Here is a 282,874-nt window from a genome sequence, read left to right on the forward strand (position 1 = left end):
TTTAGGCAAATAATATCCATAAAAAAAGCTAAGGAATCATATGACCCGGATTGTTAAAATAAACAAAATATATTTTCAGAGAAAACATTGATAAATTATGTCCCAGCCATATTTGTCACTTTACGGTTCCCTTAAATATTTCCGATGTGGTCTGTGTTTTTGCAGCACATTTCTTTATTTGTTTGTATTGTGAGTATTTGCAGCACGTGTTGTCAAACTGATTAAGATGTTTTCATAATTTGCAGGTATTTTTGTCATTTGCAGCACGTTTAGCTCTCTCGGCCACCGTAGCAGGTTCTGTTGGCGTATGGGTGTGTTTGTTTTGATGCTAAAGAATCAGTCAGGTCAGGGCAGACGCAGGCTGAAGCACAAAAATAATCTAACCATTTCTTTGTACCCATCTTCTCACTAGGCAAGGCAAGGCAAGTTTATTTATATAGCACATTTCATACACAATGGTAATTCAAATTGCTTTACATCAAAGAAAGTAAAATAATCATGAAAAATAAAAAAAAGCAATTTTAAAACTTTTAAAATGATTAAAACGTTTACTTAAAATCAATTTAAAAACATTTAGAAAATTATTTTATATAAAAAAAACTGTGAAAATATAGTGCAATCAGTTCGGACATAGCACAGTGCTCATTCAATAAATGCACAACTAAACAGATGGGTTTTGAGTCTAGATTTAAATGTGACTAGTGTTTTAGCACATCTGATCTCTTCTGGAAGCTGATTCCAACTGCGGGCAGCATAGTAACTAAAGGCGGACTCCCTTTGTTTTGTGTGAACCCTTGGTATTTCTAACTGATTCGATCCTAGTGATCTGAGTGCTCTGTTAGGTTTATGATCAGTGAACATATCTGCAATATATTTCGGTCCTATGTCATGTAGTGACTTATATACTGTGAAACATCACAGTCAGTCTGTGAGGAGCTCTGTGGGCAGGGCTCAGCAGGGATAGTGTCTATCAGCAGTGTTTGTTTTGGCTGCGTGGTGTTATCAGTGTCCTTGTGGGATATGTCAACCACATGATGACTCGGACCTGGTGTGTGTGTGCTGAATGGATTGACACACTCTGCTGAAGGATGACGGAGGGAGAAGTCGATATTGTCCTTAAGCACTCTGGCACCAAGTTTGTTTGGGTGGAGGCCATCCAGTTTAAACAGCTGTCTATGGCCCCAGAAAAGATTGAAGTTGTCGATGAAATTCACTCCTTTTATACTGCAAGATCTTTGTAGCCATGTGTTCAGCCCAAGCAACCGTGAAAACATATTTGTTCCCCTTGCTGGGAGTGGTCCACTGATGAACGACTTGAACTTTGAGTTTTTGAAGTGTTTCAGAGTTCAATGAAGTCCTTCTTAAGGAGTTCTGACTGCTCTTTCCGAATATCATTCTTCCCCACATGGATGATGATTTGATTTGCAGTCTTGTGCTTCATCAGAATGTTCTGAAGTTCCTTGTTCACATCAGACTGTTGCTTGAGGAAAGCAGCATGTTGTTGTAGTCCTGCTACGGATGTTTCTGATAACAGAGTCACGCACTATCAGAGTCCTGGGCTCGGCTGCGCTCTGAGCTGAAAGCCGCTGTCTGCTCGTCCTTGAGCGCCTGTTAGTAGCGGTGTTAGCTGCTGGCTGATCAGATCCTTGTTTAATCACATTTGTGGGTTCCTCACCCGCATTCATAAATGCTTGAAATCTGTTCTCAAGAAGTATAAGGGTTGGTAGAATACCAGTATTTACAAGCCTTGTCATAGTCGAATCTGGGGTAGAGGAAGCTATGGCAGAAATACGAGAAACTCGTGACAATCTGATATCTCGTGTTCCTTTGGGTCTCGCTCCCTGTTTGTGCCATCAATTTGTGTGGCGATCAGTTTTGGCTCGTTCCTCTGCACTTGGTATAAACTGTTGAGATTCAGAAGATTCATGGGACTCACCGGCTGTTTGCTGAGGGGGTCCATGACGACGGTCTGCTAAGTGTTCCGTCTGTTTTGGAAGTCCAGAAAGTAACTTTGTTTCAAGAACCACAATCCTTTGTAGAAGTTTGCAGCAGTTCATGCAACAAGTAGATCCAACAGGAGGCATTTTCTCTCTCTTCTATTTGAATGTAGGCAGTTGTTATCCCGTCACAGGAATGTAAGCTGTTAGCAGTGGGAGACAAAGTTTTCTTTTTGTAGTATTATTCCAGTCACAATGTTTTTAGTTTTAGCGTTTGTGCCAAAAATCTGTTGTTTGAGCACTGTGCTGATCTGTTGAAGTAAAAATCTTAGAAAAATTAGAGAAAAGTACAGAAATAAGAAGCAAAGCGCAGAGCAGTAAGCTAGAACGTCCGAACGGTAGCAAAGCCGGAAGCAGAACTACATGTTCTGTTGTCAAACACACGACGATGGTGCTGCCACTGACGTTTACATTCTCTGTGTCTGTATTGCTGACCCCAGGGTCCTACGAGGAGCTGGTAGCTGCCTCAGTTCTGCCTTTGGCGGTAACCATAGTGATCATATACAGGTGCATCTAAAAAAAATTGGAATGTCATGGAAAAGTTCTTTATTTTTTTTGTAATTTAATTAAAAAAAGCTAACTTTCTTATATTCTAGATTCATTGCACACAGACTGAAATATTTCAAGATTTTTTATATATATATATATATAATTCTGATGGTGACTTACAGCTTAGAAAAATTAAAAGTAGGAAACTTTTAAAGAAAAATCCAAAGTAGGTTTGACTATACACTCAATACTTGGTTGGGGCTTCAGTGTGGCGTGGCATGAAGGCGATCAGCCTGTGGCATTGCTGAGGCGTTATTGAAGCCCAGGTTGCTTTGATAGCTGCCTTCAGCTCCTCTGTACTGTTTGTCAGATGTTACTTATCTTCCTCTTCACTATGGCCCATAGATTCTCTGTGAGGTTCAGGTCAGGTGAGTTGGCTGGCCAATCAAGCACAGTAGTATCATGGTCATAAAAAACTTGGAAGTGGTTTTGGCACTGTGGGCAGGTGCTAACGTCCTGCTGGAAGAGGAAATCAGCATCTCCATAAAGCTTGTCAGCAGATGGAAGATATAAGTGCTCCCAAAAATCTCCTGGTAGATGGCTGCATTGGCTCTGGACTTGATAAAACACAATGGAGCAACACCAGCAGTCGTCACAGCACCCAAAACATCACTGACTTCAGAAACCTCACACTAGAGTTTGGATTCTGTGCCTCTCCAGTCTTCCTCCAGACTCCAAATTAATTTGATTTCCAAATTAAATGCTAAATTTACTTTCATCTGAAAAGAGGACTGTGGACCACTGAGCAACAGCCCAGTTATTTTTCTCCTTACCCCAGGTAAGATGCTTCATACGTTATTCTCTGGTTCAAGAGTGGCTTGGTTCTAGGAATGTGACGGCTGTAGCCTTTTTCCTGAAGATGTGTGAGTGTGGTGACTCTTGATGCGCTGACTCCAGCTTCAGTCCACTCCTTAAGAAGCTCTCCCAAGTTCTTGAATCGGCTTTTCCTGATAATCTTCCCGTGGCTGTGGTCATCCCTGTTGCTTGTGCACCTTTTCCTACCACACCTTTTACTTCCAGTCTGCATTCTATGAATATATTTTGATACAGCACTCTGTGAACAGCAGCCCTTTCAGCAATGACTTTCTGCAGCTGACTCTCCTTGTGGAGGGTGTTGATGATCAGTTTGTGTGCAATGAATTTAGAATATAAGAAAGTTTTATTTTTGGATTGTTACAAAAAAAAAAATAAAGACCTTTTCTATGATATAAAATTTTTTTGAGATGCAATTGTACTGTTGTCTATGACCGAGAATTTTCTGGACTGAAAAAATGTGACTGCTGGACAGCTTGGTCCCCCCCAGTTAAAAAATCACATCTGCACCCCTGCTTCTGACCCAGGCTTGAAGGACTTGGCTTAGTGTTGCAGTCACGCTATGGCCTTTAACAGGGAGCTCCATCTGGAGAATCATTTGAACCTTGTACTTCCAAAGTTTCTTTGTGACAGGCTAGTAACACAGGTTACACACTCAGGACGAAGCTCTGCATCCTTTTTAGGACTAATGAGGAAGTAGGGCCTCTTATCAAGTTTGTCTTGTGTGTAGAAGGAATGGAGGACCAAAAAAAGCTTCACTAAAAACGTTCTGCTTTTAGAATCAGAATGAGCTTTATTGCCAGGTATGTTAACACATACGAGGAATTTGTTTTCGTGACAGAAGCTCCGCAGTACAACAGAATGACAGAGACAGAACATAAAACACATAATAAAAGAATAAAAAATACAAATAAGTAGATAGTGAATGACAATATACAAATGACAACTGTAGGCAGGTATATTGCAAAATGCAGTTATCTATGTACATTTAAATGATGTGCAAAATTTAAGTGTATACTAAGTATGTGTGTTAGATAAATAAAGTGTATGTGTTTATAAATATAAAGTGTAGTGTGTTCGCCGTTATTATCAGCTGTTCATAAGATGGATTGCCTGAGGGAAGAAACTGGTCCTGTGTCTGGTTGTTCTAGTGCTCAGTGCTCTGTAGCGTCGACCAGATGGCAGCAGTTCAAAGAGGTAGTGTGCTGGATGTGAGGGGACCAAAGTGATTTTGACAGCCATTTTTCTCACTCTGGATAAGTAGAGTTCTTGAATAGAAGGGAGTGTTGTACCGATGATTCTCTCAGCAGTCCGGACCACCCTCTGTAGTCTTCTGAGGTCAGATTTAGAAGCTGAGCTGAACCAGACAGTTACTGAAGTGCAGAGGATGGATTCAATGATGGTGGAGTAGAACTGTTTCAGCAGCTCCTGTGGCAGGTTAAACTTCCTCAGCTGGCGAAGGAAGTACAACCTCTGCTGGGCCTTTTTTACGATGGAGTCAATGTGAATGTCCCACTTCAGGTCCTGAGAGATAGTGGTGACCAGGAACCTGAATGACTCCACTGCAGTCACAGGGCTGTTCATGATGGTGAGTGGGGGGAGTGCAGGGGGGTTTCTCCTGAAGTCCACGATCATCTGCACTGTTTTGAGCGTGTTAAGCTCCAGGTTGTTGAGAGTGCACCAGACAGCCAGCTCTTTTACCTCCTGTCTGTAAGCAGACTCGTCACCATCCTGGATGAGGCCGATGAGTGTGGTGTCGTCTGCAAACTTCAGGAGCTTGACAGAGGGGTCCTTAGATGTGCAATCATTAGTGTACAGGGGGAAGAGCAGTGGGGAGAGAACACAGCCCTGGAGAGCTCCGGTGCTGATTGTACGGGTGCTGGATGTGTATTTTCCCAACCTCACTAGCTGCTGCCTGTCTGTCAGGAAGCTGTTGATTCACTGGCAGATGGAGGTGGGCACAGAGAGCTGATTTAGTTTGGGCAGGAGGAGGTTTGGGATGATCGTGTTGAAGGCCGAGCTGAAGTCCACAAACAGGATCCTCACATAAGTCCTCGGTCTGTCTAGGTGTTGCAGAACATAATGCAGTCCAATGTTTACTGCATAGTCCACAGACCTGTTTGCTCTGTAGGCAAACTGAAGAGGATCCAGCAAGGGCCCAGTGATGTCCTTCAGGTGGGCCAGCACCAGTTTTTCAAATGACTTCATGACTACAGACGTTAGAGCCACAGGCCTGTAGTCATTTAGTCCTGTAATTTTGGTTTTCTTAGGGATGGGGATGATGGTGGAGCGTTTGAAGCATGAAGGGACTCCGCACAGCTCCAGCGATCTGTTGAAGATCTGTGTGAAGATAGGGGCCAGCTGGTCAGCACAGGATTTCAGACAGGCTGGTGTAACACAATCTGGGCCTGGTGCTTTTTTCCTTTTCTGCTTCCGGAAGACCTGGCACACCGCATCCTCGCTGATCTGAATTGCAGGTGTGGGGGAGAGGGGGGATGCAGGAGGTGTGAATGGTGAGAGTGCTTGATTGGAGAGGTGTTCAGGATGGGTTGCAGGAGCTGTTAATGGTGTGAACGGTTGTTTGGAGAGGCATTCAGGGCTGGTTGCAGTAGTTGTGAATGGTGTGAATGGTTTTGTGGGGAGGCATTCAGGGCAGGTGATGGGCGTTCTTTCAAACCTGCAGTAAAACTCGTTCAGATCGTCTGCCAGTTGTTGATTCTCTACAGTGCTGGGGGGTGGTGTCTTGTAATTGGTGATCTTCTTTAGACTTTTCCACACTGATGCGGAGTCGTTGGAAGTGAACTGAGTCCTTATTTTTTCAGAATAATTCCACTTTGCCACTTTGATCTCTTTTTCCAGTGTGTATTTAGCCTGTTTATACAAGACATTGTCCCCCATCACGTAAGCATCTTCTTTGGCCTGACGGAGCTGTCTGAGTTTTGCAGTGAACCACAAATTAGTTGAGTCTTTGTAGGAATACACATATCCTCACAGAAACTGATACATGATGTTACGGTCTCTGTGAGTTCATCCAGATCGGTGGCAGCAGCTTCAAAAACACTCCAATCAGTGAGGTCAAAACAAGATTGTAAATCCTGCTCTGCTTCATTAGTCCATCTTTTTACAGTCCTTGATACAGGTTTAGCTGATTTTAGTTTCTGCCTTTAGGACGGTATTAGATGAACCAGAAGGTGATCAGAACGTCCCAAAGCTGCTCGTGGAACAGAGTGAAATGCATCCTTTATTGTGGTGTAACAGTGATCCAATATATTACTGTCTCTTGTGGGACATGTGATGTGCTGTCTGTATTTTGGCAGTTCACGGGACAGATTGGCTTTATTAAAGTCCCCGAGAATGATTAAAACAGAGTTGTTGTTCTGTCTCTGTGATCTGATCAGCAAGTTTCTGTAAAGCTGAGCTCACATGCACTTGCGGAGGAATGTAAACACTGACCAGAATGAAGGAGTGAAACTCCCGCGGCGAATAGAACGGCTTGCAGTTAATGAAGAGTGTTTCGAGATTTGAGCAGCACGTCTTCTTTAACACAGATACATCTGTACACCACCACCGTTCATTGATGTAAAAGCATGTCCCGCCGCCACGCGTTTTCCCCGTTGATTCTGCGTCGCGAGCCGCTCTAAACAGCTGAAAGTCCGGCAGATGGAGCGCGCTGTCCGGTATGGTGTCATTCAGCCAGGACCTACCCAAGACTCTAATCTAGATAATAGTAAGGTGTAGTCTATGGTATCAAAAGCAGCCGATAAATCTAAAAGAATAAGAACCACAAAGTCCACATAATCAGTGGAGAGGTAAATATCATTTAACACCCTCAAAAGGGCATTCTCAGTGCTGTTACAGTCACTTCACATATCTCAAAACAATAAAGAAGAAACACTCAAATATAAAATGCATATAAATCACCTTTACATAACATAGAACATAGTAATATTGAGATGAATAAACAATCTAGCATCTAAATTATGTGCACATAAATTATGTGCACATAACAAATACACCCTGACTGAACGTAGCCCAAGGAACCAAGGTCTAATCATCTCAAGAAAGGGAATGAAGTGGAGCGCGTAACCCTTACCGTACAGGATTTCAGAAAGTCTTGCGTGCACATTTACCACTTAGTGCGCAAAGTGTTCACGTGCACACTGACCACCATGGGGTTATGAGAAAGTACACAAAGCTTAGCATGTGTACCTAAAGGTTCCTAAGCATCGCAGAGGTGCTGAATCACATGGGAGAGGCAAGCTCAAATTTACAAACCTCAGGTCTGAGGTAATCAGCAATCTGATTTTATTAGTAGACACATAACCAACAGCAATTTAATACACAAAAGTATATACAGAGAGGGTTACATACTCACCCACCCTCCTGCGCTGGAGCCCCGCTCAAGGGGGACCTCCTTTTAGTCCGGACCATCAGTAGGTTTGTTGCTATGAACCAGCCAAAAACATTATAGGTCCAGCATAGGAGACTGTAATGCAAGAGGTTTCCATCTAACCTCGATCAGGTGGAGAGCTGGTGTTTACAGGGGAAGTAGGAAGGGGAGGATAAAAGCAGAAGTAAAAATCGCTAAAGGGAACGGGTAGATACTGTGTTATCACTCTGATTCGCTTGAGAACGCTGCCTCGTCTGGATCACAACCCTAAGGTTCTGCTTACCTCCTCGTGACCCACGATTCTTCTTACCCTTGCCCGCAGGTGGGGGAGGAGCGCAAGTCTTGACACAAGCTTTCAATCCATAACCTCCAACAGTCCTACATACGCAGTGCAGGAGAATTGAGAAGGCTCAGCCTCAGCTTCTTCACCAGCCTTAAATATCTCCCACTTTTCCTGGGTAAAAACCCAGCAGAGCACTAACCTCAGTATCAGAAAGTGTTAAAGATATAGCATCATCCTCCAGAGGCTCTCTCTTGACCCTCTTTAAATCATTCAGACAGATCCACCTGTATTCTCAAGAGCTTATTCTCTTCCATGCCTCAGCAGCGGCATGTCCTGAACCACGGGAAGCAGATGGCTGCCTATTTTCCTTTTTTTTTTCGGAAGAGAACGATCGGGTCAGAGCTTTTTTCATTTAAATGTATGCTTCAGACACGGGTCACGGCGAGGTTTTTCCTATAGCGACCCCTAGAGGACGCAGTTCGAAGTTCCCTTGAAAGGGAGCACAATGAATACGCTTGCAATGGACACTGCAAAGTCAGGAAAGTGATTACTGCTCTCTCAATCAGAAAGAAACACACACCATCAGGACCATGCCATGTTTTTTCATTTACTAACATTAATTAATAAACATGTATATTGAAATAAAAGCTAACTTTAAAAAAAAGTAACTTTACGTAGCAGTTGCTAACTAAGTTGCAGTAAATCAAGTTATCTAGACTAATTTAATGACATAAACCCACTGAAACACATCCATTACAACACTTAAAATTAAGCTTTGGTAAATAGCTTAGCTTATTTAAAATGTTTCTGTAAATTCTTCCTTAAGATGGTCGCACACCGGACGAGAAGTTTGTGTACGGGGCTCAACACACTTGCCTCAGAAATTTTTGTAGGTTAATAATAATGCCATTACCAATAAAAATCTCCATGTATGCAGTAGCAGTGCTGGCAAATAGAAACAGTTCTGAGAGCTGTAACCTGTTTGCTCATTTTGTAAGTGTCTTAAAGTTTAGCGCCACATTAGTCAATCAGAGAACAAATTTTATTTTTGACCATGAAAATTTACCGAGGTCCGGACCTCGGTGACCTTATAGCTGGCTACAGCCATGAACCATGACTAAGGTCCTCTTGAGCAAGGCATCGAACCCCCATCTGAAAAAATGGCTGCTCACTGCTCCGTGTGTGTGTGTGTGTTCACTGCTCTGTGTGTGTACTTTGGATGGTATAAATGCAGAGCACTAATTCCAAGTATGGGTTACCATACTTGGCCACGTCACATAACTTTTTATCACTTTCCTAATAAAGTACCTATCCGAGTCATTAATGTTAACCAACAAAAGATGTTAAATAAATATGTAAAGTGAACCTACTGTATCTGAAAAATTTGTCTAATTTGTTTCTCTTTCATATTTCTCTTATTGTCTTTTTCCGCTTCTTTCAAAAATTGCAAAATATATGTATATATTATATGAACAACTATAATTTTTTACAAGTTGCTCCCTTTTTCACTACAGATAAAGGGATAGTTCACCCAAAAATGAAAATTGTCATAATTTATTAAAGTTTTTCCAAATTCAATCCTTGATTCAAATTTCTCATAAGCTTAATTGATTTGGTCTAAAGAGAGAATAATTAATTACTATTTTTGTTTAAAGACTACATATAAAATAGCTACCAAAATAAATGTTGGTAATTGTAGTTTGACTAAAAGTAATGACTAAAAGTAATGACTTTTAAGCATTTTCGTCTCAAGGTAAAGACTAAAGCTAAATCAAAAATGCCTGTCAAAATTAACACTGGAACAGACACAGTCTTTATTGATTGGACAGCACAAGTAAATCTATTTAAGAACAAAAGACATCATAGCAGTTATTTGAGAATTGGCTTACTAGTCATATTGAGCGAAGTGTTGTTGTCCAACAGGTGTTCTGCTCTGACTCTGCTTGGGTGCAAGCCATCAGTCTAAAAAAGTCTAGGTTGCTCCCAGAAAAGATTCCGATTATTAGTAAAAAGCAGTTTCTGTTCTTTACACCATGACAATAACCATTTGTTCAAAGCACAAAGTCTACCGAACATTTCGTGTCCTCATCTAAACATGGGAAGGTGTCCTGACACGATGATTGTCATGCAGGCGATATGCTGCACACCGTCTTGATCAGGCTCCTGAAGTCCCTCTTTAGTGTCTGCGTCTGCCGCAGTATGGTGTTGTTAAACCCGGTGTGAAGCACGACCGTTCGGATGCTCTCTTCACCCTTCAGGATCGCAGGTATCTGTGCAGAAATATCAAGAACATGAGCACCAGAGAACCAGTGAGTGTGCACTTTACCTTCAGCTACCATAGCATAACGTTCCGGACGATGGCGTCTCGGATGATCACAGCATCGTGTTCTGTCTCGCAAAGTGGAGCTCCTGCGGGTGGAGATCCTGAAGACCGGAGGCGTCAGAAGAAGAGAGGTCGCCACCCAGGGACTGGCTCATATCTTACACTGTGGACATCTGGGAAGATCGCGTCCTGGGTACACCAGGCCTGTGCAGAGAACCACACAGGGTGCACCGGGCCTGTGAAGAGAACCACACAGAGTAGAGGTGGTGGGAGAGTTAGCAGTGCGCTGTATACTTACCCCAGACTTGTGAGCTTCAACCCCTGAATGTTTCCAGCATGGCTCTCTGCTCTATCAGCTAAGCCTGATTCTCCACGAGGTCGCAGATCTGCTTCTCCACGATCTCCAGCTCCTTATTAGAAATAAACAAACAACAGAGTAGGGGAAATGCAAAAAAAAAAAAAAGAAAAAAAGAAAAAGGAAAATATACAAATAAATCTTAAGATACCAGAATTCACAGTTTTAGATTTTACTTTCTCGGATCACCTGTGTTTTCTATCTCTGTCTGCAGCTCCCATTAGAAACTTTCTTTAATAAAAGCTCAAATCTATTATGCTATAATTTTGTTTCTACATTAGCGTAATAATTGCTAGCAGACATTTCAGATAATTAAGGAAAGATGCCATAATCACAGAGGTAAAAATATTAAGTATTTAAAGTAGACCGTGGATAATATTAATATATGTTACTTAACCGATCTGTCGCAGTTGTTGTTGAACTTTTCTTTGGTATAACTGACGAGAAACAGAGAAAATGTCAGACGAGTCTCCTTTCCAGCTGATGTGTACGCGGTTGCCATGGTAACTCTCAACGGCTAGTAGACTCACCTCAGAAAAGCTTATTCCTTTCAGACACAGCTGAAGTGAAAAGTGCCTCAAACAAACGCGCTGTCCTCCTGATACTGTATGTGCGGCAGATGAGATGGTGTAGCCAGTCTGTGTCCTTATTTCACGTTCATAACTCCTTACAAAATAGAAAGTTTCACAACTCCGAAAAATGTATTTCCTTTCTTGTCAATACTGTGCGCGTGGTGCGTCAGTTGTGGAAGCGCTCGTGCTGTATGTCACGTCACTATATATTAAAAACGTCCATATTCTGACTTGGTGTAAAGAAACACATTTTATCTTTAAGGAACGTTTAATCTTGTGTCTTTAGTTTAATTACACTTTTTAAATAGCACTATACTCAGAGCATATAAAGAACATACAAGAATTTTGGTAATGAAATTATGTGCATACAACGTTGTAGTTACGTTGCCAAAAGTCATGAAGTTACCAAAATATTACGAATAGAGAACCTATCCGGGATGTTCTTGGTTATCTGGACACACTGGAAGGACGTACTGATGAGGTTGTGAGTTGGTAATGTGATGGTAATAAAATAAAGGGCATGCAACATCGTAGTTACGTTGTCAATTGGTAAGTCATGGAATTACCAAAAATTACCAATAAGTTACGTAACTGTTACATTGTGTGTTAGTAACGTCCTCTTTAGATGGTGGTGTTTCTTCATTGTGGGCTTTGGCGTGCACTGGTATTTATTTTAGTATTTGAGTGTTATGTAGATTAAGAGTCCTTTTTGGGAGAATCTTCCCTGTAATTAGGCCACAGCTCCATGACATTGTGAATGACAGATTGTAAGCTTTTTCTGAGTTGATGTTTCTATTGATTTTATGCTACTTTAATAAATGATTGGTGCTTGATGCCTGTGTCTCCACGTTTTGCTTGCCACTGGGCAGGGGACTGTGCAAAGTTTGAGCTTTTTTGGGTGAAAGTTCCAAGGTGACGTAGTTTTTTTAATTTATTTTTTTTATAACGCTTGGATTAAATTTACTAAAACCTAGTCCGGCAACACTAAGAAATTAAAAGTACGTTTTGTCAGCTGACTCATATTCTTCATATTTTGTGTGATTGTCAGTTCACAGTATTGTCAGAAATGAACGTTTCCATTTAGGGGTGAAATTAGCCTATCACACACCTATCATAAAGCAGTTCAGTCCTAATATGACAATGCTGTTTAGTCTCTGTGATGTTTGTTTGCTTCACAAATTATAACCACATGAATCCACAATGTAATTTATAAACTGTTCAAGGTTTTATTTTTTTTGTAAATAAAGAAACCGTGCATTTTAAAATATTCTTGAACTGATGCTTTCTTAAAAAATTGTTTCAGTGTCAAAGTAAAAACAATTGAATCATGATCTCTTACTGCAGTCAATCAGGTTTTACATGTCAATTATTAAGTATTTGTAATTTTTATTTATTTTTTATCCACAGCAAATTAATTTACATGTGATTATTTTTACACATCCTGTGGTTCTAACTGAAGTGTGTAAATGATGCAAACTAGTGTTCACATGGTGAGAACTGCTGGTTTTGGTGGCATTGATGGTTTGTGAACACTACAGAACAGGAACATGGTGTTAAATACTGAATATAGCTGTGAAACAAGAATAGTGTTATTAGTTCTGAGAAATATTTTAGGAAATGTTATGTTGGTGACATAATGAATTTTATTGTCTGAACAACTGAGAAAAAATTAAATAAGAATAGAGTGGTACAAAACTTCTCAAGTAATTAAAACTCGTATGTGTTTAGTTTTACTAACATTTCTCATTCTGTAAGAAGCACTAACATAACAAAACAAGATCTGAAAACCACTGATATGATCTTCTCTTCATACTGCATTTGCTTTATTTGGCATTACGGCACAATCAACTAGAAATTCTTAGTAATGCAAGCTGTTTATACTTTCTCCTGTACTTCCTCTTTCACCGCCTTCTCTCAGTTAAATATTGATGCATGCCTGATGTCGGCTATTTCTTTGTAATATATATATAAAAAAATCTAATAATGGTTGTTTCACTCAGTCAACAGTGTGAAACATAAACATACAGTGACAAATTAAGAAGGTGGATTCATTAAGATAAACTGGAATTATAATAATTTAATTTGTTTCAATTCACAGGTACAAATATATCAGTCAGACTCAGCACCAACAGTGTCAGAGGCCTGATAGATTAGAAATATATAGATGTGAGATCATAGTTGTGGTTTGGTTTGTTCTCTTTCGGCTCCAACACACGAACCATTGAGAGAGGAACAGCAGTTGTAGATTTTATTTTCATGTAAATAGATAATTGTAACTACTGCTAATGTCGTCATTACAATAAAGAGCCATCAAAATATTGCTTCATTTCTCTCATTTATTGAACACACCAAAATACAACTTTTCATAAAAGCAAATAAATCCTATTCAATTAAATACTGAATGGATCATGACAACATCTCTGTAGAAAACTTGCATGCTAGTCAGTGTGACATTTTCTGAAAACACGTTACAAGATCATTATCATTACATTATCAAACGATCTTCTGTTACACATGAGGAACATTAATCTCCTTTGAATTATAAAGTTCTATTTGCATTCTGAGTAGTTTTGAGATTTTGGGCTTCAAAGTTTTTGCATTCCATTCGACTGTATAGATACAACTTTGTTTATATTTAAATATAAAGTCCCAAAATGTACAGAACATAAAAAATGTATCATATAAATCAGTTGTTACAGAGTAAGAATATGTGAATAACTCAATTTTAACAAAAATGTCAGATAGAACCTTATAATTCCAAGGGGACGATTTGTATGTCTTTAATCTGTGGTGATGTTTCTAAAGATCTGAGCATAGGTTTCAGGAAGTCTTGAATCTTTAACACAGTCCTGTGTCTTGAACCATCTGGCATCATTTAGTCAGTATGGAGCTCTGTCAACTTCCTCTTGTGCTCTGTGAGTATTATTTCCTCTAAATGTATTTCAGTGGAATTGCTATTATATTATGTACTTTACATGATCAATGTCTTTTCTTTCTGCTCTCAGAGTTTCAGATCCAGCTCTAGTCCATGATATATCAGTGAAAAATGAGTTTGAGAGAGGAAATGTGTAGTTAGTGCTGTTTGTGAAAGAGAAATGCACTCTGTTGTGTTGTAGATCAGTGTTTGTTCACTCGTTCAGTTTTGTGATGTGTAATGCTGTTGAATCAGTTCTGTTGGTTTGTTTTGCAGTTATTGTCACTGTTGTTGTAATATTCACAAGTACACAGTTAGTAAGAGTTTGTCTTTATTCTTCTGCTCGTGATCAGACTGTTCTCTGCTGTGATCAAATCTATAAAATACCAGTCAGATGTTTTCATGTTTATCTAGACACATATACAGTCCCTACACAATATCTTAATATTTGTTCATCTTTATAATTATCAGCTGAATGTTCAGATTGTAATGAGTTTTTCTCTTTTTGTTTCAGTGTTGATTTCAAACATCTACTCTGGACAAACTGAAGGTGAGTCAATTTGTTCATATATTTTCATCATAAATTTTCATAGGAGTGATTGGTAACACTTTCTATGAAGCCTGTATTTATAATACAATTATAAGGTTATTCTTAAGGCATTATAATGAATGCATTATGCATTATAAAAAAACATATAATATGAAGAATCATAACATTTATAATACATCATAATACTTATGTATATGTGGTTATAAGTTTAAGAGTATGATTATTTCTGAACACCATATTAAATCTTCTTCATTTACAGTATAATGGACTGCGTCAGTATCTTACTATAGCTTGTGAGTGGTTAGATGTTGAGTGTTATTTGAGTGTTTCCTGTGGAGCTAATGTTAGCTAATTTATGTGAGCTTAATTCAGCTGAAAAAAAGCAATGTTTTATATGGTTACATTTTATTTTGATGGTCTCTTTAATCAGTCGACTTTAAGCAACTTTGCAACTACATACCAAGTAACTCTCATTAGTGTATTAATATTAGGGCTGTAGTACTCGAGTCCGGTCTTGGACTCGAGTCCGGACTCGAGACATTTTTCTGTCGTCTCGGACTTGTCTCGGACTCGTTGCATTTGCACTCGGACTTGTCTCGGACTTGGCCATTGGACTCGCCAAGTCTTCTAGTTGGTCTTGACCGAGTCCAGCAAAAAAATAAAATAAAAAAATTCTCCTTCAAAACAAAACCACATTTGCATGATGTCGCGACTGAAAACTTGTGGAAAACACTAGGCACTCCGCCCTCCTTATTTCCAAAGCACTCTGTAGCCTGCACTCTACGCTCCCGCTCCAGTGGCGTCTGCTGTTGCTGGGCAACCATGACCCGCTCTCCGTGAAGAAGCAGAAGTTTCAGCAAAGAATAAATGAATTTCCAGCACTAAACATCCCTTTCAGTAGCTCTGCTAATAGATTCATTTAAAAAATGGCTATCCTTGTACAGCTATGATCATCTGTTTCTCCATTTTCTTAGCTTTCAGTTTTGTTCCGCGAAAGGATGTGCATGACCAGCGGTGCACTGCAACCTGAAAAGTTTAGATGTTTCTAATTTAATTTTCTACCTGTTAGATTGTGTTTTATTTACGTCTACACCTTTACAATAATGAAATACAAATTATTGTTGTACAGTATAGGGGTTGCAAGAGATTTCTACTAGTCGATTTTTTTTATAAAAAATCTAATTTTTCGTAGTTATCACTGAACAATTAGGCTATGTGGTGTTAAACTAAAATAATTATTAAAAACTAAAATAATATTTATCATGCAAGCAGAGAGATGTCATGACAAACATTTAGTGATCATCTGAACACGACTCCATTCAATGCGCACATTATCATTATGCAGAACACTTTAAGCGAGTGAACTTCACTAAACAGATGTGTGTGTGCCGCGCAAACCAGCAAAAAATAAAGATGCAAACATGTAGGACAAGTAGACAATGTATCCGTATCGAAGCTGATTATTAGCCTATACTCTTGAGATAGAACTGGTTTGGTGTTTGAGAGACTGAGACGCGCAGCGCAGATGTTTGATTGGTGAGCGCGCTGTGCTTATTCCATTCATTCGTTTCACATCCTAGCCTAAGCTTTAAATCATTGACTTTTAAATATATATAAATACTATAACGTGAATGATGTATTATTATAGGTAAAATTACTTTTCGCAACGCTCTGATTTCTGAGAGATGCACAGAGAGGCGACAACAATGCGGTGTTTGATTTGCGCTCTTTTCACTCATAAAATTTACATTCATTCACTTCTGGCGCTGATCCCCTGGCTCAGCTGTTTTCTAGCAAACACCAGACTGTGTCAGCTTCAGCCGAGTATTCAGGCAGAATGTTTCCTTGTCCGTTATTCATTTTTTAAGCCATTATCCTTGCCATTCCGAATAAGGTGTTCGGCTTCAGGCACAACCCTAATTATTACATTACATATTTTATTTTTACAAGCAACATAGATGAGGTCATTTAGTAACAGCTCCACGCAATATTGTAATTCTAAAATTCACGTCGTACTTTCAAACACTATGGTTAATGTATGCTGGAGTAGTCGATTGTTTCCGACAGCGCTGAGTAGTCTATGCAAGCCCTGTACAGTATGACAAAAATTTCGCTGTATTTATGTGCGCATGCCCAGTAGAGCCAAACGTATCCCATAGCCTTGCTGCGCGCATTTGTCATATCCCGAGCTTTGCGTGTGTCTGGGCACTGTGCCAAGGCATCAGTCATATGCATTTATGACCACAGACATAATGTCAGCAAAAGCAGCGTTATTAAGTAAATAAAATGAAAAAAAAAGTACATAAAAATAATTTGACCTTGCAGCTCCAAACTCTGTTGTAGAGGGCCAGTGTCCTTTATAGTTTAGCTCCCAGGGTCGGACTGGGGGTAGAGAAGAGGAAGAGAGGGCCCTTGAAAAGTATGAATCTGAAATATATTTTATTTTACCTGGATACTTTCATGGGGGGGGGGGGGGGGCATGGGGGCCCATCAGGACTGCCTATGCATAGGGCCCTTGTGTAACGCCCCTGTTAGCTTTAACAAAATAATTATACACACTTGAACCAGCTAATTAAGCTCTTACTAGACACACTAATCTTCCAGGTGTGTTCCAGGCCAGTTGGAGCTAAACTTTTCAGGACATTGGCCATCCAAGATCTAGTTTGGAGACCCCTGTCCTATAGAGTTGTTACTTTGCACATGCTTTTTGATCATTACAAAAAATTATTTAAAATTATTTTCTTAGAATAGGAGATATGCTGTCACTCGCATCACAAACATTATCAGTAGTTAAGTATGTGGTCTTGAAGAGGACCCTTTTTTCTCTCATTTGGACTCGGTCTTGACTTGGACTCGAAACTTTTGGACTTGGACTTGACTTGGACTCGAACCTCTTTGGACTCGGTCTTGACTCGGTCTCGACTAGTCCTGGACTTGGACTTGACTTGGACTCGACAAAGCTGGACTTGACTACAGCTCTAATTAATATGCTTAAGAATGGTTAAATCTAGTCTGGTAGAATAAGTGGACGTACTTGCAAAGACACTTATAGTCAGTTTATCTATTTGTTGACCATCAAAATAAGTGTTAGCATACATTTACAGTAGCACACATAGTAATACTCATGGCTGTTTGAGAGATCATAGCTTTTAAGAGTATGATGATATATAACACATTGAACATGTTGCATCCACTTTTACAATGGATCATATTTCTCATAGTTATAATGTATTATAAGTCTCATATCTTGCCATTTTCCTGATGCTACTTTAATTAAAGCGGTCAAAGAACACTTATAAGTAGTAGTAGTAATAATAATAATAATAAAAATATATATCTCAAACGGCCATAAGATCAGATATCAGATTAGATGAATGTGTAATATGACACATTAACTTTGATTTTTTTTTATTGTAATACCAGTTTGATTATTTTGAAATAGGGGCCAGTCACAATACAATGACTCGGATCCACCCAATCATTTCTACGAAAAATTCCAGATGTAGTATACCCCATGAGTCTGCGAGAGCGGGGTGCAAGATGACTCACTGGCAGACCACATAGTAACAGACCTTGGAACGGAAACAACGACGATACAGATGATCAGCAAGACAGTTCACACAAACTACAAAGCTGTATCTGTGGCTGGAATAAGATCACATCGGAGAAGGGTCTCGAGATCCACCAGGGCAGGAAAATGTGCCTGAACGAGCTTATCAAGGGAACCCGCATTGACCACTACTTCCTTATGGTGCGTTCACACCTGAAGTGAATTGTGTGAATAAATCGCGCTATTCACGCGTAGTTGGATGCTTGAACATTTTGAGTTTAGATGCTTCATTGATATCGAATTTGCGTCCTGGGGGGACTTCTGCCAGTTGAGTTTACACAGCATTTTTAACGACCATTTTTATTCGGATAATTTTCAAAATATTACTGTTATCGTGTCAAGAAATGTAGTTTTAAAAGTATTTCAGGCGAGAATGTAGTTGTTTTAAACTCCAATATGTAATTTATTTATAAAGACAGCGTCTATTTAAAAATGTGTTTCGCCGATTTCGGATGCGAATTCGGATTCAGGAGCTCAGTGATCATGTATTGCTGAGAGCAGCCTCACCTCGGCTAGACCTTCTGACATGGGCCGCTGGCTCTGATGTCTCTTTAGTGGTTCAAGATAAAATATAATATGGGTAAATCTAATCTTTGGTCTTTATTCAGTTAATCTATTAATGTTATATATACAAGCAAGATCCTTATTATTCCTGTTTCTGTAAAAGTATGAAGAAGTATCATACAGCTCTGGGTATGCACATTAGAGGTAGGGCAAATCAGTCGGATGAAGCCCAGTGGCAGGATACTCGCCACAGGGTATCAGCACCCCAGACGAAGCTCTGTCAGGCACAGCTTCACCAACGAACATGTGCCCAGATCTCATCCAGTTACAGCCAGTGGTAGAGAGGAAAATGAGCGAAAGCCTCAAATTCGGTGGCCCAAATCCTGCCAGAAAATGGAGAGAGGAACCATTGACACAGACCTCGTCCATCTTCTAGAAGGTCTGAAAAGGGGGTGTTGAAAGAAAATTGGAGAACATAGGAGGAATCATCTACAACTACGGCACAGAGAGATGTGGAGTGTAAAGCAAGGACCACAGTACTCAAAAGCAACCTTCAGTCCACCTTAAGTCAAGAAGACAGCAAGAGATTGAGCAACTTGTGAAAGAGAAAAGATGCCTCAAAAGACAGTGGAAGAAGGCCACAGATGCGGAAAGGGAAGGAATTGAGGCGTTACAAGGTGACAGGTAGCAGTGCCTTGCAACACTGCGAAGAGCAGAATACTTTAGAAAACAGTGTAAGATGAAAGACCGACTGCCTTCTATTGAGATGCCTACAAGTTTGCCAAAGACCGCTTTGCCAAAGAGAAAACTGGGACTCTCAAAGTGCCTGTAAGAGAACTGTAGGAGCACCTGAGAAAGACTTACTCCAACGATCAGAGGTAGGTGCCATCCACAACCCCCCGTGACATGCCACCAATCTAACCACCTAAGCACCAGTTGGACACAAGACCCCCAACATGGAGGGAAGTTGAGCACACAGTAAAGTGGGCAAGATCAGCATCAGCCCCTGGGCCCAACAGTGTTCCATACAGGCTCTATAAGAACACACCAGGTGTCTTGAAGGTACTCTGGAAGCTAATGAAGGTGACATGGGAAAGAGCCATCATACCTAAAGCACGGCGAAGGCAGAAAGGATCCTGATTCCCAAAGATAAGAACTCCTCAACCATCCACCAATTCCACCAAATAAGCTTACTGAATGTGTAAGGAAAACATTATTCGGTGTTTTGGCCAAAGCCCCTCAGCATTCCTGAAAAAAACACAGCAGTTGCACTGTTGACACCGCAGTGCAGAAGGCAGGGATAAGTGGTTTCTCAGGATGCTTGGAACACGCAAATGTCATCTGGCACCGGGTACAAACAGACAAGAAGGAAAAGAAAGACTTGCATGTGGTCTTCTTGGACCTTGCTAGTCCATTTGGGTCAGTGCCTCATTAGGGGCTCTGGACAGCTTTCAACTTCTTCCAAGTCCCAGAGACCATCACAAGACTAGTCAAAGCTTATTTCCAGAACCTCCAGTTCTGTGTTACAACTCAGGCTAGTACCTCTGCCTGGCAGCACTTAGAAATAGGCTTAGGGTGGGCTGCACAATCTCCCCACTGGCCTGTATCCTTTTGTTAATTATTAAGTTGCGCTTGTAGGCTTTGAACCCTTTTAATTAAGATGATGAGATTCTTTGATGGTTCTTAACAGGTTGTGATTTGGTTTATGAGTAAATACTGACATGTCTCGACACTGTCTTCCAAGTGAGCACTTTCTCTCTCTCTCTCGCTCTCTCTCTGCAGTGTGTTCGTTCTCTCTCTCCCTCACCCTCTCTCTCTCACTCTATCCCTCTATCCATGCCTTCCTTGCATTGGCATATGTTAAATGTGTGTATGTTTGTGTTAAGTTAGATGTTTCATGTTCCCCTGTAGTGTAGGATTACCCTTGAACAGTACCTTTCATTAAAAGAACCCAACACCACATTCCACAGTTCAGAATGATTCCCCATCGAACCATTAGTGTATTATAAAACACAATCTTGGTGCCAAGATGGCTAAAGGAGATGTCACCCCCCCTTTCCCTTTTTGTGCCGGTCTAATCTCAAAGACCAAATGGCCAAGAAACCCTGTGATGACCCCAATCCATAAATCCCCAGCCTTATCAGGAAAGGATGCTAAGGCATTCCTTTGGCCCAGGATCACCAAAAACCTTAAACCAGGGAACACCTCCTTTCTGCAGCTGTAAATTCCAGAGACTTTAGCCCTATTCGGACGGGACTAGTTTTCTAAACTACGTTTGAGTTTCGATTCTTACCACCTGACCGACTGTCATGTACCAATTCGGATGGGACTAACATCTCCGTGTTTATAACAGAGGTGGGAGGGTCTGATTTGTGCATCTGGGGGTCACAGAGATCACACGCTCTGTATGCGTGCATTGCATTCATTCAGCATGATTGCCATTAGTATTATTACACAAAAAACACTAAATGGCTAGTATAGCAAAACCATGTTAATGTGTGTTTCATTTAGTTTAACTTGTTTTCCTTTTGTGTGTGTGTGTAGTAGGCTAGACCTACCGTATGTTTAATTTTCATAAAGGTACATGTAATTAAAACATTATGTAGCTGAGTGCATAAATAAATGTGAGTACTCTTACCTGATGCTGGTAGCCGGTGTTAACAGTTTATGTGATCTTGCTCTTGATTTTATTATTTTTATTAGTTTTTTAGTATTATTTCTTTGCCGGTAAGCAAATATATAAAACATGCGCGCGGTAAGAGCATCTACAGTAATTCACGTTGGCCAAAACATACGAGGAAACGCATTGTGAAATAAAATATCACCGGCATTCGCAGACATTCGCATTCGGACGGGATTAGTTTTGTCAGAGGATCACTGAGTTTGCTGAAAAACAGTAGGTAATTTGCTCTGGAATTATCACAGAGGTTGTGTGAGAAAAACACAGACGTGGCAGATTCGGACGGGATTAAAATCACCAAGTACGTCTGTGAAACACAGATTTCTCTGACAACCTCCTGTAAAACTAGTCCCGTCCAAATAGGGCTTAAGTTTTCAAAACCAACAGACTGAAATTTAACTCACTTGTGGTTTAATACAAACAACAGTCTCAAAATGGCTTCCAATAAGCTGAATTGATTACCAGTATTTACCTCACATATAATTCAAGTATCATGTATGTTTTATATAACCTGTGGAATTATTTATTTTTTATTATTATTTTTGTTTAACTTCCATTACAGCCTATTTGTAGGGTTTTCCACCTCAGTTATAGGAACTAATCACCAGAAGTTGCCTCATACAGTACATGTGTATTCTCTGTATAATGCATGCTTTATATTACTCAAGTTAATTTTGTGTGTTAAACACTTATCACGGCTAAACCCTTATTTACTTCCACCTCAACTATGGGAAGTATATATATTTTGGTACCTACTTGATGGGTAAATGATTTCTAGAATTTTGATATAAAGTAGATGTGTGTAGGATGCACAATATTTAAACTATTAAGTTGGCTTATTAAAGCATTTAAACTAAACTCTCAGGAGTTTGGACACATGTGATCACGTGGACATTACTCTAATTACATGCAAGGACCAGAGAATGGGGCGTAGGTCCCACCCAAATCAATATCTGATTGGCTGTCGCACTAAGAAGGACTGGTTAGATGGACATGCTTATAACCCAATGACAAGCAGCTATGCTTTGCTTTTTGCTTTGCTTTTTGCCCTGCTTTTGCAGTGTCTTTGCTCTTGCTTATGTTTTGTGCTGACCTTTCCATCGTCCAGCGTGTACTCTTCAAACCACCAAGAGCTCACTCAAAACTCATCAACTCTTCCGTAAGGTCCTTCGCTGAACTTTGTCAAAAAAAAGAGTCACTCCAGACTTAGAGGAAACTCTGTTGCATAGCAACCCGCAATCCAGGAAGTCTCGCGAACAAAGCACCACCCGGCAAAGCCAACCAACCACTCTCCATCGATTGCTGTCCCTCAGAACGCATCATCGACTGACTGCCAGCCAATCAGTGCCAGAGAATCCCTCTCCAGCAACTTCGTTACAGAAGGGAATGCATCCAAAGCCACAAGGAGCATCCAAATACAAGTACACAATATCTCCTAATTCTGGCTGAAACTGGTGCAAATCTTCTTAAGAAAACGAACTAAGATAAAAGTAATATTAGACTGATTCTCTTAGGTTGGGACTCCATTCACACTCCGTTAATAACATCACTTTTCTCCGTCACTGTTTGAATAATTTTTTTGTGTGTTTTCGTTAGTTTAGTTTGTGTGTATTAGAGTAGTTCAATAAAGCCTTGTTTGATTTTACATACCAGTGTCTTGTGATGTTTAACGTGCTGTGAAAGTTAAACAATAATAAAATGGGGCTGTCGGCGATGTTTGCAAGTACAGTAAAGTTTGCAAAATTTTATTTGATGGTCAACAAGAATAAACTGACTATAAGTGCCTTTGCACATACTTCAGCTTATTCTACCAGACTAGATTCAACCATTCTTAAGCATATTATTACTCTTATGAGAGTTAGTTGGCATGTAGGTGCAAAGTTACTTATACACTCACCTAAAGGATTATTAGGAAAACCATACTAATACTGTGTTTGACCCATTTTCGTCTTCAGAACTGCCTTAATTCTACATGGCATTCATTCAACAAGGTGCTGAAAGCATTCTTTAGAAATGTTGGCCCATATTGATAGGACAGCATCTTGCAGTTGATGGAGATTTGTGGGAAACACATCCAGGGCACGAAGCTCCCGTTCCACCACATTCCAAAGATGCTCTATTGGGTTGAGAACTGGTGACTGTGGGGTCCATTTTAGTACATTGAACTCATTGTCATGTTCAAGAAACCAATTTGAAATGATTCAAGCTTTGTGACATGGTGCATTATCCTGCTGGAAGTAGCCATCAGAGGATGGGTACATGGTGGTCATAAAGGGATGGACATGGTCAGAAACAATGCTCAGGTAGGCTGTGGCATTTAAATGATGCCCAATTGGCACTAAGGAGACTAAAGTGTGCCAAGAAAACATCCCCCACACCATTACACCACCACCAGCCTGCACATTGGTAACAAGGCATGATGGATCCATGTTATCATTCTGTTTACGCCAAATTCTGACTCTACCATCTGAATGTCTCAACAGGAATCGAAACTCATCAGATCAGGCAACATTTTTCCAGTCTTCAACTGTCTAATTTTAGTGAGCTCATGCAAATTGTAGCATTTTTTTCCTATTTGTAGTGGAGAAGAGTGGTACCCGGTGGGGTCTTCTGCTGTTGTAGCCCATCCGCCTCAAGGTTGTGCATGTTGTGGCTTCACAAATGCTTTGCTGCATACCTCGGTTGCAATGAGTGGTTATTTCAGTCAAAGTTGCACTTCTATCAGATTGAATTAGTCTGTCCATTCTCCTCTGACCTCTAGCATCAACATGACTGTCGTATACTGGATGTTTTTCCCTTTTCACACCATTCTTTGTAAATCATAGAAATGGTTGTGCGTGAAAATCCCAGAAACTGAGCAGATTGTGAAATACTCAGATCGGCCCGTCTGGCACCAACAACCATGCTACGCTCAAAATTGCTTAAATCACATTTCTTTCCCATTATGACATTCAGTTTGGAGTTCAGGAGATTGTCTTGACCAGGACCACATCCATAAATGCATTGAAGCAACTGCCATGTGATTGGTTGATTAGATGATTGTATTTTAATGAGAAATTGAACAGGTGTTCCTAATAATCCTTTAGGTGAGTGTAGTCGACTGATTAAGGGGACAATCAAAATAAAAAGTAAACCATAAAAAACATTGCATTTTTTAAGTTGGGGTATTAAGCTCACATTAATTAATTAACACTAGCTCTACAGAAACACTCAAATAACACTCAACATCTAACCACTCACAAGCTGTAGCAAGATACCGTGCAGATCTTAAATAATGTCAAGATATGATACAGTCCATTATACTTTAAATGAAGTAGATTTAATTGTGTCTCATTGTGTGTTTTAAATAACCATACTCTTTAACTTATAACCACAAATACATAAGTATTATTATATATTATAATTGTTGTTATGTGTGATGCCACGCCAGCACAGGGAGCCCTCACCAAAGTATTAACTGTTCACCACTCCCTCTGCTTCTACAGTCATTTCCTGTTTGGGACTATTTAACATGTGCTAGCATGTCACTTCACTGTGAAGTATTGCCAGTTAACCTGCCTTACCAAGCGTTTTCCTTGTGAGTATTTTGACTGCCTGTTTGATCACGATTCTGCCTGTTATCTCGTTCATGTCTCTTGGATTGCCCCTTTGGATTTATTGTTGATTGGACTGATGTTTGTGTTTGACCTGTTCGCCTGCCTACTCGTCTCTGCCTACTGGATAACCCCTGTGTATGTTGCAAGATCGGACTGCCCTTACCGTATTGACACATTGCCTGGTAACACGACTCTGATTGTACGATCTTCCTTTAATCACTCCTGCAAATGGATTCACATTCTGCCTCAGCCTCTTCGTTACTGAATACTTCACCTCAACTGAATCCAGCAGAAGTTTCTAACATGCAAGCGGCGTTCGCTTATTTAAAGTGAAGTCTTAAAGGGGTACCAAGATCAGTTGAGTAAACTTCAAGCAGTCAACGAGCACTTGACGAGCTACATCCAGTCACTTCCATCAACCACGCCTAGAGCAGTGAGTTTTGCACTACCTGATAAATTTGATGGTTCAGCTGATAGATGTCTGGGCTTTGTTCGTCACGTGAAGATTTATTTTGACAATCAGGAAGACAAGTTTAACTCTGATGAAAAGAAATGCGGCGTCAGGATGTCTTTATTGTCTGGGAAGGCGATCGACTGGGCAGTAGCTGTTTGGGATACTGACATGAGATTCAGATGATCCTTTGCCAATTTCCTGCAACAACTTCGAGAAGTGTTTGAATATCCCGCACGGGGCAAGGATATATCAACTCAACTTCTGCAACTGTCACAAGGAAATAGAACAGCTGCAGAGTACGGCATCTTGTTTCGCACCCTCGCTGCTCAGAGTAGGTGGAATGATGTTTCGGCAAAAGCCGTATTCCAGAAAAGCCTCAACATGGATCTCCAGGCAGAGCTCGTATGTAAAGGAGAAAATTCATCGTTTACTGACTTAGTCACGCTTGCAATCAGGATGGATAATTTGATGAGACAGACTCCGCGAGAAAGGTATGTGATGGAAATATCGCCTGTTATCCTGACTGTAATTAAAATGCCCGCAGAACCCATGCAAGTCAACGTTACCAAACTTTCAGAAAGTGAATGAGCACGGCGATGCCATCTCCATCTCTGTTTCTACTGCGGTGAACCAGGCTATCGTTGCCAGAAGTGTCCACACAAGGCCCAGCAGCCCATTTTGTTAAATATGGAACACTTGTCGATACCAAATAATCAGTCCTTCAAACTTCCCCTTACCTTAAAAACTGAAGAACTGTCCATCTCATTGACAGCAATGATCAACTCCGGAGCAGCATTAAATCTCATTCATGAAGATATCGTCAAGAAGTATGACTTACCCGTCCAACCATGTAACCCACCCATTAAGATCAAGGCCATCAACGACACAGCAATCGGAACTGGCATAATTCAACAAACCAAGACACTTACATTACAAGTGGGGTTATTTCACCAGGAGTCCATATCCCATAGTCATGTTGTTAACTCTCCTAAGCATGAAGTCATCCTCGGATTCCCATGGCTGTCCATTCACGACCCTGTCCTGTCCTGGCATCAGGGTGAGTTGACCAAGTGGTCAGCCTTCTGTGAAAGTAACTGTTTCTCGTCAGTCCCCCAGCCCTGCTGTATCACTAGTGTTGAAAGTCCATCAAGTACAAAGACTGTCATTATTCCCCCCTGTTACGATGACCTAGCAGAGGTATTTAGCAAAACTAAGGCAACACAACTACCACCTCATCGTCCATGGGACTGTAATATTGATTTACTCCCCAATGCCATGCCTCCCAAGAGTCGTGTGTATCCCTTGTCTCATACAGAATCTCAAGCCATGGAGGATTATATTGAGGAGGCCCTGAGTTCCGGATTCATCTGACCTTCCACTTCTCCAGCTGCAGCGGGGTTCTTCTTTGTGGAGAAAAAGGACGGAGGACTGTATTGATTATCGGGGATTAAACAATGTCAGGATAAAATTCCACTACCCTTTGCCATTGGTCACTTCAGCTCTGGAACACCTCCGCGAAGCAAGGATTTACACCAAATAAGACTTACGAAGTGCATACAACCTCATTCGCATCAAGGAGGGCGACGAGTGGAAGACTGCCTTCCTCGCCACTAGAGGGCACTATGAGTATCAGGTCATGGCGTATGGACTTGCCAACGCACCCGCTGTATTCCAATCCTATATAAATGAAATCTTCCGTGACTTGCTGAACCAGTATGTAATTGCCTACATTGATGACATTCTCATCTTCTCCAAGTCTGAAGCAGAACACGTTGACCATGTCAAGACCGTCCTCACTCGGTTCCTGAAGAATCACCTGTACGTCAAAGCAGATAAATGTAAGTTTCACGTCAAGCAGACATCATTCCTGGGTTATCACATTAGTCATCAGGGTTTTAAGATGGACGAAGCCAAGGTCAAGGCAGTAACGAAATGGCCCCAACCTTCCTCTATCAAGGAACTTCAGAGATTCCTGGGATTTAGTAACTCTATTTCAAATCTGAATAAAATATCATGAAAAATGAGACAAATATTTTTATGAGACTATGTCTACACCCCCGCCGAACAAATATAAGAAAATATATTTCCCAATAGTATTGAAGGCTTCTACAAACTGTTTAGTCAGTAAACATACCACTGCATAGTTTTTTTCAATTATAAAACACTAGACAGAAACTTAGACATCAAGTGATTTATTTGAGCACTAGAAAAATAAAATAAAAATAATTTGAGTAAGCGATGTTCGAAACACGAGAGCCGAATTCCTTAGGAAGTCATAAATCAGTTCTAGTGCCACAAGAACAAAGCAAGATGAGCAACCAACTTGTTCACACAACAGCTTTCAACAAGAACACCACTAGAGCAATTATTTACAATTTCAATTCGAAGAAGAGATTGTCAAATTTGTTGTTCGTAATTGAAATGCAACGCTGGACATCACATGAAAACCCATGAGAGTACTGCACAAGTCCCATTGACCCCCCCCCCCCCACCTAGCAGAACCAGACTGAAATTTGAAAAAAAAAATATGGCATAGCTTAACGATTTATAATTGTGTTTGGTATGTGTGTGATCGAATCTTCTTGCTTGAATTAGCCCTGACAATAATTTATTTGTCCCATGTATCGTATTCGTGTTATAGGAATCATGTCCAAAATTAGACCATGCGAGGCAGGAAATTCGGACCACAAGCTTGCTAAGATAAACAAATGATTTATGATACCCCCCGAGCCAAGACAATATCTGATTGGTCAAGACAACATTTGAGGTGTGGCCAACAGGCCAGTTTAAATACCTAGGACATCGTAAAATCTCTGCTTTTAGTCCCTAGCTGCTGCTATTAGCCATGTCGGCTTTTAGTTCTAGTCTTGCTTGTGCTATCAGTCATGCGGGCTTTCAGTCTGCTTTTAGTCTGTTTTTAGTCTCCAGCTATGCTGCTGCTATTAGCCATGTCTGTTTCTAGTCTCTAGCTATGCTTCTGCTAGCTTGTAGCTCCTAGCCATATGCTGTGTAGTCATCACTGTTCTTTGAGCGCGGTTCCAGCGTGCCTACCTGCTGCTACTATGCCACGATGAGAAGGAACACAACCTAGTCTCGTCAAACTTTATTTCTTTTCTTTTCCGTTTGAGAGTTTCGTGTTCTGAGTTAAGTTTTGTAACGTCGAGTCTCCGACGCCTGACCTCGGGTGCCCGTTCAACTTCGACCAGCGCACACGACTCTGCACTTTCAGCCAACGCCCAACAACCACGGGCTTCCCAAGACGTCACTTCACTACTGAACTTCCAGCCAATCAGCGACACCGGGATACCCCTTTCAACGGGAGTCCCTTTCACAGGAAACGAAGGCAACGTATCCCCAGATATTTGTTGTGCTGGTGTATCTATTATAATTTTAGTCACATTGAGGAACTCAATGCGAGGGCTAATTACGTGATTGATGGTTGTTCATGTCTATGCAATTTAACGTATTGCTGTAAACTTGGGATTCCATATTTCCATTCTCTTAAACTCATCTTTCCCTAACTTTCGATCTTCCTGCAACTTGTGTGAATGTGTGAGTGCTTGCGTTTATGTGTTAGATTAGTTTATATGTCTTAGATTTATCTAATAAAGCCTTATTCATATTGAAAAGAGAAATATCTTGTGTTATGTGCTTACAAGTTAATGTCTTAAACTGCCGATCTTGTTACTGTGCTAATTGATAGTGTTTTCACTATAGTTTGGATATTAGTATCCAGCGCAGATTTGATGTTAAACGGCTCGTTCAGTGAATCGCAGTGATCAGCCGTGAAACAGTGATTCTGTTCAAATTCCCTTTAAAATCTTAAATGATTCCCTTTGAGCTAAATTGACCTGTTTCCCTTACATTATTATGGTGGAGGAAATGCGGGCAGTTTAATCTAAATTGTGAGCATAAACCAAGTTATTTAATCTTTGATTTTGCTAAAGGACTGAAAGATGAGAAGCTTGCGAGACGCGAGTATGTGTGTGTGTTTGTGTGCCACGTGACGTAAGCAGCGCGCGCCCCCCTCAAATGAATGAAAGCAGCTAGAACTCAAGTCCGTATCTTCATTGTTAACAGCAGTAAGTGAACTTAAAAGTAAACATCTGAGATCGTACAATAAGGTAGAAATTGAGCGTGTTCCTCATTTGTGTTGTTTTATAGCTGATTTGATTTCACTGCGTGTTCCAGTACCTTTCAAACGCTATCTCAGTCACTGTTTGCTGAACGGAGCTAAACTGTTAGTGTTTCCAAAATAAAGAATAGTTTTGAGTGTGTTCCTCAATCTATTTATCAAAGCCCCCATATTCATATTTCATATAGTCTTATTGCCAGTGCGTGTTCCACTGCCGAATCAAATTTGATATTTGACTCCCCTAAGTCAAACATTAGAAAATAATGTTTGCCTGTCTGTGTCCGTTCACAAAGTGAATGCAATCTCGCGTAACACTGCATGTGTGCGAGAGTAATTTGAATGGGAGTGTTTTAAAAGCTTGATCAAGTAAATTTTAACTGTGTACCAACAGCGAAGGAAAACTTTTGTGTTTATGTCCAGTGAAACTGGCACCGAGATTCAGAAGGTCGATATCGCTGTGTCCCCCTAACTACAGCAAAAGCTGCTATATCTGAAATAAGATAAATTTAACTCTATACGAACTGAGAGTTTAAGTGCCACATCGCAAAACCAACTGAAAGGCGGTGTTGTTATTTTTACAGTGTTGAAATGAGCCGACATTTCATGTAACATGCTTAACTGTATTTGCAACAATGCAACGATTCATGTGCTAACGTTAATCCTCTAGAGTGTGTTTTGGTTGCCATAGTGACGACCGTGACCCGGAAGCCTTAACTTACTTCCAGAGCAACTCTGAACTGTGCACGCGCAGCGCACTAGTGTAAACAAACTCCACGCTGTTGCTAAGCTAACGAAACCATTGCATTTACATTGAAGTCTATGCTAAAGCCACTAGCCTCAAAGGTTAGCCATTAGCATTACCATCCAGTGGTAGAATAATGTGTGTTTGGGCGACGCTGACGTGATTTAACCATTTTAAACATCTTAACTAACACTTGTTAGTCTCTTTCTTTTTATCGCTCTCTTTTCTCACTATACCACTTATTTTCATTTTACTAGAAAGGGAAATACTGACTCACAATTATTAATTGTCAAATTGAAATTTAATTGAAACATTAAATTTATTTTGAAGCATTTAAAATTTCCCTCTCAGATCATTTCACATGATCTTTTATTTCTAGTATTCTCTTTTGGGCCTAATTATTTTAGGAAGACTTAAGCCTTGAACTTTGGAAGTTTAAGTAAACTTATTCTTCCTAATTTATTTATTACCCATCTGAATATATGCTATTCAGACCTTAACTTATTTGAATGCGTTTTACCCCTCTTCCTGTTTTGGTTATACACTTAACCACTATTGTTTTACGTATTGATTTCCTCTTTTTAATTTCATTTTTGCATATTTTGCCCATTTATTAATTTTTTTTTTTTTTTTTTTACCATTTCTTTACACCTGAGCCCTAAAAGGAGATATGGTTACCCTCACTACGAGTTCAAATAAATTAGAAAGACAACTCTCTTTCACTTAAAGTTTATTTTGTTTGATTAGTTGGGCAGCAACTAACACAACGCTCTCCTTGTAGTTGAGATAACCGCTACTGAGACTTACCATCTCCGTCCTCTTTCTCCTTTACTTTCCTTTTCTCTTTTTACATTTGTAGGACATGTAAGAACCATCAATCAATTCTAAGTGAATTAAATACACAATCGTGCCAAAGACGACGAATCATCCTTATGAATTTTGATTGTAATCAAACCTCTCCCTTGTTCTTCCTAACCTCCCTACATTTGAAAACGCAATCCAAGTTTTAGCATCTCATCCAACGTTGAGATCAATTTAATAGAGATACGTGTTGAACAACTGTCGCCTTCGCAGCCTCCCTGGTGAGCGGTCCAACTGAAAGGTGTACGGTGTCAATCCTGTCAGACTAAGAAAAGAGATATCAGAATTATTATTGTATTCTTTTGTCCAAAGCAAGAAATATAATAATATTGTTTATATTTTTGATAACATTTAATTGGGAAAAAATAATTTTCCTCATTTGAAAAACAGAAATTATTGCTTGTCGTTTGAATTTGTTTTTCACCGCTGTCTCTCTTTTCCTCTTCCTCATTAGAGTGACAAAGTCTTCGCATCTCTAGTCTACTTAGACACCCTGAGACCAACACAGTCATCACCACATTTCACTAGTGGTTCACAATCACTGATACAACACTTAGTTGTCCCACCACACATAGGCTTTTACTCCACACAGATCTGTGTCAGTCTCTCTTCTCCCCAGCGTGCCAACATGCCGCAGACTGCAGACCCCATTGCCCATGGGGAAGATGTGAACATTTGGCTGAGAGGCATGACAGACAGCCTCACTCCAAAGACATTTGAACTGTTATTATTTTTAATAATAATCCTAATCCTGAGAAGATTCCTGACACAAGATTCAAGCCAGAACAACAACCACGAGGAGCTAGTCAAGATCACGAGCTCACTAAGCTATGCCTTCACAACCCAGCTGAAACTGAGCGACAAGCACATCACCCACCTTCAAGAGGAGCTGACACGTGCTCAACGTCGCATAGACAAGCTGGAAGTGAAAGTTCAAAATCAACTCAAAGCACCCAGCGAGAGGGAGCAGGAAACAACGGAACAAGTTATGAAGCTCCAAGCAGCCCTGGCAGCAGCTCAGCTCGACCAGCAACATGCAACGGCTGCTCAGAAAGACCTGGTAAACAGACTCCAGTATGCCGAACAGCTACTAGAGAAAGCCAAGCTAGACATCAGAAACAAGAACTCTGAAATCAGTGCTTTGAAAGACCACCTTGAAAGGTACAGAACTGAAATGGACACTCTGACCCAACAAATAGACGATACCAACGATGAGCTCTACATGGTCAGAAAAGAACTCCAAAATGCTTACAAGCACAAACAAGAGCCAAGGAAAGAGAAACCTCTCTTAGCCTCATCACTGCTGAGCAGAGCAGAGTCCCACGTCCAAGAACTGGCATATGACGAAAGGAGCTAAGGGCCACAAGCCAAAACCTCACCTGCCTTCGCCACACAACCCTTTCCTGCCAACGAAAGAAAACCTCCCGTCCAAGGCCTTGAAGCTGCACACGGGATGACAATCAAAGACCTCAACAAGCTGTCTGAAAACATCAGCAGGTTCAACCCGGACACCACAGAGAGCCCCGACATCCAAGCTTACCTGCGAGATATTGAATTTCACCTGGAAGTGAGACCTCATGTGACTGACAGAGACTGGTTATACCTCCTTAGAGCCACGTCCAGTCCTGCTGACAGGTGTGTCAGAGCGCGTCACAAGGAAGCGCCAAATTCAAATATACTATCTTCCGCCTATTTTTCATTCATTTTATTTCCGGTGAATCGCCTCATTCTGTTTGTGACACTGTACGCTGCAAAACCATGCCGTGTTTTTACTACCAAGACGCAGTTTCCGACCGTGAGTTATTCCATAACTGACGCAAACAGTTCTGTTGCTGAAGAAATGAAACGTAAAAAAAGGAATTATGATCCATATTACAACCTTATTGCTTCGTTGGACTAAACGTGCTTCATGAGATGTCATTCAGTGACCCTTACCTTCCTAACTAAACCGGGATTTACAGCTGTGGATGTGTTTATCACACGTTATTACGACAGATCTGGTATGGACAGCGTTTCTAATGTTCATGTTTGTATGTGTACTGCTTACACAAATGTAGCAAATACAGTCTTTATAAGCTTTGCATTGAAAAACAGCGATCTGTCATCAATGCTTGAGGCTTAGATCTTTATAATGATACATAGATTGTCAAGATTAAATTTGTCCCGTTTCATTTAATATATTAACATAAACACTGACACGTGCGAGTTGAGTGGCTTTGAGGATGAGGGCGTCGGGTTGCAGGCTAAGAGGTTAAGAGATAAATTCACCACGGCTCCTATCCTCAAGCACCCTGACCCCAACTTACTCTTCATCTTGGAAGTAGATGCTTCGGACTCAGGCATTGGAGCCATACTCTTCCAGCGCCATGGACAACCGGGTAAACTGTACCCTTGTGCATTCTTTTCCAGAAAGTTAACGGCAGCTGAACGATACTATAATGTGGGGAATAAGGAACTCCTGTCTATGAAAGCAGCAATAGAGCAATGGAGGAACTAGCTCGAGGGAGCAGTCCACCCCTTCCAGGTGATTACAGATCATAAAAACCTAGAGTACATTTAAAGTGCAAAACGACTCAACCCTCGCCAAGCTCGATGGTCCCTCTTCTTCACACGCTTCCAATTCTCATTAACTTATCGTCCAGGAATCAAAAACAGTAAGGCAGATGCAGTATGATCTCCTCATGGACAACAAAACCCCCGAATACATTCTTCCTCCATCAGTAATCATTGCCCCAATTACTTGGGATATCATGGAGGAGATTCAACGGTAACAGATCCAAGATCGAGCTCCTACCAATTGCCCTCCTAACCTCCATTACGTTCCACAAAGTCTGCGCCCAAGAATCATTCAGTGGGTCCACTCCTCAGTCAGCTCTGGCCACCCAAGTATCTCTCGCACTCTACACCTGGTACGTAACTCATTATGGTGGCCTTCAATGTCCAAGGACATCACTAATCATGTCAAAACTTCCCAGGTTTGTGCTCAATCTAAGACCCCCAAGGAATTACCCTTTAGACTCCTGCAACCTCTGCACATTCCACAACATCCCTGGTCTCCTCTCTTAATTTACTTTGTTACTGACTTACCGCTGTCCCATGGTTTCACGGCAATCCTTGTTACTATTGACAGATTCTCCAAGTCCTGCCGTTTAGTCGCCTTGAAAGGACTCCCCACCGCCATGGAGACGTCACATGCTATATTCCACCACATGTTCAGGAACTATGGAATCACAGATGTTATAGTCAATGACAGAGGTACCCAGTTTACATCCCAAGTATGGAGAGCATTCTGCAAACACATGGATATCAATGTCAGTCTCACTTCTGGTTATCATCCCCAAGCCAATGGTCAGGTGGAACGCTTGAATCAGGAACTAGGCAGATACCTACGGTCCTATTGCAGCAGAGAACAGCATCAATGGTCAGAATTCCTCCCATGGGCAGAGTATGCACAGAACTCACTGACTCATTCATCAACAGGCCTAACTCCTTTCCAGTGTGTCCTCGGATACCAACCCCATATGTTCCCATGGTCTGGCGAACCATCATCAGTCCCCGCTGTGGATGACTGGATTCATCGGAGCGAGAGGGTGTGGGACAGTGCTCACGTCCGCCTACAATGAGCTGTCAGAGTATAGGAACTCCAGGCTAACAAGCGACTTCGCCCACATCCAGTCTACCAACCAGGACAAAGGGTCTGGCTCTCAGCACGGGATCTCAAGTTGCGGCTACCAAGCAGGAAGCTCAGCCCAAGGTACGTTGGCCCTTTCAAAATTCTATGAAGAATCAATGAAGTCACATACCAATTAGAGCTTCCCGCTAACTACCATATCTCTCCCTCCTTCCATGTCTCACTGCTGAAACCGGTCCACATGGATGCTGACCCCAATCATGAGGCTAAAGAGCCACCACCGCCACTGGACATTGATGGAGCACCGGCCTACATGGTCAAGGAATTACTGGACTCAAGAAGGAAAGGGGGTCAGCTCCAATATTTTGTGGACTGGGAGGGCTATGGACCTGAGGAGAGGTCATGGGTAGCCGCCAGCGACATTCTGGATCCATCTCTCATGGAGGACTTCCATCGAGCCAGACCTGATTGACCAGCGCTACGACCACGTGGATTTCCGCACCGAGTGCCAGGAGGCACTCCTGGGGAGGGGGATTCTGTTACGCCACACTAGCAGAGGGAGCCCTCACCGGAGTATTGACTGTTCACCACTCCCTCTGCTTAGTATTGCCAGCATGGGCGTAGGTTTGGTCTCAGCTTTGGTGGGGACACCCCTATCACCCCCCGGAATTATGTTGTTGTAAGATACCAGTGATTTAATGGTGATTTAGTATAAGTGTATAATCTCAAAAATGCACTCTCAAAAAATAAAAATCTGAGACTGTGTAATGCTTAACAACCAAATGTTTTATTAAGATAATTTATTATGTACATTAGTATTTACACTAACAAAAAATACTCTGCCACAAGGAAAAAAATCTAAATAAATAAATATAATAACCTTTTTCTATTATAAACACTATTTACTCTCCAGTACACTCACGTTTATGTTGACTGCATGATTCTAAGTTAAGGTACAGGCTAATTGACATTCAGTTACTTGCGTGTAGCCAGTCAGATACCCCGCCGCCAATCAAATTACTGCGTTTCTTGTACTGTCGTCGTCCTGGACGTTAGAATCGATCCAAATAGCAGTGCAAAGATCCAAATAGCAGTTCAAAGGAGCTTGCTAAATATTGGTGGGGACAAATTTGTCATCTCAAAATATTGATAGGGACTAGTACCTAGCGTCCCCCCCTAAAACTACGCCCATGATTGCCAGTTAACCTGCCTTAACGAGCGTTTGTGTTTGACCTGTTCGCCTGCCTACTCGTCTCTCCCTACTGGAAAACCCCTGTGTATGTTGAAAGATCGGACTGCCCTTACGGTATTGACACATTGCCTGGTAACACGACTCTGATTGTACAATCTTCCTTTAATACACTCCTGCAAATGGATTCACATTCTGCCTCAGCCTCTTCATTACATTATGATTATTCATGAATCAATAAAACATTATAATGTTTCTTATAATGAATTATGCATTCATTATAATGCCTTAATAATGTATAATAAATACAGGCTTCATGGAAAGTGTTACCAGAAACATCAGTTTATCAAAAAAAGCATATATATTTTTTCATCCTCTGTGAAATCAAAATCAATACAGTGAAATACGAGATTTTCTGTTGGAAAATTATCACATCTCATTTTCCAAATTCTGAAAGATTGTTTACTGACAGATCTCTTATAAATGACTATAACAGCTATAGAGAGCAACACTTCAGTCTCATCTGATTTAACGTGTGTTTTACAGTCAAGTAACTGTGTTCATACAGTAAAAACAGCACAATATTTGTTTTGTCAACTGTTATCATACAGAAGCACCAAAAGCCACAGTGACCATCAAACCTGCTCAACATGTGTTCAGAGGAGAGAGAGTCACTCTGAGATGTAACATAAATGCTGAAGGAGTCACTAGCTGGCAGTACGGCTGGTATAAAGACAGTTCAGACAATGCTTTCAGTGAACTACAGGAACACACATTCAGTCCTGTTACTGAGCTTGAAGCAGGTAAATACTCCTGTAAAGGATCAGAGAGAGGAGGATCACGGACATCACACCGCAGTGAAGAAGTTACACTGACAGTGTCAGGTGAGTTTGATAATCTCTTCACACACACACAAGTTTAACATGTTATTAATGAGAGGTTTCTCTATTTCAGATGAAGCCCAGGCAGTTTTAAGTGTTTCTCCACAGACATGGTTGACTAAAGGAGATCCAGTGACTCTGATCTGTGAGGTTAAAGGCTCATCTACAGGCTGGACATTCAGCTGGTTCACTTTCTCATCAGGTAAGATATAATGTGCTTCATATAGCAACATCTGAATAAACAGGTTTCATAAAAAAATAAAATAGATTAAAAATATTTAATCAATCTGAATACTCTGATTATATTAACAAAGGTAATTTATAAGACTTGTGTAAAAATGTCTGCTCATTTCTTGAGGTAACTGCAGTTTTTCACTTTATACAGTCTACAGCAATGGTTATCATCTGCTCTCAGATAGCAGAAGAGGAGCTGGAGGAAACTACACTGTCAGTTCTGCTGCTCTAAAACACACAGGATTTTATGTGTGCACAGCAGAGAGAGGAAAACCAGCCTATTCCACACAGTACAGCAACACACAGTTAATATGGGTCACTGGTGAGTTCAAACTGAACCACAGAATGAGTGACACTCTGGTAATTTGATATTGATCTTTTTGTGTGTCTTGAAATGTTATCCTGCCATGGTGTAAATGGAGAAAGATGCTTCTTCTCTCAGGTGTAGTTACTGCATCTACTAGCAGGGTCTAAATAAACCAAACTAAACAAAAAAAAAGCAGCTTTAGCAGCACACATGTAAAACGTTTAATTCTGATGGTGGAAAACTGTCATGAAAAACTAAAATATAACTACTTTGGCTCAAAAGTGTTACTTACATAAATTTACTTAATGGAAAATAATCAAATAGGTGTAATAAAAAATATATATAATCTGACCTATTTATTAAATAGTGCTTTATGAAATTATTTTCATGAAATTAATTTTTAATATTTGTATGATTGACCACACATTGATTCTAGGAGGCACTTTACCAACAACACAGGACTCTCGATGTGCATATCAACACATTTTACAGAATGAACCATATAAACTCTTTATCAATAACTGTACAGTTTGATTAATTTCTCTCTTCTTATTATATTTTAGCAAATTAATATACAGCAAACTCTGTTAACTATAAACACTACTAGGTTCACACTGTACAGACAAATAAGAACTGATCCTTGAGTTGGGTCTAGTTTATTTCAGGGTTTTTTCTCCAATATTAACATCTTATGGAGGTTTTTTTTTTGGTTTGCTGCTGATGGCATAATGACAAATATATTAAGGTGTAATTTTGTTAATGAAGTTTTAAATATAAATTTTCTGATACTATGACTTGATACTATATTTTCTAAACAGCTGCTTTGAAACAATTAAAGTTGTTTAAAGTTTTTTTATCAATAAACTGTCTTGCCTTGATTTCTGAATTGTATCTGTGATTGTCTTCTCAGGTGTTTCTCCTCCAGTCTCTCTGATGGTCAGTCCCAGCAGAACTCAACACTTCACATCTGTCTCTCTCTCTCTGAGCTGTGAGGACAAGAGTAACTCTACTGGATGGGCAGTGAGAAGATACACAGACAGTTGGTGGCTGAAATATTGTTCATCATTACACAGAGGATCACAAACAGGATCTACTTGTACAATCAGAGACACCTTCACAGAGGACACTGGAGTGTACTGGTGTGAGTCTGAATCTGGAGAGAAAAGTCATCCTGTTAATATCACTGTACACTGTGAGTATGTGTTTCTGTATTTATTTATTTCACAAAGCCCTCATGTTTTGGATTTAAATACTGTAGCTGGATGGTGATCTTAATTCAATCATCCACAAAAACGTATTCCTAAATGACAATTGTTTGTATTGCTGTCCTGTATTTTATGATTATAATATATTTGTAAGGTGTTCCTGAGTGTTCTGAAAGGCACCTTTAAATAAAATACATTATTATTATTTTTATTATTATTGTTGTTGTTGATTTTCACGGATTTGCCAGGTCCTCCTGCACTCACAACCAAATATCCCATATCACAATCACATGACTTCTTATTTGCAGCACTTGTCACTCGTCATCACGCACTCACTATAAAAGACAGCCACAAACACAAAGACACTGTCCGATCTCGTCTATGTTACCTTGAGGACATGTGTGGACTAAACCTGACTCTCTCTTGCCTCTTGGAGGATTCTCTCGTCGTCATCAAGTGGATACATTGGAAAACCAACTCCCTTTCTACATCTGCTGGCTCTGGAGTTGTCTGTGTGCCTGAGGCTTTTCCCTGGACTGCCATTCATCTCTCATTTGCCAGATATTCCCATACTTTCAATAAACTGTCCTAGTTTCGAATTAACATCTGTCTCCATTGTCTTCTGTGTGTGACAGAAGACCGGACCAAAAACTATGTCTCAACCGGATTTGGACCAATTCCAGAACCTGGTAGACATGCTACGCCAAGAGCTAATACAGACACAACATGCCACCATCACTGCTACAAGTTGGGTTACCGTAACCACAGTCCCTATGGCCAACCCAACTCCGTTTTCTGGTGAAGCAGCTGAGTGTAAGGGTTTCCTACTTCAGTGTGAATTGAATTTTGAAATGCATCTAATTATCCCACAAAACGAAGGAAAATTGTCCTTTTTAATTTCATTACTTACTGGGAAGGCGCTCCACTGGGCCGTTTCCATTTGGCATCAGAATGGTCCTTATTTTCACTCATATCGAGGGTACCCCTGCTGCTTCTCCATTCTTCTTTGTGGCAAAAAAGGATGGAGGACTTTGACTCTGCATTGACTACAGAGGGTTAAACACCATCACCAAAAAGTTTCGCTATCCTCTTCCCCTCATCCCAGCAGCACTAGAACAGCTCCATGGAGCTAACATATTTCAAAGTTAGATTTACGCAGTGCCTATAATCTAATCAGAATACGTGATTGTGACGAGTGTAAGATGGCTTTGGTGAACCCTACTGGCCACTGGGAATATTTAGTGATTCCATATGGCCTTGTCAATGCACAGTCAATGTTCCAAGACCATACCATATTTCGTGACCTGTTAAAACGCTTTGTAATTATCTACATTGATGACATTCTTATTTATTCCTGTTGCTCATACCCAGCATGTGAAGGAAGTATTGGAACAGCTACGTCAACACACCCTCTTTATCACAGCTGAGAAATGTGAGTTCCATAAATCCATGATTAAATTCCTTGGCTATGATGTGTCCAATTGCGGAGTGAGTATGGATGAGGGGAAGGTCGACAGCATTAAGAACTGGCCGAAACCAACTACAGTGAAAGATCTTTAAAAATTGCTAGGGTTTGCCAACTTTTACCGCAGATTCATCAAGAACTTCAATGTTATTGTCACCCCACTGATGTCTGCATTAAAGGGTAAGCCCAAACATTTGAACTGGAGTGACGAAGCGGATACGGCATTTAATATGCTGAAGATAGCTTTCTGCAAGGCACCTGTTCTAACTCATCCTGATCCTAACAAGTCTTTCATTGTCAAAGTCGATGCCTCCTCTACAGGTGTCGGAGCTGTCCTTTCCCAGCAGCACGGGAACCCGTCCCATCTTCTTCCTTGTGCTTACTACTCCTACAAGTTCAACCCGGCAGAGAAGAATTACGATATCGGAAATCGTGAGCTGTTAGCAATCAAACTGGCTCTCTTGCTTGAGGGTGTACGTTATCCATTTGCGGTACTGACCAATCATAAGAACCTGCAGTATCTACACAAGGCAAAGAGGCTAAACCCCCGACAAGCCAGGTGGGCCCTCTTATTCACCCATTTTAATTTTACCATATTGTATTGCCTGGGTTTTAAGATCTGTAAGGCAGATGCCCTGTATAGACTGTTTTCCTCCAAGGATGACAACTCACCTCCCAAAGCCATCCTGTCCAAAAAGGTGTTCGTCTGTCCCATAGAGTGTGGTGATGAGACATCCTCCCTGACACGCCGAATGCTCTGCCGGGTTGTACAGATGGTCTCAAGTATGTGTCACGATCGCGATCCAGAAAACACAGGGAGAAACAGATCCAAGTGCAAGTCTTTATTGGGGTAATCCAAATCGTAATCCAGTCCAGGCAGGGGTCAAAACCAAAGTAGCAATACAAACATAAACAGACACAAAACAATCGGGCATTAAAGCTAGAATTCTATTTTTTTTAAGCATAAGTGACCTTTAATTTGGAGCAAGATAAACTGGAGTGACTTTGTGTCAGACATGTGTCAATAATCTCACATCTGATTGGTTCACCTTCAGTCTGAGATCTTGAATCCAGAACATAGCCCCCCCCCGGAGCAGGTTGGCCGTGCAGCGTAAGATACCATGGCAACGAACACCGATTAAAGCTGAGCTACTTTCATAGTACCTAAAACCCAGGGTTGGCGGAAACTAAGCTGAAACATAGCTGGCTAGCCACTTAATCCAGCTTCATGGTACAGGCCCCAGGGGCCCGTTCTTCATACATCTCTTATTACATCCGAGATCAAATGACACATCCAAGAAGATGATATAATCGTGCTAATCATGATCCGGCTAATTGGGTTCTTCGCACACACATGTTGTGTAAGATTAATATTGCTGAATTGACTTATCTGAGATAATTGTGCGTTCATGTGTTGGCTTAAAAGGGCATATGTATCGATACTCAAAACCATGATCAGCAGTGCAGTGATTGGCTGGTCATATAATTTAAAATGACACCCGACAAAAAACTTGACAAATTTCTGGACTTTTATAAGGAAACAGCCAAGCAAACAAAACTACATAAATGTTATAATAGATATATGAAACAGATAATATATATGTTAGTGTGTATATATGATAGTATATATGTTTTTATTTTATAAGAATTTTTTTCATGATTCCCAATTATTTAGATTCACAATTTATAATAGTTGTGCAGTCTTTACATATTTATTTCAATGTAGAAATTATCTATTCATTTCATTTTATATTTGGATAGATTTGTTACGTGTCAGCATTAATGAAAGTTTCTTAGGGTCAATCCAATGTTATCTGAATCTCCTGCACTCCATCAAGCCACTCTTATAATAGCAGTCATCACTCAAAATAATGCACGACTCTATTATCTGTATAGCATGTGTGTAAGACTCTAATACAATTATGAAGTAATAATTTTATGACAAATAAATATTTCAGTGAGTAAAACTGGCTGTGTCTATAGTAGGCTGTTATGGACTACACAGCATTTTTATATAATTTGTAAATACTTTTTTTAATGATTATTATTTTAAATTATTGTTCCTGGATCAGAGCGATACTCTTGTAATAAAGTAGCGGTGGTAGCAAACATATTTTGAGTATCAGTTCTGGTTGAAAAGAAGTGATCTAATCCTGTTTACATGAAATAAGCCTGCTCCCCAAAGTTGCGCATAGGCGAGGAGAGACTCTAGTAGTTCAGCAGAGATGTGGAGAGGTTCTGGTAGTTCAGCAGAGATGTGGGGAGGCTCTGGTAATCCCATGGTGTATAGACTGGATTCCAGAAGATCAATGTTGACTTGACCCTGCTCATGAAGATCATTGGTGACTTGCATTTGTTCATGAAGATCAATGGTAACTTGCCTTTGTCCATGAAGATAGTCGGTGACTTGACCTTGCCCATGAAGAACACTGGTGCCTTTGTCCATGAATTCTGGAAGGTCATCGGTGACAAGCCCTGACTCTGGAAGGTCAACGGTGACTAGCCCTGACTCTGGAAGGTCAGCGGTGACTAACCCTGACTCTGGAGGGTCCACGAGCACCTGGCTTGACTCTGGAGAGTCAACGGGAACCTGACTCGACTCTGGAGGGTCAACGGGAACCTGACTCAACTCTGGAGGGTCAACGGGAACCTGACTCGACTCTGGAGGGTCCACTGGAACCTGACTCGACTCTGGAGGGTCAATGGGAACCTGACTCGACTCTGGAGGGTCCACGGGAACCTGACTCGACTCCAGAACGTCAACAAGGACCTGACTCGATTCCGGAAAGTCAACGGGGACCTGACTTGACTCTGGAAAGCCCACTGTAGCTGCCATCCTCTGCAGTGGCTCTGGGCTGGCGGCCACCTTGTGCAGTTGCACTGGGTTGGTGGCCATCTTCTACTGTGGCGCTGGCTCAGCAGACGTGACGTGAACAGTCTCTGGATCAGCAGACGTGACGTGAACAGTCTCCGGATCAGCAGACGTGACGTGAACACTCCTGGGAATATCTAGGATTTTGGACAGCATAGAGAAATAATCCAAAAATGTTTCAGCGGCCATCTTGGGCAATGGCGCTGGTCTGGCGGCCATCTTGCATCGTAGTGCTGGGCTGGTGACCACTTTGTGCTGTGGCGCTGTGCTGGCATCCATCTTGCCTGGTGGCCATCCTGGGCAGTGGTGCTGGGCCGGCGGCCATTCGCCGCAGTGGCTCTGGGCTGACGGCCATCTTGTGCTGTGGCGCTGGGCTGGCGGCAATCATGGGCAGTGGTGCTGACTCGGCAGACGTGCGCTTCCTCTCCCTTCTTCGTCCGCATGACGTCCGGTGAGATGTTGGCTCCGATCTGTCCCACACGAGCCCCGGGTCGAAAGGGGGCCATGGTGGAGAGCGATGCTGAACCTCCTCTCGACCACTCACTCCTCTGCGACCTCCCCTGGTCTGACGAAACACGACCAGGCGGGTTCCCTCAAACTGACTCTTTCTCTTCCGCTCGGTGGCTGGGGAAGAAACATCAAAAGACATACTGCTGAATCTGTGTGTGACAGAGTCCTTCTGTCACAATCGCGATCCAGAAAACACAGGGAGAGAGAGATCCAAGTGCAAGTAAGTCTTTATTGAGGTAATCCAAATCGTAATCCAGTCCAGGCAGGGGTCAAAACCAAAGTAGCAATACAAACATAAACAGACACAAAACAATTGGGCAAGAACAGGGCTAGAAGTGGCGTGATAATTTACAAGGACTCCGTGACACATACTAAAACAGACGGTATAAATACACAGGGAAATGACAATGCTAATGGGGAATTGGCTGAGTGCAATGATTAATGACCAGTGACAGCTGAGTGCAATGATTAGACAGAGATCGTGGGGAAAGAGGACATCTAGTGGTTACCCAGGGAACACAAACCAGACACTGTGACAGTATGTACCCTTGCAACATCGGACACCGCTAATAACCAAAGCTCATGTCTCTCCAGGTACCGGTCATCCCGGCATCCATCAAACCCTCTCACTGCTAAAACATCACTTCTGGTGCCCCAACATGGCAGAGGACATCAGAAGGTTCGTGGGGGTTGGGGGGGGGGGTGTAAGTACTGTGCGGTGGTGAAAACTTCTAAACATCTGGAAAACTTTGTCCTCTTCCTAACCCCCATCGTACTTGGTCACATCTCGGAGTGGACTTCGCCATGGACTCGATATGACACATCGTGGTGGTGGACCGATTTTCGAAGATGCTGAGACTGAGACCCGTTAAGGGGTCGCCAACTGCCATGGAAAGTGCTGAACTTTTTTATTCCAAAATGTTTTCAGATATTTCGGCATCCCTGAGGACATTGTATCAGATAGAGGCCCACAGTTCATCTGTTGAGTGTGGAAATCATTCTTTAAACTTCTTGATGTGACCATAATTCTCTCCTCAGGCTATCACCCCCAGACCAATGGCCAGACAGAGAGTGAGATCCAGGAAGTGGGTCGCTTCCTCCGAACCTTCTGCCAAAGCCACCAGGACTCTTGGAGCCAGTTCCTGCCATGGGCTGAGTAAGCACAGAACCACCAGCCTCACCCCCCTTTCATTACATCCGTTCAGCACTGGTTCTGAGAGAGCGAGAGGGTCTGAGACTAAACACACCATCATCTCCAGCAGCTGTTTGTCACCATGAGCGGCAGGTGGGCGCCAGACGTGCACTGACACCTAACTTCAAAGTTGGGGACAAGGTCTGGCTATTGACACAGAACATCCGTCTTCGCCTGCCCTGCCGGAAGCTGAGTTCCAAGTTCATTGGACCGTTTGTCATCGCCAAGGATGTCAATCCGGTAGCCTTTAAGCTCCATCTTCCTCCACACTACCGGATTCACCCTGCATTTCATGTTTCACAACTCAAGCCATATCACTCACCTGTCACTTCAGTTTCTCCCACAGGACCTGGTAAAGAAGCCCCTCTCTCGACGAGGAAGCCACCATCTACACCGTCCGGCAGCTCCTGGACTCAAGGCATCAGTTTGGACGGTTGGAGTACCTGGTAGACTGGGAGGATTTCGGTGACATCCTCGATCCAGAGCTCCTGCGGAACTTTTATCTTGCCCACCCTGGTAAACCCAAACCCAGACCCAGATTCTGTCCTCCTCGATGTCAGAGATCTCAGCGGTTCTCAGTAGTGGACCCTCGGGGGTAGTGGTACTGTCACAGATGTACCAGGTCTTCCTGCAGTCACAACCAATTATCCCAGATCACAAACACCTGACTTCTAATTTGTCCGGTCTCGTCTATGTTACCTTGAGTACATGTGCTGACTAAACCTGATTCTCTGTTGCCTCTCTTGGAAGATTCTCTCGTCATCGTCAAGTGGGTACTTTGGAAAACCAACTCCCTTTCTACATCTGGTGGCTATGGAGTGTGTCTGTGTGTCTGTGGCTTTTCCCTGGACTGCCATTCATCTCTCATTTGCCAGATATTCCCATACTTTCAAAAACTGTCCTAGTTTCGAACTAACATCTGTCTCCGTTGTCTTCTGTGTGTGACATTGATATAGTCTGACTATAATCTTACTATTCATCAGTTGATGTTTGCTCTGTTTCTGTAGCTGGTGTGATTCTGGAGAGTCCTGTTCATCCTGTGACTGAAGGAGAAACTCTGACTCTACGCTGTTTAGATCAAAATACAACCTCACCAAACCTCAGAGCTGAATTCTATAAAGATGGGTCACTCATCCAGAGTCAAACTACAGATATGATCATCTCTACTGTCTCAAGGTCACACCAAGGTTTCTACTCCTGCAAACTCCCAGAGAAAGGAGAGTCACCCAAGAGCTGGATCTCAATCACAGGTGAGAGTCAATCAAACTGTGAGTTCATTTATTTCTTCGTTCAGATATGGTGCCTGATAAATTGCTTGTGTGTCTCTTCTTCAGTGTCTCATTCAGGATCTCAGATCTCTGTCCTCCACACACTCACTTCTGTACTGGCAGTTTGTCCATATCTGCTTGTGACAGTCGTGCTGATTTTCAAACGCTGCAGGATGAGAGGTTAATATCTGTCTGATTTATTACATTATAATCATTATATCCAGTTAAGCACTAAATTGGTCATTAGAAAGCCAACCTGCTGATATACTATTTAAGCTTATATCTATCTATCTTTACAAATATTATACAAAAAACTATTATAAAATAGTTGTACTATAAGTTAATAGTTTTTTACAAATTATTCTGGCTTGACGGTAAATAAACCACAACATTAACAATGATATTATAACATTTATCAAAAACATTTGTGTGAAAGAATGTTAGCATGTGTATGAATGACACAGTGTAAACAGAACAACCACTTAACTTTTAGTTTTTACAGATTATACACTTTGTTTCATAGTCCATGATTACAAATCAGAATCTCTGCCAATTTTTATGATCTCTTTAAGATTACTGATGTAGTTATGAAGAAGCCCCATCACCACAGCATGTGATATCTTCTACATCATCCAGGGCAGTGTCCTCCTTTAAAACCACTGTTGCATCAGTTTAGGGGAATGGACATTCTCCTCTTTGACCAGCATTCATAGAAAAAAAAAGAGAAAAACGTAAATTCAAATCTATCCATTTTCAGGTAGAGGTGTATTCACAACGTAATGAGAGGTAAATAGTTTGTTTTATAATTTCAACACTTTGTGTGGTTGTTTAATGTCTCTGTCACAACACTCTAGAATGCTATCATGGCAGCACTAGTGTGAGGGCATGGAATATTGTTTAAATAAATATATTGCTTTCAGAAAGCTGCTTCTTTATTGAAACATTAAAACAACATGACATTCACATACCTCACAAATTTTCATGTGCGTGGAGGGCTGGTCTTTAAAGTGTTAGTTCACAAAACTAAAGAAAATGGTCATAATTTATTCTCTCCCATGTTGTTCCAAACCCATACAAACTCTAATTTGCTCATTTTTGAAACACAAATAAATATATATTATATATATTATTATTATTGTGATTCTCTTCTGAGCAGACATGTTCACTTTGATTTAAGATTTATTTATATATAAATATGGGCATGGATTACTTCTACAATTCTACAATCTGCTGCATGTCGGGTGGTTCTTCGCCTCCACATCATGCATTCAAATCATTTGATGCACAGCTAGCCATTGATTATCCCTTACTTATGTTTATTTGTATATATTTTTTTCTTATATTTAAGTGTATAAATTACACTTTATTTACTCCGTTTTATTCTGTGAAACCTTACCTTATGGAATAACCTGCATAAAAGCAATAAACCCCATGACGCCATGGTTTACAGTGAATTTATAACAGCTAATGTGTGTTTTTAGGCACGGTGCGAAGCGGAGCTTGGGGCTTATTGCTTTAATCTGGTTATCATTAATACTGTGCAGCTTGTCATGCTTTGGGTTTGTAAGGTGCTCACTAAAGTTGCTTTGAAACAGCATCAATTGTGAAAATTGCTGTAATACAAATCAGTTAAACTGAATCTGTCTTACTTCTACGGTTTATCTTTTACTCTACAATAAATTTATTTCGTCACTGACAAAAGACATGATTTGTTTGGTCTTTTCTAGTCAAATTTGTTTAAACATAGTTAAAGGATGATGGTAGGTAGTTCATAAAACCAATAAACATATAGAGAGAAAAAACATACATAGCTGTTCAATTAAATGCTTGATTGTTTTGTTTTGTTTATTTAACAGTTGGATCTGTTGGAGAACAAGAAACTGCAATCTGATCTTAATCTGTCATGATGGTGAGAAAACTCCAGCTTCATCCTGGAATCTTTCAGTATCTCAGTTCAGAATATTCAATATTCAATGAGAAAATGTGTATCAAAAAATATTTTTCAAAGCTTGATTTTCAGGAATTAATTGGAATGAAAAAATAAAAAGCCACCAGCCTTTTAGGCTTATATATGTTACTTTATTTATTTACTTTGGAATAGCTAAGAAATTAAATAAGGTACATTTTGATATTGACTTTAAAAATAGACATGGATGTAAATATGTATAAAGCGTCATTTGATCTGGTTGGGATGATTATTGATGATTTTAGCTGGATGGTGAAGTTGTGCTGTACAGACCCCTTAAAAGTTTGTAAACATTGCAACGTCTCCAGGTGGGCGGGGCTTAGCTGGCGGCAAAACGCAGACGCAATGTTGACAAGCGTAAGCTAGCAGGTTTTAGGAGGGATTTATTAAACATGGATGCAGAAGAAGGTTAGAACTGTCCGAATATGTACAGTCCCTGACTCCGCGGGACCGGGACAGCTTTTTTTTTTTTAATTAACTCTCGCAGATGGAAGAAGGCTACCTGACACGTATGCCATACATCCATATGAATTATTTTGGGTGGTTTGGGGAATTTTGTCAAGGATTATTTTCAAATTAACCTATTGCTGGGCTAACTATGATTAGCAATGTGTATTATTTTAAGAGACCATTCAAAGGATGGCACACACATCTATAGCTGTATGTTAGTTTAAACTAGCTAGTGCGCTGAAGGTTGGCGACTTTTCACCTTTCACAAACAGACTTTTCACTTTTCACAAACAGAAACTTGCTGATTTACTAGATAAAACCAACACACCAGTTCATATGCATAGATTATTTTACCTGATATGAAGTGTGCACTGCAAACACAAGCATTATTTATGATAATCTCTGTCCAGTCTGTACGTCGTATTGCATTCAACCACAATTGTCTTCTTGATTTCTGCGAAGGAATGTCTGCCGGGATCCGGTAAAACTTTAGTTTTGAAACAAAAGTGCTGTTCCTTCTATTCTAGCAGCCAAAAAACAACAAGAAGACATTTTAAAGTCAAAACATCAAACTTTTAGCGCACCTGCTATGAGTTCTGCCTTATGTTTTGCCTCCAGCTAGAGCGGTGACGTCACAGTGACATAGGCGATTAAGGGGTCTATTGTTGGAGAGACAGGAGAGACGAGAAGCTCTGTCTTCACTATTGAATTGTAGATGATGGGTTGTCATGCTGAAATGTCCATCAGGCAGTCAGATATTTGTGTTGATACTGTGGCATTAGCTGCTTGATGTTAAAAGTAGAGCTGTGTATCATTAGCATAACAACACACAGCCTATCACACACCGCTATCATAAAGCAGTTCTGTCCTAATGTAAGTCTCAGTATAGCAATGCTATTTAGCCTCTGTGATGTTTGTGTGCTTCACAAATTATAAGCACAATTTATAAACATATATATTCTTAATTTCTTAATAGAAGTCTTCTGACTTGTATCACTGCTTTGTAGCAGATGCTTTGTATGTATTTCTAATTTTGAACTGTTCATGTTTTCTTTAAATAAAATAAAATAAAATAAAATAAAGAAACAGTGACTTTTAAAAATTCTGGAGCTTTTTTCTCAAACATTCTTTCAGTGTCACAGTAAAAACAAATGTACCATGATCTCTTACTGCAGTCAATCAGGTTTTACTGTATTCAATTATTAAATATTTTGCACTTTGGAAATAAATGCTAATCTACAAAAAATATTAAAGTTAGTATGTAACTTTATTTATTTTATTGAATTATTTTTGTATCCACCGCCAATGAATTATTATTATTATTTTTTTTTTTTTTTTAACACATCCAGTGATTCTGACTGTGAAAATGCTGCATACTAGTGAACGGAACTGCGATTTATTTATTCTTTTCTTCAGGGCCGTGCACAGTGGCGGCCATGTTGATGGCCTCGCAAATGTAAACATACAGCAAGTCAATCGAGAAGAAGCAGAGTTGGGAGAAAGAAAAAAGATGTTAAAACCGCAAAAAGGTTTTTACAGGGATACACTAAATAGGGATGCCGGCATTATTAACGGTTTGGATCCATATGAAATTCCCAACAAAGAGTGGAGCAACGATTTGCTGCCGCTCTTTTGTATTACAGATATATTTGGCTACCTCGTTTGTTGATGTAGAACAGTTCTGAAGCTACAAGTCATTGGAGTCTCATGTGCAGTTCACAAATGTATGGGTTCAGGAGCTCCAGATCATAAAGCTGGCAAACAGTATACAGTAATCCGAATAAAGGTAAGCTGTGCTCCACCTAGCTGCTGGTTTAGTAACCGTTAGTGCTAACAAAATGTTGAAATTTTCCCGTATTTTGGATGAGTAACCTGGGGAATTTCTGGGAAAGCTATATAAATTAATATTCACATGTTATGGTCTCCGTACATTTGTACACCAGCGTTCATTGATGTAAAAGCATGTCCAGCCGACTCCCGATTTTCCTGTTGATTCTGTGTCACAATCCGCTCTAAACAGCTCAAAGCCCGGCAGATGGAGCGCGCTGTCCGGTATGGCATCATTCAGCCAGGTTTCCGTGAAACACAGAGCAGCAGAGTGTGAGAAATCCTTATTTGTCTGAGAGAGCAGGAGTTCGTCCGTTTTGTTGGGTAGAGAGCGGAGATTTGCCAGACGGATGCTAGGCAATGGCGTTCGAAATCCACGCTTCCTGAGTCTGATAAACGCTCCCTCACACTTTCCCCGTTTGCGCATCCTGAAATGTTTGATCAACACCGCTGCACCTCCGATAACAACGTTCAGTAAAACATCGGAATAATTTAAATCCGGTAAGAGATTTTGTGGCGTGTTCTGCAGAATGTTCAGCAGTTCATCCCTGGTGAAACTGATTGCAGGAATATAACTAAAGGACCAACAGGACAAACTAACAAAAACACAAAAAACCACTGCAGAGCATGTCACGGAGGCAGCCATCCTGTATCGGCGCCAGCAATGATCATAATTGAGTATATTTCACATTATAAACACTGGTCTTGATAATATATAACACATTGTACTTTATTAAAACCATATTATTAGTAGGCCTATCTATGGTTTTAACATAATATAAATGTTCTGAGTTGTTTATTAGTATATAATATAGATTAATGTGGTAAAATATTAAATGAAATGTCTAATTCTAATAGGGGAGAGTGGGGCAAGATTAACCTTTTTTTTTACTTATGTGGTTCTCAAAATAAAGGAAACTGATACAGAAACACAACGAAAGTATCTATCCAATCCAAATGAAAGTTTCCCTATGATGTTAAATGATCAGAATGTATGACAAATGGTTCTAAAAATATGGTTTCTTATATAAAAAAAAAGTGTTTCCAAAAGTGTTTTGGCTCAGTTTGCCCCAGGTTAGGTGTAAGGTGACCCGATTCGAGTCATTGGGTAAGATGCGCCATCTGTATGGTGGAATGAGTCATGCCTTATATATAAAAAAGCCAATTGTCAAAGGCATAGCATTGTGTTTTTTCCCCCACCTTATTTTAAATTACTGACTCACACTCTTGAAGCAAGTTGAAAATTACAAAACAACAGACGCACAGCACACTGACTGACTCTGATAACGGCCAGGTGTTCTCCGAGTCCGATCGACTCGGGTATTACACACAATGTTAAACAGACCCGGGACCCAAAGTAATAGATTGGGACCCAATCCGGACCCGGCTGACCATTTAAAATATAGCCCTGAAACCGTAAAGATCCTGGGTCGGGTCTCGGGTCCTCTGTGAAGACCTCTACTTGGGATTCATTAAAAAAATTATTTGTTTCAATGAATCAGAGTCAACTCTTTTTTTTTTAGAGACAATAACTTTATACAGGATATAACCGAGGTTTGCAGCAAAGCATTTATGAAGCCACAACACGCACAACCTTGAGGCGGATGGGCTACAACAGCAGAAGACCCCACCGGGTACCACTCATCTCCAATACAAATAGGAAAAAGAGGCTACAATTTTCACAAGCTCACCAAAATTGGACAGTTGAAGACTGGAAAAATGTTGCCTGGTCTGATGAGTCTCTGATGATTTCTGTTGAGACATTCAGATTGTAGAGTCAGAATTTGGTGTAAACAGAATGAGAACATGGATCCATCATGCCTTGTTACCACTGTGCCGGCTGGTGGTGGTGGTGTAATGGTGTGGGGGATGTTTTCTTGGCACACTTTAGGCCCCTTAGTGCCAATTAGGCATTGTTTACATGCCACGGCCTACCTGAGCATTGTTTCTGACCATGTCCGTCCCTTTATGACCACCATGTACCCATCCTCTGATGGCTACTTCCAGTAGGATAATTCACCATGTCACAAAGCTCGAATCATTTCAAATTGGTTTCTTGAACATGACAATGAGTTCTCTGTACTAAAATGGCCAGTTTGCCATTTTACAGCTCAAGTAATTTGTGAATTAATGCTTATTGGAGACACGAACCATTTCAAACGATTCAGTTCAATCTGGTGAACTGGTTCAAGAAAAACAGGTTAAATCGAATGATTCATTTGCGAACCGGACATCACTTTACTGCAGTGTTGTGAACGCACTCACAACAGACACGGAAGAGAAGACAATGCTGAATAAAGCCATAGTTTTTGCTAGTTTTGGACCAAAATATATTTTGATGCTTCAACAAATTCGAACTGACCCTCTGATGTCACATGGACTACTTTAAACTCATCTCAACAAATTAGAATATGGTGACATGCCAATCAGCTAATCAACTCAAACACCTGCAAAGGTTTCCTGGGCCTTCAAAATGGTCTATCAGTTTGGTTCAGTAGGCTACACAATGATGGGGAAGAAACATAATTTTCATATTGTAGAAACATAATTTTCTGTAAAGTTGCTTTGTAACGATTTGTTTTGTAAAAAGCGCTATACAAATAACCTTGAATTGAATTGAATTGAAGACTGCTGATCTGACAGTTGTCCAGAAGACAATCATTGACACCCTTCACAAGGAGAATAAGCACAAACATTCATTGCCAAAGAAGCTGGCTGATCACAGAGTGCTGTATCCAAGCATGTTAACAGAAAGTTGAGTGGAAGAAAAAAAATTTGGAAGAAATAGTTGCACAAGCTAAATCGATTCAAGAATTTGAGTGAACTTCACAAGGAACGGACTGAGGGTGGGGTCAAGGCATCAAGAGCCACAACACACAGACCTTTCAAGGAATTTGGCTACAGTTGTATTCCTCTTGTTAAGTCACTCCTGAACCACAGACAACGTCAGAGGCGTCTTACCTGGGCTAAAGATAAGAAGAAACACTGGATTATTGCCCAGTGGTCCAAAGTCCCCTTTTCAGATGAGATCAAGTTTTGTATTTCATTTGGAAACCAAGGTCCTAGAGTCTGGAGGAAGGATGGAGAAGCTCATAGCCCAAGTTGCTTGAAGTCCAGTGTTAAGTTTCCACAGTCTGTGATGATTTGGGGTGCAATTTCATCTGCTGGTGTTGGTCCATTGTGTTTTTTAAAAACCAAAGTCACTGCACCCCATTTACCAAGAAATTTTGGAGCTTCCTTCTGCTTACCAGCTTTTTGAAGATACTGATTTCATTTTCCAGCAGGAAGTGGCACCTGCCCACACTGCCCAAAAAAAAAAAAAAAAAAAAAAAAAAAAAACCTACCACGTATTGAGTACATGTACAGTAAATTAACATACTTTCCAGAAGGACAACAAATCATTAAAAGTGTTTGTTTTTTATTGTTATTTATTTTATTGTTTATTATTTGTTTATTGTTATGAAGTATTCTAATTTGTTGAGATTGACTTGGTGGGTTTTGTTAAATGAAAGCCAAAATCATCACAATTAAAAGAACCAAAGACTTAAACTACTTTTTTCTGTGTGCATTGAATTTATTTACACAAGTTTCACAATTTGAGTTGAATTACTGAAATAAATGAACTTTTCCACAACATTCTAATTTATTGATTCTAATTAATTAATTTATACTTTTTTTTTTCAAGAAATTATATTAGCTAATTTTTATGGATGAACACAAACAGCTGAGCTATAAATGTACTATACTCACTTCAACATGAACTCTTAAAGGGAATGCATGTTTCTTTCTGTTTTTTTACTCTGCCAAACAATGTCAGAGTAACTAGAACAGTTTAGAAAAAGCTGAACAAACGGAAAGTTGAATAAATTAACAATATAAAGAATTTACTCACCAGAGATGATAACACTAAATTCGTTGTCAGTCAAATAGTTGAAGATCTGTAGATTATAAAGGCCAGCGCGGTCATTTCTGATGTTCATGATGGTGAGAGATCCAGTCTGTCACGTCACAGCAAAGAGCGCCGTGAAATAAACAGGGTCAGGGTCCAAATGCAGGGAAGCACTTTTAATAAACTGAAACAAAAAGTCCAACAAGGCAAAACAAAACAGGTTCAAACTCGGCGAAAGCTAATCTATAGTGGTGGGCAGATCAGGCTTCGTCAAGCAATGAAACAGTTGAAGCAAACGTGCCAGATTGTGTCGAAGCTTTGAATCAATCCTACACCTGTCTCAACGAAGATCTGAAACAACCTTGACAACGAGCCATTAAAAAATGTGTTGTTTTTAGTATTATTGTATTTTTCTAATATTTGAAGCTTGTCATCTGTTAGGCTTCTCACTGTCCATAGTGTTATTTTTGTCATGAAAAATTAGTATTAATAAATGAAATCAAGCCACAATATCTCAGTTTTTAAGAGATTTTTATTCAAAAATATTAATTTCTCTGCTGTGTAAGGACCTTTTTTTTTTTTTTTTTTACAGATAATTTCTCCAGCCTTTGAAAAAAATCCTCTCACAAGGGACACTTGTTGCTGGCATGCAAAGATATCTTTTTAGCAAGGACAAACAAATGAGGAAAGATTACTCCTCTCTCTTTCCAGTAAATTAAGGAATCATGATTTCATGAGTCCGGACCCGATGTTCCTCCTTCTTACCACCAGAGGGCGCCACGTCCTTTCTCCCGGACTCATTCAGCTTCACTCTGCACACCTGTTTAAACCTCATAAAAAGTAATTTCACCCCTGGCATCAGCTGTAGCATTGTGTATCATCTGGGTTTCATGAATATGATTATCAAAAAGTTCCCATGAACTGTCCTGTTTCTACTGGTGTTGATGTTGATGGTGATGATGATGATGATGAGGGGCCTGATGTTGACATTTGTGGCCATGAATAAAAATGAAAACAGCAATTAGTAACAAATCCTACACTGGTGGCATATACATATATGCCGTGATGTGCTTTTCAGCGTTCTGGGCTTTGGCAGGATTTCCAAATGCCACATTTTTTCACCTTGGGTCCAGCAGTGTAGCCAGTGCCAAGGCTCTAAAACTCTCATAACCTCCACATCTGGAGTGCAGACCTTCTTGCAGATGTGAGCCTATGAACCAAAACAGGAGAACATTATATTATTTATAATAATGACAATAGTATGACAGCTTTGGCCAATTACATGGGTAGTACGGTCATTGTGGCCTACCTAATTGTACAGTTGATTCCTGCATTGCATTTCCTTTTTTCTGTGCAAGTTTGTGCTGTAACATCCTGTACAGTGGTATAAACGTTGAAGCAGAAACTCTCTGTTCCTCTGACATCTCTGTTGTTGCTAGTTTGAACGGTTTCAGTAGTGACAATAATGTCATACTCAAGACTTGTCAGGGGAGCAGTATCATTGTTTAAATTGGAAAGCGCAGCAACAACTGGTTCAAGTTGGTCATACAAGCGTTTTAGGATGTCGAATATCCTGTTCCATCTCGTCTCAGCCTCCTGTATCAGGTCCAGAGTTGGTCTGCCCATCAAGTTTGTCCTCCACAAGCTTGTCCTTTGCTTTGCAGCTGGATCTGAACAACCCCACTATCTTTCTGGCCTTCTGGCGTATTTCATTGATGACTGGGCTTCTATCTAGGGCCTTTTTCACAATCATATTTAAATTATGAGCAAAACATGGGACATGGCAAAGGTGGAGTAGCTGGGCGCCTAGTATCATGTTGGATGCATTGTCAGTCACCATGCACTGAACTTTGGAGGTTATTCTCCACTCAGACATTAGCAAGGCTTTAGACTCCATTAGATGCTGGGCTGTGTGGGTTTGGTAAAACCTCCTTACACCCACTAAACAGTTGCCATTTTTGCCTCTGGTGTTATGTAAGTTACACCAAGATATCCATCCATATTAATGTAGGTCCTCCATTGTCTTCTCCTTGGTTTTGTTGTACCTTTCACTGACCATTGTTTTAAGCACCTTCCGGGATGGGAGGACATGTTCTCAAAGGCCCTGAAACCCTCATCCTCCACGATGGTGAAGAGCTGCAGATCCGTCACCACCATGTTTAGAAGATCCTCATCCAATTCCCTCTGTCTGCCTTTTAAAAGAGAAGATAAAACATACTTTCAGACAAATACATTGAACAAAAATAGTGCAGAGCTATTAAAAGTAGCCTACTGGTTCATTATTTGGAAACCTTCATAAACAAAGTTATGTTATGAACGTTTATGTTCAGTTTGCAGAGAAAAATCAAACTGAATGTAGAACTACAACAAAGTGAGGTCTTCCCTGGCTGTAGATTGGGTACTCGTATGTAGACCTATAAAATGTCTATTCACACAATAGTATATTATATTGACAACAAATTATATTATATTCACATTGAAGCTGTTTTTAACATGATTGGCAGTTGTGATCGGGACATTAGGTTGTAGGGCTTAGTTTAGCTATGGACTTTCTAAACAGTTTCCCAACAGTTTGTTATTATATTTCAAACAGTGCATACCTTGCTTAGATGGCCCAGCAGTGTCAGAAGCAGGCCTAGGTACAGGGGGAATGCTACCATCGTCTGCACCCTGCAAAAATGACAGGATGAGTGCTCCTCAAATGGCACATCATAGATGATGTATTGTTGCAGTAGGCTAGCTGCCGATCACAATACATACATCTCACTTTATTTGGGGTTTCCAAATGGAAATGCTCCGACACCACAGATGTACGGCATCTCTTCTGGGGAGCCTCCATTTTTACTGATCAATCTATATTAATCTATGCATCTATTTATATTAATCTATCTATGTATCTATTTATGTATCCATCTATTCATCTATATGTGTATCTATCTATTTATCTATTTGTCTATATATATATATATATATATATATATATATATATATATATATATATCTGTCGATGTATCTGGTAATGTGTCACTATATGTATACTTTGTCTGTCTGTAGCCTATCAGTCAATGTGTAAATTTAAATGTAAGCCTAAATATAACTAAACAAATCGCACTATAAATGTCACTATATCACTAAATATCTGCTATCTCTAAATCAAACTCCTCTCACAAAAACCCACGAGGTCAAGATGCGTTGACATCACTTTTATACAGATGTGCGATTGTGTGGTCTGTATCCCACCGTGTCAATCACTGATTCGGCAGATCCATGCTTCATGATTGTGTGCATCCTAATCTAGTTTTTGTTTTATTTATTTTTTTTATTTAGGTTTTCATTTACTCTGTTTTTATTTACTCCTTTTTGGATCATGGCCTTTTGTTTTTACGCTTTGATTATTTCTTTGGATAGCTTTGGTTATTTCATTTGCTTTGTTCACTTTTCTCCAATTGTTTGTGTTGTGTCATTTTGAGTCTCTTCTTTTCGTGTTTTGTCCTGTGTCCTAACCTGGATTCCCTAGCCGCTGACCTCCTCTTCCTGGAAGCAGTTCATTCTCTTACCTGGCAGCTAGACTGGTGCGTCATTTGAGTTTCACTTCAAGCTACGGGTTTTCTGTGGGCCTGCCTGGTCTTTCCTCTGGAGCTGTCTCTATGCTCGAGTCCTGTCTCAGTGGTCATCCCTCCTGCCCATATTGATAATTAACAGTAGTTCTTCAGGAGGTATGACAGAATATATTATTTATTGATTAGCTAACTGTTACTTAACACAGTCCTAAAATGATATTACATACTGATTAATTAACACATCTTCCTTAGTAGTTAACAGTTAAGTGTTAATGAATACCTGTTAGTTCTTCAATAATTCCTTATTAGTTATGCAGTAAGTAAGAAACAATATTCTAAAGTGTTACCAAATACCCTTGTATACTCATTTGAATTTGGGTCCCATTTCTTGCAGATCTCTGACATTCTCTTCAAAATGTGAGTTGAGTCACATTTATATCTGACAGTTTTCACAGTCCACCCTTTTTTTGTTCTTGTCATGGCTAGTATAGCTTTTGACAGGACATTGTGGGGCCATCTGATGAAACATGGAAAATGTGAAATTATTAAATAATAAAAAATAATAGATACATTTTTAGATTTTTGAAGTAAACACCAAGAAATATAATGGATGAACCTGCAACAACTTGCCATTATCTATTCCAGGAATAATCAACAAGGATCTTGTACTGTATTAAAACCAAGAGCATGTACATTACTGATGTCCAGCACATGAGGAGGAAGATTTATATATATATATATATATATATATATATATATATATATATATATATATATATGCTGGACATCAGTAATGTGCATGCTCTTGGTTTTAATGCAGTACAAGATCCTTGTTGATTATTCCTGGTACATTCTCAGTTATCCCTTAAGTGTTTGTAATAATTAAGCCCATGGCAGAATCCATGGCATGAGCCTACCTAGTAAAATTATGTATTTACCAATCATTTTTCATACCCAATATTCACCATATTCATTTTATTAAAGCATAGACTGTAAAGTTGATAAAGTAGCATCGAGACAAACAAGATTCAAGGAAAATAATAATGGATCATTAAAAATTCATGAACATCATAAATTAATCAGTTCACACAGATGCGTGATGAAATGTCCTTCAAAGTCACACAATCCCATCCAGTCAACTGTGATACAGATCATGTGATACATACAATGATGGAATTATCTTGTTCAGGTGTGCTTGATTAGGGTTAGCGCTAAACTCTGCAGGACAGCGGCACTGCAGGACCGATGTTGCCTACCCCTGTACTATAGTAAACGTGTAGTAAGAAGGACATTAGACATTATACTAAACTGCTGACTCGACAGTCAATGCTCCAACTCTCCTGATGAACTTCTTCTCTTTTCTCACACTTGTGAACGGTCTTGGGGTGTAATATTGTTATGTCTTTGTGCTTTAATTGTGATAGTTCACATATTAATGATGTTGTCAAACCAAAACGTAGGCTATTTTATACTTTTATATCCATTCTGTACTAGACACTACGGAAAATACGCTGATTTACAGGGACAATGACCGAAGAAAGATCTCACATGCAGCTTATTAATCTATGCAGGTGAAATATTCCATAGGCATATTTTTTTTTTTTTGTAAAAAAATATTTTATACGAAAATATTTTATAGGAAGTCTACATTACAAAAATGAATAATACAAATAATAATAATAAACTATTGCCAAAACTGTAACCACAGCACTTGCTACATGTTGCACAATACAGGAAACTGCAGTACAGGTCATGTACATGAAGACTTTAACTGCAATGGAAAGAGCCTCTTTGCTGTTAAAATTTAGATACTGAACCTAATCATAGGAGCTTTATTTAAAAAAAAAAATGCTCATAAAAAATGAATAAAACAAACTTAATCAGACAGACTTATAAGTTTTTGCATCTGAAATCTTCACATGCATTTTAGAGTATCACAGAACTGCAGTTGTATTGTATCTGTACTTCTTTATACTGCAAATCTACAGTTGGACTTCAGTGTACTGCAGTTATTTTTGGTAAGGGTTGTAACAGTGTATATGGAGGGAGGGGCTTAAAAAAGAAAGCAGGTCACAAGAGAAAGAAGATGATACTAGGGCATCAGAACAAAAGCGTGTGCGTCATAGTGATACTGAAGAAGAAGAAAACACTAGTGATGGGGAGCACGGATCATTTTACCGACTCGGACATTTGAGTCTCTTTCAGCAAAATGAACAAATCTTTTTTCGAGTCATTTGGTACATTTTGTTAATCTGATCAAATATAATTAAAATGTTATGTGTTACTTCCCTAACATCTATTAGTACTTACGCAAACGTGGATCACACTACAAACAATACAAACTATAATGCTATAATAAACAGAAAAAGATTACTTAATGTTTGATGACTTAACGTACTGCCTTAATGTTTGTATTGTTTATTAGTAATAATAAAAATAATAATAAGATTGTATAAAAGGCTTGAACCTATCGTTCATTCTTTATTTTGTCACGTGACATGACAGCATTGGATTCCTTACAAATGGGTTCACAGTTATTATTATTATTATTATTATTATTTACTCTTACAGACTGCATTCCTGGTCTCAAATTGTAGCTTTTTACTTCTTACAGTTTATAAACGTATGGATTTCTGTCATGATGGTTATTTTCTATACACTGAATGTTGTAACAAAGGTAATAAAGAGTTGGTTATTATTATTATTATTATTATTATTATTATTATTATTATATAGTCTCTTTCCGGCTCATACTGCATAGGTTAAAGTTTATGGGACAGATTTCAAACAACATCTGGAAATCAGTTTATAAAATCCTGTTTTAATTTGTTTGGAAAAACAAAATCCATTACAGTCTGTATTAATGAGCACATATGATTATGGTGCGTTTAATTGCCTTGAATTCTCTTTCACTTTCAAAATTAATTGGATTAGACAGTGTTTGTGTAATCCAAACTCAATCTGGAATTTTATCCCCAATTACTTTTCATTTGGAACAATCAAGACATTTTATATAAGAGAAAATCTTTGTTTTTTAATAACTGGTTTGAGAAAAAAAAACATTTTTATGGTTTCCCAGTTATTTTGAATTATCTCATGTTATCCATCGCAGTGTGCTCCAGGGATTCTCTCTGTACTGTTTGGCTTCTTTAATATTCAAAAAGACAAAATGTATTAATATTTTATTATCTATTATTATCTTGTAAAATGTCTTATTATTCATTTCACAGTAAATTCACTCATTAAAATCATTGATATATTGTATAAAAAAAAAAAAAAAAAAAAAAAAAAAAAAGAGGTTCAACAGTATATCCAAACTATTTCATCCCTCCAAAAATCTTAAGGCTGTTAAAACAGCTTTCGTTTAGTATTATTTATATTGATGTTTACATACGTGTGAAAAAAAAATCGAATCAATTCGCTTTCTTGGCTCAAGACTGCATTATATTAATTGTATACAAACAGATTATAATTAACGTTTATGGGTCTGTCTCGTGATAAAGTAACAACTCGGAAGATCCCGAATCATGAGATGAACTAATCAATTCTCTTTCTGGCTCAGACTGCATTGACTGAAACAGGTGAACTAGACTAATTCCAGTACAGTAATTTACCTATAGAATACTGCGCATGCGCAACTGAACGAATCACTACCTGAGACGACTCGCTCTTCCCGAGTCGCGCTAAATCGTTCAAGAATGGACACATCACTATAAAGAAAACGAGAACGGGGCGTCGGAACAAAACCGTGTTCGTCATCAATTTGGACTTCAAGCTTAGAAACAGCTGGACATTTATTCATCTTTGTGCTATCTGTCCTCAGTGGTTGGTCCGTTTGCTACGACGCGATCGGATATTTTGTCGCATATTGCAGAGAGAATCGTTTGTCCAGCTCAGGTGTAGAGAGTGACTCGTTTGGGATGTTCACCTGATTCAACACGGCCTGCAGAGGACTGGTTTCCTGGGCAAGTGCCCTCTTCAGGACCTTGGACCACTGTCAAGCTTTACACACGTACACACGGAAGATTTGTGAGTACCACCTGACTTAGGTCTGTTGATGCCCTGCCGGCATTTCAACATTTTGTAGACGTTGGATTAACTTTGAATTAGCTGTCGATTTTGCAAAGTGATTCAACGTTTCACCATCGTGCCTTTCATCATTGGTAAATATACAACTGTACGTTCAATTAGAGCCTACTTTGCATTTAGATCAACACTGTAAATTATAAAGTTTAAAAATCAAATGACTGGCAGCAATGGCTTAACAATCAACTTCAATAAACTACCACATGCTTAAATTGTAAAACAGCAGTTTTATTTTGGAAACATACTGTATAAAACAGATGAAAATGACCCCAAATTATGTTTTGCAGTGTTTATGCATGGATGTATAGTTAAAAACCTGTAGAGGAACAATCCAAAAACAATAATATTTAAATATTTTTTGTAAAATAGTTCCATATTTTGTGTTGCTCTTGCAAGAGAAACCCTTTTATGACTGAAACTTTTTTTTTTTTTTGTGGTTTCTGTAAAAACATGTTTTACTAATGTGTCTCATAACAAGAGATTTGGATTTCTTGTGATCCTTGAAAGAGTCCCAGCTCTAGGTCCTTTCTGACACCGCCCCCTCCACTCTCTCCCACTTGTGCACTTTCTGTACTGTCCTGTATACACAAACACAAAAACACCCAAATTAAATCCTCACATAATATCAACTTTGATATTCTGAAACATTTTTAACTGAAAATTGAATAAAAAAAAAAAAAAAAAAAAATCACATGATATTTTCACTTTACAGTTCAATAACAAAATGCACAACACTATTCATTAAACACTTAATAAATGTATTCAAATGAAAGTTTACAATATTAACAAATTATTCACAAGCAGTGTTTTCAGAGCCCCTAGTTACACTGAAATTAAGTACATTTTTATTAAACTACTGTATTTTCCGGACTATAAGTCGCACTTCTTTTCATATTTTGACTGGTCCTGCGACTTATAGTCAGGTGCCACTTATTTATCAAAATTAATTTGACAGGAACCAAGAGAAATTAACCAAGAGACTGTTATCAACTGTTAACTGAAATATTAACTTAAAGACAAAGACTGAATGCAAACAAAATGCCCCCCAAAAGAAAAACCTATTCTGCAGATTACAAACTGCAGGTAGTAAAATATGCAGCTGATCTGATAGGCTACAGGAGCACTGAGCAGCATAGAGCGCCCTCTCGCAGCTGTAGACTGAAATGTTTTTTCTTGGTTCTAAATAAATGCGACTTATATTGTGATTTATGTTTTTTTCCTCGTCATGATGTATTTTTGGACTGATGCAACTTATACTTAGGAGTGACTTACAGTCCGAAAAGTACGGTAAGTAAAATCACAACCTATCACAAAAGGTCAATGAATCTCTACCAGAAGTAACATTGGAATGTAGCAGGTGAACAATTTCTTAGCAATGTGCCAATAATAAGCTGGACCCTTGATGACTCTACAAAGGGGAAAAAATAAATGGTTTACTGAAAAGTTCTTAAAAAGGCAGGAATACATTTCATACCATTTCTTTATACCAATGAAAAATTTGCTCTCTAAGTACCAGCATAATGACCAACATTACATTTCAGCAGAATAGTAGCCCTAACTATTCAGCTACAGTTAAAAAATGAGGCAGTTTTATTCCTAATAAAAATATTTATTGTTGTCAGTTTGAACATTAACACTGCACTGTGCTTACATACAGGTACATGGGAAAAAATGAAACAAAAATTAAATAAAAATGTGTTGTAACAAAAGTAACATAACTTTACTGTTCTTAAATTAAAAATAATAATAATAATAATAATAATAATAATAATAATAAAAAACCTTACTCAAAGATCAAATTAAAATGTATTAAAGAGATAGTTCACCCAAACATGAAAATTATGTCATTAATGACTCACCCTCATCTAAGGGCTCGGCGATATGGAGCAAAAAATATATCTCTATATATTTTGCTGTATCTCGATAAAATATATATATCTCAATGTTTTTACCTTAAAAATAACCCCCCCAAAATTACTGCAAAAACAATTATGCCAAATATTACAAGTTTAGGGCCCTATGAAATGTTTTATTTTTACCTAATTCTGTGTTTTAGCATGTATAATTATTTAAATGCATAAAAACAACTTAATTAGTATTTAAAAAAAATCTTAAAATAGCCTTATGTGAAATGTTTTTTTCCCTTCAGAAATTCTGTGTATTTCAATTTTTCTAGTTGTCAAATGAAAACATTCATTTAATTTATCTTTTAATTGTTTAAATTAAGCAAACTTTATTTTTTGGTAAACAAAGGGGATTTACTATTAAAAATAAAACATGGAAGAAATGTTGTGTGTAGAAGTAGTAGGCTATGTACATTCTGCTGGACAATAGTAATAGATTTCTGGCAAATACTTTTATTTTGACAAGTTTACCGTTACAGTTCTGTGTATGTGATACTACAGTCTATGATGTGATATATGACGCTAGTTTTACTCAAATCAAACAGTCAAATGCTCATGAAGTGACTCTCAGAGCAGTTATGGAGATGTTGTTCATGTCTTTTTACGTCCTCATTTAGTGAGACGACAGACGCTGAAATCACCGCGAGCGTCACGCGCACTTCTGTGTGTGTATTAAACGAAGACGCGATTCTGCGCCTTTCATTAACACAGACACGCAGAACATGCAGGATTCATATTTAAATACACTTTTCCGGCTTAATATTTGCAGATATTAGTCCAAATCGCGATTTGATGCAAGTACAATGACCTACTTTTGATTAATTCATTCAAAATTTGACATTCCACATGGAATGACAAAATGACATTCCACGTTTAACTGTAAATTCAGTTTTTATGACTGGATTTCGAGATTCTTTCCATGTTTTCTGCATCGTGGAAATCATAGGGCCCTACAGTAGACATCTGCCTTAAAACCGAGGTATCTCCATATAATGGAGCCAGTTTTCCTTTTTTTTAGACTAGTTCTGTACATGCAAGGGGAAGGGGGGACAAAATCAAGGATATATAAACAATATATCAATATACGATATGTCAAAACCCATATCGTGTTTAAAAAATATCTTGATCTATTTTAGATATCGAGATATCGCCCACCTCTACCAATTTATAATAATCAGTGATTTCCATGCTGTTAAATAATATTTTGGTTGATCAGAAAGTGCAAATTGAATACAAAATATAAATTAAATATTACAATACATAAAAAAAAATGATAGTGACACTATGTAAATTTATTGTACTTTCGTGTTTGTAAAGCGCAATCCGAGTTAAACTTTCGGTCAAGTTCACATCTGCATCGGCGAATTTTTTTCAGATAAAAATTGCAAGAGCTAGTCTACGTCTGATTAATTAACATGAACAATTAGGCTGAAATCGCTGCATATCAGCGATTTGTTTCATGCTCATTTAAGCAATGCCCGATAATGATATTGCTCTTAAATGTTTTATTTTTCTATTATTATTGATATTATTTTATTAATGATGTTATAATAATGCAGCCGAGCTTTTTTTCCCGTCATATTTGTGAGCATAATTCAATAGGCTTCGAAAACGCGCAGGTTGTTTATGGAAAATAAAACTTAACTTAAAAATAAAACTTAATTACAACTATTACACTTAATAACGTAGATGAAAATATAGCACAAATCTGCCATACATTTATAATGAGAACTTTATAGGAATCTATATTAAAATCTATCCTTGACCATCTTTCAGCGCGCTGTCATGAAAATGCATCAGAGGGAGCTCGTGCGCGCGCTCTCTCTCTCTCTCTCTCGGTCTAACGCATAACTTAGCATCCTATTGTGCTGATACAAGTTGTAATGTTACGTCTGATATGTATCTGTTATCTGATTTATCATAGGATTTGTCATAGAATTAGCTTCCGTTTATTGGTATACTTTCACCTCAGATATTTCTTGCTCCTTTACATTGCTTCATCATAATCATCTAACCTGTCCTAATCATTTGTTCATGTTTTAATAGACAGATTATCATGTCAGATTTTTATTTTTTCATTTTCATAACAATCTTCAGATTTTTTTTTCCATTATATACATTATGCCCATGCCCCGCCCCCCCGCATAAGCCCCACCCCCGATTAATCGATTAATCATTTTTGAAACCTATCGATGATCGAAATGAGAAATTTCCCAAAATGCCCATCCCTAATATATATATATATATATATTGTGACGAGCACTCCCAGAGGAATCAGCGGAAAACACCTGCACGTCCTGGTCACCGGCTGATCGGTCACAGCTGCTCCCCATCAACCAGCACACTCTTAAGGAGCACATGCTGCACTCAAACAACGGTCTCGAACCGAATGCAATGCAATGCAATGCCATCCCCGCGATGGAGGACGTCTTACAACGCCTCGCTGAAGTAAGCATCTGGCCGCAGCCCAGTGCGTTCTGCTAACTGAGCCTCGGGTACAAGCCACCCACCTGTTACCCAAGATGACTGCCGATGACGATGTGGAAGCCTTCCTTCAGGTCTTCGAAAACACCGCCCACCGAGAGGGATGGCCCGAGGACGAGTGGGCATGTGCGCTGGCACCCCTCCTCACCGGTGAAGCACAGAGGGCTTACTTCTCGCTCCCCTTGATGAGTGCCAACAGTTATGCCGAAGTTAAGCGAGAGATCCTGGCGAGGCTGGGCCTCTCCCCTGTGTGCGCCGCCCAACAGTTCCACGAAGTGGGAATTAAAGCCCCGGGTGCCAGCCCGTGCCCAGGCGGCCGAACTCGGCCGCATCGCCCAGCACTGGCTGTTGGAAGGAGACCCCACCCCAACACAGGTAGCGGAATGAGTGGTGGTCGATCGCCTCCTGCGCGCACTACCTCGCGCCCACCGACAGGCCGTCGGCATGAGGAACCCACGTGATGTCCAGGAAATACTGGAGGCGATCGAGCTGGTGGATGCTGTCCATCACAGAGGGGCAGAGGACCGGCTGTCGCCATTCCCCCGGAGGGTGGTCCAGGAGCGACGCCCGCTCAAAGGCACCGCGCGACCAGTCAGCAGGCCGGCGGTTCCCCCACCGCGAGATGAGCCCATGACAAGTGCAGATCCACCATCGTCTCCGCGAGCCTGGCTGGCAGGCTGCATCCTTCACCAGCGAGTGCCGGCAGGAGCCCCCAAAGCAGAGGTTAAGGTGGATGGAAGTCGGTTCCGGGCCCTGTTGGACTCAGGCAGTGCGGTCACCCTCATCCAGTCACGGCTGTGCGCCCCTCGAAGCGGCCGGAGAAACTTCCTACCAATTACCTGTGTGCACGGAGACACTCGCCAAGTACTGGCCCGTGAGATGGTCATTTCATCCCTCCAGGGCACCTGGCTAGTGGAGGTAGGCCTGGTGAAGGACCTGCCGGTGGCTGTACTGCTTGGAAGGGATTGGCACGGCTTCGAGAAGCTGCTGTCCGCCTCTACTCAGCCTGCCAGCTCCAAGGGGAACCGTCGAAGACCGAGGCGGCCGCCTGGACCCCGCCGCCAACCGGCCCTGCTCGTCTCCGACAGTGGGAGAGAAGGTGAGGCCCCCTCCCAATCTACTAATCTGTTTTATGATGTGTACCAACAGGCCGCTGGAGGGGGCTCTTTCGCCAAGGAACAGCGGGAGGACGACCGACTCAAGCACTGTTGGAGCCAGGTTCAAGTCGTAAATGGAGAGGACGTCCTCCCCCGGCCCCAGCCTCTCCCACATTTTGTTGTAAAGAATGGCCTGCTGTATTGTGTCGCCCAGCGTAGGGGAGAAGAGAAAAAGTTACTAGTCGTGCCTCGAGCCAAGACCGAGACCATTCTAGAACTGGCCCATTCCCACCCCATGGCAGGACACCTCGCTGCAGCCAATACCGCTCAACGCATCCATGACCGCTTCCACTGGCTGGGCCTGGGCGCCGAAGTGAAGCGGTTCTGCCAAGCCTGCCCGACCTGTCAGGCCACGTCGCCCAGGACTCCTCCCCCCAGCCCGCTCATCACGCTGCCTATCATCGAGGTGCCCTTCGAGCGGATTGGAATGGACATAGTGGGGCCGTTGCCGAAGTCTGCCCGAGGGCATGAGTACATCCTGGTCATCGTCGACTATGCCACCCGGTACCCAGAAGCAGTCCCCCTGCGGGAGGCCACCGCGAAGTCCATCGCCCAGGAGCTGTTTCTGCTGGCCAGCCGAGTCGGGCTCCCCTCGGAGATCCTGACTGACCAGGGAACCCCCTTCATGTCCCGGCTAATGGTAGACCTCGCCGGCTGCTGCGGGTGAAGAAGTTGAGGACCACCGTCTATCACCCCCAAACCGATGGGCTCGTAGAGAGATTTAACCAGACCCTCAAGCAAATGCTCAGATGCGTGGCGGCGGAGGACAAGCGGGATTGGGACCTCATGATCCCCTACGTGCTCTTTGGGATCCGCAAAGTTCCCCCAGGCCTCAACTGGCTTCACCCCCTTCGAGCTCTTGTTTGGCCGTCAACCTCGGGGCCTCTTGGACGTGGCCCGGGAAGCGTGGGAGCAGCAGCCGGCCCCTTATCGTACCATCATTGAACACGTCTGGCAAATGAGGGAACGGATCGACCGAGTGATGCCGTTAGTAAGGGAACACCTCACCAGGGCCCAACAGGCGCAGCAACTTCATTACGACCAGGCAGCCCAACCACGGGAGCTCCAACCGGGAGACCGCGTCATGGTCCTGGTCCCCAGCTCCGCATGCAAATTTCTGGCCTCCTGGAAAGGACCCTACTCGGTGGTGGAGAGGATTGGGCCGGTCACATACCGCCTGAGACAGCCGGGACGACGGCAGGCGGAGCAACTCTACCACATCAACCTCCTGAAGAAATGGGTGGGGACCCGGGACCAAGTAGCTGCCCTAAGCCTCACCGAGCCTGTGGTTGTGGATGTCAACCCCCACCTTTCGGCTGCCCAGAAGACGGAGCTGTAGCACCTGGTCAGTCAGTTCCAGGATGTGTTCTCCTTTCAGCCCGGGCAGACCAACGTGCTTCAACACCACATCCGAACGCCCTCAGGAGTCGTCGTTAGGCAACGGCCCTACCGAGTCCCGGAGGCTCATCGGCAGGCTATTGAGGAAGTCCAACAAATGCTAAAGTTGGGGGTAATAGAACTATCCCGGAGTCCGTTGTCCAGCCCCATTGTGATGGTCCCAAAGCCTGATGGCACCCTCCGCTTTTGTAACGACTTCCGCCGCCTGAACGAAGTCTCCGAATTCGACGGGTACCCCATGCCTCGGGTTGACGAACTGCTGGACCGCCTAGGAAGGGCCCGGTACATCAGTATCCTGGACCTCACCAAGGGCTATTGGCAGGTACCGCTCTCCGAGGCCGCCAAGACGAAGACCGCCTTCTCCACCCCTTTGGCCTACACGGGGCCCCCGCGACGTTTCAGCGGATGATGGACATCCTCCTGCGGCCACCCCCAGGCCTACACGGCCGCCTACCTGGATGACGTCGTGGTCCACTCCGAGGCATGGGACGAACATCTGGATCATCTGCGGAGGGTGCTCTCGGAGCTCCGGCGGACTGGACTTACCGCCAACCCCCGAAAATGCCACCTAGCCCTCTCTGAGGCCAAGTAACTGGGCTACCAAGTTGGCCGAGGACTCATCCGGCCGCAAGACAAGAAAGTCGAATCCATCCACGCCGCCCCAAGACCCCAGAAAAAGACCCAGGTACGAGCCTTCTTGGGGTTGGCGGTATATTACCGTTCTTTTATCCCCAACTTCTCCTCTTTAGCCGCCCCCCTGACAGAACTGAACAGGAAGGGGCAGCCGGAGAAAGTATGATGGACCCCGTCGGCAGAGGAGGCCTTCTCCCAGGTTAAAGCAGCACTCACATCCTCGCCGGTACTCCGCGCCCCGGACTTTAGCTGCCCCTTCCTCCTGCAGACGGATGCCTCCGACACAGGACTAGGAGCGGTCCTCTCCCAAATTCAAGAAGGTGAGGAGCATCCGATCATTTACATCAGCAGGAAGCTGTCCCCAGCCGAGAGGAAGTATGCCGCTGTGGAGAAGGAAGCCCTGGCCATCAGGTGGGCAGTCCTGGAGCTCCGGTACTACCTCCTGGGCCGCAAGTTCACCCTGGTAACCGACCACGCGCCCCTACAGTGGATGGCCCGCGCCAAGGACACCAACGCCAGGGTGACTCGCTGGTTCCTAGCGCTCCAAATGCAATGCTGGTCTAATCCCTCTCTCATCTCTCTAAAGAAAGCAGCGAGTGACCGACAGCCCAGCCACTTTGGAGCACGTCTGGACACCCACTTTCATCTAAACTGGCACAGAAGAGCACGAAGAGCACACGGGAAGCACCGGCCACCAGAAAGCGGAGCAGCACATTACACCAGGCACCCCACAGTATTCAATAAATCCACTCTCCGGGGCTTTTGATTTCACGTACCCCTTGTCGAGTGATTCTTCAGACCGTGACATATATATATATATATATATATATATATATATATATATATATATATATATATATATTGATTAAAAAGTTTTTTTTTAACATCTGTGTAACAGAAATGAGTCGAACCAGACAAATTAAAGAGTCTATCAAAGCGATGTTCGAAACACGAGAGCCGAATTCCTCAGGAAGTCATAAATCAGTTCTAGTGCCACAAGAACCAAGCAAGATAACCAACCAACTTGTTCACACAACAGCTTTCAACATGAACACCACTAGAGCAATTATTTACAATTTCAATTCGAAGAAGAGATTGTCAAATTTGTTGTTCGTAATTGAAATGCAACGCTGGACATCACATGAAAACCCATGAGAGTACTGCACAAGTCCCATTGACCCCCCCCCCCCCCCCCACCTAGCAGAACCAGACTGAAATTCCTAAGGGGGGGAAGGGCTTTAAACCTCTGTCTTCACAGAAAAGTCCTTTGCCAGAGAATGGCAAAGAAACTTCTTTCGTACAGATATATGGACCAGAATGAACTCAAAAAGACTTATAAATGAATCATTCAATTGCTTAACTCCATATTCATTTATGTGTAACCCACACATTTGACTGTCATGTATAATCACTTATTGTGTATGTCTTTTGATAACTATAGGATACATAGTCATGTCTAGTATTAATATAATCGAATTTTCTTGCTTGATATTGTCCTGACAATCAGTTATTTGTAAAATATATCATAATCGTGTTATAGGAATCATGTCCAAAATTAGACCCTGCCAGAGCAGGAACATTCGGACCACATGCTTGGTAAGATAAACATATGACTTATGATACCCCCCGAGCCAAGACAATATCTGATTGGTCAAGACAACATTTGAGGTGTGGCCAACAGGGAAGTTTAAATACTTTGGACACCATGAAATTTTGCTTTTAGTGTGCTATCAGTCATGCAGGCTTTCAGTCTGCTTTTTAGTCTGTTTCTAGTCTCTAGCTATGCTTCTGCTAGCTTGTAGCTCCTAGCCATGCTGTGTAGTCATCACTGTTCTTTGAGCGCGGTTCCAGCGTGCCTGCCTGCTGCTACTATGCCACAATGAGAAGGAACACAACCTAGTCTCGTCAAACTTTATTTATTTTCTTTTCCGTTTGAGAGTTTTGTGTTCTGAGTTAAGTTTTGTAACGTCGAGTCTCCGACACCTGACCTCGGGTACCCGTTCAACTTCAACCAGCGCACACGACTCTGCACTTTCAGCCAACGCCCAACAACCACGGGCTTCCCAAGACGTCACTTCACTACTGAACTTCCAGCCAATCAGCGACACCTGGATACCCCTTTCAACGGGAGTCCCTTTCGCAGGAAACGAAGGCAACGTATCCCCAGATATTTGTTGTGCTGGTGTATCTAATATAATTTTAGTGACACTGAGGAACTCAATGCGAGGGCTAATTACGTGATTGATGGTTGTTCATGTCTATGCAATTTAACGTATTGCTGTAAACTTGGGATTCCATATTTCCATTCTCTTAAACTCATCTTTCCCTAACTTTCGATCTTCCTGCAACTTGTGTGAATGTGTGAGTGCTTGCGTTTATGTGTTAGATTAGTTTATATGTCTTAGATTTATCTAATAAAGCCTTATTCATATTGAAAAGAGAAGTATCTTGTGTTTTGTGCTTACAAGTTAATGTCTTAAACTGCCGATCTTGTTACTGTGCTAATTGATAGTGTTTCACTATAGTTTGGATATTAGTATCCAGCGCAGATTTGATGTTAAACGGCTCGTTCACTGAACCGCAGGGCGTCTCCGTGACCAGCCGTGAAACAGTGATTCTGTTCAAATTCCCTTTAAAATCTTAAATGATTCCCTTTGAGCTAAATTGACCTGTTTCCCTTACATCTGGATCTGCTTTTAGATGAAACCATGGCCTCCAGAATGAATCTCTCTGAAGAACATGACACACCGATACATACAGTCAAGAGGTGAGAAAATTTTATATGTTTAACATTTGTAATGTTTAGAAACAATAACAATAAATGCACACTACAATATCATTTTCATTTATAGTCTGATTCAGCGTTTTGAATCACATTTATCTGAACACATGGATGTGTCTGTGAGGAAAAACCCAGCGATGGATGTTTCAGATCTCTGCAGAGAGCTAGACTCTTCTGTTGAGTCCAGGTGAGATATTATGAGTGTCATATTTACTGTAGCTGTGGTGTGTTATGGATATTGTCACCAGCTGTCTCTGTTGCTGCTGGATGTTTCTTTGTCTTTATCTATATGTGTGTATTTTATTGTATAATATATGAATGAAAAGAGCACATGGGGCAGATTCCTTTTATTCATAGAAAAATAATTTTATCTTTTAACTCTCAAGTCACAACAGACTCCTCAAGTGAAAGATGAACATTAAATTATGTTTTATTAACAAGATTCGGGAGAAGCGCGTCAGATACTTAGCCTAATCAACACAGGTGGACCATAATCAAGTAATCAATCCCATAGTATAAATATCGCTGACTTACCTCTATCCATTGACGGTTTATCAGCATCCTTCCTCCACCCCATCTCCTCATTTTGAGTTCACTTTATAAATAGACGGGGAAGGGGGGGTACTCTAGGTTCGGGCCATTCCCAAGCTCTGAGCCTTTCCCTGGGCAGCACACCAAATAGGCATACCATACCTCAGCTAATTGTATGTAAGCGTGAACTCGTGAAAGAGAGGTTGAAACAGTGAATGTGTTTCTGTCAGAGCAGAGTGAGATTTTCAGAAACAGTTTGTATTTCTGTTATATTTCAGTCTGTGTCAGAATGAATCTCCTGAACCCAGCTATGTGTCCATCAAGAGTGATGCATCTATGGATTATCCACTTAAGTTCAGCTCGGGAGACACATCTGCTGATCTGAGGTGTTGTTTAGTTTACAGTATGATAAATATAAATGAAATTGAAAATATTCATTAATTTACCAATGTTTACAAAAATATTAAATATTTGTTTAACTACAGTCAAAAACATAAAGGACTGCAATCACATACAGCAAAGAAGAACATAGACTCCATCTTTAAGGTTGGTTTTATGTGTTTATGTGTGTGAGTGAGAGAGAGAGAGAGAGAGAGAGAGAGAGAGAGAGAGACTTTATTAATCCAGAAAGGGAAAGCACACCACACAGCTAACACACATAAATAAACAATTAAACATTTAAAAACTATGAAAACATGATTAAGAGACCAATGAGACATGATTATAACAAGATACAGTTCACAATTCAGAAATGCAAGGCAAAGAACAGACAGTTCAACAGTTTGACAGTCAACAGTGTTCATTAAAATATCTGACCACTGCAGGAACAAAAGTCCTTCTCAGTCGCTCACTGAAGCACCGAGGCATAATTGAAGGCCGTGTTGCAGGGTAAATTTTTTAACGAATTTGTGCAATTTGCTTGTTGGTAATAAACATAGCCATAGAAATAGATAAAAAAACATCTAAAAGCTTTGTACTAATGTTAAAAGATCTGAGTTTTCTAAAAAAGGAAAGTCTTGCCTGAGCCTTTTTTATTAAAAAATTAGTGTTCTCTTTCCAATTAAATTTTTCATCCAAATAGACACCTAAAAATGTATATGACAAATGTAATTTTGATCGGTTGGCCATTAATTGTGACTGAGAGGACCTTCTCCTTTTTCTTTCTAAAATCAATCACATGTTCTTTAGTCTTCCCTATATTTATTTTTAGAAAGTTTGACTCACACCAGCTAGAAAAAGACTGAACCTCCCTTCTATAAGCAAGGTCATCACCCTGATTACCTACTAAGGCAGTGTCCTCAGATAATTTTTGTACCATACAGGATGACTGACTATGCCTATAGTCCGCAGTGTAAAGTGTAAATAAAAAGTGCTCCAGTATTAGTTAAAATAATGTCAGACTGTTTGTTACCAAACCTAACAAACTGTGGTCGTAATAACAGGTCATCTAAAATCCAGGCAATAGTTGTATTATGCAATTTAAAATGAATAAATTTGTTAACTAAAATATGTGGCTGTACAGTATAAAAAAAAAAAAAAAACATGATTCTAACAGGAATAGCAGTAGATTCGAGATGACTATAAATATTATGTAGCATAAATAATTGTGCATCATCTACCCCCACATCCTTCCTACATGCAAAGGCAAGGCTGAGCAAGGGATCCTGAAAAACAGACACCTGCCTAGTCAGATGATCAAGTACAGCCCTCTCAAAACATTTAATAATGTGTGATGTCAGAGATATAGGCCTCAGATTAACAAGACTATTGGACACCTTGGCTTTCTAGGAATAGGAATAAGGCAAGATGTTTTCCACATAACCGGTATTTTAGCAGAGGACAGAGACAAAGAAAACTGAATGAAGGACAGAGCATAGCTGATCACCACACACTTTTAGGGTACGTGGATGTACACCATCGGGGCCTTCTGCCTTATTTTGGTTTAATACGCCTTAACTGCTGATGAACCTCTTCAGAACCTCTTCATGCGATCGAACTTCAAACAAGCTGTTAATTAATCCACCTTGTTGACGAGAGAGAGGACATTCCCCATAATAACGAAGGGTAAGACAGGTTTGTATCCCCGCTGGTGGTTTCTGACCCAGACACCTTCTCTGCTGTCTCTCTTCCTAACTTTTGCCCTGGGCTTGATTTCTGATTGATCGACATCAGGATCCAATAGACTTGATGCTGAAAACCGTAACTGAAGAAGACAGGCAATCACATGGAATGTTTGTGCGGCTTCCCAAACAGTCAATAGCCACAGAAGGCAAACAAGTGAAAGATTATTAAGTGCAACCATAATCATGTCGTCAGGGATTGATCACACTAATAATACAGAGTTAAGATACTTCCAAAAAAACTTAAAGGAGGGGTGAAATGCTATTTCATGCATACTGAGTTTTTTACACTATTAAAGAGTTGGATTCCCATGCTAAACATGGACAAAGTTTCAAAAATTAAGTTGTACGTTTGAAGGAGTATTTTTGTTCCAAAAAAACCTCTTCCGGTTTGTCACAAGTTTCGGAAAGTTTTTTTTGAGTATGGCTCTGTGTGACGTTAGATGGAGCGGAATTTCCTTATATGGGTCCTAAGGCACTTCTGCCGGAAGAGCGCGCGCTCCCGTATAGCAGAGCACTGAGAGGCTGAGCACAGCCTGATCAGAGCGAGAGCGTCGCGAAAAGTCACAAAAGAAGTGTGTTTTTGGTTGCCAGGGCAAGACAACACTGCACAGATTACCAAAAGAGAAACAGCATTAAGGGACCAGTGGATGGAGTTTATTTTTACAGAGCATCAACGGAGTTGTGCAAGCGTTTTTGTTTGTTCCCTGCATTTCGGATTGCACATCGTTTATTTCTTAAGGATAATGCAGTCCCAACGAAAAAGGGTTACGATCGTGTGTTGGAACCACATGCGGTGAGTAAAACTGCTTCAAATATCTCTGTGTTGTTAACTTAGCTATCAGTGCGTAAGCACATCAAGTAAACAACATGCGATGTTGTCATCAAACTGCACTTTCCACATGTACAGCTTAAAAAAAAAAAAAAAAAAAAAACACATATAGTGGAACTTAGTCATTTTCCAAAACGACTAAGCAAATATATACAGTTTCAGTACATACCACATAGAGACGCCTTTGCTGATGCTGCTCTTGTTAAATTTCAGCCTCTGGATCTGTGTCACAGCTTCCAAACGCTCTCAACGCAAAAGCCTACTGGCGCTCGTGATTCTTTAGCTCCGCCCACACGTCACGCCTCTAGGCGCTCGTGTTTTTCCGGGAAAAATCGGTACAGACTATCTTTCTCTTATAAATATAATAAAAATAAAGACTTTTTGGAGTAATGAAGGATGCAGTAATACTCTATAGGTACTCAAGATTAACAGGATATTGAGTGAAAACGAGCATTTCACCCCCCCTTTAAAACCACATAAAACACAGATGATCACATGCACAGTGGTAGAAGAGACACTAGCGAGGTGGGCGGCACCTCTGTGTGTGTGTGTGTTTGTAGATTCAACACGATAATAAGAGTATGAATAACTGATAAATATGTGAAATCCACTCTGTAATAGTCATAATTACTTTCCTACACACACGTAAGATAAGTTGTAGGCCACTATAAAGCAGATCAAAGTAGAGAAGATGAATCCATATGTAACCTGACTGCTGCACAAAGATGAACATCAATCTAACAAACAGCCAATCCAGTCAAACTCTCTCTTTTAACCTCAGTATCTGTAGATGCTGATGTTTGAGCATACAGTGAAGTTATTAGCAGGTCTGATATAATTCAGTGATGTTTATTAGTATTCATGCTTTAACTCTTGTGTATTGATCATTTGATTCACCTTCTCTATTACTGAATGCAGGTTTATTGTTTGAATATTTACTATGATTTCAGGAGATTGAGCACAAAATCATTTCAGAGTTAAAAAGCATTAAGAGACTATTGAGTCCAGATTACCCAGAATGCTCTGAAAGAGACTGTTATGATGATGAAGGTCATAGCAGAGTCAGAGAGGGGCTTCTGAAGATCACACTGCTCATCCTGAGGAAGATGAACCAGACAGACCTCGCTGACACACTACAGACCAGTAAGAGCTCTGGATCAGCAGATTATAGCCTGTGTTTTTATTATCAAATTTCTGTCTTCAGTCACTAATGTTCCTGAATGTCACGACTGACATCTGAGTTCGTACATGTGCACTAGACTTGTGCCGGTATTCGTTAATGTGATATATCACGGTAATGAATATTCACAATATTGTTATCGTGAGCACTTATAAAAAACGCAAATAATTATATATATTACAAATTATTAGAGTTGTTCCGATTCCGATACTAGTATCGGAAATATCTCCGATACCACAACAAATTCTGGCATCGGCGAATACATGAACCCATATACCGATCCGATACCATTTTCTTAAACAAGACCTAGTTATGACCGATAGCTTTGCCTAACCTCTGCACGGTTCTTCTTCGCTGCTCAGAATGCATTGCAAACATAGGAAGTTGTGATGTGTTGCCACAAGCAACCCGTTTAGAGCAGCGAAGAAGAAATGAAAACGCGTTAGCTGCACTGATCTATATATGACTGGATCGCTCATCGCGTTCTTAAACAGCCAACAGACTGTGAAGCTGCTTCTATGTTATAGATCAGTGGTTAGCAGTATGTCTCTGTAGGACCGGTAGTTACCGACTCCCAAGTATATTCAGTACCCGCAGCTGTGTTCAGTCGCTTCCCTGTTAGTCAAAGCGCAGGGCTCCAGACTGTAGCCGGATATATACTAGTGTCTGTGAATATTAAACTGCAAAATACTATTTAAATATTACTCCTGCAATTTCTACATCTCTGTGGGTGACGGGCGCAGATGCATGGGAGATCGCTGTTTTGTAGTCTCTGCCGTGTGTCACTATATTAGGACACAAACTCATAAACCGTCACTTCATGAGAATTTACCGTTTCATTTGAGAAAGCTGTCATATCATAAACGCAGACACTCAAAGATCTTCATGGCAGCCCATTAAAATAAATGTTTGGTTTAACATGAGTAAACTGACAATATATTAAGCTACTGTTGTAGCCTACAGTAGATTTAGCTATATCTCTATGTAGTAATAATAATACGTCTCTATTAATAATAATGATTATGCCTAGACGGTTGCTTGTTTTTTACTTGTTTCATTGTAAAGAGATTATCTGTTTAATATATCATTTTTTATATTCCTAGACTTATTTGTAGCAGTTTTTTATACAGTTATATTGTAAAACTAAAATACCTTTTTTAGTTTGCGGTGTTCAATTTTTGGCTGCATTTTAAGTTCTTTTAAGAAAATAAATAATACTGTCAAATTCATGTCAGATAATAAAAAAAATTTAATGAATAACAGTAGTTCACCATGTATTTGTTCATGTTTTATTAAGGGATCAGTCTGAAGCACACCATAAAATAATTCTAGCAATTTACACAGGGCTTGTAGTATATACAGCTGTATATACAGATACACACCCAGGTATCGGATCAGTACTCGGTATCGGCCGATACCCTGAGCCCAGGTATCGGATTCGGAATCTGGAAGAGAAAAAGGGTATCGGAACATCTCTAAAAATTATTCCGAATTTGGAATGCATTTTAAGAATACTATTCCCAAATTGCACAACACTGCTGTATGCTGCTTGAAAGATCTTGTGCGCTCTGATGTAAACAAGCATGCATGAGAAGCACATGGAGTGAGAGATGAGCTGAATGAAAGCACATTCACTCTCTGACAGCAGATGGCGTTAAACTGCAGGAAAAAAAGCAGCCTTTACTCTGAAAACCCCATAAATAAAGCAGCTGCACTACTTTCTAAAACATATTTAAATAATTTTAAATAGCGATTCAGATTTGTGTATTTGCTATGATGTTCATGACAGTGCCATTAAGTATTAAGACTTAAAAGGCTATTTTAATCTGGACTACAACATGCCATATATAGTTTGAAAGTGTTTAGTTTTTAATTAAGGGCTTCATTTTTAACATTAGTTAATTCATTAGTTAACAAACTGCCAATGAAAAATTAATCTGAACATTCATTAACCTTAGGTACTGTAATATTTAATAACACATTGTTAAAATGTGAAGTTGTAACTGTATTATTTATTGAGCTAACATGAACGAAGACTTTTTTTTAACAAAGATTATTAACTTCTGTAGCAAATGTAGCTATTGCTCAGTGTGAATGTTAATGGTTAACTAATGAGGTTTTATTGTAAAGTGATGCCTATTGGTCTTTAAAGTTCTTTTGCACTTTAATCTGTGCAAAACGTTTAACTTTATATATTTTTCTATGTTGCTTTATTTTATTTTATTTAAATGTTCAGTTACTAACACTAAATTGAACTAAATTTCAATACAGTGATAATACCATTTACTGTGATAAAAGCATGAGCAATTAATCACAGTAAAATTTGATACCGACATATCCCTAGCTGTGACACATTATAATATCTAACATATCAACCTAAAAATAAATTTCTAATATATTGCTCTGCCAATAACAACAATTATTTCCTTTGCTCAGAACTGATGCCTGTGGATCAACAACTCAAATCCAGACTACAGGATAAATATCAGAGACTCGGTGAAGGACTATCCAATCATGGAGAGTCAACACATCTGAATGACATCTACACAGAGCTCTACATCACAGAGGGAGGCAGTGGAGAGGTCAATAATGAACATGAGGTGAGACAGATTGAGACAGTGTCCAGGAGACCAGAGACACAGGAGACACCAATCAACTGCAACGACATATTTAAACCCTCTGAACAAGACAAACCCATCAGAACTGTGCTGACTAAAGGAGTCGCTGGAATTGGAAAAACAGTCTCTGTGCAGAAGTTCATTCTCGACTGGACTGAAGGAAAAGCCAATCAGGATGTTCATTTCATATTTCCACTTCCTTTCAGGGAGCTGAACTTGATACAGAAACATCTCAGTCTTGTAGGTCTTCTAAACCACCTTCACACAGAAACCAAAGAATTAAAGTCAGCAGATTATGAGGACTACAAAGTCATGTTCATATTTGATGGTCTGGATGAGTGTCGACTGCGTCTAGATTTCCAAAACAATCAGTGCTTGTCTGATGTGACAGAATCAGCTTCAGTGGATGTGCTGCTGACCAACCTCATCAAGGGGAACCTATTTCCTTCTGCTCTCCTCTGGATCACCTCTCGACCAGCAGCAGCCAATCAGATCCCTCCTGAGTGTGTCCACCAGCTCACAGAGGTACGAGGATTCAACGACCCTCAGAAGGAGGAATATTTCAGGAAGAGAATAAAAGATCAGAGTCTGGCTGATAGAATCATCACACACATCCGATCATCAAGAAGTCTGTTCATCATGTGTCACATCCCAGTCTTCTGCTGGATTTCAGCCACTGTTCTGGAGAGGATGATGGGTGAAGCAGAGAGTGCAGAAATCCCCAAGACTCTCACACAGATGTTCACACACTTCCTGATCTTTCAGACCAAACTGAAGACACAGAAATATGATGGGAAATATGAAATTGATCCTGATCAGGCTAAAAAGACTATTCTGTCTCTAGGAAAACTGGCTTTTGAACAGCTGGAAAAAGGAAACCTGATCTTCTATGAGAAGGACCTGAAAGAGAGCGGCATTGATGTCAGAGAAGGGTCCGTGTACTCAGGAGTTTGTACCCAGATCTTCAGAGAGGAGTTTGGACTGCAGCTGGGGAAGGTGTTCAGCTTTGTTCATCTCAGTATTCAGGAGTTTCTTGCTGCTTTATTCAAGCTGCTGTCCTTTTCTGAACAAAACACAGGACTGAGGAATGTGTTCAGGTCATCAATGATCAGTTTACTGAAGAGGGAAGTAGACAATGCCTTACAGAGTGAGAACGGACACTGGGATCTTTTCCTCCGGTTCCTTCTAGGTCTCTCTCTAGAATCTAATCAGACTCTCTTACAAGACCTACTGAGAAAGACAGTAAGCAGCTCTGATATCAATCAGGAAACAGCTGCATACATCAAACAGAAGATCAGGAAGAATCGCTCTCCAGAGAAATCCATCAATCTGTTCCACTGTCTGAATGAACTGAATGATCGTTCACTAGAGCAGGAAGTACAAACATACCTGAGCAGAACAGATGTCTCTCGTCTCTCTGGAGTCTCTCTGTCTTCTGCTCAATGGTCGGCTCTGGTGTTTGTGCTGTTGAACTCAGAAGAAGATCTGGATGAGTTTATACTGAGTAAATATGATCGATCAGAAGAATGTCTTCTGAGGCTGCTGCCAGTGATCAAAGCATCTAGAAAGATTGAGTGAGTATTTTAAAGTGTCTTTGTTTTATGGACTTGATTTTATACAGGAGGCCTGTGGTTCTTTACACTGTTTCTGTATATTTTGAGGTCTTTCTTATTTGACACACTCAGCTAACATCACAGATGGCTCTACTAATTATCTGATGAGTTGAATCAAGTGTGTTTGATAAGAGAGATTCATCCAAACTCTGTTGAGTTGAAGTGCCTTCAGGAACAGGGTTGTTACTCTGATTTTACAAACATGGGATTGGGATCATCATCAATCACTTAAAAGTTACATTCAGGTTTGTTGGAATAAATTAAAGTAATTCAATATCAACCTAATAATTCATAAGTATAATAATCAAATTAAATTAAATTATTAGACAAAATTATTCTTAGTAAAACTGACGAAAAAGTAAAAGATTTTTAGTCCAAGCCACTCGAGGAACAATAGATGCATGTAATCATGTGACAGTCATTTATGGTGCTGCCATTTTACTTTTCTTTTTTTACCTCCAGTGTCTCACGTTTTAGGTAAAAAAAAAAAACACATTAAAATAACACAAATTAAATAAATAACTCATGCACGTTCAAATTCTCTGCTGCTGTAAGGTCGACAGCTTTATTAAAATGCTACGCATTTAGCCCTATGTGATGTCTGTTTTTATATTGTTTATCAACAGTATACATTTTTATGTTGTTTGGATTAACTAGCCAAGTAGACAGATATGAATGTTTCTTCATAAACATACTGAAAATAAGTAAATATTGTTAGCTGATGCTAACTGTCTAGCTAACAAGCTTGCTGGTGCTAAGTTGAGGTCATTTTTAGATATAAAGTCCAAGGGCCCTATTTTAATGATCTAAACGCAAAATGTAAAGAGCACGGCGCAGGTGCACTAATGGCGTTTCCAAATCCACTTTTGCTATTTTAACGACGGAAAAATGGTCCATTCGCCAGGGCGCTTTTTTGGAATAGGTTGTCCCTATTCTCTTAATGAGTAATGGGCGTAAAGTTCAATAAACCAATCAGAGTGTCATCTCCAATTCCCTTTAAGAGTGAGATGCCCTCGCGCCATGGCGGATCGCTATTTACATGGCGGAATTTGTTAGCAGAAAAGCTGAACACTTCTCAAGTGAAGAAACTGATCTGCTAGTGCACAAAGTTAAAGCGCGCGAGCAGATCATCTACGGGACAAGCAGGTGTTTTGGTGTTACATTTGATGGCTACAGTCGGGGAAAATAAAAGAAAAACAATGTAGGCTAGTTAAAATATTTAATATTCACAGATGAAAGTTTAGTTCTTATGTAGTTATGTGCGTTCCTTAGAACAAATTCAAGCAGGGTAAATATCAAGCCTATGACCCTGTGCTTGTATTTCTCTACACCATATTTTAGATTTGACACATTTAATAGGTGTGCAGTATTATTTATATAATATGAATGATGTGTTATATTATTTAAAAGAAATTGTGGTTTAATTTGCATCGGAGCATTAAAAGTTGTAGCCTATTTTAGTAAGCTAGGCTCGCGTGTTTAAATATATATATTTTTTATTTTAGTAAAACGTGAGGCACTGTATAATTTCGCTTCCATTATTTAGGCCTAATTAGAAAAAGAAACAAATAAATTAAACCTGCACGATTTAGCTAAATCATTGAAACTGTAAAGAATTAACTGATTAATAAAACGTTCTCACGTTTAAACTCCAGTTAGCAGTTTGAAAAATAAAGAATAATAACAAAGTTAATAAGAATTATTTGTAAATGAGGGACCGTTCTCATTCTGCTCTGCATATGGAACCTGAAGATTTTTTTCTTTTTTTTTTTTGCCAAAAATGAACTGAAATGAAAAAAAAATTATATACATAATGGCTGTTTAATAACAATATTATGCATAAGGGCCTTTGTGTAAAGGTCTTTCTTTTAATTATTGATGCATAGACTGTAGCCTAAAACTATCCCATGTTTTGAAATTAACTAACTGTAAATTGTCTAATGGTTTTTAAGGATGTTACAATGTTATATTATAATGTTATTGTTGTTTCATGTCTTTTCATTTCCATTAACAAACCAACATTTTACAATTACATTCAGTTTGCAATCCATCCCTTTGCGCCACCTGGCGGTAGTTTCACGAATGAATTTAACACGTGACTGACTTGCAGACTTGCTGTACTTCATCTACCATTGTTCATGACACTTTCTTTGTGATCTTTGTGATCAGATATACATCAGTAATATTAACCATGTTTAATTTGACATCATTCAGTGCTTTTTTGAATCCGCAAACTATTGTCTGGTCAATAAGACAACAAATCATCTGATGAATGTTGCAAAAAAAAAAACTAAACTATACAACACTGAAAGTTTACACACATGAGTCAAGCTCTAATAACTAATTTTTAATTGTCTGTATATTCTCTGCAGTCTCTCCTACTGTCGTATTACACAGAAAGGCTGTGCTGCTCTGATTTCAGCTCTAAGATCAAACCCTTCACACCTGACAGAACTGAATCTGAGTGATAATACACCTGGAGACTCAGGAGTGAAGCTGCTCTCTGCTCTACTGGAGGATCCACACTGTAAACTGGAGAAACTACAGTGAGTCTCAACACATCGCAGTAACTATAATGTCTGGAGTAAAAAGTAAAAACTCAGATGTGTTTTCTGTAGAGTTTTTTTTCTTTGCTGCCCTCTCACCCTCAGTTCAGACCCTCTAAACTCTCAAGCATCCTTCTGGACCAAAATTTTTTTTTTTAATTTGTGATTTTATTTTTTTTTGCAGAATCTATTAGTTGAGATCATGAAGAAGCCACTCCGTATTTGAGATAGCAGTATTGGTATATTTAAAAGCATACAGTTTGAGGTTGAAATCGGCTTGTTTTTCAGAGATTCTAGCACGCAGTAGGGTTGTGTCATTTTCTGTATTTCCATACTCGATAAGCCAACTTTTTTATTATTATTATTGCCCCCACCCTCCAAGGGAAGCGTGGCTACTTATTATGCAGCACTCTGGCCAGCTCTAGCTGATATCAAAATTCAATGAAGATGGACGCCACAAAGATTATCGCAGACGAGCTGAACCGTGGCCGTTACACTGAAAATGTTTTGAAGTACTTCTCCGACAAGCCGGATACTTATGAACAAGATTTACTTTGAACTTGACTTTTATGTAGACAATTTCTTTGATTATGTTCTATACAATTGAAGCTTAATTAGCATACACGTGAAGTGACGTGACATTCAGCCAAGTATAGTGACCCATACTCAGAATTTGTGCTCTGCATTTAACCCATCCAAAACACAGAGCAGTGAACACACACTCTTTTTATAGCTGACGTCATATCATTAACATATAATAAAAAAAGAGAGGACCCAAAATACTCCCCTGGGGAACTCCTTAAGTTAATTTAAGTAGTGAGGACAAGGACATCTACCACCTGCTCTCTGCCCACCACGGATGACCTCACCCACTGAAGAGATGCAGGAGAGAATCCTAGGTTTTTTAGTTTGTTCAAAAGGACATCATACTGAACCGTATTAAAGGCCTTTTGAAGGTCTATTAATGCCATACCACAATAATTCCGCTTTTCTACCTCTTTCCTAATAAAGTCTTTAGGAAAGGAAGCAGGCAGGTATCAGTGGAATGGGCCTTTCTAAAACCTGATTGGAAGTAAACTAAAAGGTTATGTTCTGCTAAATAACTGTCTATTTGCTCATAAATGATCCTTTCCACAATTTTTGATATTGAACACATGATAGATACAAGGCGAAAATTTCCAGGATCAGATTTGGGCCCCTTTTTAAATAAAGGTATCACTCTTGCCACCTTAAAATTACTGGGGATTTTTTTTTATAGATAAATTAATTAAATTAAGACGGGAGTGATTATTTCAGCAGCATCCTTAAGGAATCTGGCAGGGGTGTTGTCAAACCCAGTAGCCTTGGAAAGATTTAGGCCTTTGAGTTTTTTTAGTACCAGCTCCTCTGTTACTTGTTTGAAATAAAAAGTGTTTGGCTGAACTCCCTTTTCTTCATAAAAGTTATGCACCCTCTGTTGGTCACTAAAAAAACCTGACGCAGATGGAAGCTTCTGCACCAGATTACTTGCAGTTTTTGTGAAGAAACCATTAAAAGTATCTGCCACCACTTTTTTATCATACAATATGGACTCATTAATATCTAGGTCTATTTTACCTTGTTTTTGCTTAGGGTTCTATTTTATCACCAAAGGCCTAAGAGTTGACCATAATTTCTTGGGATCCTTTTTATGCCCCTAAATCTTAGACAAAAAAATCATTTTTCGCCTCATCCACCATTTGCTGAACCTTATTTCTAAGAATTTCATATTCTTTAAGATTTTATCCCTCAAGTAAATGGTGTCCAAAATATCATTATTTATCCAAGGCTGTGATCTTTGTTTAATCCTTTATTTAATCCTTTTAATGGAGCTATCTTGTTAAGTATTTTCAAGAAAATAGATTGAAAAGAATGCCATGCTGTATCAACATCACATGTCAGTAATTTCCATCCAGTTGATATTATTAAGTATGTCCTGAAATTTATTAACATTATACCCTTTTAAACTTATGCTCTTCACAGATTTGTGACATTTTGAGCCCTCTTGATTTTCCTGGCACAATTGGTAAAAAAAATGGTCACTGTACATAATGACAACACTTTGTGTCAGATACAATGATGTGGTCAATAGCAGTTTGGCTATGCTCAATTATTCTGGTTGAAACACTAATTGAAAAAAAAGTAATAATAATAATTTTAAATAATTACAAAATTAAACATTTTTAATAACTAATTAGAAAATTTAACTTTAAAATTAAATGTTTCCTCTTGGTGGAATGACCTCCCCAACTCAATCCGAGCAGCCTTAGCCATCTTCAAGAATCGGCTTAAAACCCATCTATTCCATATTTATTTGACCCTCTAACTTCAACACTCACTATTCTAATTATTTTTTTTTTATCTAACTACCTTTCTAATCTTTTTTTATTCTATTTTCTTTTAATTTATTATGCAATTGTATGTGTGTGTAAAGACCTCGAACACTAGCTTGCTCTATTCTTTTTTATTCTATCTGTTTTCTTTTTATTTATTATATTATTTAAAATCTCATGCTACGTGTACTGTGTTAACCCAACTGAGACTTGTTATAGCACTTATATATCATTGCTCTTTTTGTTGTTGTTGATTGCTTCCACTGTCCTCATCTGTAAGTCGCTTTGGATAAAAGCATCTGCTAAATGAATAAATGTAAATGTAATGTAAATTAATTTGGTTGGACCATGCATTTTCAGAAAATCACAAAAGCCATTGTATAGTGGACCTTCTGTATTCAAAACATCAATATTATTATCTGCCATTAAAATGACTTCCTGGTTTAAAAAATCATGACAGCCTTCACTAACGCATTCCAATGTTTGGAGGAAGTAATTTTGATTTGGAGGTCTATAAACAACACCACTCAAAATAGGTTTGCTTTTTGGAAGCAAAATATCAATTCACACAGCTTCAAGGTTAACATTGACAAGGTCCTGTCTTATATTGAAATCAATATCAGACCTCACAAATATGCAAACCCCACCCCCTTGTCTGTTCCGGTCTTTGCGAACAATAACAAAGTTTTCAATTTCAATTTCGGAGTCATTAATATATGAATCTAACCATGTTTCTGAAAAACATAGTATACTTGCCTTGATTTTCCTGGCCAGCCCACGTACCTCCGTGATCTTTGGCAATAGGCTGCAAATGTTTAAATGAAAACAATGCAAACCATTCGATGCAAAAATTGATATTTGTTCCTCAGTGAAGACCAAGTTGTTACTTCTCACAGTAGTGGCCTTCGATGTCGATTTTGTAGCCGATACTATGATCTGTTCAACGATCTGCTTTGAAATGTTATCAACATCAAGATCCATAAGAGAATTTGCAATGAACACCACATATGGCTCAAGTTTTTCAAAATCACCAAACTTTTCCTCAAATTCCTGCCCAAGCCTGGTCAGAAGGTCACAGTAGTTGAGTACATCAGAAACATCAGTTGCACCTTTCTAACATCTTTAGCCCAGAAGGGAAGTGCTGCAATCTGTTCTTCTTCAGTTGATGAATCTAAAATAACAGTTTTGCTTTAACCTGTTAACCTGACCACCCATTATGGGACTCACAGCTGAAAGTGTTCTACCTAACTTCTAATTGTAACAGTTTCCTAATTCAGTGTGTTACAAACATAATTTTGTTGTCTTTGGAAAGAATACCCTTTGGGCTTTACTTTTTATCAACCAGATTTGATAATGCTCAAAAATATTAAAAGTTATAGACACTGAAGATTTTTTTATGAGACTATGTCTACAACCCCCAAATATATAAAATAAATGTACCAACTCTATTGAAGGCTTCTACAAACTATTTAGTCATTAAACATACCACTGCATAGTTTTTTTTTATTATAAAGCACTAGACAGAAACGTAGACATCATATAAGTGATTTATTTGAGCACTAGAAAAATAAAATAAGAATAATTTGAGTAAGAAAAATAATAAGAAGAAAAATGGAAAAAAGATTTAACTTTGTATGCCAATTATAGAAAATCCTGAGATTGCTGAGAATGCATCTCTTACAATGAATTACGATGTAAATAAATACTGATGTGCTGATGGCCACTTATACAGTTGATAATAACACAAATGTGCCATAGAGTAAATAATCCACTCTCTCTATAGCGAGCTGATTTGCACTCAAACAGATGGTAATCATGCAGATACATTCACATTCAACATAAAACACACTCTCACATATATAAAAACTGTTGAAAAATAAAACAAAGAAAAAGGCGATTGCTATAAGTTCCTCCTCCATCAGCTGACAGGTGCGTCAGAGCGCGTAACGAGAGAGCGCCAGAATTCAAATATACTACCTTTCATTCATTCTTTTTTCCGGTGGATTGCCTCATTCTGTTTGTGACACTGTACGCTGCAAAACCATTCCATTTTTTACTACCAAGACGCAGTTTCTGAGCTTGAGTAGCCGTGTTTCCACTATCGAGCTAGGACCGGGCTTGCTAGTGCGTGCCAGGGCCAGTCGCGTTTCCACTGTCACTTCCGGGGCTTGATCGTGCCTCGCTGGGGCTTCCTCGGGGCCAACGGCCAGGTTTTTTCGGCCCGACGAAATCCTTGGGCCAAAGCGGGCCAGCTGGGGCTAGAGGAGGGGTTATGAACAAAGGCGGAGTTTCTCAGCGTCTGGAGAGCGTCAGCGCGGATCATTTCAGAAAGATAACAGCTTTAACACCAGCATTAAAGACGTTTTAAAATAAGTTGAGCTCAAAACTCACTCTTAGTTAGCAGCAAGTGTTTGAAATAACTTGATCCGATGTGGATTATAATCACTAAACAAGGCAGAAATATTTATAAGCGACGTAAAAGACTATGCACGCTAAACATTAACGTTACACAGTAGGTAAACATGTTAAATATGACCGCTTGGATAAATCAGACGTCAGCTTCTTATTCTCTATCACAATTGTGTAATTATTAAGTAACATTTTATCTGTCGTCTCGTTTCAAGAGTTTAGCTCCACGTTGCATATCATCAAAATATAATAATGATTTTTGTTCGGAGCTTTTATAAAAATAGCGAGTCTGCACTGCAGATCATTTCAGAAAGATAACAGCTTTAACACCAGCATTAAACACTTTTTTAAATAAGTCGAGCTCAAAACTCTCTTTCAGTCAGCAGCGAGTTTTTGAAATAACTTGATCCAGATATGCACGCTAAACTTGTTACCATAGTAACCATGGTAAAATATGACCGCTTGAAGAAATCAGACGTCAGCTTCTTATTCTCTATCACAGTCGTGTATTTATTTAGTAACTTATATTATCTGTCACAAGCCTTGTCTCGAGAGTTTATCTCACGTTGCCTATCATAAAAGAATATAGCCTAATAATGTTTTTTGTTCGGGAGCTTTTATAAAAATAGAGATATTATCATTCATTCTAAATATGACGGCTACTGTGGCTAATAAACAGAAAAAGACTCGACTGAATGAGCAGGCTATTTTCATAAGCGTTAAAAATAAATGAATAAAATAGAAATAAGTGTATTTATGTGTGATTAATTTTGAGTCCTGATAAATTAAATCAATTCTATAGTTAAAACATCGATGCTTTTGAATTTGAATATATAACAAAGCATGCAAACAAACGGCCATTTTTATCATGTTTGTTTTGTGATCGCGCATGTTCCAGTGACTTATTTCTTCGTTTTCTGATAACTTCTCTTTGATGGTGAAATGATGGGGTTGCATGACGTTGGTCTGAGAGGCGTGTAAAGGGCGTGTTTTAGTGACGTGCAGCGGTGCTTCAAGCTCCACGGTGGAAACCCTTCGCTATTCTGGCCTCGTGCTACTGGCCCGGGGCTATGAGCCCCGCCCGGCCCGCTTTAAGCCCTGGCTCGCACTGGCCCGACAGTGGAAATGCGGCTAGTGATTCCACAATGGACAATAACAGTTCTGTCACTGAAGAACTGAAACGTAAACAAAGGAATTTTGATCCATTTTACAATGTTATTGCTTCGTTGGACTAAACGTGCTCGACGAGATGTCATTCAGTGGACCCTTACCTTTCTAACTAAACCAGGATTTACAGCTGTGGATGCGTTTAACTCATTATTACGCCGAATCTGGTATGTACTGCGTTTTTATTCTTCATGTTTTGATGTGTACTGCTTACACAAATCTAGCAAATACAGTCTTTATAAGCTTTCCATTGAAAAACAGCAATCTGTCATCGATGCTTGATCTTTATAATGATATATAGTTTGTCAAGATTAAATTTGATGTTAGATTGTACTTTTAATGTATTTATTACTGCATTTATGATGGTTTTATCTCTAACCTGAGCTGTGGGGGTTTCTATGGAGTTCCTTCCTGACCTGTTGCTCACACCTAAATACCCTACCTACATCCAGAAATCATGTTTTAAATAAGAATTAAAAAATAGTTTTTTAAACACAGAAGACATTCTGATCTCTCCTGTTACAACGGCTGCCGCTACTCCTAAAACTACTAGAAGAGTGATGTGTATTTCACTAACAAGAGGGCCTGTTGAAATGAGAAAGGAACTAGAGCTTAAGATCTTTGCCCATTCGGTCTTAATTTATATCATCTTACGCGGGCTCGGGTCGGGCACGGGCTTGCGCTCCGGTTTGCGAGGTAAACAAGTGGTCATGTGATGTGTTTCGATTAGCGCGAGGAAACACGCAAAAATAGATGCTGAGTAGGTGTAACGGAGGCTTGCCTCTGGCGATTACATTTTGGCTGCACCAGCAAATAAAGCAAAGTCTGAGGTGTGGAGACAGTTTTGACCGTGTTTATAATGAGAATAATGAGTGAATAATGGCGCATCATCAGTGAGCGCAGGAACATGCTGAAGCCATTTACAGTGGATTCAATCATTTTCCAAAAACATGTAGGCTAAGCCTAATCGCTTTGAGTAATAAAGTTTTTTTTAATGAAAACTAAATATTCAGTCTTAAATGCATAATGTGGACAGAGTATATATATACGCTAATGTTGTCATTATTCTTTTATTTAATGTCAGCTGCTAGTGGCGAAGCAAATCCGGAGCCTTTATCTTAATTTCGTTATTGCCAAATACCTATCTTAATTTAAAATTTATCTTAATTTAATTTGTTAAAAAAGACTCTTTTTTTATTGGTGCGTTGGTCTATTTATAGGCTAAATGAGCCTATGTCTATTTAGAGTGCTGAGATGTTAAAGGGATACTCCACCGTGTTTTCATATTAAACTATGTTTTTCCCTTAACTAAGACGAGTTGATACATACCTCTCTCGTCTCAGATGACACTTTGAAAGCACTTAGCTTAGCCCATTCATTCAAGTAATGTAAGCACTTCGTCTTGGCGCAGTAATATATTCACTAGAGGGAGCGGGGGCCGATGAGAGGATTTTTCACGAGTGAAGATATTACTGCGCCAAGACGAAGTGCTTACAAGCACTTGCCATGGTATTCTGCCACACAATATAGTTATCCATTTTACACGCTTAGAAAAGTGCAACGTTTTGTTTTGTGTTACCGTCCTAGGTCGAGTTACACTACGCGAGTAACTGTATTTAAATAGGGAAAACGTGGAGGTGTTTCGTAGCTTCTCTGCTTGGCCCATATTAAATGAATGGGCTAAGCTAAGTGCTTTCAAAGTGTCACCGCGCGCCAAAGCGATCGAGTGCACGCACTGAGACGAGAGAGGCATGTATCAACTCGTCTTAGGTAAGGGAAAAACATAGTTTAATATGAAAACACGGTGGAGTATCCCTTTAAGATGTCACAGAGGACTTATTTTATTTCTTTATTCTAACTTCCAAGTGGTGTAGTCTACGTTAGTTATTAATAGGGCTGTCACTTTTGTGAAAAAATCATTTTCGATTTTTAAGACATAAGTGTTCATTGAATTGATTGTAAAATCGATTTTCCATGTCTTAAAAAAAAAGACGTTTCCTTTTTCAACGTCAAATAACGGACGAACGTAAAGAGAGCGCTGGAAACGTACAAGTCAGCAATATTTCTTATTTATTGGCATGAAGTTTCGTGCAGAATAACAAACAGCAACATGAGTGCAACATTCTCGAAAAAATATATGTGCAGAGGGGACGGCTGCCATTACAAAAGAAAAACATCACTGCAAGCTTCAACCTGGCTGCATTTATGATTTAGGCAATTCAAAAATCTCCAAGATTATTTTAAATAATGATTCAATCCATTTCAAACAACTGTTCAAAAAAATTAAACTTTAAATGGACTTGAGAACAGGCCACGTGTGTTTTTTATTGAACGTAACTGACACTTAGGCTAGGCGGCACTAGGCAGGCATAATGAAATGCGCAAAAAAGGCTAGGACCATTACAAATTTATTGGACAGGAAAACAAGTCAATCAACATTTTCGGGGTCCAGAGCAGAGCGTTTTTTATTCACTGTATGTCCAGCTGTTGAGAAGACGTGCTCCGACCACACTGATGTCCCAGGGACACTCAGGTACAGCTGCGCAAGGTGGGGGTATTACTGCCAATTTTCCACCACAAAAGCCGGTCGCTTTCAGCTTGCAATGGTCCTTTTCATAACTCAGAATATGCGCGTATGAGGCGAATTCACGTCTACCGCACTGCGAGACCTCCAGACGCGTGTAAAGCGTCTTTACATTGACTTAACATTGAAATCACTTTCGACGTCACTGGGTCTTATAGGCGAGTAAAATTGCGGGTATTTTCTGTCTAGCTTTCGCAAGGCATACTGCACTTTCGTAATTCTTTATTTTCTTTTTCTGCTTGTTTGTGAGTGTTGTTACATCTATATTTTTTAAATGTTTAATTCTTTTAAAATTAATAGTGTACATATTTGGTTAAAATCGATTCCCTATTTTCATTTTCGAAATTTTTTTTGGTTGGTCCGATCGATTGTGCAATCGATTTTCAAACTAAAAGTGACAGCCCTAGTTATTAATAAATTATGTTAAAACATGTATAAATTACTCATTCTTTACAAAAGGCAAAAGAGCTGTGTGTGTGCGCACATTTGAATAATGTCAGGCTGTAAACGGCTTTGGGCTTTTAAAAATCGGTCAATCAAAATGTACTTGTTGGCCTCGGGTCCTGTCGGGCCTAACATTTAAGGCCCGATTACAGCTCTAATAGGAACTGACTTTTGCACTGAGGAAAAAACAAAGCGTTAGTTTGACAAAGTTTCTTCATGAAGAGGTCAATATGAAACCTTGATGATTTGAATATACCATATTCCGGATAATTAAACTTTTTTGAGGGGGTACTTTGGTCTGCCCCCTGATTTTTACTTTAAAAAAAAAAAAAATAGAAGATTTGGTTATTGGTGGTGATGATTTGGTTTTAAAACAGTTCATTGTATGTCTAACATAATGATTTGGTACCATTGAATATGGGATGTTTAAACTTGTAAACACCTCCAGAAACTCATTCCATCTAACAGGTCTCCATTCATCAAGAATCTTTTGTGGTGCCATGACACTTTTAACTAAATCCAGCATGTGTGCACCAGGGATGGTTCTACCTTTAAACACAAACTCGCCCGACTGTGTCCAAGAAGCAATGTCTTTGGTTTTAGACATTTTATCAGACATTTTTTGCAGCATTACATTTAAAAAAATGTATACATATTTACAAACAAATTACTGTATGAGCCTTCTAATGACCACAATATGTCATTTAACACAGACAGTGTAGTTCATGTAATGAGAAAAGCCATCACAGACCAATTTTGTGAAGGACAATAATAGACAGTTACGTAAACAATAATAATCACTTACCTAAAGGTCACAATAGGCCAAATTGTGCAAAGGGTGAGTAATGTGAAGCATCGATAGGCCATGTAAAGTGAAGGCCCGACAGGCTGCAATTACATTGATAGTACATTGTACATTTAATAATACATTGATGATTTCAATGAATTATGTGATGCGTAAGCCTTGTGTGTAGATGACCACAATAGGCTACTGTATGTGAAAAACCATGATTAACTGGACATAAGGACCAGAGCCGGATTAACGCAAAGGCAAACTAGGCACGTGCCTAGGGCCCGATTGGCGGGATGGGGCCCAGACAGAGGGACAAAAAAAATTAAAATAAAATGTACAAATGTCCTATCTACAATTTATATCAATATTTATTAATTAACTAAAAATAGTGACGATGTTTTATCTTAACCATAGACTGTTACATTACGTCACATTAACGCCAGCCCATGACTGTATTTATAAAGAGGCGCCAGCCAGTTAAGTCATGTATAAACATAAAAAGAAAAAAAATGAAGAGAAACAAAAGAAGAGACAGCGGGGGGCTTTACAGAAGTTTCTGTCGGGCAGCCGTCTGACAGGTGTGAACCTGCTCGAGTCAGCAGAGCCAGAGGCCGAGCCAGGCGCGGAGACACGGCCCGAAAATGCGGTGGAAGATGCAATGCAATGCATTGTTCATAGAGCTCATTAATTGTAGCGGTGCCGGTAACGCGAAAGCACATCAAAATAATGCACGAGCGCGAATCTCTCTGTTCGCACGCAGATTTCCTTTTTCTCTGTCACAAAACCAGACGTGCTTGCTCAGATACACTCTGCTATCGCCCGGAGAGAGTTTGCGCACTTAAAACATGTCTCCTGTCACTCAAACTGCGTCCTGTGCACTCACAACTCTATCTACGCTCATGTGCTAGATATTAATTATTTTCGCACGTTTTTATTTCTAGCCTTTTACCGCGTGCAGTGTGAACGCTCTGGCGCATCATAGACAATGTGAACCTGGAGTTAGGCATATGCCCAGTCTGTTCTGTTCTGTTTTGTTGCATTCTGATTGGTTCTGATTTCTATTTCTATTTCTGTTTCTATTAATCGCACAGCCCTAGAATGAACTGGCAACGAACAGAAAATAACTCTGGCTGCACCGCTCAGCAAAACGGGAAAACCAGATCCAGGCAGAGCTCGGCAGCGGTAGACAGTCAGCAGAGCAAGTGGTCAGGAGGAAACATGTTGACAGCTATTTATTCATGTTTGAATTAATTGTTCTGTAGCATATGCAGGAAAAATATAAATTAGTGGTTTATTCTTAAACCAATCAGCCAGCTCGAATAGTGGAAGCAAAGTTCAGATTCAGATTCAGATTCAGATTCAGATTCAACTTTATTGTCATTGCACATGTGGGCACAAGGCAATGAAATACAGTGGACAGGGGAAGAGATAACAGCAAAACATTAGGAAAGAGAGGAGAAAAAAACCAGCAGCCAGACTGTGCTCCTATGGGAGCACCGTTTGAGAACAGTAAAAACACCACAGCACAAATGCACATAATCAATACACCATAAACACACGACTAGCAACTGGGGATGGAAATTTGGGGGGTCGAGGTGATCCAGTCCAGGCAATCAGCATCCGGTCCAACAGCCATTATAGCGCTGGTCACAGGCCCGCTTGCCAGACTGGCGGAACAAAGCGGCGAAGGCGAGGGATGGGGGTGGGGGGTGAGTGCATATCTGTATATGTGTAAGAGTTTGTGTATTTGTAGGCCTGGAGAATTGCGATTCTCTCTAGATGCCTCAGTCCGCAGATTATACAGCGTCACAGCAAGTTGCCATGGAGACAGCCTTGGTCAGGTCCTAGACAGAGTCAACAATCAACAGGTGTGGGGGGAAACGGGTGAGGAACGCAGAGTCTCTCGCTGCCGTGCTTTCCAAGGAGAAATTTGGTTTCCAGCCAAGGCCAAGCTGGTAGTTGAGCCGAAAGAAGATAAGATACCACTTGTTTTGGTCTAGTAGCCGCATTCCAATTTAACGGTCACTATGATTGTCCCTTTTGGTCTCCAAATCCTCCAATTTCCCTTCCAAAGCCGTGAGCTTCTTCGTGATGTTATCCGTATTGCGGTTAATAGTCTCAGTCTCAATGCTGACCGCTCTGCCCACTGCTTCAATCATGACGGGCAGCCTTGTGAGGCTTTGAACAGCTGTTCCCGTCTTCTGAATTTTCCGATAACCCAGGGCAAAGCCTAATCCAATCAGCAGAAGACCTGTTATCATGGTTCCGAATAGGTAGATGTCTTCAATGTCCTCCAAAGAAAGAGCCGCCAGACACACGACCCGCCAATTCGCCCACGCGTCCATCATGTAGCCAGCTGCAAACGTTCCGGCAAGGCAGTCAGGTTCCCCCGAACCCAAGCTCCTCGTCGAGAAGATGGTGTCAATTGCGTTGAGAGACCAATTTATCAAATCCATGTTTCAGTTTAGGATAGTTTAGGATAGCAATGCAGAGAGAGTCTCTCAAAGTAGACGAGACAAGAGAAACAGGCGAAGCAGGGAAGACAGGGAGGAGAGGAAAGAAATGCGACCGCCTCCGTTGAGAGCTTATCTCTAAATTTATCTCTAAAGTTACAGTTTTATATTTATTTTTTGTTATTTAATTCTATATATGAAATGATGTTATTATGTTATGGCTTAGACATTTTTATATATGTTAACAATATTATAATTGGCGGCCCCCCCTGCAATACCACCGCGACCCACAGGTTAAAAACCACTGTTGTAAGCTATTTTGCAGAAAATCTTAATTGAATGTGTTGATTAAATGTAAACAGAGCAAATAAGATAATCTTTATCTATTAAGATAAAGTTTATCTTATTTGCTCTGTTTAAATAGTTTACTGACACCTATTGGTTATTTACTGGTACTACTGCCTTAACAATGACACTCCCAATGGATGAGTGAATGTGAAAGTGAAAGTGACATGACATTCAGCCATGTATGTTGACCCATACTCAGAATTTGTGCTCTGCATTTAACCCATCCGAAGTGCACGCACACAGAGCAATGAACACACACACACACACACCCGGAGCAGTGGGAAGCCATTTATGCTGCAGCGCCTATTAGGCCACGACTTCCCTATAATTTAATAGCATTTAATAGAGCCTTGTAATGGCGTATAAATAATGAATATCAAAAAATAGTCTGATAGACTGTTTAATATACAACACAACAAATTTGTAACCAAAGACTAGGCTATGTAAAATGTGAATTAACTTTTATTAGTAACTTTGGTAAGTTTCAGATTTCAATTCATAAATAACATCGATGGAGGGGGGCCCAAAAAAAATGCAGCCTGCCTAGTGTAGTCCATTTATTTAATCCGGCTCTGATAAGGACCATGTGAGTAGTAACCATCACCAGTATTTTGCTAACAGTATTATACTGTACCTTGAGTATTGTGTGAAAGGCCACGGGGCCCGAGCAAGGAGGGGGACCTGTGATTGGCTGTGGAGCAGATTGACTACTAGCCATCTGATTGCCAAAGCCTTACCATGGCCCCCACAAATTAGCCCTGTTATTTAGTGGCGCTTTGCCGTATATTCCATGCATTATCATGGAATCATTATCATTAATATTATAGTGACCGTTCGCAAAAACCCGACTTGTTTAGTTACTGTGTGACAAGCCAGGCAGCTTTTCATGTCACGCACATCATGTTCTCACGTTAGTTCACCCAAATAGCAAAATTGTATCATTAATAACTTATTTTTGGACCAAAATGTATTTTTGATGCTTCATCGAAGGGGGAGCGTCTGTCACAGTGTCTGGGTTGTATTCCCTGGGAATCCACTAGGTGTCCTCCTTCCCCACGGTGTCTGTCACTTTATGAATCATGTTCCTCACGTCCTCTGCTTAATTTGCACCCAGCTGTCACTAGTTACTAATCATACACTCTGTCCCAAATCCCCTTAGCGTTTGCCTCTCCTTGTGTATTTAACCCGGTCTGTTTTAGTATGTGTGACGGAGTCCTTGTTGAATGTTAATTCATGTCCGTCTTCTTGTCGTGCTCTTGCCCTGTGTCCTTGTTTGTTTATGTTTGGTTTGGTTTTGTCTGGTATCGACCCCTGCTTGGACTGTTTATTCTCTCTGGATTACCCCTTAAATAAAGACTTACCTGCAATTGGTTCTCTCTCCGTGGTTTCCTGTATCACTGATCGTGACATTATTTGTTTAACTTAAAGATTAAACCTGTTATAAACTAAACAAATTCATGGTTCATTGTAGTGATGGGAAGTTTGGATCATTTTACTAACTCAGACTTTTGAGTCTCGTTCAGCAAAATAAAACAAATCTTTTTTTCAAGTCATTTCGTTCTTTTTATTCATTTTAGCAAAATGTAATTAAAATGTTAAGTGTCACTTCCCCAACACATCTAGTACTTACGCAAATGTTGATCACACTACAAACAATACAAAACTAAACTGCTATAAGATACAGAAAAGATTAATTCATTTTTTACTTCAGTCTGTGATTAGCTCACCTCTTGATGGGACCTGTAAAAAATGAAGAAATAAATAAAGCACATATCTTGCCATTTCAAAACGAGCACAAGCAGCAGTTTTACAGCTACAGAACTGTACTGTCATTTTTAATTATTTGTTCAAAACTCAACATTTTACTTTCAACAGGGGGAAACCTAAACATACATATTTTTTTTTTTTACTGAAAAAGTTGCTTTTTTTTATAAATTCAATCAGAATAAATACATTTTCTTAGGAACATAAATCTGCCTCAGCTTATGTTTTTAAACTACTGAGAGCCCTTTTACACTTTACTAAAAGGTTACAATTAACAACAGAACTTTAATTGAATCACAGTTTCTTTTTAAATGTGATAATTAAGGCTGTATGATAAATTGCATGTGATTGTTATTTGCATCCCGTCAGTAAAGCAGGTTCTGTGATTAGTAGTGAATGTGCCTGTATCTGTATGATTACCATCTGTTTGAGCGCAAATCAGCTTGCTATTACTGTGTAATAATGGCTATCAATGTGAACGCAATCTATATGAATAGAGTGTGACTATCGACTTTATGGCACATTTAAATGATTTCCATCTCTATAACTGGCCATCAGCATGTGATAATTGACTATATGACCAGAATTAATTGTAAATGCTGCATTTTTAGCAATCTCAGGATGTTCTGGAATTGGCATACAAAGTTAAATCTTTTTTTATTTTACTTATTTTTCTTATTCAAATTATCCCTATTGTATTTTTCTAGTGCTCAAATAAATCACTTAGATGATGTCTAAGTTTCTTTCTATTGTTTTATAATTGAAAAACTAAGCAGTGGTATGTTTAAAATCTCTATAGCAGCAATCCTGGTGTATAGAAAAAGTAGTGCTCATAAAAACACAAACACAAACACTCTCACACTAAAACAGAAACTCAGTCTCAGAGATCATTCAATTTCTTCACTCTCTGCAGGCTGTGTTACTGCAGTTTTGGAGAGGAAGGCTGTGCTGCTCTGATTTCAGCTTTGAGATCAAACTCCTCACACCTGACAGAACTGGATCTGAGCTGTAATAAACCAGGAGACTCAGGGGTGAAGCTGCTCTCTGCTCTACTGGAGGATCCACACTGTAAACTGAAGAAACTAGAGTGAGTGCTATTATATTATTGAACACAACAAACAGTGTGACAATACTGCCAAACAAAAAAAAAATCATGTACAATGGAAAATTTTGTCATCACTTTACTTTTCTTCAAGGCATTTCAAAACAAAACAAAAAAATTGCTTGGAAAGCAATGTATGAAAAAAGCAACGTAAATGGTCAAATACAATGATTGTACTGAATGTGCCCAAAACAAATGTATGTGTCTATATACACTTATCGACCATTGAACAACAAGCTACATAAGTGTGAGCCAAAATAAAAAATAAGAGTAAAATACTGGCAGCACATTTGCCTGAAGTTTACTATAATTTTACAGTTCTTTAGCCACTTTACAGTGTTGCTGTAATACATGAAATTAAATATACAGAAAAATAATTACATAAATGACAGATTGACCATCTTTCTCCAGATTTACATGTACTCAATAACACCAAGTCTTGACCATTTTAATCTGTTCGAGGAGTATTTATATTAGAGGAACAACATTCATAAATGCTTTTTTTTCTGCTGTCAGGTGTGCACCTCCCTTAGATTCATCTTTGAGCAATTGTTGTTATGTATTTATTATATCTGAAATGGATTCTTATTGTCTAATTATGTAGTTAGCATGATACATTCTTACTTGACAAATAAAATATTATTTCTGATTTATTCTGATCTCTCCTGAACTCATCATGACTAGTAGATCATGTGGAGGCTGATATTTCCTCAAATATGTGTCCAGGACAGAACAGACTTAAGGCTTGTGGATGAATGGAGCAGCAGGAACATCACCAGAGACCTTTTGATTTCTGTCTAGTACTGATTTAGCAAGTTTTGCTGAAATGACTAACAAACTACACTTTTTATTCTGAGCAAGCAGTAGGCAAACAATTTAAAGATACAAGTTAACCTTGCTCCTCTGACTAAGTTCAGATTGGAGAGTTTATGACTGTGAGATCCACGACCTCCGGTCGGTGTGAGACTCAAATATGACAACGGGTCACTGATGAATGATTACTAATAAAAAACACATTCTAAATTTAATGATCACTTGAAAATTTGAGTCAAATTAAACAGAGCTACAATAATAATTAAACTCGATCCAAATTATGTGAACTTTAAGGTTTCACAAGTAAAATATATGTCATAGTTACACTATAATGTTACTCTTATTTTAAAAATGACCACATATATACTATTATAAACTAGTTCAGCGTCACAGTCACGAATCATGTGGGTAAAGTGCATTTAAAATAATGTTTTAGCTGCTGGCAAGTTAAAATCTCTATAGCACCTATCCTGGTGTGTAGAAAAAAATAGTGCTCATGCAAACACACACAAACACACTCTTACTCTAAATCTTAAATACATTCTCAGAGATCATTCATGTTCTTCACTCTCTGCAGGCTGAGGAGCTGCAGTATTGAGGAGGAAGGCTGTGCTGCTTTGATTTCAGCTCTGAGATCAAACTCCTCACACCTGACAGAACTGGATCTGAGAGGTAATAAACCAGGAGACTCAGGAGTGAAGCTGCTCTCTGCTCTACTGAAGGATCCACACTGTAAACTGAAGAAACTATAGTAAGTAATTCAGTCAATGCTTTCATATATTATCTTGTATTAAAGCCGATCTTAATGTATTTTATCTTTCTCTTTGTTGTACAGTATTTGACAGTGGAAACTCCACAAGCTACAAACAACTGAATCAAAACAACATGTCCTGAACAAGACTGTCATCTGGACAAATGCTAATATTGTAGTTACATTTCTTTCACTACCTTAGGGAGGTAAAATAGTGCAGTGATGGTTACATGTCACTATTGACGTTATAATTTTTGGATCACGTATCACTTAAGGTGTGGTTATGAGTACATTACATAAGAAAGATTGGTGGAAACCTATCTTGTAGAGCCTATTTCTGTATCATTTACACAAGGAAGACACACAAGTAATAACATTAGTTGTATAAAGAAAAGATATACAAGTGTAATCAACAATTACTAAATGAATACCATGAATGAAAAGTAATGAAGTGCATAAATTGCATAAAATGCAAGTCATAATGTTAGGTGTTGCTTTGTCAGAACTACATTATCTGGAAAAAAAATAAGGTGAAGGAACATATTATGTATCAAACAAATATTTGAATGGTTATTTGTTATCAACTGCAATCAGCTTTATCAGGGGTAACCAACCCTCCTCCTGGCGATCGACAGGCCTGCAAAGTTCAGCTCCAATCCTAATCAAACACACCTGTAGCAACTAATTAAGGTCTTCAGGATCACTTAAAAATTAAAGGGTTAGTTCACCCAGATAGCAAATTTATGTAATTAATAACTTACCCTCATGTTGTTTCAAACCCGTAAAACCTCTGTTTATCTTTGGAACACAGTTTAAGATATTTTAGATTTAGTCTGAGAGCTCTCAGTACCTCCATTGAAGCTGTGTGTACGGTATACTACCCATGTCCTGAAAGGTAAGAAAAACATCATCAAAGTAGTCCATGTGACATCAGAGGGTCAGTTAGAATTTTTTGAAGCATTGTAAATACATTTTGGTCCAAAAATAGCAAAAACGACGACTTTATTCAGCATTGTCTTCTCTTCCATGTCTGTTGTGAGAGAGAGTTCAAAACAAAGCATCTGGATATCCGGTTCACTAACGAATCATTCAGTTCACCAAATCGAATTGAATCGTTTTAAACGGTTTGCATCTCTAATACGCATTAATCCACAAATGACTTAAGCTTTTAACTTTCTTTAATGTGGCTGACACTCCCTCTGAGTTCAAACAAACCAATATCCTGGAGTAATGCATGCACTCAAACAGTACACTGACTGAACTGCTGTGAAGAGAGAACTGAAGATGAAGACTGAGCCGAGCCAGATATACAACAATAGACTGACTCGTTCACGAGAGAAGAACCGGTTGCATCGGTTTTCGGATCACCAGTAGTTCTTTCGGACAGTTCGATTCAATAAACCAGTTGAAGAAAACAGTTCACCGGTTCTTTTGCGCTCGACTTAAAGGCGTCATTTGCGATGATTGCCCTTGATTCAAACCTTCGGTTTATCCGCGCTCATAACACTAGCACAGAATCAGTTCAGAATCAATCACCAAAAGAATCAGTTCAGACGCCCTGTGTGTTGGTCTGCTTCACGCTGAATCACACATGCGCAGTATCATTAGCTCCTCGGTTCACGAATCGGACGCCTCTGACAGAAAAGGTTCTTGACTCGTGAATGAGTCAATGTTTTCATCTTCAGTTCTCTCTTCACAGCAGTTCAGTCAGTGAACTGTTTGAGTACATGAATTACTCCGGGATATTGGTTTGTTTGAACTCAGAGAGAGTGTCAGCCACATTAAAAAAGTTAACAGCTTAAGTCATTTGTGGATTAATGCGTATTAGAGATGGGAACCGTTTAAAACAATTCAGTTCGATTTGGTGAACTGAATGATTCGTTCGCGAACCGGACATCCAGACTGCTTTGATCTGAACTCTCTCTCACAACAGACACGGAAGAGAAGACAATGCTGAATAAAGCTGTCGTTGTTGCTATTTTTGGACCAAAATGTATTTTCGATGCTTCAAAAAATTCTAACTGACCCTCTGATGTCACATGGGCTACTTTGATGATGTTTTTCTTACCTTTCTGGACATGGACAGTATAGCGTAGACACAGCTTCAATGGAGGGACTGAGAGCTCTCAGACTAAATCTAAAATATCTTAAACTGTGTTCCAAAGATAAACGGAGGTCTTACGGGTTTGAAACAACATGGGGGTAAGTTATTAATTAGATAAATTTGCTAACTGGGTGAACTAACCCTTTAAAGGCAGGTGTGTTTGATTAGGCACAGTCAATCGCCAGGAGAAGGGTTGGTTACCCTGGAGCTGTGTAATATCTAATGTAAATTAGAAAAATCATATAGTGATAATATACAATAATGCCATGGGATATTTATATTCTCTGCGATCAAGTGAACAGTCCAGTGTCGGTGACTTCTTCCAAATACACATTTAGAATAACGTCACTTAAATTTTACCGGTGCATTTTCACTTTTCAAACCACAACTGGAATACTTTAGGCAATGTTATGAACACTTTAAGTCCAAACATGATTAAAATGGATGCAATGATACCATGTTTTCAGAACCGATCTGGTCCGATACCGAAAATTCTGAGTATCTGTTGATACCGATCCAATCCGATACCAGACATACTGACAGCTGTGAGCTGTGTAATCCAGCTGTCAGTTTTTTTCATCAATGTAGAATTTCTATACTTCTCTGTGTTGACCTGATCATCACTCTTTTGTGTTAAACACAATCTACTACGTATAAACAAGTTTATTTTAATGAAAAATATAAAATGAAAAAATTTATAATCATAATCTATGACAAAAATACTAATATAAACTAGGTTAGTAGATAAGCAACAAAAGATACTCTATATTGTAGAAAAATCACGAGTGCAAAATAATTTTATTTTAGACAGGACCACTTTGGCAAGTTACTTGAGTTTATTGAACACAATTTATATTTGGCAGTATGGTTCCTTATGGGGGCTCTTGCTCCCAAATTAACTGAACATACAAGAGCTTAAACATTAACCCCCCCAGAACCATTAGCTTGATAATACGTGACAATTAAGACTCTTAATAATGTCTTTAAAAACAAAAAGTGGTAATCGTGTAGATGTGGCAGTGGGATGTCTTTCCTGTAGATTGGTTATGAGTATGAAGGTGCATTGTAGTATGCTCATGCATATAATGGTGGAGGAAGGGAGGATTGCGAGCCATTTGAGCATTCTTACCGAGCATTAGTGTCACGTGTATATATATATATATATATCCCATGTCTAATTGGAGAATGCTAGTGATTGTAGCTATTTAATGGCTGACCGCATCAGCTGGTCACAGCCTATGCCTCCGTGGCCTAACTGAACTAAGGCTGTGCTCGATTTCAGACAGGACCACATTGGCAAGTTGATTTTATTGAACACAATTTATCTTTTGTGGTATGATTCCTTATGGGGGTTCTTGCTTTCAAATTAATTGAACATACAAGAGCTTAAACATTAACCCCCAAACATAATTAGAGGTATTATTGCCTGAAGGAGAACCCCCAAAACCATCCTTGTTCCATTTCTGCAAAAGAAAAAAGAATGTTATTGAGATATTCTTAATGCAGCCTATTGGCTAACAGAGGGGTATTCTCCCCTCAAAAGGAGGGATAGGACAGCAGACCCCTGTAGTCATAGCAGCAAGGGTGTTCTCTGCAGTGAGAAAAAAAAAAACAGCAGGCCCTTTTCTTTTTGCTCTGCACCAAATGAGCCCACAAATCCTTTGGCCAGTATAATTGTGCTAATACACTCAAATGCAACAAAGTACGCATCCACTTCACCTTCACGAAAGGGAGGGACCAATCTCACATACCTACTCATATCAAAATCTGTTTTGACCGATGCAGAAACACTGGATGAGGGAGGACGAGGCCTAGGCAATGGAACTGGCCAACTATGAAGAGTCTGAGCTTCAAGATCCAACTTTTGAAGCTTAATATCTCGATCTGCCTCAATTTCTGGAGCTATGAACAGAAATAGACTTTTCCGACACAGCTTCCCCACCCACATTAGAATCTACTGGCAAAATACTTGGACAAGCTTTCGGTACAACTCATTTTTGATGTATTGTTTCTTTGCCTACTTGGTGACAGGAATATTTAAAAACTCTGCAATCACAATTAGTTATTTTTTTTCTACACCTGTCAAACTCTTCCACTGTCGGAGACAAAGTAAACTTAACCAAATCAAATTCCATTATTCAAATTATAACGTTTACACTTCCTCACCCACACAAGTTCAAAGCTGCTGACAATTTATGACACCTAAATTTAATTTAAGAGAAATTGTTACGTCCCACGTAAGTCTAGGGGTAAATGTGGACATAAAATTAAAAATTTTAGAGCGTTAATATAAATCCTGCCACAGCACCACAAGCAACAAGTTGTCCATAAAAAGATTTTATTGTACAGCTTGTGGAACAATACCAAAACGCTTCAGTAGAGGATAAGGCCAAAATAATAAACAAACCAAAATCTAACGGGAGTGGTTTACCTCTAACTAGACTAACAAAGAAAAGAAAAACAGTTGCAACCTAACTCCCTTCCTGGCCCCAAAACAGGAGAAAACAGGGTTATACAAAAATGACACCCACCTCCCTACATCTTCCAAATAAAGCTAATGAGCTAAACACAAATATGCAAACATTAAAGTAGCTGCTAAGAGGGATGCTAATAGTAGCAGCTGTAAATCAAGCGACAAACTAAAAGGTGAAGAATAGTATAAATCTCTTTAACTAAAATGACAAAAGTTTTTGAGAATATCACAATGAACAAATAAACACAAATACTGCAATACCAATATAGAATACTAAGCAGCTCTACAACCACCAATTGTAACTGAAGCAACAGGCTGGGCAGGACAAAGCCAACACTCTGGAGAAAGGTCTCTCCCAGTCTGGTAGCTGGAGCTCTGCTTTTATGCTGGCTCACTCTTAATTGGTAAGCAGTTACAGCTGGGAGCAATCGACTACCTGCCAGGCAGATTGAGTAGGAGCCAAGGAAAGAAGAAAAAACACAACAATCATTAAATAAAATATAAATCAATAAAGACTTTGTCTCTGGACGTAACACTGAGGGATAGAACAGCAGGCCCATGTAGTTATAGCAGAAAGGGTGTTCTCTCCAGTGGGAAAAACAGTAGGCCCTTTTCTTTTGAGAGGTGTTCGTCCCTCGCTGAGTGATAGAACAGCAGGTCCCTAAAGTTTTGGATGCAGCCAATAACTTCTCATTAGTGATTCCCGATGGTTTTAGAGGATGATTACTCCTCGTCGCCCCCTGTTGTTCAGAGAATAGTACAACAGGGCTCTTACACCTTCCAAAGTAAAATTCAATCACTTTCACGCACTTCCAAGGACATTTCAATTTTCCAGCACTTTACAACTGTTGTAAATTACCTGTTTACGTACATACTCTTATCTTAGTTAAAGCACACACAAAGATATAACACAAAGATATAACACAGACGCACCTTACTTTGTAAATCGTTTGGATTTTTGAAGGCACATTAGCAATGTGAATTGTTACAATTTAGTCACAATGACGATTAATGAAGATTATATTTTTGGTGGGGGAATGACGTGTCATATTCATGCATCCTTCAATAGGTAATTTTAGTTGCATGAAACAAAATGGTTAATCCATTGAGGATTTAAAAATACAGAATTGAGCAACGAACATTCATGATTAATGCCTGATGATTCCACTGCATCTCGCGGACTACACCACAAATTAATTTCGTTAATAATCGTTTCCGCTGTTTATGATGACGATATTCGAGAGAGTCCAGTCCAGTGAGCATATGATCTGAACACAACTGTAGTGTTCAACGCCGTCATGGTAAACCAAATAAATATTACATGATAATGGTTAAATGATCTCTCTCTCTCTCTCTCTCTCTCTCTCTCTCTCTCCCTCTCTCTCTCTCTTTTCATGTAAGGATTCTAAGACTATTTGTAACGAGAATAATACAATAATAATATAATAATAGTATACAATTTAAAAAAATATATAATTAACTGCAGTGCAATGTAGTTGACTAATTTGCTTAATTTTGAAATGAAAATGTTTCATTCTGTTTTGACTTGACATGTCAAAGAATATTTTTAAACAATACTACACTTCATCAAAATGTATGTGATCATTTAAGCATTATCATGGAATATTGTATTTATCTTGTTTATCATGGGTCACATAATATGCTGCAAGATCTTAGCCTGATTTCAGCAGGGGTTCAGATAAAAGATCGGCAGCTGGCAGCAGGAAGCAAGTGTGTATGACTGCAGACCGGAGATCTCAAAATGGGGTGTGAACTCCAAAATTGGGCAGAACCTCCAAAATGGGACGGGGTCTCCTTTTGTAAAGACTATCACCATTGGCTGTAGCTTAAGCCAATTGTTACCAATTGTAAACTTTATAAATTAAACATTGTTTCTAGTTCACCTAAAATAAAACATGCTATATAAATAAATGTTCTCCATGAGAGCAGACCCCAAAGCTTGTGGCCAGTGGTGTTTGGACCCAAGTTTGAACCTCTGCTCTATGATGTAAACTGGAATCACTCAGGAGCCGTCCCAGCGGAGGGGAAATAATTTATTCTATGGTTTTATTCCAAGCAACGGAGCCGTCCCAGGGCATGAAATTCGCAGGGTAGGAGGGGGTAGTAATGCTGGGTAACTAAAAAGGTGCCATTGTCCGGTGAGTCTCATATCACATTTCTTTCCCACGCTATTCAGGGCCAATCCCACCATTCAGTCAATTTCACTGGTTAAGGTAAGATGTGGGGTAGGTTTAGGGGCTAGAATTTTTTGTTGCATAGTGTAGGAAACACTTTAACTGACACAACCAATAAAAACTGGAGCAGAATTTTCACTGAAGCGGATTGGGGGTGGGGGGTTGGAGAATTGTGCATGCGTGTCATGCGCCTGTCTCTCAAGGGGAGGGAGCCGATTGATCGAGTGGTAATTTCGGAAATCGGTGATCGGAGTAATGAATAATTTTTGCATTGTAAGTTTAATTTTAATTATCTTAGTGAATGACAGTGTAACCACTGTAGTGTTTGCCTACTTTAGTTGAATTGTTAAATGTAATCTAATTAGTGGTAGAAAGGTAGTTTGTGTACAATGTTACATCATGTATAATTGTTGCTGTTAGTATGTTGGGGGCTACCATTATTAACTTCAAATATTATGTTTAACGTACCATTAAATATTAATGTTTGTTACTGTAATTCGTAACGTCTTTCAGGAGATTTTCTGATATCCATTAACTTATTGATTCTTCTTTTAACCTGTTAACTGTCACTCACGTTTTTGAAGATAGACTTGAATGTGCATGATACAAACCTAAATTTTTATAATTCATGATTGAAAACATTTTGTAACATGATTTTGATGTACCATTTACATGGTAATGCAATGTCTGATTTTAAAATGGGTTTTAAAGGATGAATTTTGAGATTTTATGTTTTCAAGTGATATATAATTTCTGATGATTTCTAAAATGTGATAGAGAAAAAGGCAACGAGGAAGTCTTTTTTTTTAAACAAAGGTCAAAGCTCCTTTTGTAATGTAGATTTCTGAGGGTGCACTCTTGTCATAAATTAATCTATTACTTTTCCTACATAATTTTTAACAAACAATATTGGTATAATATATATTTGGGAGTCTTAGACCTTTCCAACGATATATAGTTTGTCAAGATTAGATTAGATTTGATTGTAATATAGTATAGTCAACGTGGCGTCCCGTGACATTTAACAGGTTAAGAACTTTTTGTTTTGCTATTTTGAGGTGTGTTTTCTCTAATACAATGGATGTACAGGTGTACCACTTGCTTTTGGAATAGATTAAATCTATTCTGGGATAGGCAGTTGTGCTACACTGAACAGCTGGGGTGATGTCAAATCCTGAACACTTTACATGTCAAGATTATCTCCCCTCATCATTTTGTATTTTTATTTTGTTTCTTGAAACACTACAAATTTAAATGTAAAATATGATTTTTTAAAAAGGTCACTGATGAGACCTCTCTCTTTTTGATCATTTCCGTGTATAGCCTATATAATAAATATACAACATATATCTAGTATGTGCCTCTCTCATAAATATATATGTGTGTGTGTGTGCATTACTTTCATTATTACACACAAACATTGATGTACACGCATGCATTCATAAACATTCAGCTGGAAATTAACGTTTAGCCAAATTATCTTTTTGCCTTTGTTTATATTTGATCAACATTTTCAATCAAATAATATACAATACTGACCTTTATAATTATTTAAATAAGTATTCAAAATAATTATACATTTATATAATGATTTATTTTTCTTGCTGCTGCTGGCAGTTTTCTCCAATTTCAGGTTTTTAGTGACAGCTGCCACACATGGCCCAGCTCTGGCTGAAAGGGTACATGCCATTGCCAACAGGATCCCAGCAGTGCCAGCTTGAGGCCACATTTGGGCCAAGTCCATTTGATCATATGACCCCATTAACACAAATAATCCATCAAAAATGAAAATAAAAAGAAAACTACTTCAGACCATCAGCATGAATGAAAGTGGGGAACGAGCTGGCGAATCATGCCACAAGCCGTTCATCAGTAAGTATCATCCACTCTAGCCAAACAATAAAGAGTTAAATAACAAACAAAGAAGTCGAGAAAGATCAAAGTCATCATTTAAATCCAAGGGAGACAGACCTTAGACGATACAACCAATAAGGTTCTCTTTGTAAACGTTTTTTTTTTCTTCTCTAGGTTACCAGCTCTTCTGGAGATACCTATACAACTTAAATCCTTAATGTTATGAATACAGTCATGAAAATGTCTTGCTATTGTTGAATTCTCATCACGTCTCCTAATTTATGTTCACAAAAAAAAAAAAAAAAAAAAAAAAAAAAGCTGGCAACTCGTTTTTCCAATGTATAAAAATGCATAGACATTTTAAAATAATTTACATGATGTAGTACACGTAATTAAAGATTTAATGAAAAAAATCACTAAATTGATTGGTTTTAATTATATATTCTATAGTCTTTGTTGTTATATATCAATTATACACAACAGTCCAATAAACAAGTATTTAACAAAAATACTTATGTTTCAAACAAATATATGTGTATGTTTCCCTTTGTGTCAATAAAATTTGTTTCAAAAATAAATAAATCAGACTAATACTTAATACAACAATTAAAAAAATTATAATATATAATAAAAATTATGGTTGATAAAAATCGTTTTGTCTGCTTTGCACCTTTACTTTCATTTTTCTGGTTTTACCGCGCTGAGACAGAGAGCATTTCCTTATCCTTTTTTTTCTAAAATAAAAGTCACAATGAGTGCTCTCTCTCATACAGTCTTTTGCCGCGGACTCTACAACCGGGACTCTTATTTTGAAATGTTGTTTTCACATGTCTCGCAGCTCAGAGAGGATCTTTGGACGCGCTGCTAAAGGCAAGTTGTTTATACTTCCTTTCATAAATATTTCGTTTTCTCGACAGATATGGACTTTTTACCAGTCCTTTGTAAGTACAGATGGTATTTGCCGCAAAGCGGATTAGCAGGGAAAGTCTGTGACACGCAATTTTTAAGAATAATTTTGAATTCATAGTTATTTAGTAGATTCGCGAGGGCAATCACTAAGTTATAGTCATATTTGTTACATTTTACTGTATTCAAAATCAATTTCTTTACCCACATGGAAAAAAAACAACTATAGCAATTTATAGTAAATACTGTAGTGTTTTTGAACCGTTTGTTGTGGTAATATAACAACTATAATAATATAAACAAATTACTTTACACAATACTGTAACGTTACCACGGTTTCTAAAACTATAGGGCATATTATACTACAATACATTACAGTTTACTGTAGTAAAAACTAAATTAAACTATTATGTATTATAGTTGATCAGTTCACTATAGTGAATACTAGAGCCCGACCGATATGGATTTTTGGGGGCCGATGCCGATATTAACTCGAAAAGAGCCGATTTATAAGCCGATATTTTGAAAATAAACTGGATATTACACCCATTTCCTATAAACTGCACTTACACAACATTCAATAGCAAAATATCTGCCTGTTCTATGTATGTGGGCTGTATAAACCATTTTCCAGAAGGGATTTATGTAAAAAAAAAAAAAAAAGCCTTAGATTACAATGACTAAACAATTGCACATCAAAAGTATATATTTTTTAATGATCAAAAAACAGTCTGATTTTAAACATTTAACACTTTTACTTTCTTCCAGTTGAAGCTGGTTTTAACAGTCTGTGTGTGTACTGTAAATAAATTATAATACTAAAGTTAAAGTATTTGCAGAAGTAGTCCCACACTTTGCTGCTACAGCATTCACCTTTTTCAGCCATCTGTAGGGCAGAAAGAGAGACAGAGAAAGAATAAGCATGTGTATTAATAATATCACCATGTATCATTACTCATGTCACCATTAGAATTATAATAATAATAAACAGGGATCTCCTACATAGGCAAAAATGAGAAAAAAATATATATATTTTTTTATTTGTCAAGCAATAGGTATTACCTACTTATATTTAACTATATTATTTCAACATTTCCCTGTTATGTCTGTAAAGCTGCTTTGAAACAATATGTAAAAAAAAAAAAAAAAAGAAAAAAGCGCGTGTTCAGCTCACATTTATTTACATGTCCCCTCTGGTTTAATCATTTCTGACGCACCTACTGTAGTTACTGTAACTACACTATATTTGCTCTCACAGACACATTCACAACGGACCCGTATATCTTCTCCTCTTCTCTTTGTGCAGTCTGAATCAAAACATCGTCATGCGCTGGCGAACGTAAAGTTAGCCTACTGTTACCGGAAGATTACGGAATCAATTCGAAGTTGAATGGTTAACGTTAGTGCCGTGAACACACCGCTGTCAATTTTGAGAAGAACCACCTTCAAACAAGTTAATAGCAAGCATTTAAGGGGCCTGCTAAAAAGGAAGCTATATTAGCGTTAGAGTAAAGTAACCAGCCTGAATTCACCAAATTGTGCTCTGGACCTGAGGGTAGCCTCTTCTTCCTTGCTTCTCTCTTAATTCTCATCAGCAGGACTAGCGCTATCGCTCGCTTCTTACAACGGGACAGATACATGTTTGCTGCTGACCGAATGGAGGAACAACAGACTATGAAAGAGCTCCCGCTAAAAGTTTTTAAAACTCCGCCAACGCCATAGCGCAGCGCAAATCGCGTTGTATCTGAAGGGCAACGCTAAACCCAGCGGGCAAGCGCCGTGCATACCGCGTCCTGTGTGAAAGGACCATTACGCGGTCATTATGTGGGAAACACACCGCAATAGAATAAGAATAAGTTAAATGCTAACGTTATAGTTTGACCTCTTATTAACGTTCGCGCTCTTCCACTGATAAACATGGTATTAGCTTTGTGGCTAATCTAATATAGCAATGCATTAGCGGCTGTAAGTGATGTTGCAGAATATTTAGAAGTGATAATGATAGGACCGTTAGCTAGAACTACCACACCGTTTTTATATACAGTGTATGAACTAAATCTACAATCATTTCACATGACGAACGACAGACTCACCTGGGTGGCTTGGCTGATCGCTTTCTTCTGTAGTGAATTTCTGGCGCTGTTGTCAACTCTGGAGTTATAGACCTCCCTCTGGTGGGCAAACTATGCAACACTCATAACATGAGTGAAGCATGAGACTCCGTTTCTCATGTTTCATCGGCCGTTATAAACGCCGATGCCGATTTAAATGCAATTAGCTCATATCGGCCGATATATCGGTCGGGCTCTAGTGAATACCACATTATGCTTTCATTAACAAAGAGTTGTTAATATATAACATATACATTATAATACACTTTACTATATTATGGTTCAAAACTGTAATATTTACTATAAAGTACTAGTATTATATTATATATTTTTAAATGAACGTAGAGACAATGAGTAAAATAATGAATTATGTAATGATTTAGTAGATTAAACAGCAAGTATATATCTATAAAAATGTGAAACCAAGCTGCATCTGCAAATAAATGCTAGAAGTAGTTTGACTTTTTTATAGTGTAGTTCATCAATTAACTATGAATGTGATCCACCAACATGTCAACCAGAAATCTTCACAATACCATTTAGTCCTAATTTTATGCTTTGCATCTATTGTTTTATCATTTCAAACCAAACTAAAGCTTTGATATGGAAACATCTTTCTCTTGTTCCTCCCAGATAACCTTCACCATGTCAAAGAAGGGAAAGGAGGAGGTCTCTGACATTTCTCCGGTCTTATTCCTGGACACAAGTGGACAATCAATGCGCTTCTATGTGAGACCCGGCCCAACTAAAACACAGCTTTACCCTCTGGTAACTAACGGAGGAGGCACTTTGTGTCGCAATCAAGAGCCCGGAGCCATTTTGCTGATCGATCCCGTTGATGCGACTACTGTGAAGGCGAACCCTGGACAAAAGTACATCTCTACGAAATACATCAGAGATTGTGTGGAGCAGAACCTGCAGCTGAATCTGGATGACTACGTGATTAGCGTGGGACCGTCTGTCCAGACGAGGATGGCGACCCGTCATCAGAGCAATGGGCGCTTGGGTTACTCGCCTGAAGACGACGCAGCCATCTTGAAGTTCATGGAAAAGCGGCAACATGAAGCCAAGGGCAACCGGGTTTGGAAAGAAATGGAGAAACGGCGCGTGACTGGGCACAGCTGGCAGTCCATGAGGGATCGGTTCCTAAAACACCTTCAGAACAGACTCATGAAGAAGAGTCCCACGAAAAGAAAACCGCTTTGTTTTACGCAAAGCCCCTTGCGTAAGAAGAAAGTCACAGAGAACTCAGACCCGGAGACTGATACCTTACAAAACTCTCCTCAGAAGTCTGTCGTTGGGTCGGATTCATCAGAAACCCAGATGGCCTCGGAGAACAGCGTGTGTCCAGCTGTGAGGACTGACCCTCAGTCTTCTCCAGAGAGGGCCAGTTCTCCTCCAGATGCGACGGATGCTCCAGGAGAGCCGCCGCAGGCCTCAAATCACGACAGTCAGGACGAGTCTCCTGTCCTGGTCCAAGAACAAGAAACACCAGAGCCTGAAATGTCTACAAGACTTGGATTAGATGAAGGTTGTGATGGACAAGAAGTTCCAGATGGTAATGCTATTCATGGTTTTATTTATTTACCAAGTTCTGCTTGTAAACCCTCTCCACTTTTTTTCAAATTCAGGATCAAAGGAACATTCATCTCCCAATACAACAAGACAAAGTGCCGGCAAAACTACCACGCCGGACTCTAGTAAACTTGGGATTCTTGCAAAAGCTGCAAGAGAATTTGAGGACTCAGATGTGGTAAGACTGAACAACGTCACCCCTGACTAGATATAAATGGACCTACTTGTTTTAAAGTTCAAATTAGGGATCCACAATAAATATTGGCACAGTATTGAATGCACATCTCATCAGTAAAGGCGGTGTGTAGAGATTTACCGCTGATTACAGAACCAGCTTTACTAATGTGATGCACATTAATGTTATGCCGATATTTATCGTGCGTCCCTAGTTCAAATGCATTTCATATTTAATATAACTCTGATGAAAGATTTTCCAGTAATCTAGGAGTTTAATTTAAGTGTGTTAATATGTATATATACTCTTTAAAATGCTATATATGTAACATTTGAATATTGTGGTTCATGAAAAAAGTTATATATTTTTTTAACAGCAATTATTAGGATGTGTATTTAGAAAAAGAAAATAGAAATATATATCTTTTTTTAGCCTGTAATTTGCTCCACATGACATCTTTAGAGTCTAGAAAACTAAAACATTTCTTTAAAATAAAATGCAGGTTTTTCAAAGTCATATGAAACCAACTTGGATATATTTCTAAAAGCTTTATGTGTTTTTTTCTAGCTAGATGTTAGTTTTCCACTTCATGCACTTTCTTAAATTTCATTGACCTATTTGTTTTCAACTTTACTCTCCATTCGTTTTATAACTTAATCCTCCAAAATACATTTGTAAATGGATAGTTGTCTGGCATTTTCAGAAACTTCTTAGACCGCTGGCTTTGTTAAAAAAAATCTCCAAAACGCACTTCACTGACTTGAATGTGTTTCCACAGATGGATGAAAGTGAAGAAGGCGAGGATCCATTTGAAGCACCAATCGCCAAGCCGTCAGATGCACAAGAGAGTTCAGCATCGTCTACAGCACTCAATAGAGAACCAGAAACTCAAGCTGAGCTTAACCAAAATGGCCTACAGGAAGCTGTTTGTCCCTCTCCATCGCCCGAGGAAGAGCGTCCTGGTCCTAGTTCCAGAGCCGTCCCTGTGTCTTCATCCCACGTCTTCATCCTTGACTCCGAGTCACAGGACAAACACGAGAGCCAAACGAGAGAACCTCCAGAGGGTGCTCCCTCCAAAGACTTGGTAGAACAAGTCGAGAACTTGATGACTAAGACCAAGAAAGATCTGGTCGAGGTGACCAAGGCACTGTGGAAAGCCAGTGGTGACTTGGCAAGAGCTCAGGTGTATCTGCAAGACGGCTATGACCAACAGGTTCACGGGCCTGTCTGGACACATCTGGACGATCAGATCCTCCTGGTGGCTGATCCGTATGAACTCGAGCAGCTTCAATCCAAATACGGAGCCGATGAAGTGACCAGGAGAAGAGATTTCCTCACGGCTGGCATTAACTGAGAGGATTTGTTTGGTTCAGTGGCTGTTTTCTGAAACCAGCAACTCGACTAGACACAACTAGTTCCTGTTTTCTTCCAATTTTGTATAGTTTGGTAAAATTGTGATTAATGTTGATACATTTCTAAATGAATTTTGATAATCATTACATTGATAAATGTATATTAAAGTATTTTTATTGTTTTAAACAATATTATTGAATGATTGTTGTCAGACATATTCACATTTACCACTACATATCTTTCAGTTAGATACATCAAATTAGAAATACTACAGGCTAAATACCTTAAATATAACTTACTGAATTTTTAGATGTGGAAAAATATACTTTCAAACCTAAGTTTTTTTGCCAAATAGTCATTTACTGTTATTCAGCGACATTTCGCGGGAAAAATCCAGTCAGGTTATTGGAATCCATCCACTGATTTTTCCTTAACCTATTTTGCAAGTTGCTTGGTTAAAACTGAATTTGATTTAAGGTATTTCATTCACAGCATAGCTTTGATACGGCCAAATGTCATAATTGTCTTTAACGCTTTACTGTGTATTTCAATTTTAACGGTTATTTAAGGACTGAGGCGTAAATTACCAATGTCCAGAATACTACTGAAGAGTCATGTGACAACTGTTACTTTTCTCAGCGCTGTTCACGGTGGACCAATCACTGCCGTTTGTGTTTACTGTGATGATTTCCTAATTTAATCAGATACAAATGTAATAGATAAATATAGATTTAACTCCATAAAGCCCTCCAACGTCCCCTATTGGAGTAAATTTTAGGAAACAGTTATCATTTGCCATCCAGTGGTCTTTTATGCATTTCATGGTTCGCATTCGTACATGTCTAAACCTATTTTGTCCCAAAACTCGTTCCATAGCCGTGAATCGTATGTGTTAAAAGAACTGGGCGGCACTTTTGCTTTCTTGCAACTGTTTCGTGCTAGTCACACAACTAAATTCCTGCAGAGGGCTCTTTGTGGCTCATAAAGCCGTTTGCCTCATTGATTCGTATTCAAATCTTTTTTTGTGTGTGTGTTAAAGGAGAATTCTGTATATTGGATTGGATTGTATAAACACCGTAATGGATCGATTCCAAATAGTGACAATCGACATAAAATTGATAAATTAAATGATGTTGTAAGTAAGACGTCTATGATTGGTCCAGCCCAAAAAGCGATTAGAAAAGTAACAAGAAACACGCCGTCACTAAAACATTTGAAACTGCCTCCCAGACACTTATTTACGCATGAATAACGACAATATAAATAACTCTGAAATAGAACAAAACATAGAACATATAACATTTATTTGATATAAATCCATCGTAACTGACTAATGAGAGACACTCTCCGGGCCACCAAGCCCCGCCCATTTAATCACTCGCGTTCATTCACGTCATCCTGCCTCTTGCTGTATTTCTACGCTTAAAGGCAGTGACTGTAGTCACATTTAAAGAGGAGAGCCTAACAACAAAATCTGCTGTTCACTAATAAACACAACCCACCAAATCAGTGAGTACCGCAGGAGAAACTAGCCAAACAACTAGCGTTAACGTCGCAGTATATGTGTATTTGTTTAATTTGTCATGTTATGATAGCAGCTCTGGCTGTCTTGTGTTCAACACGGAGGCTGAAACACACTAAATATTGTTTTTATTCCACATATACTGGTCATTTTATATCCCCGGAAGTCATTAAATGATGTTTTAATTGGTTATAAACACATAGTTTATGCTGTTCATGTCGTTAAGACGTTATATTAGCGGGTTATTGGCTAAAGAGAGAGTATGTTTATATATGTGTGTTTATGTTTGCTCACATAACAGCATGCAAACATTAAAACTACAAGTTATTTACAGGTTTCATTGTAGTTTGAGACTGTTGTCAAAAAAAAATTCTAGTCTACTAGTCAGCATTTTATTTATTTATCTGTATTCTTTACCCTATTGTTGTCAGACTATAGGATACTATATATAATGTAACACTATAAATGTGTACTATAGTTAATTATGATCTTATAATTGGTCTGTCCAGCAGCAGTATGAGCTCAAAGGGTGGCACTGCCCTGTCCCGACGCAGCTATCGCCTGGCATCCGACACAGACAAGCCCAGAGTCGCAGGTATGTCCTTATAAAGGCCATGTCAACCCACTGGAAGTGGATCCTCAATCTTCAAATGCACATGTCTTGATGTGTCTTGTTTAGGGATTGTCAATGAGAAGTTACTGAGCGACTATCTGCACCATGTGTTTCCTGCCTCCAGTAAGCCAGGACCGGCGTCAGCGGCGTACAGGTCAGTGGATCACACAGGATTCGGGTCCTCTGCTTTGATCTTTTGTTTGTAGAGTATTCCTCTCTGGGGGCTTTTGTCTTGTATGCACAAACAAACACATAAGCACATGCACACACTACTGGTCAAAAGTTTGAAATGATTAATATTTCTTAAAGTTTTCAAAAGAAGCCTCTTATGTTCAGCGTGGGTGCATTTATTTGATCAACGATGCAGGAAGCAAAAAAAAAAAAAATGACACTCTAAAATGTTACACTTTTAAATAAGTGTTTTCAATGTTAATATGTTGTAAAACGTAATTTATTCCTGTGATCAAAGCTGTATTTTCATCTTCATTACTCCAGTCTTCAGTGTCACATGATCCTTTAGAAATCATTGCAGTATGGTGGTTTGCTGCTCAGTTATTCTCAAATATTATTGATGCTCAGTTATTAGTAATGGCTCTTATTAATGTCAATTTTAAAATGATCACTATTTCCGTCAAACGTGATGATTTTTTTTTTCCCTCTCAGGATTATTAATGCATATAAAGTTCAAAAGAACAGCATTTATTTGAAACTAAAATCTTTTGTAACATTATAAATTTCTTTACTGTCACTTTTGAACAATTTAATACATCCTTGCTGAATTATTTGCATATTTTTTGGGGGGTATATTTATTTAAATCTTACTTGCTCCAAACATTTGAATGGTAGTGTATCACAGTTTCCATTAAAATGTGATCCTGGATCACAAAACCATTCATAAGGGTACATTTTTTAAAAGCATAGGACAATATTTGTTCTGAGCAAAATATAATGACAACTCATTCACTCACACACTATCATTATCATTTACTTAACATATAATGTGACAGAGCTTACAATGAAATTTGCAAGCAATATTTACAGAGGATTTGATGACTAATGATCTAAAATGTGATTACTTAAATTGTGAAAGTGAAAACAATATATATATATATATATATATATATATATATATATATATATATATATATATATATATATACACACACACACACACACAGTTACAACAGATTATCAGTTATATCATTTATAATCAAAGGCAATTTGCGGTGGAAAACAGATTTGTGAACTGAATATTTGTGACCCTGGAGCACAAAACCTTAAGTCTGAAGTCGCTGGGGTTTATTCTTAGCAATAGCCAACAATACTACATTATATGGGTCAGAATTATAGATTTTTCTCTTACGTCAAAAATCATTAGGATATTAAGTAAAGGTAATGTTTCATGAAGATATTTGGTAAATTTCCTATCATAAATGTATCAAAACGTAATTTTTGAGAACTTTATTTTGACAACTTTAAAGGCGATTCTCTCAATATTTAGAGGGTGTTTTTTTTTTTTTTTTTTTTTTTTGCAACCTCAGATTCCAGATCTTTAAATAGTTGTACCTCGACCAAATACAGTTAATCAGGACACATTCTGTACTAATATTGTTTTATTACTTGAAAACCATTTTATGTTTTCTAACCTTACATATTAGTTGCTCACATAATTAGTTTTGAATTGTGTATTATTGGCTTCATGTTAATCAAGTGCAGCTGTTTATAGGAGGAGGGTCTTCTTTTTCTAGAGTGCTTCTGATTGGACAGAAATCTGTGGAGGGCAGGATGAGTCATCAGTATTTTCACTCTGTTGAAGTATACCTTAATCGGCGGATCGTACCAAATCATGAAGAAATGGAGTTTTCTGCATTAGTTGTTTGGGTGGAGGTCGCTGGCCTCGTCCTGCGCTTGATCCCTGCCAGTGTCTGGTTACTGGAGCTGATCTATACATAGAGCATGATGGGACATGAGGGAAAGCTGACCCTCGCAGAGCAGTGAAGCGGCTCATGTGTTTACATATCATCCTCTCTAACGATGGGCAGCACTGTATATAACACAGCACTGATGCCATGTGACACTTAACATGATTTATTCACAGATATTTAGCTTAGAGCGTCATTTTAATTCTGATCTTTTCTTTAAATGCAAATCTAAAGTGAATGCTGAAGATTTCTGTTTATTTCCAGATTGTAGCTATATTCCGAATCCCATCTTTTCAATGTATTAATTAGGTTCTAAATAAAAAGCATAATTTTTTCTAGTTCGATCAGTCGGTGGTTGTCTAGTATATTCAGGGTGTGCATCTGTTATGATGTTGTGACACGTGAGCGGTCATGTTGAACCGGTGTCGTGTCTCGTCCCTGTAGGAAAACCCTGACGTTCCAGGATCTCGGAGCTCATCTGGAGAAGCTGCTGGCTGAAGATAACGTCACTGAGGACAGCAGGGGTCAGACAAACACTTACACTTACACTGCTGAGCCTCTCACAAGTTACTGAAAAAAAAAAAAACATTCATTTTATGCAAAATTTATTCATAATTCATTATTCTTTACTTCTACCCCCATATATGTTTATTTATTCGTTAATTTATGTGCTAATTTATGTTTATTTATTTACTGATTGATTATAGTGGTGTTTTCAGCCATGTTGTCATTAATTTATTTCACACATATTACTGTATATCCAATATATTCATTACTTTATATTGATTTAGCAATCTATTTGACCTTTTATTTCTTTTTCTGTGCAGATCAGATAGAAGGCTGTCTTGGACCTTCAGCTGTGGTCCTGGATCACAGCAGTGGGTTTGAAGGGCTGTTATTTGTTGACGATGACCTTTTGGGGGTGAGAAATTGACATTATATAAATGTATTTTATTTTATTTGACATTTTATTTTATTTTAGTTTAAGGAAAATAAAATAAATTAATAAATACATTTAATCAAATTTGGTATATATATATATATATATACATATATATATATATATTTTTTTTTATCAAATTTAAAATAAATTGTTTAAAATACAACAATTTAAAATAAAATAAAATAATTTTGTTTGATTTGTATTTTCAAATGTTTTATTTTAAGTGAAATAAAATGAATAAATACATTTAATAACATTTAGTGAATACAATTTAATTTGATCTTATATACAATTTTAAATTGTAAAAAAGCGAACCGCACCAAAAAAAGAATAAATAAATAAACATTGTATTTGGTCCAGACCAAAGCAAGAGAGCTAGCGCTCTTTCCTGGTGTGAATACACCCGAGGTCTGCTTTCAAATAATTCAAAATCAGGTCAGTTCACTATTAAATTGACTGGATGGTGAGAAGTCAATTTAGTCAATCTGCATGAGGAACCGTGCACAATAACACCAGGAAAGTGTGTTATGAATTATGTTGTTTAGTATTAAATATGTTCAGTTTTGTTCTTCCTCTCTCTTTGGATCGAAGGTCATCGGCCACAGTAACTTCAGCTCCATCAGAGCCACCACTTGTGTTTACAAAGGTAACGTTTCAATAACTAAACTCTACCATATAAAGAAATTCAAATTCTATTGTGCTCTTCGAAGTACTTTGAAGTAAACGTAACCTAAATTACTGTACCATCGTCCCACTGTAGTACTGTTTTTAATAGCTTTCGATTGGTTTTAGGGAAATGGGTCTATGAAGTTCTCATCTCATCTCAAGGCCTAATGCAAATCGGATGGTGCACACTGAACTGCAGATTCAACCAAGAGGTACAAGCCAGTAACTGCACCATTTAGAGGTCAAGTCTGGAGTGCAGAGCCGCACGAATTGAATATTCACTCTAAAAGTTAGCTAGCTCTCATGGGAAGCTTTCCAAGCCGCGTAGATTAATCTAGATTAGATGACGACTGTTCGCTCTGCTCTCGAAATCCTTTTTAAAGTCTTGGGTTTGGCTTAATCCATCTGTGAAATTGGTTTGTTCAAGTCGATTTACTGCCAGATACGATCCTCTGTGGATCTGTGTTTGTGTTCAGGAAGGGGTCGGGGACACGCCGGACTCGTACGCTTACGACGGAAACAGAGTCCGCAAGTGGAACGTGACGACCACCAACTACGGCAAGGTATAAAACACAGCGCTTCACACATTCAGTTCAGTGCTGCGTGTGGATTTTATCTGACATTGATAGTTTGGGCGTAGGTTGTTTGTTTAAAGACTTGCGTAACGTTCTTATAAAACACAATTCTGATTGGATGAGCCATTAAGCCACTCAAGGACATACACTGTATTACATTTTAACACGAAGCCACTCTTTATTGATTCTTTTAATTTCTTTTGCTTCAGTCCTGGGCTGCTGGTGATATCGTCAGCTGTTTGATCGATTTGGATGAGGGAACCATTACGTTTTGTCTGTAAGTGTGTATATACTGTTGTACTGTAGTTTGGTATGAAAGCATGAGAAACTGACATTCTAATTAGTAGACATTAACAGAAATGTCTGTGAATAGTTGTTAATAATATTTAATCTTTTTCTTTTTTAGTAATGGACAGTCTCTTGGTGTTGCGTTCAGCAATATTAAGACGGGGCCAGGCGTTGCGTATTTCCCTGCAATCAGCCTTTCCTTCAAAGAGTCTGTTGCCTTCAATTTCGGCAGCCGTCCTCTCAGATATCCTTCTCATTTTTACACATATAGATACAGATTGTATGCAATGTGTATGATATACATTTGAACATATTCATCGAATTAGGTAGCAATTAGAAGCTAATATGTGACCCTGAAGCACAAAACCAGTCATAAGGGTGAACTTTTTTTAAAGGAGATACAACTATTTAAAAAATCTGGAATCTGAGGGTGCAAAAAAACTCTAAATATTGAGAAAATCACCTTTAAAGTGGTCCAAATGAAGTTCTTAGCAATGCATATTACTAATCAGAATTAAAATTTGATATATTTATTAAAAGAAACTTACAAAATATCTTCATGGAACGTGATCTTTCCATAATATCCTAATGATTTTTGGCGTAAAAAGAAAAATACACACAATGTATTCAAATTTACCCCAAAGCGACTTAAGACTGGCTTTGTAGTCCAGGATCACGTATTATACATCAACAATTATATTATTTATTATTTACTTATGTATAATTATACATAAACACTTGCTTAATATTTAGGATTTTCGTGTACTTACATTTATTTGTATAATATTTATATATGTATTATGTAATATGTTATATCCTATATTATAATAGCTAATATATTGCAACATCGATTGATTCACAAGACGTCTAAATACAGGATAGAACTATATATATTTATAAGATTTATAATAAAATAATTTAATTACAGAATATTTCCAAATAAGGCTTGAAAAATGTATTGATATTTTTACGACTTCTTAATGAAAGTAAATGATGTATATATGTATATATTAAATTTTTAATATTTAATTGTTTTATTTATGAATAATATAATATATTTATTATAAATACATTATATAGATTTATATAATATTTGTATTGAATGATAATATATTTGTTTCAAGTCAAACTTGAAAATCATTTGTAAGACATATGTAAATTATGACATTTAAGTGATCTGTTTTAATAATATATTCAAAGTTTGAGGCAAAAGTCATAATTAATGGTTTGTTAATTGCGAAAATTGGATGAAGTGTGACTGAAATATGTATTAATTATATTATGTAATTATATAATGTTTTCAGGACTACCTTAAAAACCATAAAAACAAAACGTGTGAATCTGTAGACCAACCACAAATGCCTAAAACCCTTAACTCATCTGTTCCTCACGTACCCTGTGGAAGGCTACCTTCCTCTTCAAAGCCCACCAACCACTGACCTCACCAAAGCCAACAGGCTTCTGGGATACCTCAAGACAGTCCTGTCCACCTCCATCGACACACAGGTGCCTGCTGTAAGAATAATAGACAATGCAGTGCGATGTATCAATGTTTAAAACAGAACTGAATGAGATGTTTGATTTTGTTTTTGGTCAGGAGGAAAAGTTTGTGGTGAGAGACAGCGGAGCCTGGCAGATTCAAGGAGACCCCACCATCCTGGTCACCCTTGCACATATATTCAACCACTTCGCCCCTCTCATGGTAAATCACTCAGAGTTTCCTTAAACCACTGCTGTTGTTTCATAAGCCACTTTATTTATGGCTAATGTGTGTGTCTGCTAGTGTAAAGTGTATTTAGTGGAGGATGTGCTGATGAACTTCCTGTTGAGTATTTTGGAGGGTGGAGGATCTGTCGAAGAGCATCCTCTCATACATCAGCTGCTGGACCTTTTCTGGCTTCTCATGGAGGTACAGACTCAGAAAGTGAATTGAAGGGCATTATCTGGAATGAGATTGGATATAATGTGTTTCGTTCTTCTGAGACTGTAATTGTTGTTCTTCTCCTGAAGGAGCACGAGGTGAGCGAGTGTCTGAAACAGCTGATGATGTCTCTGCTGAGAGCATATCGTTTCTCTCCCATTATCCCTGATCTGGGCTTTCAGGTGAGAAACACAATGATTGCTCTCATGCAAATCCATTTTCCAAGCTGTTGTAATGTAATACTGGAGTTTATTGGTGCGGAAGGAAAGAAGGAACACATTCTTGCATGCTTGTAATGTGTTTGAGTTTGTTTGAGGTCCACGGTTGTGAGAGGGAACTAGCAACAAGTTGATCCAAATTAATACTGTGGCAGCCAGTGCTTAACTGAAACCTGTTTTCTGTCTCTGTCCTCCAGATTCATTACCTTCGTCTGACCACAGCTATTCTCCGGCATGAGAAGTCCAGGAAGTACCTGCTCAGCAACGTCCTATATCCTCTTAGTTACAACTTTCATAAGACACTTTCCTTTCGAAAATCACTCCTGAAAGGCACAAAATAAAAAAAGAAAGTAAATCTATTAATCTATTGATAGCATTCTTACATTTTTATGGCCATTGCCCACTGAACTTCACTGTAGATCACATAGATGAATAGATAGGTGAAATAAAATACGGTAGATGTTTCAGACACGTGAACTATGGCCTTGTTCCACCAAATTTGAGTACTTTCAAGTGCTTTATTATATACATTGTTATAAATCTTATGAAAATGTTGTAGGTAAGTAGATGGGTAGATATTTATGTAGATGGATGTTGATTCATAGGTAGGTAAATGCTTATGATATGCCAAAAGGTAGTCATTTTTAGTAGGTAGCTAGATTTCAGATAGATAAATAGATATCTATGTTGATAAATAGATGGCAATATATATTTTTAGCTAGGTAGATGGATGGATATGTTGAAAGGTCGGATGTTCGCTCAGTAGATGATGGTATATATTTAGATTAGGCTTGCACCGACACCACATTTCTAGTACTCGCCTGATACGATACTTTTATTTTTGGTACTTGCCGATACAGAGTACCGATACTGATATTTTTTTTATTGCATTTGTAAAAAAAATTAAATATTGAGTACAGAAACCAAAAGAGTATGTATAATGTTAGCTGGTTAACTTAATTTATTAAACCGATACAGCCAGTCCAAAATCTATTCAGTATCGGTATCGGAGCATCCCTAATTTAGATAAATGGACATATATGTTTGCAGGTAGATTGATAGGTCATTAAATTATGGTGTACAGATAGATAGATAGATAGATAGATAGATAGATAGATGGGCAGTATTTTATAGTATATATTTAGGTAGATGGGTAGATATGATGACAGGTTGGTAGGTCAATAGATTATGGGACTGTGTATATATTTAGTTAGATTAAAGATATGGTGATAGGTCGGTCAATGGATTATGGTATATATTTAGGATTGATGGATAGATGTTGATAGGTAGGTAGATGGGTCAATAGATTCTGATGTATATTTAAGTAATTGGATAGATATGTTGGTAAATAGATTATTTTTGTTGATAGATTGATGGATAGATATGTGATGTTGAGATTGAGGTGGTTGTGTCAGTATTTAGTTTGTTAGTTTTATGAAAAGATCGGTACATTGTATATGGGTATGTGGATATTTATATGGGTATGTGGATATTTATGTAAGTAGTTACAGTATGGGCATATAAGTAGTTGGATATGTTTATAGATTATTGCAAATAATATATATACAAGTAGCACAACAGATATAAAACAATTGTTTACTACTAGACCTAGAGGCCAAATTTTGGTCATAGTACAAGCAGTAGATTTATCTTTCCAGCAGTTTACTCTGGTTGTGAGGAAGAATTACCTAAACGGACATGTTTGAAGAATTTAGTTTGGGGATTTGTATGAGTTTTGTTACTTAACAGCCTCACGTTTGACGTGCTCCGGTCTGTGGTCTTCTTCTACATCAAGACCCCTCTGAGAGTGAAGGAGGCCGGGCTGGAGGAGCTCATCCCGACCACCTGGTGGCCCACACGCTTCGACAAAGAGGTCAGAAATATCCGGACACATGAGTATGAAAATGAATAGCATTAAATATACAGGCTTCACAGAGGCTGTAGCCTGAAATGATTTCGTCAAGTGAACACTAATCAGAACTGAGCCCTGGCTGAAGCAACAGATGAGTAATTCTCCACTGTCTCTCTTGACTTGTGTCCAGGGCAAAGATGAGAGGGACACACGCGAGGAGACGTCTGAAGAGAGGCTGAGACGGCGAGCGTACGAGCGCGGCTGTCACAGACTGAAAAAGAGGATTGAGGGTATGTCACACACACAACATCAGATCTGCAAGAATATCGGTCACTGTGACCCTCAGCTGAACCTGTGTGTGTGTGTGTGTGTGTGTGTGTGTGTGTGTAGTTGTGGAGGAGCTGCAGGTTCAGATCCTGAGGTTAATGCTGAACAACAAAGACAAGGGCACGGTATGTTGATACTTGTTTTGCACACGTCTGCACGCACAGGTATGTTGTGTTTTATTATATTTATAAAATCTATAAAATGGGAACATCAGAGAGTGGACCAATTAGACAGAAAGACCCAGTCTGACTTACATGAAAAGTGTTTTTTTTTTTTTTTTTTTTTTTTTTTTTTTTTTATGGGACAGTGTTCTTATTGTGAACAAAACTATTAAAAATATTTTTGAAAAGTTGAATTAAAGCTGAAAGAAAAAAAATAAATAAATAAATATTAGGGGAAAAAATACATTTAAAAACAAAAAAATGTGTGCAATTTGAAACTAACTTTAACTTGCATATAAGTTGACATGCTATTCAAGCCTATACAACTAGTGCTACAGTGTATGTCTTCAAAAGCCATACTGTAAAATGGTTTTGTGTGATTAACAGAATGTAATAAAATAACTGCACAAATGATTGCCATCTACAGAAAGATTAATATTCAACAACAAGTGAATGTTTCTGATTCAACCCGTGTGCCATAATTACCTGTTTCTCTTTTCACAGGGTGAAGCTTCTCGGTATATTTTCCTGAACAAATTCCGCAAGTTCCTTCAGGAGAACGCCAGCAACAGAGGGGTAGGGCACACAGGAAAGACAAAGACAGCTTTGGCCTCCTTCATACCTGAATATTGCTTTACATGTGATGAATAGATAATAAGATCGCAGTCTATTTCTGCAAAAGCAGACGTAAAAGCTACAAGCCCGCACGCAACACAGCATTTGGTAAGATTTAAAAAGACATAAGAAGCTGGAGGTTTTTACGGTTTTTGGCACTGAATTCGATTTTCCCGGTTTAAACTTCACAGAAGTAAATAAATATGGCCAATCTTATTGATAGGGTTGTTTCAGTTAATTTGCAGTGCTCAGGCTTTTATTGGAGGGTTTGATGTTTTTGTCTCACGCTTCATTCGCTGTGATTTTGTTTGTGTGATCAGAACCCCACAGTGTTGTGTCCTCCTGAATACATGGTGTGCTTCTTACACCGGCTCATCACGGCCATCAGGAGCTGCTGGGATGAAGGCAAGAGAAGAAGTCCAGGATCCGTCAGCAGTGAAGGTACACATTTATCATGAATATAAAGTCATATATACAACACTAGCTTTTATTTTTCTTCATTATGACATCAGAACAGTTGTCTCACCCTGACATGTTTGACTTTATACCCCCCAAATTTTCAAAACATTTTTTTATTCAGAAATTAAAAACACTAATTTCAGAATATTTGCTTTCACTTAACTGAATGTGTAAATTGCCGCCTTAATCTTTTTTAAAACAGGTTGTTAGCAAGGCAAGTATTGCTAAATAAAACTTGAACTATTAAAAATATTTTTGATGTTAAAATAAAGGTAAAGTTAAAGTTTAAATAAAGCTAATATATAAAACACAATTTTAAGGTGCAGCAACTAAAACTAAAAAATAAATGAAACCTACATGGTTAAATAATAATATTTTTTTTTTTTTAAAAACATAAAAATATGCAATTCAAAATGACTATAAAAATTTTGTATATTAAGAATATTTTGTGAAACTTTATCAGTTATAATTATTTTTATTAGCATGCATATTACTAGAATATTAGTCATTTATTAGTACTAATTAAGCACATATTAATGCCTTATTATACATCCCTAGTCCTACTCAATACATTAACTTAACAACTACCTTACTAACTATTGATAAGCAGCAAATTAGTAATTTATTGAGGGAAAAGTCACAGTTAAATGTGAACAAGTGTTCCCTATTCTAAAGTGTGTCTGAAAATTTTTGTCAATTAAATCTGAAATAAAATAAAATACAAATTGCAATAAAATACAAATAAATATACAAACAAAAAAACCTGAAGAAAATTAAAATTAGAAATGTTACATTGGTGGCTAACGTAAATATATGGCGCTGAAATTCTAGTTGAATGTCATGTCATTGAATCGTTTGTGTTCCCATCAGACGCGTACGTCCCCCCTCAGCTCTTCTACAACGGGAAGGTGGATTACTTTGACCTTCAGCGTTTAGGAGGACTTCTCTCGCATCTGAAGAAAACGCTCAAAGGTTGGTAAAAAAAAAAGAAAAAAACGTGTAAAGTTTGTTTCAGAGTTTGGTCCAATAATTACCCAGCATGCAGCAGCTCTAGACTCCACCAGAGGGAGCAGAAGGTCAATTTGTTTTGAGTGTTACTCATGCACTGACCGCAAATACAATCTAGTCGGTTAAAACCTCTGAAGACTAGAAGTTAAGCTTTTATGCATCAGGTGTGGCAACATCAAAAGTACTTTTGTTTTCCTTTTTCACTTAGTTTGTTTTCAGAAGCTCACTTTAATGCTCGCAGACGTAATGTTTGTTTTCTGCAGTTTTTTTAATCTTCCTAGACATAAACAGAGACGTGCGATCTCATATTGATGTGCCTCTTATGTTCGTTTTGTTTGGTAACTCTTGAAATTTCATTATTGATCTTCTCAAAGCTGCCAGACAAATGGTTTAGATCGATCAACCCTCCAAATTAGTTTTAAATTGAGACCGAATGCATTGTACACTTCCTGCAGGGTGTTTTCTTTTTCCTTTCTTTTTTTTTTCTTTTAGTTTCCGACTTCATTATTAACCTCAAAAACGTTGGTGGTCGTTACTTTGATTTCTTGCATCATTAAAATTTCTGAAGTGATGGGATGAGATGGAAGCTGGCGGCGTTTAGAAAGACCGGGATGCAGATGGATATTGATTTCCCTCAAGGCAGCAGTGCATGCCGCAAAAATATTGACGAACAGCAGGGAACACGCTAAGATCGAGTGAGAGAGAGGGAAGGAGGATGAAGGAAGTGGTTGAGAGTTGTGCCTTTGATGTAACAATATGTTCTTTTGTGCATGTGTTAGATGATTTTGTTTGTCAGGAGTTAGCCTGGATTGACTGCAATTTCTGTGGTCAAGTTCAGATTTGTATATTGCCCAAAAAACATGAGGATCTGAATTTAGCTGTCAGACATAATGATGCTTGAACAGAAAGATTTACATTAAATAAAACATAGAATTGGTTAATGAATAGCAACATTTACATTTTAACATGGATAAGCTTTAAATTAACATTATAAATAATAATGATAAAAAAAGTAAAAAAAGTAATTGGATATTTGAGATATAAGAGATCTTATGCTACATTTCTCCAGATCTGATGAAGAAATTCATCAATGTCTTGAATTACCTGAGGCTGAGTACATACAGTCGTGGCAAAAAATATTGGCACCCTTGGTAAATATGATCAAATGAGGCTGTGAAAATTCATCTGCATTGTTAATCCTTTTGGAACTTTTATTTAAAAAAAAAATCCAAAATCCTCCAATACACATTGGCCACAATTAATTTCACAATTTTATTCAATACTTTTTTAAACCTCCATTTGCCAGTTTAACAGCTCTAAATGTTCTCCTATAATGCCTGATGAGGTTAGAGAACAACTGACAAGAGATCAGAGACCATTCCTTCATCCAGAATCACTCCAGACCCTTCAGATTCCCAGCTTCTCCTCTTCAGTTCACTCCTCTCATTTTCTGTAGGGTTCAGGTCAGAGAACTGGAATGGCTATAGCAGAAGATTGGTTTTGTGCCCAGCGACCCGTTTTTGAGGTTTGGTATGGTTGAAAGATCCAAAGATGGCCATTATAAGATTTAACTAAGTTAGTAACTCTTAGTGATTTTTTTTTATTTTTTCATTTATTTATTTTTATTTTTTATCTGTTTGTATTTGATATAGACACACGTCCGCTTCCAGGCAGTTTTGTAACATTTTCTGTTGGTTGGAAATTCTTAATTATTGCCCTGATGTTGGAAATGGGAATTTTCACTTCTCTAGCCCTTTTCTTAAAGTCACTTCACTAATTTGTGAAGCTCAATTATCTTTTGCTGCACATCAGAAATATATTCTTTGGTTTTTCTGATTGTGATGGATGATTAAGGGCATTTGGGCTTTGTTTTCCCTCCTCTTTATATTTCTGTTAAACAGGTAGCCATGGCTGGATAATTTCATGTTTATAATCATGCTGGAGTGCTCAAAATTGTGAATATGAATGGGAATATACTTCAGAGATATTTTTCATAAAAATGTCTAGGGGTGCCAATAATTGTGTCCAACGTGTATTTGAGAAAACCCTTTATTTCATAATGGTACCTCCCCCACCATGTTTTAAATTCTTATTATCCAATGAAATAATTATTTACCAAGGGTGCCGCAATTTTTGGCCATGACTGTATGTGGTTCATGAAATAACTTTCCAATAACTTTTACTCCACTACTTTATTAAAGACAAAGTTTACTTTTTACTCCGATACATTTCCCCATGCCTGCTTCAAGTATTTATTACACTGATTTTACAAACCAATGAAAATTTGGTTTTCTTTTGAAAAAAAGAACGTGCGACTTCGCGAGTTCTTTGCCAACATACGCTCATGCAGCAGTTCGTTCAAGGTGGAAGATGAACGCTAAAACAGGTGATAGTGCAGCTCTTGATGCCCGCAATGATCCCGAGATTCCCGACAGGGATCACTCATGGCCATATCTCAAGGATATGTTTGAATTCACTGAGTCAAGGGAGATTCTTATTGGCTGAAATATCTTCTTTGCCTGCCACGGGTGAATGAAATTTCAGTAGGGCTGTGTCGAATGCGATTTTCATGCTCCTCTCATCAGTAACGCTCCTGTAATTAGTAGTATATATTTCCAGCACTTGCGTTCAGATCAGGGTTGCCAGGTTTTCACAACAAATCCTGACCAGTTGCTTCTCAAAACTAGTCCAAAACTAGCCAAAAATGCGTTTCCAGGAGGTTCCCCAATAAAAATTGCTTCCTGGGGTTAAAATATACGTTTATTGGGAGGGTTGCCTTGGTAAAAGTCACATTTTAGGCACTAAATATCAAGTTATTGCGATTGGGGTTTCTTCGACTGGCGCACATGAAAATCAACCACGGATGTGGCAACACTGGTTCAGGTGGAGCCGCAGTTACTACACAGAGCCGTAGTTCACCAACACAAATTCGCTTTCAAAATCGAGAAAAAAAAATCGATTTTGTGTAGATTGTCAGTGAATTACGGCTCTGTGTAGTATATGCCAACCAGTGTTGCCAAGTCTGTGGTTGTTTTTCATGTCCGCAGGATGAAGCGACAATACCAATAACGTGATATTTAGCCCCTAAAATGCGAATGACCAAATTTTCATTTTTGGGATAACTAACTCTTTAAAGAGGTGGTTCTTCCTCATTGATATTCTGAAACAATCTTACCTTGTATCTTGCACATCTTCTGTTTGATGCAGCTATGATGTTATGGAACATGTCTATTGAAAGTTCAGTCCCTATACTGCGATAAGGTTCTTCATGGTCTCTTTTGATTGTAAATATAACAAATTCTAAAGTATCTAATCTCATCATTTGTTCAATTAAAACACTGCATATCACTCCCAAAACAACTGATCTGCTTAATTATTGATATTTACAGTTAATTTGAATATTTACTTTTTACTTCCGGTACTTAAGTATGTTTTAAATCGGATACTTTTGTACTTTTACTCAAGTGATGTTTGAATGGAGGACTTTCTACTTTTACTGGAGTCATTTTTTATTTAGATACATCTACTTTTACTTGAGTATAGCTTTTGAGTACTTTTACCACCCCTGTCTCATAAATGCCTCTGGAAACTTGAGAAGTGGCCTCGCTGCTTGTACACAATGAAAACACAATATGAATCTGAGTCACATTTGCATAATTTCATAATCCCATTTCCCTGTACAATAGTTATCAATAAAAGTAGTCAAATAAATCTAACCTTTGACATACAATTTTGGATGTATTGTGATTTGAGGCTCAGATAATCTGGTGTATTATATTGAACAGATGGTGCGTAAATTATGAATCAGCCTGGTTCTATTCAGATTCACCCATTGTGAGTAAAATAAAAGGCATCTTCGACAATTGTGTTTGTATGCACTTGTTTCCATTAACTGGGAGAGGCGAGGCACGTCTTGTCATGTGTCACAACTCTGCTGTACCCAAGTTTTCATTTAATTTAATTTTCACTCTGTCTCCATTTTCTTTTGTCTCCTAAAACACCCATCTTCCACCGGCGTTCCCGTTCTTTGGCCTTGTTTGATTAAAAGCTGGTAATTACATTGTTCCTGTTCCTGCGTGGTCTCCCCGCTGATTCTGCAGGAACGTCGTCTTCTCCCTCTGGTGCCTGATTGAACTCTTTTGGGGCTTTGAGGAAACAATCAAAGCCATCCGAGAGTAAAACAAGATGAAAGGATGAGTAAAGAATGGGACACACTCATTCTATCCGTATTTGTAACTGTGAATGTTTTATTTATGTCTCATATAATCTACATTGGTATAAATTGGTTTCGAAACCCAGCCATAGTTTACGTAACAGTGATGTATTGAAAATGGAAGAGTTTATTCCTTTGTGTTTTCGGATAATTTCGCATCAAGACGAACGCTGTCACAACAATCCTCATTTAAACGGATCTGCAAAAAAAAGCTGACTGAATGTAATGCACATGCTCATGACGTCACCGTTTTCACCAATTTGCGATTATTGTAGTTTACACAGAGACGATAACTATATTGCTTTCAAATACTTGAACCCTGAAACATGATTTCAGAAGTTTGTGTTTTCAGGCTCTCAAAATGCAAAATGAATGGCCAAAATGTATAAAACATTTACAGTGTTTAGTTGAAATGGTGTCGTGTAAACACTCAAAAACCGTTTCTAGAGTCCAGACTGTTATAGTCACTTGTAAGTGGACAAAAAGTAGCAACGACCCAGAACACCTTTACTTTTACCATTGACATTTACTTTCATCAATATCATCATCTCTTGGCTGTATACTGATTGTGCTCTTTGATTGCGTAGTATTGATTTAGGTCAAGTTTAAAAATGATGGCCATAATAATAATAAAAAACCCCATTGGCCAGATTGACATTTCTCCAGATTTGTATTGTACTACACTAAAGCTCTTTCAACTTGTAACCCCAGCCTTCACAAACCAGCATCAATCTGAGGTAAAACTGTGGCGCTCTTCCTCTGAACTTTTCTCTGTAATGACTGCATCTAATGGCTGCATCAAGGACATTACATTGTAAATCCTGATATTGTTTCCCGTAGCATTCAAGTGGCAGCTGCACTCGGACCAGAGCCAGTTTATTTCCCTCTCCAGCTGATTTTGGCACACTTGCCGGGCTGCTTATGGAGAATCGTGACTAAGTGCTCAAGTGACTCTTATTAACGTCGTCTGTGACTGGCTGGTGTACTTTTGTGTTCCCAGTTTTGGCGGCGCAATATCTGTTCAATTTATAGACGTGACACTTTTGGTGTTTACGGATTCTGAGATGTATCAACGTCGATTGACAGACGACCAGAGGTCATTCCCACAGGTGTAATGAAGACGCTAAATCAGTCTGACACAGAATTAATGAAAAATCTCTCAGGTCATCCACTCTGTCAGACTTTATCTTCTGGTTGGTCTTAAATTATGATTCAGTTTGAGTCGTCGTGCGATAAATTATTGGATTTACTTATCAGATTGATTAGTGATCTCGATAATCTTATAATCTTGTTCGCTTTATTTGCTGTATCTCAGTCTACCCTAAGGAAACACAATTATACGAATAAAGATATAAAATTCAGTGAAATGTAGCTTCTCCATACTCAGTAGACTTAATAAAAAAACTGCAATAAGAGATACAATAATTTTTTTAAAGAAATTCTGAATTATTATTTTGAATGTAATTGTTGTATATATTACACAACATTTACTAAAATAACATTACTTTTAAAATAACATTTTATAATGTACATATATTATATATTTAATCAAAATGAATTATATAAAATACAAAATGAATATTATTTTTTAAATGATGAAATACTATAAAATACATTTTACAATTAGTTGAAATGCAATATTAAATGCATTTAAGTTCAATTAAATTTAGTTGATTCCATGTAAAATAAAATAAATTATTATCATTGTTATTAGTAAAATGTGCTCAAAGTGGTGAACATCCAATAAGTTAAAAATGGAAATAAATCAATAAATATTTTTAAATAGATAAATTATTCTAATTATATTACGTAATTGTTTATTATAGAAATTTAATAGTTAATTATAATTTTTTTTATATATAATATAAAATTCATTAAAATATAAAAGAACACACTTTTTTTTCCCCCATAAAATCTGCTCAAAATGGTAAACATTTAATAAATGATACATGGAAAAATAAATTATAAATGAATAAGTTTATATATGATTATTTATTTATTTTATTATATGATTATTTAAGTGGTGGACATTCAGTAAATTATAAATTACAAAAATAAATGATAAATGATAATTTATTAAAAAATTTATTATAAATATTTAATACAACTATATATTATACAGTATTTATAAAAACGTTATACATTTGTTTTCCTTTGTCTTTTTGTTTTTGTCATTGTAAAATGTGCTCAAAGTGGTTAACATTCACCGTTTACTTGGAAAGTAATAATTTAATTTATTTTAGAAAGAAAGAAAGAAAGAAAGAAAACAAAAAAGATAAAAACAGTGCCTATTTTCAGTCTTGGACAGATTTAGTTCAGGTTAACAAGTGACTTCTTTTGGTGCTGTTTTGGGTTATTTATTCCCCTAAAATTGTGTTTACAACTAGCCAAACACAGAGATCCTCTTTAGACTTACTATAAGCAAACAGGACAAAGGGTCACTTCAGCGCTTGACTTTCACCTTCCAATAACAATGGATCAATGTGCATTTACTATACATCACCTCACTATGGAGCCAAAAGAGTCTCAATAAAGATAAATGCACACACTACATTCACATATGCACACACAGGATTCATACATGCACACACATGATTCATAAATACACACACAGGATACACAAATGTGCACAAAATTTACAAATGCACACCCAAAATTTAAAAAGCACAGAAGATTCACAAATGCATACAAAATTCAGAAATGCACACAAAATTCAGAAATACACAATTCAGAAATGCAAACAACATTTACAAATGCACTCAAGATTCACAAATGCACAGAACAAGATTCAGAAATGTATTTCTGATGCACACACACATATATCTTGATTTACAAACTGCATGCGGTCTGTGAACTTCACTGCATCTGTGTGTGAATTTTGAGACTCCTCTGACTTGGCTCAACACACAAATGCATGGAATGATCAGCAAACAATCAGATGTCTCCCTTCTTTTAGCCAATCACAAGAACGCACTCCACGTGGTTGTTTACTTATAAGCCAATCACATGAACGCGTTCACACAGCCTATTTATGAAATTGTATGGAAATACAGATGTTTAGATTACAATTCAGGTTTATTTTTTATTATTTTTTACAAAATATACATTTAAAAATGTCTCAATACATATAGCCCTGACTGTGACTGCAGAAAAAAAGTTAACCATGGATTCATAAATTTGCAATAGGCAATTATTTCATTTTATTGAAATATTTTAATGAAAGTAAAAAAAAAAAAAAATTACACCTTTTTGAATATTTTAAGTATATCTAAATATTCTTTTGGATGCAATATAGAAGTCATTTTAATTATAATATTCGGTCCCTACATGAAGAGAGAGTCAGTGGTCCGCTGAGAGAGGAAAGTGACTCTCCGGCTGCGCAAAGTGAGTCGCCGCTGCGTGAGGAAAGGGAATCGTTCGCTCAACTTCGCTGGGTGAGGAAAGTGAATCGTTCCCTGAGGAAAGGGAGTCGTTCGCTGCGAGAGGAAAGTGAGTCTCCTGCTGCGCAAAGTGAGTCGCCGCTGCGTGAGGAAAGTGAGTCGTTCGCTGCGAGAAGAAAGTGACTCTCCGGCTGCAGAAAGTGAGTCTCCTGCTGCGCAAAGTGGGTGTCCGGCTGCGCAAAGTGAGCCGCCGGCTGCGTGAGGTAAGTGAGTCGTTAGCTGCGTGAGGAAATGAATCGTTCGCTGAGGAAAGTGAGTCGTTCGCTGATTGAGGAAAGTGAGTTGTTCGCTGAGGAAAGTGAGTCGTTCGCTGATTGGCTTATAAGTAAACAATCCCCCACGTGGGGTGCATTCTTGTGATTGGCTTAAACAAGGGAGATATCTGATTGGTTGAAGATCATTCCCTGTTTAAAAAAAGGCATTTGTGTGTCCAGCCAAGTCAGAGGAGTCTCAAAATTCACACACAAATGCAGTGAAGTTCACAGACCGCATGCAGTTTGTAAATCAAGATATATGTGTGTGTGCATCAGAAATACATTTCTGAATCTTGTCCTGTGCATTTGTGAATCTTGAGTGCATTTGTAAATGTTGTTTGCATTTCTGAATTGTGTGTGCATTTCTGAATTTTGTGTGCATTTCTGAATTTTGTAAGCATTTGTGAGTCTTCTGTGCTTTTTAAATTTTGTGTGTGCATTTGTGAATTTTGTGCACATATGTGTATCCTGTGTGTGTATTTATGAATTATGTGTGGGCATGTATGAATCCTATGTGTGCATATGTGAATGTAGTGTGTGCTTTTATCTTTATTGATACTCTTCTGGCTCCATACCTCACTGCTTCACTCACTGAACTCTCAAGGCTCTCTCCCTTTCTGTTTTCCCCTTGAATTACTCCCAAACTGCTTTTACCGCCCCATTTTTCTCACATTTACACCTCTATTGGACAGCCGGCCTTGGGTAGTCTTGAAAATGTAGACCTTTTGGAGTGAAGTGGAGCCCATATCTCTCCTAAAGCAGATGTTATAACCCCTGTGATGACTTGAAGCAAAGATTTTCTTTTCTTTTTTTATTGCTCTTCTGTCCTAGAAGAAGACAAATGTGCATTAATAAATAATAGACTGAAGTGTTCATAAAAACCTGTGCGCTTGTCGTCCTCTGATATGACTCATTGAGTATTGAAACCTAAGCCATGTTCACTCCCAAAAGTTTTTTTTTAGGTTTATTTTATAAAACAAATCCAAATTCTACTCATTCTACTGGCTAAATGAGTTGGTTTGAGGTTGTTTTGCATATTAAATGTGATAGTCTGACTGGTTTATTATATTTTAGATGACCTGGCTTCAAAAGCCAACATCATCATAGATCCTGCGGAGATCCAGGCCACGTCTATGGACGATTTGGATGAAGACGACGAAACCGGAGCTGCACAGGTACATCAGTGACCGCCAAGAATCATTTTCACAACATATTTGAACATCTAAACTAATTTTAGAATGAGATAAAAATAAAAATGTGTACATTTTAGTTTTACCAACATAATGCCTAAAACCCTGAAGTGACCTTTAAAAACTGACGAGAACAACTTTCTAGCTCAAACAAGACAAATTGTAACCGAAAAAAAAATATATTCTCAAGTGCTTTTGTAAAATTAAGAGCTTCCCAGTTTTCTTTTATTCTCCAAAAACTGTCCCCTTTTACTTGCATTATGTGGCCCCATTTAGTTCCATTAGAAGTGACCTTGAGTTTGGCTTTAGCTGAATCTCATTTGGGACGCTATGCTGAAGATGAATGCTGTTGTGTGTTTGGGACCGGCAGAGACCGTCTGGCGCTGTGGCCATGGGTGGGGCTCTGGCCCGTCCCAGCTGGTTGAGTTCCCCGACACTGGGCAGAGCCAACCGCTTCCTGAGCACCGCCGCCGTCAGCCTCATGACCCCTCGACGACCCCTCGCCCCGCCAGAGAAGGTCAAGATCCGGACCCTCGCCGTGGAGCAGAGAACAGAAGAAGACAGTGAGTCCAGCAGATCACTTAGTTTTGCTGATATTTTTTAATAATATTAATATTAATAGTAATACATGTTTTTTAATTTGTTTTTTTTTGTGCTTTAAGTGACATAAAAATGCTTATTATGTGACAAAAATAAATAACTTGAAGGTATGTTTTATGCAAACAATGGTTTTACTTCTCATGTAAATTTATTACAAAGAAAACAAAGTAATTCAAGGTATATTCTCCAGTAATATATACAGGTTTATTCAGAGAACATAAATGTTATATATCTTAATCAAATATAAGTTGTTAAGGAAGTTTTAATATATATTTTTTACAGGACAACATGACTTAAATACTGATTGAAAAAGCGTGTTTGCAGGACATGACAATCTCAATCCACAGCTTCTCAGGATATCAGATGCAAACCAATTAGCTTAGCAATGACCGTCTGAGAAAAGAAGCAGAAATGAATCTGTAACTGAGCTCAAGGGGAATATGATGCGGTGTTAACCTCTTTTCTTTCCCCCCTCTGCCGTCTCCAGTTGAGGGAAGCCATGGTAACGATGGGCTGTTGCTGGGGCGACCGTTCGAGGAGCCTGACCAGCCAATCACAGAGAAGTCTCTGCTGGAGATCCTGGACGGGGTTGTGATGATGTACAATCTGAGCGTTCATCAGCAGCTCGGCAAGGTACGGCTCCGAGAGACCTGCGGGACACGGGCATGGGGTCCGAGCTGTGACCGTGATCGTGACATCTGAAAGGGTTTGAGAGCGTCACGCATCTGAGTCTGAGGGCTGAGATATCACTTCATAATGCTGTACATCTGTCCTAATTGAGCAAAACATAAAAAAATAATATTAATCTAAATATGTTTAGTTTATGTTTCACCTCATAATTAAAATAAAATAATATTGATTAATGCAAAATATAAGATTATTACATTTATTTAAGATAAAAAAAAAAAATCTAACTCTGTCCTTAATACCACAAATAGACCAATTTAATTGAAATTAACTAAATGTATTATTGGAGCCGCAATATTATTATTATTATTATTATTATTATTATTATTATTATTATTATTAATCATTTAATAATTAATTTGTTAGTTTATTTACATAATGTATAGTACATTTTAACTGCTATTGTTTATTAATATTGTGTCAGGAAGCAGATATGAAAGTAAAAATAATCAGTGTATAGTAGTTATCGGACCAATGTTTGAAAATAACCTGTTGTTCAAAACAAATCTAATTTTGTAAAATTATTTATTTAAGTTATGAACTTTACACCTATAAATTGTGCCCCCCCCCCCAAAAAAAAGAGAAGAAAATAAATATGCATAATAAAATAAAAACATTTTTTTTTAATGATAACATTTCCACATTTGTACTTGTATACGTGTGTGTTTATTAGATTTTTTTCATTCCGTATATAAGATTATAAAATTTTCAAGCATTTTGAAGTGTTATTTTCTGGCAAAATTGATAGTAAAAAGTACTTATACAGTATTATCTTTATTTTATTTTATTATACAATGTTTTGTTGTATTTTGTTAGTTTTACCCGATTTAAAATATAAATTAAATTATTGCACATTTAAATAAACAATTTAATGTATATATCATGTATAATATATACGTCATGTCATATACACATATGTGTGTGTGTGTTTGTGTAAAATAAAGTACTTCTTTCCCTTTTGATTTGAAAGTTAAATCAATTGATATTTATTTGTAAGCGACAAAAAAAGTTCAGTCCAAATTCTTCATTTTGCTTTCGAGTTCCTTCAAGTTCACTTGCATGGATTTATCTAAAAAGCCAAGGGTTCGCTGATAAATGCTGTGTGTGGACGTGTGAGTCACTGCTGGGTAAAACAAGGACTCTGTCCTTCCAGCAGCCGTTTCAGCAGCGAGACGAAAGGAGTCGAACAGAAAAACTGCGCCACATTCAATGGTTGTGAAGTCTATATAATTCATGCTCTTTGTAAAGTGCTTCGCTCGGCAGAGCTCTGTAGCACATCAACCTTTGTCTCCCCGTGTGTGTCCTGACGCTTGAAGAAAAGGGATTTCAATCACGGAGAGTGATTGCTCTCTGTAGTAGAGAGTTTCTTGCTTTTGCTCTGCCTCTCATTGCTGAATTCCTGTGTGTATCTAGTCTTTTTCATGTTTGTTTGTTTGTTTGCTTTCTGATGGAGTTTAGTTGATCCAAAATTGAAAGTCCTTTCATCATCTCCTCTTGTTCTGATAAGTTTTGGCTGGTCCAGAAGAACATCTTTCTCCATTGACGGCCAATCAAAAGCAGCCATGTATTATACACAATGGGAAAGATTTCCTGTGAAAAATGACTAAAATATTGTGTTTTTTCACAAAAACCTGTAATATAGCTTCTGAAGACTTGAAAATATAGTGCATGAGTCATATGGCTGAATTTATGGTGCTTTTTAAATCATTTTTTCAGCTTGACATCTCCTTTTATTGTAGGTCTCAGTCTCTCCATTGAGAGTACTGTAAATCATGACACAAAAATAAAAAATCTACTAAAAATGAAAAGTTATTTTAAACATCGTCATCTGGAGCCCTTTGCTTTATTCATAAGGTTTTAATTAATCCTGCTGGCATTTTTGTTTTAGAAGATGATTGTGAAGAGCCAATCAGATGCATTATTGAAATGGCTGAGAACTGACTGTCAGATTGTGAGCTGTGAGTCATTTATCAAACAAGCTGTCATTCATCAAAAGAAAAGTGTGATGTAACTATGGAAACGGTGCGTCGTCTTGGCTCTGTATTAAATAAAACATCCAGCATGATGAAGATAATCTATTAGAGGAAACGATAACCGTGTCATTGAGAAAGGAAAACAGTGGTGTTTCCGCTCAGTGTAACTGTCTAAAACCTGAAGATGGTGGATTGATTACTGATCCTCATATTTCTGTTTCAGTGTCTTCATGCCAGAGTACAATAATAACCAATGATATATCTTCATACAAAGACTTATACAATTATAATTGTTTTAATTAGTATTTTAGTTATCAGACAATTAAATGTTCCAAAATGATCAGTCTTATGAAACAAAGTCCAAACATAAAACCAAAATAATAATAATAATTTAAGGACTTTTCAGTTTTCAGATACTTTTGATAACTAAATATGGAGATTTAAGAAAAAAAGCTAAACTAAACTAAATGGAACAGAGCAAATAAAATCAATGAAGCATAAAAACCAAACAAAAGAATAAAAAGCTAAATAAATAAATGTATAAATAAAATCAAAGCATAAAAAAGCAAAATAAAAAATAACATGCATAAAATGAGGAAAGTTAAATAAATAAATAAATAAAAACCAAATGGTATAAAGCATAAAAAACTGATTACAAAATTAAAAATAAAAAGACATACAACAGAACAAAGCTTAAAAAGCAAACCAAAAAGAACAATAAACAAATTATATTTTATAAACAAAACAAATAAACAAACCGAACAAAGTATAAAAAAACAAAACATAAAAAAGAGTAAATAAATAGACCAAGACATAAAAAGCATGAAAAATTAAATATAACAAAGCATAAAAACAAGACAAAGCTAAACATGAAAAAAAAAAAAATGACGACAACAACAACATAAAATTCTATTTAATGCATAGTACGGTATATTATACCTGCATATAGCCACATGCAGTTCTGGTTCCTGACTCCTATGAGTGAATTGCTACACATTGTTTTCTTTAGTAGATGGTTGCATTTTTAATATATGCTTTTATTCACACATACATAATTTTAATCTCACACACAACAGTAATGGTCTGACTATTATTTTTACGATTTAATAATGCATAATATTTCAGTTCCTAAAAATGCTACCAGTCAACTGGTAAGTAACAAACAATTTATTTCTTTGTCAAAGCCAAGATTTATTTTCATGTGGTCTTGACTCTGTTTATTAGTCATTTAGCGAATCTTTTTCATCCGAAGCGATTTTCATAGTTAGTGTCCCAGGAGTAACCTCAGGTTAAGTGTCGTTCCTTCGTGGGATTTGAACCTGCAGCCTGTTGGTCACCAGCCAAAATCTTTAACCGGTTTACTGCAGCAAGAAGAAAATTCTGCCTTGCTTTGCACTCCAGTTTTCAGAAGTAATTAATCCCAAGGTTTTTTCCTCCAGGGAGTTTTTTAGTGCCCCTGCTGATGCGACTCACTGCACCAGTGGGGTTTGTGAGACACTTTTCTTAGTTTCTCTTTTAAAACTATATCCATTTGTCAAAAGTGCTCTACAAGTCAAATTCAATTAACATTTAAATTGATGGCATGGTAAGAGGAAGCATTTGTTGTTATCGATGTGATCTTTCGATGACGTACCATGGCTTTGGAAGCGAATTGAAAGTGGCTCAGTTGACGCTGTGATTTGTCTCCAGGGCTTTTGGATCCTCATGGGATTTACGCTGTAGTCCGTCTAGCAAAACTGTCTGATTTGACTTAATTTGACTTCATAAAGGCTTTGTTAATTGGCTTGGCACAGTGGCGTCAGGAGACTTGTCTTTATTATTGATATGCAGAAGAATTCAGCCACGGTGTGAAGTGCACCACACCTCTACATTTCATCAAGCTGCTATCCATTTTATTTTTAAATTTCCTCTGTATTTGAAAAAAAAAAAAAAAAACCTCCATGACCATAGTATCAATATATAATCCAAGACTCGTATTTTGGGAACAACTTAAAACGGTGTTGGAAACTGCATACAGATTTTTTTTTCTTCATCTAAAGCGAGAAACATACTCTACTACTCTACTTAAAATTTTCAAGATCAATTTATAACAACACAAATGTGTTTTGCATTTTCAGGAATGCCACTAGGAGCGCTGATGTTTAGCGCAAACTAACTTACTAAAAACTAACTAAAATTGTAAATAATAAGTATCATTTTGGTATATACCAAAAGTATAATATAAATACTAAATGAAAAAAAAAAAGAGATAAACATTAAAAACTGGAAAGAAATGCCACCTAGACAATCAAATTAATGAAATCTGTACTTTTTCTATGGAAGCTAAATAGAAATATATATTTTACTAAAATGTTAGTAATATTACTAACATTAAAAAAACGTAAAATGTAAATGCAAATTCAATTGTATATGTTTATTTCAGTGCTATTTTAGAAATGCATATAAACACACATGATTTTAGCTAATAAGCTAAATTTCAGAAAAAAAATGCAGTTCATAATCCAATACAGCTATGTGCATTCTTGCGATTGCCACAAGGGGCGTTAATGAGTATTGACAGAAAACAACTATTGCTGCTGACAGTTTTCTGTTTTATGTAAACTGTTGTCAGCTACATAAGTAAAAAAAAAAAAAAAAAAAAAAACATTCAAAGAGGACATTTGTAGGGAGCTGGAGTATTGGGGATTAATTCAGCTACAGTAATGATTAAAACTGAAATGGGGCATAGCATTAACATATATGTTTGCATACACTTAAGTTTTATAACATGATTTTGTATGTTTCTGCTGGTAAGGCCACCAGTTTGACTGTATCAGGATGGCTTGTGCTTTCTTCAGAACTGAAACTGTGTCTCTGCTCAAAGGACAAAGTTACTGTGGTGATCATTTTCCCTTACTTCCAAAATTGGTGGCTATTTTGAACTCCAGCAGAATGGCTTACGATTATGCTGCTGCTCGGAAACAAGGGCAATTTTCTGTTCATGCTCACAGGGAAACACACAGAATCTGATGCTGTTTATGTATTTCTGTTTACATGTTTTCTGCAGATGGTGGTTGTATCAGATGATGTTCACGAGTACGCCATCGCCCTTAAAGACACGGACGAGAAGATCGCCCGATGCCCGAGCAGAGTAAGACCACCGTACTGAAGTGTTGTTACGTTTATATTTATAAAGTCTTCATTAAGAACACAATTTAGCTCTGCATTTAATCAGCATTCATATGATTTTTTTTTCGTCAGAGGCCGGATATTTTAGAAGAGTTGCAGAAGAGCCAAAAAGTGTTTGCTGAAAAGCTGAACCACCTGAGTCGTAGGTTGGCCTGGATCAATGCCACCATCTACTCCAAGGTACTGATGAAGGTGCTAGCCAAAAACATAGGGTGAACCAACTGTCTCATTAATTTAAAGCAGTGTATTTTTGTATGTGCAGCAAGGGATATAAATTTACCATGAAGAGCCCAGTGTGTGGTTTTCTGAAGACTTCATTTGCATTTACAATGTGCCCTATAAACGCCAGGCATTTAAATTCAGCCTTGAAATGGCTTTTCAAAAGGGCATTTAGGAACAGGAAGTAGTATGTAAACTGCAGTAAATGTCAATGCATTCATCACAGAACTGTCTGCAACTTTTAAAGGGGTTGTATGATAGACATTCGTTCATTCATTAAGCTGCAAAAAATGGCAGAAATATAAAATAATCAAATTAATTTGTTGTAAAAGTGTCATATGATATTTGTTTATTTTACTTGCTGAGCTGCAAAACTGTCTGATTTGACTTAAATGGTCTTCATAAAGGCTTTGTTAATTGGCCTGAATTCAGCCACAGCGTGAAATGTTAGCATTTTTTTATTTCCTCTGTATTTGAGAGATCTCCATGACCATAGTATCAATATATAATCCAAGACTCGCATTTTGGGAACAACCTAAAGCGGTTTTACAAATGGAAATGTTTTTTCCATCTAAAGCTAGAAACATACTCACACTATTTTGTGAACTTAAAATCGTCATCTCAATTTATAATAACACAAATGTGTTTTGCATTTTCAGGATTGCCACTAGGAGCGCTGTTGTTTAGCACAAAATAACTTCTGTTCGTTTTCTGAAAAAAAAAAAAAAAAAAAAAATATCAGGTTTACAAAAGATCTAGGTCCAAGATTTGCTAAAGTATTTAATTATTTATTATTTGTTTATGTATCTGCTAAGCTGCAAAAAATAAATAAATGAATAAATAAAATGCAGAAATGTGAAATAATAAAATTAATACATTTTATGTGTCTCACATTTATTATTTTAGCTTTAAAGGGGTCATTTATTTATTTATTTATCAGAATAAAAAAAATAAAATAATAATCTGTATATACAGAATGATAAAAACATTGTTTGAGATGTGAGAGATGTTATCCAGTCATAGCAGAGGTCATTTGTAAATAAAAGTTCCTAAATATATAGTCATATGATTCAGAGGGGTGGAATTTTAATATTATGCAACTAAAATGTGAAGTGAATTTCAAGGCGTTGCCTGAAATTTCTGGATTGTTAGCAAAAGTTGAGATGGAAGCATGTGTATGTCCTGCTTTATTGACCTGATATCTGTGAATGCAGGAGAAGATGCTGGATGTGTACTGGCTCCTGCAGGTGTGTATCCGCACCATCGAGCATGCGGACAGCACAGGCTCCCTGTTCGCATTCATGCCTGAATTCTACCTCAATGTGGTCATGAACAGCTACAGCGCGCTCAAGAACTACTTCAGCCCCTCCAACTGCATGGAGGAGCTTCCAGGTCTCTCAGTTAACACTGGTCACAAGAGCTGCTAGTGTGTGTGAACTTTGATCTTGAGCAGTTGTTTGTGTCACACTCATGCTGTCGTGTGATGTTTGTCTCTCAGGTTACGAGGACACACTCGCTCAGCTCGCAGCCATTCTCGCCAAACACTTCGCTGATCCGCGCATCGTTGGCACCGGTAAGAACAATATAGCCCTTCTTTTGCTTATACTAGTTCATAAACAGATAGATAGTTTTATGAATTTAGAGATTTCTGTCCATCCATCTGTCCCACAGACTATTTATTTTCTCCTTTATTTGTCAATCCATCCATCCGTTTTTCCAACTTTTTCAGGCCATCCATCCATCCTTCCTTCCTTTCTTTTCTTCCTTCATCCAAGTCTATTTTTCCATCCATCCATCCATCATCCACTCCACTACACCGACAGTCTATTTTTCCATCCATCCATTCATCCACTCTACTTCACCGACAGTCTATTTTTCCATCCATCCATTAATCCATCCATCCATCCATTCATCCACTCCACTCCACTGACAGTCTATTTTTCCATCCATCCATTAATCCATCCATCCATCCATTCATCCACTCCACTCCACTGACAGTCTATTTTTCCATCCATCCATTCATCCACTCTACTTCACCGACAGTCTATTCATCCATCCATCCATCAATCCATCCATCCATCCATCCATCCATTCATCCACTCCACTCCACTCCACCGACAGTCTATTTTTCCATCCATCCATTCATCCACTCCACTCCACCGACAGTCTATTTTTCCATCCATCCATTCATCCACTCCACTCCACCGACAGTCTATTTTTCCATCCATCCATTCATCCACTCCACTCCACCGACAGTCTATTTTTCCATCCATCCATTCATCCACTACACTCCAACGACAGTCTATTTTTCCATCCGTCCATCCATCAATCCATCCATCCATCCATTCATCCACTCCACTCCACTCCACCGACAGTCTATTTTTCCAACCATCTACTCCACCGACAGTCTATTTTTCCATCCATCCATCCATCCTTCCTTCCTTCCTTCATCTGACAGTCTTTTTTTCCATCCATCCATCCATTCATCCACTCCACTCCACAGACAGTCTATTTATCCATCCATCCGCTCCACTCCACTCCACCAACAGTCTTGTTTTCCATCCATCCATCCATCCATTCATCCACTCCGCTCCACTCCACCAACAGTCTTGTTTTCCATCCACCCATCCATCCATCCACTCCACTCCACCGACAGTCTATTTTTCCATCCATCCATCCATCCCACCGACAGTCCATCCATCCGTCCGTCCGTCCATCCGACAGTCTATTTTTCTCTCCGTCCGTCCCCTACTATTCATCCCCTGCAATCCATCTATTCTGCCTCTGTTAATATTCTGTTCCCATTAACTGCAAGAAAAGACTCAGAAAAAAGCAAGTGGCCCAAAAATATGCAGAATAATAAATTCGTTGGCTGTTTTAATGGGAATTCTTTAGCCTAATATAGCCGTTGGCTTGCACCGTTCATCACTTCGCTTCATTTCTCACGTAAAGGTATAATTAAAAGCTTCCTCTCTCAGCTCTCAGGCAACGTGAAGTCATTTGTGTGATGAGTTGAAGCCATAGTATTTTCTTAATCCTGTTTAAGGTTAGGGCTATAAAAAACACTCCACTCTTGAATCATGAGCGATGTGCTATGCAAATGAACAGATGTTATTAGACACGACCCATTTGTTTAAATTTCATCTCACAAGCAGGCTTTTCATTATGTTCGCACTCCGTTATGCTGATGTATTTAGATTTTCTTTTGCATATTTATCTTGTTTTCTGTGTTGTTTTTTTACTGAATACATAATTTTTAACAACAGTTGTTGCTTGGTCTGTTTTTAATATGGATTACTTTGTTTTGATCAATGACTTTTTTCTTAACAAAAGGAGGCTGAGGGGTTGGAAAATCATTGAAGCTTCTTGTTTCATAACGAATTGGAAGTCAACTCTAATAGATATAACATTTATACATGCAGATGCAAGAAAGAAGCCATTTTTAAAGATGATGTGAATGGCCGTTTGCAACCCACTTTATTTACGTAACATATTTCAGAGTAAACCAGGACTTGCAGAGTGGGGATTTCATTTATCAAGAATGAATTGAATCATAAAAGCATTGAATGATGTCTTCTTTCTGCTATATATTTATCCACAGATATCAAAGATTCACTGATGCAGGCTTTAGCCAGTTACGTGTGTTACCCACAATCCCTGCGTGCCGTCGAGAGGATCCCAGAAGAACAGTAAGTGCTTAAGCCTGCGTTTGCATCAAAATGCAGTGATTAATTGATGTTTTTTTTTTTTTACTTCTGCGTTACTTGTTTTCATCTCACCTTAAACCAGAACTTTATTCACGTTTGCAAATGCTGATGTGAATGCTTTGCTAATACACTCTGAGGGTACAGTTGATTTATTTTTTATGGGTTTGTTGTTGAGTTGTTGTTTTTTTGTCCTGCTGATTTAGTTTATTTATTTATTTTTTTGAAGACTTTTGCTTTTTCATGTTTTTGGTGGTTTAGTTTTTTTAGGGGTTTAGTTTTGCTGTTTAGTTTTGCTTTTCATGGTTTGTTTTGTATTTTACATTTTAAAGTTGTTTTGCTTTGTTGTTGATTTAGTTTTTAATGGTTTAGTTATGTTATGTTATTTATGTTTTTTTTGTTTTTTTTTGGGGTTTAGTTTTTTGTTTTTGTATTTGTCGGTTTAAATTGTTTTTTGTTTTGTTTTGGTTTAATTTAAATTTTTTAGTTTTATTTATGGTTTTGTTCAGTTTTAGGTTTTGTTTTGTTACTCATTGTAGCAATTTGGTAACTTAGAAATCATGCCCAATTATGTAAAGCCTGGTTCCTGAACATTTTATAAAACCAGCCAATTACAATGAATGTCATTTTTATAAATATTCTGCTGTTTTTGTCTGCAGAGGTTTATCAGATAACCTCATTTTCATGTGTAATATATCATGTAACATATAATCTTATTTATTTGGGTACAATATTTAATTTGTCTTAGTACATTATTACAGATTTTTCTTTTTCTTTATCTTTTGTGTGTGTAATTATTTATGATGTGATATCTTCCAGGCGGATGGCTATGATGAGAAACTTACTGGCTCCATATGAACAGAGACCTTGGGCTCAAACTAACTGGATCCTGGTTCGTCTTTGGAGGGTACGCTGCATTTATTTTACTGTCTTACACAATTCCCTCTCCACCCTTTCCACTGCTTTCTTTTCATCTTCTCCTTATTTCCTCTCCTCCTATTATGCCATTAGACTCCAGCTCAGAATAGGTGCATTATATCAGGGCCATTATGCAGCATATCTCCTCTGTTTCCATTTAACATTTATGAAATGGGCCTGACAAACCAGCTACTCCCATTTAGTTGTTTAACATTTATTCCCCTCTCAGTGCCAAAAATAGGGGTGACTTATTTTCTCTTAGATAAAACATTATTGGGTTTATTCATCCGTAATGGTATGATTACGTGTCTGTTCTTGATCATTTTGTTAGAGTTTCTTGGAGTTTTGTTGTTTTAAATTACGATAAAAAAATTACATTAAAAATCCAGTTTGTAAATTAAGTGTGTCCTCACACAGAGCTTAACAAACTTTAATATTTCACACATCATTGGTCACAAAAGAGTGATTCGTTTCCTTACTTCTTTTAGGCCTTACACACACACACAATATGCAGCTAAATATGTTCACTAATTTTCTGTTTTTTTTGTTTTGTTAACCCCTCATTTTTAATCTTGGGCAATGTGGTCTTGGGTTAGTGACAGTTGCCTTAAATTACATCTGATCAAACTGAATAACTAGTTCATTTTGTTGTGGTTAAAAATGCATACATTTGAATGTGCTTGTTACTCACACATCTTTGTAGTCTGAACATGGTTTTATATGTCATTCCTCCTCCACCAGGGTTGTGGCTTTGGCTACAGGTACACACGTCTTCCTCATCTGCTGAAGACCAAACCGGAGGACGCAAACCTGCCCAGTCTGCAAAGTGAGTGAATGTCCCGTCTTCCTCCATCTTTAAACTTTACAGTTGTAGTTTTTTTTCTGAAAGCTTTTTTCTTGACTTTTCTGTACTTTGTACTTTTGCGTTTTGAACTAATCGTGTGAATCAATGATTCAAAGAGCCATTTAATAAAATGTACATAATTCTTGAATGAATAAGCTGTTTGAAAGAATCAAATTAAGACATTAACTGCCACCTGCTGGCAGATTTAGTTTCTTTTTTTGAAGTGTCTTTTCTGAAAAAAAAAAAAATAATAATAATAAAAAGAGTAGTTCAACCCTTAAACAGGAAAAAATTATGAAATGTACTCACCCTTATCTAATTTCTAACCTTTCTTTTATGGAATACAAAATAAGTTCTTTTGAAGACTGTTGGTAACAAAGCTGTTTTGGTTACAAATGACTTTCATTGTATGAACAAAAATAGCGCAATATTTCTCAAATTATCTTCTTTTATGTTCCATATTTATGTTAGGCCGTTTTAGCATAAATGTTTGGGGCCAAATATCGGTCTGTAGTTATTGATACATTTATGTGTTTATATTTTCATAAATTATAAGCACATAATTACATAAATTAAAGAATCATAATATATATTTTCTCTCAATGTTGGTAGCAGGTTTGAAAGATTAAGCTTAATGAATAACTTCCACACTGTTGTAATATTGACATGACATAATTATGTAATGATATGGACATTTCTTTACTTCCTGTTGTGGTGTAAGGTTCCAAATGATGTCATCTCTATCTGGGTATCACTATTTTGGAATGTTCCATTTTTAACGGTGGGAAAATCATTCTGCAACAGAGTTGCTCTGAAATTCATTAAATAACATTTCAACAGATTATTTACCGAAACTGCATTTGAAACGGAGTGAACATCCGTTTGAAATCAAATCATGTTTGTTCTTTCTCCTGACCCTGTAGTCTGCATCCTCACTGACGTTATTAGGAAGTCATGATCAATAATGTAGAACAGCGAGTACAGATGCTGTTTTACTAGAGCGGGTTTGACATCGTGCCGCTCTTCTGTGCGACTGAAGAAAGTCTGTGCTTCTAACTCATTAAAGTCGATCTGGATACTTTGATGCACACACACAGTTTTGGTGAGGACATGACTATTCACTCGTCCGTTATTTCTTTCAGCAGCTTCAGATCAATACTTTTTAAGAGACCATCCATTAAGTCAAACCAGAGATGTTTCCCCCGATCAGTTCACTTTAAAGCAATACACTTTGAATTGAATCACTCACAGTTCACTGCCAGCTTTTTTGAATACAGTAAATACAAGGTCATCTCTGTGTATTGGGAACTTCCTCAGGGAAAACATGTGAACTGATATCTTGCAAGCTTAGGTTTCTTTTCATGGTCAATATGGACCATTCACAACTGATTTTACTTCTATAATGTGACATAATTTAGATGGAAAACAGGATGTTCAATAAGTAACAAACTTCAGGAGTCGATTTTATCAATCAGGAATTGATTGTCAATCTGCTTCCCAGAAGAAAGGCTTGTAGCGCTTAATCAGGAGGCCAATGCTTTTCTGGGAGGAATACATTGTAAAGTTGTCAGTTTGTGAAGGGACACTTGTCTTGACACTTCAGCTTGGCTTGTACGTGATGCATGATTTCCCTCCCTGGTTTGAGGAGTCTTGTCTCAATGCTAATTCCATCTCTTTTTTTCACTCTCATTTGCATGACGTCCAGGGGATTTGTCAGTTGCTAGTTTTCAAAGTAAGTTCCATTCCCATTTGGTAGGTTTCCCCTTCGGTTGACCCTTATTAAACACTTCCCTAGTTCCTGGTCTGCTCCGATTGAGACTGAATGACTGTAAACGTGACGGTAAATTGGGCTCATTTCAGACTGATTTGCCTTTAGGATTGTGTCCACATTACCATTCACCCACTTTTAAAATGAGTAATAGTGCTGTAGTGTACCATTCAGTTTTGCTCCTTTAGTTCCTCCAGCCATGTCTTGTCCTTGCCAGTAGTTTGTTGTTGTTTGTTCCCTTCAGTAATTGTGCCAATTACCATGTGATTAATGTGTCACCTCTGTGTCCTACTCTAGATTATTAGTTAATTATGCTTCTCAAATGTTGGCTGCAGTCCAAATTCAGATACTCATCAGGATCAACATTTTGTATAACCTGGAAATACTTAAGATGTCCTACTAATATCTATCATGGTACAGTTTCCACTGAAATAAAATGATTAACTAGTTGACTCAGAGATCCGGTTGAAGATTGCTGGTGAATAACAAACTAAACCAAAGGTTCTGCTTTCCTGACTCCAACGTTGATCAAACTAGTTCATGAGTGTTTGATTTAGGGTTGGAGTTCAACTTTCCAGGCCTTGAAGACCGTTGAGTTGAGAACCCCTGATCTTAAAGCTGCAGTAGGTAACTTTTGTAAAAATATATTTTTTACATATTATTAAACCTGTCATTATGTCCTGACAGTAGAATATGAGACAGATAATCTGTGAAAAAGTCAAGCTCCTCTGGCTCCTCCCAGTGGTCCTATTGCCATTTGCAGAAATACCATCGCTCCCGGTAAAAAACAACCAATCAGAGCTGCGGTCCGTAACTTTGTGTTCAAAATGTAGAAAAATGTATATAATAAGCAAGTACACCATGAATCCATTTTCCAAACCGTGTTTTTAGCTTGTCCTGAATCACTAGGGTGCACCTATAATAAGTGTTTATATTCTGACTATTTTAGATTGCTTCGGGGCAGAGTATGTGAGCGGAGTGGAGTGGCAACAATTTCCCCTCCGCGCTCAGAGCATTTAATAATCACTCCGCTCCGGGTTCACAATTTCCCGCTCCCACTCCACTCCGCGCTCAGTGATACCAGAAACACCGCTCCGCCTTCGCTCCGTGGCTAAAGTATTTCAGTATCTTTGAAATGTTATGTTCATAACGTAGCCTATATTAAAATAAAAAAAAATAAAATAACAGGAGAGTTTCAAAGTGGCTTAGGCTATTGTGTGCAAAGTTTTTTTTTCCTACCACATGCCAAACTAATAACATGGATGTCAGCATTAATATAATTACTGTATTCTGCAAATTTTGTTTGTGATTAAAATAACAGTACATTTTTATTTTATCTACAGATCAATGCATTTCTTACAGATTTCTGCTCATTCAAAATCAGATACAGATGAAGTAACACTGTAAGATTACATTTGTTTGAATGCATTATTAAGAAAGCGATTGCGTGTGAATGTGCTGTAACTGTTTAAATCATGCTTCGACCCGTAAATATTCAGTAAAAGGAACAGACAAACTCCTTGAGAACTAACCTATAACTTCCCGCTCGGCTATTGTCGTCATTGTAACCTTCTGATTTGAGAGATCCATCTGTATCAAGCTATAGTTAAATATGTTTAACGTGAATACTTGCTAAATATGCAGTTATATTACGGGCCGTTGGCATGAATTGTACTCGTGATTGAGCGGTGGTGGAGCGCTCTTGGTGGAGTGAAAACCACAACGCTCCGACTTTTAAAAAAATAAGCTCCTCGCTCCTGTCAAAATCACACCGCTCCACTCCACGCTCCGCTCCCACTCCGCTCCGCTCACATACTCTGCTTCGGGGGTACCGTGGCGGAGTAACCCAGTACCTTTGTGATTCTTCATAGACATAAACAGAGAGAAGTAGTTCCGGCTACGATGTTCTTCCGCAAGACGCAAGCAGTTCTGTTTATTAACCGCTAAAGCGGTTAAGAGCGTCAAAAGTTACCGACTGCAGCTTTAAATCAGTGTGTTCCTCAGCCAAAGCTATCATTTCAGAAGACTTGAAGCATTCAAGTCGACTACTTTTATGGTAGCTCTTGATCTTTTTTTAAGCCTGAAACTTCCAGTCCACAATTGTTATTGCATGGAAAAGAGCGACCATGATATCCTGCAAAATTGATCCTTATCGGTGTCTTGGAAGAAAAAAATCAATGCAGGTTTAGATTGATGTGCAGGTGAATGAATCTTCTAAAGGGGTGTTCCTATCCATTTTGTTTATCGGATCCTACCTTCAAGCAATTTAAAAGGGAATTGACTCTGCAGTAAGAGAGTGATTGCTTGCCTCTCAACGCCTGGACTTCTGAAATATAGTTGCCTGCTACTTGGTCTCTCTTATGGCTTTCCCTTCTATGTTTATTCCTCGCTTATTGCCACCAACCCTTATTTTCCAAGCTGCCACTCACACGGACTTCATCTAATTAAACATAAAGGGTTGCATCTCTATCAGAGACCTGCACCTCAGTGTCTAATGACTAGCTTTATTTAGAGCTTTATTGCCATGGCTTGCTCTTGCTTCTAACACTCCGAGGCTTTTAGCGTGTTTGCGATCTCTGTGCTTTTCCAGATAAGGTATTAAATTACCCAGCGTCCTCTTTGTGTGCATGTAATGAGAGAGAGTGCTCTTTCTGTGTTCTCCAGACCTGGTCAGATAACACTAATAGAACGGCTAGGGGACGGGGAGTTGGTTTCCCATCAGCCCTATGTTTTGTCGTTTCATTATTTTGTTATTTGACGTCGTCATTCTGTATCGCACGCAATGTTCAGATCTGATTGTTTTCCCTCTCATATGTCAATGAGTACATATATTTTCGTAGCTTCATAACATTGCGGTTGAACCACTGATGTCACATGGACTATTTTAACAATGTCCTTACTACCTTTCTGTGCTTTGAACGAGATTCTTTAAAATCTTCTTTCAGTTCAACCTCCTTCTCCTAGGGGCACTTGATTTCCCCCTTTTTTATATTTGCAAATCATTTTGAATGAACACCTCTGCTCAGCCTGCCACATAAGTGATGTCTGGTTTTATAACTTACCAAGAATCAGACTTTAAATCCTAAACTATAGGAAAGGTTGGTTTGAGCAGTGTGGGTAGATTGATCTTATTCCGAGACAGACAACTACCCATAGTTTGCTATTGAAAAAAGCTGACTTTGACTTTGACTTTGACTATTGTAATTTGTGTTATACTCATGATTTAAATCATAGACTTGCTGAATGAATGTGCTTTTCTCTACAGAGCCCTGTCCATCACTACTGCTGCAGAGACATATGGCTGAACTCCTTAGTCAAGACAAAGACATGGCTGCCAGTTTCCTCAACAGCGTCTTAAACCAGCTCAACTGGGCCTTCTCTGAATTCATCGGCATGATACAGGAGGTAAGAAGCTTATTCCTTCATGCCAGACAAACAGTAAGTCTCACCTCAAAATCAGCTTCAACACACTGAGGTAAACAGGTTTTCTTTTTGACCAAAACTTGAATCTCTGCTCCACTGATCAGCCCTGTAACACTGTAGGTTTCCTCTAACTCAATCAGAGCCTGAAAGTTATTCACCATGACTGTCTAATCACGACTGCCACTTCATATTTGAACTGAATTAACTGAAATCATCTTGCTTTTTCAGTGTAAAATGAATCTTTGCATAGTTCAAGTTACTTACTCTTTGAAATATTCATCATTAGCTGTGTTTGATAGTTTCGATAAGAAGTGCCTAATAACTAGACTTCTGCAGATTTTGAACAAATGGGAGTGGTGCTTGCCAATTCACTTTTTTTGGGTGTTCTGGATGGCTAGAAGTGTGGTTGTTAGAACTGTGGTTCTTGTGGTGTTCCAGGGTGATACTGGAGTGTTGCTAGGCAGTTATTTGAGTGTTCTAGGTGGTTGCTAAGGCATAGTTAAGGTGTTCTGACTGGTTGTTGGTGGGTTGAATGGCGGTGGAGATTTGTTAAAAAGATGTTAAGTGCCTGTTAGGTTGTTTTTGATTACTGGATGGTTTCTAGGGTGCTGTTAGGCAATTACTTTTAAGTAAGTAAACATTTGTACAATTAAAGTGATAGTATGCCTTTCATCAACAAAGCCGTCTTTTTCATGTTCGTAGTGAAAATACAGACACAGCTTGCTTTTGATTTATGTATAACGAAATCCTAAAACGTAACACGTCTTGAAACTAGTGCTGTTAAAATTAGCGCGTTAGCAAATGCAATTACAATTGCCATTCACTTTGATCGCATTTCAAATATTTTACGCAGTTAATACAGAGGCGGAGCTAGGGTTCACTCACTCGCAACTTCTGCTTCTGTCTCTCTTTTTTTTTTTTTTTGACGACAATTGTTTTTTGTTTTTTTTTAGATGCAGAACGTCTTTACAAGCACATCAAACGGGAGACTTTTCAGACGCGTACTTGACTTAATCTCAGCGCCAGTCGCTTTACAAATGAGCGCAGAAACAGTACATGTGACCAGGAGCTTCAGTAGTACAACATATGTCAGTCATTTATTATACCGCCATCGATTTAAATTGGGTTTATGTGAAGGGTTTTTTTAAGTTAAAGATTGATATTTTTTTGAAAGTCTAATACATGTTAAAATGTATATCTCTCATTTATAGACTTAATGTAATGTTGATGGCTATAATCAATGGTCAATTTCCTAGAGACATCAGTATTGGTATCAGTGATACTCACTAAACAAATATATATATATATATATATATATATATATATATATATATAATATATAAAATACACTGTCTTTGATGTCTGTTCGTTAATTTGGAGATTGCATGTGAAATTATTGCAATATTCAATTCAAATGTATTTGTATAACGTTTTTTATGATACAGATCATTGGAAAGTAACTTTAAATATATATAAAAAGTATATTGAAAAACTTTAATGTTAGGTGAGATTAATTTCAGCAAAAAACATGCAATTAATTAGTTAAAAAGTTTCAGTTGACAGCTCTACTTTCTTTTGCTGCCTTTCAAGCGCTGGCCTTTCCTTTAGTTTACTTTGTGCTCAGTTCACCCTGTTATCAACCTCATTCAGCCGCAGACTAATTTGATAATTTGGACACCATGGAAACAACCTTTTGGGAAGAGTAGCGCACCCGCCCCTCCCGTGGTAGGGTCATTACTAAACTCAGGCTTTGCAGTCTCAGGGGAAGATACAGAAGAAAGAAAAACCCGCCTGGTCTGTAATGGTGGAGAATTAAACCTCAGACGTAAAAGCACTTTCTCGCTAGGCTTTCTCCTCTACCTTTAAATCGATGTCTTTCAGGAGAGCCGAGGCGCTGAAATTCTGCTCATTGCAGAATGGACTTTGATTCATATGCTACTTTGCCTGGAGGTTTGGCTGGCTCTTAGGAGCGCCTTTCATCTGTGATGATCCAGGAATTAGGAGGGCACTGGTCTCCAGGGCAGTTTTTGATGTGTTTACGGCCTCAGTTTCAGTGAGCACTACATTTAAATGAAGTGTAGCTGTAGAAAAGACTTATGAGAATGTCTAAGCATCAAGACTCTTAATAAAAGTGCACTAAATACAAATGTTTTTTACCTAATGAACCGAATGATAAAATGTTTTTGCTATTAGGCTTGGTGATAAAGCGGTATCGGTATTTATCGTAACCTACATTGATTATGATAGAAAAAAATCCACAATATAGCGCACAATAATTCACCTAAAAACTTCATAAAAAAAAAAGAGCGTGCTATTAGTGACAATAAGAGAGCCTGGAAGTTGTGACATCAGAACGCAGGAAGGCTGAAATAAGTGCCTTGTCTGCTTGCGATGAGGAGATTGTGATTTAAAATGGAATTTATTCAAATGTAAAAAAAAAAAAAAATGCATTCAAATTGTCTGTGTTCTTATCAAAATGCTGTGATGATGATGGAAGTCTTTGTTGCGTTTTAATGTTTTTGTTTGTTTATCCAGTTGAAGCCACGAGATGCGCCACGAGATGCGCCACGAGATGCGCCACGAGATGCGCCACGAGATGCGCCACGAGATGCGCCACTGCTGCGCCACTGCTGCGCCACTGCTGCGTTTTATCATTTAAAGTATTAGAGGAACATAGAAGCTCAATGTGGAGATTATCTTTGATAGGTTAAAACCAAAAAGCATGTTCTGCAAATTTTCGAGACCGGCAAATTCGGCAAATTACTCGTATCGGTAAAAACATAACGACTTTATTCGACAATTCTCCTTGTCCCGTCACCGGAGAGTATCACGACTTCCGCTTCATGTTAACAATGCATGCACATGGCGCTGTTTTGTGTTTTTTTTATGTTAACACCCACATGCATAGAGTGCAGTGCGTACAGTGGTTAAAGTTAAACTTTTTTTATTGGTCTTTGTTTAAAGAGGTTATAAAAAAAGTCAGCAATTATTGATGACCTTAATACATATTATTTTTATTTTTATTTTTTTTTTGTTAGCTAGATTGCTCAACCCTACTTATGCGATTGCTGAGTCATTCTGAGTGGTTCTTGGCATGTTTCCATAGAGTTATTAGGGTCTTCTTGGGGGTTGCAGGTTGGTTGCTGGAGTATTCTGGGTCCTTTGTCTAATTCATAAAAGCCCATGAGTTTATATTTAACTTATTGCTGTTACTCTAATATGAATATATATAATTTGACTGTCATTGTCTTATTTTACCTCATTCCATGCAACAATGCATACATCCCTGTATCAGCAGTTGCATAATATATTTTTTGACTTCCCTGTGTCTCCAATATGATCTCTTCATGTCTTTCCCGTCAGATCCAGCAGGCAGCTGAACGTCCTGAGAGGAATTTCGTGGACACGCGGCAGTTAAAAGTGTGCGCGACCTGTTTTGACCTGTCTGTCAGTCTGTTACGGGTCCTGGAGATGACCATCACTCTAGTGCCAGAAATATTCCTGGACTGGACCCGCCCCTCCGCCGAGCTGCTGCTGCGCCGATTGGCTCAGGTGAGCGTGATTGACAGCTGGGATGTGTTCCGAAACTGTTGTTCTAAAACTTTAAAAACTTCCAAGTGCAAAGTGAATAAAATGAAATGTATGCTCACCATTAACACTTCACAAAAGCAGTTTAGAAGAGTTAATGATCCTGTTTGAAGCTATTTGCTATTAAACATTTCTGTTTATTTTCTCAGACTCTTGCAGTGCACGGCTCTCTCACTTTTTCAAAACCTAAATTATTAACAACACTGAGAAAATGGATGAACCTTCTTCAAAAAAGGGTCATAACATGCAAAAACTAATCTCATCTTTTGAAATAAGAGGACAGTGTAGTACGTAGACATCGAAATATATGTCAGGACCTTCCCGCACAGTCCTGCGTTATTTTATTACGTTCCATTGGTTTTATTACTGTTCGGATTTTTTTTTTGTCAATTTTTGCATTGTACATTTATCCTTTTAGTGAATTGGGGACTTTAGAAATAGACATTGTGTGGAAAACAAGACTATCAATGGGCACAATTCATTGTTTGTGAACCCCCCCCCCCAAAAAAAAAAATGTTATTAAATTGGAGAATATAGCGAGTTGATCACATCTTAGCAGCACAATAAATTTGTACTGGATGGAAGCTAATGGTTGGGGTTTATTGATCCATACATGAAGTCATTTTGTCCAACCATTATAGTTCTTACAAGGGTGATGTGGCCATTACTAGAAAAAAGGAAGAAAGCCATTTTATGTTTTGAAATTTTTTTTATTATTATTATTTGTGAGTTTTATTATTTCTTATTTTATGAGTGTTTGTTTATGGATGATGCATGTGGTGCTTTCCAAATCTCATATTTATATATGTATTCATTTTTTTTTTTTTACTGACTATATAACTTTATGAATAAATAAAAAGTAACGTTGGGTGCAAAATTAGCTAGATACTTTTGACTGACGGTTGTTTTTAAGGTTAAATCTGCAGTTTTTGCAACACTGTTAACTGTTCTGGGATATTTTTCCCCCTAAATATAATTTAATATTGTAATTTAATATCTAATAAAAAAAAAAGACAAGCGATGTAGGTAAAACAGATTTAATATTGTTTATTTTTATCTGATGTGTATGTAATGCTTATAGCTCAGAAATTATGAAATCACAAAAAAATCTGAATTAATCAGAATTTAGTAAAAAAAAAAAAGAAATATTATAATTGTACAAAGACAAATAATTATAGATTTATTTTGACCGTTCAGAATAGGCAAAATTTGCAGTTTAATCAACCCTGTTACCCATTTTTATGTAGCATTTGTTTTTTTTTATATTTGTTTTTATTTTGATTACATATTTCAATCTTACTGCAAAGAAATATGAAATTGTAAAAAAATAAGGGTTTTAAACTGTATTCATTATTTTGCACATTGGTAACAGGATTGAAAAGAAGCATACCATATAAAAATAATTCCTTTTATTAATTGTCCTTGAGTCCTGAAGTTATCATTTAACTTTTTGCTGTTTTCAAAAGGTTACGTAGCCCCATTTTTCATTTTCAGAAGCTATTTTGCACTCTCTATTCATGGAAAGTGCCATGCAAATGAGGAGCGGATGGGCTCCTGCATGTTTTCAAGGCCTCAGTTACGGAGGAAAAGGCTTTGAAAGTGTGTTTTGTGGTGGGTTTTTCTCGCAGTGTTTACGTGCGCTCTGTTCCCAGCAGAGCGTTCATTCACCTGCGGCTTGTAATCAGGCTTTAACTGAAACACACCTGTGAGCACAGCAGGACTCCTCACGTCCTCCTGGAGGAGCAGAACCTCCACCTCATGCATAATTACCCATTTACATTGAGTCCTGTCCCTGAAGGATTTATCCTATCTTTGAATACAATTACATGCGACTCAGTGTAGTAAACGGCTATAATTGACACCTGACAGCTTGGTACCTCTGCATTAAATTCCCGGGTGCATGATGCTGAGTCCAAGTGACATGATAAAGGAGCGATGGTAATAATTACTGCAGTATGGCCACTTTGATTTATGACCAGATGTGTTTGATTTGCTCATTGAAGCATTTTCAGACCGAAGCAGGTTACATCTGTTCATGTTAAACACCCCCCGCCCAAAACAAAAACTGATTTCAGTGATTTTTTTTTTTTTTTTCTCCATACAGTAAAAAGTCTAAAAAATTATCATTTATTATTATTATTATTATTATTATTATTATTATTATTATTATAATTATTATTTAAATAATGTTTTTATTTGTTTTGCTTGCATACCTTTTTTGTTTGTTTTTGTGTTTTTGTTTTGTTTTGGTTCGTTTGCAATATAATGTTATGTTTTTGTTTTGTGTCGTTGTTTCTGTCCTGTTTTGTGTTTTCCTTTGCTTTGTTTGTTTTCAGTGTTTTTTTTTTGTCTTTCCCCTTGTTTCTTTTAGTTAACATTTCCTTTGATTTTAATATCATTTTCATCTCTGGTTTGTTTTTTCTTATTTTTTATAGTAAGTTCAGGTTTGCCATTTGTATCTTATTGTCTTTGTGTAGCTCCTGAACCAGGTGTTAAATCGAGTCACGGCAGAACGAAACCTCTTCGACAGGGTGGTCAACTTGCGCCTCCCAGGTAATTCTCTTCAATTTCCTTCTTATGCAAAACTAATCTGAAATGAATGCAAATAGAAGCATTGAACATGAACCGCACGCTTTAGCACACACTTGAGGATGCACTTGAATGCAATTATATTTCTGAAGTGCTTGGTGTGCTGTGCTGAATTTAAACCTCTCAGGTATTTCGGGTTCGCCGTTGATCACGTCCCCCGTGAGCTGAAACATGGTTTGCTGTAACCTAACATTAGACTTTTCACATGTGTCTTTTATAGCACCTCGTTTGAAGTCCCAGAACAAATAAAAAGTAATTTGATATGAATTTTGTGACGTTCTTGACATCACCTCTGAAACTCTTTCCAAAATTTGGAAAGTCATGCTGTACACTCAGGGAACGATATGAGAAGAACAGGTCAAAAGATTACACGGCGAGTTAGTATGAAAGCGTAATCCAATTCAGAAGGATACTGAGACTGTCATCAGGACAATTTTTCAGCCTTGACATTGCAGAACGATGGATTTATTATGAATGAGGTTGGGTCATGTTGTTAGTCTGAACTTCACTCCTAGAAGGACACACAGAAAAGCCTGACCTCCAGTGCTTTTTAAAGTTGTTTATAGGTGACATGTAGTGACCCAGGTCTCTTTGGTCTCAGATTCTGTGACCTTCAGTTCCTCTCAAGTGGCTTCAGCAGATTTAGTTTATTCACCACTTGATGAGTTTATCAGACATATTCATTTTTTATTATTTTTGGGAGGTATTTGATGGTACATCAGTGGAATTCAGAGCAAATTTGTTATGAAAGTATTACGGTGTCCTTGGAAAAAAGTCAAGTGAAGCAGCGTTAGGCAAACTTTGTGTATTTCCAGCAAGAGTACTACTGCTTGAACTCCATTGACCTGTGCTTCAGAAAATGTCTTTGTAGAAAGAATATTATCCAAATCTGAAATCGGAAATCATTTTTTGGAGAGTCATTCTCTTCCTAACAAAATGACAAAATGAGGTCAGACCCTTATTTGACCAAAAAACATTGTGTATAAATTTGTCAGAAATATATAACATTGGAATACTATTTTTTTTTTTTTTATATATATAATTTTTCATGGTCAAAAATATTTAAAATAATTGTAAACTTGGCAAAATAAAAATGGAAAAATATTTTTGTGTTGTGTTGTTACATTATAAATGTAATTAAACATCTATTTTCATGAATGTTTCTTATTTAGACATTTATTATTATTATTATTATTAGTAATAAAAACAATAGTATTATTTATATACACACACATAAATACAGTTTATTTATATATCTATTTATTTATTTGACTTAGTCAAAGTAGCTGTATATCATGTATTTTAAACAACAACATAAAAAAAAACTAAAAAATATGTATTTTTGTTATAAAGTAAAAGCTGAAAGTCATAATCTGGCTGTGTTTTGTTTTGTTGGTAGGTCTAGAGAGTGTGGATCACTACCCCATCCTGGTGGCTGTTACAGGGATATTGGTGCGCATTCTGGTCGACTCTGATAAACAAGGGTGAGTTTACGGCTCTGGGTTTCATTATTCTCCTCTCTATATAATGGGATTTCCACATTTCTACATGTTGCCGGGCCGAATTACTGATGTAGACTGAGAAAATGTGCATTAAGTTAAATTACGATCACACGTCCCAGCTCTGCGTCGTAGTTTCACACAAACCAAGCTTCGGTTTTCCTTGATTCTGTCTGTCTGCGGTCAGCGGGACTCCTCGACTTCTGTTTCTGGTTCAAGAGGCATTTTCCTTTTCAAAGAGCACATTTGTTCTGAGGAAATGGGCACACGGCGAGTGCCGTGTGACTTTGGTCGGAGTTAATTGCATGCTCTGCTGCCCGAGGGGAGCCTGACAGCCGCTGCGTCCCTGTGGTGTGTCTGTGGGACGAGACGAGGGTCAGAGCAACGGGATCCAGAACAGAACCTGTCCTGTGGAGAGGGGAAATCTAATCACCAGCTCCTGATGAAAGAAATGAGACTTGTGAGAGAGCAAAGAAAGGACAAACAGGGTCTCCAGCTCTCACCAGTGTTTTATTTTCATTTATTTTTTATTTTGTTTCTACTATAACTGTAGCTTTGTGGCACTTTTGTTCTTACCATTGTATTAGCCATTTAGTGTATATAATTTTTTCAAGATATTTACAAACGAAAAGGACTCTTCCATGCAACATTACCACTTTTAATCAGCAAGGACACACATCAGAAGTGAACGAAAGCCAATATTAATGTTTCAACTCCAAATAAATGCAGCAAATGAAGAATAGGGAAAAAATGCATCTTGGTTTCCACACAAATATTAAGCTGCACAACCGTTTTCAACACTGATAATTATAATAAATATGTACTGAGCAGCAAATCAACATAATAGCATGATTGCCATCCCTCTTGTACTTTATCAAGCCTGTATCCAGTGATGATCACTGCTTTGAGACGCACCGATGAGTTCAGAAACGTGTCTCTGGAAGAATAATGCCTCATTCTGAGACCTGATTCCTGGATAACCCTGATAGATAGATGGCTCTCAATCGTCAAAGCCATGTGGATTAGTGTGAGCGCTGAGCAGATGTTGAACACTTCACAGGATTGAGGAGGAACATCTGTTTAATGTGTGTGATCCTGAATGAGTCAATGCTTTAGAAAAGTGTGGACAGATGAATCTCAGATACATCGCACAGAATTTAAATGGTTTCCGACAATAACGTCCAATAGCATCCAGTAGAAACCTGAGTGAGGGTTTACTGGTATATAATTGATTTCTTGATTTGATATGAACCTTAATTGTAAATGTTAGTGAATTATGTAATCTCAATCTTAACAGATATTCAGGCAGTTTTTCTGCTGTTGCCCACAGCAACTGCACCGATTACCCAGAATGCTGTGGTGCTCTTATCTTCTGGGGATGGCCTAGCTCCTCTCTCCATGTGCTGCCATAAGACCTGACCTTTCTCTTTGAATGTCACTGGGCTTCTTCTGCTTGTTTGATAAGGTCGCACTGAGCCTGTACACGCCCTGGACACAGACATGGAGTTTGTCAGGTCACTTCTGTTTACAGGTGAACACCAGAGATCGTGTCGTGAGAAGATGACCTTTACGCACTTGAATAACACCTCGGGTAAAAGCTAAGGTGAACAACATCTGTCCTCGTTGCTTTGCATGTCTGTAGGTTTTCATTTGACTCGTTCTTGACTCGCTAATGGTTTGTTCTGACTTGAAAGCCAGACAGTTCCTCGATAATCCAGTTTGTTGGGAGATATCATATGTTCAGATATATAGCATTACAATCGGGATAGTTTTAGGGCCTCTTAGATTGATTTAAGCAAGAAAACTTAGTTTTGGGAGCAGTTGTGATGAATGAGGAATAAAAAACCCCACTTTGAATCAGTTTAATGACTCACTTGTTTGGTTTTAATGCATTCACGCAACTCTTTAAAAAAGAATATTAACCAAAAATATTACTTTAGTTTGATGTATTTACAGTACGTCAAATATTGTTTCTTACCAGTTATTTATTTATTTTTATTTGGACCAAATATTGTAAAATTACTTGCCTTTCTCAAACATTGTTTTCTTGCTTTGTTTTTCATTCTGTTTTTTTTTTTTTCTATGTATAATTTTGTTGCTTCCTTTGTTTGTTTGTTGTTGTTTTAACTTTTTTTGTTGTATCGTTTTGTTTTTGTTGCATTGTTTGTTTTGTTGCTCTACTTTTTTTGTTTTGTTGCTTTTTGTTTTCAGTTGCATTGTTTTGTTGCTTAGTTGTGTTGTGTGTGTGTGTGTGTGTAGCTTTTTGTTGCTTTTTGTTTTGTTGCAATTAAGGACTGTTAAGAAATATATTCCTCATCTTTTCCATTTCTTGCTTTTTTCTTTTCTTTTTGCTTTTTATTTAGTTTAGTTTTGTTACTCATCACAGAAAATGTCACGAATTCTGCATGTATAATAGTTACTAAAGTATAAGATGTTATCTGTAATTATTGGATATTATTTTATTTATTTATTTATTTAACTAAACTAGGGTAGATAATTGCCTCTGTAACACCTCTGCTATCATCAGATGGTAAATGGGGAGCAAACTGAACCGCTGCTAAATTTGGCATATAATGTCAGGCCCAAATTCGCTAATGAGAAAATAATTGGTGTGACACCTGGCACCTTCCCTCTTCCTGCCTTCCTCCAGAAATCTGCTCTGGATCGGGGTGTGCGCTGTTGTCATGGTACTTCATTCTCTCTTATTGAAACATTCAACTTAAAAATGTGGACTGAGCCAATTTACTTCATTTGTATGCATGTCTTGCATGTTTTGATATGCAGGTGTGCAATTTAGATTTATTTATTTATTTATTCGGTCCACAAATTTGATTTCAAGCATAGAAAATCAAGCTTGAAATTAAAAGCAACCATCCGGAATGACTTAAGGTTACTTGTCCCTGAACATCTCGCCGTTTATTTAGTGTGGAGTTCTCTGCAGCTTGAGCTGCATTAGTATTTGCAGTGTTTGATTCATACATTAAAAGCTGGACTTTTATATGTTGTATTTCCTCATGGTCCCATCTCTGAAGAATGGATACTTTCAGAGGAAAACCTTTTTAATGGTTGTATCACTTTTCAGATGTTGACATAGTCCTCTTAAATGAAGCAATAAGCCACACAAGGCTGTGTATTATTAATGATTTTATTATTTATATGAGGTGTGTTTTAACTCTAAAAACATAGTAAAATTACCATGAGACACTTGATTTAAAAAATAAATAAAATCTAATAATAATCTGTATAAACGTTTACTAATATTCTGATTATAATCAAAATATGCATTTAAACATATGTAGAATTAAGTAAATATTACATATATAGTAGTCATAATAATAATTAAAATTATTCAAAGATACATTTTATAATTAAAATTACATAATCAGAATAAACATTTAGTAATAACTGGAATGCAAAAGCGATCATCAGAATATAATAATAACTAAAATAAAATGCAATAATTAGAGCAAACATTTCATAAGAAAAAAAAAAACATTTTATAATAATCGAATAGTAATAAGAATTAGAACCTAATAATCTCGATGTAATATCAGAAAAACTTTTTTCTATTAACTAATATAATTCATTAACTCTAGGTCGTTTATAGCTGGCTAGCAAATTGGGATGCTATTATACATTATATTGTATATGCTGTCAGACATGTATTTAATGCTGGAATGACATCAGATTGACAATTAACATTGGCCATCATTGTGATTGTGATTTGTCTGCTGGACACTTTCAATATAATATCAGTGTAATGAAGTGACCATTAATGCGTGACTGTAAGGGAGATAGGAAACACATGTTAGATCCTGTGTAAAACAGTGCCAGCTTTGGCAAAGTCCAGCCTTGATGCTCTCATTATGAGCCCTTACAGTGAGGTCAGTTCTCTTAGCAACTGGGATCCTTAATTCATGTCCAATTAGCTTTTCTCATATCCTGTCTACTCCTCCAGACTGTCTGCAATTCTCCACAGGAACCAAAGAGCATTGTGGGACCTCAGCCAAGTTGCTCGGGTGTGGTGGATATAGCGGTCCTATAGCTTTTAGTGTACAAACAACATTGAGCCTCACTAACAAACAATCCTATGTGACTTATACTGTAGGTGTATTGAAAAATTCCTTTTGTGCATACACTGAAAGTCAGTGGACTCCAACATTTGACCTCCTGAGGGGTTTGAGTTGTTCCCCAGTGCTGCTCATCATCTTGGAGTTAAAAAGCGATGATAAATTATGGTCGATGATGACACTTCCATCTCGTTCATCGAACATAATTGCACTTAATGAGCTCCTCATTGTATCCTGTCCTTTAGAGGTCACTTAAAACTGTTCTTTTGAGGTCATAAAACATCCCAGGGCACTTAACTAAAAGAGCAATGGTGGTTACCTTGGCTTTGACCTTGGTCTTTGGGATAAATGTCCCCCGAAGGTCCATTAAGACCTTTCTTAATAATCTCCCCAATGTGAATCACTTCTCTGAGATCATCTTCTGTCCACCCCCATAAGCATAATGTAGATGGACCGCTGCAGTATTGTTCAGAGGTGGAGGTCAGTCCAAGTTCTTCAACTAGGGCTAAACTGCTACCATTTTCTAAAAGTTTTTGGCTGTACTGCAGTAACGTTATAAGATGATAAAACCATGGTGAATATTGATGTTTTTCGTGTCACGTGTAGAACTGGAAATTAAATTTATTAAGAAAATGTGATGTAAGGGTAAGGTTGTTTTTGTTTTGCATTGAAAAACATGAGACACTATCCTTCACATTGAAAGAAACAAGTTCTCGTTAATTTTTTCAAATAGTGCTATGCCGATTAGGTTTCCGTATAGTGTCTATTTTGTGCGCATAATGTGGATAAGCTACAAGAAGTTAACATGACAGCTGTGTGCCACTTTATTATCACCAGAAATCATGCTAAAGTAGCAATACGTAAACATTTTTAGGCTAAAATTACGCAAGGCATCTCGTTACCAAATAATTTTAGCACCTGTGAACGCGACACCCTAAACAGTAGATGTAGTGAGTTCGTGTGGGCAAGGAAGAGGACAAGGGGTCGGCTGGACTGCTGACGTATCTTTATTTAATAACAAAACAACTCAAAAGTCTAGCACTAGACGGTGACTTTTATTCTGGCACGTTCACGCGCTATTTCCGTTTTCCTTTCCGGTTTCCGGTTTCGGTTCCCGTCAGCAGTCCGACTCTCTCTCACTTGCTTCCGTCTCTCCTGGCGTTTTATACCCTCTCCACGCCAATTACTAGAACAAGAAACAGGTGATAATAATTTCCGCCCAAACCACTCACTTACCGCTCGTCTCCCGATCCTCTCTCCCGCTGCAGACTTCGCTAAACCACGCCCCCCCTGCCACATACCCCCACCGCCCGACTCAGGCCGGGGAGCCGTCCGGCCTGCAGCCCCCCCCCCATTCCTGGAGAGGAAGTCGGCCACGGCCATCTGAACACCCGGCCTGTGGACCACCTTGAATTTAAAAGGCTGAAGAGCTAGATACCAACGAGTGATCCGCGCGTTGGTATCCTTCATGCGGTGGAGCCACTGCAGCGGAGCGTGGTCCGAACAGAGGGTGAACTCCCGTCCCAGGAGATAGTAGCGGAGGGTGAGGACGGCCCACCTGATGGCCAGGCATTCTTTCTCAATGGTGCTGTACCTAGCCTCTCTCTTTGAGAGCTTGCGGCTAATGTACAGCACCGGCCGTTCCTCCCCCTCTATGTCCTGGGACAGGACCGCCCCCAGCCCCCTGTCCGACGCGTCTGTCTGCAACAGAAAAGGGAGAGAAAAATCAGGAGAGTGTAATAACGGCCCGCCAGATAGAGCAGCCTTGACCTGGGTAAAAGCCTGCTGACACGGCTCCGTCCACTGGACCGTATCTGGCACCTCCTTTTTAGTAAGGTCAGTCAAGGGGCTGGTGAGGTCCGAATAATTAGGAATAAAACGCCTATAATATCCCGCCAGCCCCAAGAACTGCCTCACCTCCTTTTTGGTCTTGGGACGTGGGCAGGTCGCAATAGCGGCTGTCTTATCAATTTGGGGACGCACCTGTCCATGCCCCAAGTGGAAGCCCAGATACCTTACCTCCACACGCCCAATCGCACACTTCTTTGGGTTGGCCGTGAGCCCCGCTCCCCTCAGCGACCTCAGAACAGCCCTCAGATGCTGCATATGCCGCTGCCAATCATTACTGAATATAATGATATCATCCAGGTAGGCAGCCGCATATGCAGCATGGGGCCGCAGAATTCTATCCATGAGGCGCTGAAAGGTCGCAGGTGCCCCGAACAAGCCAAACGGAAGGGTAACAAATTGGTGTAAACCAAACGGCGTTGTGAAAGCTGTTTTTTCTCGGGATAATGGAGACAAGGGGATCTGCCAATAACCCTTCGTTAAGTCCAATGTCGAATAAAAGCGAGCCGTGCCTAACCGATCAAGCAACTCGTCAACCCGCGGCATTGGATACGCGTCGAATTTCGACACAGCATTCACCTTACGATAATCCACACAGAACCGGACTGAGCCATCCGTTTTCGGAACTAAAACTATCGGGCTCGCCCAGTTACTGTTGGATTCTTCTATTACCCCCATGTCAAGCATAGCGCCTAATTCAGCCTGAACTACTTTTTTCTTGTGCTCAGGTAAGCGGTACGGCCGGCTGCGAACTACCACGCCCGGCTCAGTCTCGATATGGTGCTGAATTAGGTTAGTACGGCCCGGTAGGGGTGAAAAGACGTCGGCGAACTCTGCCTGTAACTTCGTTAAATCAGTGAGTTGGCACGGCGAGAGGTGATCTCCACCTGGAGCCAGGGCGAGGGATTGTGGTTTGACGTTCGCCTCTGGACCGAGATCATCCTCCCCCCCAATCACCGTTGCCAACATCACTGATTCCGCCTCATTCCATTTTTTGAGGAGATTGAGGTGGTAAACCTGACGAGCCCCGTTCCTATCGGACCGTATTACCTCATAATCGAGATCCCCGACTTGGCGTGCGACCTCAAACGGCCCCTGCCACTTAGCCAATAATTTTGAGCTCGACGTTGGGAGTAATACAAGTACTTTCTCTCCCGGTGCAAATTTGCGTAACCTAGTTCCCCTGTCATACAGCCGGCTCTGGCGGTCCTGGGCTTGTAACAAATTCTCCATTGATAGCCGCCCCAATGTGTGGAGTTTTGTTCTCAAGTCCAGTACGTATTGAATTTCGTTTTTGCCCTGAGATGGTCCCTCCTCCCAAGTTTCTCTCAGAATGTCAAGCACCCCCCGGGGCTGGCGTCCATAGAGAAGCTCGAAGGGGGAAAACCCTGTGGAGGCTTGTGGGACCTCTCGCACGGCGAATAACAAGGGCTCTAGCCACCTATCCCAATTTTTGGCGTCTTCCTGAACGAACTTCCGGATCATGGATTTAAGAGTGCGATTAAATCGTTCGACCAGGCCGTCAGTTTGTGGGTGATAGACGCTAGTTCGAATCGATTTAATGCCCAACAATCCGTATAGTTCGCGTAACGTACGTGACATAAACGCCGTGCCCTGATCAGTAAGGATTTCTTTCGGAACCCCCACCCGGGAGATAAGACGAAACAGGGCATCCGCAACACTTTTGGCGGAAATGTTGCGGAGGGCCACTGCTTCAGGATATCGTGTTGCATAATCAACTATGACTAGTGCAAAGCGATGTCCTCGTGCCGATCGCTCTAATGGCCCGATGAGGTCCATACCAATTCTTTCGAAGGGGGCCTGCATTAATGGGAGAGGGCGCAAAGGCGCTTTTGGGGCGGCCGGTGGGTTCACCAACTGACATTCCGGACAAGACGCGCACCACCTGCGCACGTTGTCATGAATGCCCGGCCAGAAGAATCGGGTCATGAGGCGATTTAGTGTCGCTGCCTGTCCCAAATGGCCCGCCATAGGATTAGAATGAGCCGCATGGAAAAGCATTTCCCTGCGGCTCTTTGGAATTAACAACTGGGTTGTATTTACTTTTGTCTGAGCGTCTTGGGTCACTCGATACAACCGGTCTTTTAAAATGGCAAAATATGGATAGGAGAGCGGGAGGGCAGGCTGGAGAGACTGGCCATCGATGGTGCGGACCTGTTGGAACGCATGTTTTAGCGTCTCATCCTGAGACTGCTCCAGAGGAAAGTCATCGTGCTCCGAGAGAATTAGTCTCCCGATTCCACTCGGTTCCCCTGAGGCAGACCTCAGCGGTCCTGGCTCAGTTTCCCCCACTTGAACCCGCGCGGTCTCCTTCCGTGCCTTATTTCCCCAAGAGGCATCCGCACATAACGACCCCAATAAAACCGTAAACGCGGGCCAATTCGTCCCCAAAATTATTGGATGCCGGAGGCGGGGACTAACCGCCACCTCCACACTATGCTTTTGTCCCCGAAATTGAATCAAAATTGGGACGACCGGATATTCCACCACATCCCCGTGTACGCACCGCACCTTAACCACGCGGCTTGTATCCAGTGCCCCCGGTTGAACCAGGCTTTGATGGATTGAGGTCTGGTTGCATCCTGAATCCACCAAGGCCGGATATGTACCCCCCTTGATACTCACGGGAATTTGGTACTCGCCAGCCTGACCGGGGGTAGCCTGTGGGTCGTCCGGGACCCGGATCATCATCTCCACCTCCATCACTGGACACCTGTCCACAAAATGGTCCGGGTCCCCGCAACGCCAACAGGCCAGCCCAGACCTACCCGCCGCCCCAATGGCAGGGAGTGGAGAGGGGAATTGGCGTGGAGAGAGCGGAGAGACGGAAGCACTGTCCCCTCCGGCAGCCCCAAGCCCCGCCCCCCTGGGCGGGGCCCTTGAACTCGCGAAGCGGCCTTGGTCAGTCCCGCTCCGCCCCCGGGGCGGGACACGAGGAGGGCCAGGTGGACGGGTCCTAGGGAGAGGGACAGGGCGAGAGAGAGAAGGGGGAGAGAGAGAAGGGGAGAGAGAGTTAGTAGGCGGGGGTGTGCCGACCCCTGGGCACGCCACCATGTGGTCCTCCGCCAGGTGGATGGCCGAGTCCAGCGACGCGGGGCGGTGGCACTGGACCCACTCGGCCGTCTTCTTGGGGAGGCGAGTGATGAACTGCTCCAGCACCACCAGGTCGACGACATGCTCCACGTCGCTCCCCTCGGCCAGTAGCCACTTGCGGCAGGAGTCCCGGAGCTGTTGGGCCATCGCGAAGGGCCGGCCGGCCTCGCCCAAGTCCAGGGAGCGGAAGCGCTGGCGGTGTTGTTCTGGCGATCGGCCGACCCGCTGGATGATGGCCCTCTTCAGGTCGTTGAAGACCAGGAGATTCGCCACCGGAAGTTGTTGGGCGGCCACCTGGGCCTCGCCGGAGAGCAGTGGAATGAGGCGCACCGGCCACTGCTCGCGGGGCCACCCGCAGGCCTCAGCCGCCTTCTCGAAGAGCTCTAGGAAGGCCTCCGGATCATCCTGGGCCCCCATCTTGTGCAGTGGCAGGTGCACGGGGGCGGCGGGCGCCCCGGCGGCCTCGGCGCGAACCTCCCGATCAATCCAGCCCCGGAACCTCTCGCGGTCCTCCTGCTGGGCCTGGACGATGGCCTGGAACCGTCGCTCCTGATCGGTCCTCAGGTCCAGCAGCGCCTGGTGTTGCTCGCGGTGGAGGACCGCAAGGGAAGAAATGATGTCCGCAAGCGGCGTGGAGGACGGGCTTTGCATGGCGGCGGCGACGGTCCTTCTTCCTTCCCGGGTTTCGGCACCAGTGTAGTGAGTTCGTGTGGGCAAGGAAGAGGACAAGGGGTCGGCTGGACTGCTGACGTATCTTTATTTAATAACAAAACAACTCAAAAGTCTAGCACTAGACGGTGACTTTTATTCTGGCACGTTCACGCGCTATTTCCGTTTTCCTTTCCGGTTTCCGGTTTCGGTTCCCGTCAGCAGTCCGACTCTCTCTCACTTGCTTCCGTCTCTCCTGGCGTTTTATACCCTCTCCACGCCAATTACTAGAACAAGAAACAGGTGATAATAATTTCCGCCCAAACCACTCACTTACCGCTCGTCTCCCGATCCTCTCTCCCGCTGCAGACTTCGCTAAACCACGCCCCCCCTGCCACAGTAGACTTGTTGAATTACCAGTTACCAAAATTAAATTACCAAAACTTTATTTTAGTTTCTTTGTTTCATTAAAGAAAATAAAAATCTGTGCGTAATATCAGTTTAAATTGTGACTGATTATGTAAATGTTCATAGAAATATTGATCCGTTATTGCGAAGAAGAATTATGCAATATTGATATCTGGTCTTAACATACTTTGGCAAATGTTAGCCATCACTAAGTTAGCCTAAAATTTGTTTCTGTGTGTTATATTTTAAAGAGTTCACAGTTTGTATATATATATGATATCTAGTGTTATCATGGTTAACATTTAGCAATTTTTTATTTTTTTTGACTTTGCATTTAAGGATTGTGATATATAAATTCAGAATAACAAGAAACAAAGTCTGAATTGTGAGGTAAAAAGTCATAATTGCATACTTTTTATCCTGTAGCAGAAACAAGCTTCCATAATAATGTACGAGTAACAATGGTCAAATATTTGCGTCTAGCATATGTTCACATTTTGTGCAAATATAACTCATAAAAAGCTAAGTGATTGTTTATATACCATCGTACTTGCATATTAGCCCAAGTCCTACACCATTAATTGAGCTACTAATAAATTGAAATACCCATAATCTGAATCTAATATTAAGCCTGAATATAAAGCACATGACAGATAAAAAGGCATTAGCCTAATTAGCATCATTTCATATAGTATAGCCTTTGTGTGGCGCCTGTGTTTGTTTTGACAGTCTTGCATCGAGCACGCATTCGTTAGCAGCTCGTTCATATGCAGGGCTTTATGAAGCGGAGCCAAAACTGTGTCATTTTGCCACTTTTTAATTAGCCCATTTCTCCTTTAGCCCACTGACAAAAGCTAAGAGAGGACAAAGCAAAGCAGCAATAACACTGGCGTCACCCTCCATTAACCGAAGTGTCAGACATGTTCTTCTCTGCAGCTGGTGCAACAGAAGAAACAAAGCCAAAAAGGTTTTCCTTAGACAACACTTGTGCTTTAGTTAGTTACTTAGGGTATTTGTTATTTGAGAAGATAATGAACCAAATGGCTATATTGATTTTCTTTTAACAAAGTTTGATAGACCGTACAGAATGTGATGTTTATGTCAGAATTCATTATGTAACGCAGTTACGCAAAATGAAAAAATTGTCCCAAAAATATTGTAACAAATCGCTATATCTATGAAGTTTGATTCACTTTACAGAATGGATTAGCAATTGCAATGAAATTACGAAAAAAAAAAAGGTAATAAAAAAAATATATATATATACTTACAAGTGTGATAAAATCAGAACTAGAGATGCAATAAAATTGTATAGAATGAAAAAGAAAAAAATGGCCATATTAACCGTATTTCACCAATGTATGGTTCAATGTGCAGAATGCATTGAAATTACGACAGTTGGAAATTTGTTCAAAATAAAAAAAAAAAAAAAAACATTCGTTACAATATTGGTTACGACTGTTCATTGTCAAACATGTCAACAATGTGGACGTATTTCATCATGACCAAAAATTACGCTAGCGTGGCAAGACATAAAATATATTTTTGGTTTAAGTTTTTTACGGTTAAATGAATGTTTCAGTTATGTTAAAATTGAATAAATTGGGGGCGTCTAGTAAGTGTTCAGTCATTATAAATCACAATAACATTTTTGATTGTGATTTTTAAATGGTTAACATTTCTACCCAAGAAAAATCCTGTTATCTTGTAATTTACTTATGTATAATATATAAAATTCTTGGTAAAAGTAGCTGGAAACTTTTATTAGCCATTTTGCTTACATTTTGCTGACTTAAAAACAGCATGAAAATGGTGAATCACTATTATTTATAGGTGGACGTGTCCTCAAACTCAATTGTGAAGGCTCTCTTGGAGATCTGTGCAGTTTGACTGGCATAAAAACACCAGTGAGCTGCCGCGTCAGTGTGATGCATTCATTCTGATAACACATACAGTACATACGCCTCCCCAATCTCTCGTGGAAGAAAAAAATCAATTTAGATAATTTCCTTCCATTATTGTTGGCTTAAAGCCATCAGATACAGCTTGCAGTGCTGTACTAATTAGATTGTGACACAGTGTAATTGGCTTGAGCAGCTTTAGGGGAAGGAATGGACTGTGAGGAGGAGGGGAACATTTCACTCTCACTGTCTTTTCAACACCCGGAGCAGGACGTGCTGATAACCTCCTGACCACCAACTCAATCACTGCCCATTGTTCTCCCTGTCCAGTGATTCACACTAACAGATTTACCATGGTATTTCTTTTACTTAGTCTCAGAGTTTTTGTATGCTATGCTATCATGGTAATACCATCCGGTTTGGACTTGTACCATATTGTCTTTTGTTTCTGGATGTGCCATGTTTTTCTTTTCTTTTTTTTTTCAGATTTACCACGATAAAACAATATACTAAGGTAAAGCACAGTTTTTACCACAGTAAATCTATGCTTTTTAATTAATTTTTTATTGACAGTTATTAACCATGTTTTTTTTTTTTTTTTTTTTTTACCATGGTAAGTCCGTTTTATTAATGAATTATATTATGCCATTTTTTATTTAATTTACCATGATAATAAAATGTTTTTAGAAATTGTTCCATGGTAAATTCATGCTTTACGAACATATACAGTGATTATACCATGTTTATTTATTTATTTATTTTTTATTTACCATGATGATAAAGTGCTTTTATACATGGTACCATAGTAAATTTAAAGGGGGGGGGGGGGGTGTGAAATGCTCGTTTTCACTCAATATCCTGTTAATCTTGAGTACCTATAGAGTAGTACTGCATCCTTCATAACTCCAAAAAGTCTTTAGTTTTATTATAGTCATAAGAGAAAGATCGTCTGTACTGATTTTTCCCGGAAAAGCTGGAGGCGTGACGTGAGGGGACGCACTAACAAGGAGGCAGAGATATTTGAAGCAGTTTTACTCACCGCATGCGGTTCAAACACACGATCGTGACCCTTTTTCATTGGGACTGCATTATCCTTAAGAAATAAACGATACGCAAATCCGGCGTCAAACTGGACCTTATTTGTAAAACAAGCATCTTCGAAATGCAGGGAACAAACACAAACACTTGCACAACTCCGTTGATGCTCTGTAAAAATAAACTCCATCCACTGGTCCCTTAATGCTGTTTTTTTTTTTTTGGTAATCTGTGCAGGGTTGTCTTGCCCTGGCAACCAAAAACACACTTCTTTTGTAACATTTTGCGACGCTCTTGCTCTGAACACTGAATGCCTGTTGTGCTCTCAGTGCTCTGCTTTACGGGAGCGCGCACTCTTCCGGCAGAAGTGCCTTAGGACCCATATAAGGAAATTCCGCTCCATCTAACGTCACACAGATCCATACTCGAAAAAAACTTTCCGAAACTTGTGACAAACGTACAACTTAATTTTTGAAACTTTGTCCATGTTTAGCATGGGAATCCAACTCTATAACAGAGTAAAAAACTTAGTATGCATGAAATAGCATTTCACCCCCCCCCCCCCCCCCCCTTTAAGTTTTATGAACACATACAGTGATTAGAGCATGTTTTATTTTTTTGGGGCCATGTTAAAACAATGTCTATAGACCTTTAACTATGATAAAACCATGCTTTTTGTACATGTACAGTGATTATACAAGATTTATCTATTTTTTTACTATAATAATACAATGTTTTTAGATATGCTACAATGGCAAATCTGTTTTTTGAACATAAGCAGTGATTGCATGTTTTTATTTTTTTCATGTACTCTGATAATAGTTATATTATGTAAATGCTGTGTTTAGTATGCTAGTCATTCAGTACATTTGCATTCATTTGTGCTGCTTTCATATTGATTCATTTTTATATTCAGTACGGATCTTTTCGACTAAATGAATAATAGCTTAAATTGTTACTGATACACTGATTTAACACAGTTTTCAGGCAGATAATTGTAAATTAATTTGTTAACTACAAATACATTGTCACTATTTATAACCTAAAGTGTTATTAGACATGATGCCAACAGCCCGCTGAGCAGCTTCTGACTTCACTTTAGTTCAGAATATGAGTCACAACACAAAGTCGGTCCTAATATTCCTGCTTTCAGAAGATCATTTACATTAACTCTTCAGAAGCCAGCACATAATTCAAAGCAGCTTCAGATCTTAAAACAATCCCGTCGGTTTGACAGCGCAGAGCTCAGAAGTTATGCTGCGCTCGACTGATTCATCTTAAAAGCTTTTAATGTTGACAGATTCAGTCTAATCTTTCAGCACTGATTACATTTCAAATGGACTCGCATATCATGCTTAATTTCAGACAAGACATTGAAAACTCTGACATTGTTACGTTTTGCATTGCTAACAAGCCTGTCATCCATAAAGCCTTTTTTTTTTATATAAAATATGACTACAGATTAAAATAAATTGAGATTATTTACACTATTTAGTGACCGATCTAACTGAGGTGAGGAGTTTTAGCGTACTCTTCTGTGTTATTACATTCTGAAGCTGTGATGGTTTAGTTGGGGTTTGGCCTCGTCATGATTCTTGACTGCCGCAGTTTTTAAATCTTACCGTGTTTGACGCAGTTTTCAGGATTGATCTGTACTGTAGTGACAATTCATCAGCATTGATTCTCCCTGCTGTCCCAAACACTCTTCTTCAGTGCCACATCGAACCATTCTTTACACACCTTGCTTCACATTCAACCTCACGCTCACTTCTGTATTTCAACATCTTCATTCACTATTCAGACTTTTATTAGACTTATTATTAATTAATGCATTAAAATAACACACACTGTTGAATGTTTATTACAATTATTTATATATATATATATATATATATATATATATATAAAATGTTTGTCACATGATCCTTTAATAGTCATAATATGCCAATTATTGTTCAGTTACTAATAATGGTTCTTATTATTAATATTACACACATTTTAGGGCCCTTTGAGAAATAGAACATTCAAAAGAACATTCAATTTTTTTTTTTTTTTTTTTGCAAAAATCCTTTGCAACATTATAAATGTTTTCACTTTTTTATTAATGTAACATGTCATTGCTTACATACATTTTTTTTTTTGATTTTTTTTTTTTTTTGCTTTGCTTCTACTTTTTGTTTTCTTTTGTGTGTTTTGCTTTGATTTGTTTTCGTTTTGTTTTGTGTGCTTTGATTTGCTTTCGTTTTGTTGTGTGTTTTGCTTTGATTTGCTATCGTTTTGTGTGTTTTGCTTTGATTTGCTTTCGTTTTGTGTGTTTTGCTTTGATTTGCTATCGTTTTGTTTTGTGTTTTGCTTTGATTTGCTTTTGTTTTGTTTTGTGTGTTTTGCTTTGATTTGCTATCGTTTTGTTTTGTGTGTTTTGCTTTGATTTGCTTTCGTTTTGTTTTGTGTGTTTTGCTTTGATTTGCTTTTGTTTTGTTTTGTGTATTATAAATGTTTTTTGAGCATCAAATCAGTATATAAGAATGATTTCTGAAGGATCATGTGACACTGAAGACTGGAGTAATGTTGCTGAAAATACTTCTTTGTTCATTTTTTTTTTTTTTTTTTTTTTTTTTTTTTTACTTATAATATATTATAATATTTCACAATATTTCAAAAAAAAAAAAAAAAACTATTTCCATAAAGCTTTAGACTTTTATTATTATTTCAAATGTCTGACTGGTAGTATAAATCAGAAGAAAATAAATAAATAAATACAAATAGATTAAAAATATGAAAGAAAAAGACTTCTAAAATATACTATGAATAGAAGGGGGAAAAATGAGGTAGGCTATTGGGTGTTGAGCCTCTTACGGTCTCAAACTGACAAGTATTGAGTCAGACATCAAAGCTTTGACACGAGTCGTGCTGTAACTCAGCCGTTGTATTACGTGTGTGCACTGACTCACGTTCAGGATTCCTGCAGGATAGTTTCAGCACCTTCCACACTGTTTGTACAAATTCATGTAGAAGTGTGGCAGCGTGACCAAACTAGACCAGTGCTGTTTGAATCAGTGATGTTGTCTACACTACAAGTGTAGCAGTGTGGACAGCTTCATCGATTATGATGGGAGTGATGACCTAGTTTTGCCACTGGCTTGCAGTGTTTCTACCAGCCCAAAAAAAAAAAAAAAAAAAAAAAACGTGTAAAATGGATATTTAGAATTATTTTTATTTTTTTGTTTGTTTGTTTGTTTTTGTTTGTGCAGAGCATATTTTGTTACTGTAACTAGTTATCTATTTTGGCACCATAATGTTCTTTCATTAATTAATTAGTTAATTTTTGGTTCATCTATTCATTTAGCCATTAATATTGAAAGTTATGAAGATTTATTTCTTTTTTTTAACCAGCTTATTAGCTGCACTTTTTGTTTTTCTTTAATTTGTCTTCAGGTATTGGCTTTTCATATCAACGAAAACATCATTAATGACTTGTTTAAATTTAAATATTTAAAAAGACAAACTCACAAGGGGATTGATTTTCTTTATTGAAGACTTTTTATTTATTTATTTATTTATTTCTCCACCTCTCTTTATTTCAGTGCCATGCTGTCCTGTCATTCCCAAAATGCATCATTACAGATCACATTCACAGTCAGAATACCATTTTAACATTCCGAGCAAAGGGAGGGATTCATATTTAGTAAATTTGTCTACATTATTCTCATTCATTATTGCTTTACACAAGAAATAAGGAAAGATTGATGTGGCATTTACAAATGTGATTTTCCGACCAGAAGTTGTAAACATCATTGTCTTTCATTGAATTATCAGCATTGTTTTCGATCTCTCACTGATACACAGTGCGTGGGCAGTGTTTTCAGGAAAAGTCTGGTGAATTTCTGTTTTGTACAAAGAAATATTATTGTGAGACTGTGAAGTTGTATGGCTTCTTGCAGCGAAAGGAGGTCACGGCCCGAGGTGTGTTTGTCATCTTCGCCGCAGAGATTATTGTGGAAATGCACGAGTGGTCCATATTTCAGGAGCTTGCTGTGTCACCGCTGGTCTGGATTGACACATCTTAAGAGAAGAAAAGAAAGATGAGAGAATCAGAAGAGTGTAAAATGGGGACAAGCAATCTATTCAGGATTTTCTCAAATGTACTGTCTCTGACATTTGATGCGTCCTACAGAAAGCCTGAAGATGGGATTTTTCTTTATGAATTTGTGCGATTTTTATTAAAACAATAATTCACCTAAGAATGAAAACATCGTGGCAAGGAGAGGTCAACTCCATATCTGGCTTCCTTTGTTGAAGACAGATGAGAACCTCAGGAGAATTTCCATGTTATCCTCTTTTTAAATTAATAAAAGGATCATAATAATATAAGATGACATACTAGTACACGTCTGCGCTATATTCTGATTTTTCTGAAGCTGTACAATTACGTATTTTAATGTATTTTAATGTATATAATATACAATAAATTACCATATAATCTGATAATTAATATATATATATATATATATATATATATATATATATATATATATATATATATATATATATAACAGTATATTAAGTTTTTAAAGGGTTGACCCAAAAATGAAATGTCGTTCTAAACCCGTAAGACCTTCGTTCATCTTTCGAACACAAATTAAGATATTTTTGATGTATTTTGAGAACTCTCTGATCCTCCAAATGTAACAACAATGTAAGTAACACAATCAACGTCCAGAAACGTAGCAAGGAGATCGGTAAAATAATCCAATAAAGGTACTAGAATACTTTTCGCACACTTAGAAAACAGAAATAACGCCTTTATTGAAACAATTTGTCTCATCCGCGTCACTCTAGAGCCATTTTGGACATTTTTTTATGTTGTTTATGCTTTGATTCCAATGAAAACAATGTGTAAGCGTGATGCAGCTGACACGGAACAGCATACACTTTTTATGTTCAGTGGATACTCTCCAAAAGACAAATTGTTCAAAAAAGGCGTTATTTCTGTTTTCTTCAAAAAGTAATCTCATAGCTTCTTAAACTTATGGTTGTGGCGCTTATGTCACATGGACTATTTTACTGATCTCCTTGCTACGTTTCTGGATGTTGATCGTATGGAAAAGAGCAGCTCTTTATTCTTCTGTGTTCAACAGATGAAAGAAAATCATTTTTCGCACACTCCTTTTTAACTAAAGTTTGTCCTATGTCTTATTAATTACATTGGCATCTGTCTCACCAAGGACATTTCAACACAAAGCATCACATCCCTGTTGCTCCGTCATGCATTTGCATGTGTGTATTTTCGCCCATCTGACCGGCTCTGGCAGGAACGACTGAGTTTTTCTCACTCGTATGAAACTGTATCGAGATGACCATCCTTTGAGGTGTGATGGCCAGTGTCTGAGTTCTTGCGCTTTCAGTGTGTATCTAAACTCTTCCCAATAAAGTGTTTTTGCAGTGATGCCATAGAATGGCAAGTTTTGGTTCCTCAAAGAACCTTTCAGTAAACAGTTCTTAAAAGAACCATTTTCCATCATAAATAACATTTTGTTTAATGGAAAGGTTCCATAGATATTAAAGGTTCTTTATGGAGCCATCAATGCCAGGAAAGAACTGTATCCAGTTCCCCCTATGCAACATCAGAGAACAAGACGGAGCCAGTGGTACAATTTTGGACATTTATATCCATGGTAGACCAAATATGATAACAGCATCATGAACTAGAAGTGATTAATTGATTTGAAGCATTCGTTATAGATGTTTTATTGGAAAATATTGAGGAAGAACGGTAGGTTGGGCTTCTGCCAGAAAGAAAATGGGTGAATAAATCCCTCAGGAATCCAAACCCTTTATTTTGTTGTCATGACTATTTTCACTCACTGTTCAATTCTGAACCTTGAATCACTCAACTCGTGGTTTACGGGCCTGTCGAAACTGCAAGAACATGTGTCACCACCTCACAAGCTTTGTGGTGACTCATGGACACATGCAGTCGTGGAAGTACAGAATATTAGCTTTGCTTTTTCCCTGCAGTGCTTAAAAATAAGAAATCTGGACGCTGTGGGGTGTTATTAGATGGTTATGGTGATAATAAACTAGCGTTTTTGTAATAGGCTGAGATGGCAGTGTTCTGCAATGATTCCCTGCTCTGTGAGACTCCACACCACAGGTGGTCGACGTTCCCATCAGTAAATACTGGTTCAGTGCAGCCGTTATGAAAGCAGCCAAATGGAGCTCTCAATTTGCAGAATTGCTCCCTAGTTGAAGCGTTTGCAGAGTGAAAAAAGGTGTTTCAATCTAATTAAAGTTCTCACCAGACCATTTCATGTAGACTTTAGTTTTTAAAAGGGGGTATATCATAAAAATGAGAACAATTCTGATTTAGTTTTAGACCACACTGAAATTAGTATTTGGTTTAGGATTGGTTGTGCAATAAATTGGTTATCGATTTTAAAATGTAAACAGCCATCAACCAAAATTTGCATATTTACTTTTTTTCTCGCTCTCAGAATTGATATCAATTCTCAGTTGTGAGTTATAAAATCAGAATTACGAGATACAAACATGCAATTGCGAGTTCTAAAGTCAGAATTGCAAGTTATCTCACAATTCAGACTTTATTGCAATTGCGGGTTTGTATCACGCAATTTTTACTTTTTTCTCACAATTCGAACCATTTCCCTCAAAATTGTGAAAAATAAGCTTGCAATTGCGTCAGAATTGCACGATTTAAACTTGAAATTCGGAGGAATTCAGAATTCATTCTGAAAATTCTTTCTCCAGAATTGCGAGTTTAAATCTCAATATACGGTTTTATTTTTCAGTTGAGAGTTTATATCACGCAATACTGACTTTATAACTCAAGTTTATTTTGCACAATTCTGAGAAAAAGTCATAACTGCTAGAAGTAAATTTGAAATTGTGAGAAAATAAGTCAAAACTGTGAGATAAAAAGTTGCTATTACCATTTTTAATTTTTGTTTAATGGCGGGACCTGTCTTTTATAGTTTTCATAGTACTATGAACTCAAAAGTAGGGCTGGACGATTATGGCCTAAAATCAAAACCTCGATTAATTGAACATTTTACCTCGATTACAATTAATGAACGATTATTTTGTTTCTGTTTTGTTTTTTTGGCCTCATAGTTCACTGACCAGGTTTGTACTGTAAGTAGGGCCATAGCTGGAGTCAGCAGGGCCCCCATTCAGGTTGTACCAGTGGGCCCTGTTTGAAAGGGTTTAATTTGTTTGTATGTTTGTTCTGTTTATTTTATTGTGCTATTTACAAAGCATTTAAGTTTTTTCAAGTTTGTAAGTGTCCAGGTACAGAAAACGAATAATGTATTAATGTAAAATAGTACTGTAAGAATTAAACATACAGTCAAACCAACATTTATTTAGACACCTTCAACATTTCTCGCATTATCAGTTTATTTGCTATAGTTTAGAAAATGGTAATAAAATATGACAAGAACTCAAGAGTTAAACTGTCAGAACAAATTCATCTTGATAATATCAGATAACTTTGATAGAAAGAGATGTAATGGATTGCAATCAAACAAAACTTCAGACAACAGTCGATACTTTGTTGGCCAATTACCAAGCAATGATTAATTGTGTTCAGTCTGTGGTGTGAAAAGGTTGAATTAGCAATTCCGCAAAGGAGAGCCCAGTTCAGTGTTACCGTCTGTGAGACGCGGCTCTCTCTATGCGTGCGCACCGAACAAAGCGCGAGTAACCAGCTACTCAGTTCAGCTTTTCCGCCTCTTGTGTTTGAATGCTTTAAAGTCTTTTGAATGGTTACATTTGCAAGTGGCCAGGCTTAAGCTACTTTAGTAATTAATCACAGGACAGCGCTGACAACTAGTTTTTGCGTTCCTCTGTGCGCGAGCTTCATAGCTACTGTTTATATGAGTGTTCGTGTCACAATGCAGCTGCGCGAACATGGGATCTCTAAATAATAATACACATCCGACCGTCTAATCGCTTGAATACCCAAACCATAAAACAAGTACAACTGACAAAGTTTAGTGAAGACGCAAGAGTCATGTGGCTACATACGCGGTAGTATGCTTTTAAGGGGGAAGTGTTAACAGGATTAAAAAAACGAAATAACCGACATGGGAAAATTAAGTCGGTTAGAGGTTCTGAGTTTCGGTTTTGATTACTTTTCGATTAATCATCCAGCCCTACTCAAAAGCCTTACATTTTTATTGCATCTGTGTTTTTGTTGTTGTACAGTTCCTGATATTTCCACCCAGAATCCTGTGCATCTGTGCCTCCTCATATTCTGCAGACTTCCTTTCTCACCCTTTCCCTGTGAAACTGACGTGCACATCTTTCGGAGGTGTTTCTCTGTTTAAAACCCGGTGGCAGTGAGTTCTCCTGTTCTGAACGAAATCCCAGCCTGCTGTGCATCAGAAAGGTTTTTGTCAAATCTCTGTTGTGCTGTTTGGCTACAGCGCTGCACCATGAATCTTTGCTGCACCATTCATCAGATGTTTATAACATGTACTTTCCATTGTGATATCGCTACTAATATGGTGAAAGTCTTTGAACGTGATGTTTAATTGGTTGTCTGCTCTGTACAGTGCTAATAGCAGTAAGTCATCACAAGCCTGCTCTGGACTGCTTCATCAAATACCAGCGGAGCGGCTAACTGCCGGCTCAGAGCGCTCATTAACAATGCCTGCTAATTAACTTAAGCGGACTCCAGGCTCAGAGTTCATGTCTAAACATCCTGTTAGGTTTAGAGAGTGAAAAAGGATAGGCTTGCACACACATCTAACGGGGGAAGTCCTTAATGGTAGCGCTATCGATACCCAAAGCTAAACCAGTTTGAATGCTTAAGAAGAAAATAAATGAGAAAAAATACTTCAGGCACTGACCAGTCCCTGTTATGCTGTATTGCATTTTTTATTGTTTATTATTCTTCTACAGTTTTCTGTGAGAATCATTATGGTTCATTGCATTGTATGTGTGTGTTTCAATAGTAATGTGCATTTGAGAAGGCTGACCTGCAAGGGTTGCTGTTACTTTGATCTGGTTCCTGACGCCAAGTACTTTCCACCACTTTCTCCAGTGTGATTTGATTTCCACTTTAAAAGAATCTAGGCCAATGCTGTAATTCCATCCTATTGATATCTGACATTTTATATAAAATACATTTTCTGAGCTTTAGAAACTACCTGTATGATACCTCCAAGACTTCGTATTGCAATTTGCCATCTCTTGATTTTATTTCTAGCTTCATGATGAATAGGTTTCAGATTGTTGGTCTTTTTTTTATGTTGAAGTCAGAGAGACGTCATAAATTGTTAATGAAGGCTGCTGGACCTTTACCCTAAAGCCATATTTTAGTGATTCTGTCATCTTTGACTATGCTAGCTTTCCCCCTGTGATGAAAGTAATTAGGACAAATGTGGAAATGTGACTCCTGATTGTATTCGAAAGTCAATCTGTAACTATTCCATTAAGCTTTCTTTCTTTCTTTTGTGACAATGGGAGTCAAGCAAGATTTTCACTGAATGAGAGCTTAAATTCCTGCCTTTTATACAATTCCAGTCCTCGCGCCCCCCTGCTCTGCACATTTTTTTATATTTCTATTATTGCTTCTTTTTTTTTTAGAACAAACTAATGACGTTTGTTCTATTTGAAAGTGCCCTGTGAAGTGGACACCACAGGATATTCTGCCATGATTCCAGTTTGAAGGGAACATACAGTATATGTTCCATTAAAAATGGCATTGAAGTGTGAAGTAAACTTAACAGATTTCTCCTGCTCAGGGAGAAGGGAGCAATAAACATTGTGTAGGGACCATGTCAATGGGAACACAGTTCATGCACGGAGTTCACTTGTAATGAGCTGATCATCTGAATCAGGTTTGTTAACAGAGAGACATGCTAAATATGCAGAGCTGGGGGGCGCGAGGACTGGAATTGAGAAACGCTGGTATAGTACCAAGTTGGATGGACCAATTTTAAGATATTTATGGCATTTTTACTTCTTTTTTTTTTATTTATTTTTTTACTTTTGTCGTATGCCAAAGAGCAGGATAAACATTCTACTAAACATCTCATTTTGTGTTCCATAGAGTATTACTATTGTCTATACTGTATATAAATGTTACTTTAACTCATTTGAATGTGTGTTGTTCTTGTACAGTTACTTGTCAACACGCTGCAGCAAAACTTGTTTTCTGAAGGTAGAATTAATCACAGCTTTGCTTTCACCCTTGCAGTTCCCAGAATGAAAGAACAAGTGAAAAACCACCGCAGTGACAGATTAATCTCAGATGTAGATTACATCTAAATCTGTCCAGACAGTGTTTGTAGGAGGCCAATCTCTGCTCTTATTAGTCTGGCGTGCTTGCAAGGTTCATCAGAACTGTAAATATTCTTAATTGATGAGCGCACTCTTTTTTTATTTTTTATTTTTTTTACTGGTGATCGAAAGACTGTTGTCGAGCTGTGATGAAATACCCATGAAATGGATGGGCCAGAACAGCAGGAAATGAAAGATGTTGTAAAGGAGGGTGATTTCTCTGTCATTCTTCACAGGGATCTGCTTTTTAAACCTAACCCAAAGCAATCAATTTCTGAATTATTTTTTATTTTTTTGCCATTTGTCAAGATTGCTAAGGTTACACATCATTCACAGTAGTTAAATAAGTAATCTCATTCCCTCAAATAAATAGTTTTTAATAGTTTTCTGCTTAAAGCATTCTGGAATGGAGTTAAGCTAATCAATTACTTGTACCTCATTTACATGCTAACAGGCTGTTGGGCAAAACTGTTGGGTTTGTCCTGCTGAGCTTTAATGGTGGAAATCCTGCAGAAAAGCCAGGAAATGAAAGCCGAGCTGATGTGACTGCATTATGGGAGACTAAAGCAGCATGTTTATTTTCAATGTAGAGCTGACCAAGGCCTTTCTGTAATGAATGAAGTGAATTAAAAACATAATATCCATTTTCACATAATAACTAAGCTGTGATGGACTGTCTGCACCAAATTAAATGCGAGTAACAGAAATAAAATGATTATTTCCAAATGCACCAAAAATATAATATGCACTGTATGTAGACTTAAATTACCCCACCCTTGACGGACTTCCCTTCATTTTTTGTTCATTAAACATGTTTGCACCTTAACTAATTAATACAGTCAAACATCTTTGCTTTATCCGATGCATTTAATTTGTTTAACTTTTAAAAATTCTGTGTTCGTTCACTAAAAATAAATGTTTTATATATATTCTTACCAGATATAGGTCTAGTCTGTTTCCAACATGTCGCCAATTTTTACCAATAAGCTACATGTCATATAGCAGCAGTGGTAAAGACAAAATGTCTTGGAACCCTTTAATGCTCGATGCTCAAACAAAAGCCCATATTGGTTATCCCACACAGACATCTGAAGCTCAGTATGGTGCACGAGGAAGAATGTTTTTAGCCCAGCATTACAGCTCAGCAGATGTTATGACTATAGGATTTCCTTTTACACATTCAGCTGTAATATACAGTGATGTCCTGGCTTGTGGTTGATAAGTCCATACTGTGAATGTGTTTTAAACTTCCGTGATAGTGCTTTTTTACAGAGAGAATATTGCGTTTTAGTTTATATTGCATGCCTTTTTGTGCTACTTGACGTATCATCTTTACTTTTAACATAGATTCATCAAAAATGTAAGATTTTAGTCATACCTTAATGTTATTGGGGATCGTCTTGAAATCTTATTTCCCTAATGATGGACTATTTACAGTACACACACATTTAAAGTAAACTGGTATCGAAAAAGCACAGGTTTCTCCTGTTGTTGTTTTTGTTTGTTCATTTTTGTCAGAGTTTTGACATTGTTCTTTGACCGTATCGATCCTGTATGATAAATAAAACACTGAGGTGGACCACACACAGCTCAGAGGCAGCAACTGCACCCCGATGTATAATGTCCCTTAACAGGAGCTTTATACAGCTTGAAAAGACACGGACCCAGTAGAGCATACATTCAGAGTGGTGACGATTATGGAATTTGGTCTATTTGAGCATCTGGATGTTGTAAGACATTTTAAAAAACTGCTTTATGGAGGGTGGGGGTAAGATGTGCAAGTGTGGCAAATTATGTACAGGTTTGGTCATGTGAATATTCATTGAGAGATGTCAGATGACTGTCAGATGCAAGTAAAAAATGTAACAAATATAATTTATTAAAAATGGTTCATTATATTAAAATATTATGAATATGACACCTCTTGTTATAAAATGTTTTTTTTTTTTTTTTTTTTTTTTTTTTTTAGACTAAAATACTTAAGAATATGGGATTGTGGATCATTTTTCTGATTTACATACATTTATTTACTTATACACGATTTACTCAACCTCAGATTGTTCCAAACCTGTGGGACTTTCATACCATTTTAGAATGAAGTGAGGGTGAGTTAATGATGGCAGAAATGTCATTTTTAGGAGAACTATTGTTGTAAATAAGAAGTGGCACATCTAAACCCGCTCTTTTCTACTCCAGAGCCTAGGTGGAGACTATTCATGCCTTGGATGTCAAAATGTGTGTCCATGCAGATATGGTTAGAATTGTGGCACAAAACATTGAGGGGATGATGATGATGGTTATGATGATGGTTATGATGATGGTGGTTTTAGTGACAGTAAAACAGTTTTGGATGGAACACACTCATTATTATGCAGTTATTCTGGGGAAGATGGGCTTCGGCTCAAGGGTAATGCACTATTGTTAAATTCTCCATTTGCCCGTATGTTATAACTTGTGGGTCTCGGCATATCTCCAGAGAGAGCATTTGCGGTTTGCGCTGCAACGTCATCAGTCAACAAAACTTTTGCGTGCCATTGTCAACTAAATATAGACATTTGTGTATGCCACTGTCAAAAGCAGCTATGACATTCACAAACATTTAGGTTTGATCCCAGTTATTTCTCACAACTTCTGTCATGATGGAGTTGGCAGTAATTGGTGATGTTTTGTTTTTAATTGATGATGTTATGTTCTTATGAACATTTGCACACACATTTTAATTTGACTCTGGAATAGAAAAGCAGGAATGCTAGGACACGTTGTGTAGTTTGAATGTTCACCTTTGCCATAAAGACTTTAATTTAGAATAAGAAGGCAGACATTTCCCTCTCGGGTCGAAGCAAAAGGATTTATTAAGAAGCCAACAAAGTAGGGGTTTGTGGAAGGGGAGGGGTGGGTGGCAAGGGGAAACATGGAATGCTTAAGGAGAGGGGAATGTACTTTTTAACAGATTCCGTTTCATTAAAATTCATCCATTTCAATTTATAATCATACTAAGGATGAGATGTGACCTCTGTCTGATATCCACATCAATTTGGATAAGTTAGGAGCACCACTTTGCACAGCTGCAAGTCTTTTTTTACAACCATTTCCAATTTTATAGATGCATTTTCTCTTGCCCAAACCCTTACATTTGCAAAGTGGGCATGACCCCTTACAAAAATTGATTGCTGCTGCTAACTACTCACCAAATTGCCAGTCTGAAACACAGGGATACAAAGGACGTCTAAAAAAAACATTCTAGTTATATTCTAGTATATAAAAAAACTAGAAATCCAGTATGCACTTGTCATTCTCCTTCATGTCATTCATGCTATTTCTAGAGTAGAGTTGGGTTTATGCAGTATTCAGTGGGTTATAGGCTCTAGACAAAGCATTCATATGAATCTATCAAGGCTCAAGCAGTGGTAAAGGCAAAGCATTTTACCCTTCTCAGCTTTTGTACTTTCAAACCAATTCCTTCCTCTCGTACCGTCGTGACTCAGTCGTGGCTTAAAGCTGATTCTTGGGAGCGCTTTGCTCCATCTTTTTGCCTTTTTATATCTCTCTTTTCTATGATTGCATCTGCTCTGTCCTGCTCCCTGTTATGGGCTTGCAAAGCCAACTCCCTGATCTGTCCTGAGTAGCTGTGCAGTTGCAGACTGACATGTTGAAGGACCCAAGTGCTCGTTTGAGCTGGTCATTGGGATGACAGTAAGCAGCCGCTATGGCACTATAGTGGTATCTGAGAAGACGGAAGTGACCGAGTCAGCATCGCTCCGTGTTACGGCCAGCTTGGGATAATCAAGAGCCAGTGCTGCCTGCAGCCGCCCATTCTGTGCCTCCTTGATGGGTTCCAGAAAGACCACATGCTTGTTGTTACTGACCTTACGGCCTGGGCCCTCCGTGGCAGGTGGCGTGGGTGTCAGGATAGACGACTGGGCACTGCATTCGTTCGCAAGATTCGGTGTTGCTGGTATAGGCTGTTTGCGACACCAGCAGCGACAGGGTGTCAAGAAGAGGTACATAAGGACCAAAATCAAACTAACAACGCAGCCCAGAAGGGTCGTAAAGCCAGTGTTAAAGGGTTCGCTGTCTTGACGGCGGGTATGCACGGTTACATTAACTTCAAGAGAATCGTTGCTTGACTCCTGATGGTTTTGAACCATGCACAAGTACACCCCAGAGTCGTTTGTTTGTACTGCCAAGATTTCCAAAGAACCGTTCGGATGCATTTGCAGCATATTGTTACTAAAAGGAGGAGCGATGTATCCATAAGTTTTGGTTACCCATGAATAGTTGAGATGTTTTCCCTTTAATGATGTTATACAATCTAACATCACTGAGTCTCCAGCATATGCCTCCATGCTAATTTTCTTCACTGGAGGTTTTATTTTGCAATTCTCAAAGTATCGTACATGCTTGAGAAAACGCACCATGGCACGTTGCTCACCGTAAATCAAGCAAGTATGCTCCTCCCAAAAATCTGTCACTGAGGTAAAACCTCTGTACTCCCATTGTTTAAACAGGCCGTACATGGAGCACTCACAAATTAGGCTATTGTTGTGCAGGAACAACCCATTCTGTATCTTTTCCTTTAGAGCTTCGATGTCTTTGACGGGAAGGTTGGGCATACGGTTCGAACTTAGATCCAGAGTCGTGAGATTGGCGTGTTCTTGAATAGAAAAGAAGGGGAAATCTGTCAGTCTGTTATGGCTTAAGTAGGCTTTTTGTAGGTTGCTCAAACCACTCAGGGCTTTGCTTTCTACCCTCACTATTTGGTTGTTGTAAAGGAGTAACTCCTTTATTCCTACTAACTCTTGAAAGTAGTGCTCCTCTATAATGTTCAGTTGATTGGAGGAAAGGTCCAGATGGCGTATGTTGCTTGTATTCCGAAAGGTTCCAGGAGTGAGTCTGCTCAGCTGATTGTGGGCTAACCGTACGGTGTCAAGATTGGGCAGACCAGCGAAGCCACCCTCCTCAAGGCGTTCTAAGCGGTTGTGATTGAAGTCCAGTGTCGCGACCATTACAGGTAACTCTTCCGGGACTTGGTCGAGCCCAAGGTTGGTGCAGCTCAGGATATCAGATGCAATCAGGCAGCCGGAAGGTAGATTGGCTCTGACTAGCTGCAGCAGAAGAGAGCTCAGCATTAGGGGTGCGGCCACACCCTGAGCACACAGCATTGTGCCGTCAGGATGCTTTGCTTGGGAATCAGAGAAGCCAGAGTTTCACCAGGGTAGAGGTCCACTCTCTGTTTGAGTCAAAGCTGTTGTCTTGGCTAGGTGTTTCTATCCTTAAAAAAATTGGATTGCAAAACAAAAAGACAACAAGAAGACATACGTTATGTAATACAGTGGATGTCTTGCTCAATAAATCTTTGCCAACTTGGCATTGTTCTGTCAGCCCAAGGCATGAGAGTGCATCAATGCGAGGACTATTATTATTTAATCAACTTGCTCACATCTTACAAAAATCTAATCTTAGAAGTTGAAGACGATAAGATTATCTTTACCTTAAGGTTGCCAACAGTTATTCCAAACATCCCGCCTCATAACTCTTGTTTGAATTTCGAATGCTGCCCCAGATTTTTAGTCCTTTTAGTCTTTTAGAGAGAGTTGGTCATTCAAGTCATCAAAGGGAAAGCAATTGTTTTTGTCCTCGTCCTCAAGGCTGAGCCCAAGCTTCTGTGCACCATCCTTTTAACAGTTGGTGTTGTTTTGCAGTCCTGACATCTGAGATGGAACAGAAGAAGTCTTAAATCAAGAGCTTGCTTGCTGCCGCAGGCTGGAGGTTGTTTTTGAGAAAGTCAGCATCCTTGTCCAGTTCAGTTAGTATAATCTTGCCCTCAGTTGAACAGCAGGCTCACAACGTGTCACATAAGCCCTGGTCGGCAATAACAGTCCACCATAAAAAGAAAGATGTTTTTTTTAAAAAAAACAGATGATACAGACACGGCACAGTTGTTTGTCAGTCTTGCTCCAAAAACAGAAGAAAGTAGTCCTTCAATTTTAGACATACATTTTGTCTGCTCATTTTGTTCAAATGACAAAGGACATCTAGGGCTACTAACTCTGTGACTTTTAAGCTTCCAGTATCCACGTGGCATCTGGAGAAACTGGTGAAAAGATTAAAGCACAAAGAATCATCATAATATTTTTGGTTCCGCTTCCAGATCCTGAATTTTTTTCCTCCTCAGTCTCTATCCTTTTTTCAATTTCCTCCTAATTTTCTCAGAATTGTATGGGTCTTCCTCCTTTTCCTCTCTGTCGCACTTTTGCAGAGATTGACTGTGTACTACACTCCCTCTCCGTCTCTCTCTCATCTCTCTGCGCTCTATAAACAGACAGGCATGGAGTTTCGGAGGAGGGGCACTCTGGAGGGGGGTTCTTCTGAGTACTGATTGGTTCAATGCAAAGATTATGAAAGGGAAGTGTTTGCCAGAGCCTCCCCTGGTGGTTATGTTATGTTTACTCTCTAGCTTTAATATCTCATTGATTTGTGTTAATGGGGATCTGAATAAGCCTTAATTGCTTGGATTAAAATGTATTAATATGAATTGTGAAGTGATTTTATAGATGTCTTCTGCTTGGATTGTATAGATGACTTCTGCTTTGTGCATATGATGATATATATAATTTATTTCTTTTTGAAATCTAATTGTGATTAGCTATTCATTTAAAGGTAAGGTGTCTGATTTCTGGCACTTTCTTGTTGCTTTCCCATTGTCCTTTGAAGAAGGGCTGATTTGAACCTGCACAATTTCTAAATCACTTTATACCATTATTTTCTGTGACCCCGACCTTCCCCTGTATGCTATGTATGGAGCACAAGAACAGAGCAGACCGGGCATACATAATGCCAGGTTCACACACTGTCTGTGGTGCAATTTTTTTTTTTTTTTTTTTTTTTTTGCCATATGTCTAGACATTTTTTATCAGTGTTCTGAAGTCATGCATTTGGATATTTGAAAAAATAGTCATCATGTTGTGCCAGGTTTGATGTCAGTGACACCAAAAGAGGTTCTTGCAAGTCTCGTAACTGAGGGCAATTCACAAAGTTTGAAAATCCTGTTCATTGTGTATTCATTATGCTTGAGTGCACACTATAAACCTGACATTACTCATCCTCATGAATTAAAGATGTGGGAGTATCTGTGTCCTTGATTTTTTTTTTTTTTTTTCAGTGCCTGTAGAATCTTTATGTATGTATAAATGTCTTTGTCTTGCTTATAGCACACATTTTCCCTGTGTGTGTGTGTTATTGCCTGTGTAAGCTGTCTCTGTCCCTCAGTTATAGTTGCACAGGCTTTGACTACTGTCAGCCTGCATTATCCTCTGAAACCACTGCTGTGGGCCACTGCCAAAGGTCTAAAAGTAGTCATACACACACGCTCTCACAATCCTCTGGCTCCCTCTAATACACAACCCATTACTTCTCATCATCTTCGCCACTTTAATATCTATAACTGATGGTCGAGGCTTGTGTTTTCGACAGGTTTCTTGTCACTCTTCCTCAGGCAAAATTTTTCACGGAGCGTTTAGTGAAGACTGAGTCTAAGCTTCTCACTATCAAAAGTCCCCCAATATAACATTGTTCTGGAAAATTGGTTTCCTGGCTCAGAGCTTGCTCATTTTTCAAAAACAATGCTCTGCAAGCAAAGGAAACATGCAGGAAGACAGGAAGAGGAACCCTAAGGTTAATAGCGTAGTCTCTTCTGTATATGTTTCCAGACAACCATCAATTTGAGCCAGAAGTTGCTCTGTACCTTTTGATAACTTTGACCCAAGAACCAGTGAAGCGTCTAACTGCTTATTATGGCGTCCCTGCTGACGTTTTCACCACGCTCTCTTCATCATGACATATCCATCTGCTTCCAGAACCATCTTAGAAAGCTTTTTCTAACTGCTGCGAGCACCATAAAGTTTTCGACGACTCCAGATAAAGTGTTATTCTTCCCAAGAGTGTTCTGAAGATTGGCTTTGGTGATACCATTTATCACTCTTTGACACTTAGTTAATATTTTTTGAAGATAAGCGGTGATAAAATATGACTCATGGGAAATGGCATGGCTTCTGACTTGTTTGATGCTTCTGACTTGTGGCCCTCAGTGGTTGATAGATGTGATGGTAAAAGACCTCAGGGGTCTGGTGATGTATCCAAGACAAACATTTGGTTCTCAATACCTGGGTAGTCGATCGTTGAGGAAAAAAATACAAAGTAATGTGGCATGCAGTGTTGGGTGTAACGTGTTACTGTAATCAAATTACTTATCCACTGAAAAAGTTAAGTAAGGGATTACTGCTCATTTTTAGGGAATTTAATTACCATTACATATAAAGTACTTGCGTTACATACAGTAAATCATTTTAACATTTCTGAAATCAGTATTTGAAATCTAAATTCACCATATAAAGATAAAATTGAATGCAGCGTTTTTAACCCTTTGCATCAGCTCATTCACTTTCAGTTTTTCCTGATTCACAGAGAAACCTTAAATTCTCAGATACAGATAAGACTAAATTAAAACAAATCTAAAAAGAGTCTACTTTTATTTGTGTAAACTGAAAATAACAACAAAACATTGTGCTTTTGTAAAATAAACCAAACAAACAGGGTGAGGTTTCTGCCATCTAGCTCTCTGTGAGCAACTCTCTACACATTATTATGTAATCCATATTAAACTAAAGCTACGTACAGTCTATCCCGTATCTGAAAGCTTAAAGTGTCTACTTTTAAATGAATGGATTCAAATCAAAAACAAATATTCTCTGATCATGTCATTGGTATCAAACTAAAGTGAGGTACAGTCTTTCCCGTATCTGAGATCTTTACACCTGAGTGTAAACCCCCTCATCTAGATTAATAAAAAAATATATATATATATATATAATCAAGATATATAATCATTTTTGAAAGAAGTCCTGGTATGATGAATTTACCTCAGAAGAACTGCCCGATCTGAAATGGCTTTATTCAGCAGAGCAGATAATTTATGTAATTCATTTTTACCTACATTAATTAACATGTTATTTGTTTTTACATAAACCTGTACAGATTTTACGGGTTGGGCTTTTCCTGAACATCTTACCTAACTGAAATGAATTGTTTAACTTTTCTTAAGCGTTTTTGTTATTCAGATATGTTGTTATTCAGAGTTTTTTTTTTTTTTTTAACCAAGTTAAAAAAAATTATACAAATAATAATATAATAATAATTGCAGTTGTTTTAAAGCTAAAAGGCTAAACTATTCTATGTTTGACTCAAATTGAAAGAATAGTTACATTTAATATTAAGGTTTATAGGGATTTTTCAGTTACTTTTCAGACAGTGTAATAAGTAATTTAAATACAATATCGATTATGTAATTAGTAATTAATACATTTTTGAAAGTAACTTAGCCAACACTGGTAGCATGAATGTGCCCAAGAAAAGCTTTGTTTTGTAGGAAAAGACGGTTTTGTATTGTATGCGCTAAGAAGTCCCACTTACAAGTTTGCAAATCGCAATTACGACACTACTAAAGAATATTTTTCACACCATTGTATGTGTTCAAGTACCATGTACTTTATCATGTATTTTAAGTACCTAGCACAATAGCGATTATAGCATGCTATGGGATATCGATGGATTTGACCACCCTTCATTGTTTTTCACATAATTCTGTGGTAATTACTCACAAATGCGCTTGTTCTTAAACAAGAAGTCTTTTTTCCAACAGTCTAAAGAATTACAGAGTATAACGATTTTTATCTCAAGTCAACTTCGGACTTTGGAAATATCGCTTCATTTGCACGTCTCTTTTGATCACTGGCAATTAGATGGGATGTTGCCTTATTGTCGAGACACTGCTTGAATTGGGTTCGATTTGCTGTCTAAGATGTTTTTCAGTACGCGCAAAAAAACCTGCAGCCAGACAATTCATAAACACAAAAAGAAAATGAAGGCAGGCTGTTATCCCATACTCTACAAATGTTCAAATCAGACTTCACATAGAGGAACAAACAGAAAGAGAAAGATTTGAAATGTTGCCTCTAAATTGCCTCTTTTGTTGTCTACTCTCTCATTCCTGAGCGTAATAAAACATTGAGTTCATGCACCATTGTATAGTTCTATGGATCCCTGTTTTGTGCAGTGTCCTTTCTTTGTGTGGATGTATATAGCATCTCAAGAATCACAAGGTTCTTTAGAATGAATTTAGATAAGTGTCACAGTTCATCGGTTCTATACACTGAAAAGTGTATATTATTCATATACAGTGAAGATGAAACCCATGAATAAAGAATATGTGGGTCGGAGACGTGTCCTAGCGGGTAGTGCACATGTTTCATGGTAGTCTCAGCCTCAGACACCTACAGTCTGTTCACTGACCATCTCGAACATATTGCTCACAAGAATGCTATGGCTTCTAAAAAAAAATCAGTTTCAATCTGATTGGCTTGATTACACATCTTCTGGGTGTATCACTCTGCTTGGAAATAAAGCTGTTTACAAGAAAAACCATTGGTTTATCACTGTATAATGACAAATGCTTCAGCTTATGCAATATAGTGTTTAGTTTGTCCCATTTTTTCATCATTTATTGAAAAACACTACACTTTCCCTTTCATTTTCACCCTTTAGTCTGTATACAGCCATATGTACCCTTTCACCCAAGGGCCCCTTGTTAGCTCTGCAACCGGCTCTAATTATCTAACAGCATGCCAAGTGTAGTTTGAGTGGATGCGGGCAGTTTTTTGAAGGATGTGAGGGAATCGTGAGCCGTGTGTGTAGTGATGGTAGCTGTTCCAAAAGCCTCCCCCACGCTCATCTGTCAGCCCCGCTGTGCTCGGGAGAGGCAGGATTGAAGTAGAGTCTCAGAGAGAGGCCAGTGAGTCAGTGTCTGTCTGTTGGGGGCCACAGACACCACAAATAGCCTCTCCTGTTTACTGGCTTCTGCTCTCGGAGAGACACCTTCTGTAATACTGGGATGCTTTACAACCCAAAGTTATTTTTTAATGGGTTGATATATTTGTATATAGGAATTAAAACTGCCACCCAAATATATTTTTCGACTGTTTCTTTGTGACTGATATATATACTGTTAGTACGCTCATTTGTTTAAACAAGCTGTTTCTCTAAATTTCTGATATTTTGTACATCAGTACTGAATATTTTTACTGTTTGTATTACTCCTCAGCACATCTGTTTTTGCAAACATAGAAATCCAACAGCAGTTCAAAGCATTGAAACCAAGGTATTTTTGTTGGCAGGTATGATAGTAAACGAAAAAACTTGCAATGTTGTGTCTGAAAAGTCACTTAAGAGACGTAACGTCTTGTTTAGGGAACAGTTCTGGGGTCCCATTCATAAACGTTGCGTACGCCCAAAATGGGCATAGAAAATGCATAAGCAATTTTCCACGCACATATCAGGATTTATAAAAGATAAACTTTACGTAAATATGTACACAACATACGGACATTCTAGACCATGCGTACGCACTCTTTTTCCTTGAGTGAGAATAGTAATGAAGTAAACAACAATTGTAAAACCTGTTTTAATTTCGATATACACATTTGCATTAAATATTCCACTCTTATTAATAGAGATGATCACTGAAATTACATAATCATTTCGTAGAAGTTAAAAATTATACGAATTTAGGCATGTTTAGTGGATGCGCTTGATCACTTTCGCTCTGTCATGCTGTTTAATGAGAGTGAGGAGTGCTATAGGTGCACAATAATTCATTTTCAAATTAAACCGCAGATCTCATGATATGCAAAAACATTTTTGTGAGAACAATGATCAATGATGCGCACTTCAATACTGTGGCGGACACTGCTGGATTCGGTGGAAAGGTCTATATCGTCTGGTTTGAATGGGTCCAGTGATTAATATCTTACCGTACAACCACAGCTGCATAGAGGTGTTGGTGCTGTGTGAAGGCATCTCCACAACATTATGAAAAATACCACTGTATTTGGAAAATACAAATTGAAGAAAACGGCAATTTGTATGTAAAAAAAGAAAAAAAAAGAAAATAGGCTACTTTGACAGTGACGCGCTGTGTTGGGCAATATTTACACTGCAATAAATATAGACTAAAAGATGTTCACCTTATCAGCAAAACAGCATAAATTAAATTTTATTCTAATTGTTTAAAACAATTGAAATACTATTTGGCCAGTGGAAAAGAATGATACCAACAATTTTAAACAGTTTTGTTTTTATGGATTTTGATATATTTATGCTAAAACATAAGAATACTGGATGATTTTTACCAATAAAAATTGTGTATGGCACAAATGGCATTTATACTGCTTATCTTATATTTCCTTGATGCCTTGTACCATTTACGGTGTAAAATATGGTGTCACGTGGATGGTAATATGCAAGGAAAAGATATGCAGATGAGAGGTTACGCATAGTAAAACTAGGCGTTGTAAGCTTCATATATGGTTACTTCGGGGAGAGGATGAGGTGGAGATGCATGTACACACATCTTCCCCTGGCTGAGATATATAAAGTACACAAAGTGTGCGCATACATCTGAAAACTTTTGTGCATACACAAAATATAGTTTTTGTGCATACGTACACGTTTAGGATTAAATCTACAGAGAGTTTTATAAATGAGACCCCTGGGGTTTCAATCACAAGTATGTGTCTTTGATCTAGTGCTGTTATAAAGTGACACACAGTGAGCCCTTTACATTCAGTAAGGTAAACATTGACTCGCATTAAAAACATGAATTAGCAGCCGTGAAGTCCTACAGCTACCTAAAAGCATGTAAATAATGGCTTTAGGTCAGTTAAAACATTTAAATTACAGTTTTTATCATTCTGTTGTTGTGTGATCTGATAGTTTTATCAAAACTAACTGTGGTTGATGCAGCTTTAGCTGTAAGTTGGAAGTCAGAACCGCTCTAAATGCTCTCTTAACACTAAGATTAAAGCTGCAGTAGGTAACTTTTGATGCTCTAGCGGTTAATAAACAGAACTGCGTGTGTCTTGCGGAAGAACATCGTAGCCGGAACTACTTCTCTCTGTTTATGTCTATGAAGAATCACAAAGGTATTGGGTTACTCCGACGCGGTACCCACCGAAGCAATCTAAAATAGTCTGAATATAAACACTTATTATAGATGTACCCTAGTGATTCAGGACAGGCTAAAAACACGGTTCGGAAAAGGGATTCATGGTGTACTCGCTTATGTTCATTTTGTAAATTTTGAACACAAACAAAGTTACGGACCACAGCTCTGATTGGTTGTTTTTTACCGGGAGCGGCGAATTTCTGCAAATGGCAATAGGACCACTGGGAGGAGCCAGAGGAGCTTGATTTTTTTTCACAGATTATCTGTCTCATATTCTACTGTCAGGACATAATGACAGGTTTCACAAATATCTAAAAAAAAAAAAAAAAAAAAAAAATATATATATATATATATATATATATATATATATATATATATATATTTTTTTTTTTTTTACAAAAGTTACCTACTGCAGCTTTAACTAAATTTAGAGCTGCAACAAGTAGTTATTTTGATAATTGATTAATCTAATGATTATTAGAGTGATTATTTGACTAATCATCAGTTAATTCACCAAATTAATCATTAGGCTTTGATCACTTATTCAGCTTTGGCACTTCGTCAAAATATGGAGTTACCGTATACATATTCTATAGAGCTGCTTTACATGAGAGAATCAAGTTTTAATTCTAACTGAAAGCAACCCTTTCTAAAGAAGCTCCGCCTTCTGCTCTCAGCAGCATTGAGATGTTCACTAACAGTTAAGCGCTTCTTGCGTATATCAAACTTCTTTTTACATCTAACCAAGAAATAATAAATAAATAACTTTTCTAAGAGTTCATCAGGGCCTTTACACATGCCAACATTTTTTGTTTGTAGTTTTCTAAAGCTCTCCAACACTTCTCTTTTGGCTTCGTGAGGGCTGAATTGCGTTACAGTGCCACACTGGTCAAACCTTGCTATTGCAGGCCCTGACATTGGGTCATATGAGATCAAATGACTATTCAACAACAAAACATTTTTGTTGCCAATTGTTTTTGTCGGCTTTTCATTTCAGCCTTTATGCATAACTAAAGCTCTTGCATTTCTTGAAAGTTGTCTTTGTTTTATTGGACGGAATAAAATATTTGTGATGTGGAAAAAATAAAAACTGTGTGTTTGAAAGGCGGTGAGATTGAGACAGCCAGCACATTCGCTCTCAGAGCACAGCAGGAGGGTTGCCCGGTTGCCAGTGTCTGTGGGCACTGATCTTGTGTGTAATTTCATTTGTTTACTAGACCTCTGTTGTTTGAGCGTTGATCCCGGCCATGTCTTTCTGCATGTGCACTGTATTGTTAACTTAGCATGACAGCCAGCCGCGTCTTGTAAACACGGCAGCCAGCTGGGTGAGTTTGTATGCGGGAACAAACATATTTGCTCAAGTGTTTGTCTCCCACTACAGATGTCCTAAAGGTTTGCTCTTGTGTCTGTACATCTGCAGGATTTAGTTTCACCATTTCTGGAGCTCCATATCTACTGAAACAACCACAAATTCAGAGCATAGGGGATAGTGGGGTAAAGTGTGTCAATGAGTGTGCAAACATTAATATGTTAAAAAAAAAGTCCAGATTTTCCACTTAAAATAAATTTTCTCATTTTTATTTTGGTTATGTTTTTGTTTGGGTTTTGGTTTGTATTACGTTTGGATTTAAATTTTTTTTGGTCCTTTTTTGCTTGAGTTTTGGTTTGCTTGGCTTGGTTTTGTGTTTTGTTTTAGTTTAGTTTAGTTTTTGTTTGACTGTTTCATTTTGTTTTTGTCTGAACATGTTTTGATTTGTGTTATAGTTTGGGTTTGGTTAGAATTTTGTTTTAAATTTTGCTTTTTGTTTATATTTAGTTTGTGTGTGTTCTTTTGGTTTTGTACTGTTTTGTTTGGGGGGTTGTTTTGTTTTTTGCTTTTGAGTTTTTTTTGCTTTTGTGTTTGACTGATTTTTGTTTAGGCTTGAACTGGTTTTGATTTGCAGTTATTTTGTGACTCTCTGGGTTTGGTTAGCATTTTTTTGTTAGCAAGTTTGTTTGAACTTTTTTTTGTTGGTTGGTTGGTTTTGGTTTGATTTTGTGTTCTGTTTTGTTTTTTACTTTTATTTTTTTGTTTATTTATTCAATTTATTTAGTTTTGTTTGAGTTTTGTTTAAGTTATGCTTGGGTTTTAGTTTTGTCACATTTCTAATTTCTGAATCAGTTTTTGTCAATGTCAATAGGACAGGAATGTCTCTAGTTTCTAGTGATCTCTACAACCAAAGACTACAGTACCCAAGATGTGTCACTAGTATATTTTTGAATGGGGAAAATGCAACGCTCAATTTGGCAACCCTTTCGAAAGAAGCCCCGTCTTCTGAGTAAAAGAGTCAATCCCTTATTGGTAAAGTTAGCGGATCATTGCATCTTTTTATATATACTGCCGTTATCAATCCCTATAAAAACAGTAAGCTTTCTGAAACGCATGCGAACTGGCTGGTCTAGACTAAAAAAAATAAATTACTATTTGAGTAAAATAAACAACTTTTATGATAAAGTTGTTTTCAGATTTAATTGGGGATTTCACATATGAAATTTTATTGTAAGCTTGGAGACCAGTTTTGGAGAATTTGATGTTTCCCTGTTCAAAGAGATAGGAGCGGCACTTAAATGCCCGAAAGGCATTTCAAAGATGGCCGCTGAGTGACATGACTTGGCTTAAAGGGACTTTGCTACAATCCTCTACTGTCCTGCAGACTTCAGTTCCAACACTGCTCCACGTGACAACACCTGCCTGGAATTATCAAGTAACCCTGAACAACCTTGATTATCTGGTACAAGTGTGTTTATTTGGGGTTGGAGCTGAATGTCACAGGATGGCAGCAGCTCTCCAGCAGCAGACCTTTGTGCTATTATAATTTATCATTTAGATCTGACTCGGTGGCAAGCCTCTATTGCCTCGAAGAATGTCTATGTGGTAGTTAGCTAGACAGTATTACTCTCTGCTCTACTCTGTTGCATTTTCTGTCTCAAGTCTATTTCCCTGTATATTCTGCTTACTTTCAGACCAATCATTTCACCCACATAAGCAACAGTGGGAAAGAAACTCCATAGTGCATTATTAAAGAAAGTCATTTTTCCTCTGCTTGCATCATGAGGGATTGTATGAGAGTGGGTGTATGCGGTCGGAAAAACACACATGAAAGATTGATCAGGGAGGGTTAGATGTACAGAGCAGGTGTGCAGGTGTGCTGGGGTGGTGGGAAAGCTCTGCTTAAGTTTTAATGCACTGCCATTAGGGCTGAATCTCCATAAATCATCTGCCAGACATGCATGTTTCTTTTCTTTTCTGTGGGACATGGACAGTTGGACTGTTTGTGGGAGTCTGAGAAGTGTCATATAGATCAGCTCAATGTCTAGTCTCCATCTAATGTGTCCATATGTGCAAATAGGGTTTATTTTTTTCTGAAGAAGCAAGACATGTTTATTTGCTGTAAGTGTGTTGACCTTGTCACATGATGTTCTCTTACAACCTGACAGCTGTAAGCTCCAATGAGCAATGTGTGCAAGTCTGTCTCTCCCCCTGTCATTTTTAGTTGTGTTTGCCAAGTCAAGCTTCACTTTTGCTACAAAGGGTTTGATATTTATAAAAGAATGTCAGTTTGTCAGAGCTTTGAATTTGTGGGCAGCACTCTGGCATTTTGGTTAAAAGTGATTTGGGGATCCAGAGTCCTGTCTTTCCTAATCCTGATCTTATTACAATAAAGAAAGATTTAGCTTTGACTGACCCTTGATTTGCAGCAGGGATGCATGGAAGGAGGAATTGCAGGACTTTTCTCTCCTTCTTTTTTTCCCACAGTGTGTGTTATAACGAGTGCAGATGACAGTGCGTGCTGGATGTCAGGACGTTTTGCTGCATGTTCGCTGTGGTTGTCATGAGTGGCAGATTCTGCTATAGAGCGGACAGGTTCCTTCCTGGACAACTCTCATCAGTCTATCAAAAAATAATATGCCTACAAATGTAGCCCCACTAGTAGTTTTGTATTTTTTACAAAAGGAACTAGAGCGGGGTCAGTGAAGATTGTGAAAAATAATAATACATAATAATAATACATCTTTATTAGTAAACTTTTAACCCCAAGTTACTCCTAGAACACAAGTTATATATAAAGTGCTGTCAATCAATTAAATTAAATTTCTGAAATGAATCGCGATTAAACATGAATAATTCAACCTAACATTATAGTTTTTAAATATACTTTTATTTTGCTAATATTTTATATTCAATCTTTAAATTAATGTAAAAACCGCAAAGACAGTGTATTTTCTGACCCATTTCAGGTCTTTAAGTCTCTAGTTGTGAGATGACGAGTTGAATGATAAGTGAGACATTTCAGAGACATGTTCTTAATGTAACTCATATATAATTTATTACATGCAAGTACAGTTTTAAGACAGATTTAATCACCCTTTTGGTAACTTCATGACTTAACTGACCACAACATTGCATGCACATGGTTTCATTCACCCTTTTCGATATGAAATGATACAGGCTCCAGCACGCGCCGACGAAAAGACATTCTGCGACTGAAAAAAAGAAACAAAACGCCGCTATGTTGTATGCACTGTTGGGAAAGTTCACTTTCTACATGAACTAGTTCAAAGTTCAATTCACAAATTTTAAAATGAACTAGTTCAATTCATAGTTCAAACTACTCAATTTTGAACTAAAGTTCACACAGTTCCAAAAATGAACTAGTTCATAGTTCTTTTTTTTCCATGTTGCTGCGAGCTATTATTTTTCAAAATTATTGCAACAGCCCATATAGAATCACAGACAGCAATTATTTTATCAGTTTTAACAATGAAGCTATGCGTCGGATTTCATCTTCATATCCAATTTTGAATCCTTATCCAACCAGGGTTTACATTAGCATTGAGGGGACAGCACTTCCCCCTTGTTGCTTTAATGCTTTGTCTCCCATTCTCACCGACCTTGTCATAAACATCCAAAAAATCTTTTAAATGATCGTACGCCTTCTTGCTACATGCTGCTGTCGCCTCCGTGTTTTTTTTTTTTTTTTTTGATGACGCGTCACGCATGCGGCGGACGGTGGTGCGACACTGGTGGCTGGTGTTGCCAGATTGGGTGTTTTTCCGCTACATATTTAGACCCGTTTACGGTGTGTTTTAGCCGGGTTTTCGCCAGGAAGGCTCTATAGAAATCTGGCACCCTATTGAACCAAGTTAACCTGAGAGAGTGTGCCGTTCACAGACACCAGAATTAACGAGTTGACAGTAACGTTCATCAGGCAGTAATACAGCACGTTCAGTTCACGTTCGCCCAAAATATGAACGAGTTCATGAACTATCGTTCAATGAACGCGTTCAGGCACAACACTGGTTGTATGTGTATATAACACAAGATCAACTTCTTATTTACTGAACTGCTTACTGAAAATATTTTAATCCCTTTATTTTTTCATAACTAAGTTTACGCATATAACTGATAGCCATTCATTCATTCATTCATTCACTTATGACGTGCCATTCCAACCCAAAACTTTCTTACACATAAAACAAAATTCTTTCCATTAGGAAATACCAATGTTTCAAATAATCTGACACTCATCTGTTCAAGTTCACTATTTCACATTTTGTCTGTGGTGTTTTGGAAAAAAAATATTTTCAATTTATTAGGTCATAAATTGATGTCAGTTGCCCACATATCCAAACTGCCCATCCCAGGACAGCACCCTAATAGTGCCACTGCTTGAGATGTTTTTCTTTTTTTTTTCTTTTTTTTTTTTAAGTGTCAGTGCACATGCTACTTTAGCAGCTATATACAGTAGCAATGCCCTGCTAACACCCACAACAGCCTGAACCTCATTCTTCTGTCTTGCAGGATCTCTAGGGCTGCGTCTGTGCTGCTGTCGGATCCTTGCTTCCAGCTTCGCTCCATCCAGTACCTGCTTGGAGAAGGAGATGCCGGAGCTGCCAGTGCCGACAGCAAACACTTCTCTCTGCACACATGTAAGCCTGGACTAAACACGTGCCGCCTTACCCATCCTAATGCATAATCAGCAGGATGTTAAATTTAGTCAACATTTGTATTTGTCACATTCCATTCTTTGATACACAATGTTTTATGGTCTAAATATACTCCCTATTTCTTAGAATAGCCTTCCGTATCCAGTGACGTGTTTGTGTTCTTAAATTGTCTCCTGCTCCACCAGTTCACTCAGCTCTGATTTCGAAAACACTTATATCAAATCCATGCAGTGATTGAGATATATAATTATAATCTGCTATAACTGGCCTATATATATATATACTTTATTAGGTAAACCTTGCTAGTACCGGGTTGGGCCCATTGACATGATAGCATCACTCAGTTGCTGCACATCCATGATGCAAATCTCCCGTTCCCCCACATCCCAAAACTTCTCTGTTGGATTGAGGTCTGATAGAGATCCCAGTAGATCAGCAGTTTCTGAAATACTCAGACAAGCCTGTCTGGTACCAACAACATTTCCACGTTCAAAATCACTTAAATCCTCTTTCTTCCCCATTCTGAACTTCAGCAAGTCGTCTTCACCACATATTTTATTTTATTGTTAAGCGTTTTATTTATTTATTTTTTTAGTTTTTTAGAGCTCAAATTATAATTATGGCTTGCAGTCATTTGAGAATTAATAATGCTGTTAATCACATATCAGTGTTTGGTGAGAAAATCCTAAATGTCCTAAAAGAAGAAAATATCAGACTTTTTTTTTTTTTTTTTTTACTGGTCAGAGCGCTTGATCGTTTAATCAATCAAATAATGTATCCACTACATTAAAACTATGTATGTTATATATATATATATATATATATATATATATATATATATATATATATATATATATGTGTGTGTGTGTGTATATATATATATATATATATATATATATATATATATATATATATAATTGAATACAAACTACAGTATCTATAATGAAAAGTGTTAAAATATATTTTAAAAACGTTTTTCTTTTTTGTGTGCATATATTATGTTAATTTATCTTAGATCATATATATAATGTGCATTGCAGTATCCATGAAACTGACATCAGGAAATTCTCTCCCAACTGTACTGCAGTGCAAATCGATTCGTCCAGCACTGAAGCCCAGGTCTGCTCTAACTATACAGACCCTCCACTCCAATCCACAGCCAATGCTTTACTGTAAAAATCCTTGATTAATTATTTACACTAAGTGGATACATTTCCATCTCCAGTGTGCCCACACTTCTAAACGGCTCTGCTTGAGGAGAGAGTCGAGCATAACAACCAGCTCTTTAGGCGTTCCAGAACAACACTGAGTTTGTTTACAGCATTTGAAAGGAGAGCCTTTCTGATACTCCACAACACCTTTCAAAAACTTTACAAGAGTTTTTAGACTCTTAGTGTATCTTTGTGTACATCGATGTTTGGCTTTCTTTTGGCACTGGATATCAATTAGTAGTAGGAAACCGATTTATAGATGCATTGCGATATTTTTTCTCAAAGGATTCTGGAATTACTTTAAATTATTATAGTTTGATCATTTAAATAAATTATTAATAACTGGTTATTTAAATTAAAAACAGGTGTATTACATCACTGCTTTTTGGTAGCTAAAATTATGTATACAAAATATATATTGTCAAAATGGACACATGCATGTATTCAGTTGAACACGTAAAAAATATTTAAAGCAATTACATATACCTGAGGTCATCTCGGGTCTTTGTTAGTTCATGGACCTCAGGAACATAATAATATAACTAATTCATAGTATTTATTTGCAGTAATATAGTGATACAAAGTAATGCATTGCAATGTTTAACTTTTTGTTAACAAGAACATTAAGAATAATAATGAATTAAAAATGAAACATTTTTGAATGTTAGTGTACAGTAATAGAAATTTAACACTCAAGATTTTACACTCCTGAAGTTCAAATCAGAAACTATTAAATGATTCCTCTCTATCACAAAATTTGATTAGAAATTATCATCAAACTTAAAGGGGGGGTGAATTGCTATTTCATGCATACTGAGTTTTTTACACTGTTAAAGAGTTGGATTCCCATGCTAAACATGGTCAAAGTTTCAAAAATTAAGTTGTACGTTTGAAGGAGTATTTCTGTTCTAAAAATACTCCTTCTGGTTTGTCACAAGTTTCGGAAAGTTTTTTTAGAGTATGGCTCTGTGTGACGTTAGATGGAGTGGAATTTCCTTATATGGGTCCTGAGGACACTTCTGCCGGAAGAGTGCGCGCTCCCGTATAACAGAGCACTGAGAGCACAACAGACATTCACTGATCAGAGCGAGAGCGTCGCGAAATGTCACAAAAGGAGTGTGTTTTTGGTTGCCAGTGCAAGACAACCCTGCACGGATTACCAAAAGAGAAACAGCATTAAGGGACCAGTGTATGGAGTTTATTTTTACAAAGCATCAACGGAGTTGTGCAAGTGTTTTTGTTTGTTTCCTGCATTTCGAAGATGCTTGTTTTACAAACAAGGCCCAGTTTGACGCCGGATTTGCACATCGTTTATTTCTTAACAAAAAAGGGTCACGATCGAGTGTTGGAACCGCAGGCGGTGAGTAAAACTGCTTAAAATATCTCTGTGTTGTTAACTTAGCTATCGGCGCGTAAGCACATCAAGTAAACCTTGTACACCTTTAAAGAAAAGAAAAAAAAGACGATATAAAGTGGAACTTAGTCATTTTCCAAAACCGCTAAGTGTAACGGAGGCCAGCGAGTAGTGCTGTGGAGGTAAACCTCCCCGATCTCAAGAGACGCACTAGCAACAGACGCTAGTGGCTGTAGCCATTTAGTCTCCTTGTTAGAGGAGACCCGGGTTCGAGCCCCGCTCGGAGCGAGTGCGAGGAGCGTCAGAAAGGACCCGGGAGAGAGGGGTTACATAAGCAAATATATACAGTTTCAGTACATACCACATAGAGACGCTGTTGTAGTCATTGCTGCTGCTGCTCTCGTTCAGTTTCAGCCTCTGGATCTGATTCTGGATCATAAATAAACGTCTGAATCTGACTGTTAGCCATGGTTTGTTTTGGATGATGGTTTTTTTCTCCTCACGGTAATGTCACAACTTCCAAACGCTCTCAACGCAAAAGCTTACTCGCGCTCGTTATTCTTTAGCTCCGCCCACACGTCACGCCTCCAGGCGCTCGTGTTTTTCCGTAAAAAATCGGCTCAGACTATTTTTCTCTTATAAATATAATAAAACTAAAGGCTTTTTGGAGTTATGAAGGATGCAGTACTACTCTATAGGTACTCAAGATTAACAGGAGATTGAGTGAAAATGAGCATTTCACCCTCCCTTTAAACTAAAAACTTAACGGACAAAAAAAAAAAAAAAACTTTATCAGAATAATTATTATTTAATATTACAAACAAAATCATGAATTTAAGACAAATATTGTACTACAACAAACCACCTTAAATAACCAACGATTTGCATTGGCAACATTTTGCAAACAATTGTTAATAGTGTAGAGATGTAGCTTTCAAACCTAGAAGCTTTCTGTTACCCATGTTTGCTTTACCAACTTTATCCTGCTAAGAAATCTTTTACCCCCACACAACATTTCCAATCACATACATTTCTACTGAAATGACTGGATTTTGCTCACGAAAGTTTGCCAAGTAACAGGAAATCTGACCAAATCGGAGTTTGTCGAGCGATGAGAATCAATCTGGAATCGTATCGTAATTCTTTGAATCAAATAAATCATAAGTTGCCTACAGGTTACAGATTTCCAAGTTTCCACACTCAGGTTGATTTCGGTCTTGTTGTTTATCATCTAAACTCTTCATTCAGACTGGTTTTCCTCACACTGCCCATTCGGCTCAGCTCTTCTGGACAGCATGGTGTGAATCTCCAGGCTCGCGAGCAAGAATCTGGTCTATCTGGTAGTCATGGAGACAGAGGGTCGCCATGGACACCATGTCCGGCCTTAGTTCGTGTCTGTCCCTGCTTTCACAGACGCCCCGCTCCTCCCCACCTCCTCTGTTTCCACCACTAAATTGGGTCATTGTTATCAGACTCCATTCCTGAGATCAGATTGGTTTGGAATTGTCACTGGGCCTTTTTTCAGCCTGTTGCGTAAAGACTCAAGGGACGCATTACGGGCCCACCAACATCTGAACCCAGTTGAGCAGCATGACATGGTTTACTCAAGTGAACAGGGACACTCTGAGCCTCGGGACTTGTTTTTAGGAAACGTCATTAGATGTAACTGGGTTACACATTTGTGTCTTTGTCGAGGTTCCAGGCTAAAACGAGAATGACAGTGGTTAGAATAGCCACTACTATGATTCTTGTGCTATTTTAGAAGTATGGAGAATATATAAACTGGTGTTTTTATATCACAATGGTTGATAATATAATAGCAATCTTTGAAATTTAATTATAGGTTTTAAAGTCAGATAAGCATCAGAAGTTGCCCTTTAATAATAGTGACTGAGAGGAATGTTGATATTTGGAGTGACAGTGAATCAATTCCATTCATTGGGTTTTGATTTAATTTAGTCATTTTTAGGTCAATACCAAGCTGATTTCTTTTGGTAAACATGATTAACCTAAACCCGTTGCGTCATCTGCTTGGAGAAATATTTTCCATCAATTGATTCCAGATTGCATGGATTTGGGAAATTATTGGATTTCACCTGGGAAAGTTTGGGTGAAATCCAGTTGAGAATAAATCTGGAATCAGATTATTTGAATCACATGAATTATGTCATTACTCACCCTCAGGTCATCCGAATTGTAGATGAGTTTGATTCTTGATCATATTTGGAGAAATGTAGCATTACATCACTTGCTCATCAGTTGATCATCTGCAGTGAATGGGTGCCGTCAAAATGAGTCAAAACAGCTGATAAAAACATCACAATAATCCAAAACTAAAACACAAAACTCCAGTCAATGATTTGTTAAGAGAAAACTGAAATGAAGAAACACCTGGAATACATCTTAATAAACTGTCAGTTTGTCATGGCAAAAATCTGCTGATCCTAATGCTGTTTCCATCATGAAAAAATAGTAACCTTTATAATAATAGTATTTCATTCAATATGTTAATGCATTCAATATGTCAATACTTTTTGTATACATTAATTCCTTTGTTTAACCATTCTATCAGATTATTAGACAGACTACTATCCATATTAGATAGAAGTGTTACTCAAGCGCTGCCTTTCTCAGCACCATCAAAATAAAAGTCCCACCTCGAACACATCGGCCAAGCCAATATTTGAAAAAGGACAAATATTCGATCACTACTCAGAACATAAAGTATGCAGTAAGAAGTGCCCTAGTATTTCTTTCTAGAGTCAAAAAAGGGGAAAAAAAGTTACTTTGCCATGCTATTTCACTTCTCTTCTCCTTTCTTCATTTTTATGTATACTTTCTCCCTCAGCTCTTTAGAAAACTGCAAACGAAGGGCAGGTGCTGCCTGAGCAGCATTAATTAGTATGTGGAAATATGTCCACGCTTCATTATTTCTCGTCTCTGCCAATATCAGATGTTGTGTTATCAAATCAAAACTGCTATGCTCCCTCACGCTAGCAATGTCACATCTAAGTGCTACTGTCTTTATTTTATAGATAATTATTAATGTACTTGGACAAACTTTCTCTCAGTAGCATGTCCAAGTCTGCAGGGTGTTTTAAATGTGAAAAACACTGATAGCATATTATGTGAGAAGTTTAATGGAAAACTAAGTGAAGTAGAACTTGGCATCTTGATACTGGCATCATTCCCTGAGCCACTGCTGATATTGTTATTGTGCTGTTTATTCCCCTGGTCTTTAAAAGCAATTTTTAGATAGAAATCTATATCTTTTAGATATTTTTAGATATCAAATTAATACAGTTAAAACATGAAATATGAAATTAGAATATAAAGAAGTAAATCAGAATAAATAGTTATAAATCTGAATATATAAATGTAACCAGAATATATATAAAGAAGTGAATCAGAATATATAGTTATAAATCTGAATGTGTAAATCTAACCAGCATTAAAAGAAGTAAATAAGTAAATATAGTTAAATCTGAATATGTAAATGCAAATCAGAATATATATGTTGTAACAGTCCATTAAATATTGTAGCCGCAGTACACAGAAAAATCAAATGGAACATCTCTACGTTCTGTGTTTATGTTTCATTAGCCCAGCTAGCAACAATAACAAACATTCAGATGAAACATGAAATACAACAAGATTGGCGAGAATAGTCGTGTGTCTGTGTGCGTGTAAACAGTGAAGCACATTGAATGAATACAAGATCAGTCTCACCAGTATGCAATGAGAGATAGCAGAGTATTTTCTTTAAGTCTAACTGTTCAAAGTCCTCAAAGGTGAGTAATCCAACAAAAAAAAAAAATAGTAAAAAGAGAAATACTCCATAAAGAGACAACAGACTTAATGAGTTACATCACATTTTGCGATAACAAATTTAGAGCTCCAAACGCAGTAATGCATAAGGGAAAATAAAAGCATATAGGGATAATATAATAAAGCGTTCTTACTTTTATAGAACACCATTTTAAATATACAAACCCCAATATGTTGCCACACTACAAAATTATAGGTCTGAATTTATAAATTCTGATTTACAGTCATATATTCAGGATTTGTTTGTGTGTGTATATGTGTGTGTGTATATATATGTGTGTATATATATATATATATATATATATATATATATATATATATATGTGTGTGTGTGTATATATATATATATATATATATATATATATATATATATATATATATATATATATATATATTAGTACAAATCAGTAGTCGTGCAACTCCTAAAAAAAAAAATTATATATATAATTTTTTATTTATTTTTTCTGGTTTACTTCATTGCATATATTCATGATTTACATTCACACATATTCACTTTTGTGTCTATTCATCCAGGTAAAAAATTGTATATGTTATATTATATTATAAATTTAGAAATGTACATTTATTCTATACAAAATGTATATATTACATAATACTACTACTACTACTACTACTACTACTACTACTACTACTAATAATAATAATAATAATAATAATAATAATAATAATTATTATTATTATTATTATTATTATTATTATTATTATTATTATTACATAAATTCCTTTTGCAATAACATAATTAAATCTGGACGTCATGTTGAAAAGAAAGCTCAGTCCATGCTGTCATGCTCAGATTGCCAGAGGGCTGAAGGACTTGCATGTACACACAGCTACAGCAGCCATATATAATGAATGAGTGCTGGAGGCAGTGCAGATTTATTGTGCCGAACGACATTTATACCAAAGAAATCAGAGGAACAGATAAATTAATGAGGAAAGGTGGGCCGTAGGTGGTCCGCATTAGCACTTTAAAGGGTATGTCCATCGTCAAGTGCTCGAACCGACCTGTGCACAATCTAATGACAGGTCAAAATACCACAGCCTTCCTCAAACCAACGCAGCAGGACCGTCCTGCCTCATTATCCCAGTGCCTTTGACGGAGCTTCCACAGGGATGCTAATAGCCATAATGGCAATCAGCCGTGCTCCTATCACAAGGCCGTCTGGTTTGAATGGGATGCAGCATTGATCCAGCTGCACGGCTTTTGACATGGATCCTCCAGGGCGAGTCGAAGGACTAATTAAAAAGATTCCCGGTGCTCCTCTGAAGGACTGTGCTGTGTGTGGGAGGCTCGTGGAAAGTTACTTGTGTGGCCCATTCAAGAGTTGTTTTAGCCAAAATTCTGTCATTATTTACTCCCCTTCATTGCATCCCAGACCCATTGGCCTTATATCTTTTATGAGAGAAAAGAATATATATTGGAGAAGGTTGGCGCTTCTTTTTATAATGGGAACTTTTAAAGCACTAAAGTTATCCATTACACTTATGCACTATATTCCAAGTCTGCTGAAGCCTTACAGTAGAATAGCGTGAGAAAAATAATATTTGTTAGTATGTTTTGTTAGCTACAATACAATGTGGCATGACATTTAATTAAAATAAAGTGCATCAAAATGTGTCCAATATTTTAAAATTGTAAAATACTGTACTTTGCAGTGTGCCAAGTTAGTATGACTCCTTTATATTTTAAATAATGTATTATATTAAAATAATATATAAATATAATATAATATTCGTTAACGAAAAATGTTTATGTGACCAAGACGAGACGTTGACGAGCTAAAAATAGTATCTGATGACAAAATTATGATGAAATTTATGCCGCTTCTTCGTTAACTAGACGAGACTGGACTATAATGTTATTTGATGACTACCGGACATTCAACATGCATCCTATAGGCTGTTGTCCTTCAAAATGTGCTTCCCTGTCATTTGATTGCGATCGGATTGGGCCGTTTGCATATCTAGTCAGTATAGCAGCCGCGGTGGATGGATAGGCTAATAAAACGTGAACTAGTGATCTGAAACAATGGCCTCAGCACCTGAAGGAGTAGGGACAAGGTGACCAGATGTCCCGTTTTTCCCGGGAGTCACAATTCGTTGTCGATTAACATAAAGTTACTGAAGGTGGGATAGGCGAAATCACGCTGATAGAAGTGCCCACTCTCGCGCACGCTCCACTTCCTCAGTTCAAACATACAGCGCGCGATCAGTTCTCAGCGCTCAAACACACACACACAGCAGTCCAAATGTTTATAGTGTAGAGTATCTCACGTAAATACAGTCGGTTATGGATTAAGTGAATGTGAACAGGTGGGTGAAAACTGAACGTGTGTCAGTATTTCATGCATGCCTTCCATCTTAAAGGGACAGCATTCCAAATTAAATACCTATGTCTTTAATTTTAACCAACAAAAGATGTTAAATAAATGTATTCATGTTAAGTAAAACTACAGCATCTGAAAAATGAGTTTAATTTGTATCTCTATTGTGTTTGTCTTATTGTGCTTCTTTAAATATATATATATATATGAGTGGTGGGCCGTTATCGGCGTTAACGTGCTGCGTTAACGCGAGACTCTTATTGGGCGATAAAAAAAAAATATTGCCGTTAATCTATTCTCAAATTTGGGTTGGGAGCTGGGTCTATACTAAGCAAGCTATGATGACTTTCACCTTGATATTTTATATAACCAACTGGCTTAGGCTAGAGGTCTTCACAGTGTACCCGAGACCCGTCGACCCCGGACCCGACCCGGGACCTGTACGGGTTCAGGTCTATATTTTAAATCATCAGCCGGGTCCGGGTCGGGTCACGGTATTAATGCTTGCAGACTTGACACACTCATGTTTAATATATTTCAAATCAGCAACACAATCTGAGATGAACTGTCACATGAATGTTTTCTATTACGCTCAAATTGCGTTAAAGCATTTTAGGTTGATACAGCTAGCACGCATGTGCAGTCTCAAGCGCATTTCATGTTTCTATGGCAACCAGTGAGGGACACTTCGACTGCCAAACCACGTTTTACATTTTCTCCAATTTTTATAATATTATAAATGAACTGTTTAATCTTACAGTTTTAGTGGTTCAGATTCAGACTCTATGCAGAGCAGAGAGCACAGACAGAGATCAGATGATAGTAAATAAGTAACGTCAGCGGCCATGGCATTGCACGAGCGATCGTTATTATAATTCAAAAGGGCAAACAGTCTAAGTTATTATGCGAATTAACTCGAGTCAGAATGTACATGTGCACAGTAGCATTTGTCATCCGTCATCAAGTGGACTTCTGAAGCTGAAATAATGAGTGGATTCAGCTTGGACTTGGAATAACGAGAGGAATAACATGAATAACTTTCTTGTCGGAGGATTGTAATGCATCACAGGCAGTCAGGTACAAGGAAGAGAGACTACAGCTTCTTAAATTAGGTAAGACAAAAAGCTGTATTCTTCGCAACAGGTTTTATTGCAATTTAAGGTGGAATATGTGAACGTCGGGTCTGTGTCTTCCCGGCGGGTTCGGGTCCAGATTTCAAATAATATACGGGTCTGGGTCGGGTCCGGGTAGGCATTTCTCGGATCTACACGGGTCCGGGTCCAGCTTTTGAAATATTAGACGGGTCCGGGTCGGTTCGGTGTAGTACATTACGGGTCTCTGTCGGTTTCGGGCATGAATTTTTGGACCCATGAAGACCTCTAGCTTAGGCCAGCCTAAAAAGATGCTCAGGACAGTTGACGGGCCACTGCTGCGCATCGTCACGAAAGCTTATCTTTCTCACATGTTTTTACGCCTTACCGCTCATCGATTTAAACATTAAAGCATCCAAACACAAGACACGGAAAAGCTGAACAGAGTAGCTGGTTACTCGCACGCTGTGTTCGATGCGGAGAGAGAGAGAGAGCCGCGTATCACGGACAGCGACACTGAACCGAGCTCTCTTCTGCGAAGAGAAAGGCGTCTCAAAACACTTGAACATCGAATTTGCTTATTTTTGCTCTTGTGCCGACAAATACATACAAAATATGTCAAAATATCCACCTTGGAAATTATACTCGAAAAAACTCAGTTATTTCTTAAGTGAAAGTAAACAGTTGAGGAAAAAAATGGGATGTGTATTATATTGGATGCGTTCATCGTCTCTTAAAGTTACCGCGCCTAATTTTGCTACTTGCTGCTGTAATGTTAATCCAAGAAAATGAAAGAAAATCATTCACTGCTCTTTACTTTGTAGTTTTAACAGTCAAACCAAAAATTATTCAAACACCAGGTATAATTTTTGATATATATAGCAAAACTGTAATAATGTGAGAAATGTTGAAGGTGTCTGAATAAATGTAGGTTTGATTGCACCACCTAGCTTGATAAACCCCTTCTCAAAGACTTACTGTTTGTCAATTTTATTTGGGTAACACACATATTCTGAATTCCTTCGGCATAATTCGAATGAGCCACTTTAATCTAGATTAATCTAGATTAATTTCAAGATCACAGTGAGATTAATCTAGATTAAAAAAAATAATAATCTATGCCCACCACTAATATATATATATATATATATATATATATATATATATATATATATATATATATATATGTGTATATGTATATGTATATATATATATATATATATATATATATATATATATATATATATATATATATATGTATATGTATGTGTATATATATATATATATATATATATATATATATATATATATATATATATATATATATATGTATATATATATGTATATGTGTGTGTGTGTGTGTGTATAAATATAAAATAGCTACCATAATAAATTTTGGTAAGTACAGTTTGGCTAAAACTATTGACTAAAAGTAATGACTAAAAGTTGACAAAAATGCAATGACTTTTCGTCGACTAAAACTAGACTAAAACTATGAAAGACTCAAATGACTAAAAGGTGACTAACTGATATGTGATCAAACTGAATCAAATTAAACTTCAATACTCAACTTATTTGTATTTCTTAATTTTCTTCAGAATGTTTTTGTTTTATTTTAATTTAAAACATTTTAAAAAGAATCAAACTAAATCTAAAAAAATCTGTAGTAGTCTTTTTTTTTGATAGTCTCATTGTCAGGGTTCTTCCATGAAATCTTCAGGAGGCGTTCATAGATCTCCAAAATTACCTTTTTATTAACTGCCACACTTATATACAGTTCACAATAGTAGCCAGAAAATATAGAAAACAAAATAAAAGAAAGAAAAGAGAAAGAAAAAAAACTAACTGATAAATAAAATTAACATGCTACTGAGTTCTGGGCCTCAGATGTTACTCCAGGGATCCCTCACCAGAACTGACTCAGCCCTAGACAAAAATCACACCCTTTAACAAACCAGAGCAAACCATTGTATAATTACAGGGGGACTCAAGTCTGTACATCAAACCTAAATGAAAAAGAAAAGAATATACACACAAATAAACTCTATAAACATTAGATTCCATACCATAAAGCAATAATAAAATAAAATGGAAAGAATGCCCTTTATTATGACAATCTTACAATTAACCAACAATTAACAAACCCCTGTGGTACCCAAACTACATTTCCCATAATTCCTAAGACAGAATATAAAAGGAAATCAGGAAATGCAGCGCTCTTTTAATTACACCTTGGTTCCATGCTGCAGTCATGGATCCCGGCAGAACCACGGGTAAGACTCAAATCTTTAAACTAATTAAAGAAAATACCCCATATCTTGTGCAGTTGTGATTTTATTCGATTCCTAGCGTGCACTCTAGTAACGAATTATGTTGCTCTTTGATCTTAAATGAGACAACATGCACAACTAACACTAAATATTTGGGGTAAATCTTAGGGAGACAAAATAAATGCATTAAATTTATAAACAAACTATTAATCCCTTAAACAAATCAATTTCTCCTACAAAAGAAAGAAACTAGAAACCTACAACAAAATAAACTAGCCCGATTTATCCTGCAAGTGTGGCCTTAGCCATCACACTCATTGTCCATTTATTTTATTAATAAATATATATTTTTTTTATTTCTAAAGAGTAGGCTTGGGGCACTGTGTGGCCGAGCAAATAATGTCAGAATGTTCATATTTGGACAAGCAATTAATTTAAGTTTGTGTGAGATTCACCAGTTGATTGATGTGTTTTGATCTGTGTTAATGATGTGCTTTCAAACCTGAAAGGGTTTCCCCAGTGATAAAGGTCACAAGTTTTATTAACACAGCTCATAAATATTCCATGCAAATATCAGTGCAGCATTCATAATGTGCAGGTGTAACGTGTGCACTGCAGCAGATGCTGATCGCAAAGCTCTCCAGACAATCACTAACCCGAGGAAACGTGCTAGACATTCACGTACCGTGAATTATTGGCAAAGTGCATGCTTTAGAAGTCATCAAACACAGAGGACTCAAATCTTGCCAATTAAGAAAAATCAGACTCTCTTGTTCTGCTTGGGTGGCGTGAGCTGAAGCTGAACAGTAAATGAATGCCACTTAACTCAAGCGCTTTGCTAGCAGCCTGACAACTTGCAAGTTACATGCTAGTCATCATGTTACTGTTTACATTTACCTTTAATCATTTAGCAGATGCTTTTATCCAAAGCGACTTTCAAATGAGAACAATAGAAGCAGTCAGACCAACTAGAGAACAACAACAGTATACAAGTGCTATGAAAACTCTCAGTCTACACATAGCTGTTTTTTTAAAGAATAGAATAGAATAGGTAAGTGCTAATTTTAGTTGGTAAAGTGCTGGCTACCGTCGGATCATCTGGTTGGAATGAGAAGTAGAATTGAGTGACATGACCATAGCAGTGATAAGAAAAGCCATGCTTCTGAATGGCAGATCCTAATGACATTATGTACATGGAGAAGAGAAGTGGACCAAGCACTGAGCCTTGAGGAACCCCAGTAGCAAGAAGTTGTGGCTTAGGAACCTCGCCCCCTCCAAGACCTACCAGAGAGGTAGGACTTGAACCACAGGAGTGCAGATCCAAAGATGCCCATCTTTCTGAGTGTGACAAGGAGAATCTGGTGGTTAATTGTGTTAAAAGCAGCAGACAGATCCAGCAAGATGAGTACTGAGCATTTGGAAGTCTTGCCAGTCGCAGGGCAAGCCAGACTGGTTGCTGTCCAGGAGGTTGAACACAACTGGCTCAAGTGACTTTGCAGTGATTGGTAGAAGGGATACCGATCTGTAGTTTTTTAAAAGTGCTGGATTTAGAGAGGGTTTTTTAAGCAGTGGGCTTACCCAAACCTGCTTAATTGCTTTGAGAAATTTACCAGAGTGAAGAGTGGTGTTGATAATATGAGTAAGGGAAGGTATGACTGAAGAAGAAATGGCCTGAAGGAGGTGAGGGCCAAGTATCAAGTTGACAGGTAGTAGGATGATTGGAAAGTATAAGTTTGTAAACACCCATTTCCGAGAGTGGAAAGGAGAAGAGGGAATATGTATTAGTCGTTAAGAAGTTATTATCACTCTGCAGTGTGGAGAATTGGTCACTGATGGTTCTTGTCTTATTTGTGAAGAAAACTGCAAAGTCATCAGTTGTAAGAGTTAATTAAGAAGGAGGGGGAGGAGGACACAGAGAAAGTTTTGAAACGTGTGCAAGAGTCAGAACCGTTATTAATTTTGTTGTGGTATTATGTTGTTTTAGCACACAGTGACTGACACACTGAGGTCGGTAGAGTTTTTTGATTTGCGTCATTTCCTCTATGCAGCCCTGAGTTTAGAGCAGTGTTCATGGAGAACATCGGACAGTCAGGGGACATATGGAGTGGTGCGTGCTGGTCTAGATTACAGTGGGCAAACGTTGTCAAAGCAAGAGGTTAGAGTGGATCAAAGTTTGTGTCCAGTGCTGAAAACTGAGAGGGTGAAGGAAGTGAGGATGAAACCATAGAGAATAAGGCGAGAAGGAAAGAGTGAACATAATTTACGTCAAAACATGACCTTCGGAAGAGTGTGTGCTGTGTCAGGAGTGTGAGGTTAGAAGTGATGAGGAAGTGGTCTGAGGTTTTAAGTGGAGTAACTAAAGTGTTGTCAGTGGGGCAACAGTGTGTGTAGATGAAGTCCAGTTGGTTACCTGATTTGTGAGTAGCTGTAGTAGATGCTCGCTTGAGATGAAAATGACGCGAGCAGAGTGTTGAAGTCAGCAGCCTGGGGTTTTTCTAGGTGGATGTTGAAGTCACAGAGCAGTACCAGAGGAAAGTTTTATTCTCAGGGAAATCATCAGGAAAGTTTGATAGTAACGCATCAAACTCCTCCAAGAATTTTCCCAGTTGACCTCGGGATGATAAGCCTGTCTCTAACGTACAGTGCATGGTCTTCGAGTGTTAGTAGTAATAGTAGAGCTTTGAAAGCACATAGTGAGTACAGTTGTCCTAAATAAGTCCTTGAACACAAGCTGTACAAAAAGTAAAGTGTCTTGCTCGTTGGAGTCGCGCAGGCAGATTCGATGGTCTTTGCACTCATCAGTTTTCACACAAGGAGGCTTCACACAAGGGCTGCTGCAGTGAAGCTAACAATTTTCCTACTTGCCTGAGTACTTGTCATTGAAGTCAGCTGGCCACGTCTTACTATTAAGCAAACCAAAACTGGAAAGTCCCTTGATAGGCACGAGAACAAATGCACATATTTACCACAGTAGAACATAGTAAGTGAAACCAAGTTTCTTAGCAATGTCAACCATGCTGAAATCTAATGAGAAAAACAAGGCAAAACACTTACAAACTGTTGTCCTTTCCTGTTTCTCGATTGCTGCTTCTAACAAGGGCTTACGAACAGGTGAATAAGTACTTTAACTGGCTTTGGCCATTCCTTACTATTTAGCAAACAGAAACTGGAAAGTCCTGTGATAGGCACAAGAACAAACATGACTTGAACACATTTACCACGGTAAAACACAGTAAGTGAAACATGAATAATGAATAACTAAAGCATAATATTAATACTATATTTATTAAAATAGTGTTCTGTTTGTATTATTATTTTAGGTTTTCACAACAAGAACAAAAGCTTTTTAAAAGCTAATACCTTTTTTAATTAATGTGAAATGTATTTATACACACAACTGTTCCCTTTCAAGAGAACTTCGAAATTCGTAATGGCAGCGGACGAGAGAGAGCCTCGGGAGGATGATGTTATATTTTTAACACTTTCTGATACTGAGGTTAGTACTCTGCTGGGTTTTTACCCAGGGAAAGCAGGAGATATTTGAGTATGGTGAAGAATCTGAAGCTGAGCCTTCTCAATTCTCCTGCCCCGCATATGTAGAGCTGTTGGAGGTTATGGATTGTGCCACGGCAAAGTTGGACTTGCCATGAAAGTGCACTAACAAGGTGATGCTGTGAAGCCAAAAAAAAAAACCTTGATGAGCGTTATCTTTCTGACCATAGCCCTCCAGCTCAGGTGAGCCTTCCATTTCTGCATGATCTCCATACAGATATCAAAAAGAAATGAAAGAGGCCATTTTCTTCTCGCATCCATTGGTTTCGGAATAAGAGTAAATCTGCCGACATCGACCATCAGACTGATCTGTTAAGAGACCTGGATAGAGCCAAGGGCCTTTCTCTTGATCAGGTAACCGAGCTACGCTGCACCACAGATCTCTCTCCATGCTACCAAGCAGGCTGTCTCTGCCATGGGCAGGACTATGGTGGCAATGGTGGCGGCAGAGAGACATCTGTGGATGAACCTGGCAGACATTGGGAAGAAAGAAAAGGCTTTCTTCTTGATACTCAGGTTTCACCTTCTGAACTTTTTGGTATTTCCGTTGAGACAGTGATTGAGAAGTTCATAGAGATGATAGAGAAGTTCATAGCGCTCTGCTGCTTTTAGATCCTTCGTTCCACAAAGGTCCAGGTCTGAGCCAGAACAACATAGGGGTCCTGGCCTGTCTCGATCTGAGGATCATAGACGGGCACAGAAGACTAGTTTCGCGACTCGTGCTCCTCCCCCACCTGCGGGCAGGGGTAAGAGGAATCATGGTTCATGAACCTAAGGGATGTGATCCAGACGAGGCTGCGTTCTTGTCCTAATCAGACTGATACCGAGGTATCTACTCGTTCCCTTTAGGGATTTTTAACTGCTGCTTTTATCCTCCCCTTTCTAATTCCCCTGTAACCACCAGCTCTCCACCTGATCGAGATTAGGCGGAAACCTCCTATGCTGGACCTGGAATGTTTTTGGCTTGTTCTATGTTCATAGCAACCACCCTACTGATGGTCCGGACTAAAAGGAGGCGCCCCTTGAGCGGGGCTCCAGCACAGGTCTTCTTGTATTATGCTGCCTCAGGTGATGCTCCCCTCGCCCGAGATTTGTAAAATTTGAGCTTGCCTCACCCGTGCAGTTCAGCGCATCTGTGATGCTTAGAAACCTTTAGGTACACACGCTAAGCTTTATGTACTTTCTCAAAACCACATGGTGATCAGTGTGCACGTTAACACTTTGCGCACTTTCTAAATTCCACGTAAGTGGTAAGTGTGCACGCAAGACTCTGTGCACTTTCTGAAATCCTGTATGGTGAGGGTTATGCGCTCCGCTTCAGTCCCTTTATTGAGATGAAGAGTCGCCTATGAGAGCGCTAATCTCAGCTTGGAGTTCTCCTCTCATATGAGACTGAGTTCTCTGTTTTTTTTTTTTCCCAGAGTGCTCCAGTATTATTTCCATAGATTGAGTTGATGACTCTCAAACATACTGTTTTGAGATGCACCATTCCATCTATGAGCTGCTCTATCAGAGTGCCACGAATCCCCTCCTGTATTTGAAACAGTGTTTGAAAATCCATGCTATGGTAAGTGTGCACGTGAAGTCTTTGCACACTTTCTGAAATCCACACTGTGGTAAGTTTGCATGCTAGTATTCTGTGTTCTTTCTAAAATCCTATATGGTGAGGGCTTCGCCGCGGTTGCTTCGTGCCCTTTCTTGAGTTGGTAAAAGCCCCATTCTTCTTGGGCGCCAATCCACTTATATATCCTCGGATACCTATATAAACAAGGTGTTGCTACTAGAGAACTGTTGAGACAGCTCTTTCAGCAAGCTTTTGCGAAAGCTAGCGGTAGCCCCTGTGTGACAGGCAAGACTTGGTATAAAATACTAGGTTCTTAGCCGTATCCCTTTAAAGTAATCTTTCCTGATTCCAAGCCTTCAGCTCTACCCTGGGCAGAGGCCCTAACAATTAAGTTGGGTATGTAGCTTAGACCTTTGGCCGTAAGGGGTACTGTCACAGACAGCCGTCTAAATGTCCAAGGGGAAATCCCGTGGAAATGGTAGAGTTGGTACTTAGTGCTCGCCATAATTCTGGCCTGCACTCCCCTCAGCATAGTGGCGTGGGTATACTGTTCCCGATAGCGACCCCTAGAGGACACAGTTTGAAGTTCCCTTGAAAGGGAACATCTCAGGTTACGAATGTAACCATGGTTCCCTGAGTAGGGAACGGGACACTGTGTCCTCTAGCTCCCTGCCATGCTTCGGACACAAGCTTCAGACAAAGAAGTGAATGATGCATTCTCCTAGTGCCTGTTAATAGTTGCGCCGGTAGTAACGTCAAAGGCGGTAGCCGGCCAACAAGTTGGTGTATTTTAAATGTATGCTTCAGACACAGGTCACAACGAGGTGTTCCCCATAGCACCCCCTAGAGGACGCAGTGTCTCATTCCCTACTCAGGGAATCATAGTTAAATTCGTAATCTGAGACGTTCTTTCAGGTCCTTCATTTCTCACAGAGAGTGTTATGGCGGATGTCAAAATCCACTGAAATGTAAAAAATAATTCCCTTTTGTGTGTCATAATGTAGTTTTAGGAGCATTTTAGATGAGAATGTATTTGTTTGGAATATGCATTTTTTTTAATAAAGATAAATTATATTTGAAAATTGCTTTAATGTTTAAGGAGATGCAGGCTCCAGGACATCAGGGGTTGTTCAGTGCTCATGAACCCTGTGAGATCAGCCTCACCTCAGCCAGATCTTCTGGAATTTACAGCTGGCTCTGGCCTCTCTATAGTGGTTATACATGAGATATATTTTGTTTGGGGTAAATATATAATGGGCAGTCTTTGTCTCATTAGTCTTTTATTTGTTCCAGAGCAAATAGATTTTGCTGAGGGCACTGCCTTTGATCTTTTGACTGAATTTCCTAGCAATATGACATTGTATTATATATATATATATATATATATATATATATATATATATATATATATATATATATATATATATATATATATATATATATATATATATATATATAAATATTTTCGTTAAATTATAACGATAAAAAACTGTTAAACATAATATAATAAAATATTTAGAATATACAGGTACATTTGACTGGTATATATACAGGTACATTTGATAGACACTGTCAGTAGAGAGAGAACTAAAAGGCATGCAAGTGTGGCATCTGTCAGCAGTTGTAACTGAAGCACGCAAACCAGCCAAACCTTGCCACCTTGTTTCCACCTGCCGTGTGATTCTACCTACATTTTAACATCAGAACTGTGGCTTCAGATGCCGTAACGTAGTGTTTTTCCACTTCGTCAATCCACTCGCTATCAAGATGCCGGCTGTCTTTAATGTTCATCAGTCCAAAACATTGGACGGAGCAGTGATGATTGGCAATGTCAGGACCAATTTTGGCAGTTGCAGACTAGATAAGCATGAAATTGCTGTGGGCAAAGTAAAAGCTGAAGGAAAAACGAGACTTCCAGACCTTTGGCGCTTGCAACGTGAGTCTAAAATTATCAAGCTGATCCCAATGCATTCATGATGAGCCTGGCTAATGGATGGAGGGTGATGGGGAGGGTCTTTCACACCGTTTCCCTCCGGCAATTAAACCGAATGAGTGATGGATGGAAAAATGACGTAAATGCAATTAGAAAGTCTTTTCTTTGGCATATATCTTTTTTGATTGTGTCAGTCATATATGCATACATACATATGAGTGAAGTGCATAATTTCTGATCTTTTTTATTATAAAATAATTATTTTATTATACGAATGTGCATTGAAATTGCTTTAAGTGGGTTATCATTCTCTAATTATTTAGATGTATTCATTCGTATTGTTATGATTATGATTATTTATTTTTTATTGAGATTTAAACATCACCCAAAAGATTAATAAATTAACTTTCCATACATGTATGGTTGGTTAGAGTAGGGCAATATTTGGCAGAGGTACAGCTATTTGAAAATCTGGAATCTGAGGGTGCAAAAGAAAATTTCCTTTGAAGTTGTTCAAATTAAGTCCTTAGCAATGCATATTACTAATACAAAATTACGTTTTTATATATTTACAGTAAGAAGTTTACAAAATATCTTAATTGAACATGATCTGTGCTTAATCGATTAATTTGCTTAATAAAATTTGGCACAAAAGAAAAATCTGTAATTTTGACCCATACAATGTATTGTTAGATATTGCTACAAATACAACCCAGTGACTTAAGACTGCAGGGCCACATATGCACATGAAAAAATGCCACATTGCTTTGAAATTCTAATTTATATGTTGCACGCAAATATATAAATATATTTTATAGCATCAATGCTGGTTTCTGAGTATCCAGAGCATTTTAGTAAGAAACAAATTATCTACCAAATCAGATACAAGTAACAGTTTAGCGCATATTCTGTTTCATAGCAACCAAAGTGTCTCAACTGAATAAAACGCAGCCCACAAATAGCGCTCTCAAGTGCTCACAGGTGGACGTATTCAGCAGAGCGCCTGTGGTGGACACAGAGCCTAAATGTTCTTAATCTTTAAAAATATTTTGTACAAAAAAATCTCTACATTGGAAACATAGTTATTGAATTATTTTTCTAGATGCGCATTTAAAAAGTCACTGCTTTATGATTATGATTTCTATGTTGCTTGCAAATATAAAGTGAACTTTTCTCCTTGTTGTTTTTTTTTTTTTTTACATATGCGATAAAACACTGCTTTTATTTTTTATTTACTTTTTATATATATATATATATATATATATATATATATATACACAAATTTGTGTTCTGTTAAAACGTTATATGTTAATTTATATTTTCTATAAATGGATGGATCACAGGAAGGATGCATACGGATGACTTCTGCCAGCTAAGAATGGCGTTCCGCACTGATGCTGAATATCCGGTCCATGTCTAGTCATGCTATTTTCATCTGCATTGTGCAAAACTCACCAATGAGCAATTTCCTCAAATGTATCTTGTGTCAGTATGGTGTGTAAAGTCTGACATTTGTTGTATTTGTTTTGCCTAGATACGGACTACATCAGCACGGAGGAAGAGCAGAAAGTAGAACAGATGCTAACTTTCCTGACGGAGGAGTCCAAGCAGGCAGCTGCCAGCACTGCGGTGAGTACAGCTTCCCACACAGGTTTAGCAAACCAAAACCATCCTCTCCATCGTACCATGATGAGAGTCAAACTTTGACACCGATGGACAGCAATGCGGTGTCTGCTGCCTCATAAAAATTTTAATTATAATTATTTGGTCAACTTACAAAGTTAACATTTGATATTTAAAAATTTATATATTCCAGTATAATGTAAGCTCAGATTAATAAAAACATAAGGTATCGCCTTCTTCTTAAAGGGGTAGTTCACCCGAAAGTTTCTAAGGTGAATGCAATACTTCGGAAAGAAAACACAACATTTCTTGGGAGAACACTTTGTTTTTGGGAAAAGACAGAATGCAAATATTTTGAGAGAGTACAAAGTTTGTTGGCAGAACGTAATACGTTTGTAAGAGAATGCAATGTGTCAGAGAAAACGCCAATGTTTTGTTAGAGATGCAAAACTTTTGCTCGATAACTGTGAGTATCTTTTTCTTGACGAGTGATCTTTATCTATTTTCGTGAGAAAATGCAAAGTTACTTGGGGAAATGCAATACATTCTTGCAAGAACATGCCAAGTTTTTCAGGAGAACAATACTTTTGTGAGAGAACAATGCAGTACTTTTGGCACCAAATTTCTTTCAAAAACAGTATTATCATGCAAAAACACAAGATTACTCGGGAGAATGTAATACTTTTGGAAGAACACAATAGTGTTTTTTTTTTTTTTTTTGAGAAAATGCTAAGTTTCTCAGGAGAACGCAGTACTTGTACGAGAGAGTTCAACATTTCTTGTGAGAACGCAACTCTATTGCGAGAGAATGCAAATATTTTGCAAGAGAACAAAGTTTCTCAGGAGAACGCAATACTTTTGCAAGATATTGTAAGAGTTTTCTTTTAGGGCTCTGTAATTCATGCAACAAATTCAAAAACAATGCTTTTACTAGCAACCGCATACATTTAAAAAATATAAAAGCTTCATCAGCAAAGGAGACTACAACAAAAATCTACAACGCTTCAGTGTTCAGTATAACTTGGTTTTGAAAATTCAATACAGCCTAAGATCTTATAACATATTAAACCAAGGGACATTTGAAAGGCTTGTTTCATTCACAAAAAATGAAGTGATTCGTTCACCAATGGTATAATCTTTGAAGAACATTAATCTGTCCTTCTTCTCTGTCCTCCTCCATCTTGTACTCTTCTTTTAATTCGTGATGGATCTACCTGAACCAATGGAAGACAAGGACAGCATCAGTGTCACCATTTCATTGTACAGTAAACGACTACTTTATGGTCCTTCAGTGACCTCAAGCAATAAATCCTGCTATAGCTTTTAACAGCATGAGGGTGGGTGGCAATAAAAGCCTGTTCGTGATTGTCTGAAGTGGAATCACAAAGTTCTCTGAGGTTTCTGTGGCGTCACTTTAATGTAATGGCCAAGCCAATTCAGGATTTTCCACAGCCGCTACTCTGATCTAGCCCCATCCACCGCAGCATTAGACAGCAGAAAGTGAAGCCCTATATCCCCGAGAGCTTCCCCTCTGCAGAGAAATATGATCGCCCATTCCCATCTCCAACAAATACAGCAGCAGCATCAGCAGATCCACCTCAGCACAGAGCAGCCAATTCAATTTAAACAGATAATTCACCTCTGCGTTAAATTGAGTTGTGCAGTCTGCTGCATTGCAACAGCACAAGTAATAAGCATGTTTATTGTCTATAATAGCCATATAACATTTTGATAATCATGTTAAAATAGGATATATAAGTAAATATGGGCTGCTGGCATGACATATAATTATACCAAGGACATTTGTTTTCTAGTATAGTTGAATTTAGCCGGATTTTGTCACAAACATAACATTTATACACTTTCTTTATTTATTTTTTATGTTTTGTTTATGCAAAACAAAACAATCATCAACAACAAAACTCACTTAAACAAATTGCTTTTTGTTGTTTTGCATATTCTTTTGCTTTGTTTTATTTTATTTTTTTTGCTTGCTTGATTTTGTTTTTTTATTTGTTTCGTTTGTCACTTTTTATTTGTTTAATTGATTACGGTTTGCTTTTTAAGTTTTTTGTTGTTTTCTGTCAACATTTATTTCAGATTGTATTTTTGTTTGTGCGTTTCTTTTTTTGTACCTTTTTGTTGCATGCTTGTTTTTTGTTTGATTGTTTGTTTGTTTGTTGTGTGGTGAACAGTGATTATAATTATAGTATTAGGGCTGGTAAGCATTTTTTTAAAAAATCCAATTATTTACATGATGTGGAGATAAATTTATCGAATTAATCGCAAATTAATCACACATCAAATCTGGCTGAGAAATTACTACCAAAATATAATTTAAAGTCATTGTTGTGTAAAACATTAAGCTGGCATTACAAAAATGTAGCTTCAGCAAGAAAATATTTGATTCAAAAAAAAAAAAAAAAAAAAAAAAAAAAATATATATATATATATATATATATATTATATGATAGTTAATGATGAAAAAAAAAACATACCTTTAATAATTTTGCTATTATTATTACTGTGGAAATATGATTATTTTTTTTTTTTTTACATTTTAATTAAAGCTGCGGTAGGGAACTTTAATAATAAACGTTAATAAACAGAACTGCTTGCATCTTGCGGAAGAACATCGTAGCCGGAGCTACTTCTCTCTGTTTATGTCTATGAAGAATCACAAAGGTACTGGGTTACTCCGCCGCGGTACCCCCGAAGCAATCTAAAATAGTTAGTTATTTCCAATGTAGGCGCGTGGCATGCACGCTCATAATGGAAGCGACGTGGGTGCGACGTGCACGTGGTGCGACGCGCCCGTTTTTTTCAGGCGCGTCTGCACCGCATCGAGTTAAAAACATCTCAACTTTTCAGAGAGCCGCAAGCGCACCGCAGGTCATGTGACAAGAACTAACCAATCAGCTTCATCCTTTCCCGTAACAACGTTGAAAACTCAGCCAAGATGAAGGAACAGCTGTTCATAGCTGTATATGGATTGCCATTTTGAAATCCATTTAGTAGCAGAACTACTGCAAGCGATTTTTAGTGCTGCAAATCCATTTATCCTATGCTGAAATTTCCGCATCTTCATGGAGAGAGCAGGTAATGGTTGCTTAGCAAAGGCAGACGCCTCAGGAGCGCTTCTGTCCGAGTGCTTTGGAAAGAAGGAGAAAACGGCGCGCCTAGCGTTTTCCAAGCGTTTTTAGACACGATATGGGATCAGTACGTGGTGTTAAATGTCTTAATGATTACAGCGAGTCATTAATTTATTCATTCATTTGATTCATTCCAATGGCTGATTCATTCAAAGCCTAAATCTACATATAAAAATGAAAAATTGTCTTTGTCAGCTGCTACCCTACCTGTATAAAAAATTTTAAATTATGAAGAATACAGGAAATAACATGTTGGTATCGCAGCAGTCGCTTTTCATTTGCACCACAAGGTGTACAGTTTCACATTTTACCTCTGAGATTAACGTGTTGATTTCACGGTTTACTTCTAAAACTGTCTCTTGTCATTTATTTCTCATTTACTTTTATAGTCCTGGATCAGACTGCAGCGTTTCTGACTCTATATTTTCAGTCAGAGCTGCATCATGTGAATGATATCCCAAAACACATTTGCCCTTCAGAGAATCACTGCCATAATTATACTCAGTTTTCAGTCATTACACTACAGATGGAGAATTGTGCCAAATTACATATGAAATCAAGAGGCAGTGTGAGCCACAGGTAAACCAACAATTTATTTAAATTTGGTAAATCTTATAAGATATTCTTATAATTTTCTGCAAAGTATGTGTTCAGCTGCTTTTTATGCTTGATCTGCTAAAAAAAAAAATATTCTTTTTTTTACTTAAATAAATTAACAGTGTTAATTAATAGAGAGAAAATCAAACCAACCACATTTGTTTTAAGTTATTAAAGCAGAAATACATCATTTCAGCCTCTTATGTCTCTTTAGAGTTAAACTAAGGCTGACAACATGCAGTATTTTCCAATAAACGCAAATCATCTGGTGCAAACCCATTTATGAATGCAGATCACGGTGCTGTGTCTGGTTAACGCTGAGGGAACAAAACAGCGGGGTTTTACATATTTATCATCTGGCCACAATTTAAACAAAAAATACGATTTTCTTGTTGCGTTATGATATTCCTTGTGGCAAGATGATTTGTTTTCATGTCACAAACTTTAATAAACAGAAATATTATTGCTATTGTTCCCCTTGAGGTTTTGAGTGATGACCTGTAGCTAATGCAATATTGTCCATGTGTTTTGGCGGCATCTTTTATAAGCCATTACCATTTATTGCTATAATAATTCTACTTACTCATATTCAACCCTTCATTATAAGTTAATACATTACGTCTCTAAAGATCAAGCTTTCTTAATTGTGACTGTTGTTTCTGTGTAGATGTTCAGCTGGTCTGACCTTCAGTTATTTGATTTCAGTTATTTGATTTGTTGTGAGTGAGGAAACAAAGAATGACTTAATATGTTTATTATAATGGCAGAGAGCTTCTTATTTATCTAGACATTTGTATAAATGCACCTTTAAACATTGCAAGTTGAATAAACATTTGTTTTATGAACTAACAACTTGAATTAACAATTAACGGCGTATATGCGAATTAACATTAACCTACATTAATAAATGTACAACACTTTTCTTAACTGATATCTAATGCATGAACTTTTTCTGAGTGAAAGCTACTGTATTCAACAGGAAAAATATGTAGAGCAGGGTTTGATTTCAATGTAAATAGACAGGATTATGAAAAAGTTAGGGTGTTTCATAATAAAGGCTAGATGTTTATGGGCGGGGCTTAGAAATGAAAGGGCTTAGGGATGTCATATGAAAAGTAAAGTTGCTTTAGACAAAAAAACGAAATTGTTATTATGAACATGAAACTTTGCATAATGCATGTTTTGAGCCTTGCGCATCTTTGGCAGAACAGAATCTAGCTCATTGAGCGAGTGTGATCGTGCGGGTGTTTGTTTCCACACTCACTGACATTTGTTTACACTTCTCTGCCAAGTGCACCTTGCCTCTGACGTCCAGGGTAACAAAGCGTGCGGTCTGTCTTTTGTGCTGCAACAATCTGATCCATGTGTGTGTGTGTGTGTGTGTGTTGGGTCACTCGAGACATATTCTCTGTAAAGTGGTGTCTGATTACCAGTCATTTCTAGCCATGAGCTGCCCTTGCCTCCAATCTGCAGTCAGTGATGATCATTAACAGCCCCTCTGTACGTGTTCCCCTTTTCTCATTGCTAAACGATGCGAAACATCGAACATCTCCAAGACTTGGTTATGTGCTTGTGAGCTTGGTTGGTTGTAACATGTATTATTTCTATAATATTATAGTATTTATTAATATTTCATAATAGTTTGTTTGTTTCCACTGTTCAATTAAATTTTGAATTTTAGTTGAATTTTTAGAAAAAAACGTTATATTATTTAAAGTGATTTTTCATGTAATATTCACATTTATTATTAATTGTATTATGTACTTTTATGTCTTAGTTATCAATAACAACACTGCCCCCCAAACAGGCATTGGTTTAATTGATGACACACCAGCGTGAATTTATTAAGAATAATGTTGGAAGTGTAAAAAACAACAGATTCTGTTTGCTTTCTTCAGGTAAGAATGTTACAAGAAATAGCACTGACTATTATAAAATATTTTGAACCTAGATTAACTAAATTGTGGGTAACAAAGGAATTAAGTGTAAGAAAGAAAGAAAGTAGTTAAATTTTGCAACTAGTTAGCAAAAGTTTGTGAAACTTTTGCTAAAGAAAGAACTAATCACTGGAAGTCTTCATTATGCACTCAAATGTATGTTTTTGCACTAAGAAAGTTTTTTTTAAGTAGTTTTTTTTAAGTAATGTAAATAGTTACATTTTGCAACTAGTTAGAAATTGAAGAACTAATGTTTTTGCAAAAGTTTGCGAAACTCTTGCAAAGTCTTCATTAGACATTCAAATGTATGTTTCTGCAATAAGAAAGTTTTTTGCAACAAGTTCACCTGTGGACAAAATCTCGTCACAAATCTTATCTTTTGAGAGAGAACTAATCACTGGATTCGCAAACATTTGTGAAGCTCTTTAAACACTGTATACATTATTTTTAAAGGCAACTGTAGCAGTTTTGCATACGACATTTGCTCAAGCAGTTGTTTAAACAGGTTGTGTGCTCATTGCATGCTCAAATCAATCGTATCGATCTCTGAATCTCGATCTAGGAAGGAATGTTTCCCCACGGTTTACACTGGACAGTTAGGGATATACAGCAGTGGATTAAGAAAGCCTTTCAGTCATTTCCTGAATTTGAATTGTATTTAAGCTGAGGAAGCCAACAGGTTGCAAAATTGAAATTAAAATGAAAACACCTAAGGAAGCAAGTACATACAAAAAAAAAAAAAAAAAAAAAAATCAATTAAATATCCAATAAAGTTCAAAGTTTTTTATTATTATAATTCTTAATTGGTGCATTGTGAGATGTTTGCTACCTAGGGTTAATTACTATAATAGAGTAAAGTACAAATAGTGTGAAACATTCACATTTTGTAGAAATCTAGTTTAATTTCTTATTTTCTTGCTGCCAGCTGTTTGTATAATGACACTTTATGTGGTGCTAGTGGCAGGCCAGCATATTTATACTGTTTCAGGAAGGAAAACATGTCAGTATCTAGCCAAATTGTCATCAAAATACCAAGTTTGCTCTCTCTCTTCTCTGTAGTTACTGTGGTTGCCTGACCAGAGGTCACTTTTCCAAGATACTCGAAGTGCTTTGAAGTTCCCCGACTTATTTCCTCTCTGAGCCTTTTCCTAGATTTCAGCTCCAGTGAAGACACGAGCTTAGGAAATCTGTTTGCTCCTAAAGAAATAAATTAATTAAAAACAAACTAATGATGCAGAAGAGGAATATTACAGTTTTCTGAATCTGCTGGCTTTCGGTTGGGAAATCAACTCCTACACGTTTTTGACAAATCTCCATCGTTGCGTCTCGCTTCAGTGAAATCCGTTCCTGCATGGACGCCAGTATTCCTGCAAGAAACATAGTTATTTTCACTTCAGGACAAATGAACTTTGATTACTCCGGATGGAGTTGTGGCATTTTTGACAGCGCTTCACACTAATTCTCCTCAGGAAAGCTCGCTGCAATTACCTGCCGCTTTTTCTGGGCACTTTAGCTGTGAAGAGAGCTACAATTTTCACTCCCACAGCAAAAGTACGGCCTCCTCTTTCTGCGAGTCTCCAGCTGGCTTTAAAGTGAGCTGAGATTGACATTTCTTGGTGACCCGAAAGTCCAGAGAGGATTTATTTTATTATTATTTTATTTATATTCTAGAAACTGCCAGCCTGGCTGTTACATAAGATGTTGAATGAAAATGATGAGACTGGACAGCAGCAGGGTTAGTATTGTATATTAAAGATAAAACATAAGATGAAAACTATTGACACATTAGTTAAAAGAGAGATTTACATAAACCAATTAAATTAATAAACATGAACAGATCATGAACATTGATCTCCAGTAAACTTTGTAATGAAGCAGAATTAGTCAAGTAACATATATATATATATATATATATATATATATATATATATATATATATATATATATATATATATATATATATATATATATATATATATATATATATATAAAGCTGTAATATATATGAAAAACTTTGCCAATTAACTGAAATAATGAGTTTGAAGTAGTTAAATGGTTAAAACTAAAATTGAAATAAAAAGTATGTATTAAAGTTGAATAAAACTTTATTTAAGTGTATATTATAATTAATGCTTGTGAATCAAAATAAAAAAAAATGACAAAAACATAATAATAACATTGTTAAAAGTTACATTTCGAATTAAATACTTGTACTTAAGATAACACATTTCCCCCAAATAATATTTTATAATGGATATAATGAATCACATTTACTCAAGTAGTGTACCAATAAAATAAAGCTGAAAAAAACGAATTTTCATACATTTTAATAAAACCTTAAAGCTAAAATAAAAATAAATGAAATCTAAATTGAAATATAAATTCAAAATAAAAATGGCCACGGCATATAACAAAATTTAGACTGACAAATATGTATTTATATTGATTTGATTCACCATATCACAAGTGAGGAAATAAGTTTCTATATAAACCTTTCAAGTGTGCCACATTGTATAATTCAGCTGGATTTGTAAACGTATCTGTATGCTGCTTGTCTCTCCACACTTGACCCATTTTCAGGGCTTCTATCATTGATTCTGTGTGAGTATCTGTGTTGACACGACTGGCTGTTCAGCTATTTTTCAAGTTGACAGAAAAGCACAGACACATCTGGCCCAAAAAAAAGATTTTGTTGTTGCCTACGCAATAATTAGATCTCATCGGTATTGCAAAAAGGTAGAGACAAGACAACAATCTGCTTGGGCATGAATAATTCAGCATTTCTTGTCGGGGAACGTCTTTGTTTTACCAGTCATCTCATTTAGTACATCCCTAATCTTAAATGTGCATCTCTATGAAATATGATGTGATGTATTGTTGTGAAGCATCACCTATAAATTACTATAAATCACCACTATGTCTGCTCCAGAATTGTATATTGCATACATGCAAGTATACACATGTTCTTGCTTAGAAAAAAAAAAGAAAAAAAGCTCAACAGCACATGGTCAGGAAACATCAGCTTTCAGTTCTCTCTTAAATATCAGCCAGACACATGTCGATAGGGGCCCGTCAGAATCTGAAGGTTACATGTCAGCTGTCTCACTGCGGGACGCCCTGCAGTTACACACGTTACTAATGAAGCAGCTGAGATGGGAAATCTACATACTGATGATGCAACCCTCTTACATTGCAATGAAAGAGCATTGCAAATCTTCAATTGATTACAAATGGTACATTGGTTCCCTGGATTGATTTTACTGTGAATTGAGTTCAGTTTATTAATATCTTGACAATAGTGCCAATCATAAAGGGCATCCTGACTTTTGTGTGATTTATTTATTTATCTTTTTTTTTTTTATTATTAAATAACTTTTTCAACTTTCTAGGAAAACATGTGGAGGGCCCAATTACTCAAAGTAAAATGATTGGATATACATTTAAAAAGAAAAGAAAAGAAAAAAGTAAATGTGACATCCATGAAAGAAAGAAATTTGGCGAATGGATGTCATAGACTCGATGCTACTATAAATCACACACATAGTTTTCATATTGTAAGGAAGTTTTGAACATTTTAACTGTTTTCATAAGAAATAAACAACTGTTTCTAGACATTATTATTATCAGTTATTTGTATAGTGGAATCCAATCTTGTAACCTGTGTTTTCACTGAAAACATTTTTTATTGGATCTCTACATCAGATGATATTGGCTCATTTACCAGAACGGCAGTGGTGTCCCACATTGCGACCAGCAGGCGTTGCATCTCAGGTCTTAGGGTGACGCATCTAATCATACTGTATGTAGAGTGCAGCGTCTTGCCTCCTCAGCACTTTGGCTCTGACTGGAGAGGGATATATGACCCGAGGCAATGAAGGGATTGAACCATCAGCTCATGTTGATCTCTGCTGGTTATGATTCCAAAATCCATTTACTGTAGCTATACAGCTTTATAGACCGCATTCACAAAGATATGAAGCCTTTTTTACAGGACCATTCATTTTTAAAGGTGAAATGGATACACATGCACAGTAATTAGTGAATATTATTCGAAAATATGTGTATCTACTTTATAGAAAATATAATATATAAATACTGTATTTAGAAATCACCCTGGCCCTCAAGTGATACTAAAAGTCTGCGTTCCTCGTTCTGATTGGTGGATTTGACTTCAGGATTGTGGGTAGTGTGGTGCTAATGTACCTGAAATTCTGCTACTGGAAATTGAAGTCTCCTTGTTGTCAAATGTCACCAGGCCTTCTTTGTCACAGCTGAAATAATTCAATTTGATCAAATTCATTGGAAATCCTTCTGTGTTGTCGTTTTTGTTTAGTTTTTTTTTTTCTTTCACTGAATATCCATTTTTACTAATTACGTTGTGAATTCAGTTTCTTGCAGACTCCAGCCTCACAGAAATCACTCTAAAATCAAGCAGCTTTTCATTGGTCAACATTATTGAACATAAAACATTTTCAAAACCAACTTAAACATGAGATAAATCTGCATGAGGGAAATGTTTCACCCTCTATTGAAACTCTTGGATTAGTAATGAAAGCAACAGTAAATGTGAACGCGCCAGGACTTAAAGGACTAATTCACCACAAAAGTGTCATTTGCTGAATATTATATTGCTCATTAATGGATCCTCTGAAGTGAATGGGTGCCATCAGAATGAGAAATCATAACTTGTAATTTTAGCTAGTAGCCATAGTTTGAAGCAAAAAACGTCTTAACGATGGATTTGTTTCTGACAATCACATATATTCATATAACTTCACAATACATTGACTGATAGACTGGAGGGATGTGGATTACTGCTGGATTATTGTGATGTTTTTATCATCTGTTTGGACTCTCATTCTGACGGCACCCATTCACTGCAGAGGATCCATTGGTGAGCAAGTGATCCAATGCTACATTTCTCCAAATCTGATAAAGAAACAAACTCATCTACAACTTGGATGACTTGAGGGTGAGTAAACTGTCAGCTATTTTTCATTTATTTATTTATTTATTTATTGGACGGACTATTCCTTTAAGTCACACAGTCCCAATCTTGACATTGACTGATTTCTCTGTTAGTTTGCGCTCACTGAATAGAGCAACCATATGAATTCAGTTAAACACCCAGCGTTTTTATCAGGCCGCCATGAACCAGAGCGAACTGAGCCAGTCAAGGTCAATCTGTGCCCCTGCAAATTACCTTGGGATAGTGGATATCTTCCCCCATTACCCAGACACAAGATCTGAAGGTAATAGCTCAGAAGAGACGGATTTAGGAGCGAATAAATGAGATTTTAAGGGTCTTGTATTTCCTTCATCTCAGCTTAGAGACCAAACAGAAACCCAATCATTCCCCTTGGAACAAAGTTTGACTTTGAGAATGGAAGGACATTGGGGAAGACCCAACACAAAATCAAAAGACCGCATGAAAAACTGATGAAGAACTCAACAGCCTGGCTATCTGTGTAACTGAGGATAAATCTATGGTTTACTCTCCAAAATTGCTTTCATCGGTGCAATAGCCTTTAAAATTAAATGAGGGGCTGCTTTTTGCCTCACATTCAGTTTTTAATCAAAAGAGATGGAGCAGTTAAAGTATTCATATTAAAAAGATCTCAATAACTTTAGCTTGTCCTCTGCACCCTTGGCTTCATTACAAGGTCGGGCAAGTACTGTGCGTCTAACAACATGCAATCATTGTAGAGGCCTCATAGAGTTTTTAGAAGGAAGGTTTGAGTACTTGTGAAATTACTAAATAATCTAAATTATGCATTTGCTATACATGTTGCTTGACTGATTATTATTATTTAAAATGGTTAAATAATGGTTTAATAATAGCTTTAATAATTGATCTGGCCATTAAACTTTGGAAACTGTTTGGAAACTGGATTTGGGCGAATAAGAAAAATGCATTAGCATGAAATATAAGGTTGTCATATTCAGCGGTGCATAGAGCGAGGCCGGTTGACAGGGATGCTCTTCTGTCACTGCAGGCTTTCATCCACACTCCCCATGAAATCAGTACAAAGAACTCAATTAACACTCGCTGCCATGTTTCCCCACTTCCCAGCGAGGAGAGGAAAGCCTTCGGATGAAAGCGTGGAGATTATGGGAGTCTCGTGTGACTCAGACTTAAGGATGGAAGGAGAATATTCATCAGCGTTTTCTGTGGCTGCGCTAGGAATTTGTTCTCTTGGAAATCACAAGACCAACTGACAGAAGGAACTAAGATTGCATACAAATCGGTTTAATTGCTTGCTGAAAACCTAATGCCCTAGTATCCACATAACAAACAACAACCAGCCAGAACACCCTTAACAGGTTTTGCCCAGAAAACCACCATTTTACTATTTTTCAAAAAGTCTCAATTCATATAGTGCACCACTCAAACACAGTAACGTCCTATACTACTACTACTACTACTACTACTACTACTAATAATAATAATAATAATAATAAACAACGATTAAATGTTTAAGAAATATAATTTCTGTGATTTTTAGATTCCAGATTTAATTATCAATTTAATTTCCTATGTCTCAATGTTTTATATATATATATATATATATATATATATATATATATATATATATATATATATATATATATATATATATATATATATATATATATATATATATATATATATATATATATAAAAGTGAGTACGTTGAGATCACCAAAAGTGAAAATGCATCTTCTGAGGTCTTTGTACATTCAGTATGTGTTCTAGTTTGTTTGAATTTATCTTGTGTGTCGTCCCCTTGGGATGTGTGCTGAATGTTCTTTGCAGCTTTTTTTTTTTAATGTCATGTATGTTGAATATTTGACGGCTTTAATGTGCAGATGCGTGGGATCCTACATATGAATAAGTAAATAGAAAATTAATAGAGAATAAAAATAGAATATATTTGCCGACCTACCCTATATAACGTTATAGTATATCAGAGTTGTCAGTTTCACTTCATTCATTTTTTTTATATCTGTGAAGCTGGTTTTTGGTGATTTAATATGCATGTATACGCATTTAAAAAATATATTTTAGGAGACAATTTTGTTTAGCAAAATTTTCAAGCTACTCTATCCATACATTTAAAGTTTTTTTTAAAGTACAAATAAAAAGCTTGAGTCTTTGTGGCAAAAAAAATATATATAAATAAATAAAAAATCATGAGATGCTTGTATACTAATGAAGCTCCATCAGCTTGTTTCAAGGGGTCAGGGGTTAAGCTCTGTTCTCTTGCTGCTAATTAAAAAAAAGTACATGCTGTGCAGGTGAAAGCTGTTCCTATGAGTATATATTATAAACTAAATTGAGGTCTTCTGTAGCATACGTAATTCTCAATAAGCCCAGAGTGATCCATACTTCAAAAATACTGTAAATAGGTACTTTTTTGACATTAGGGGGACCAGACATCCCAATAGTTCACTTAAAAAGTGTTTGGCTGGTAGGCTCACTGATTTAAAATGAATTAGGATAAGAACAGTGTGAATATATAGTTGGTTTGCTGAATACGATGACATTGTTAAGAAGGAAAAAGAGTGTCTTTGACAACACTTTATTTTTGGGACATCTTTCAGGAAGTCAATACACAATATATCTGCTTCTTAAACGTGACCCTGGACCACAAAACCAGTCGCTGGGGTATATTTTTAGCAAAGATTTACACTTAAGACTGGTTTTCTTGTCCAGGTTCACAAATGATTACATCAGTCTTTTTCTTTTACAGCCAACCAGTGAGGATGATCTCTGCCCGATCTGCTATGCACACTCCATATCAGCCATCTTCAAGCCCTGCTCCCACAAATCCTGCAAGTGAGTTGCTGCCAACATCCTATCAACAGCTCCGTTCTTCCATTTAAGAGATTAACACCACGCCGTTAAAGGCTTCAATGACCATTACTTATATAGAGCATAAACACTGCCTGAAATACTAAGGACATGTTCCCTCTGTTGCGATACATTAATTCCACTGGCAGTGCTGGTAGATTACTTAAAAATTGCAGTCCTTTACTGATTGCAAATTACATGATGGAAATTTTAGTTTTTAATGTAAGCTGTTAGATAACAAACATTGAGTAATTAGTTCTGACTACTTTTGGACTACTTTTAGATTACATTTGCCATAACATGTAACATAACATTACGCCATGGTTTCACAAATTACTAATTTATAACACAAATTCACAAAAACTAATTAAATAAATAATAAGAATGTCAAACAAAATAAAACTAATCAACCTACTTTAAAATATAAACAATCAAAATAAACATGAGAACTGTACAAATATAAATATTTTAATATTTAACAGAGTTCTCGGTTGTTTGTTAACAATGTTAGTGTTGTTAAATTATTAAAATATTCCTTAAAATCTTAAAAAAGGTTGTGTGGCCGATCCATTTTCCGATTGGTATGTGCTCTTCCATAAACATGCAAGACTTTCCAACTGTAACCAGTAGTTTTATTAAAATAAAGTTGTATAATTTACTGGCACTGTGTGAATAATATGTAATCATGTAATTCTTAAAAAGTGTAATCTGAATATGAGCACTTAAAAAATGTAATGCAATCGAACTACAAGTGCTAAAGTCTAATTTAATTTAAGTGCTAATTAAGTGCTAATTTAATTTCATTTAATTTAAATTTAAAGTCGGCAGGCACAGGACGTCAATATATTAACATGTTGACATTGGACATGATGTCGGACAGACATTGCATTCTGGATGAGAATACAAATCAGGTTGACGTCAGTATTTGACGCCAATTTGACGTTAACATATCGTTGTGTGCGTAACATAACGTTTGGTTACACAGCCACCTGATGTCAGTATTGGACATCACATTAACATTGACATTAGATGTTGTATTGACACTGAAATTTTGGTCACCCGATGTCGCAACTGAAATTTAACCAAATATAAATGATTTTATGACGTTGTGTGGCTGCTGGGTAACTTTTGGAATCTTATTGCATAATCCAGATTACATGTAATCAGTTACTACCCAGTACTGTCCACTGGTAATGCTGTGGTCTCAGCACTTCATTGAAGTTGTCACAATACTATTTATATTACATCAAAACTATGCTCTTAATAGAATACATTTTCTTGGCGGTTTGTTTTTGAGTTGCTTGAAGTATATCGCAAAGCGCAGCACAGATAGCTCACGCTTTGACATGACTCGGCACTCTTTAAGTGATTAAATGTCACTGACGGACAGATCTCTCGCTCCCTCACTCACTTTGTCTTTTATTTCAGGGCCTGTATCAATCAGCACTTGATGAATAACAAGGACTGCTTCTTCTGCAAGGCCACTATCACTGGAGTGGATGATTACACCAAACCAGCCAGCTCTTAGTGCGCCCTTTACACACACATGCACACATTTGGTGTTCAAAAATCCACATTATGTACACTTTCCCCAAAGACTTCACTTCAGAAACACACATATTCAGGTTGGACTCTTTCTTTCCACTCAGTCCATGTATGGTCACCATCCCGTCACTGTTGGCTCTGCCAGCTTTGCCCATCTGTCCTGGCGTATCATAACATTTTGTCTTCTGACGAATGGAACAAGGCCTTGCAAGGCAATAGCTTTTCCCAGGTTTCTGTATGATGAATGGATGAGATCATGTTTAGAGCCACGTGCCCTTGGTGCTTCTGAAGGAGCAGCTGAAAAGCTGAATGTGGAAGATCTGCTGATAGAGATGGATAGTGTCTCGCCACTGTCTCAGTCGCATCTCATTTTGTCCTGGCTCTTTCATCTCCAATCTGCTCATTTCTATTCTATCATTTCATCTCATCTATTTTAGGCCTCTCTTTTCTCCTCTCCATTTTTCTCAAATTTTTCTTGTTTCACCTCGTATTGTCTAATTTTTTTTTCATCTGCATTTTTGTAATCACGTTTGCCTAATCTGTAATCTACTCTATTTTCCTGTTATCCTTTAGTCTCTGCCCATTTTCTCTTATTCTTCTGTCACATTCTAGTCTATCCTCATATTTTCTTTTCTCATTAACTCTTCTTGTCTCAATCTAGTCTCATTCTTGTCTCTTCTTTTCTTTCTCTTCTCATCTCACACTTCTCTCATTTTCTTTTCTTGTCTTATTCTTTTCTTTTTTTCTCGTCTCATTCGTGTCTCTTCTTTTCTTGTCTCATTCTTGTCTCTTCTTATCTCACACTTGTCTCTCCTTTTCTTGTCTTATTCTTTTCTTCTTTTTTTCTCGACTCATTCATGTCTCTTCTTTTCTTGTCTCGTTCTTGTCTTTTCTCTTCTCATTCTTGTCTCTTCTCATCTCACACTTGTCTCTCCTTTTCTTGTCTTATTCTTTTCTTCTTTTTTTCTCGTCTCATTCGTGTCTCTTCTTTTCTTGTCTCATTCTTGTCTCTTCTCTTCTCTTATACTTGTCTCTTCTATTATCTTCACACCTAATTCTTTATTCTACTCTATTCTTCTCGTTCCTGTCTTTTCTCTTTTTGTCTCATTCTCATCTCATTCTTGTCTCCTTGTCTTGTCTTCTCATCTCATTCTCGTCTCTTCTCATACTTGTCTTCTATTCTCTTCTCATAATTCTCACCTCATTCTAGTCTCTTCTATCCTCATTCGTCTCATCTCATCTCATTTTTGTCTGTGGTCTTTTTGTCTCATTCTTGTCTCATCTCATATTTTGTCTCTTCTCACGAACTCTGGTTATATTTATCATATCAGGAATCAGAGTTAAACTCAGTACTAGTGAACAGTTTTTCACATCACTCTCTGTATTTGCTAATGTTTTTATACTCCGTGATGACAGCCATATTTGACATAGATACGCACTTACCAGAATCTACAATCACTTTGGATTGTTGTACATCATTTTCTACATGAAACTAAGGAAAAAGAAAAACATCTACATTAAGCTGTTACATAATATGTAATAAATGTATTTTATTACGAATTTATAAAGCATCATACAAGATAAAAAAAGCAGGTTTTGGGAGAGAGATGTAAATGCAATGTGAGACAGTGATAACAGTTCCTGTTTGAGAGAAATCCTTTGATTTCCCACCAACACTTGTGTGTTCTGTTCTCTGCTACATTTCTCCATTCGGACGACTTGCACGTTTGATCTGTCATCATAATGGTGTGGGGTGTTCGTAAATGTTCTCTAAGAAGCCTCAGCTTTCTTCATACCCAGATCTTTCCTTCAGTCTGTTCCATTAGGAGTGCCTAGACTGCTGTTTTTGTTACAGAACACCAACAGACATCTAGATTTAAGTGCTTTGCTGTTGTGTGCATGGCGTTGTCTTTCCTAGATCTCTTTGCTAATGGATTATGTTACACTCGGGCTCTGCCTGCACTCAGAATCCATTGCCTTGCCACAGCTCCCTTAAAAGGATATCCAGCCATTCACAACTGCAGTTTTCTACACCAAATAAAAGTCTAGTGGTGCAGTTTTAAAACCCACAAAAAATTAGATGGAGTGAGCCAAGACTGGTGGTGGACCGCAGCTTTGACTGTCACAATACATTACGTAATTGTTAAAACAACTTGTACAGAATTCATCATACGCTTCTTACTAATTCACACAGACTGTTTATTTAACACGCAGACAATTTGCTACAGTATGAACGATAAACCACTAAACTTCCAAACACTGTATAAAACTGATAATAATTATGAATTATCAAAACCAAAAGATTATGTGGGTCACTACTTCTCTCATTTGGACTGTTAAAGCATTTCTCACAGTGTGGTGTAATGTTGTTTTTGATAAGGGGGTGCATGATATAAATGTAGGACCCCCCTCTATAGTTTACTTAAAGTGTGTGTGTGTGCGCGCATTTGCGGTGAGCGTGTGCAGACGACTTTAATTTAAGAGTTTCCACTCTCAGGCATCTGCTATTGTTGTCAAAGGGAATTGTAGATTAGTTAAGCAATATTTAAAGGACTGTTGATGGTTTCTTTTCTTTTTTTTTTCTTTTTTTGAAAGCGAGTACATGGCATTTTTTTGTTGTTGTTCTTTTCTTTTCTCACTTTTGTGTACATGTATTGCTGTATTATTAGCATTAAATTATTTATCCTAAATACTGTCTTGTGTACTAACTTTGTAAGTACTTTTCAATGTGTATATATTGGCTTACTAATGTATTTAATTAAGCATATATTTAAAATATATCCCACATTCATTCAACCCTGTTACTTACTGATGATTTCCTCTCTGTTTAAAGAAAATGGAATTTGGAGTATTTCCTCATTATGGTGAAAGGTAAGCATAGAGTAATTTTGTTTTCTCAATTTGTACGTGTTCTAGATACAACAGAAAAGTAAATAGGAGGGGGAAAACACTCATAAATTGCTAGTTAAGTTTTACAAATTATTACAAAGAAATTCTACATTATATTTAGCGTAAAATGTTGATGTAGAAAAACGGAAATAGTATTTTCTTTTAAAAGTGTACTCCAATTAATATTTGATGCAATATGTATTAAAGCAGTATTAAAACTAAACCAATCTTATCAATGTTTTATATTATTCCAGTATGTCCAAAATGTGGGTTGGACAACAGGGTTTAAAATACCCAAACTATTATAAAATCAGTTAGGGCTGGGTGATATATCTAACGATATGATCATGCGCATCTAATCAGTAAAGCTGCTTCCGTGATCACCACTAAAATCGGCATTACCTGCTTATAATTGGAGTGGCATTTAATAGACAGAGCCGTAGATCGCTGACAAGCTACGCCATATCGCGTTCATTATCAAAGGCGATTCATCTGTGATAATGAACGCGATATTGCGTAGCTTGAAAATCAGTGTTAGTTTACGAGTTTATAGAATGAAAAAAAAAAAAAACATCAATTTGGGTTTGTGTAATATTTTGTTTGACCTCTTGAGATTGACAAAAACATTTTGTTTATACATTTTTGATAAAATCAGAAATTTAACTTTTTAAAGAGTTTAAGGCATATTTTGTATTTAAATGTGCCATTTAACCCTTTAATCTGAATTTAATTCATATTTCATCCATTATTTCTATCAGTTAAAGTTGACTGCTAGACAATAAAACCAAGCCAAACAAGCTTTTAAACTATTTTATAAACATAACTGGGTAACAGGGGTGAAAAATTTTGCAAAGTCTTACAAAATCTATTTTATATTAAACATGTATAAATATAGAATGAAAATGAAAATCACTTTGCATTTATATATTAATGTAATATTTTGTTTGACTCTCTAAGATTATGTATACAATGTATAAATTAATTTTGTTTATAAACATTGTGACACATTTATAGTTGCAAGACATATTTGTATTTAAATTAACAATTTAACTTTCATTGAATTTCATTAGAATTGTATCCAATATTTGTTAATTGAAGTTGTTTGCTAGTAAATAAAACCAAGCCAATGAAGGTTTTATACTGATCAAATATGTACAAAACATAGGTAACAGGGTTGAAAAATTGACATATCTACTGTAAGTTACAAATCTATAATTATAGAAAGAAAATAACACTCAGTTTGGGTTAATAGGTGGATATAATATTTAGTTTGACCTCCTGAGATTAACAAACAGCATTGTTTCAGTTATACATTGTTGAAAATACGAACTTCAAAGAATTTCGAGCCCTATTTTGTACCCTATTTGCCTCTACAACATTTTTTCTGCAAATATCAGAGATGTTAACAGAATTTGGTGTGTGATTGTGTGGCGATTTATTTCTAATACTTTCTTCCATTAGCTTATGTTTGTCTCAAACGTTACAGAGATCTAGCATCTCTGTGTCAGACAGTACTACATTTAATTTTAATGACGGCAACCTTGGCAATGCACAGTAGCTGGTGGCCAAAACATTCCTGCTGTCTGTTCCAAAATGGGCTTTGCCAGTTCAAAGCTGTAAATAAGAGATGGTGTTTGTATCCCAAGGAGGACGCTGCGCTCTTTTGAACTAGTCTTTCTTCCTGACCCAGCTCCCAGCATCCTTCACTTCAATCCTCTCTCTCTAGCATAAAGTTGGTACAACATAGTATATTAAAAGAAATGTCAGCACCAGGCGGCTTTGAAATGATTGTCCTTCCTTGGACTCATTGAGCTGTGTTTGATAATGTTATTGCTTTGAAAGTGTTTGGTCATAGTGGGTGGACAGTAATGATGGGTTGGTTGTAAAAGCCTCCTGTGATGTTGGCTTCGCTGGGCCGTGTCGCCTTTGCCCCAGAGGTCTTGAATTTAAAAAACAGTGATTTAGAAGCTTACTTGCGTACACCTTGTAATAAGTTTTGTAAAATATAAGACCAAAAAGCCAAATTAAAGGTTGGTAAGAGTGTTTTCCTCATTTTAAAGTAAAAAAAAGGTTTCGTTTTTAGGTTGTTCTATGACATGTTCTATATTTAGATAGATGTGTGTTAGTTGTTGTAAATTGTCAATATTTTGTGTACTGGCAGCTTTATGGTCATACAATAACATAGGTTTTATGAATTTACATTGAAATGATGCCTAAGTATATCAAGTGTAAGCATTTTACTGTACATGCAATCAAAATTAAAGCAGTAAAATGTTCATATTGTATATTTTAGTGTTGCATCTAAAATCTTAACCTTCATTTAAATGCATGCAATACTGATTTTGTAAGTTTAGATTTCAGCATTTGTTACTTTTACAGTGTACAGTGCCACATATTAATAGTATTTTTTTAACTGTACAATTTGTGTTAACAAATAATGTTTCTATGTCAACACATTATGTTCAAAAAAACTCTTGAAATGTACAATATGTTGATAGTGTAAGCTTTCATGACAGCATATAAAACCTCAATGCTTAATGTATGAACAATTTTAGTGACTAAAATATTCATATTGATAGTGTCTACACATTAAACTTTTTTATATGAACAACTTTAGACACCGTATAATAGTGCATGTTAATATTAGTGCTGTCAAATGATTAATCGCATACAAAATAAAAAATTTGTTTACATAATATAAGTGTGCATTCTATGTATATTTATAAATATATATTTATAAATGTAAAATATAAATACAAATACATGCATGTATATATTAATAAAAAAAACTGTTTATATGTTAAATATATTTATATATAATATCAAATATAAGAATATAAATTTATACATGTAAATATTTTCAAAATATTTACTGTATGTTTGTGTATTTATTTATACATAATAAATATACCCGGCAGACATACGTATTATGTAAACAAAAACTTTTATTTTGGGTGCGATTAATAATTTGATGGCACTAGTTAATATTGTAGTTTTCATTGTCAGTACCTACTTCAGAAATTTACAATACGTTGATATTTTATGTTTTAGTTTCCATATTTAATAAACTTTTCAAAGAACAGCTTCAAAGACGTGCGTTATGTTGATATTTTATGTTTTAGTTTCAGTATTTAATAAACTTTTTAACGAACAGATTCAAAGACGTGTGTTATGTTGATATTTTGTTTTAGTTTCAGTACTTATTAAACCTTGTAAGTATAAACAGCTTAAAAGACATGCATTGTGTTGATACTTTACTTTTTAGTGTTTGCTTCTAGAACTTTTACATAAGAACAAAGTTAGAGACATACCATATGTTTATAATGTTTTAGGATTGGCAGTTGGAAAGAAGTAAAAAGCCTTAATGATGGATTTGTTTCTAGCAAACATGTAGCATTTGGCTTTACAATGTTAACTGATGGACTGGAGTGGTGTGGATTACTTGTGGATTAATGTAATCTTTTTATCAGATGTTTAGACTCTCATTCTGACGGCACTCATTTACTGCAGAGGATCCATTTGTGAGCAAGTGATGCTAAATATCTTCGGAAGAAGAAACAAACTCATCTAAGTCTTGGACTGCCTTAGGGTTCAACTCATTTTAATTTTTTACAACTTTTACTCAAATGAACCGATAACTTATGTTTCATTGTCAACATTTTATGTTTGAACCACTTAAAATTCAGTGTGATTTCAGTGTCTGAAATGTGTATGGTATCAAAACTGTCTCTTATAGTAGACTTTTTGGAAAGAAAAGAACAGGGTCTTGAATCCTCGGGTGGGATGATGTGGAGCATCTTCCCTCACCGCACACAGCTCTGCAGCTTTCCATTGATCTACTGGCTAGATCCTGAACCCCGGGCCGGCAGAGTGCCCAGGGACTTATAGATTGCCTTCAACAATAGCCTGTCCGGAGGGGAGGAGAACAGCATGAAGGGTGGAGAGAGAGTCTGGCAACCAGAAAATCCTCCCTCCCCAGGCAGGCCACCGATAGCACCTCAGGTGTATTTATAGATGAACGACAGCAAACCTGAACCTGGATCAATAGGCTCTGGGACGTGACACGATCTGACCGCTGCAGGGCCGGAAACCTGGCTGAGAGTACGGGCCCCTGGGACGCAGAACAGGGAAAAACCTCAGGGCCTGTTGGAGAGAAACAAATAATAATCAAGGTGAATGGCTGAGTGAAATAGTATGAGTATATATATATATATATATATATATATATATATATATATATATATATATATGATGGAAAAATAATATTACACAGTAATTACATTGCAACAAGGACACCTCAAAATAACTTAACCATATTTTGTAATTAAATAACTAGTGACTTCCCAACATTAGTCAGTTTAACCCTCTAATGGAATGGTTGGTACTTAAAGGGATAGTTCACCCAAAAGTGTATATCCTGTCATTGTTTACTCACCCTCATGTCTTTTGAAACCTCTTCAAAAACAGCATTTTGAATATATTTGCATTTTGTTTCGTTTCCTTAGCAGGTTTATCCAGATTTGTCCTCATTCGGTTCTTGTTTATATCATTTTTGCCAAATTTATCATATTTAATAGAGCGTTACTCATCTCTTGAGCAATATAAATCTGGGCCTAGTTTCAAACAGATCTTAGTCCTGAGGCTCCAGTCAATTTGAGGCATTCAGAAGCGGTTACAGCTGTAAAAAAGGAGGTGTTAAATTGGACAATGCTTCCCTCTAGAGGTACAGATAAGAGGTACATCCCTTTTCTCTATCATTATGGCCTTATGTAAGTGTACCAACATATGACAAAACAAATTAAGTGTCATTTTAAACATGTAAACAATTATGAGGATAGTCTAAAATGGTGAAGGCACCAAACAACTTCTGAGTCTTACATCGCGAGATTTACGATAGCAAAAGTTGCACTGATTAATGAGCACATTTGCAGATGTTAAAGCAACAACAGTTAAGAGCTAGTTCAGGGCTATTCAAAACTGCTGATATATTAACATTTTACATAGAAAATGACCAGATAACATCTAACTTGAGAAAGAAAGTTTAATTCTGCTTAGAAAACACATGTATGCACAAAATATCATAATTCAAGGGCATGGGTTTTCCAAACGTTCCTATTTTATGAACATCTGGCTCTTTCCTGCCCTCTGCTGTCAAACAAGGTGAATCTTTTAGAATAATTATGATCAGAATCAGACACGATCATGTGTATCATTTATCAATTAAAATCAGCATTTGTTTTTTTTTTTAAGTACCAAACCCATAAACATAAATATTTTTAATTTAAATATCATTGTCATGTATTTTATTTAGTTTCATATATGCATAACATGAATGGAAATCTGGGGCGAAGTCTGCTTAATTTGTCATGAAAATGAATCATTTAATTTATGCAAAATATAATTTCTTATGTTTAGTTTCATTCTGTGGTGAATTATAATCTTGGAAATTGCTATTCATGATTACACTCAAACAAGGTTAAAGTTGCTTGCTATAATGCACAACAAACTAAATCGGCTGTAATATGAATGAACCTGTTCTTACCCATTTTTATGAAGTCATATTTCTGGTTGTTTATTGCGTTCTGTAGACTGTGACTGCTGCATGTGGGATAATAAGTGAAAGTGCTCAGTGTGGAGTCTCCAGTAGATGAATAGTCAGCGCTGTCCGTGGTGCTGAAGAAACTCACATCATTAAATCATGCAGAGAGAGTTTTACACTGGTGTTTCTGTGCTGCCCTAAAATTCACCAGCATGCTTCAAAAGCTCTGTTAATCTCAGTTCATCACTAAAAGTCTTTCACCAGTAGATTGCATTATAAGCTTAATGAATGAATGAATAAACTAAAACATCAACATCATGACTTGGGTTCAAAGATTCATTGGTACATTTCAGACAGTTTTTCTTCTTCTTCATTTGCTCAAATGTAATGCCTCTTTCAACAGGAAATATAACAATGTTGAGTCATATTAGCGGTGATACGTGCTTAGTGAGAGTTTATGCACTGCATTTGATATTTCTATAGTTTAATGGACTGACAGAACTGATATTTATTTCTACATTTTTGTCATCTTTGCAAATATCATTTTTAAGAAGACGCCAGCCCAAGACTAATGAAGATGATACAATACTCAAGATCAAGACTGACTGCAAAGTAAATACATAAACAGAGCATATATTATAAAATTACAGGATTTTTTTCTTGCATTTTGGCATTATTATTTCTTTTTTAAGTCAAAAGTTTTAGTTCTAAGGAGAAGTTACCTTAATATCAGTTGATTTATGTTGTAACAAATATAAATGTCTTGGCTAAATTGAACTTTTTCTAGTTCAGATCAACTTTTCAACCTTGTTAATAATGTTATTGTAAGAAGTGTTTGTGTGTGTGTGTGTGTGTGTGTGTGTGTGAAACACAAAACTCTAAAAATGAAAAAAAGTTTTTTTGTATCATTTATTATTCAGAAAAGTAAGTAAATATAGTCTATTCGATGCTAAAAATGTTTAATAAGCAGTTATATTAGCAATATATATATATATATATATATATATATATATATATATATATATACAGTATTGTTCAAAATAATAGCAGTACAATGTGACTAACCAGAATAATCAAGGTTTTTAGTATATTTTTTATTGCTACGTGGCAAACAAGTTACCAGTAGGTTCAGTAGATTCTCAGAAAACAAACAAGACCCAGCATTCATGATATGCACGCTCTTAAGGCTGTGCAATTGGGCAATTAGTTGAAAGGGGTGTGTTCAAAAAAATAGCAGTGTCTACCTTTGACTGTACAAACTCAAAACTATTTTGTACAAACATTTTTTTTTCTGGGATTTAGCAATCCTGTGAATCACTAAACTAATATTTAGTTGTATGACCACAGTTTTTTAAAACTGCTTGACATCTGTGTGGCATGGAGTCAACCAACTTGTGGCACCTCTCAGCTGTTATTCCACTCCATGATTCTTTAACAACATTCCACAATTCATTCACATTTCTTGGTTTTGCTTCAGAAACAGCATTTTTGATATCACCCCACAAGTTCTCAATTGGATTAAGGTCTGGAGATTGGGCTGGCCACTCCATAACATTAATTTTGTTGGTTTGGAACCAAGACTTTGCCCGTTTACTAGTGTGTTTTGGGTCATTGTCTTGTTGAAACAACCATTTCAAGGGCATGTCCTCTTCAGCATAGGGCAACATGACCTCTTCAAGTATTTTAACATATGCAAACTGATCCATGATCCCTGGTATGCGATAAATAGGCCCAACACCATAGTAGGAGAAACATGCCCATATCATGATGCTTGCACCTCCATGCTTCACTGTCTTCACTGTGTACTGTGGCTTGAATTCAGAGTTTGGGGGTCGTCTCACAAACTGCCTGTGGCCCTTGGACCCAAAAAGAACAATTTTACTCTCATCAGTCCACAAAATGTTCCTCCATTTCTCTTTAGGCCAGTTGATGTGTTCTTTGGCAAATTGTAACCTCTTCTGCACATGCCTTTTTTTTAACAGAGGGACTTTGCGGGGGATTCTTGAAAATAGATTAGCTTCACACAGACTTCTTCTAACTGTCACAGTACTTACAGGTAACTCCAGACTGTCTTTGATCATCCTGGAGGTGATCATTGGCTGAGCCTTTGCCATTCTGGTTATTCTTCTATCCATTTTGATGGTTGTCTTCCGTTTTCTTCCACGTCTCTCTGGTTTTGCTCTCCATTTTAAGGCATTGGAGATCATTTTAGCTGAACAGCCTATCATTTTTTGCACCTCTTTATAGGTTTTCCCCTCTCTAATCAACTTTTTAATCAAAGTACGCTGTTCTTCTGAACAATGTCTTGAACGACCCATTTTCCTCAGCTTTCAAATGCATGTTCAACAAGTGTTGGCTTCATCCTTAAATAGGGGCCACCTGATTCACACCTGTTTCTTCACAAAATTGATGACCTCAGTGATTGAATGCCACACTGCTATTTTTTTGAACACACCCCTTTCAACTAATTCAACTAATTGCCCAATTGCACAGCCTTAAGAGCGTGCATATCATGAATGCTGGGTCTCATTTGTTTTCTGACAATCTACTGAACCTACTGGTAACTTGTTTGCCACGTAGCAATAAAAAAAATACGAAAAACCTTGATTATTCTGGTTAGTCACATTGTACTGCTATTATTTTGAACAATACTGTATATATACACTTAAAAAATGTATTGTTTGTCTTTTAAGTAATGAGCTCAAACTGAAGCGGTGAAGAAAAGCTCGAGCTCTAAACCCTCAGGAGTGATTTTTATCTCTTTTATGTGTCTTTTATGGGAGGGATTATGGCTGTAGGAGATGATAAGTCACTTTATTGCTTTCCACTTCACAGATAATAAGAGAGGAGTTGAATATGATCAGTCTTCAGAGAGCGTAAGCGAGACTGAAAATCTGCAAGAGATTGGTATGGATGAAGTCACTACAAAACCTTCTAGGTAACACCAGCATGAATCTGTAATATTACAATTAATTTGGAATAAAATAAAATACAACATTACAGTTCATTATGTGAATCCCTTTTTCTCTTTTCCGCACATTCTTCTTTTCTTCTATATGTTTTGATCCTCAGTAACGAAATGTGGATTAGAAAGCCTCCTCTGAACACTAGCTGATATCACATCCCAACCCCAGCAAGCTCTTAAATATTTAATTTGTTTGATATGCACGTGGATATGCAGATCCATTCACATATGAACAGTATAAAAATATACAACAATAAAAACGAAAACTTATCAATAGCCACAAAAGTTAGTCAGACCACAAAAAAAAAAAAAAAAAAAAAAACAATACTTGCAAAACACGGTCAGGTCAAAGTGTCTGAATAATATTTATTAGTCTCAAATAATTGTTAATTTTACTGGTAGTCCACTGTATAATGATTTTTTTTTTTTTTTTCACAAATATTTTTTGGGTATAATATGTGATATTTCATTTTATTTAGCTATCCTCACTTTGATGAATGAACTGTAGTGTCCTGTACCCACTAGTGAAAAAGAATTAATTAAAATGTTTAAAAAAGTGTATTCAGTGTCTGGATATTTTTTTTGGTTTCACTGACTGTGTGTGTGTGTATATGATGGAAATTGCAGATTTATATAATATTTATTTATTGGGTACTTTCTACTGGTAGATTTAGACTGGTAGTTTTGGTAGTGACAGTATTTTGAGTGCTATCCATAGATCTGTCACTACCAGAACATAGCATCATCGTTTCAGTAAAGACAGAGGGGAACACATAATCCTCATATTTGTGGAAATAAACACAATTCTGGTACAGTTATGCAGTTATTTTGTGTTTTAGTGAGTGTGTCAAAAAACTGTATTGTGATGTAGTCGCTACCAAAGCATTTTTTATCACTACTGAAAATGTGCAGTCACTACCGAAACATGGGATGTTTTGTCAAGAATAAAGTATACTGGATTATCCTCCAAGATGTTATGTTTTTAGTTCAATGTATTTTCAAACTAATGAATGCTTAATTTTAATCGTTATGATCAACTTTTTGCCATTTACAGATAAACATTTGATTCAAAATACAACATAATCTCATAATTTATACTTGAAATATTGTAAAAAATGTAGTTGTTATCCATTTACCTCTTATATACACCTCTTAAATATATATATATATATATATATATATATATATATATATATATATATATATATATATATATATATATATATTATATAAATTTGGTAAATAATACTTATATATAATCCTTCTAATTAAATTATTATTACTGTGTTGTGGTAGTGACAACTTTGAGAACAAATATTCAGAAACTTTGAAAATCCATTATGAGAATTAACTGCACAATTACTAGAAATGTGTGCATTCAATATTATACAATTTGCATCCATTTTTTTTTTTTTTTTCAAGATGTTTCTAACTCTGAAGTTGGACCAATTCTGTAAAATGGTCCATATATGGAAAAAAAGTATACACAATAGGTTTAGGAACTTTGAGTGAGGACTCATGGCCAATAATAGATACATAATAGTTTAATAGATTGTTTAGTTATTTATTAATCATATTAACCAATTAATTTAAATAAATAACCCTAACGGAACTGATTCACCATTACAAAATTTACAGTAGTGGATATGAATCTCTCATAGTTTGCTGTTGCTAACTGAGAAAAATAATCTTCATGAATGCTAACGTATGTGTGAACTCTCAGTTTTGGTTTCATCATTCATCTTCTCAGCGCTGTCTTTTCTCAGTTCCACTGGACTCTCCTCTCATCCTATAATGACCCACGAGATTCATGTTGACATCCCACCGCTGGTGAAAGCCTGGACCAGCCAATCAACAGCCAGCACAGCTGTGGCTCCAGTCTTCTGCCCTGTGGAGCGCAGCGACGTCTCTTTCCAGACGGGCTCAAGCCACTGGGAGGCAGCAGTATTGGTGGCTTCCCTCCATGAAATGTAATGGATAGTAGAGGCTTGAAGACTTCACGCTCTCTGAGTGAACATGTTGTGCGTGGTCTATATCCTCACTGGACACCCAGCTGACCCTGATGACGGATGAATGAAGGTGTTCTCCGAGGGGCTGGTATGAGTCTGAGGCTGTGGACGGGTTTGACGCAGCAGAGGCTTTGTATTTGGATGTGAAATTAAGATACATTTGTCACCTTTGCACTTTGTTTGCAATTCTGTAATGCACTTATTGCGAAACACTACACACGTCTTCTTACATTAGACACTTCAAAATCGAAAACACCTGTTATCATTGGGAAAACACTCAGTTCAAAATGCTAAACTCATCTGGCAATTGTAGGCACTTACATACACACCTGAAAACACTTGCCCAGAAAACATTAACACACCGGTCTGAGCCTTAGCACTACAAACAGGCCTCGGGAAAGCCGTTTTGAGAACTTTGCAAGCATAAAGGTGTAAGGAAACGGCTCTTCACTCAACAACAAGAGCTTGCCATCATTGAAATGGTGCGAGAAAATATTGCAATCCAACTTTGTGAGTTGCAGCAACACATAAATGCAAATAGGAATACACTTTTGTACCTGCCCCCTTACAGCCCCTTTCTAAATGCAATCAAGGAACGACAACCACACTACTGCATGACTGCTCTGCAAGCAATGGAAGAGGCATGCAGAGACACTGAGGTGGGATCAATCCAAGGGATTCAGGACTGAAGTCGGTATTTTCCCCGATGCCTAGCCCGCGAGGACATCGCCTGTGATTTTGACGAGGTCTTGTGGCCAGTGAGTCTGAGAAAATGACAATAAAAGTAGAAACACAAAGACTGCAGTGTTTTATATAAAGCCCATCAGTGTGCTGCTGGTGATATGAAAGAGAGATTCAAATGGTGCTTGTGTGTATGGTTTTGTTGCAAGACTTTCATTTTTAGAAAGGAGTGTTAGGTTTTGACTGTAGTGTTTAATTTTGGCATAGGTTTGAGTTGTTAATCTATGTATGTGTATATATATATATATATATATATATATATATATATATATAAGTGCTATGTCTGATTGACTTGTGTGTAGAGTTTTGATATAATGAGCCAAATTCTGCAAAAGGTGTGTAAGCAATAGGCAAAAACTTTAAATACGTAAATGTATTAATTAAAAAAGGGTTTTGACTATACTACAATAATAATAATAAATGTACAGAAATGTACCTAAGCTAAATAGACAATAAATACTCAACCAATCAATCAGTGAATAAATGTATGTATAAACATATTTTAAGAATGCTGACTGTTTTTATAGTTCTGTTTTAAAATAGAATATAAAACGCAAGAATAATGTTAAATAGTAAAAAAAAAAAAAAAAAAACATTTAATACTGAAAATTCTCAAAATAAAAGAAACTGTCGTTTTACACTCGGCAATGAACTATTCAGATTTTCTCGGGTCAGCTCGCGGTCATATCGTCTTCTCCATCTGTTGTTGTAAACACGATGGAAAACTGAGCTTCATGTGCTTTTCAAAAAGAAACCAATCGCAAAGCTTTCAAGAAATACAGCGAGGGCTTGTCTGCCAGGATCCCAGCGTCCTGACAGCTCGTGAAGATGATAGAGCTGCCGAGAAAGTCGACACTGCATCACCTACATCAGATATCTTGCTCTTCTCTTCTGCAGATGGCGCTAGAGCTTCACGGGAGCCGCAGCGCCTCAGACCTCCTGCTGAGAATAAGGCTATTATATGGAGGATCTGGGGACGTTCAGTCAGGTAGCAGCTCAGGTTGAGCTGTCAGCGGGGCTTTGATGGTGGAAGTGAGCTGGGAAGAGATGTTTTCTTAAAGCTGCAGATGAATTTGATCCTGAGTGGGAGGAAGAGACTCCCGCGCTGCTGAGCTGTTTGTTTACGTTCAGCATCTGAGCGGATCTTAGCTTTAGTCCTCCATAAATTAAAGAAAGATAAGTAAATGAATGGGTTAAATTCTTCAATATGGCATCTATCTATCTATCATCTATCTATCTATCTATCTATCTTTTTCAAGCAATAAGCTGTTTAGATTTTATGGTTGAAAATGTAGGTCTAGGACAAAAGTTAAATAATAAAAATCTAAAGGTGTGATAAATTATGTCATAAAAAGTAATGTGACCTTCCTGCAGTACAGCAAAAGAAAAAACTAATCTGTAAGTTTTAATAATAATCGACTCCTGGGACATAAAAGTTTCCGAAGAAACACCTGAAAACAAATTATTTAGGCCCTTTGAAGTCTGAAGTTGTCAGTCAGGACTGAATATATTACAGCTTATTATCTGCAGAAAACACCCATCATGGGACTGCGGGGTGTTGAAGCGTGGTGCAGGCGGGTGTTATCGGAGCGGATGATGAATAGCCGTACTCTGTCGGGTTGACATATGCGTGGTGTGGCAGATGGGACCCGGGTCAGTCGGCAGAAGACGCGGCTGGACAGAGAGCACGTCCTTCTGCTCACGGCTAAAAAACGACACGCAACATATTTGCTGTCATCTTGTGTATTAGCAAAAGCCACTGTATGCTAACGTTAAAAGAGCCCACACACTCTCAAATGCTTGTAGTTCTTCAAATACCTAAAACCTGACCTCATGATGGAAATGTACCTGTGGGAACTTTTTCGTTAGACGCCAAATACGTAGCACCACTTACATTGTGTGACATATCCGATGTTAAATGTCTACTGTGTGGCGCCAAAAGAGTGTTTGTTTGTTCTTCCCCTGGAGCAGATGAACGTACATATGGTATGTTTTATGTGACGTTGGTTTTGTCTTTGTCACCGCCATCAATGTTCCCTGATGTTATAAAATAACGTAGCATCTGCACTACACCTAAACTTACCCGATAGTATTAACAAAAGTGAATGTGATGTAAAAACGCGATCGCAAGCATGCCGTTTTAGCTTGTTTTTCGATCACTCATCTTTCAGCTCTTTCATCGCGACTGTTTTTCGTAGCAAAAGATTCGGCATCTTAAGTCCAATTCCGAAATATATGGAGCTGTACGAAATCTATTACAAGTGCTTGCTGTTTTACCGCCTCTAGTGTTCATTTCTGGAAACTGCAGTGATATGTTCTTATTGGTACGTATTTGGCATCTTGCAAAAAAAATTTCACATGTATGTTTTTGTCATATGATCAGTTAGTAAACAACCAAAACATTACAATTAGCCAATCAGAACAGAGATCATTGACATATAGTAGTCTTAAAGTTCCAGCAGCATTGTAAGGGTTGTTGTTGTTTTTTTATTTTATTTTTTGTTTTGTTTTTTGCAGAAAGCTTCAATTAATGATTACAAATGCATTTTGGGAGAAAAACAAATGGTGTTGTTATTACTTTTTGCCTTTGGTGGTGCCGGAATTACACATGTAAAGTATATTCTTTTGCTAGATGTTTTTTTTTAATGGAAGTGCTTGAGTATATAAAGATTTTTCTTTCATCAATGTCATTATGATTGTTTGCAATGTAATTTAAGAAGAAAATCGAATTTGTTTAGCCTCAGAAACTGCTGAGATGGACTGCACCATCCTGCTATTGGATCCCATATAATTATTACAGCTTGTATATTAGTATCGAATTATATTTTCCATAATTTTACAAGCAGGTTTATTGCAATAAATTAAGAATAATAACAATAGTGTTTCTGTTCAGACAGTGGCATCACCGCCTTTGAAAGCCAATAGATCACAACACCATTACGATATTTGCAATTTTCCCCTTAATTCTAAATCAATATTCACACATGAGCGGCCACACTTGCATACTGAGATGCATTATGCAGGCAAACACAATAAATTCTAGGTTTTATGAGACAGAACATCTTTGGAGAACACAAGCTTGAGCAATTTGAGCCCCATGTCAGACGCAGCATTAAATCTAATGTTTGATTTTCAGGCATATTTCCATCTCACAGAGGCTAATGACTACAGACCGTCTTCACACATCTATTCTGTTCAAGAAACAGTTCAATGGGAAAACAAGCTTATCTTACCTCACTGCAAAACAGCAGTAGAAAAGGTGCATTATTTAATAATTTTGCACTCATTTAAAAAATTTCACATAATTAAGAAATCCCTTTCAGCATGTGTATGATATATATATGTACAGTATATATATATATATATATATATATATATATATATATATATATATATATATATATATATATATATATATAATATGGCGAATAGGATTTCTTAATGTACAATATAACAATATATTTTAATTATAATAATATATTAAATATAACTACAACTGTAATAAAAAAATTAATAAATATACAAATTAAATTTAGTTAAAAAGTGTGTGTATATATATATATATATATATATATATATATATATATAAAACAAGTCAGCATTATAATAAACATTGTAAGTAATGACATACTGCATGTTATGGCAAACACAAGGTGGGAAGTTGATGACTGAGAAAATCCTGAGTAATGACGCCCAGGTTTCTCCTTTTCTGTTGAGTGAGTAAGTCTGTTAACTATTGTGTAAACCGCTCTCTGAATCAGTGCATCAGTGTAATCTGCATAATACTCACCCTAATTCACATCAATATATGGCAGTGCAGCGTTTAACAGTTTGTTGTATCCGTAACAATGCAAAGAACAATTAGTCTAATGCTAATTACTTAATGCCCCTTTAATTAGAATGCTTAACATTTTAATATTTAATATCATACGCCATTCTGCTTCAAAAAGAAAATGTATTATGTTTTGATAGGAATGCTGAGTCAGAATTTTATTTTATCTATTTATTTATTTATTTTGCAGCATGGAGTTGTCAGCCTTTACAAAGCAGCATAAAGATATCACAAAAGCAATGCTTTCTGCTAGATTCAATCTATTCCGAAGTTCTGAGATAGCTTTGTGTGAGAAACAGATTGCAGTTTAATTTATTATCCACTGATAATTCAGGGAGATGTTAATGTCTGAATCAACGAGTCAGTGAGCCATGAACCAGATTGCAAACAAATCACTCAGACAGGTTTCGGGAAGTACGATTTATCAAAAAGATGTGACTCAACACATAAAAAGCTTACATTTTCTATAATTTTTATTATTTATTTATTTTAGGGTTAAAAGACATGGGGAAAATAAGCACTTTAAGTTGGATATATTACATTTATGGTGCTTTTTAGGCAATTTGAAGCTTGATAGCTCCAGAGAAAAGTGAATTGCGATTAGGAATGATAGTAAATGAGCTTCGTTTAAAGAAGGAAAAAATAATAATTAGCTTAAAATTCACTGATGGTCAGGCCACATAAGATGTGGATGAGTTTGTTTCTTCATCAGATTTGGAGAAATGTAGCATTGCATCACTTGCTCACCAATGGATGCTCTACAGTGAATGGGTGCCATCAGAATGAGAGTCCACACAGCTGATAAAAACATCACAATAATCCACACAACTCCAGTCCATCAGTTGTGTTTGTAAAAAACAAATGCATAATCCACAAAACTGCTTTATTAATAATATTATTATGTTTTATATCAACTCATTCTGACGGCACCCATTCACTGCAGAGGATCCACCGGGATTTATTAATCTGTTCTCCAAATCTGATCCCGAGAAGATGAAACAAACTCATCTACATCTTGGAAGATATGAAGATGAATAAATGTTCACCAAATTTTCCTTTTTGTCAGTTTAGACTCTCATTCTGACGGCACCCATTCACTGCAGAAGATCAATTGTTGAACAAGTGACGTACTGCCACATTTCCCCAAATCTGATGAAGAAACAAACTCATCGACATCTTGGATGGAGGGTGAGTGAATGAAAAAAAAAAAAACAACAGTGAACTATAGACATTTTTTTTTAGCTCTTTTTGTTAGCTGAGTCACACAAAAATGCTACATTCTGCGTGAATCTGTTGCAGCATCATGCAGGCACTGACTTTGACTTCACATCAGAGTGAAGTAGTGAACACCAGTGTCCAGACGTTCCTTTGAGCCCCTGATTAATTTCCATGGCTCTCTGGATTAATTTCCATCGTGCCTCGCCACGTGGAGAAGCGCCCCAGCTGAGGAACAGATGACTCACACTCTTAACAGGTGCTCAGACACTCAGCAGGCCTCATGCTTCGGGGGATCAAAGCGCGGCTGCAGAAACTGCAAGCCCTTGTAATTGCATACAATGAGCTGGCGAGTCAGGCGGTCCAGGTGCTATTTAAACAGGTGCATTTGCATGTCACAATACAGATGGCAAAGGTCTTCACGGCCTTGATCACAGTTCGAGCACAATTTACCCACACCGATCCGCCACTGTTCTCCAGACCTGCTCTGTTTACCAACATAAACACAATGAATGATGCCAGACATTCTTGTGTTAGCCTGTGTCTTCGTTTCTTTCTGGACAGCACATGACTGAATGTTCCCTTGCTGGAAAAACAAACAAACAAACAAACAAAAAACACTTTAAAACCAGCATAAGGTGGATAGATGGTCTGTTTAGCTAATTTTAGAAGGGTACTGAGCAACTGACACTAAAAATTATTTATATATTTCCAGTAGATTTATTATTATGAAGAATAATACATTTTCTTCTTATTATTATCATTATCATTATTATTTTAATAACTGGATATGTTAGCTTCTCTGGACAATTCAGCCGAAATTAATCAGTGAATGGTAAAAAAAAAAAAAAAAGAAAGAAAATGTCTTACAGGACATTCATTTTTTATATCAAGTTTAGATTGACTTTTTACAAAAATTTAAATCATTTGCTGTCAGAAAAAAGTAGTTTTTTATGCATATTTTATACAAATTCTGATGAAAACAAAGAATGACATTAAATAAATAATAAATAATGAATCAATTTGATAAATACTGTTGCTTGGAGTTTTATTTTGAAATATACTGCTATATATATATATTAAAACCTGGAACTTAAAATGTTATTTCATTCAGTTTTGGAGTGATGAAAATAGTTTCAGTGTTATTTATTCATTTTAGTTTTCTTTCGAGAGTCAGGTTTGTCATGTTAGATTTAGTTAAATGCAATAACCTTGATCTTGACAGAAATCCAAGTCGAGTCCCTTAAAAAAACCAACATTCCTAAAAAAAGTTCCTCTCATCTGGGAGTTTACCTCCTATGCCTTTAAAGGTCTCTCGCTCTTTGGCTGAGGGCGACATTTTAAACTTTAATGTGCAACTTTAAGAAAATATAATGCAGTTATTTATTTATGATGGGGCTAGTTGTCCTCGGGCATTACTTTTCCCGGCTCTTCTTCCTGCAGGCATGGCTGCTCACGAGCGGCCTCAGAGAATTCCCACGGGTCGCTGGCCACAGGACTGGAACCAAATGTAAAAGACAACTCTCAGGTCAAAGTGACATCTTCAGTCCTTCAGTCCAGGGCCATGCAGTTCAGCCTGGGAGCATGTGCTTTGCCTTCCAGAATGACAAGGATAAAGAAAGGGAGAAGTATTCTATGTTTTTTTCGAATTGCCAATTTTTTTCCTTAATCCCAAATCATAGTCAAAATCATCAGTGACGTTCTTTTCATGCTTCACAATAAATGTATTTTCCCGCAGCTTTAGATTTGGTGTAAAATCACTCTCACGCAGCGGGTTCATGTCAAACCGATCTGTTTGGATACATCAAAGTGCAAATTTCTCTCATAGATCCCTCGATAATAACATCTGGAGCGCCGAGGCTCAGCGATATGCCTGGAGAAACAGAGATAGATTGTTATTGAGTTCTCCCGCATTGATTTCATGTACGAGGGGTTTTTTATGGCGAGCGGGAAAATACAATAATTTTCTTGCGGGCAAAAGTGGTATTTCGGTCCTTTTAGTGTATTTATTTATTTATTTTTAAAGGCAAAATCATCTTTTGCTAACAGCAAAGTTAGCAAAGAAAATGGGACACAGTTTTAAATCTTATTCATTACATTTTAGTGTACTAGTACTGAATACCTAGTATACTTGATGTGAAGAAAACCCACAATAGGGTTGAAAAAAAAAAAAAAAATCCATGTATTTATTTATTATTCAGTGATCCTGACATTTACCCACATTGAAATGACATTTAAGACAAAAGGTGTTGATTCTGCCATGTGTTTGGGTGTAATCGGTGTGAAAACTTTAATTAGCTTAAGATCACAAAGGTAAATTCTAAAGGTTATCTTACAGTTTGTTAAAAAAAAAAAAAAAAAAAAAAAATATATATATATATATATATATATATATATATATATATATATATATATATATATATATATATATATATAAATAATAAATATTCTATTAACATTTGTCTTATGAAGCCCCGAAACCATAGGAAGGATATACTGTATTGAGAATCATCCAGTTTAATTTAATAAGCTCCTATTGTTATAACTTGTGATCAGCAAAACACATAGAACAAAAACAGAGTAAGATAATGAATTACAGCAATAGAAAAGAAAGTAAAGTGGGTGTTATATTTCTGAGTCATATCTCAGCTTCCCTAGTCATAGCTACTGAACCCAATTAAAAAGACAAAGACTTCCCGACTGTCACGAAGCTGTGAGAACGCATTCATTTCATTGTCCAGACTATCTCCATCACCACTCAGTCTCAGCTATGAGCTGACGAACGTCAAACATGTCGAGGGATTGACAATTGATGTGGCGTCTGGGTCCCAGAGTGGATCAATCTGAAAACGCTACCCTTGCGTTTTCGTGTGCACAGTGAATCCGTGTATTTTCTGAAACAATGACGTCATCAGCCCACGCCCCTAGTCAGACAACGCTACGTCACGTAACAGCGTGAACATGAACATTGGATTAATATTGTATTGTATAGTATTGTTCCATGTTCGTTTGTATGCCCCGCGCAAGGTTTATGCACATAGTCCAAGTCTTCTTCTCCATTTTTAGTGTATCTCTGTGGCAGAATTACAGCGCCACATGCTGGTCTGGCATGTATACTACATCTTTTTGTGTCGGTTTCATGGTTTTTTGTGGACGGAGATATTTCTTGAGATGAGGGTAAAAAAAAAGAGAGCATGTTGATGTGGCTTCTTTGAAGATGCAGATCCACAATAAATGTAAAATCTCGCTTTAAGGTAAAAATTTGTGTATTGTTATGTGAGGCTCGGATAGAAATCACTTTCTGTTGGTCAGTGTGGCAAAACACAAAAGTAAATATGGCTGCACTTTAGATTCTTTACATTTTATTTAAAATCAGCAAATTTATTAGAAATAGGCTCTTTTATGCCATTTTCTTGTGAGGTTTAAATTGAATATCTTGTGTTGTAACCATTTAATAAAAATATATACATTTTGTTTTCTTCTACCTTGTTTACATGCAAGTGTATAAATCATAATCATTGTTTCTATAATATTTTTAATGCATTTTTCAAGGTAAAAATGTACTTTGACAAATATCATGAATTATTTATTTAGTGGAAGTCGCAATACATGACATTTTAGAACGTGAATTAACCTTGACTTGCCAATCTTATTAAAAAACAGATCACACAAAACATATGAATTGAAAATACACTTGCAAATGTTTTTTTTTTATTTATTTTTTTACTTTTGTCCACCAGATCAAAGTCATGTAGTGCTACAAACAAAATCATGTGGCATAAAAGGTCATTTCTTTATAATAAAACAGAAGGAATATCTTCACATCATTGACCCAGATATCAAATCTGCAATATGATATTATGGAATTGGTTCATAGGAGACATAGTAACACCTTGGTATAGTGATCAATTTTCATTATTAACTAGTTGCTTATTAGCTTGTCTTATTAACACTCCTAAACTTAACAACTACCTTACTAACTATTAATAAACAGCAAATAATAAATAACTGAGGCAAAAGTCGTAGTTAATGGTTTGTTAATAGTGAGAATTGGACCTCAAAATAAAATGTTGACCAACTGTCCATTGCAAAACCAAACAGTTTCCCCCCTAAGCAGAGACAGAAACAGATCTCTTAAAAATACCACAGTCAACAGGCGAGATAAAGCTGATGTTGGCTTCATTCCCAGATTGATCTGCACCAATCAGAGGGAAGATGATTGAGCCTGATTAGCCACAATCAAAGCTGGCCCTCAACCCTGACTGCTGACTTTGCGTTCGATGTCTTGCTGACTCGACCAGCAAATTTGAGCCTGAACAGCATTGAGATACTATCGGCCTCCTACTGCCAGGAGCTCTAATCCCTCTGTAGAAGAGCATGGCATTTCAAGGCTCGCTTGGGAAGCCCAAGCATCTCCCTTCAGCTGGATGCATCCCAGCAGAGACTGCAAATGGATCTAAAGGGGCGCAATTCAGAATTGGCTTCTCTCATGGGATTTTCTTGTCAGGGCTATAAAATCCAGCTTTTTCTTTAATCAATGGCCGGAATGTAGTGATAACAGGATTAGGGGACCTGATCCAATGTGCTGGACAGGATTTGAGAGGTGCTCCAGTGCCTAGAAAGGCCATGAATCATGAGGATGCACATCAACCCAATCACTTTTTTTTTTAGCGTTCGGGTAAACACTACATTTAGAATCATTAATCTGAAATAATTCAGTCCGATTTAACCAAATATTTTGCATTTAAACATAGCCATTTAGCACCTACCGTATTTTCCGGACTATAAGTCACACTTTTTTCATAGTTTGGCTGGTCCTGCGACTTATAGTCAGGTGCGACTTATTTATTAAAATTACTTTGACATGAACTGAGAGAAATGAACCAAGAGAAAACATTACCGTCTACAGCCGCGAGAGGGCGCTCTATACTGCTCACTGTTCCTGTAGCCTCTCACTGAAAACAGAGCGCCCTCTGGCGGCTGTAGACGGTAATGTTTTCTCTTGGTGCTTGGTTCTAAATAAATGCGACTTATAGTCCGGTGCGACTTATATATGTTTTTTTCCTCGTCATGATGTATTTTTGGACTGATGCGACTTATACTCAGGTGCGACTTATAGTCCGAAAAATACGGTAATACTATTTTAACTTTGACCACCAGGTATCCAATCTTTTGTTTAAATAAATAGATAAATAGTAAGGTAAGTAAATGATGACAACTTTTTCTAATTTCAGATTTTCCGATTTTTGAACTATTCCTTTTGGAGTTTATTAAAAGATTGAAATCGTTTGTTACAGATATACTGAACTGCTACACAAACAAGAAACTCGATATCTGAATTCATGCAGCAATGTATTCTGGAAATATTAGCGAGCACAAACCTCTAGGCTAATGAAAACAGGCTTTTCATGTAATAAAATGATCCGCCTCTTGGTTACATTTATTTGAAACGTATTAGAAGTATGAGACAAAACGGAACCGATGAGCCCTGAGCACCTGGATATGAGACCCTCCATCTCCTCTGGCACAGGAATCATAAAGATAATGGAAGTAAAAATCAACTCCTCGACTTTAATGTTTTACTCATGAGCCAGATGGAGGCACCGCAGTGGAATTATTGCCTCACCCACCGATGAGTCAGAACGACAGACTGAAAGAAAGAACGAAAGAGGACAAGAAAGAGGTGCCAAATTGGTAAGTCTACCATAAAATCTATCTGTCCTATGTCTGTCTTTCTCTCTTAATGTTGTATAGACCTTGTAGTGTTGAAAGGTGAACAGCCTTGAAGGCTTTTAAGTATTAATATCCTCCAACTTTTAGACAAGGCTTTTTCAAACTAACAGTAGTTTGTCTTGATGAACCTCACCTTTCTAGTAAACTGTACATTGTGTAACACTGAGGAAGGTAGAAGAAGGTACAGTAACTGAACAATGCATTTACTGTACCTTGACTTGGTCAATAGATTAATTTACTATTCATGACTAACCTTTAGTGTAGATGAACTATAGTGCATACATTTTTATGTTAGTGTCTATCTTTGAGGACATTGCCAGGACTATTAGAGCTCAGTATTCAACAATTCCAAGCTAATTAAACTAAAAAAACTGTATACTGTAGCTTTTCTCTGCAGTAAGTTTTTAGATTCGAAAAGAAAGATGAGAACAGTAAAAGTAAGGGAGCGCTTCAATTTTCTATCACTCACAGAAAATTACTTGGGTGCTGTAATAAAGGCAGGTAGAATCGACTTCAATGACCGACATCACACCGGCTGCTCAGCATGGCTCTGTATTGAGCTGACACTGAATGACACTGTTCTGTTTGCTGGAGACACATTTACACTTGACAAAAGTCATTCCTGACCGAGCAGCCTCGGGGATACAAATAATAATTCTGAGCAAAACACAAACACAGCTGTACTGGACATGGACCAGCATTTCAAAGCGAATCCGTTCTCTGTCCAATGAAATGTATTTTGACTGTGAAATGCCACAATTTTTTTAAAAGCACTTAAGTGAGCAGTTATAAATCAGTGACAATTTGTATATGTTCTTGTCATCTTGACTGCAAACAAGACATGGCATGTAAGAAAAGTTAGGTTACCTTCAGAAAAAGAGAAAACATCACTTTTTGTATCAAGATTACTAGTAAATGAAGTTTAAAACAAACACAAAAAGTTTTTGTACGTTTCCTTTAGTCTGTTCATTTTCAAGTTCTGAAAGCCATCACAGGTGTTAAAACAAGCCTTGGTGAAGGATTCTTTTTAAACCTTCCACTCACACTTCACTTCACCTTACTTGGAGAGCTCAGTCTCTGGCAATAACAAACTGTCACCTGTCCTAACAAGATCTTCCGTGGACTTCTCCAGCAAATGAAAATGTAACTCAACAGGCAGCTCAATTTAGTTCCCAGTCTCTTGTGGATGGCATGCACTCCAGTGCTTTTCACAGTTCACTGAATGGAGAGCAGAAGTGGCAGTCACCGGAGATCCGGAACAGGTAGCGTATTGTCAGAGATGCCTGCTTTCACCTTCTAATGGCCCCTTGGATAGTTTCGTTTCTGTGTGGGAAGGCCTTCCAATCAATTGTACAACAAAAAGTGGTTGTGAGTGCCCTCAAACTGACAGAAATCCCAGCAGAATGAAAAATTGTTAAGTTTATTTTATATTGTAATGTTTTTTTAACAAGCACATCCCTAACAAAGACCCTCAGGACCCCATGTTTGGTATAGCGAAGAAGAAATTTAGGCGCAATTTAGACGTCTAGTTTGTTTAATATCAACAATTCTGTAACAAACGTCCTCATTGAACTCGTATTTAGAATTTTGGTAGCACTTTATTTTACAGTCCTGTTCCTCATGTACATACTATGTACTTATTATAGTAATTACAATAAATATGTAATAACTAGGTACTAACCCTGAACCTACCCCTAAACCTAACCCTACCCCATGTAGTTACCTTGTATTACCAGAACTTTCTTAGATAAATACACTGTAAGTACACTATAAGTACATGTAAGTACACGTACTGTAAAATAAAGTGCAACCAAAATTTCCGTTAATAGAAATAATGATAATGTCATATTAATTCTGATGAAATCTGTTTTGATTGTTTAGACTAAAAACTAAAAACTTTGTGTTTTGGCAGTTCATTTACACAACAACAAAACTGGTTTCGAAGAAAATTAAAGCATTATTGTCTCAATTTTAGGGGTCGGCTGACTAGACGCGACCAAATCTGATTACTGTGAGCTCTGTGAGCTCTGAGCACATGAATCACATAACATTAAATAGAACTTTTCAATAGCATGGGGTTGGTTAAAAGGTCTTAAGAGAAAGATGATTGAAATACATCAGTTTAAGAAGGGCTGCAAAGCTATTACAAAGACTCTTGGACAAAGAACCGTAGTAATCCAAATGGAAGTTTGACCTTCTAAAAGTCCTTCAAATTCAAAAAAAAATATATATATAAAAAAAAATAAGGACAGAATCAGATTAAGAAGAGCTTTATTACCAAGTATGTTTACACGCACAAGGAATTTGACTTGACGACAGGAGCTTCCAGTAGAAACTTACATAGCACAGAAGAAACTGCAGGCCTCTATTACTTCAATTAAGGTCACTGTTTATGATGGCACTACTCAAATGACACTGGGCAAAAATGCCATCCATGGAAGACTGGCGAGGTGAAAAATTAGAACTAACCCATCTTGATGATCTTAGAAATGTTTTGTGTACTGACAAGTCGAGAATGGAGAATGGTGGAGGAAGTGAGCTGTTGTGGGAAGGCTTTGCTGCTTTAGGGCCTGGACAACTTCCAGTATTTAAAGGAAACATTAATTCTGCTCTCTACCAAAAAATAAAGGACAAGGGTGTCCACACTATGTCCTGGAGGGCCACTGTCCTGCAGAGTATAGCTTAACACATCTGCCTTTAAGTTTCCAATATGCCTAGTAAACTATTTTTTTTAGCTGGTTCAGGTGTGTTTAATTAGGGTTGGAGCTGTACTCTGCGGGACGGTGGCCCACCAGTAGCGGGATTGGACACCCCTGCTAAAGTAGAGTGTTCAGTCTTCAGTTTGTAAATTAAAGCTCATGTGCTACTGGATTGTGCAGTAAGATCATGAGCTGAAGCATGGGAGTAAGTACACCTTGGAATGGGTTCAATAAAAAGCTAAATTTAAGTTTTGAAGTGGCTTAGTTAAAGTCCTGACTTGAACTCAATTGAGATGCTGTGGCAGGGCCTTAAACAGGCAATAAACAGACAGAACTAAAGCAGCTCTGCAAAGGCAAAGCAACTTTGATAAACCACCTAAAAAGTACTGTGATGCAAATTGTGCATGGGAAGCACCACTCACATTTTCTTCAGAAAATCTAGTTTAAGTTTTGCTGTTTCAGCACAAGGATTGATTTATGTAACGCTGCACTGCCTTGCTTCTACATTCAGCATTTCTCTCATTCATTTATCCGTAGAGTCAAACCAACTGACCAGACAAATTTGATCAAAACTGGTTAGCATGCAAATGTTTAATATCTCATTAATAGTGGTCAATTCGGGCTTTAAAAAGTCTTTGAAAGTAATTTGTGGTTTGGCTTCTGAAATGTGTGCAGAGCTCAAACCAAGAGAAGTGTGAAGAAGGTTATGTAAAAGTGACGTGAAGAGAGTTATGGATGATTCATAGGGCAAATACTTAAAACAACAGCAGTGACTATTAGAAAACATGTTCTGGCATTTAGCACCAAGGTGTCATGGCATCTTTTCTATTGGACCAGACAAACAATCCCTGACAAAATCAATTTGTTTGAGGCATTTGTGTAAGGCATGGTCAATAGACATTATTTTTTTTTTTTTGGCAATGAGCATCCAGTTTCAGATAATCCCTGTCTAACTGCTTTAATAAGCCTCGGCTCCATTCCACACATGTATACCTTGATATTGATTTTTCTTACCTTGTACGGGTCATGCCCACCCAGACAGCATCTCTCAGAGTGTTTTTGTTCTTGACTGGCTGCCCACCTGCCTGTTTAAGACATGGAAAGCCTTTTCTCTCACATATTCTTTGACTTGTGAATGAGACCTAGTAATGTTCTTTTAAGCAAATATTTATACTCAAGTTAGGCTGGCTTTAGTGCCAAAACCCCTAGGATTATGAGAATAAAGTTATAATGTTATGAGAATAATCTCATTGTATGTCTTTTATGAGAATATAATCTTTTTCCAAGATTTAAATAGTATTTATGAGATTAATCTTGTATTTTTGACACTATTCTTAAAATATTACTTCAAAGTTATATTTTGAGAATCAATTTAAAATTACAAGTCAGAATATAAGATTAAAAGCATATGCAAATAGCATGTGCAGTGGTGTTGTCTGATGGGATAGCAGAGGATATTATATTACTTCACAAATTATAAACTTGAACATGTGTTATTTGCATGCCCTGAACCTTGTGCATGTACCTTTGCCGGGGTCTCAGTGTTGAACTGGAATCAGCTGGCCCAAACTCAAGGCATGATTTGTTGACCAAAAATGCCTGCAGGTCCCCCATCCTCTTGATCAAGGCAAATGCAGTCAGGAGTAGGGTTTTCATAGAAAGAAACTTCAACTCAGCTGACTGCAAAGGTTCAAAGGGCGCAGTTTGTAGGGCTCTTAACATCAATGCAAAATCCCAAGAGGGTAGAGATGGAGCCCCCCCCCCCCAAGAAACCTATCAACCAGATCATGCTGCCCCATTGACCTTCACTCTGTGGGGTCGTGGTGGGCCATAATAGGGTGGAGGGGGACAGCCTATTCTCCAACCCTTGCTGCAAGAAGGAAAGCATGGCTCTGACCAAACAACTCCGGTGGTCCTCCTGGTGGGAGGAACACCATTAGAAGAAAATGTTCCACTTCAGCACATAGGCCTATCTCGTAGATGGAGCATGCGCTGAAGTAATAGTGAGTGCTACCTCCTGGGGTAGGTCACTTAGAACATCCGCGTCCCATTCAGCGACCACATATGGAGTTTCCACAGATCTGGACATGGGTGCCCTGTCTCTGAGAAAGCAAATCCTTCCTTAGAGGAATAGGCCAGGGAATGGCTGTCACGAGGAGCATGAGTTCAGGGAACCAGGTCCTGTTAGGCCAATATGGAGCCACTACCTAGCCCTGCTTCTCATCCTCCCTGATCTTGCATAGTGTCTATGCACATGCCCCCGGGCCAGCTGTGTGCCAGTGCGTCCGTGCTGAGCGTTGCCTTGGTTAGGGAGTAGAACCACTGACAGAGGGTGGTTTCTGGAGATGCAAACAGGTCTACTTGATCAACTCCAAACCGTCTCCAGATCAGCTGAACCACCTGGGGTTGGAGTCTCCAGGAAGTACTGCTTGAGACAGCTCATCGGCTGCCCGATTGAACACTCCTGGGATGTTGATTGCACAAAGGGAACTCATATGCTTCTGACTCCACAGGAGGAGGTGGTGGGCGAGTTGCGACATGCGATGGGAGCATAAACCACCTTGCTGGTTAATATTCACATTGGTTGCAGTGTTGTCCATGCTGACCAGAATGTCCCTGCCCCAAAGGTGCCATCTGAGGCAGCTCAAGGCAAGGCATACTGCTAGCAACTTGAGGAAACTGATATGTCAACGCAGTTGGAGACCAGTCCAAAACCCTACGACTGCGTGCTCATTGTATGTAGCTCCCCAGCTGGTGGCCAAGGCATCTGTGAGTACCCAGCATGCCTGGATACCTGTTTCAGGGGCACTCCTGCCCTAAGTGATGCACTACTGCTTGGCTCCGAAGTGAATGGATGAATGAATGAGGTGCACCTGCTGCCTCTTATACTCACACTGTGGTCAGCGGCAGCTGGATGCAATAATCACATACTAGTATTCATTGGCTCGTTTAGTTTACAATCGAAGAGGATTGGTCTCTCTGGCGAGGTTCCAATTCGTCGGTCATCACCGGCGTGATGTCGAGAGTGACCAACTGAAAGGGAACCGGTCTTCAAGATGGATCATTGCATCATGCAAATTGCTTCAAGTAGATGTACTGTGTAGGTGCAGATACCTGATTTGCATAATACTTTCAGTGACTCGGGTGTTAAAGCAATGCAGACAGCATATGTGACTAAATGACATTATCAGTGAGCACAATTCATTCTTTGTGAATTCCCCTCTTGGTTTCTTATTCCAATGCCCAGGTCTTCTTCATCTCTGCTTGTCGTTCTCCCAAATCCAAGCACAAATCAAGCGAAACCTTTCTGTACCCTCAGAGCTGTTTTTAGAGGTTTCTCACTCGCCAGAGTACCTCAGGCTTCTGATTTCATCTTCAGCTGGACCCTTTTCAGATAAAAGGATGACATCAAACCGCCTGTACATTATATGCTATATTGAGCATTAGTTGCCTTCGGGAGGAACAAAATACTGAGAGACAGAGAAGAAAAATGGGTTTCTTGGCATTACATTTTGTGTATCTTCTAAAAGACAAAGGTTGCTTTATCTGTGTACTTTTCAAGGCCAAATAGTGATAATCCTTACCGTAAATAGCTGTCTACTCTAGAGGGCAACTAACTGTTTGGACAGGGTTGACATCCCACAACAGATGGCCCTTTTCATGAAAAGGTCACAAATTAGGACACTGAGGTTGAGACAAATGGTCAATGAAAGAAGGTGCTTAATCTTCTTTGTCTATCTAATGTAGTTGAACTAAAGTATTAACTAATTACAGGACTTGTTTCTGAAGCATGTTACTAACAGAAGCTTGTTTCTGTCACGTGATAAAAAAAAATAAAATAAAAAAATAATGCAATTGTGAATTTTTTTTCTTTTTTTCAGAATTGTGAGTTTACATTTTGCAAATCTGCATTTATAGCTTGTAATTATGAGATTAAAACTCACAGTTCTGTAGCAAAAAAAAAAAAAAAAAAAAAAAAACCTGCCCTGAAGAAAGAGCTTTTAATTGAGGAATCTAAACTCTCAATTGCTAGAAAAATGGGAGAATTTCAAAATGATTTTATTTTTTTATTTTATTTTTTATTATTATTATATATATATTTTTTTTATATGACTGAATAAAGTCTAAAACTCTGAGGATTTTTGTTACTATTTAGCAAAAACATTAACTTAAAATTAGTAAGTTATTTATTTTTAAATGATGTCATTTTCTGGGTGCTTTATTTAATTGTGGACAATCAATACTGTACTTTTACCCAATATTACACTAAGTTTTCTACAACTATGGAGTATATTATACTACAATACACTACAGTTTACTGTAGAAAAACTAAAGTATAATTCAGTATTTATTATTGTTTATCAGTTCAATATAGCAAAGTCCTTTTAGGCAAGTCGTGCCACTCAGCTGCCATCTTGGCAACGCTTCCGAGCAGCTCTTTCAGACTAACAAGACCAGGCTCATCTAAATGAATGGGCAGAGAGTCAGAACTCCACTTTCACTGGTCACCGGGACATAAAAACTGCATGTACAGAAACAGCAGTAAAATATGATAAAAATCGCTGAAAAAGTTTGATGACTTTGCCCCAAAATAAAGTTTAAAATGCCTTTTTCCCCACAAGTTAAATTTTTACTTGGCATGCGCAAGGGTTCACGACACCAACTTAATTGACGTCTCTATCCAGAATGCCAGTGTCTTTTACTTAGAATGTAAGGTAACATATTTTTAAGGTTGATATAAAATGCTTTAACTGGTAGTCTGGTGACACTATAGTATTTACTTTAAATTACTATAGTACTTTTTCATGTGGGTTGTCATAGACTCAAGAGCAATTGGACTCTGTTGTATCACATTCTGAATCATTCAGACCCTCTTCAGGTCTTGGTCTGTACTCATAATCAACCTACTCAAGTATTGGCCGGGACTAACTTTTGAATGAGCTAGTCTTGACTACAAATGTTGGATGCTGTTGAGAGCTAATTTGTACCCTGCCTGTGGAAAGTGCCTGATACTATTTTCTGCTAGTAAGAAGTGTTTCTCTAAATGGTTGCCTTAAAAATGAATACTGCCACTCATCACCTTTAATATCCCATCATAAAGATATAGCCCCCACACATTCATACTCTCTCTCTCTCTCTCTCTCTCTCTCTCTATATATATATATATATATATATATATATATATAGCACTTACCAACTAGATCAGCTTCCCAAGTGACAATTTCAGAATCCATACACTATCTATTTCTTTGCAGAGGCCTATTTGGGTGTGCTAATGCTGTTGATTTGTTATGAACCTGATTTGGTTTAATTGGGCAATTAGCCAGGATTTTACAGGGGATACAAGAGGGCTTCGCCTCACCAGATTATAGTTTATTACCGTCAGGCAGTTTAGGGACAGCTTGTCATCCTACGAGGCCCCCTTCCTTCACCTCGGCTTAATACCTTATTGTCACAGGCAATTGATAGCTTCTCGCATTCACCCTGTAATTGTTCTGGGGCAAGAGAAGAGATAAGTCTTGAAATGTAATTAAACATGACCTTTTTTCCTGATGCAGACTCTCAAGACTTGACGACCATATTGTGCGAAAATGTAAACACTGAAAAAGATAATGAGACTTAAATGGACTGATAATCACCAGTTGGGGGTGGATTTGTTCGCTACAGTTTGGCCTCTTCCCAGTTCTGGGACATTCACCGGGTGGTTAATGTGATCCCAACCCAGTTCTGGCATACTAAACTGCAGGACTTTATGTGCAGATTACTCTTTATGCTAATGCTAATGTTTTTAAATGTGTGGTATACAAATGGTTTGCCTTCAGATCCAGGATATTACATTGGGCACTAAGTGACATCCCAAAGCAATACAAATCCCCATAACCTAGGGGTGTCGTGACCAGTGTTGGGAACGTTACTTTAAAAAAAGTAATTAGTTATAGTTACTCACTACTTGTTCCAAAAAGTAACTGAGTTAGTAACTGAATTACTCTATAATAAAAGTAACTCGTTACCAGGGAAAGTAACTATTTGCGTTACTGTAAAAAAAAAAATAAATAAATAAAAAGTTGCTACATGTCAGAGAATTTTTAATTTTTTTTTTTTTTTTTTCAGATTTCACAAGACAGTTGAAATGAGTAGAACAGACAGGTACATAACTTTCAATATTTATTGCATGTCAACAGACAGCAAGAGTTTTATCCTGCACTTCAAGTATTATCTTTGTAAGAAAAGTGTTTTTGGCCACTAGCTTTGTAGATGCGTGTCACACATTGCATGTACACATTACATGCACGTTCTTGCCTTTGACCACAATTAATTTGAAGTAGTGCTTATATCTTCACCTTGAAAATGCCAACTTTTCATCGGATTGCTTCTGACTCGCCATCTCTGCTGCGAATCTCTGTGTAGCTGTTGCATGTGTGTGTGTGTTTGGTGCCCCTGGCGCGTGTGCCGGCATTTGTGTAAAAACACTGGCTCTGATTGGCTACCATGAAACACATGACTCTGCTTTAGCCAATCACAACCGCTTATCTTGTCATTAACCCACCTGCTCACTCGCTGTGTGAGCCAGGGGTGCGTTCGGATTGCATAGTTTATTAAATCAATGCATAGTAACGCACCGCATTTAACGTTCAGTAACGTTAACGGCGTTGTAACGACGGGAAAAGTAATTAGTTAGATTACCGCGTTACTGAAAAAAATAACATCGTTACCTAACGCCGTTCTTTTAAACGCCGTTATTCCAAACATTGGTCGTGACTTGGTCCTGGAAAGCCACTGTCCTGCAGGGTTTAGCTACAACTTGTGTCAACAAACCTACTGTTCTTGGAAGTCTCCAGTATGGCTAGTAAGAACTTAATTTGCTGGTTTGGATGTGTTTAATTTGGTTTGGAGCTAAACAGGTTAGTGGCCCTTCAGAAGCAAGGTCCCCATCTGTTTACAACCCTATCATAACAGACCTGTAACCAGTTTTTAGTTGTGACCCATTGGTTCAAAATCACTGGTGAAAATCAAACAACAACACTTCAGCTGTTCCACCAGGACTGACTTTATCTACGTGTACTTGCCAAAAAATAAGTAATAATGAAATAATCAACTGTATGTCACTTTCGGTGAGTTCTGACTGGGAAACATTTGTTCTGACTTTTGTCTTTAGTGAATTTGTTCAGAGGGAGAAAAGAGTCAGAAACAGAGAGAGAGAGAGAGATAGAGAGATAGAGAGAGAGAAAAATAAAGAGGATGGAGGTTCCCAGAGAGAGATAGAATAGTAGGCCCCAGGTGCACCACTGTTTCATTCCCCAGCAGAGAGCAACAAGCAGAAGATAGTACAATGATTGCGGCCTGTAGACGGCTGCTATTATGGCTGCCGAAAGAGAAGGAGGGGGAAATTACATGATCAGGTTTTCAATGAAAGAGGAGCCAGTAATTTGCAGAGGCGGGTGAAAGGACGAGGGAGAGAAAGGGAAGTAAGAGAGACCGTCAGTTGGAATATACTGTCAAAATGGGCAGCCATGACAATCTGTAAACATTTCCATTATTGCTCAAATCCCCAAGCAAATCATAAAGCCTCTGGCTGGCGATTGGAGTGATGGCTTTACCCGTCAATTTTGGTTCAAGGGGTTGGCTACTTTAATTGCAACCGGCTCTGTTGCTTTGAGTTATTACTCAATTACTAGTGGAAGGTGTTGACTGTTGGCCTCCGTCAAGGCTGCTCAGGGAGTTCGTAGTTCCCACATAAACATAACATCCAAATGTTGGTTATAATATCAGTCTGAAATAGGATCTATTCCGAGAGAGAGGTGAGGAAATCTCTGTATGGCAAGCTGAAATCCTTTTCTTTAAATTTGCATCTAAAAACTCTAATGTAAACATGACTTTCCACCTCTACGCTCCTCAAAGCCCAAGGCTGGAGACTATCGACTTTTACATAACAGTAGATGTACCTAAGAGGCAAGATTCTGCACAAATCCCTGAAAATGTGGATAATCACAATATATTTCCTCTTTGTGTTGGTTTGAGAACCTTTTGGTGTTGTGTCATGGAGAATTTATTTACTAGTCCCCGAAGGAGACATAGTGCCTTGGCACCTCCACTCAGAGAAATGTTTGACATTTAGCTTGTATATTTGTTCGGGTCTTCTGTATGTACGTGTTTAAGAAAGGCCAGAGACCCACTGTGAACCTTTGGCTTTCAAAAAGGGCGAGCGTTCTGAGCCCAAACTGAGACGATGGGTCTTTTTTTCCCACGCTTTTTCATGTCTCTCCCCTACAGGAGAACAAATGCAGAGGAGGTGGAGAAGCGTGGTGTGGTCTGAAGCCAAAGAGGTCAAGTCACGCAGACATTCTTTCATCTATCTTCTAGCGCATACCGCCGAACAGCCCACTGGATGATTCAACCCATGGGGGACCGACTTTACAGGAGCCGATCAATAATGTCACTTTTAAGAAGAATCTGAAAGGTGCTTTAAAAGAAGCTGAAATCTCGACTTAAGAGCTGTGGGTTTATCTCGTGACACTCTAGTGTTAGATAATCATTGGGTGCTAAAAAACAAGAGCAGGGGGTGTGATGGAAGCAGGACAGAAGAAAATATCCCAAGGTACCTGTGAAAAAAATATATATCTTTTTAGATATTTGGGTCAAGATCGGCAGGCAATAAATAATTTGATGTGCCTTTGAAACAAAGTCTTTTAGAGTTTATGGACTGCTGAATTATACACTTTCCTCATCAAAGACTCACTCACTTTTTAGGCAGTTCAAAGCAAAGACTGAGTCATACGAGTCTGTAAATACAGTATGTGCTTCAGGCCAAGTTGAGGAAGAAGACAAAACAAGTTGGCCTTGTTTTCATGTCTCTAGACATAGCAATTGGGAAATTTCCTAATAAAATGCAAAGGCGTTTTCTGAACAGGAAATAATTACCGGTGCAAATTATATCTGGAACTATTTAAACTTTTAATGCTGGAAAATGAAATTAATATTGATTTACCTGAAATGACCTATTGCTTTCATTGAGAAGGGTGTCAAATCCTGCTCTTGGAAGTCCAGTGTCCTGCAGATTTTAGCTCCAACCTGCACTAGCGCACTTTCTTTGAAATTTCTAGTGATCCTGATGTTCTGATTAGCAGGTTCAAGTGTGTTTAACCAGGATAGCAGCAAAACTCTGCAGGTTAATGGCTCACCAGGAGCAGAATTGGACACATCTGGAATGGTATGCTTAACTCATTACTCTTACATGAACTCCGGAGATGGAAAAATCTATCAGTGTATTCTTAATTTATTTATATTTGCACCGCCGTCAGTAAGCAGGTCTCTACACACCTTTCTGTAACTACAGTCTGGGCTTAATTCTCCAAGATTTACAAGAATGCATAACTCCACCTAGATGTGTGAAACCATTTTCTCTAAACCATTTAAACGACATATGCAAAATAGTATTTGTATTTACATAATGTTTCAGAATGCTGCTTTCGACAAAAAGACCCTTGTATAAACTGATTTCTTAATTGCATATATATATATATATAATCACAATTTTGTAATATTCAACACAGGATATTAGTACTTTTATTACTTTGAAAAATATAATGAGATACTAATTTGTAATGTAAAATGTTTTTCTTTAGTCCTTTAACATATAGAATTGAAGTTAGAACTTGGAGAAACAACTGGTGATATCTTTCATGTAAAGATCGAGTACCTTTTTTAACTTATATGGCTTTGGATATAAGGTTCCGTACCAGTGAAACATCTTTTGATGTAGCTGTTGACATTTTGCTGAACCTGCCTGTCTTTGTGGATGTGTTCGCTCACAAGTGTGCCTTTTCCTGATCTCCCAGAGGAAGCTTTACTGTAGAGCAAGCTTTATACTGGGCTATTATTCAATGTCTCTGCGACAAAACACACCTTTTGTTGTCTGTGAGTTGAGCACAACCATTCATTGGAGCCTCTGCTCTTTATATAAATAGATCCTGGGCTTTATCTATGCACTGCCCCGTTATAAAAGGTTTCTGTTTCAGAGAAATCACCTCCCTACAGCATAGAATCCAATTCACCTGCTTGATGTCCTTCTTAACCTCTTCGTTTTTTCTTCTGGCGACCCCACACTATCTTTTCTTATTCCTTCTGTTAAGGGTGAGAACAATTTAGCTCTAGCCATACTTCACTTAGCAACCCAGTGACTTCCTCTTAATCAATGTCGTTTTCTCATTTAAAGCTGTTGCCATCAGCATTTGTTGGGCTGATGAGGGAGGTTATTTGTTCTTTGGCAACTTAAAAACTGTTGCTAAGCTGTTCTAGGCTGCGTTTTCCATATAACGATGTGACTTGCTGATTAGTACGATGTATTGTTGTGCCTAGCCATTCACCACTATTTTACAAACACAGTCGTATGTTTGTCGTTTGAACCACATTAGATCAACAATACACGGTCATTGATAATGACATTATATGCAATCGGTGGGGTAATAACGTTTGCTATCTAAGTTCTCAGAGATGCTGCTGAATTGAACATGGCATCTGATGACTAATTTACAATTTTCTTCCCCTGTCATTTTGCTTTATACGATGCTTAAGTCATCATGGGTTCCCTTAGACATGTATGCACATGTGCAATCTTCAAAATTGGTGCTTATTGAGCTAAAATATATATAGATTAAAAGGTATAAATATTTAAATAGAATGGAAGATATAGATTGTACTGCATGTTAGCTTGCTTTTTGTGCCCAAGAACATCATTTATTTATTTCCATATGTCTAACTAACAAGAAACTGTAGTTCCAATCGTGTAAGTTTTCGATGCTGTTTCCAAATGTTCGTGTGAACTGTGGTTTTGGGAAACACAGAATTGTTTAACTATGTTAGCAAAGGATGGAATTTGCGACCATAGCCGGCTAACAATGCTTTTGGGAAACAGACCCTTGAATGGTTTTCAGTATACTGGTACAGTATGTGGTTGCTGGGTCTTTACTCTTTACTATGTGGTTGCCATGTGTTGTTGAATTTACGTGATTTTTTTGTGTTCTTATGCTATGTGGTTTCTTGAGTTTCTAAGGCTTTCTGAGTGGTTTTCAGCAAACTTCTGCCCATAAAGCAAATTATATTAAATACATAATTAAATATATTACAATATATATATATATATATATATATATATATATATATATATATATATATATATATATATATATATATATATATATAAAATGGCCAACAATGTGGATAATTTAGGTTTTAAAATATATTTGCATGAACATGTTTGAATTATTTGTGTGTGTGCGTGTGTGCATATGTAAAAAAAAAAAAAAAAAAAAAAAAAAAAAAAAATATATATATATATATATATATATATATATATATATATATATATATATATATATATATATATATATATATATATATATATATATATATATATATATATATATATATATATCCTTGACTTCTGCATGTCAATCAACAGCAGTAAGCTCACGGTCTGTATACTTGTACCCAAAGTCATGTTGTTTTGGTTCTTTAGCTGCTGTGTTCAAACACTTGTTGGCTTCCCCACTGTGAAAGATAACTGTGGATTTATATATTATAAAAAGAGTATTGAAAAGCATGCATGCTCATCTTTGAAACTACAGAAGTTTCAGACTAAAGGAAAGGTCAGGCATCTTGAACAGATTTCTGTCCAAGATAAAGGTGCCATATTGTGCTTTGAACCAGCATTGATTCTTGTGTTTGATGTCCAAGTGAATCGAAAGGCTTTGGACTTACTCCTTAGAAAGTTTTACTGGAAGTGATGGGAAGTGATTTTATGGGAAACAAGCAATTAGACAAAGGATACCACTTGAGTACCACATCCATCAGCTTCCCTTGTATTCATTTGTTTTATTTAACATTAAACAAGTTTTATCCTTGGTACTTTTGACAAATATGTTGATTTCAAACTTGGCCACACATGAATTGCAAGACTCATGTGGCCCTCAGGTGTTTTGGGATGCACACTTTATTTTGCCCGTACAACTGAAATATCATGTAAATTGATTGTGCTTTTAGTCCTTGCATATTGGAATAACTGACTGTTTAGCTGGTTCATTATTATTTCTGGTCTCTTAATGGTAATGCTACCTCCACTGAGTAATAATCTCAAGCATCATTACTCCACTAAACAAGCAGAACAGGTATGAGGATGAAATAAGCCAAACTGTGTAACTGCACCAATAAGTATATAATACATGATATACATGGTTTCAAAAACTGTATACATTATAACTGGTCCCCAAAGGGGACTAGCACAGATCTATTGAATATGAGACCCCAACATAGTTCAGCCAGACCCACCTGCCACAGGACAGATCATAATCTAAGGGGGTGTTTAAATTACTAAGATTGTTTACATTCAACTAAAATGGGAATTTTTTTATGCGTTTTGGCCACTCATTTATACAACAACAGCATTTTGGTGGCCTGAAAACACAAACTTTGGAAAGTGGGTTTCAACATAACAATACCATTATCGTTTCCAGGTAAAGTACAACATTTTGTGAAAACGGTGATGTTATGTGTAGGCGTATTATGTTTGTGTAATGTTTCTTTACAAAGTGACACCAGCAACCACTGGTCTGGCATAAATACTACAGAGTTTTTGCCTGTCATTGGTAATGGGGATGGTTTTTTTACAACGTTGTCATCTGTTTGTGTAAAACGCGAAGGAAAACGTTTCTATCATTTACACTTTGTTGTCGTGTATACATACCGACAGGAGTTTGTGGCTAAGAAATCTGAAAGAATGTTAAAAAAAAATATATATATATATATTTTTAGTGCTGTCAGCCCCAGTTTTTAACGATAAGGAAAAACTAGAGTTTTGTGAATTTTTTTATTTATTTTGTATATAAGTGTTCCTGTTTCCTTCATAATATATAAAGAATTTGCTTTGGCTTCACAGCTTGAAGTTAAGTAACTCCAGCTTTCAGAATAAAAGATACAAAAGCTGGGGCAGTACATTTTTAAAATGAAGTCCTTTGTACCATATTTACAGCTTAAGGGTACATATTGGTACCTTGCAAGTACATATTGGTCTCTATAATGTACATATTAGTACCTAAATGGTATATATGAGTATCTTTTAAAAGGATACCGCCCCAGTGACAGCTTTTGTACCTTTTTGTGCCATCTTTTTGTCTTCTAAACAGAAGGGCAGTGCAGTTTATATTTTATGATGTTTCTTGCAAACATGAGCTTGATAATCAAGGACAGGTGACAAAGAACTCTCTACCCCTCTCACGCTTTATTTACCTCCACCTCATTCAGCATCAAGTGATATTACTCACTGATAGCGAAAGTCGTTCACGAACTCTTCAATCAAGGAGGGCATGACTGCGGCCCAAATAATGAAGATCTAAAGGACCTCCGACATTGATAGTAATGGCACCAAAAAAACACTGCAAAATGCCACCACCAGCTCGGCTCGCAATCAAGAAGCTTGTTAAATTATGCGCAGTCACAATCTGTACCTGAAACCAAACATCTCAATTGATTAGGCACTCCGGTGGCTTTGGCATGCCGTGCCTGAAGTATTTGTGGTCTTAATACCATCTGTCTTATGAATAGAACATGTTTTTCTCCCTCACGATGGGGAACAAATATTAATTTGCAAAGGCTTTTGTTTTAACGTCAAACGCTGGACACCTTTTGTTAGAGTAAGCGGCTTTAGAACGACGTCTTGATGGTGGGTGTACCTGAGGTTATTTGTATGTTCACCTACTGTAGTCAACCGTTTTGTGTACCACCAAATAGGATACATTTTTCTTCAATGATACATTTAGCAAAAACCAGACTCGTAGGAATGTGAAGATTGCTCTTGAAATGAGAGTTGACAATTAATATTTTAACAAGAATATTACTCATGTAATAAATTATGGAATTACACTGGTTTCTTAATATGAAGTATGCAATTTTAGAGCTTGAACTGTTGGTTTTGTCTCAGTACTCTTCTTGGAGTTGGCTGAGGTATGATAGACGAAGCCGTACCAGTTAATTATGCCTTCATAAATATCATACTCTCTAAAATGACTAGCCAAAGTACAGTGAGTTCAATCTGGAATTGGAGACTTGTGGCTTCCTATAATGATGTCTTTAATGGATACTGAAATATTAATCATTCACGATGATATGTAACTCTTGGCTTTGGCTCTCAGGGAAGACACGCATACAGAGTGGGCAGAGTTTCTCAGATTACGTGTTACTGTATTCCAGTGTTGGTCTGTGTAAGGTGTCCTTTACACAAATGACTAAACATGTACATCTATTTAGCTTTAGCTATCTGTGTCATGTTAAAAATAAGGAAACAATACAATATGTAACATATAATGTAATATACTATGCGAATGATTATTTTGCATATAGGTTTTCTCACTCCTCTACTGACATGTAAGTACCATCTAGTTTTATGTATTGTTTGTTTAGATGTTGTGGGTGTTAGTGATATGTAGATATTCTGATAT

The 282,874-nt window shown here is 37.8% G+C and overlaps 6 protein-coding genes and 1 long non-coding RNA gene across 11 annotated transcripts; 5 read left to right on the forward strand and 2 right to left on the reverse strand.

Annotated features, from left to right (window-relative positions):
* Positions 1 to 14,168: 14,168 nt before the first annotated feature.
* Positions 14,169 to 37,212, forward strand: LOC113039809 (uncharacterized). The gene is made up of 4 exons (XR_003275082.1): positions 14,169 to 14,197; positions 14,711 to 14,746; positions 36,760 to 37,032; positions 37,103 to 37,212. It is a non-coding gene; the product is annotated as an uncharacterized LOC113039809 (long non-coding RNA).
* Positions 37,213 to 37,367: 155 nt separating this feature from the next.
* On the forward strand, positions 37,368 to 47,989 carry LOC113040504 (low affinity immunoglobulin gamma Fc region receptor III-like). Its single transcript, XM_026198829.1, has 6 exons — positions 37,368 to 37,387; positions 37,422 to 37,585; positions 38,481 to 38,762; positions 45,822 to 46,064; positions 46,149 to 46,204; positions 47,939 to 47,989. Exons 1-6 carry the CDS (start codon positions 37,368 to 37,370, stop codon positions 47,987 to 47,989), a joined length of 816 nt encoding a protein of 271 aa, XP_026054614.1.
* A 25,104-nt stretch (positions 47,990 to 73,093) lies between these two features.
* On the forward strand, positions 73,094 to 101,084 carry LOC113039812 (NACHT, LRR and PYD domains-containing protein 3-like). The gene is made up of 8 exons (XM_026197900.1): positions 73,094 to 73,135; positions 73,235 to 73,295; positions 76,652 to 76,844; positions 79,318 to 81,073; positions 83,485 to 83,658; positions 98,885 to 99,058; positions 100,464 to 100,637; positions 100,722 to 101,084. Exons 3-8 carry the CDS (start codon positions 76,808 to 76,810, stop codon positions 100,726 to 100,728), a joined length of 2,322 nt encoding a protein of 773 aa, XP_026053685.1. The 5' UTR covers positions 73,094 to 73,135; positions 73,235 to 73,295; positions 76,652 to 76,807; the 3' UTR covers positions 100,729 to 101,084.
* Positions 101,085 to 110,080: 8,996 nt separating this feature from the next.
* terf2ip (telomeric repeat binding factor 2, interacting protein) lies at positions 110,081 to 115,558 on the forward strand. 3 transcript variants are annotated; one of them, XM_026197901.1, is made up of 4 exons: positions 110,081 to 110,133; positions 112,914 to 113,838; positions 113,912 to 114,033; positions 114,809 to 115,558. In XM_026197901.1, exons 2-4 carry the CDS (start codon positions 112,926 to 112,928, stop codon positions 115,382 to 115,384), a joined length of 1,611 nt encoding a protein of 536 aa, XP_026053686.1. In that variant the 5' UTR covers positions 110,081 to 110,133; positions 112,914 to 112,925; the 3' UTR covers positions 115,385 to 115,558. The 3 variants fall into 3 exon arrangements, with proteins under 3 accessions (XP_026053686.1, XP_026053688.1, XP_026053687.1); XM_026197903.1 differs by having other exon boundaries at positions 112,914 to 113,811; XM_026197902.1 differs by lacking the exon at positions 110,081 to 110,133 and adding an exon at positions 110,183 to 110,204.
* A 1,222-nt stretch (positions 115,559 to 116,780) lies between these two features.
* rnf123 (ring finger protein 123) lies at positions 116,781 to 241,354 on the forward strand. 2 transcript variants are annotated; one of them, XM_026197904.1, is made up of 39 exons: positions 116,781 to 116,892; positions 117,415 to 117,500; positions 117,585 to 117,672; positions 119,885 to 119,964; positions 120,268 to 120,362; positions 120,975 to 121,029; positions 121,176 to 121,261; positions 121,526 to 121,612; positions 121,834 to 121,901; positions 122,031 to 122,156; positions 123,304 to 123,418; positions 123,510 to 123,614; positions 123,696 to 123,821; positions 123,923 to 124,015; positions 124,249 to 124,322; positions 125,807 to 125,924; positions 126,094 to 126,193; positions 126,294 to 126,355; positions 126,896 to 126,967; positions 127,327 to 127,447; positions 128,336 to 128,437; positions 137,455 to 137,555; positions 137,941 to 138,133; positions 138,658 to 138,803; positions 143,877 to 143,960; positions 144,071 to 144,178; positions 145,432 to 145,609; positions 145,716 to 145,790; positions 147,819 to 147,906; positions 148,741 to 148,828; positions 149,581 to 149,665; positions 154,717 to 154,856; positions 158,238 to 158,426; positions 160,940 to 161,015; positions 162,451 to 162,535; positions 204,782 to 204,909; positions 225,610 to 225,704; positions 239,118 to 239,203; positions 240,647 to 241,354. In XM_026197904.1, exons 2-39 carry the CDS (start codon positions 117,422 to 117,424, stop codon positions 240,744 to 240,746), a joined length of 3,897 nt encoding a protein of 1,298 aa, XP_026053689.1. In that variant the 5' UTR covers positions 116,781 to 116,892; positions 117,415 to 117,421; the 3' UTR covers positions 240,747 to 241,354. The 2 variants fall into 2 exon arrangements, with proteins under 2 accessions (XP_026053689.1, XP_026053690.1); XM_026197905.1 differs by having other exon boundaries at positions 116,788 to 116,892; positions 117,418 to 117,500.
* On the reverse strand, positions 167,612 to 172,574 carry LOC113039817 (uncharacterized). The gene is made up of 2 exons (XM_026197909.1): positions 171,115 to 172,574; positions 167,612 to 167,806 (listed from the first exon to the last, which is right to left on the reverse strand). The coding sequence occupies exons 1-2, from the start codon at positions 172,231 to 172,233 to the stop codon at positions 167,804 to 167,806; spliced, it is 1,122 nt and encodes a 373-aa protein (XP_026053694.1). The 5' UTR covers positions 172,234 to 172,574; the 3' UTR covers positions 167,612 to 167,803.
* LOC113039816 (amphoterin-induced protein 3-like) lies at positions 179,100 to 192,056 on the reverse strand. Of its 2 annotated transcripts, none has more exons than XM_026197908.1 (2): positions 189,749 to 192,056; positions 179,100 to 179,636 (listed from the first exon to the last, which is right to left on the reverse strand). In XM_026197908.1, exons 1-2 carry the CDS (start codon positions 191,042 to 191,044, stop codon positions 179,565 to 179,567), a joined length of 1,368 nt encoding a protein of 455 aa, XP_026053693.1. In that variant the 5' UTR covers positions 191,045 to 192,056; the 3' UTR covers positions 179,100 to 179,564. The 2 variants fall into 2 exon arrangements, with proteins under 2 accessions (XP_026053693.1, XP_026053691.1); XM_026197906.1 differs by lacking the exon at positions 179,100 to 179,636 and having other exon boundaries at positions 188,712 to 191,149; positions 191,374 to 192,055.
* Positions 241,355 to 282,874: the final 41,520 nt, after the last annotated feature.

Source organism: Carassius auratus, chromosome 22 (genome assembly GCF_003368295.1).
Source record: "Carassius auratus strain Wakin chromosome 22, ASM336829v1, whole genome shotgun sequence".
Lineage (NCBI taxonomy): Eukaryota > Metazoa > Chordata > Actinopteri > Cypriniformes > Cyprinidae > Carassius > Carassius auratus.

What these genes read in the sequence shown, in the direction of transcription:
- LOC113040504 (XM_026198829.1), top strand. Translation starts at nt 37,368, where the DNA reads ATGTCTGCTCATTTCTTGAG. An exon ending in TGTTAATATCACTGTACACT is followed by an intron (nt 38,763 to 45,821) that starts GTGAGTATGTGT and finishes CTGTTTCTGTAG; the next exon opens with CTGGTGTGATTCTGGAGAGT. An exon ending in GAGCTGGATCTCAATCACAG is followed by an intron (nt 46,065 to 46,148) that starts GTGAGAGTCAAT and finishes TCTCTTCTTCAG; the next exon opens with TGTCTCATTCAGGATCTCAG.
- LOC113039812 (XM_026197900.1), top strand. Translation starts at nt 76,808, where the DNA reads ATGAACCAGACAGACCTCGCTGACACACTACAGACCA. An exon ending in TGTAAACTGGAGAAACTACA is followed by an intron (nt 83,659 to 98,884) that starts GTGAGTCTCAAC and finishes CACTCTCTGCAG; the next exon opens with GCTGTGTTACTGCAGTTTTG. An exon ending in TGTAAACTGAAGAAACTAGA is followed by an intron (nt 99,059 to 100,463) that starts GTGAGTGCTATT and finishes CACTCTCTGCAG; the next exon opens with GCTGAGGAGCTGCAGTATTG.
- terf2ip (XM_026197901.1), top strand. Translation starts at nt 112,926, where the DNA reads ATGTCAAAGAAGGGAAAGGAGGAGGTCTCTGACATTTCTCCGGTCTTA. An exon ending in TGGACAAGAAGTTCCAGATG is followed by an intron (nt 113,839 to 113,911) that starts GTAATGCTATTC and finishes TTTCAAATTCAG; the next exon opens with GATCAAAGGAACATTCATCT. An exon ending in AATTTGAGGACTCAGATGTG is followed by an intron (nt 114,034 to 114,808) that starts GTAAGACTGAAC and finishes GTGTTTCCACAG; the next exon opens with ATGGATGAAAGTGAAGAAGG.
- rnf123 (XM_026197904.1), top strand. Translation starts at nt 117,422, where the DNA reads ATGAGCTCAAAGGGTGGCACTGCCCTGTCCCGACGCAGCTATCGCCTG. An exon ending in TCCCTGATCTGGGCTTTCAG is followed by an intron (nt 124,016 to 124,248) that starts GTGAGAAACACA and finishes TCTGTCCTCCAG; the next exon opens with ATTCATTACCTTCGTCTGAC. An exon ending in TGCTGCGCCGATTGGCTCAG is followed by an intron (nt 158,427 to 160,939) that starts GTGAGCGTGATT and finishes GTCTTTGTGTAG; the next exon opens with CTCCTGAACCAGGTGTTAAA.
- LOC113039817 (XM_026197909.1), bottom strand. Translation starts at nt 172,233, where the DNA reads ATGCAAAGCCCGTCCTCCACGCCGCTTGCGGACATCATTTCTTCCCTT.
- LOC113039816 (XM_026197906.1), bottom strand. Translation starts at nt 191,044, where the DNA reads ATGCTGTGTGCTCAGGGTGTGGCCGCACCCCTAATGCTGAGCTCTCTT.